The sequence below is a fragment of the Pleurodeles waltl genome, chromosome 1_2 (genome assembly GCF_031143425.1).
Source record: "Pleurodeles waltl isolate 20211129_DDA chromosome 1_2, aPleWal1.hap1.20221129, whole genome shotgun sequence".
In the NCBI taxonomy this organism is placed as follows: Eukaryota; Metazoa; Chordata; class Amphibia; order Caudata; family Salamandridae; genus Pleurodeles; species Pleurodeles waltl.
This window is the reverse complement of record NC_090437.1, coordinates 1,227,409,679-1,227,698,036: the sequence shown is the minus strand read 5'-3', so window position 1 is coordinate 1,227,698,036 and position 288,358 is coordinate 1,227,409,679. Positions and strand designations below refer to the sequence as shown.

The 288,358-nt window shown below is 44.8% G+C and overlaps 1 long non-coding RNA gene across 1 annotated transcript; it reads right to left on the bottom strand.

Annotated features, from left to right (window-relative positions):
- Nucleotides 1–78,210: 78,210 nt before the first annotated feature.
- LOC138296132 (uncharacterized) lies at nucleotides 78,211–287,987 on the bottom strand. Its single transcript, XR_011203770.1, has 2 exons — nucleotides 287,578–287,987; nucleotides 78,211–78,923 (listed from the first exon to the last, which is right to left on the bottom strand). It is a non-coding gene; the product is annotated as an uncharacterized lncRNA (long non-coding RNA).
- Between the last annotated feature and the right edge of the window lie 371 nt (nucleotides 287,988–288,358).

Genomic DNA, 288,358 nt, shown 5'->3' with positions numbered 1-288,358 from the left:
GGCTTCTAAGTAGAACTACGTGTAAAATGTACGCATGCATTATTTCCTTATGATCAAACATTTTCCATGTGAGAATTTAGCATGAAAGTGCATTTCCTCGTTTCATTTTTTCCTCGTTAGGGTAACAGTTTCTTTGTAGAGAAGCCCCTCCCACTACACCCTAAAAAATATCGGTGTGCTCCCTCGCGAGCTGAACCCTGAAAATCGATTTTTGCTTTTGGCAGGTGTACTTTTTTTGCATTTTAGGTTGGAAAACTACCCCCAATTACAAAAGTATTTCCCACACATTTCAGCTCACTAAAGTATCTTCAGAAAGAGCCAGCTGGAAGGGCTCCTGAAAGCACAGAGAACGACTCTAATTTTCCGAGATTTAATTGAGCAACTTCATGAAAAAGAAGAAAAATGTCCAGGAAAATTATTTGGAGAAACCATTTCAGAAGTTAAAATAAACTTTTCAGACTTTGTAACTCTAAACATGAGCACTTTACAACAGTGCACAAAATATGTTAACATAGGATTAAGAAGAGAAGTTTAAGGCCCATATTTATACTTTTTGACGCTAAACTGCGCTAACGCAGTTTAGCGTCAAAAAAGTTTGCGCCGTCTAACGCCATTCTGAAGCGCCATGCGGGCGCCGTATTTATGGAATGGCGTTAGACGGCGCAATCAGACCGGCGCTGCCTGGTGTGCGTGGAAAAAAACCACGTAGACCAGGCAGCGCCGGCGTTGGGAAAAAATGACGTTAGGGCGTCTTAAAATGGCGCAAGTCAGGTTGACGCTAAAAAATCGTCTTAACCCGATTTGCGCCATTTTTTTCGACGCCCAGACGCCATTTAAATGACTCCTGTCTTAGTAAAGACAGGAGTCATGCCCCCTTGCCCAATGGCCATGCCCAGGGGACTTATGTCCCCTGGGCATGGCCATTGGGCATAGTGGCATGTAGGGGGGCACAAATAAGGCCCCCCTATGCCACCAAAAAAAAATTAAAAATATAGAAAATTATACTTACCTGAACTTACCTGAATGTCCCTGGGGTGGGTCCCTCCATCCTTGGGTGTCCTCCTGGGGTGGGCAGGGGTGGCAGGGGGGGTCCCTGGGGGCAGGGGAGGGCACCTGTGGACTCATTTTGAACCCACAGGCCCCTTAACGCCTACCCTGACCCAGGCGTTAAATAGTGGCGCAAATGCGGGGTTTTTTGACCCGCCAACTCCCGGGCGTGATTTTTGCCCGGGAGTATAAATACGACGCATTTGCGTCGCCGTAATTTTTTTAGACGGGAACGCCTTCCTTGCATCTCATTAACGCAAGGAAGGTGTTCACGCAAAAAAATGACGCTATTTGCCCATACTTTGGCGCTAGACGCGTCTAACGCCAAAGTATAAATATGGCGTTAGTTTTGCGCCGAATTTGCGTCGAAAAAAACGACGCAAATTCGGCGCAAACGGAGTATAAATACGGGCCTAAATATCCACATATAATGGCATCAAACAGGATGCGATGGTCGGGAGAGTGCATGCAGTCTGGATGGCATTAGTCAGTATATTGCACTGCTGAGCTGAATATCACATCACACGTTTAAACCAAAGAACATACAGGGTAATAAAAACTTCAATATTATCATTTACACAATTTAAAAACGAAACTCACTTAAGAAATACTAAAAATTAAAACAACTGGTTTATAAATTAATAGAATTTTTTGAATTGTTATAATTTCATACATATTGAAGTAAACATTATCAGCTGCTAAGTATCTTAACCGCCACTTTCTACCAACTGATCTTTGTGTTCATTATATTTTAAAATGTAAAGATTTCCCAGTAATCCCTCAAATAACAAAAATGAAAAAAAAAATAGTCCAATTCACAAAACGTTTTTCTAGAGGTTTCATTTAAAATGTGAAATACATCTGCCTACCAAAGGCTCATCTAGAATGAATGTTCAGTGAATGAAGTCTTATTCCAGGCTTAGCTTCGAGTTACTCCTGAATTTCTAGGAGTAACATATGCAAACGTATGGAAAAACGTTTGGTCTTCCAGGTAATGTTTTCTCATAAGTAAGCGATAAACTTACTGGCCCATTCTCTCTCTGCACATCTGCTACAATCGTATAGCTAGGGGTGTCCAACTTGGGTTCAGATGGCTAGATCAATGCCTTTTTTTCTCCTGATAAATCCTGGCCCGTTTTTGCTGATGAAATACATCAGGGAAAATTGTGGCGGGATGCAATAACCCTCAGAATTTCAGTCCCTGTGCAAACTCAGATCAGACCCTAAAATTCATCAGTGAGAGCCAACTAGTGTTCGTGGATCTCAGAATCCTCTTTGGGGGGTACCACGATCTTCTTTGGGCGCGCTCAAACTCACTTTCAATCATTCAGACTTGTCGCCTGCCATGTGCTCGTATGTGAGACAAGTGACCAGGAAGCGGATGGGATGCAAATGGCAACCATAATGGAAAAACAAATTAAAAGGGCTCATGAAAATCAAATAATTGGGTTTAGGTTAAAAATAAGGTGGGCTTTTAGTGCCTAGGTCACCAAGTGGGAGTTTAGTTGGCGCTGTTAAAAAATAGTAGGTGCTCAAGAACAGCAGTTTGGCTTTGTTTTCATTTTATATTTTATAAGTTTCTGCCTCACTCCAAATATTATTATTATTATATATATATTATATATATATATATATATATATATATATATATATATATATATATATATATATATATATATATATATATATATAAATTCAAATCCAGCAATCGTAGAAGGGCCACTGACGTCGCTGTCCGTGCCGGGAGCTGGCAGCCCAACAAACTATGCAAAGACAAAAAGGAACAACGCACAAACTCCCAAGTCCAGAAAATATATCAGATTTATTATTATTTATTGGATGGCTTGGGAGTTTGTGCTTTGTTCCTTTTTCCGATAAAGAATTGTCTTTGCGTAATATATATATATATATATATATATATATATACCTGGTGGCCGTTGCCACTAGGTAGTTATAGTTAGAACCTAGTTTCTATACAAAAGCGTTTTTTGACTTGCCCATATCTTTAGCGTCCGTTGATGAATCTTCACGAAATATACCCCCCAAAAATAAATATATATAAATATCTCTCTCTCTCGCTCTCTCTCTCTCTAGAGAGAGTAAGCTTTGGAGTATTATTATTATAAGCATTATTATTATTAAATTAGTATTAGATAGAGTTTCATACTATGCTGTGCAGTTCCTAAGTGCTATAAATAAGAGTCATTACAAAAAAACAACTTAAAAGTAGTATTCAAAAATATGTATTCGGTGAGCCGGTGACACAGATAATGAAGCTATAGACTCCCGCACAACCTCGGCTGATTACTAACAGCAAACATTGTGCAAGAGTGCTCATTGCGGGAAGCTAGATGAATAACAGGCGTCTACATATACCAACATTTCAGTCATGAAAACCGCATTTGCGATAAAAAAAGAAAATGTTATTTTTACTTCCACTTCTGTGTACCTAAGAAGTTAAATGTTGCACTACAGAAAAAATGAACCATTTAACCTCGCTTGTGTATAATTTTGACATACTGCGATTTAAAAAACAAACATGGGACCTGCACTTTAACAAGCGCCTTTACCAGTTAATGAAAAGTGTCAATATACTATTAACCAGCAGAGGGCAGAGCGCAACCATGAAAGAGAAACAGCCGCCAGGGTCTATAGGGCACAATGTCATGTAAAAGAAAGCTCAAGTTGATGAATAGCCAAACAAGCAAGCGCAGATTTACTGACAAAGCTCACGCTTTTCAGGTTAGTACTCATATACAAACAGTTGCGTTTTGTTAAGTGTCCTCCTTAACAGTGAGGGCACCGAACCCCGATCCATAACTTTTTACACACCTTAGTTTTATTGTGATGGGGTAAAAGACCCATCCGCGCATATGTACCTTTCACCACTTCGAGTCTTCAGTCACAGGGGATGGGGCTTGAGTTACTTCAACGGATGAGGCCAATAGAAAGCAAAAAACAGGAGCCCCTATGTAGCCTGAGCAATGCTTTCAGGGCAGTGGTTCCGCCCAAGCTTATTGGAGGCTTAATGGAAATGTGGAGGGTGAAGTTGGGCCCAAGGAGGGTGACAGTCTCCAAAACAAGTATAATTTAAGAGGTATGGGCATGTAATTTCCTGATTCTGGTCCATAGAACCATGATATGCACACTAATGCAAATGGTTTGTGGCTTTTCCGTGGTGTCTAGCTCAGGAATAGGGTGCTCCAAGTTGATAGCAGGGATGTCAGTTCCAAAAAAATATCATAATTGTTAAGGTAGACCTCTGCAATTTATTCCCCAGCAATTGCGTACATGGCTCAACTTAAAAGTGTGTATAATGTGTGCAAATCGGGTGGATAAGTTCAATAAACACCCCTATACTTCAGAAGTGTTTAAGGTAAGGGACTTTTTTAATAGAGCCAGAATGAAAAGAGTTAAATATGGCAACATGGCCGCCTTTTGTACTGGCCGCACCTGGTACGACAGTCTTTTTGGGCGTCTTCCCATGACTTCCTTCTCCACGAATTCCCTCACTAATGCACTCTAACAGTGCCCATCTTCTCGCCATAGTCCCTCTCTGACACATATTTCAAATTTTTAAATCATCAGAGTTAACTTGACATTTTTATTGTTGCCTGAAACAGTAGGAAGTTCACATGCTTTTAAAACCATGTTACTTTTAAACATAGCGCCCTCCCACCAAAGTCAGCCCCAGCTGCACAAGTCACATCGCCCTAAAGTCAACCCAACAAGGCAAAGTACATTCACTGCTTACTTACTTTGTGTTTTGTCTAATTTATTCCACAGGTGCAAGGTCAGTGGAGCAGGAGTACTAATGGGAATTTAACAGTTACCCAGATTTCCATTTCTACTCCTGGGCAAATTTTGGAATCCTTAAATACTTGAAAATCTACTCTAGTCCTATGCGTAAGTCTACAAGGAGAACATTTTTGCCTTTTTTTAAATGATTTTGGGAATTGGTCTCAATGATTGTAGACCTTAGAGAATGTTTTGTCCCAAAGCACAAAACTATTTCTGTGTGTAAATTCAGCTTACATACTCAGATAGCTTCATTGTTTGTGCAGGGAATTTACAAAATGTGAATTTGTACTTGTAAACCGATTTACACATTCTCCATACTACCCTGTAATGTTGTGCGAGTAGAAGTACTATCACAAGGTTAGGGGAGTCAACGTTCCCTGGAGGGAATGCAGTGAAAGTTTAGGAACACACAAACAGTCTAGATCCTTGGCATTTACAAACTATATTACAGCTTGTACCCACTCTGAAAACTGTCTGAGATGTGATCCTGTCAACAGCAGGCAGGAGTAAGTTGTTTTCCAGGGTGGGAATGAGAAGTAAATACCCCCAAATTGATGCAGGTTGAAGGAGAAGCAGTTTTCAGGGGATTATATTTTCTCTGTTGACAAAAAAGAAAATTAAAACAGTGCAATAGTGGAAATGCTATGGCATGTTTTGAGCTAGCTGTGTTGCAGAGGGCGTGATTTCACCATGTAAATCTGCATATTCACTTTTGCAAGTCTAATGAGTTTTGCTTGTTTACTATGCCCTAAATAAATATACGAGTGCCGGGTAATGACAGTAATGGTTGTTATCAAGGCCCTGAGTACAACTCCATGATAAGGTTGGCGGAAAGGAAGTGCTCAGGCCTCCCTGCTCTGCACAGTCGGAATGCGCATTGTCTGCTTTGCAGACAGCGTGCATTCCGAGGGCGTTGGAGTGTTAGGATATTGACCTCGGCTCCCTTAGGGGAGCCAGTGCCAATATCCTAAAACTGTTCCTTTCTGTCAGCCCGGCAGGAACACGTATCACAATGTTCCCGCCGATCAGCCCAGTGGCAACATTATAATATGCTCGGGGGAACGTCACCGCTATGGCGGTGACATCCTCCCTGTGAGCTTGGCGGTCCTGTTTTGGCCGTTCACCATTTTAAGGGTAAAGTTACTCAAAAGTGTAGACTTGCATGTCTCCACCCGCTGAAACAGGAAATGGAAATAAACGTAAAAATGTAGGTTACTACTAGCAAAAAGGAGTAGTAGTATTCCAGTGCCACACATAACCAAACACTGATACTGCAACACACTGACTTAAAAAATGAGGGAGGATAGGACTTACACCAGAATCCCATAGGAAACTGTGTTAAAGTAAAGTCATTTATTTAGACTTTTTAAATACGCATATAAAATTAATTTAGTGTTAAAAAATGAAAACACCTTTAAAAAAGTTAATATATTCAACTAGCTGAAGAATCTTAATTTCATTTAGCATTATTTCCTATTGGGTTTTATTTTCAGTCCCAACCTCCATTATTTTCCATGATACGGCATTGCAGTACTAGTGGGTGACCACGTGTCATGCTGGACTCCAGCTCTGAGCTGGAGTACATGTACTAATGGTTTGTGACCTCTCTGGCTGCAGTAACCTTTGAAGTGCAGAGAGTGGATAGCAATGGTTGCACTCTTTTGTGAGTGGGTGCATGTCCCCTCTGTAAACCACTCTCTGACTCTCCCTAAACTCCTCCTTTGGAATTGCATATATCCAGTTCTACTGATTAGATTTTTGCCATTCAAGTATCATTTTATTTAATAAAATGTACTCTATTTTTCAAAATTGGTATGGGATTTTTCTTGTGTTGTCTTTTCACTTTATTACTGTTTGTGTGCTGAATAAATACACATTGCCTGGAAGTTAAGCCTGGCTGCTTGTCTGCCAAGCTACCTGACGGCTATGCACCGGTTAATTTAGTGACTTTTGTGGTTCACTCCGACTAGGATTGTGGTTGGTGCTTGAGATGCAGAGTAGTCACCCCCTCCCCACCAGCAAAACAACAATTTCCTACTATAGGTTTGTGAGTTTCATTTTGTAGTAAGTAGTGTTACTGCAGCCCTACTTTACACACCACAAACTCGCAGTTTGTGAATCGGGGCTTGGTGTACTTTCACCTGTACACAGACTTGGCCGAAAGGACTGTGTCTCACAACCAGGAGAGTCATGGTGGAAATAATTACATTTCAACTCCTTTGCACAAAGGTTTGGCATGATCTACACCAAAACATCTATTTTTTTGTAGTTGTGTATTTTTTTCTATAGTGTGGACCTAGCCCAAGGGAGTTAGAGTGCTTTACAACTGAACCCTATTCTCATACACATTTATTTCTCTTTCAGCACAAGGAAGTTAAATCATATACATAAAATCACAGGATGATGAGATAAAGCTGTGATTCCAACCTGGTTCATGATTCAAAAACAACAGGAGACACAGAGCCTAGGCCACGTTTCCTCGATATGTTAATATGTTATCATTTGTTGCATGAATCTAAACCATATGTCAAGACCAGGACTCTCCAACTCTTCGAATAAAAAAACGATTTAGCGGCGGGAGACTGTAAACTTGGCACAACAGGTGCATGTAAGTTAAATGAAGCAATGTTTTTGGAACTTCGACAAAAGCTGGAATTTAAAAAAAAATCGAAACCAAATTAAAAAAAATTATATTTTTAGTTTCGCCAGGACGCACCAAGGAGGAAGTTCCCTAAATAGTAATAGTTTCCTATGTGAAATATTCTGTGTTCTAGCACAGGCAACTTTAGTAGGTGTTGTGGCGTGGATGGGCCCTGAGCCCATTTCAAAGGTGACCATAGGGCGAGCCCCCACTGATGCGTTATCTCTCAGGACGCCTGGCCCCCTTCTCAGAGGCACCTCTGATCTGAAACAAACATGGCTGCTCCGTTGGTGTCCCAGGGTCGCTGGGACGAGATGTTCTATTCTTGACTTTCGGTGTTTGCTTTTCCCACTGACACAACAGGGCGCAGAGCCCCTGATGTGCGGTGGAATAACAGAAGCGTGTCAGCCTGTCACCGTGTCCGAGCCTGGACGGTCACTGTCCACTGGTCCCTTACACTGGCATTCCTCTGCACTCGGCCGTTTGCTCTGTGCAAACAGTTGCTTTGGCATTCTTTGGGGTCGCCCATTTGGAGGGGGCTCCGGCCAGCCTCCAAAGGTCACCGTGAGAGGTCGACAGGCAACTTCTGCAAGCCCTACTCGGTGAAGCCCCCGGACGGACTCGCTCAGCGGATACAAGTGTTGTTTAATCTCCAGTGAGTACTGAGTGAGAAAAGATTGACTAGCTCTTCTGTGTTGGCACTGGGCAAACACATCTGCGCCCCCCGGACTGGACTGGGCTGGGCTACCACTGTCCGGGAAGGCCCCCACCAGAGCCTGGGCCAAAAGGACTGAAAAACCTGAATTATAAGGACTCCGGACATTGATGCCAAATAATATAATTAGACAGTGCCCTACCCTAGCCCAAGTGACCTGAAGCTAACGTGGTTTCCAAAACCTCATACAAATTAAATAAAGGAAATTCAGGTCTTTAGACTTAAAAGATGATTACAAGGGTTATGTTTATGTTTTCAAAATGTAATCCGGAAATACATTTGAAAAATTGAGAAAAATAAATGTAACAAACTAAAGGGCAGTCGGAGCCAAAATTTATACTAAGCTTAATGCCAGCCTGAAGTCTACCTTTAACCAGAGGGCAGCAATTATTCCACATTTTGACAATATCAGTAAAAGAAAATGACAAAGTGTTGTCAGATTTAAGTCCCCAATTATGAGTCGTGATAACACTCAGACCGATTACAGCAGACTCAATTTTCCTGCACTTGGGGCAATATTTATGAAAAGTGGCGCTGCACCTAGTGCAGTGCCACTTTTCTTGCATCCCTTAGCGCCCCCCTAACGCTACCATACTAGCGCCATATTTATAATAATCTCATAGATTCTTTTGTGCCATCTTTACGCCCCCCCTAACACCGGAACACCCCCCCTTGCATGCATTATGCCTGGCGCAGGCATAATGTGGCTTAAGGGGTTACTAAGTGGCGAACATGCGAGCATTGCGCCACTTTGTAAATATGACACATGGGAAATGCCACCTTAACGCCACATTTGCGTCAAAATAAATACCGCAAATGTGGCGCAAAGTGGTGTTAGGGGCTCATAAATATGACCCTTGTACTTTCAAGGTTCGGGGGCACTGGCTGGTAAATTCACATGCAGGAGGGGTGGGGCTGTGGGCACAAATGCATCCTGGGTCCTTCTTCGCCCTCCTATGGCAGGCAGAAACCTTGATAGAACCTCCTGTCAGTCCTGGACCTGCCTTGTTCCCTGGCCCCTCACCCTCCAGTGGCATAACACAAATTGATGGGGCCACTCCTGCGGTATGTGATGAGAGGACCCTGCCTCCTGCAAAGTACAGGGGGTCCCTGCGGAACTCACTCAGGAGCCCTCAGGCCTGTGCACTGTGCTGAGGGGGCCGTCTGGAGCTCGGGATGCCCTAGCACCGCGAGGGCTGCGGGGGCCTTTGTTACACCACTCGGCCCTACGTTAAGCCCCTGTCCCCCTCTTTGTCCACCTCCATCTCACACCAGCGTACTACTCCCATGTCCCACCAGCTCAGAGCAGGTGGTAAATGGGAGCTCAGTATCCCCTGGAATGGAACTTCGCATGCAGAACAACACTCGATAATTCCAGGTCCTCATGCTAATCCCATATATAATTTGCAATAGGTAAATCTAGAAACTAGGGCAAGGAATGGAAACTTTAATCCGGTCGGGCGGTATCCTTGCACCTAGACCAGCCTAACTCCTAACCGAACTCTTAATACTCGAAATTTCAACAACTGGTGGCCAGTATTTGTGTTTTAGGTGCTTTCATATCCCTCGTTATGGCTGAATGTTATATGAACTAGCAGGTTGGAGCAAACAGAGGAGCTTGTTTATTTAATAATTAAAAAAAAAAAAATAACACTAGCACTAACAATTTTCCAAAATACATATCATGCTAAGAGCCTTTTGTTTGCACTCCATTTTTATATTGATTTCTGGGAAGAATGTTAAGATTTTGTCTTAGTATATTTTTCAGTCTTGTACTTCTTGCTGTATCTTTAGCATGTAAACTGTTGTTGAACTTGATTTGTACAGTCAGAGGTAGACTGGAAACTTACCCCAGTGAAATACTTTACTGTTTGTTCCATATTGTACTGAGTCAGCAAGGCAAGCAAGTTCAATATTCTTTAGGTGGACCTAAGATGTTCTCATCTCAAGGACAGTTTTATAATAATATGGTCAAATGTTCCATCTTAGAGCACAGTTTTGCTAATATGTTTTCCTAAACTCCATATGTTTTTATGTATGTTCCAATACTTCATGCTCTAGTACATTACCAAGAAGCTATATTTCTTATAGAGAATGAATCATGTAAGCGCCCGTGGGCATCCACTGAATTTTTTGCAGGGGGGGTGGTCTGCGATGTCCCGAACTGTTTTTGGTGGGGTCCGCAGCCGTACTAGTGCAGGCAGCGTAACAATATGGCTGCAGTAGTGTTACCCTGCATTGTGAGCCTGCACATCAGGCTGTACCTAAATACTTGAGGGAGCAAGCACCCCCTTTCTCCCCACTTGCCGAAGCCCATGTACGCGCCTATAATACAACTGGCTGCTGCTGTCTTGGTCCATCACTACAACATGAATAAAATTAAGTCCCTTCAGCCCTTGGAGGTCCAAAAGTAGGCCACTGACACCCAACTTACAAGGGAATTCCATGAGTTCCACTTGGAAAGTCCAGCCTCATCTAGAGAGGCTTAGCTATCAATGTTGCAGCAGGTGGAGGGCACCAGGGCTAGAAGGAGCTCTCTGTATCCTAATATGAATATGCTTTGCTACCAAGCAGGGGGACTATTTTTTATGCATGAATTAGGGTATGTGACACCCTTGCTCACCACTACCTGTGTACATGGTTTAAGCTGTTCCAGGTAAGTACACAGGGAGTCAATGTATTGCAGCCACTACACCAGGACTCACTATATCAGGATTAGCTTGACCTTGCAACTTCACAGGTAAGTTTATTATTTTCATATGCATATTATATATATGAAGTTAAGCAAACTTTGGGATACATATTTCTTTATTTAAGTTATTGCTACAACACCGTATTGTCTTTTTATTTTACTTTATATTTTGTTTTTAGAAGTGTGTAGCCAAGATGGCAGCGGAGTAGGAGGCCTTTTCATCCACTCTGCAACATTCCTCCCTGTTTTATGCCTCCTCTGCCCTGCACAATGCCCAGAGACAAACCTGGAGGAGGGCATGGGAAGCAGATATTTGTCGCCCTGCACAGGAACCACAACTAACTATGGGAAAGTAATCTCCCTGGGACCAGTCATGACCATGAAGCAAGCCCTGTAGGCCATGCCGCATGGATGGCTGCAGGACTGCGATGAGGGAGAAGCTTGACTGCACTGGAGACACACAGCTTCCCTCGCCGTTAGGGAGACACCTTGGCTGCCCGGTGGCACAACGCATTGACCAGACCTGAGGCAGGGAAACTTGCAGACTGTATCAGATTGGGGGCAGCATCTGCTGTAGTGCTGAGCCTACACATTCATAGCTGATGAATGAACTGCGGTGGGGGCCAGACGGTGAATGCTTGGGTGGCCCAGCCTTTGGCGACACCAGTGGAATCGAGGTTGGTGCCCCACTACATTGAGTGACTACAGCCATGGGACAGCGTGTGCCAACACTCACTGCTAGCCTGGGCCCGTGGAACAAGGCATTGGCCATCTGGAGCGGGGCATACTCTGCAAACCATCCCTTCCCCTGCAGAAGGCTGGGTGGTGCCTATTGGCTTGAGCAGCAAGCCATTACTGGCAGCGACCATCTGGGGGACTGGAAGAGAAGAGGGCACAATGACTTCAGACAGTATCTGCATGTGGAGGAATGCTGTGAGACCTCAGGGCTGCACTGCGGGCCCACAACACTTCCTGCAATGGCTGTGCACAAATCTAGAAAGGGCTCTAGCCTGAAGAAAATGCTCCAGAAGGCAGCTGCCAAGAAATCTAAGAACACTGTGAATGGAGCATGAAGAGAAAAGGATAGCAGAGACCTTCTCTGCAGGAGTCACCGCCCTGACTAGGGCCTTCATGGAGGATTTATTTGGTAAGCTCCAACAGGACATTTCCTCTCTTAGATAGGAGGCCTGAAGGACATTCAATATGATTTGGGAGAACTAGGGCAGTGCGTACCGTCTAGAGGAGTCTAGTGACGCCAAAGAGGAGTAACTGGACACATTAGACAGGAGCTGGTGAGCCTACAGGAACAAAACCTGACACTGCAAGGCCACCTTAGGGATCTGGAAAACAGATCCCTTAGATCTAACATTCGCATCCAGGGATTCTTCTGTGGGGCAGAGAAGGGGGGCTTAGAGTTACATGAAATGGCTTCTAAATCATATACTCCTGGATCTGGCTACAGCAGATATCCTACTAAACAGGACTCACAGGGTCAGCTGCACTGTAGGTGCTGGAAATGCCTCCCCAGACATCCTGACCATGCCTTTATTACTTTCACCAGAAGGAAGTGATTGTAGAGGCAGCCCACCAGACGGGCTCCATTCAATTAGAGGGAACCTTGATTTGGCTCTATCAAGACCTATCCCCAGTCATTCTACAGCGATGATGACAACTTAAGCCTGTTACCTCATTCTTGTAGACTAAAGATGTGAAATATCGTGGACCCTCTGCCTTCTCTTCATCTGGAATGGAGAGGCCTATGCAGTTCGCTCCCTGACAGAAGCAGCATCAATCCTAGAACTCCTGCAGATGGTGGGGACAGGATCCCAGATGGACCTCCCCTGGTGTGGGAACAATCGCCAAGACAACCAGGAAGATGGACCATGGTTCCACTGAAGCTGTCATTATCTAAACACTCCACTGAAGAAATCCATCATGAGAGGTAGGTGGTCCTAGACTATCTGCAAACAGGTGGCCTTGAGTCATGAGACTGTGCTCAGTGTAGGCTACTTATTGTGCTACAGGAGATTTTATGGGGCAGAGCACCTAAAGCCATGTAGATGACAGGGGGTGCTGGGATGGAGGGACGGCTCATGGCTAATATTGATTGGTAAGATGGATCACTGACCCGATGGGGAGGTGTTTGCCCCAGATTCTATTGTGTACATTCCGGTTGTGGGGGGAGTAGTTACAAATTCAGTTATTATGTCACAATAATGCTGTTCCTGATCTCCACAACTTAACACTCACTGTGCATGAGGGAAGCCCCAGTATTGCAACATGCATGCTTCAGGGCTTGACAGCAACTCTAGAAACACTGACCAGTCAGGGTCTTTAGGGTGAACGCTCGAGGCCGAGTGTGAAACATGGCTCTTACATGGCTCTTACATCACTTGAAGACGTTCCCGCTGGTTTACCCGGCAGCTCTTGTTGTCCAGCTAACAAGTTTAAGGGATGGATCCTGTCCACCATTGCTGAAATCCTAGGCAAGATGCTGTCAGTGCAAATGGAGCAGCAAATGCACACATTCACATTCAGTAATGCCTACGCCCCGAAGGACAATCAGCAAAATTTTATACGGGATGCGATCTTGCAAATCATGATGACCCTGGCTTGTAGATCCTCATGGTATGGACTGCAGCCTTGATTGTTCAGCACAAAAGGTGAGGCATTCTGGCAACTTCTCACAAAAAGGGTGCTCCTGGCTCAAAGTCTTGGGGCTCGCATACTTCTGGTGCACCCATCACCCCGCCAGTGGAGACTTTACATTCTTTTCAGCCTCCCACCAGACATATACTAGACTGGACTACTATCTGGTGATACCACAACTCTTGGCGGAAGCCCTTCAGGTAGCTTTAGATGTTACTGCACTTTCAGACCACATGCCATTAATACTAGAATATGTGACCTGGAGACCACCCCCGCCAGAGGCACTGGCGGCTAAACAATAACCTTTTGAAATAGACAGACAATACTGAGTCCATCCATGGACGAATCACCTTCTTCATAAAAGAGAACGAAGGGCCGGTTCCATAGATACCTACATGATGCGACACCCTTAAATCAGCGTTGAGGGCATCATTTATCTCCATTGTGGCTAAGTAGAACACAGATGGGAGAACTAAGAGAGATGGGAACTAGAGGACAGGGTGGGAGAACTGGAGCAACAGCATAAGTCTTCGGGATCTTGAAAAGTCTGGTGCCAACTAATGCTAGCACAACAACAACTCAAAGCATTGGACTGGGACAGCGCTGAGTACGCACTGCTGCATACCAAACAACAATATTATGCGGAAGGAGATAAAGTGATCAAGTGGCTTGCTTGCAAGCAAACTCCAAATGAAACAACAGAGGGAAAGCATTGCGCAAATAGATATCGACCAGACAGAGATGGTAGATGCTCTGGAGGAGATAGCAGGGATTTTCTGTCACTTCCGCGCCCTATTATACGCTCCAAACTCACTCCCCACTTCAGATATACAGGCCTATCTTGACGAGGTCCCATTACCAATCCTCATCGCACAACAGTCAGACACCCTGGATAAAATGATTGCTGTGGAGGAAGTGATATCTAGCATCTCTAAATTCCGTATCCGTAAAGCCCTTAGTCCAGACAGATTCACAGCATCCTTCTATAAACTATTCTGCACTCAGCTGTCTCCACTGCTGGCTAAACTATATAACCCCTTCACTGATGCTGGATTTCTCACCCCTGCGAAGCAATCAACCATTATCACAGTCATCCACAAGCCTGGGAAAGACCCTACCAAGTGCACCTCTTACCATCCAATTTCTCTTTTTAATGTCAACAAAAAGATTGTTGCCCGCATCTTTGCTCGACAATTAGCTCCCTGCATGCATAACATGGGAGACCCAACCAAACAGGTTTTATCCCCAAAACAGGGTGCTCTGACACCACAAAACATATGCTGCACATTATTCTTAAGGTAGTGCGTAGAAGGGCCTGACATTTTTGCTGTCCGTAGACGTCGGAAAGGCGTTCAAAAGAGTTCACTGGACCTTCCTCCAGGAGATCCTCTGTTGGTCCAGAATGGGGTCTAGATTTCATAAATGGGTGATGAGTGACTACGCACACCTGGAAGCTAGAGTGAGAGCAAATGGGACTACATTAAGCCTCATTGAGATACAGAGGGGGACGTGACAACTAGCCCCTGTCCTATTTGCTCTGTACATGGAACCCCTTGCCAAAGTAATTTGCCAGAATACTCAAATCCCTGGGATGACCTTTGCTAACACAGAACACAAAATAGTCTTGCACGCAGATGACGTTCCCCTAATGCTCACTAACTTTCCTGCACAAATTGAAGGCCTTTAGCAACATGTCAGGACTTGAAATAAATTTGCAAAAGTCTCAGATACTGGGGATCATTGTTTCTAGAGAGCAACAGGGTACCCTCCCAGAACGCTGCCCCTTCTCATGGGAGTTACATTATATCACTTCCCTAGGCATGAAAATCTACTCCACAGTAGACTAATCAGCCGTGCAGAACTATTCTGTTCTCTTGAATATAATCGCACAGACCTAGAGCGTTGATAGATGGGGGGCCTCTTGTACTTGTGACGCATAGCAGCAATTAAAATGACACTCCTACCAGAGATACTGGCAACTATGCAGGTTCTCCTCCTACAGTCACCTCAAGGCACAGTACTCACCATACAGAAACTGATTGGTAGATTTTTATGGAGGGGAAACACAGCTTCGACACTCATATGCCATCATTATGCCCCACTGGAGGAAGAAGGTTTGGAGATCCCTTGGCTCAAGCACTATTACACTGCTACTCAACTATGGTACCTGATAGAATGGCACCACAAGGTCTCAGAGAAACATTGGTGCATTATTGACCAGTCCATCGCTGGAGTGGACATTTGGAAACTCCATTGGCTGCCCAAGAAACACAGACCTTGAGGGCTGTATAGCTCCCCTGTACTGTGGATCACTATGACCACCTGCGATAGCGTGGTCCTCTCAGTTGGCCTTCATGTCTTCCCCAGTGCCCCGAATCATAGGTAACCCTGAGTTCATGGTGGCACACAATAGCAATGACTTTAAGACATGGTAGTTGGTGATCTGTAAGCATAGAGAGTTTTTGAACTAAGAAGGCATGCAGCCCTTTGAACAACTTTGACTGTGTTATGGCTTACCAGAGATGGGATGCTTGCACTATTTGCAAACCCAACACCCTACAGTTCAAAAATATGCATTCCACCCCCTGACAGTTTTCAGAAAACGGCTGATCACCAAACCCAGTGACACATAACCTAGTCTCAGACCCTTATAAGATTCTCCAGAAGGCCGTTTCTATACCATGATCTGTGAAAGATGGGAGACAGAGTTGGAGCACATGCTCTCAGGTGGTGAATGAGCAGAGATATTCTATCCTACCTGCAGAGCTGCAACAAGATATCTAAATATATATGTCAGAGTGGAAGCAGCCACTTTGTAGTTATAGTGGGGGTGACCAGAGATAGGGAGTTTTCTGATTTTTTCCCCTCATAACTTTGTACCCGTTTGACAAATGCGCATGGAACTTTGCAGACCTGCTGTCTCCATTTAATTTTGGGAGGACTGAAAGTTTCATGACGTTTGGTCAAGAGGGTGAAAGAAAAAAGGGCGGTTCCCAAATAGACTACAAATCCAATGCTTTTTCCATGCACTTTTGTATTTCACATAGTGCACAGAACAGTCAGATGGATTTTTATGAAATTTGGCAGCATTACATATTAGGGGGGCAGATTATTCTGTGGGGTACTACAGATAAGTAGAGCAAGCAAATGTTAACTTATAAGGTTTTTCAGCATAGTGATATCTTGTAGCACAATACTTATAAAAGTAGCAAAGTAGACCAAAAAATTAACTAGACCACATATGTAAAGTTTCAGATTTACTACATTAACAACTCAAATACCCATATATGGTCATATGCTAATTGAAACCTATAAACAAATACATAACACATAGAATAAATCTTAATCTACATCCGTTTTCTTTGCACGCTCTCTGGTTCACAAAATAAAAGTGGCCCAACGAGCTAAAAGAAAAACAAAATTAACAAGCATTTGCAATGCAATGGGTCTGGCGCTTGCTCGAGTTAGAGCTATTAGCGTTGTAAATTCCTAACTGGACTTTTCTTGCCACATAAATTGAAAATGAAAAGTAAAGCAGTTGACATTAGCGAGCCGATTCAAAGCACCACGGCCACCATGAGCATGAGTGGGAAGGAGAGACACAAAAGTAAACAGAAGTTTGCTCGCAGTCAAACATATCGGCAAATGTGCAATTATCCATGTAGCAGGGTCAATGGCCAAGGCGGTAACAAAACTGCCCCAAGGAGGGACAAACGTAAAGCATTTACCAGTGATGATAAAGGATTTTTGAAAGGCAAGCCCATGAATGAGTGATGGCGATGGGTGCACGGTGGATGTGGATAAAAGCCTACAAATAGATTACAAAAGGCCAAAACGCTTGCTCGCTCGACCTAAAAAGGATAGATCAAAACAGGAGTAGAGGTAAGGAATAAGAGGGATCTTGGAAAAGAAGACATGAACAAAGGAGAAGGTTATGGATGAGGAAAAGAGTCAAAGGCAATCAGTGAAAAGTGACAGTTAAAAGAGGAAAGGGCAAGTTTTTAAGTGGGCTGCGTCCTGCCAGTGCTCGGCAGGGACAGAGTTCTGACAAAAAAGAGATGTATTGAAACGGTCCCTGCTCGTTAACTTTACATGTATTGATTACACTGCAGTGCACTTGATGCAATGGGGTTTTGTGTATGGTGCAAAAGCAGTTTTACAAAAAACAAAAAAGAAAAGCTTAAGCTGTATTGTTTTGAATTATTTATCTGCAATAATGACATTGTTATATTGAGAATATTTTGAAAAGCTAAAATCTCTGTTTCTATGCCAATGGCAAAAGAAAACACTTCCCAATTTTATTTACACATAAGTAAAAGTTCCAACCAACAGATACACTCTTACTTTATCACCAGTAAAACCGAAACAAAATGGGGCTTGAAGTTTTCAAAACGGGTAAGTGGCACAAATTATAAACAACGGAAAGTGGAGTTTACAGGACACATGTCACAGTCAACAGTTTCCCCACATGAGCTGAGAACCCAGGGACGCAGGCCCTAATTACATTTCATACGTTTTTATGGGTGAGCGCAAAGCACTCCGTCCCATGCTGTAATCTCTCTTTGGGCTTATAACTACTCCCTTGTCCCGTCAGTCACTTTCATTGGTTTGTGGGCTTGCCTTTTAAAATCCACTTGCTTTAATTTGTGAAAGGCATGCATAAGTAATGCATTTTCCGGTGTTTAGCCCACCTACACAGCACCGGTAAACTACTGAAACCAGTACCAGTACCAGGCTTGATGTTTTCAGCATGGTTTCTGGAATACTTTATCTTTTATTTTCCACGCAGCGCGATCGCGCTGGGGTTTACATAGCACAATCGCGCTCGGTTTTTCCATTTTCAATTTCAGCGCGATTGCGCTTCATTTTACATAGCGTGATCACGCTGTTTTTTTTCTTGTAATATGTGTGGCAAGAAAAGTCCAGTTAGGAGTTTACAACGCTAATAGCTCTATCTCGAGCAAATACGAGACCCGTTGCATTGAATATGCTTGTTCTTCATGTTGGTTGGGCATACTTCCCTATTACTTCCAAGTATTTCATTTTCTCAGATGTAATGTTTCTATAACTTTGTTTTTTATACACCATGGGCCAGATGTATCAAACGTTTTTGCATTTGAAAACGGTGCGAATCGCAGAAATCGCCCGTTTGTGAATGCAAAAACTTATTTTGCGATGTATGAAAGGCATTGGCAGGCCAAAAACAAGGAATCGCAAAAATTTAGTTTTTGTGCGAAGCAACATGGTTTTGCGTGTCGCAATCTGCGTATCGCAATTTGCGACATGAAAAAACAAATCGCTATTTGCATATCGCAAATTTCGAGCCCGAATAGTGACTCGCAAATACAGAATCGGTATTTCTTGTCGCAACTTGCGATATGCAGAATGCGACACGCAAAACCATGTCGCAATTCGATGCATCAAAAACCCGCAAATTGCGAATATTCGCAGAATGTCCTTTTGCACATGCAATTTACCACAGATTGAAACCAGGTGGTAACAGGGTGCAACCTATATAAAGAGGCCCAGAATACCTCAGCCTCTTTTCCACAATGGCTGCACTCTACGTCATGGCGAGGAGAATGAGGATCTTGGCAGTTTTGTGGAGAGGGGGGAGGAGACAGGAGTGTATTTTCAGAGTGCGCATTACCCTTTTTGACCAGACTGAGGAGGACATTTTTGATAAGTACAGGTTGAGCTCAGCCATGATACTTGACCTGATAGCTGAGCTGCAACTCGTACTGCTGCGCACAACACACAGGACCAATAGCATACCCACCCACGTGCAGGTATTATGCTCCCTGCACCTACTTGCCTCAGGGAGCTATCAAGGGGTCATAGCAGCAGCTGGAGGGGTATCACAGATTGCCCTCTCTAAATTTTTCAATGCATTTCTAAATGCCATGCTGAGCAGTTTACATCAGTACATCAGATTCCCCCACACCCCACAGGAAATACAGCAGACAAAAATAGATTTCTACCAGATAGCACAGTTCCCCCATGTCCTAGGTGCCATAGATGGGAAACATGTTGCAATCTGTCCACCATCGGCCACAGAGTATGTGTACCGCAACCTTAAACACCAAAATTCAATGAACATACAGGTGATATGCAATGCCTCCTACATCATAACTGATCTCGTGGCCAGGTACCCAGGGAGCACACATGATTCATACATCTTTCGCCACAGCGGGATTCACACAAGACTGCTAGCTGGGGAACTTGGTGAAGGGTATCTACTAGGTAATTTCCAACTTTACAATGGTGCATTGATGCAGTGTGACGTCAGATGGCACAGCTACTCATTATACCCTCTGTTCCTTCCAGGAGACAGTGCCTACGCAGTGCGCACCTACATGATGACGCCCTATCTAAATCCTGCAACACCAGCAGAGCGGAGATACAATTCAGCACACAGGGCAGCCCGCAATGTTGTGGAGCGCACCTTTGGCCTGCTGAAGAGTCGGTTCCGGTGCATCCACAAAAGTGGAGGGGCACTACACTACAGCCCGGACACAACCTGTAGAATAGTGGCCACATGTGCGATCTTGCACAATATAGCTACCACCAGGGGCATACCTGTGGAAATATCGGAGCCAGACACAGATGAGGATGATGATCCCATACCACCTCTACAGCCAGCAGACAGGACCAGTGCAGCAGAGGGCAGGCAAAGGCGTGCTGACATCACGCACAACCATTTCAGATGTAAGTAACGACAACACCACCTCACTGACATGTATTCCGGTAGTTAGCACCTTTATTACCTTGACTTCAGGTAACATACGTGTCACTAGGACAAAGCAATACACATGAGTCAGACATGAGCCATTAACAGTGTCACACTATTTTCATCATAGTTTACTGTGTTGCTACATGTGAAGGTAGTCCCCTGTAGCCCTCAATGTCACTTCTTACGACCACGCATTCCACTTGAGTGCGCAGTGGCCTCACCGGCACCTCTTGTATCAGGCTCACAGGCAGTACTGTGCCTGGCACTGCGACGCCTAGGATCCATCATGGGAACTGCAAGACTGCTGAGGCTAGATCACTCCTCAGTATCCCCAACACCCAGTTCGCTGGGTGTAGCACTGCGTGCTGTCAGCATAGCATCCAGAACGTTGGTTATTTGCACCAATCCCTGGGCAACGTCCCGACTGCTATGTGCTGCCTCCACCTGTGCGGCCACAGCACGCCGTGATATCAGGGCAGTTGATGTAGCAAGACGATTTACAGATCTGCAAAAGCCATTGAACATTCCCATGAATTGCCGTTCGCGCCTGCGGTGGCTAACACGCTCATGCCTGATCTCACTCCAATTCCTTAATGGCATTTGTCAGTTCCTTGTTGTTATCTGCTGCTGTTTGCTGTCCCTCATGCAGCTTGCAAATGTTTGCATTCAGAGACTCCAACTGCTTGTGCAGTCCCCCCATATTGGCATTGTGTGACTGCAACTGCCTGTGCTTGCCCTCATGTTTTTGCACTGCAGGCGGTGCACTTGAGCATGGACGCTTCAAGGCCACCAAAGAATGATGGGCCCTCACCTTCATCTGTGTGCCTGCATCATGAGGCCTCCTGCGGGGAGTTGAGTGACGCTGGGGCAGGGACTGCTGCCTTCCTGTGGATCTAGCTTCTGGGGGTGGTGCGTGGCCTTCATCCGGCATTTCGTCAGAGTCCAGGTTCAACTCGTGGAGAGGTAAAACCCATGCCCTGCGTCTGATTGGTGCTATACAAAATAACTCGCTGGTGTTTGAGTCGGACAGAGGCTGTGTTTCTGCATCCCCCACATTGGCACATTCTGCTGCTGCTGGGCCTGAGCCATCTGCAATGACAATGTCCAGCATGTCATTTATGTATGTATCACCAAATGTGGCACAATGGTAATAAATGTACACTTACATCGTGTCACTATGAACTGTGTGTTTTGTTCTTCTGTGTGTCGCTATACTTAATTGCTATCTATGTGCTATTTTCAGCTCAGGGTTGTGGACTACCACTCCCATAAGGCATTGTTGTGCCGCATGTAAGAAGTGGAATGGACTACTTATCACAATGCTTTGCACTAATTTCTATTTCCTAAGGGGCATTTGAACATGTACATATTGGGGATACACATCATTATTGGACTTACCTTTACTGGTGCTGGGTGTGCCGGAAGTGTCAATGTCAGTGACCTCACTGACAGCTTCTGGAAGCAGTGTGGACTCCACCAGGTCTTCTATAGGGGGGGAGGGTGTCTGGGTGGATGGTCCGCCTCCTGTGCTCCTTGCCTCTTTTAGCTTGCTGGCCACCCTCTCCTTGGCACAGGCACGCAGGTCGTACCACCTCTTGCGTATCTCTTCCACCGAGCGCTGCGCATCCCCCACTGCGCAGATTTTGGTCTGGATGTCAGCCCAAAGTTTCCACTTCTCACTCTCTGGTACCTGGAGTGAGCTCTTCCCAAAGAGCAGGTCATGGCTCCTGACCACCTCCTCAGTGAGCACCTCCAATTCTTGCTCACTGAATTTCAGCTTCCTCTTCCTCTCTCCCTTCTCCTTCCCATTGCCGGCATTGGCCATGTTGCTGATAGGTCTTGGCTTGCTCACACACTTGCTCCCTGGGGCTGGTCTGTGACTCTCTGACTGCTCCTGTGGGTGTGGTACCTGGAAACAGCATGGGCTGACCCACTTCCTGCTTGTGATGTCATCAGGCTATGCCAGGTAACCGTTTTCGCAATTTGCGATTTTCAAATACCGAATCACTGTTTTGTTCGCGATTCGGTATTTGGACTTTGCAAATTGCATTAGCGATTTTTAAGAAATCGCTATTTCCGACTTGCAATTTTGTGACATCACATTTTGCGTGCCGGAAATAGCGATTTCTTAAAATTCACTATTAGGGACTCGCAAAGCATATTCTTCATACATCTGGCCCCATAATAGTTGTGCACAATGAGAGCCGAGTCACCTTTGAGTGTTTGCGCGAGTTTATGGTGTAAATTAGTGATGGAGCCGTGGAGTTGAGGCTATCAGGAGCGCGCATTTCTCACAGGGCCTGTCGCTTGTTCACAACGTAATCCAGACTAAATGCCCATGCAACTGCTGGCCTCCCTGCAGATTGCACAGAGCGATCTTGTGTGGAGGTACACGTTTGTCGAAATACTGACAGTGGAGAGAGGTGGAGAGAGATAGAGAGAATGGTGAAGTGGGGTGAAAGAAAGTGCATGGAAAAGTAGAGAGTGAAAAGTTAGCGGTGAATATGAGGGATATGAAGTGTGAGATGAAGAGGGAGAGACTTTAGAAGGAGATGTGAGAGAAAAAGAGCGCAAGTGACTAAGGCACAGCGTGAATTGGAGACCATTAGACCAATGAATTCCTATGCCCTCATGTTGTAATAAAGATACAGAGAGCAGGAGTTACGAATAGATTCTTGCATCGTTTCTGGAGGCACATAAAGTTGATTTTTTTTAGGGGCGAGCGCAAAGCGCTCTGTCCCCTTTAGTAATCTCTCTTTGAGCTTCCAACATGTCCATGTCACGTCAGTCACTTTCATTGGTTAGTGGGCTTGCCTTTTAAAATCCGCTTGCTTTCATTTGTGAAAGGCATGCATACGTCATGCCTTTTCCGGTGTTTAGCCCACCTACACAGCACCTGTAAAGTTTCCAGACTACTTTATCTGTTTATTTTCCATGCAGCGCGATTGCTCTGGGGTTTACATAGCGCAATTGCGCTTGTTTTTTATGCTTTCAATTTCAGTGCGATCGCGCTGCATTTTACATAGTGCAATCGTGCTGAGTTTTTATTTTATTTTAATTTGTGTGGCAAGAAAAGTCCGGTTAGGAGTTTACAATGCTAATAGCTCTAACTCAAATGCGAGACCCGTTGCATTGAAAATGCTTGTTGAATTTTACAGTCACAAATGCTTGTCACTTCTATATGTTGCAGAAAACAATTGGCACATCGTGCTCATCCTGATACTGAAAGGTTAAGCATCTTGCAAACGGTAAGGGACAAATGCTTCTCTCTTTTTCTAAGCATCGATCTGCATAAAACAGATGCAACGGTCCGTGCTTAGACCACTCTGCACCATAGATGAATCGTCCACAACTTGTCTACTGTTGAAGAACATGTGAAGCAATGTCACTCCCTGCCAAGCAATCAACTCCTATAATACCAATGCAATAATCCCCCCCCACTAGAGTTAAACGGCCACCTCACCAAACAACAACTCCTCAACTCAAGACATACTATACAAGGACTTCCTGCCCCTATGACTTACCCAGAATTCCCCAATGCCAATGCATCACCAACGTCAGGTGCTCCATCACACCATAAATTAGCATTACGCTAGCACATGCCTCTGAAATTTTGCGATTCTGCAGCCGCAGCTTTTTTGGCATAGTTATGAATTTGCCACATAATTCATCATCTGCTACCTAATCTGTAGATTTTAATTTAAAAAAATGTTTCAAGTGCAAACAGATCAAGTTATTAAAACACGGCCTGGTTTTGTGAGCAGGGGATGGCCCATCGCAATGGTTCACCAGTAATATTTCAGTATATTATTTCTGTATTTAGTTGTTAAATTAGCAGTATTGAGGTGAAATGTTTGCCCAAACGTATTACCACGTTTAAAATAATGAAGTAATACTATTGAAAAATGTGCGGCATAATGTCACAGATTTTGGCTTTTCTTGCTGAGTCCCTTAGTCAACCCTGCTGCAAAATGTGGTGCTCCCCTCCACTCCATTGACTAGCACTCACCCTACTGTTAAAGTGCTCTGCAGTGGCTTCAACTGTTCTGGGCCAAAGGCGATGCCATCAGAGGTACAACGCCATATTCTGACTTTGGAGGCTATCACCAGGACTCTCATCTACAATGAGCTCAGTGAACCTGACAATATAGGTCAGTATGCCCTGGACAGCAGAAATCGCACAACATTTCTGAATATTTCGCAAGAGTGCCTACTGCTAATGCTAGTCTGTGTAATTACTGTTCAGACCTGTAAAGGCAGGGAGCCCACAACCACCTGATTCTTATTTAGTTAGAGCTATTAGCGTTTTAAACTCCTAACCAAACTTTTCTTGCCACATAAACTGAAAAGTAGGACAGTTTCACATAAGCGAGCCAACGGCCTCCATGACGGCAAAGCAGACACATAAAAGGAAACAGAAGTTCGCTCGCAGTGAAACGTATCGGCAAAAGTGCAATTATCCAGATAACCGGCAAAAGTGCAATTATCCATGTAACAGGGTTGATCTCATGCATAGCGCTAGACTACTGCCCAGCAAGATCTCGCCGCCTACGAAATAAAGAGAAAAAGTAGTCCAGAAACCATACAGAGACATGGAGCCTCGTATGTTTTCAGTAGTTGGCCGGTGCGCTCAAGGTGGGCTAAACACCAGAAAAGGCATGACATGTGCTTCCCTTTCACTAATTAAATCAAGCGGATTTTAAAGGGCAAGCCCACAAGCCAACGAAAGAGATGGGCGTGACATGGGCGTGGTTAAAATCCCACAGACATTTTACACCAGGGACAGAGCGCTTTGCACTTTCGACCCTAATAAGTGGCCCAGCAGTGAGCCACACAAACTACTATTTGGAGGGCATGATAATAGGCCACTCGGAAAAAAATAATACTCTCAATTTTTATAAAAATAACAATGATTGCCTTTCATTCATTTTGGCCTTTATATGTAATACAATCCTCCTAAAAGTAGCACGGAAGCCCCAAGAATAAACTAGACTGCATATGTATAGATTCAGATTTACTACATTGAAAGTCCCATTTATGGTTGTATGCTAATGGAAACCTATAAGCAAATACATAACGAACAGAATACTTCTTAATCTACATAAGTTTTCTTTGCATGCTCTCTGGATTGCAAAATAAAACTGTACCCAACAAGCCAAATAAAAAACATCTTCCTTATGTACTCCTGTGCAACCAAATGGCAAAGTGACATAGCAGTGAGCTACACAAACTACTATATTGAGGACATAATAATTAGTCATTAGGAAGACAAAAATAATAACCTTAATTTTATAACAATAATTGACTTTCATTCTCTTTGGGCTTCATATGTAGCACAATCCTACTAAAAGTAGCTAGGAAGCCCAAAGAATAAACTAGACTGCATATGTAAAGTTTCCAAATTACTATATGAACAACTAAGAGACACTTTTATGGACACACAATTAAGTAAGCCAATAAACAAATACATAAAAAATACAATAAATAAAAATAAAAAAAACACATTAAGGGCCTAATTATGACTTTGGCGGATGGTTTTCACCGTCCGCCGAAGTCCTGAGGTCAGGTTGGCAACCTTCACACGGGCCTCATTAATAGTTCCCCGCTGTGTCAGCAGGCGGAAACAGCATTTCCGCCCCCTCGCCCAGCAGGGAATGGCCTACAACATTGACGGCGGTAATGCAGTAGTGTGTAGGGTGGACTACCACCTGTTGCGATGTTCACTGTCTGCAGACAGTGAACATCGTGGCAGTGCTAGCCAGGGGTGCCCCTGCACTGCCTATGCCAAGTGTGTGGGCAGTGCAGGGGCCCGTCTGGGGCACCCTGCACCCTTTCTCCGCCAGCCTTTACATGGCAGTGCTACCTCCATCTAAAAGCTGGTAGAGATGGGGGTTGTAATCCCGAGAACGGCACTGCTTACAGCGCTGACCTGGTGGATTAGGACTGCCAGTCCCTCTGGTGGAGGAGAACTGGCTGTGCCGGCTGTCCTACCATGGCACGACCACCACTGTCATAATGTGGCAGTCAGACCACCACCGTAATAAGGCCCTAAGTCTGTTTGTCATTCTAGTTATAGTTAGTATTCCCCAGGATGGGATTTCTATGGATATTACCTCCCTAAAATCTTTCCATCCTTTTGGCAAAAAACCACAAAAGTTTCCAGACCTACAGCATTTTCTACATTTTGAAATGATGTAAATTTTTAAGGGGTTGTAAACCTAAAATGGGGCCCTAAAATGTGTTTTTCCACCAAAAGTACTTGATATAGCGTGAAAACAGCTGAATGGATTTACATGACATTTGGCAGGATTATACATTATGGCGCAGAGGTTATGATTTTTGGGTATTGCAGTTAAGTAGGGTAAGTAGTATTTTATGTTATAAGGCATTTAAACTTAGTGACATCTGTACCCACTGTACTTTTGCTGAATTTCACTACATTTTAGTTCAAAGCCGGTGTTAAAATGATGCTCCCATATAAACCTATGAGCCTTCTTGCACTTTGTTAGACTAGCGTCAAACAACTGCTATGGTGCACTGTATTATAAATATTGCGCAACCATAGTGTTGTTAGATGCCAGTATGGGGATGAAGAAAAAGTGGCACCTCACCTCTGGTGCACCACTTTTTCTTAAATATAGGCCATAGTGTTGCATAGTCAGATTTACAAAGGAACGTAAGGCTACCATGCATGTCCCTGCATTGATTGGTAAATTTGGATAAATGCAAGGCAGCACAATTCACTATTGATGCTAAATTCCACACCACACCACTGTAGCCACACCACTGTAGCCACTCCAGTATATACGCTATTCCACTCTACGACACTCTGCTCTACACCTCTGGACTGTACGACACTCAACTTCATGCCACTCCACTCTATGCTATTACACTGTATGCAATGCCACTTCACACCACTCCAGTCTACATCACACCACAGTACACAACTCCACTGGACTCTACTCCACTATACGCTATTCAACTCTACCCCATTCCCCTGTATGCCCCTCCACTCTACACCACTCCACTGTATGCTATTCCACTGTATGTTGCTCCACTGTATGCTATTCAACTCTATGCCACTCCACTCTACACCACTTCAATCTGTGCTATTTGATTGGACCCCACTCCAATGTGTGCCATTCCACTGTGTGCTATTACACTCTACACCATGCCACTGTACACAACTCTAGTCTAAACCACTCCATTATGCGCCACTCCACTGTACACTTCTCCACTATACATTATTATACTCTATTCCACTCCATTGTACAAAACTCCACTCTAAGCACCTCCACTCTATGCTATTTCAGTGTACACAACTTCATTCTACACCAGTCCACTCTACGCTATTACAGTGTATTCAACTCCATTCTACGCCTCTTCAGTGTATGCCACGCCACTGTATGCCACTCCTCTATACACTACTCCAGTATATGTTATTCCACTCTGTGCCATTCTATTGTATGCCACTCCACTCTGTGCTATTTCACTGTGCTCCACTCCAGGGTGGGGCACTCCATTCTACAACATTTCACTCTACGCTATTTGATTGGACTCCACTCCAATGTACATCACTCTACTGTATGCTATTACACTCTAACCCACACCACTGTATGTCACTCCAGTGTACACCACTCTATTATACATCACTGCACTGTAAACTATTACACTATGCAGTATTACACTCTATGCCATTCCACTGTATAGTACTCCACTCTAGGCCACTCCACTCTACACTATTACACTGTATACAACTTCACTCTTTGACAGTGTACTTTACACTATTACACTGTATGCAATTCTACTCTACACTTCTTCAGTGTATGCCACTTCAATGCATGCCACTCTGCTATATGCTACTCCAGTATATGCTATTCCACTCTACGCCATTCCACTGTATGCCAGCTCCACTATATGCACTACTCTAGTATATGCTATTTCACCCTACGCCATTTCACTGTATGCCAATCCATTCTATGCTATTCCACTGTATGCCACTCCATTGTATGCTACTCCACTCTATACCACCCCACTGTATGCTACTCCATTCTACGCTATTACACTGGGTGCCACTCCACAGTACGCCACTCCACTGTATGATATTACACTTTACCTCACCCCACAATACACAAGTTCAGTCTAAACTATTTCACTGTATGCCACACCACTGTATGCTACTACACTCTATGCTATGACATTTTACGCTACTCCATTGTACCCTACTATACTATCTGCTTATTACACTCTTTGCCACCCAACTGTACACCACTCGAGTCTACGCTACTCCACTCTACGCTATTCCACTTTATGCCACTCCACTGTATGCTGTTCCACTTTACGCCACTCCAGTGTACTCTCCTCCACTTTATATAACTCCAATCTACAAAACTCTTCTGCACTTTATCCCACTTTACTAGACTCTTCTTCACTCTGTCCCTGTATACCCCACTGTCCAAATTTGCACTCAAATCTATGCCTGCAAACTATAGGGCAGGTTCCAATAAGGTACAACACAGCACTCCACTCTACTATAACTGATGCTGGCCCCGGAGGATAAGATCCCGGAGGAAAAATAGGCTAAGCCCCTCTCAGCTTTAAAAAAAGATATGGCCCTGGGAATGTGGTCCCCAGGGCCTGTGAAGGCTCAGAAGGGGGTTGCGTGCCCCCGTACCTTTTTGGCCATGGGGGATTGCTTCCCTGGGGCCTAACTAGAGGCAGGGAGGGGAACCATGCACCCCCTCCCTTTATTAGTTACTTGGCCCTAGGGGATGTGGTCCCCAGAGCTGAGTAAGGCTCAGGGAGGGAGCTGCAAGCCCCCTCTCCCCTTTAAAATAAAGGATGGAATTGGGGAGTGGGGCCTCCGGAGCCTATAATGACATGGGGAGGGAAGCAGCACAGAACTCTCCCCTTATATGCACATTTCAGCCCCAGAGGATGGGGTCCCCAGGACGTAACTAGGTTCAAGGAGACAGGGCTGTACACCCCTCCCTTTATTAATTGTATGGCCTTGGGATTGGGGTCCCTGGGGCCTAAAGAGGCTCAGGGAGGGGGGCCACATGGCCCCCTCCCGTTTTTTATTGGTGTTGGCCGTGGAGGCTAGAGTCCTTGGGACCGGATAAGGCTCAGGGAAGAGGCCTACATCCTCCCCTTAGAATTCGGCCCTTGGGAATGGACCCCTGGACCTATTAGGATTTGGGAGGGGGTTGCGCTGCTGCCTCTGCTTTTCTGTTGAATTTGACCCTGGAGGTTGGGGTCCTTGGGGCCTACTAAGGATTGGGGAGGTGGGCTGCATGCCCCTCCTCCTCTTAATATAGAAGTTTTGGCCCTGGGGGATTGGGTTCTCAGGGCACAAAGGCCAACCCGATGCTGCATCACCAAAGGCTGTTGGCAGGGTGGGGTTGACTGCCTGTGAGGGTGTTGGCTGCCGAGCCTGGCCAGAGGCTACTCGCAGCATGGGGTTGGCTGCATGAGGGTGGTTGAATGCAGGCAGGGCCCTGTCACCAACCTCCCACTGCACACAGCCAAAGGCCCAGTGCAGTGTTGGGTTGGCTGCCTTTCAGGCAGTATGGGGTTGGTTGCCTTCGTCCTGTGGCCAAACCCACACTGCACATGGCTAAGGGTTTTGTGCAGTGTAGTGTTAGCTGTAACGTTAAAGTTAGGTGAAATGTTCAGTAACAATGTAATATTTTAAACTTCAAAAGCCACAGAAATTCACTAGTGTGGTGTGGTAAACCATAGTGTTGCGTATGACATTTGAGAGGAGGTGGCGAGGGGTATTGGTGGTGTTGGGGGTGGATGGCGTGGATTTATAAGACTAAGGAGGAAGGTCAATGTTCTTTATGTGTTGTGAGAATTGTGCCAGTAAGTTTGCCCAGTGGGGGGAAACAGGTTGCTTGCATAAATGTCACACCTCCTCATAACAGAGGGCGTCTTCCTCTGCTGTAGCCCATTTATGCACTGCGCCATCCAAGGCTTCCAGTGGCGGGGTGTGGGAGAGCACCACTGCAGGGTGAGTGAGTGTTTTGCAAGTAGAAGCGCTAGAGAAACGAAACAGGGACTAACCTTGTATTGTGTCTGGCTCTTAGAAATACCCAGCGAGCACACTTCCCATGTGCGTATATCAGACAGTTCAGTGACCTTGCGCAGAGTGTTATGCACAGCCTTTCAATAGTGTTGTTGGGTCAGATGACTATAACATATATCAGAGGCCAGTGTCAAGCATCTGGCAATGGGGGCAGCTCAAATGGTTGCCAGGGAAATAGCGGTTTATTTGAGCCGGGGTGAGGTATGCCCTGTGTAATATGAAGAATTGTATGTTCTTAAATCGGGAATTACGAGAAACCTTTTGAGAGAATCCTAGGGCTTGTGTCCACTCCTTGTAATTTATTACCTCCCGTAGTCATCTTCTCATTTTGTCGAAGGGAATCTAGGGGGACCAGTGACAGGTCTTTGATGGATTTATAGAGCCCGGTGATTAGATGCTGGCCGCCCCCAATTACTAGGACGGTCTGCATGACAGGATGGGTGGCGGGTTCCACGTCCATGGTATTCCATAGGGTGTGACAGGTGTGGGTTAACTGTGAAACAGGAACTGGCCCGATGGAAGGTTACAGTCCAAAAGTAATTGGTCAAACGAGAGGAGATGGCTGTCCGCAAACAAGTCACTTATGGTGTGAATTGACTGAGATGTCCAAGATGTTGATTCTCTGTGCATGTAGGTGCCAGGGAAGCATGGGAGACCTACTAAGGAGAATGCTGGAGCATACTCCAGGGATCCCTTTGCTAAACAATATGGACAGGATAGGCATATTCGGGCCACTGACACCTGTAGTGTGTGTGTGGTGGGAGGTGCAGATTTTGGGAGTTGGAAGCTACGTACTTGAGGTAGAAGGAGGGCCCCCTTTTCACCACTTGTCTCACCCATGTACCACCCGGCGGTCCACTGTGAGAGCCATTGCAACTGAACTGCAAGATAGTAGGCCTCGAACGAGGGACCGCTCAGCCCTCCACTATCTAATGGTAGTTGCAGTTTCTGGAGGGCAACTCGATGTCCCCCCATGCCCCAAATAAGATTTCCCAATAAGGAATCCAATTCTTTAAAAAATAGACGCAGTGGGACTACAAGAAGATTGGTAAAATAAGTAAGCGTGGCAGGAGAACCATTTTAGCTAGGGCTATTCGACCAATAGGGGCTAGAGGGAGCGATTGCCAGAATTGGATTTGTGCCCTGATTCCGGTCATCACTGCACTGAGATTGCCTTTGCAGAGGTCCAGTGGATATAAACAGATCCCCAGATACATGGGTACCTCAGGTTGGGCTGAGTTGAGGGGGTATATGGCCGGTTTCCACAGTTCACTTAAAGTCCTACAGCTGCAGTAAACTCTGTCAGGGTGGTTCGTGTCAAGAAGTGGTCCAGGATGACGTCCTGAAGATATATCAATAGGTCTTCGGCATATAGAGACACGGAGTGGGTCCTATCTGCTAGGGGTATGCCCCAGTCGCATCCTTCTCCCAAGCAAATGGCCAGAGATCCATCGCAAGAGCGAAAAGCAAAGGTGACAGATGCATTCCTGGCTGGCCCTCCAGCAAACTGATAAGTGGCAGAAACCAAGCTGCCCAGCCACACTCTAGAGGTCGGGTTGGTATAAAGTAGTTTGACATAGGGTAACAATCTAAGGTTCACCCATATGTGGGCTAGCCCAAGGAAGAGATAAGGCCACAACAGCATATTGAATGCCTTCTCCAGGTCCAATATTGGGCATACAGCTTGGGGGAATTGTCCATGCAAGTAGTCTTGGACGTGGAAGAAGCGATGGATATTTTGTGACATGCTTCATCCAGGGACAAGCCCGTTTTGGTTCATATTAACTCATTCCAGTAGAACACGGGCATAACATATCAGCAAGGACAGTATATTGTAATCTGTGCCCAACATTGCTATGTCATCGTTGATAAAATCACTGCAATATTTGCAATCAAATTATTAATGAGAAAACTGTGCATGGCGAGGGCACGAGTTATAGCTACTTGAGATAACTATAACTGCTGAATTTCTGTGGTTTTTAGAGTTTAAAACTATACGTTGTTACAGAACATTTCACCTAACTATAATACTATTTAAACCTTTGGTTTAAAAATGAATGCTTGAAAGCCATAAATCAACAGAAATTTACTAGTTGTAACTTAGCAAGCTAACTATAACTTGTGCCCCCTCTATGCACTGCCTATGACCTCACATAATACATCACTCATGATGTGTTAACTTTATATCATTGAGTAAATCACTGATTACATCATCCAATGAATGAGAAAGTTTGCTATATACTTTTTATACTGGATGCTATCAGTGAGCTAACCCTAGACCCAATTTTCTACCACCTCTGTAGTGGTAATGGGCATAAACGTTTGCACCATGCAAGACATAAAGCATTTCTGTAAAATAATCCACATATAGTAGAGATTACACTCTTGTTTTTTACTGGTATTCAAGTGTGTAAAGACCATATTGTCTCTGTAGACATGAATGTAATCAGCCATTATCAAACTTTAAATACTCTTCAAAAGAGTGTTTGGAATTTTTTTTCCTTAATGAGATGTGCCTGTTAAATATGTCATCTGGCACTGAACTTTAGAGCAGCAGTTACAGATTTATGTTTTAGCCTCTGATAAGGCAAGGTTTTATAAATATATCACAGATATTCTTGAAATGAGCAGAATGTTGTACAGCGTTACAACAACCCTTACAACCATTCTGTGACTTCAACCATTTGTGAGTCACCCTTAGATTATACATTCTTCAGCTATATATAATGTCTCAGAATTTTTACAGGACTCCAACTAACTATAACCTGGGCCTCTGTAATTATGCAGCAAGAGAGGAACAAATTATGCAGCAGGGTTTCTAAATTATGTGGCAAGAAAATGCAAATTATGCAGCACAAATGGTACATTTTGTGATATTATCAGTTTACTATTTTGTCTTTTTCACACATGTTAACACTTTCTATGCAAGGGTCTTACTTTATTAGTACTAGTTTAAAACCCAAATACACCAATATGTAACTAAATTGTGAACAGTCATCCTTTGCAAAATTCCTTCTGCTGCACAGCAACTCGATTCACTGCATTTTTAGTCCGTTTGAGCTGGAAACTATTTTTTTTTTGTTAAGATTTGCAGATTATGAATTATGTGAAAAATGCTGCAGCCTCAGAATCACATATTCCAGTGGCCCAGATTATAACATCACCATTGTTTTTGGTGAATTTCTGTTTTTTTAAATGTTAGGGAAAATTATATTACCATACCTGATTATAGCATCTATTTAACCTTTGTGTTTTTTCAGTAATCATAATTTCAATGTCAAAACAAAACAGCTAATGTTTGTTAATTTTTAATGGATATGTTTTAAGTTTTGCAGCTTTGATAAATATAGGTTTGGGTGTGCGACACTTTTGTCATAAATAAGAATGTTAGCAATGTAGTTGCTCATTAGAACATTGTGAAGGCTGCAGTAAAAACACTAGGGAATCAATTGCGTGATTTTACAGAAAATATACTCTTGTTTTAGCTTATGGAGGACATTCCATAACCTCTCTGAGAAATTTATGAGAGAAAACTGTTTTCTCTCAAACACAGTTCATCAAATCCCAGCCCAGGATTAGCATTTTAAATGGGTAAAATCACCTTAGAGTACATCACAATTCCTACAAATCAGTAAGGTACTACTAACAAATGATTTATATTGTGACTAAAAGCTGTTCTTACCATTTATATGTGCTCCTTTCTGTGACCCTCAAACACACGCTTGAACTACAACTCCTCGCATGCCAACAATGCCTTGCACGGCGTTTGGCTGTGCACAGCAGGAGGCTGGCTGCAGGACCTGGCCTGTGGCCAGGCTCTACGGCGAACCCCACAAAGGCAGTCAACTTCCCTGCAGCCCCCCCCTCCCAGGGCCAGCTTTGGCCCCGGGAACTCTATACCCTGTGACCTGCCACCTTTTTAAAGGGGAGGGTGGTGCATTCTCTTCCCTCCCCGTACCAATATTTGCACCAGGGACCCCCTTCCCCGGGACCTGCCCAGCATTTAAAAGTGGTGGGAGGCACGCAGCACCCCTCCCCGAACCAATATGGCCCTGGAGACCCCATACCCTAGGGCCTCACCTTAAATTGTTGGGTGCTCTGGCCCCATCCAGGGCACCCATTTGCTCCTTGTTGGAGGCCTCAGAGGGAGCCTGGGAGGAGGAAGGGGTGCTGGGAGAAGGTGGGCGGGGCTAGGCAGGAGGCAGGAAATAACGGCTGGCATGCAGGAGTGACAATGAGGGAAAAAGCAAGGAGAAAGCAGTGAAAACGGGGATACAGCAAGGGGAAGGCACAAAAAATGAGGGAAAAAGCAAAGAGAAAGCAGTGAGAACAAGGGAAATGCAAGGAGAAAGTACACAAAGAGAGGGGAAAAAGCAAGGAGAAAGCAGTGAGAATGAGGGGAAAGTAAGGAGAAGGCACTCAAAAAGCAAGGGAAAAAGCAAGGAGAAAGCAGTGAGTATGAGGGAACAGCACAGAGAAGGCACACAAAAAACATGGGAAAAAGCAGGGAGAAAGAAGTGAGAATGAGGGAAAAGCAAGGAGAAGCCACACAAAAAAACAGGAAAAAAGCAAGGATATAGCAGTGAGAAGAGGGAAAATCAAGGAGAAGGTACACAAATAATGTGGGAAAAAGTAAGGAGAAAGCAGTGAGAACGAGGCAATAGCAAGGAGACGGCACAAAACAGGGGAAAAAGCAAGGAGAAAGCAGTGAGAACAAGAGATGAGCAAGGAGAAGGCACTCAAAAAATGAGGGAAAAAGGAAGGAGAAAGCAGTGAGAATGAGGAAAAAGCAAGGAGAAGGCACACAAAATGGCAGAAAAAGCAAGGAAAAAGCAGTTAAGATGATAGAAAAGCAAGGAGAAGGTACACAAAACAAGGGAAAAACAAGGAGAATGTATACAAAAAATGTAGGAAAGCAAGCAAAAAGCTGTGAGAACAAGGGAAAGACAAGGAGAAAGCACACATAAAACGGAGACCACTCTTGTCTTTTTAAAAAAATAATTTAATGGTGTTGTGGACCCTCCACAAATATGTGGCAAAACCTTTTTAAAACAAAACATTTGTTGGCCAGGACGGTGTCCCTGTGGGACACCATCACCAGGCCTATGGGGGCGAGAGTATCCCTACCCTGCCCCTTTCTGTTTTAAAAAGAAAAAAATCATGGGGCTCAGCCGAATCCCAACATGGCTGCCAACACTTCCTGGTTGAAGTGTTGGCAATCAATCAGATCTCAGCATGAGATCTGTCAGATCCACTGAGGATTGGCTTCCCTAGATATCTATATTCCTTTTTTCTTTAATATTTCCAAAACTAGGGAACAGATTTACAATAAATTACAAAACGCGTGCTTTTTGTTCATCAACGTAAGGTCTTGCTGTTGTTCTTGACTCTCCATTGTTTAGTTATCTTTTGGCCCTGTGTTTCTACTCCCAGAGGGACTCCATTTTCTTCTACTGTTCTTGTCTCCTCCCCATGTCTGCCTCCACCTCAACCTCTTCATCCTCTACCTCTTGTTCGGTTTAGTTGCTTTTGATTCATGGCTATGTTCATCAGACTGAACTTGTCTAAAAAATGGAAAATAGTATTTCTTTCCGATGACTAGTCATACTCATCTCTTATGAAATGTCACTGTCATCACAAGTGTTCAATCCATGATCAGTCATTACTTTCTCTTGTCATACATGGTTTAGGTTTCGTTCTTCATCCCATCCAATTTCAGCTTATTTTTAACTAAATGTCAGGATTCTGCCAGCCTTGCATTCATACAAATCCCTCAAAAATGTCCTTTGCTTCCTGGCTTTAATTTCCTCCTCAAGGTTCCCTTGTTGAGTGCTCATGCTTGTCACAAAAGTGTCAAAGGTCTCTTGTTCTCTTGTTTTTCAGGTTATTGTACCTCTCCTATAATCACCTCAATTATATATGTTTAATTTGCTTGAATCTGGTTTTGATCAAGTTTTTTTAAATGAATAATTGTCTCTGTTTGTCTGTGCTTAGCTAAATTATCTCTGGTTCTGATAATAACCCCTTTACTCTTGTAGGATCAAAGTGACAATCACAACCCCACAGCATACATGATTTGGACCTGCAGAACACTATGTACATTGCCTATGAACTTTATCAATTGTGACTGCTCGTTATATTGAATTTAAACAGTCTTTTGCTGTTCTTATTTTAGTTTTTATGAGCGATCACTTTTACGGGACAATTTTCCACTGTTAGCAGTGTGTGTGGGTTATACTTAGCAGTATGTGTGGGTTATACACTTATTGCATGTTTTTGACTATTTACTATCAACTAAATAAACATACAAGGGAATTTGAATATGGTGTCATTTATGAAAGTCAGATTCACGAACAAGACCAGGTATGGCCTAAAAGAGTTGACATCAAGTTCTGCCTGATCAATACTGAATACATTTGTTGCTCCCACCAGTAGTGCCATTCTTGCTTCCTTGAATGTGTATGGGGAGCAGGACTGTGAATATTTGAAACAACAAGGCGCGGATGACTTGGTGTGCACCCTCGGCGTTCAGGAGCTTGCCAAGAACGCCTGAACGAGTTGTTGGACACATATATATGTACAGGTGTATCAAGGCCCAGAAGTAACGGTCAAAGGGGTGGTTGTCCAACTGAATGAAATAAAAGACCAAAAAGGAAAGCTAACCAGTGAACAGGCATATTCTTCTTTGGGGGAGGAGGGTGAAGCGAGTGTGACCACTGTGGTGTTAGAAGTGGGATACTCTGTCTGAGAAAATAACACAATCCATTACCATGGAAGCAGTGGTCACACAGTAAGCTGAGGGTCAGCGCCACCTGCAACTGGTGTTGGAAAAGCGGACCTAAGTGCGAGAGGCTTTACAGACAGCCTTGAAGGAACAGGCCGCCCTGTTAACCTCTCACCAGCAGGTACAAGACACAGCCATATTACGGCTTAAGGATGCTCTATCAGGTGCACATATACATCCAAATGTACCAGGAACTGTCCTCCAGAAATATCAGGAAGTGGATGACCCTGATTACTTAGTTAATTTCGAAAGGGTTGCCACTATGACACCTTGGGCCAAGGAGAGATGAGAGTCATTCTGTAGCACACTTATTGGCTGGCGAACTGCAGGCAACCTCTCAAGCAGCCTATTCTGCCGGTTTTAAAACTTTATGCAGATATTAACAAGGCAATTCTAGAAAGGTTGGGAGGTGATCAGGAATACTACAGAAACTGGTTTTGAAAAGAGAGATGGACTGCTGGAGATAACCATTGGGCTTCAAGATAAGAGATCTGGGAAATCGATGGCTTCAACTTTCTACTGCTTCTGTGGAAGAAGTAACTGAGAGAGTATATCTTGAACAATGTTTTGAGGTTCTACCTGCTAATACCAGGTCATGGGTAAAGCAACAGCCCAATCTTACGATCTTGTCAGCCGTTGACCTTGCCTGTGCATATCTTCACTCCCATGAGTTTTGGGTACATCCACCCGAGTCCCTATGGGTCCACCTATTATCAAGGTACTAGGAGGAGTTCAGGCAGTGGAAAACAGCACCCTTGCAGAAGTGTTGCTTGAGATAAATGGTGATCCCCAAATACGTAAAGTGGGGATCGTTCTCTCCCTTCTGGAGAGAGTATTGCTAGGTACAGACCTGCATAGATTCCATGTGTACTTATCTAACCTGACACTCCAGAACTCCATTATAGGGTTGTTTAGGGAGGTACCCTTCCATGAGGAAGAGATGGAGGATCCAATTGGCAATGGGGGACGTCCTGATGTGAAAAAAGAAGAGAACTACCTGTTATCGTTTGTCTTTCTCTCCAACAACTACTTGTGTCTTTTAATCCTCAAAAGGGAGTCAGACTTCACCCAGTGTTTTCAGACAGCCCAGAAAGACAATAGTAACTTGGTACACGCATGGGAACCAGTACAGGAGGAGGAACCAGCCCAGGTAGGCCCATTATTTTGTATTAAAAGGAGTTTGTTGTATAGAATTACTCAGGGTGGTGAACAACAAACAGAATAGTTATTATTACCCATGGGGTTCCGTGAACCAGTGTTCCATCTGGCACATAGCCAGCCAAGGGGAGAGCATTATGGACAGGAACAGACTTTAAATACCTACTTGAGAAGTTCTATTGGCCTGGGGTATATGAGAGGTAGCTAAGTATTGTGCTTCCTGTCCCAGATGTCTGTTAGTCAACCCTCCTGTGGTGTTACATGCTCTCCTACTGCCCCTTCCCATCATTGAGGTGCCTTTTCGGTGAGTGGGGATGGACCTAGTTGGCCCTTTAACTCCCTCTGCACGTGGACACCAATATAACCTAGACTTGCTGGATTACGCAACCCGGTATCCAGAAGTAATCCCATTGAATAACATGACCACCATGTCAGTCGCCCAGGCTATAGTATCTTTTTTTTTCCAGGTGGGTTTTCCCCCAGAACGTGCTGACAGATCAAGGTACCCCATTTATGTCACACACAATGAGTCAAATCTGCAAGTTGTTGGGCATTAAGCAGATCTGTACTGCAGTGTATTATATATAGATGCAGGGGCTAGTGGAAAGATACAACAAGACCATCAAGACCATGCTGAGGAAATTATACTTGAGACCGGGAGGGACTGGGATAGAAATCACCCCTAGTTTTATTTGCCATAAGGACACACAAACAAAAATCAATGGGGTTTTCCTCCATCGAGTTTCCATTCGGGAGAACGTCTCGTACACCTCTGGACATGGCTGCTGAGCTCTGGACAGAGGATGACAATGAGGGTAAACTGCTTCAGGGATATAGTACCACACTGAAGGAAACTCTGTCTGCCCTGTGGGAGAAGGTACATGCTAATATAGAAAAGGCCCAAATCTGCCAGAAACAGACATATGACCAGGGGATTAGAATAAGGTAGTTTGCTCTGGGGGCTGAAGTATTGATTTTGTTACCCACTACCGAGAAGAAACATGGCAGGGCCCCACCTCCCAGCCCCTCGTTCTGCCCCGCGCTACTCACCCTCTCTCCTGCTCCTGCTTCTTTTCCTCTTTCCTTCTTCTCTGTTCTTCCTCCTCGCTCCTCGTCTGTATTCTTCTTCTGTACTCCTCTTCTCCCCGTCTTCTCTCCTCCTCTCTTCTTCCTCATCTTCTGCTGTGGTATTCTGCACCCTGTTTCTTCGTTTTTTGTATCTCCCTCCGTGTTCTTCTGTGTTCTTCTGTGTTCCTCTGTCTTCTTCTGTCTTCCTCTGTCTTCTTCTGTCTTCCTCTGTGTTTTTCTGTCTTCCTCAGTGTTCTTCTGTCTCCCTCTGTGTTCTTCTGTATTCTTCTCTGTTCTTCTGTCTTCCTCTGTCTTCTTCTGTCTTCCTCTGTGTTCTTCTGTATTCTTCTCTGTTCTTCTGTACTCCTCTCTGTTCTTCTGTGTTCTTCTGTGTTCTTCTGTGTGTCTTCTGCTCTTCCGGTCTTCTGCTCTTCCGGTCTTCAGTCCTTCCGGTCTTCTGCTCTTCTGTTCTTCTTTTCTTCTGTTCTTCTTTTCTTCTTGTCTTCTTGTCTTCTGCCTTCGGCTCTTCTGCCTCCTCCGTCCTCTTCTCCCCGCGCCTGCCCTCCTGCTCCTGCCTCATCCCCCTCCCCCACTCACCCCCCCCCCTCTATCTCCCCTATCTAACCCGTTCACTTTCTACCTCCCTCACTCCTCCTATCTACCTATCTCTCCATCTCTCTATCCCACTATCCAACTCCCTCACTCTCCACCTCCTCCTATCTTCCTATCTTCCTATCTCTCTATCTTTTTCCCTATCTATCGATTTCTCTATCTACCTTTTCTCTCTACCTATTTCTCTATCTCTCCCCCCCTCCCGCCACCCCCTCTATTACCTATCTTCCTATCCCCTCACTCTACCTCTCACCCTCACCCACCTCTACAACCCCCCCTCCCCTATCTTCACAACCCTACACCTATCTTTCTCCCTAATCTCCTAAACCTCCTAACACTCTCCCCCCTCCACCCTTAAACCCCCCTCCCCCAGCTCTTCTCACTCTACCTGTCCCCCCCCTCTCTCGCGCTTTCCCGCCGCAACCTCCTGCACGCCCCCGCCCCCCAGCTCCCATTCGCCCCCAGCTGACCCCTCCCCCCCTCCTAACCTCCACTGAAGACTCCCCTCTTGCCGCTGAACACCTGCATTTTCAGATTCGCACCGACCCGAGGACCACCCTCAGAGGATCCCTCGTCTACCGTCCTCCCGGACCTCGCGCCCCTTTCAGCGACACCATCGCCGACTTCATCTCCCCGCACGCCCTCGCCTCACCGGACTACATCCTCCTAGGCGACCTCAACTTCCATCTGGAACAAAACAACGACCCCAACACCACCACCCTGCTCGACAACCTCGCCAACCTCGGCCTCAAACAACTGGTGAACACTGCCACCCACATCGCCGGACACACGCTCGACCCTATCTTCTCCGCCAGCAAACACGTCTTCTTCAGCCACGCCTCCGCCCTTCATTGGACCGACCACAGCTGCGTCCACTTCACATTCCGACGCGAGACCCGCCACCTCCGCACTCAACCCATCCCTCGCCGACAGTGGAACAAGATCCCTGAAGAGCAACTCTTCGCCGCACTCGCCGCCAACCAACCCACCCTCACCACCGACCCCAACGTCGCAGCCCTCAACCTCACAAACTGGATCTCCAACTGCGCAGACAACCTTGCTCCCCTCAAACGCTCGCAGCGACAGAACAACACCAAGAAACCCCTCTGGTTCTCTGACACCCTCAAAGAATCAAAGAAAACTTGTCGCGCACTTGAGAAAGCCTGGCGCAAGGACCGCACCGCTGACAACATGGCCGCCCTCAAGAACGCTACCCGCAAACACCACCACCTGATCCGCACTGCCAAAAGGAATTTTTTCACCGACAGACTGGACAAAAACAGCCACAACAGCAGAGAACTCTTCAGCATCGTCAAGGAGTTCTCCAACCCCAGCGCCAACGCCAACGCCAACGCCGTCACGCCCTCACAGGATCTATGCGAATCCCTCGCCACTTTATTCCATCGCAAGATCAGCGACCTCCACGACAGCTTCGGACACCAGACCCAACCTAACACCACCGAACCCACATCCCCGACCATCACCCTCAACAACTGGACCCACATCAGCACGGAAGAAACCAAATCCATCATGAACTCTATCCACTCCGGCGCCCCTTCGGACCCCTGCCCGCACTTCATCTTTAACAAAGCCGACAACATCATCGCCCCGCACCTCCAGACCGTCATCAACTCTTCTTTTTCTTCTGCTACCTTCCCCGAATGCTGGAAACACGCCGAAGTCAACGCCCTACTAAAGAAATCTACGGCTGACCTGAGCGACCTGAAAAACTTCCGCCCCATCTCCCTTCTGCCTTTCCCAGCCAAAGTAATAGAGAAGACCGTCAACAAACAGCTGACCACCTTCCTGGAAGACAACAACCTGCTCGACCCCTCACAGACCGGATTCCGAACCAACCACAGCACTGAAACTGCCCTCATCTCAGTCACAGACGACATCAGAACCCTGATGGACAATGGTGAAACAGTCACCTTCATTCTTCTCGACCTCTCGGCTGCCTTTGACACCGTCTATCACCGCACCCTAATCACCCGCCTCCGCTCCACCGGGATCCAAGACCAGGCCCTGGACTGGATCGCCTCCTTCCTCGTAAACCGCTCCCAAAGAGTCTACCTCCCTCCGTTTCGCTCAGAACCCACTGAGATCATCTGCGGCGTACCTCAAGGCTCATCACTCAGCCCGACACTCTTCAATGTCTACATGAGCCCCCTCGCTAACATCGTACGCAAGCACGACATCATCATCACCTCCTACGCCGACGACACCCAGCTTACAGGGAGTGCAGAATTATTAGGCAAATGAGTATTTTGACCACATCATCCTCTTTATGCATGTTGTCTTACTCCAAGCTGTATAGGCTCGAAAGCCTACTACCAATTAAGCATATTAGGTGATGTGCATCTCTGTAATGAGAAGGGGTGTGGTCTAATGACATCAACACCCTATATCAGGTGTGCATAATTATTAGGCAACTTCCTTTCCTTTGGCAAAATGGGTCAAAAGAAGGACTTGACAGGCTCAGAAAAGTCAAAAATAGTGAGATATCTTGCAGAGGGATGCAGCACTCTTAAAATTGCAAAGCTTCTGAAGCGTGATCATCGAACAATCAAGCGTTTCATTCAAAATAGTCAACAGGGTCGCAAGAAGCGTGTGGAAAAACCAAGGCGCAAAATAACTGCCCATGAACTGAGAAAAGTCAAGCGTGCAGCTGCCACGATGCCACTTGCCACCAGTTTGGCCATATTTCAGAGCTGCAACATCACTGGAGTGCCCAAAAGCACAAGGTGTGCAATACTCAGAGACATGGCCAAGGTAAGAAAGGCTGAAAGACGACCACCACTGAACAAGACACACAAGCTGAAACGTCAAGACTGGGCCAAGAAATATCTCAAGACTGATTTTTCTAAGGTTTTATGGACTGATGAAATGAGAGTGAGTCTTGATGGGCCAGATGGATGGGCCCGTGGCTGGATTGGTAAAGGGCAGAGAGCTCCAGTCCGACTCAGACGCCAGCAAGGTGGAGGTGGAGTACTGGTTTGGGCTGGTATCATCAAAGATGAGCTTGTGGGGCCTTTTCGGGTTGAGGATGGAGTCAAGCTCAACCCCCAGTCCTACTGCCAGTTCCTGGAAGACACCTTCTTCAAGCAGTGGTACAGGAAGAAGTCTGCATCCTTCAAGAAAAACATGATTTTCATGCAGGACAATGCTCCATCACACGCGTCCAAGTACTCCACAGCGTGGCTGGCAAGAAAGGGTATAAAAGAAGGAAATCTAATGACATGGCCTCCTTGTTCACCTGATCTGAACCCCATTGAGAACCTGTGGTCCATCATCAAATGTGAGATTTACAAGGAGGGAAAACAGTACACCTCTCTGAACAGTGTCTGGGAGGCTGTGGTTGCTGCTGCACGCAATGTTGATGGTGAACAGATCAAAACACTGACAGAATCCATGGATGGCAGGCTTTTGAGTGTCCTTGCAAAGAAAGGTGGCTATATTGGTCACTGATTTGTTTTTGTTTTGTTTTTGAATGTCAGAAATGTATATTTGTGAATGTTGAGATGTTATATTGGTTTCACTGGTAATGATAAATAATTGAAATGGGTATATATATTTTTTTGTTAAGTTGCCTAATAATTATGCACAGTGATAGTCACCTGCACACACAGATATCCCCCTAACATAGCTAAAACTAAAAACAAACTAAAAACTACTTCCAAAAATATTCAGTTTTGATATTAATGAGTTTTTTGGGTTCATTGAGAACATGGTTGTTGTTCAATAATAAAATTAATCCTCAAAAATACAACTTGCCTAATAATTCTGCACTCCCTGTATACTCTCCCTCACCAAGGACCCCGCCAGCGCCAAGACCAACCTACAAGAGGGTATGAAGGACGTCGCAGATTGGATGAGGCTCAGCCGCCTAAAGCTGAACTCTGAAAAAACTGAAGTCCTCATCCTCGGCAACACCCCGTCCGCCTGGGACGACTCCTGGTGGCCCACGGCCCTCGGCACCGCACCGACCCCCGCAGACCACGCCCGCAACCTCGGCTTCATCCTGGACCCCCTTCTCACTATGACCAAGCAAGTCAACGCCGTGTCCTCCGCCTGCTTCCTCACCCTCCGCATGCTCCGCAAGATCTTCCGCTGGATCCCCGCCGACACCAGAAAAACCGTGACCCACGCCCTCGTCACAAGCCGCCTGGACTACGGCAACACCCTCTACGCTGGGACCACCGCCAAACTCCAAAATCGCCTGCAACGCATTCAAAACGCCTCAGCCCGCCTCATCCTCGACGTACCCCGCAACAGCCACATCTCCGCACACCTGAGACACCTGCATTGGCTCCCAGTCAGCAAAAGGATCACCTTCCGACTTCTCACCCACGCACACAAAGCCCTCCACAACAAGGGACCGGAATACCTCAACAGACGGCTCAACTTCTACGTCCCCACCCGCCCCCTCCGCTCCTCTGGCCTCGCACTCGCTGCCGTCCCTCGCATCCGATGCTCCACGGCGGGTGGGAGATCTTTCTCCTTCCTGGCGGCCAAGACCTGGAACTCCCTCCCCACCAGCCTCAGGACCACCCAGGACCACTCTGCTTTCCGGAGACTCCTAAAGACCTGGCTGTTCGAGCAGCGATAACCACCCCCTTTGTCCCTAGCGCCTTGAGACCCGCACGGGTGAGTAGCGCGCTTTATAAATGCTAATGATTTGATTTGATTTGATTTACCAGATACTAGACAAGGTAAATCCTGTAACATATATGGTTTCCATCCCACAGAGGACTGGTGGGACAAACCTATCACTTGAACTTATTAAAGTCATAGGAAGAAACCCCTCCTGATCGAGTAGACACTTAAGTCAGTGTAAACCATGTAAACATCTTTAGACCTCTAGACAAGCTCCTTCAACCGGAATGGCGAAACAACAGATAGCCACACTGTTGAAAAAACATCCAAACTTTGTTTCGGGTGCTCCCGGACACACATCCCTAGTGTCCATAATATCATCACGAATGGATCACAGGTAGTTAAGTTGAAGCCCTACTGCATCCCCACCACCAGGAGAAAAGGGAGTAGAAGAGGAAGTAGATCCCATGCTGAAGGCTGATATTATAGAACCCTCCCAGACAGCCTGGTGCAATCGTGTTGTGCTAGTGCCAAAACCGAATGGAAGCCTTCGGCCTTGCATTGATTTCTATCAATTGAATGTGATCTCACGATTTGACACTTATCCCATGCCCCAAGTGGATGAACTGGTTGAAAGAATAGGTGGAGCAATGGTTTTGTCCACCATTGATCTCACAAAAGGATACTGGCAGATTTCCCTTTCTCCTGAAGCACCGGAGAAAATAGCCTTCTCAACTCCACCAGGACTGTATCCCTTTATTGTTCTTGCCCTTGGTCTTCATTGGGCCCTTGCCATCTTTCCAAGACTTAGGAACTGTCCTATTTCGGGTTCACCAGACTTACACAGGGGTGTCTTGATGACATGGTCATATATAGTCCCCATTGGGAGTCATACCTACATCACCTAGATAAGGTCTTACATACATTAAACCATGCACGCCTTACCCTGAACCCAAAAATATACTGTTGCCACCAAACAGATTGAATATCTGGGTTTTCCAATACACGCAGGGATCATTCAACTCCAACTAAATAAACGTGAGGCTTTTCGTAAAATACCATGACCTACAGCAAAGAAGGAAATACGTTCCTTTTTGGGACTTGTGGTATACTATTGGAGATTCGTCCCCCAGTCCTCTGAAATTGCACACCCCCTACCGATCTCCTTGCACATAAATGTACAGGAAATTAGTACCATGGACCGATGTTCATAAACGGAACTTTGTACATTTGAGGAAACTACTGTGTCAGGACCCTGCCCTCATGTGTTATCGTTTTGATAAAACCCTTGTGCTGCAGAGCGGTGCCTCTGGTCGAGGCTTAGGGGCTGTTTTAATGCAGCCAGCTCAATTGGGCGAGTTATGGCAGTATACAGCATCTGGACCCCATTCAGTCTGCAGCTAAGCATTTCTCTTTGGATGTGCTCCAGCTATCAAAGCTCTTTTTTTCAATTTTTGCCTTATATTACTGCTGTCTGCACACAATGTTGAATATTTCACAATTTGATGTATGCAGCAGATAAACAAATAATCTCAAAACATTTTATCGGGAATCACACTTGTCTTGTTTCTGGATTTCAATACGTATACTTTGGACTGCTGGATTATGAAGCACATGTAGAATGCGACTGCTCAGTACCTAATCAAATCAAGAAAATTGGACAATTTCCCCACTTCCAAGACAACTATATTGACTTCCTGTTTATAATAGGTTTACATTCAAAGGTCTTTTTAAAATCCATAAAGCATTCTATGACACTGGTCCCTTCTTCCTCAGATATAAATTAAAGAAATATTCTTGCAACTGTCCAGAAAATTGATATCTTCATACAGTCTTCCCTTGAACAATTCACCTTTTCATTACACTCAAATGAATGGTTGCTCCATTGGACTGAACTGTTTAATAATATATCCTTTCATCTCTATGACAATTTTAATCATATTTTGTCAGCCCTCAAAGACATAGCTTTCCATTAGTAAACTCCAGACTTTTGTCCACATTGGTGACATCTATTTCTAGAGCACCATGATGTTTCTTCAGGCAAAAGGCTGCACTTTCCAAAAGCAGATAATATAAGATAAGATAAGATTTTGTTAGATTTGGGGGTTGACCCGAATGTTGTTTATTTTCTTAGGGATAAACAATCTGCATTCCTGCTGAGTTTCTGTTTACCTTATATTTGAACATGCTGGAGAAGGCTCTAGTGGATACGAAGGCTAATTGCCCCTTAATAGGTTCTCACTCCTTGCCAGTGCTATTATACGCGGACAGCGGTTTTGATGACAATAACTGCTAATGGTTTTCAAAAGTTATTAAATGTTTTTGACCATTTTATGAGTTAACTTGTCTAAATCATACATCATGGTGCAGGCTGCCAAACCATTAAACCCCAAGACCTTTATTCTAAACCATCACCCCCTGTCCGAAGTAGGGAGTTTTCCATATTTTGGGATACAGTTTGATTCAGGCTTAAGCTGGATGCCATTGCTGGAGGCTAGGAAAATGGTCTTTAGAAAGTCCAAAGGAGCTGTTTTTAGCTTTGAGGTAAGGTTGGGAAGTAGGCCACTAAAAACCTTAATGAAAATCTAAGAAGCTAAATGCATCTCAAAGGCCATGTATGAGAGTTACATTTGGGGGTATCTCCCTCCAAGGGAATTACAGATCAAGGAGAATAGATTTTTAAGGTGGGTGCATTGTGTCACTCAGAATGCATCAACCTACGTTGGTCATGAAGAGCTGAGGTCAAATACTTGAGTGATCTTATAAATGCTGTGCCCGTTAATGTCCTGGATTAGGATATGGTTAAGAGAGGAGTTGGCTTTAAACCATCTGATCATCAGAGATTGGTTAGAGATGGATCATGCCTTAAATATCCCTTGGCTAAGATATGTGAAAGATATCCTCATGAGTTTAGGTAGGTTGGAAATTTTTCTCAAGCCAGAGGGTATTGTCTAGGGGGATCTGAAGTGGATCAAAGTTTGCTTCAGAGAACAGCTGATCATAAAACGGGAGTAGATGGAGTTGGTTAAGCCCTCAGTCCATCAGCCTGCTATGATAACTACAACCTGGGAGATTGAACCCTATTTAATGACTGAAACATAATAGGGATACAGGGTTGCTGACTCATTTTAGGCATTTAGCCCTATCCTCCCCTCGGAAATGTTATGATCCTAACCTGTTGGGTCCTTGTGGTGACAACAAGTCACCCCAGGACACCTTGCACTTTATGACGTTTTGTGAATTTTGTTAAGCCCATAGGACTCTTTTTATAGTCCCTTTGTTCAAACGCCTTGGCTTTGATAACGCGTCCAGCCCTTATAAATTACCTGTACCTGGACACGTCGGAGGTCGGTGAACCTTTTAGCCGAGTTGGACTCTCCTCATCCTAGAATAGTCGGATCACTTAAATCAATAATCAATAACTATTGTAATCGATAGCCAATACTCAGTTAATGGATCAAAATAACTCATTAGGAATCAATAACAGTTGGTATTTCGACGCACCATGACCTTTCAGTCATGAATAACCACACCAGTTTATTAAAAGTTAGTGAATTTATTTCCCTATATTAACAAAGCTAGCAAAATGTATATACGTTTCAAAACCAAATGATATATGCATACGAACATTACTAGCTGTCCACAACGGCGGAAGAAATGCAATCTACGCAAAATCTGAATTATGATACATTCGGTTATGGCAATACAAATCACTAATATGAGTAATTGATTTTGACTAATTGCATACATCGGTCAGCATGACAAGGTTTCAATTTAGCATGGTGCATCAGATAAAACCCTCAACTAACCTCTAATTAGCATTGGCATGTGGGGCTTCATGCAAAACTAATTTAGTCAACACAAATTTGGAAAACTTCTAGCTTGGGCCCTAAAAAATAGCAGTTGGTACCTAAAAGGAAAAACACAATGCATAATACAATTATCCTTTCATACTTACCAATTACAATCAGCATTCAAGAAAGTCTTCGTCCTTCAGGTACCGGTTCGATCAGCATGGGGCAGAATTTCAAAGGGGGCAGAGTTAAGGGGCAAGTTTCCTTGCAGCAGCAAGGAGAATGGGGCAAAGTTACTGCATGGGCAAGACGGGGCAAATTAAAGTTAAAGTCTCTAGAGTGAGAATTCATAAAGTCTCTTTCTCTGGAATAAAGAAAAGGGCATCAAGATGTCGTCTAAGATGGCGTCTTGGATCAAACTTCAAAATGGCATCGTAGAAAATGGCTGACTTCCCTTTGTCCGGTGGGTTTAAGTAAGAAACATTCCAAATTCAGCAGGGTCTTCCATTGGAGGGTTCATAGGGTGGCTTCAATTTGACCAATGAATAGTGTCTTTCTCCTAGTACTCATTTATGCATACATTGTCCTTGGAGCCTTGGAACACAAGTTGTAACAAGGTTTGCCAATTATTTCGATATCTGTACTCTTATTGTCCACACCTGCAGACTGACCTTGGATCAGAGGGGATGAAACCGGCCTAGTACGAAACGTTGGAGATAAGTGTATTAGTCATTTCTACTGGAAAAATACAGAATAATGTTCTTTTAAAAGTGAAAAACCATACAGTTGAATTTGAGGTCAAGCAACTAGGCCAAAGCCTCTACTAAATTTAAGCTAAGCATAAACAGTTTCAACAAGAAATCATAACACACATTTGCAATTATGACGGATTACTACATTTGTCAATTCTTCATGATTAATTAAGCCCGTTTATAATAATGGCGAACTACCCCGTGGGCACAATTTCCCACGTACATTATTTTTCTTTGCTAAAATCACACTACCTTATACGATTTTGGTTACATGATATATGAATATTTGTTGGACCCTCTTTTTCTGCGTCATCAATACCTCCTCTGATGACTAATTATGTCATCACATCAAATCTTTCCACAAATTTTATTCCATTAAAATTCTGTTCTAGTAATTTGGCACTTCAGTCAATTCCCTCTTTCTTTTGGTTCCCTTTGATTTTTCTCTGTATATTTCTACTATTTTGTTTTCTATTTTCTCTTCTCTTTTCCTTTTGTTCCTTGTTTTCAATATTTTAATAGCTTTCCATATTCCCCAAATGCCTAATAAACAAATTAATATTATTAATATTCCTTTCACTATTTTCAGTAACAATCCGTTCGAAATGTTGCTGAGCCAATTTGCCACAGAAGCAAATCCTTTTCCAACCTTCTCCCATACCCCAGGTTCTTTCAATTCTTTCAAATCTGTACTTTCATTAGTTAAATTTGTAAGCATTTTTCTAATTTGTCCACTGTTGTCCGGTATATAAGTACAACAGTGACGTGTACCAAGCATTTTGCAAACACCGCCATCCTTTGCTAAAAGAATGTCTAAGGCAAGCCGATTTTGAAGAGTCATAGCTCTTTCTGCAGCAAGTTCAGCATCCATCAGAATTATAGCTCCTGAGAATTTTGTCAGCATGTTATCCACAATAGTAGACAACTTTCGTATTTTAATCAAATTCAATATGCCTCCCACTGAAGGAATCATTGCTCCAAATATATCTCCTACCATACCAGAAGCTGTCTCCCTTTTCACGACATGATGTAATTCAGACAGCTTTGGAAATTTCTTTAAGTCGTCTAGTTGATAAATCTTTGGGAACACTATTCCCAAATAACATCTCCCATACCATCCTTTAGGAAGATGATAATAGGCGTTAAGTCCACAAATATAATATACCCCTGGAATAACTGGGTCTTGTCCATTCAGCATGAACGTCCATTTAGGTTGAAACAAAAACGTAAGTTTACATTCACTCGTTCCCACAAAAACGGTGTCATAATATGATTTATGTCTATGTATACAGAATCTCCCTACGTGTAATGTATCTAAAGCTATTTTCCCTTGTGTCTTTATTGCAGCAAAAGCATAGTTATCTACAGATGTCGTCTTGTGTAATTCCCTTTCTAATTTCTCCTACACTTCTTTCCTCCTGTCGTCAGTGCGGTCTAAGAAGCTTATCTCCAGCGGTGAAAGCAAGCATGTAAGGTTTTCTCTTTGTGCGTGAGCTGTGTGGAAAGGTGACAATGGTTCAAAGAAACCTCTCATCAATTTTATATAATAATCTCTTGCTATCTTACTCAAATACTCTATTATGGGGATATATGCAAATGTAACGTCCTGATTGGAATAAAAGTAGTGAATATACTCCTGGCCATAAAATCTGGTCATTATTAAACTACATGTAATTCCATACGTAAGAGGCATGCTATGATACGTCACCCCTTCCACTACTGAGGTAGGTATTTGTGTGCATACATAACAATCTTTCGCATCCATTGTCTCAACATACTCACTCAGCAAGCGATTGAAAACATTGGACAAAAGTTCCTTTTTATCATGAAAATGTCTTTCGTCTTGTTCGAGTTTCTTTAAAGGTGTTAGTTCAGTAATAGGTTTAGAAGTAGAAGCATCATTCGTCTCTTTCTCATTCTTCCCATGCATTCCAAGAACTATTGCTACAATTGTTAGTACACATGCAGTTATTAGACCTATACACACTTATTTACAACACTTCATCTTATGCCCTGTGTAGTGTAGCCTGTCATGATCTATATAGAATCAGAAAGTTGAAGACACTTTATCAAATCAGATTTGCAGATATGTATAAAGCTGAACGAGTTCAATGTTCACACTGTTTTCTTTAGCAGCTTAGGGGGTCATTCTGACCCTGGCAGTCATTGACCGCCAGGGTCAACGACCGCGGGAGCACCGCCAACAGGCTGGCGGTGCTCCCAAGGGCATTCTGACGCGGCGGTATGGCCGCGGTCAGAAACGGGAAACCGGCGGTCTCCCGCCGGTTTTCCACTGCCCTGAGGAAGCCATGGGGATTCCGACCCCCTCACCGCCATCCTGTTCCTGGCGGTTTTGACCGCCAGGAACAGGATGGCGGTGAGGGGTGTCGTGGGGCCCCTGGGGGCCCCTGCAGTGCCCATGCCAATGGCATGGGCCCCCGTAAGAGGGCCCCTAAAAGATTTTCAGTGTCTGCCATGCAGACACTAAAAATCGCGACGGGTGCTACTGCACCCGTCGCACCCTTCCCACTCCGCCGGCTCCATTCGGAGCCGGCTTCCTCGTGGGAAGGGGTTTCCCGCTGGGCTGGCGGGCGGCCTTCTGGCGGTCGCCCGCCAGCCCAGCGGGAAACACAGAATAACCGCGGCGGTTTTCTGACCGCGCAGCGGTATTCTGGCGGCTCCCGCCGGCACCGCGGTTACCGCGGCTGGCGGGAGTCAGAATGACCCCCTTAGTCTCTTATCGGTTAGCAGCTTTGTCTCAAAATCGGTTTCAAAGTCAATCAAGTTTAGCAATGTCTTAGCCGGTTAAAAAGTCAATCAGGTTTTCAATGTCTTATTCGGTAAAGTTCATGGAGCTTCACTTTTCAAGTGCCAAAGTGAAATTCTGCCTCTTCGTTCTCAAGACTGAGAGATAGGAATTCGTCTGACCAATCGTTAGCGGCTATGTATGCCCACTCCGGACCAGAATACCTTCTGCTCGGTATTCTTTTCCTTTTCAATTTTGCATCTCCCTTTGATTCTCTCTCACGGGTACTTTCTTCCTTGGCCAGGTCTTTCTCTTCACTTGGTGTTGCTATTGCGACAGACACTTCTTTTCTTTTCTCTTTCAACTTTGGCCCTTCATTTTCATTTGATATTTCTTTAGTCCTTAGTTTCACTGGCGATATGCTTTGCCTCAGTTTCGCACTGTTTTCACCTGAGGGACCTGCAACCGGTTCCGGAGGAGGTTGAGCGATTTCACTTTGTCCCTCCTCTTTTCCTTCCTCTAGGAGGTCAATCAGGTTTTCCTTTTCCTTTCCTGTATCGTCCGCTTCTGGGAAAGCCCTCCTCTGATCAGGCTCTCCTGCTTCTTCACCTGTCGCAGGCTCTTTGTCACCCTCAGGGTCTCCGTCACTTTCTGATGTCTCTCCCCCGTTCTCCTCAAATGGATCAGCTGTTTCTTCCTCAGAGAGTATCTCTCCCTCCTCTATTTCTGCTTGTTCGCCTCCAGGTTCTCGTTGCTCTGTCTCGGTGCCTGGTACTTTCTTGTCAGGCACTGGTGATTTCAGTGCTTCAACTTCCTCTTCTGTGGGGCACGTCACCCTTTTCGTGTGACTGGCGTGAATCCAGTTGGGAACTCCCGCACACTTCACAGCGGTAGTAGTCGTCAGAATCACTTGGAAAGGTCCTTTCCAACGGGGTTCCAGGCACGACTTCCTCACGTGCTTCTTTATCACGACCCAGTCACCTGCTTTAAGGGCGTGTCCTGGACCTTGGATCGGTGGCAAGGTGGTTGCCTCCACCTTGTGAGAAAAAGAGCGTACCACATCAGCTAGACCTTTGCAGTAGTCCAATACCATATCATCCGTAATATTCAAAAGAGCATTTGCAGGAACTGCTGGAAGTCTCATGGCTCTGCCCATGAGGATCTCGTGCGGGGACAGTCCAGTTTTCCTATCAGGGGTGTTTCTCATTGACATTAACACCAAAGGCAATGCGTCGGGCCATTTCAAGTTTGTTGATGCACATATTTTCGCCATCCTTGATTTCAATGTGCCATTCATTTGCTCCACTAGACCTGATGCTTCAGGGCGGTAGCTACAATGCAACATTTGCTCAATGTTCAGCGCTGCACACAGTAATTTTATTACTTCGTTATTGAAGTGACTTCCTCTATCTGATTCTAAAGAGATCGGGAATCCGAAACGTGGTATTAGTTCTCTTAAGGGTAGTTTGGCGACTGTGAGACTGTCATTTCTACGTGTGGGGTATGCTTCAATCCAGTGACTAAAAATACACACAATCACCAACACATACTTCAAACCTCCATGCACAGGCATCTCAATGAAATCCATTTGCATCCTGCTGAACGGACCTCCGGCTCTCCCAATATGGCTCAAATTTACTACTGTCCCCTTCCCTGCGTTCATTTGTTGGCAAATGATGCAACGATGGCAAACTGCTTCAGCAACTTGATGGAATTTGGGATTAAACCAATCGATTTTGAATAGTCTAACCATGGCATCCCTTCCAAGATGGGCTTGTCCATGGTACAGTCTGGCTAACTGTGTCAAAAGACTGTTTGGTAAAACCAATCTCCCTTCACTTGAAACCCACAAATCATCTGGTTTCTTTACACATTGTAATTTGCTCCATGAGAGTTTCTCATCCTCACTTACATCGTTTTGTAAAGATTTCAATTCATCGATTGTATCTACAACCTTTAGAGCAAAAGCTTCACTTGGCTCAAGTTCTTGCTCGTTTATCAAGTTCCATTCGTCCCTGACCAATATACAGTTCAATGCGCAAAACCTTGCGACTTGATCTGCATATCCGTTTCCCAAGGAAACATAGGGGGTCATTCTGACCCTGGCGGTAAAAGGCTCTTACCGCCGGTCAGAAGACCGCCATTCTACCGCCGCGGCCGCGGTAAACCGCCACGGTCATTCTGACCCACAACTGCCAAGCCGCCAAAAACCCGACATCCACGGAAGGCCGCCTCATCAGAGGTCAGCGATAAACTGGAGATGACCAAACCTCCACCGTCACGCCAACACAAACACGCCCATGCCATTACGACCCACGAATCCACGCGGCAGTCTTTCAACCGCGGTATTCCATTGGCGGTACACACCGCCACGGTCAAAATACACACCCAGCTCCAAAACACAGCCACATTGGACAATTTGAAATACACACACCTGATACACATACAAACGCCACTCCCACACATCCAATCAACTATTAAACACACACCCACATCACCCACAAACCCCCACTACTAGAAATTCAGAGAGAAGGCGAGAGAGAGAGAGAGAGAGAGCACAGCTATCGAAAACCCCAACACACACAGGAACACAACATCATCACCCACACTACATCCACGCACAAAACACCCCACACCACCACACACACCACACTCATCACCACAAACACCACCCCACACCACCCCATTGCACCCCAAAGACACCCCAGGTTCTCGGACCAAGAACTCAGGGTCATGGTGGAGGAAATAATCAGGGTAGAGCCCCAGCTATTCGGCACACAGGTGCAGCACACCACAATAGCCAGGAAGGCGGAGCTATGGCAAAGGATCGTCAACAGGGTCAACGCTGTGGGACAGCATCCCAGAAACCGGGAAGACATCCGAAAGCGCTGGAACGACCTACGGGGGAAGGTGCGGTCGATGGTGTCAAGAAACAACATCGCTGTGCAGAAGACTGGCGGCGGACCCCCACCCACTCCACCCAAATTCACAGCATGGGAGCAAGAGGTCTTGAACATCCTGCATCCTGAGGGCCTCGCTGGAGTAGGCGGAGGAATGGACTCTGGTAAGTCTAATCTCAACTACCTTACCCCCCCCAACCACCAGCATGCCAACCCACACCCCCACCCTCACCCCCAACCCCCCAGCACACATCCTCCCTGCCAATGTCTCTCCAGCACAACCCACCCAACACAATACCAATCCCTGAATGCCAACACAAACCATGGACACCCATCACCTAAGCATGACCACTGCACATACCCATCCCCCCCCCACAAACCACCCTCACAACTCCTTCCACAAGGGAATGCCAGCACTGGGGGACAAGGGCACCCCCAAATCGCACGCCATGGCACACACAGACGCAATAACCATACTCTTTTACCCCTGCAGGGCCCGAACGCCAACACACTGGCCAGGAGGGTCCAGATTTGTCCATCCCGCCCCCAGAACAGGCCCCCAGTGATGACAGCAGCTCTGTCGACCTAGAACCTGATGACCAGCCCGGACCATCGGGGGCCTCTGGACAGTCGGTTCCCCACACACAGACACAGGCCACAGCAGACCCAACCCCCTCTGGGAATACCAGCACAGCTCCCACCCAGCGAGCCCATGTCTCTGTCTCCAGGACGCGTCAATCAGCGGTGTGTCCGCCACTACAGGGCACCCAGGCTGACCCACCACCCCAACAACAACAGGGACCTGGGGGCAGTGGTAGTGGGCACACCGTCCAGGGGACAGAGGCCCGGGGAAACAGGGCAACTGGGAGGGCTGCAGTGCGAGAGGGGGTGGACCGGCCCAGGGAACCCACTCTCCAAGAGGCCCTCACCACCATCATGGGAGCATACCACCACTCCCAGGAGACGATGGCGACGGTACTGGCCAGGTTCCAGGAGATCCAGGCACAGCAGGAGGAACGGTACATGGGGTTCAGAGACGAACTCAGGAACATAGGTACCGCAATGGGGACCATCGTCCTGGCCCTCAACCAGATAGTCACCACATTGCAGGACCATGTGGCACCCCAAAGGGCCCCTGTCACTAGCCCGGACCACGAACAGCCTACCACCTCCGCCGGCGCTAGTGGACAGGAGGCCCCCACACAACGACAGGCCACCAGAACCTCACCTCCTGCTGAAGATCAACCACCCCGCAAGCGGAACCTGAGATCACACAAGAAGACAGAGTAGGATGCCAAGACCCCCCGCCAGCATAAGATACCCCCTGATGTCATCCCACTGTCCCACATTGTCACCCTGTCCAACCTTGAACTGCCCCTGCTCCATCCTTCCACAGGCATATGGACAATGCACCTGTGCGACTGAGAACTGGACTCTGCCATGGACATTACTCCACCCCCACCCATCACCGTTTTACTATCATGGACCCATATGCAGCACTTAAAATAAATCACCAATTGCACTTCAAAAATCAGGAGTCTGCTTGTATTCTTTACAAATGTATTACACATAACAGTGCAATAATGTTCAGTCACATTGTGATGACAACATACCAATGTCTATAAGCATTAGTCCATGGGCAAACAAAGCAGCAGTCACGCTGTGGGTCATACAGCTCTGAAAAGGGAAGGGAAAGTCAAAAATCAGTTAAAAGGAACTGGGGGAAACACAGAAAGTAGAGATGAAGGAGGGCAGAAGTAAATGTAAAAAGGCGTGGGTGATTCTTACCTGTGTGCTACTGAAAATACTGTTGTATAACTGTGTCCCTGTTGTCCGTGTCGTCCCCGTCGTCTTCCTCCTCTTCACTCTCCACAGGCTCCACAGCTGCTACAACACCACCATCTGGACCATCCTCCTGCAGGAAAGGCACCTGGCGTCGCAATGCAAGATTGTGAAGCATACAGCAGGCCACGATGATATGACACACCTTCTTTGGTGAGTACATTAGGGATCCCCCTGTCATATGCAGGCACCTAAACCTGGCCTTCAGGAGGCCGAAGGTCCTTTCTATGATCCTCCTAGATCGCCCATGGGCCTCATTGTACCGTTCCTCTGCCCTGGTACGGGGATTCCTCAATGGGGTCAGTAGCCAAGGCAGGTTGGGGTAACCAGAGTCACCTATTAGCCACACACGGTGTCTCTGTAGCTGTTCCATCACTTAAGGGATGCTGCTATTTCGCATGACATACGCGTCATGCACTGATCCAGGGAACTTGGCATTTAGATGGGAGATGTACTGGTCAGCCAAACAGACCACCTGGACATTCATCGAATGGTAATTTTTTCGATTTCTGTACACCTGCTCATCGTCTTTTGGGGGTACTAAAGCCACATGGGTCCCATCAATGGCACCATTGATGTTGGGGATATGTCCAAGGGCATAGAAATCACCCTTCACAGTGGCCAAATCACCCTCCTTAGGGAAAACAATGTATCTCCGCATGTATTTCATCAGGGCAGACAACACTCTGGACAAAACCTTAGAAAACATAGGCTGAGACATCCCTGATGACATGGCCACTGTTGTCTGAAAAGACCCACTTGCCAAAAAATGGAGTACTGACAGAACCTGCACCAGAGGGGGAATCCCTGTGGGTTGGCGGATGGGGGACATCAGGTCAGGCTCCAGCTGGGCACACAGTTCATGTATAGTGGCTCGGTCAAGTCGGTATCGAAGTATAATATGTCGTTCTTCCATTGTCGACAGGTCCACCAGCGGTCGGTACACAGGAGGATTCATCCTTCTCCTCGCAAGTCCCAGCGGACGGTGCCTAGGAAGGACAACATGGAGCACAGAGTCAATCAACCCACAGGTACGTTCACCCAGCTTGCACAGTACACGAATCGCTATGCATTGAAAGGCTTGTATGAGTGGCAATGCAAGGCCTGGGCCTGTGTGACGCAGTAGCAATTAAGCCATGTGGGCCCTTGTAATGGCGGCTGCCTGACCTGAGAAGTGTGACAGTGGGATATGAGGTCAACGCGCTGGCGTGGCACACCGTGGCGGTAGGCGGTCGAAGACCGCAGTGCGAAGGCGCATTGGTTAACATTGAACCCTATGGGTCTCAGGAGCCAATGACGATGTGCGCCGGCGGTCGCGGTACACACCGCGGCGGTACGCACCGCCGCGGGCGTGACCGCCATTTTCTATCTGCTTAACCACTCGAGACCTGACCATCCACAGGAGAGGACCTATACTGCAAGTGCTGCTGTGACCTCGGTCTGGAAGAGACAATGGCTGCTGCGACTGGGGAAAGGGCCCCTGCCTTCACTTCAGAAGAGTTGGAGAAACTTGTGGATGGGGTCCTGCCCCAGTATGCGCTACTCTACGGTCCTCCAGACCAACAGGTAAGTACACTGGGTGCACATTGGATGGGCTATGCCTGGGTTGTGTATGGTGGATGAAAGATGGTGGGGTGGGGAGCAAATGAGGAGTGCTTGGCACGACAGATGAGAGCATGTGCCACATGGCAGGGTTGGGGATGGGGGGCAATCACATCTAACATGCAGAAAAATGATGAAAATTCCTTTCCCACCCTATACATGTCAAATAGGTCAGCGCCCATCAGAAAGCCGACATTTGGCGTGCCATCGCCAAGGAAGTCCGGGCCCTGGGGGTCCACAACAGACGGGGCACCCACTGCCGAAAGAGGTGGGAGGACATCCGCCGCGGGACCAGGAAGACCGCCGAGTCACTGCTGGGGATGGCCTCCCAACGTAGGAGGGGTGCCAGTCGTACCTTGACCCCCCTGATGTCCCGGATCCTGGCGGTGGCCTACCCCGATTTGGATGGGTGCGTGAGGACATCACAGCAGACACAAGGGGGTGAGTACCAGCACATTCTGCTATCTTTACACGCAGTGGGGGCGTCTGGGTGGGGGAGGAGGGCTGGGGGTGACATTAGGCCAGGGCGCTTTCTGTAGTGTAGTCCCCTCCTTTAGGCATGGCCCTGTGCCCTCGCCCCCCACCTCTGTAGGGTGCCAAGTACAGCAATCGATGGTCCAGCATCACCCATGTGCGCATTTGTTGTCCATAGACCTGTTGGCCTAGTCACAAGTACTGAGTAGTGTACCCCGATTGCGCGGCGTAGTGTATGAGGCTCCTGTGTCTGTCCTCTCCGCCAACGGTGTTGACAATGCATGCACTCAACCTGTTTTTATTTCTCCCCCCACCCTTTTTTCTTTATCTTCTTGTGCATGTGTGCATTAGCATCATCAGGCGGAGGCGAATTGGCATCGGAGTACGAGGGAGCTACAACTCACAAGGCCCCGGTGGGCCATGGTACAGACACCGAGGTCACCAGTGATACGGAGGGCGAGGGGAGCACCACAACGGGGACCCGTGGTGACACCAGCGACACCAACACGTCCTCGGAAGGGAGCTCCCTAGCGGTGGCGGCAACATCCGGGCCCCCCGCCTCTACAGGTACAGCCGCCACCCAGCGCACCAGCTCCGCCCTCCCAGCAGCCCCTCAGCCTTCGCTCCGTGCCCGCTCGCCCAAGAAGGCGGGCATCTCCTTCGCCCCAGGCACCTCAGGCCCTGCCCCTGTTACCCCTGCTGCCCTCAGTGAGGAGGTCATTGACCTCATACAGACCATCATTGTTGGGCAGTCTACCCTTTTGATTGCCATCCAGGGGGTAGAGAGGGAGGTGCATCGGAGCAATGCATACCCGGAGGGCATTCATTCGGGTCAGGCTGCCCATCAACGATTGTTCAATGCTCTGGCCTCAGCACTGACGGCAGCCATTGTCCCTGTTTCCAGCCTCCCTCTTCTAACTGCCTCCACCCTGTCTCTGTCTCCTGTTCCTCAGCCTATCCCATCCACACCATCAGACCAGCCTGCACACACCTCAACACCCAAGGGCAGCTCATCCAGACATAAGCACCACAGATCACACAAGCATTCACCCAAGCAACACCCAGATGCAGACATGCCAACAGTCACTACCACCTCTGTGTCCCCCTCCTCCTCGTCTCCCTCCTCCCTCCCTGTGACGTCTCCACTCACACCTGCATGCACACCACCATCAGCCAGTACTTCCATCACCACCACACCCTCCAGTACAGTCCGCACACGTGCAGTCACCACCCCCACTGCCATTTACACGTCCCCTGTGTCCTCTCCCACTGTGTCTGTCACCCCCTCTTCCAAGACACACAAACGCAGGCAGCCACCCACCCAACAGCCAACCACCTCACGACAGCCTACGTCACAAGCACCTGCACCCAAAGACAGCACACCTGACTCTCCTACAACCACATCCTCTTCCTCCACTCCCATACCCACTACACCTACCGTTTACATTGGTCCTAAAAAAGTTTACCTCTCCAAACTTAACCTCTTTGCCCCACCTGACCCACCCCCTCCATCTGCTAAGAGTCCCAACAGCACCTCAGCCACCACCAGCCCTGCTTCAAGTGTCACCATTGTGCACGGGTTTTGGAGTCCACCCTTTCCCAGCACTGATACATCGGCCAGCAGCAAGGGGACAGCCAGCCCCCCCCCTGGAAAGAGGACCCGTAAAATCAAGGGCCGCCGCCAGAAGACTGACACGGCTGCCCCCAAGGAGCAAAGTCCTGGGCCGTCACCTGCCACAACATCCAGGGGAGGCAAGGGCCGGAGAGCCTCATCGAAGGAGGTCAAGGGCAGCAGGGCGGAGAAGTCAGCCAGCAGGGGCGCGGACCAGGAGGGCCCCACAAGCTCCATCCCGGGTGTGAGGGAGGACACCCACGGGCCCAGGACTCTGTCACAGAAGGGTCCAGCAACTGCACGGTCGGAGGGTGATTAAGCAGGGAGTCCTGGCCAGGTCTGCGCTCCCTTGAATGACTGGACAAGCACCGCTGAAGAGGGCCCCGCCGTGCAGAAAGACACCGCTGAAGAGGGCCCCGCCGTGCAGAAAGGCACCGCTGAAGAGGGCCCCGCCGTGCAGAAAGACACCGCTGAAGAGGGCCCCGCCGTGCAGAAAGGCACCACTGAAGAGGGCCCCGCCGTGCAGAAAGACACCGCTGAAGAGGGCCCCGCCGTGCAGACAGGCACCGCTGAAGAGGGCCCCGCCGTGCAGAAAGACACCGCTGAAGAGGGCCCCGCCGTGCAGAAAGACACCGCTGAAGAGGGCCCCGCCGTGCAGACAGGCACCGCTGAAGAGGGCCCCGCCGTACAGAAAGGCACCGCTCCGCTGGGCCCGCCGTCTCAAGCACCGCTCCGCTGGGCCCCGCCGTCTCAAGCACCGCTCCGCTGGGCCCCGCCGTCTCAAGCACCGCTCCGCTGGGCCCTTCCTGTCAAGCACCGCTCCGCTGGGCCCCGCCGTCTCAAGCACCGCTCCGCTGGGCCCTTCCTGTCAAGCACTACTCCGCTGGGCCCTTCCTGTCAAGCACCGCTCCGCTGGGCCCCGCCGTCTCAAGCACCGCTCCGCTGGGCCCCGCCGTCTCAAGCACCGCTCCGCTGGGCCCTTCCTGTCAAGCACCGCTCCGCTGGGCCCCGCTGTCTCAAGCACCGCTCCGCTGGGCCCTTCCTGTCAAGCACCGCTCCGCTGGGCCCCTCCTGTCAAGCACCGCTAGGCTGGGCACTTCCTGTCAAGCACCGCTCCGCTGGGCCCCTCCTGTCAAGAACCGCTCCGCTGGGCCCTTCCTGTCAAGCACCGCTCCGCTGGGCCCCTCCTGTCAAGCACCGCTCCCCTGGGCCCTTCATGTCAAGCACCGCTCCGCTGGGCCCCGCCGTCTCAAGCACCGCTCCGCTGGGCCCTTCCTGTCAAGCACCGCTCCGCTGGGCCCCTCCTGTCAAGCACCGCTCCGCTGGGCCCTTCCTGTCAAGCACCGCTCCGCTGGCCCCCTCCTGTCAAGCACCGCTCCGCTGGGCCCTTCCTGTCAAGCACCGCTCCGCTGGGCCCCTCCTGTCAAGCACCGCTCCGCTGGGCCCTTCCTGTCAAGCACCGCTCCGCTGGGCCCCTCCTGTCAAGCACCGCTCCGCTGGGCCCTTCCTGTCAAGCACCGCTCCGCTGGGCCCCGCCGTCTCAAGCACCGCTCCGCTGGGCCCTTCCTGTCAAGCACCGCTCCGCTGGGCCCTGCCGTCTCAAGCACCGCTCCGCTGGGCCCTTCCTGTCAAGCACCGCTCCGCTGCGCCCTTCCTGTCAAGCACCGCTCCGCTGGGCCCCGCCGTCTCAAGCACCGCTCCGCTGGGCCCTTCCTGTCAAGCACCGCTCCGCTGGGCCCCGCCGTCTCAAGCACCGCTCCGCTGGGCCCTTCCTGTCAAGCACCCCTCTGCTGGCCCCTCCTGTCAAGCACCGCTCCGCTGGGCCCTTCCTGTCAAGCACCGCTCCGCTGGGCCCCTCCTGTCAAGCACCACTCCGCTGGGCCCTTCCTGTCAAGCACCGCTCCGCTGGGCCCCTCCTATCAAGCACCGCTCCGCTGGGCCCTTCATGTCAAGCACCGCTCCGCTGGGCCCCGCCGTCTCAAGCACCGCTCCGCTGGGCCCCTCCTGTCAAGCACCGCTCCGCTGGGCCCTTCCTGTCAAGCACCGCTCCGCTGGGCCCCTCCTGTCAAGCACCGCTCCGCTGGGCCCTTCCTGTCAAGCACCGCTCCGCTGGGCCCCTCCTGTCAAGCACTGCTCCGCTGGGCCCTTCCTGTCAAGCACCGCTCCGCTGGGCCCCGCCGTCTCAAGCACCGCTCCGCTGTGCCCTTCCTGTCAAGCACCGCTCCGCTGGGCCCCGCCGTCTCAAGCACCGCTCCGCTGGGCCCTTCCTGTCAAGCACCGCTCCGCTGGGCCCCGCCGTCTCAAGCACCGCTCCGCTGGGCCCTTCATGTCAAGCACCGCTCCGCTGGGCCCCGCCGTCTCAAGCACCGCTCCGCTGGGCCCTTCCTGTCAAGCACCGCTCCGCTGGGCCCCTCCTGTCAAGCACCGCTCCGCTGGGCCCTTCCTGTCAAGCACCGCTCCGCTGGGCCCCTCCTGTCAAGCACCGCTCCGCTGGGCTCTTCCTGTCAAGCACCGCTCCACTGGGCCCCGCCGTCTCAAGCACCGCTCCGCTGGGCCCTTCCTGTCAAGCACCCCTCCGCTGGGCCCCGCCGTCTCAAGCACCGCTCCGCTGGGCCCTTCCTGTCAAGCACCGCTCCGCTGGGCCCCGCCGTCTCAAGCACCGCTCCGCTGGGCCCTTCCTGTCAAGCACCGCTCCGCTGGGCCCCACCGTCTCAAGCACTGCTCCACTGGGCCCTTCCTGTCAAGCACCGCTCCGCTGGGCCCTTCCTGTCAAGCACCGCTGGCCCATTGACAGTGCCGGTTCTGTGTCGAGCTAGTGTTCACGCTGCACTCGGGGCACCCTGCCTCCTCCATTACCTGTGGAGTCTGTAATCCACCTGATGGCCTGTGTCTCTGCACTCCCCAGGATGGCACAGTGGGCAGACCACCCACTGTAGAGACTTTTGAGACTGTGGCTTTGCACTCCCCAGGATGGCACAGTGGGCAGACCACCCACTGTAGAGACTTGTGAGACTGTGGCTTTGCACTCCCCAGGATGGCACAGTGGGCATGGTGGACCCTTCGTGGATCTGGCGTCGTGGACTCATGTGGCTGAGGTGCCCCCCCTTCCCTTCCCCCTGAGGTGCCTGTAGTTTTGTCATCTGATGCCCCAGCAGTGTTCTCTCCAACGGACTCAGGTCTCCTGTGTGGGCTTTGCCCATGTGTTGATACACTTTGGCCCACGGACAGTGGAAATTTAAGTGACCGTGCAGGACTTATTGCCTATGTTTATCGGTTTTGCAATGTTCTTACTTGATTTTTTACAATTCATATTGCTATTTTACCATGACTTCAAAGAACCTCTTTTATACATAAATTTTGTTTCTCACTTTAATTATGTCTTTGCATTATTCCGGGGGGTTTGGGTGGTGTCACTGTGACTTGGTGCTCTGCATTGGTGTGTAGATAGTTGGGGGGGGGGAGGTCGCATATGTGTGTGCGCGTAAGCTTTCCTCCTCCCCCCTCCCCTGTGTCGTAGGTGCAGTACTCACCGTTGTCGTCTGCGCCGGCGTTCGTACTCGTGGTAGATGAGCAGGTAGACAATAGCTGGTAGGATGTTTAATTCGGGTTCCATGCTGTTCTCCGTCCTCGTGGAGTGTGTATAGGTAAGCGTTTTCCCGTTCGTAGTCTGTTTCCGCCGTGTTTTTATCGGCGGGGCTCCCGCCCCGGAAAAGGTGGCGAATTGGTGAGTTGTGATAGGGTGGGCGGTACATTGTCTGCCGCCTGCCTGTTGGCGGTGACCGCCGCGCTGTTTGACGGTCCCGCCGTGGCGGTCGGAGTGTTAAGGTGGCGGGCTGTGTTGGCGGTTCCCGCCAGGGTCAGAATTCCATTTTTTGGACCGCCAGCCTGTTGGCGGGTTGGCCGCCGCTTTTAACACTGACCGCCAGGGTCAGAATGACCCCCATAGTCTTGTGATTTCGAGTGTGCACTGCATTTTACCACCGCAACTTCTCCTGGTAACTGAATGGCATGCAACAATTCTCTTATTCTTTCACCATGTTTCACTGGTGATCCTGAAGAGGTCATGAAGCCTCTCTGTGACCACAATTGTCCAAAATCATGCACTATTCCAAATCCGTACTGACTGTCAGTGTAAATGGTGACCTTCATTAATGCGGAAAGTTGGCAAGCTCTAGTAAGTGCTACCAGCTCTGCTACTTGTGCAGAGTAAACTCCTTGAAGCCAAGATGCTTCCAGAACACCTGTTATTGTACATACAGCATATCCTGCTTTCAATATTCCCAGTGCATCCCTTAAACATGAACCATCAACAAAAATAACTTGATTGTTGTCTTCCAAGCGGGTGTCTTTGATGTCAGGTCTTGGCTTTGTACAAAATTCAGTCACCTGAAGACAGTCGTGCTCGATGTCTTCAGCGTTCTCAATTTAGACATTTTCACTGGGAAACAAGGTTGCTGGATTCAACGTAGTGCACCTTTTCAGCTGCACATTAGGTGAACCCAAAATTATTGTCTCTTACCTTGTAAGCCTAGCACCGGTCATGTGCTGTGTTCGGGAACGTGTCAAAAGTATCTCGACTGAGTGAGGGACCATGACTGTTAAAGGGTGTCCCATCACTATTCCTTCACTCTGATTTAAGCTTATACCAACTGCTGCTACGGCACGCAAGCACCCTGGCAGTGCTGCTGTGACCGGATCCAAAGTAGCTGAAAAATATGCTACTGGTCTGTTAACGCCACCATGGGCTTGAGTCAAGACAGACAAAGAACATGCATCACGTTCATGGCACAACAATGTAAAAGGCTTTGTGTAATCAGGCATACCTAAAGCTGGAGCCCTGCACATGCATTCCTTTAATTCAACAAAAGCATCCATCTCATCTCCTTTCAGCTCTATTTCATCCTGCGCATCCTTCTGGGTCAGTTTCAGTAATGGTTTTGCTAGAGTTGAGAAATTGGGAATCCATTGGCGACAGTAGCTCATCATTCCCAGAAACGTTCTCACCTCTCTCCTTGTCTTCGGTGGACTCATTTGAAGTATGCTTGTTATTCTCTCTTTCATGATCCTTCTCGACCCCTTCTCTATTTGGTGACCCAAATATTTCACTTTCTTCTTACAGAACTGTAATTTCGAAGGGGACACTTTGTGTCCGTTCCTTCCCAAATGGTTCAATAGGGCAATGGTGTCAGCTGTACAGTCATTTTCTGTCTTAGATGCGATCAGAAAATCGTCAATGTACTGCACCAAGGTTGATTCAAATGGTAATTCTAATGATTCCAAATCCTTCTTTAGAATCTGATTGAAAATTGATGGTGACTCCGAAAACCCTTAAGGAATTCGACACCAACTGTAGACTCTGTCTAGGAATTTGAAACAAAATAGAAATTGGCTGTCCTCATGAAGAGGCACGGAAAAGAATGCTTGTGACAAGTCGATGACTGAGAACCACTCAGCATCACAGGGAACTTGAAACATTATCACAGCTGGATTCGGTACTACGGGACAACATTTGACTATTATGTCATTTATTTTCCTCAGATCCTGAACAATCCGGACCTTTCCACTCGGTTTTATCAGTCCCATGATTGGTGAATTACATGGACTACTTAACACTTCTTTTAGTACTCCTTGTTTTACAAACTCATCAATGAGTTGGGCGACTTTCATGAGGGTGTCTTGTGCCATGTGGTATTGTGGGGTCTGGGGAAAGGTTACATTGGGTTTTACAGTCACTTTCACTGGTTCCACTCCTTTGACCAATCCTACTTCTTTCCCTGTCATATCCCACACCTCTTTTCCAACTGTTTCCTGTAACTCAGCAGGAATATCTGCTTCAGTGAGCATTGGATAAAGAGTAATCAGGGGATACTCTTCATCGACAGTTTCCACTTCGTCCCCTTCTACGCCGTCCTCTTCTTCCCTATCACTGTTTGTCTGAATTTTTATTCCATTATTTGAACACATAATCGAGCATCCCAATTTACACAATAAATCTCTCCCTAATAGTGATATTGGGCTCGAGTCACACACCACAAATTTATGTGACCCTTGATAGTTACCAATTCTGACTTGCACTGGATCAGTGATTGGGTTTGTCAGATACCTATTTGCTACTCCCACTACTTGAACTGTTCTCCCTGAAAGTGGCAAATTTGGTACTTCGATGCTTCTAACAGTAGAGCGTGTAGCTCCCGTGTCAACCAAGAATGAAACGCGGTGACCCATGACTCTTCCTTCCACATACGGACCCTTTTGATCAACTTCCAAAGATGCTGCAAGCATACAATTTCCCTCCTCATCTGAACTTTCACTCTCCCATACATCGTTTATTCCATTCTCACTGTGTAACGGGAATTGGTGTACTGTGTCATTTTGGTTCATTCCTTGACCCGTGACCTGTTGAGGAAGCATTACTTGTTGCTGATTCATTGGTGCTAAGGGTATTTGCATTTGCTGATTAGGTACCATAGGAAACTGCTGTTGCATTGGCTGCAACTGCGCCATTTGTGCACGGGGCATTTGCACCTGCTGCGGTTGTATGGGTTGTAAACCCTGCATCTGATTTACATTATTCTGAAAATTTGGATTTGGACCTCTCAATTTCGGTCCTCTCATATTCTGAAATGCATTGACATCATTGTTTTGCTGACCTACACCTTCCTGCACCATCATTGGGCACTCCCGTTTCCAATGCCCGACGATTCCGCACGTGTGACATGGCATCACCCTCTTCATTGCCTGTATAGCATTTGGAATCATAACAGTATTCAAATTAGGACCATTATTCACAAAACCTCCTCGGCCTCTGCCTCTCATTTGTGGCTGAAACATAGCATTTCCCTGCTGTTGCTGCATCGGCATCTGTTGTTGAAAACCTTGCAAACCTTGCAAACCTGTCTGAGCTGCTCTAAGCTGCATCACCATCACCTTTTCTTTCAACCTTTTCTGTTTTGTCTCAATCTCATCACTGCAGTATTTTGCATAGTTCAACACTTCATCGATCGATTTCGACTGCCAACAAATCAAATGCATTTTAATCATCTGGCTGATTTCGGGTCTCAACCCTTCCACAAATCTGAACACGAAATGGAGCATGTCCTTTGCCTCGATCGTTTCTGTACCACTGTAATTCTTAAACGCTTTCAACAATCTCTCATAGTACGCATGTATCGACTCTTTAACCTCTTGTGCTGTCCTGTCAATCCTCTGCCAATCCACATTTTTCGACGCAACTTTTGTTTTCAAGTGCTCAATCACCTTATGGTATAGACTCATTACCGTAGGTGATGGTGCACCTGTGTCCCTGTCTCTTTCTGGTTAACTTGTCAGCCAACCTACAGCCCTTTTACAATCTTCCCATAACCCTGCCGGAACCACAATTTCAAATTAGGTATTCAGGTCTTCCCAGAGACATTTTGCGAGTTTCACAAATCTATCTGTTTGTTGATACCATTCGATCGGTTTCTCTCTCAATTTGGGGAAATCATCCTTAAAGGATTGAATATCACACCTGTGCCACGGTACATGTACAAGTTTTCCCCCTGCTGTTTCTCTCATTGGCAACATGGTTATCAGGTCGTCATTCTGTTGTGCCTATTCATTCCGATCTGGGGTACTTTCTTTCTTTTTGTCCTTTTTCTTAACCCATCTACTTTCCCATTTATCTAGACATCTCCAGACCTGCGCGCTCTGCAGTATCTCCTTAACGTGCGTTTTCATCCCTGCCAATCTCATGTGTTCAAAATCTTTCGTCTCAAAGTCTAACCTGTAACTTCTGCTCAAGTGTTTAGTCTTACCTATATCGATTTTGTTTCTGTCTGCAATTTCTTGTAACTTCTTATGTATGTTGCTCACTTTTCTTGTAATCCTGGGGCACATGTATCTCAGCTCTTCTGTGTATGACTCTAACCTGTTCAGACCCATTGTTCCCTCTACTAGTTCATCTGCTTCCATGCCCAATCTTATTTTATTCAGGTATTCTTCTCCCTTCCCGCTGGATGTACTCTGTGGTGAGTTCAGACTGTTGAACCATTGTGTTAGCTGTTGTGCGTTCAGTCCCATCAACGTAGCACTTACATCTACTGCTACTGATGGTTGCTGTAGCGTTTCAGTTTTTGAAGTTAATGGCACCAATAGTGGTGGATTTGACCTTACCACAGTCGACGGAGCACAAATTGGAATTGGACTAAATTCCGACAGAGACCAAGATCCATTTGGCAGTGTTGCTATCGGAGTCGTTTCTGAAGTGTTTTCTATGCATCTTCTCCCTGTCTCACTTTGTGTCATTACCCCTTGGTCGCACACATTCGGTTTTGCCTGTATATACAATGGTACTGGCGGACCTACAGTAATAGGCAGAGATATTGCGTCTGGATTCTGTCTGTTCCCCGAATTTTGTGGCATGTTGATCCCCACATTGTGGTTCATCATTGCTGGCATACCTAACTGGCTCTCTGTTACTCGAGTGTACCTTGGTACTTCTTGTACCTGCTTTTGGGGCATCAAACATTGTGTTGATTCGGCTTGAATCAATGTTGGTCTTTGATGACTCTGTCCTCCCTGGGTCATTAAATCGGAAGTCATTCCCAAATTATGCTCATCACAGCAGTGCCTTTGAACCTGCGGCTGATAATTATCGACAGGTTTCAATTTAGGCACGTCAGGATATATTCTCTGAATTTGTGGTATTTACAGTGAAAAAGGCATATCGGAACCGCTCTTTCTCTGGGATATTCTCAAGTTCGGTGTTACATTACCCTGTGTTGGTTCTAGAGGGGCAGTACTAATGCTTGAGCCTTTTTCGCTTTCCACATATGGTGGCGGGCGATCATTCAGCAATTGTATAATGAATTCCTCATTGTCTGACTCATCTGACCTCTTTGAGTTCCTGTTATTTTCTCTATCTCTGGACTGACTCCTATTTGTTTTATAGGTAGCTTTCCTTCCTTCAGTTTCTGCTTCATCGGTAATTGCTGGAAACAAGTTAATTCCCTGCAGTACGTCTGATCTCCAAACTTTTTGTGTGCTATCCCATCTAGCATCCGCTAGTTACTTTTCTACTTTTCTTATTCTTGTCTCAAATTTCTTTTGTTGTTGATTTCTAGCTATTAGCTCCCAAATTGCTAGTGCCTCAAACTGTGCTGGTCTTGGAGGTACTTTCATGTCGTATAGTGCGAATCTTAGATTCTCCAAAACTATTAGATTGAACGACCCATGGATGGGGAACGCTACACTTCCATGCTTCTCTGTTAATTAGCACCATTGCTTTAACCAAAAACATGGTGCAACACCCTTTTCTTCAATCACGATGTAAGCTGGTGTACCCTCAGGCGGTGTTTCTTCTCCTACATTTGCTTTAATATAAACATCTCCCCTCATGGCACTCTTAAATGCTTTGAAAAATTTAATCTTTTCGTCTTTTATTTTTCTAAAATGTGTAATCAATAAGTGACTTTAATTCCCGGAATACTCTTCGCTTGCCTTTCCCCACCAATTGCGCTTCACGGACTGCGTCCAATCCGTGCGCGACCCTTCTCACCAACCAACCTATCCCAGCGCGGCTCCTAGTGACGTCACACCCACACACTGCGGCTGACAAAGTCCCGCAGCTTGTCTTATTTCATTCAGCTTCACTCAAAACTAATTTCTGCAATATATCGCGAGCACTAACCAAAAAGAAGAAAACAAATCTGTCGGTTTACTACAGGAAAGGTAACACAATCGCTTCAGAAACCTTAGGGATTTTTCACTAGCCTCGGCAGTTATTCCATCTTTCTCGGTCTCCCACTTTCGCAAGTAAAATTTGACCCGCAAACTTTACTCTCAACTGATCAATGAACTATTCTAGCGCGCCTTAGAATTCGTCAAATCTCAAAGTCGAAAATGTTCTTTCATGCCTCAATATTCATATCGACTTGTTGACCGCACCCGATCAACCTACTAAACCGAACAGATTACAACATCAATTAAGTGTCTCACACACTTGTCAAAATACTCCGGAGCCTTTTGACCTCGCAGGGCCCGTCTCAACATCAACAACCACGTGGGCAATTTTTCCTGCACAAAGCGCTACACACATGTGAAGTTCGACGACTTCCCTACTTTCACACTTTGGAGTCACACTCCTTTAAAACTTCAACTGGAGTCCGTAACCCCCCTAAAATCCTCACAAACTTCTCAATTCATCTGCGGCAATAAGCTGTGCAAGCGCAAAACCCTAACTTCACTCATACCGTCACTAGAAACGCCGAAAACATTCTCACACCTCCATGTCCTCCATTCGCAAGCTCCGAGATCCAGGGAAAGTCATTGGGGACTTAGGGCATCATCATCTCTCCAACTTGTTTTATCAAAGAAAATTCTAACCTAACTCCGTCTATTGCTCGGATGGGGTCCCAAAGGGCGAAACCATCAATCTCTGCTACCATCTAATGATAACGCGTCCAGCCCTTATAAATTACCTGTACCTGGACACGTCGGAGGTCGGTGAACCTTTTAGCCGAGTTGGACAACCTTCATCCTAGAATAGTCGGATCACTTAAATCAATAATCATTAACTACTGTAATCGATAGCCAATACTCAGTTAATGGATCAAAATAACTCATTAGGAATCAATAACAGTTGGTATTTTGACGCACCATGACCTTTCAGTCATGAATAACCACACCAGTTTACTAAAAGTTAGTGAATTTATTTCCCTATATTAACAAAGTTAGCACAATGTATATAAGTCTCAAAACCAAATGATATATGTATACGAACATTACTAGCTGTCCATAATGGCGGAAGAAACGCAATCTACGCAAAATCTGAATTATGATACATTCAGTTATGGCAATACAAATCACTAATATGAGTAATTGAATTTGACTAATTGCATACATCGGTCAGCATGACAAGGTTTCAATTTAGCATGGTGCATCAGATAAAACCCTCAACTAACCTCTAATTAGCATTGGCATGTGGGGCTTCATGCAAAACGAATTTACTCAACACAAATTTGGAAAACTTCTAGCTTGGGACCTAAAAAATAGCAGTTGGTACCTAAAAGGAAAAACACAATGCATAATACAATTATCCTTTCATACTTACCAATTACAATCAGCATTCAAGAAAGTCTTCGTCCTTCAGGTACCGGTTCGATCCGCATGGGCAGAATTTCAAAGGGGGCAGAGTTAAGGGGCAAGTTTCCTTGCAGCAGCAAGGAGAATGGGGCAAAGTTACTGCATGGGCAAGACGGGGCAAATTAAAGTTAAAGTCTCTAGGGTGAGAATTCATAAAGTCTCTTTGTCTGGAATAAAGAAAAGGGCATCAAGATGTCGTCTAAGATGGCGTCTTGGATCAAACTTCAAAATGGCATCGTAGAAAATGGCTGACTTCCCTTTGTCCGGTGGGTTTAAGTAAGAAACATTCCAAATTCAGCAGGGTCTTCCATTGGAGGGTTAATAGGGTGGCTTCAATTTGACCAATGAATAGTGTCTTTCTCCTAGTACTCATTTATGCATACATTGTCCTTGGAGCCTTGGAACACAAGTTGTAACAAGGTTTGCCAATTATTTCGATATCTGTACTCTTATTGTCCGCACCTGCAGACTGACCTTGGATCAGAGGGGATGAAACCGGCCTAGTACGAAACCTTGGAGATAAGTGTATTAGTCATCTCTACTGGAAAAATACAGAATAATGTTCTTTTAAAAGTGAAAAACCATACAGTTGAATTTGAGGTCAAGCAACTAGGCCAAAGCCTCTACTAAATTTAAGCTAAGCAAAAACAGTTTCAACAAGAAATCATAACACACATTTGCAATTATGACGGATTACTACATTTGTCAATTCTTCATGATTAATTAAGCCCGTTTATAATAATGGCGAACTACCCCGTGGGCACAATTTCCCACGTACATTATTTTTCTTTGCTAAAATCACACTACCTTATATGATTTTGGTTACATGATATATGAATATTTGTTGGACCCTCTTTTTCTGTGTCATCAGCTTCAAACACGTTAGACCAGCACGTTTACATTTGCAAATGTTGTCAGGGCATTGGGTAATTATTAATGTGCGTGTATTTCTCGATTCTGCTACCATTATTCTAAGCACATTGGAATAAGCACTTTATATTTATTGTTCTTAGCTGTTATTATATCTTTTTATCATTGTATTCATATGTATTTATTGCATGTGTTGCTGCTGGCTTTTAAGGTTTCAAAATGCAACAGAATAAAGAATTTTGAATTCGATAAGATAACATATGGGAAAGGTCACAGATTTGTTTATTTTGTCTATTTTATGAGTGACTGCCCTATGCCTGTCTCCAGTTGAAGTCTTTCTAGTGAGCAACACCTCCAGCATCAAGTACTTCCTTTGGGACTTGAAGACGAATCTTCAATGCTTTGCGGAGTGAGAAGAAAACTGCTTGCTGTAGTGGCATTGCTATGAGGGAAGCTGGTATTTTCCTAGGTTATTTGTGACTTTTAGCAAATCATCACCAAAGCCGGTGACCTTCTTGACTCCCCCTATGGTATTTCTTGAAGAAGAGATTTATTTTGAGGGCATAAAGAACATTATGTTCTCAGTTTTATTTCTATTCTTAAAGATTAAATGACTTTATTTTAGGAGAAGGAGGTGTGTCGTTTTACAAACCTTGGGCCAGAGGTAGCAAAGGTTTGCGACTCGCAAACGGGCAGAATCGCAATTTGCGACAGTGCAAAATCGGAAATGGGATGCAAAAAGCCCATTTCCGACTCGCAATAAGCGATGTGCCCCGTTTGCGAGTCGCACCCGTTGCGACCCCCTTTTGCGACCCGCAATGTGCGTGTCGCAATTTGCGACTCGCAAAGCTTATGCAATTGCAACTCGCAAATTGCGACTAGTCGCAAAAAACCCAGTTTGCAAGTCGCATTTACCACTAACTCAGAGCAGGTGGTAACCATTACCAAAGTATAAAAGGAGACCCAGAAGGCATCTGGGTCACTCAAGATGGCGGACATATACCTGATAGCAGTGAGGAGGAGAGTCTACGCAGCCCAGCAGAGGAGGAGGAGGGGCCACAGACAGGAGAAGATATATAGAACAAGGCAGACCCTTTTCCAGCAAACTGAAGAGGAGATCTATGCTAAATACCGCCTTAGCAGCGCTGCCATTCTAGAATTAATAGATTTACTAAAACCACAGCTAGAACACAAGACCCTGCGTGGCTGCGCCATCCCTACGCATGTGCAAGTACTATGCGCACTGCACCTCTTGGCATCAGGGAGCTATCAGGGGGTCATTGCCGTGGCAGGTGGGGTATCCCAAAGTGCAGTGTCAAGGTTCCTCAGGGCATTCCTAGATGCCTTAGTAGCGCACAGGTCTCAGTTCATATACTTACCAAGGAATGAGGCAGAAATTAACAGCACGAAGCTGGACTTTTACCGCATTGCCCACTTCCCCCAGGTCATTGGATGTGTAGATGGGACACACATTCCAATATGCCCCCCGCTAATCTGGAACATATTTTTCGCAACAGAAAGTGTACCCACTCACTCAACATACAGGTTGTTTGTGATGCCCATTACGTCATCACGGACATTGTAGCTAAGTTTCCAGGCAGTACCCATGACTCCTACATTTTTAGACATAGTGGGATCCATCAACGCCTGGAACGTGGGGAGTTTGGAGACGGATACCTCCTAGGTAGAGCTGCATACACCTTGCAGACACACACACAGGTCACTGTGCACGACTATCTGGACTTACTAACAGTGTACTTTTGTGCCCAACAGGTGACAGTGCATATGCTCTAAGGCCATGGATCATGACTCCATTTTTAACACCCAGCAATGAATCAGAGAGGCAATACAACAGTGCGCATAAGAGGACCAGGAACCTGATCGAGCGCACCTTCGGACTCCTGAAGGCAAGATTCCGATGCCTCCACCGCAGCGGAGGCGCCCTCCAATACACCCCCATTACCGCCTTCAAAATTGTGGTCGCATGCGCCATCCTCCACAACATAGCCACCAGACATGGGCTACCTCTCACCCCTGCAGACCCAGATCCTGATGAGGAAGAGCAAGAACAACCACACCGCCATAATGGGGATAGGAGTCTAGCTAATCAAGGCAGACTGAGACGGGAACACATCGCAACGCAATATTTTGGACGGTACGTGTAAACTCCCACCATACTCACCCATTAACCAGACACTCCTTTTGTTAAGTGGAAGAGAAATAACAGTTTTAATAATGTAATGGATGAACTATATACATGATTCAATTGTCCATGGGCAGGGAAATGCCAACCACTCATGTGGCACATTAAAGCCATGTGCCACATTTGTTTGTCCGGGCTGTTGGCTAACTTCTCCTGCCCCTCCTGCCAGCCTGGCTGGTCCCAGCTGCATCTATGGTGCTCTGCCTCCCACTCCTTAGCACCCTACTGTCAGTGGCAGATACACTGCTCACTGTGGAGCCCTCTTCACTATCTTGGGGTGTTTCCCCGGTGGCCCTCGACATCTCACGTGTCTCCATTAGTTCAATGATATGTGTGAGACGTCCCAGGCCCCTGGCAACATCCCCAGCAAAATGGCCCATCTCAATTTGCAGGCCAACTGTCCTCCTCGACAGGCCTGTTGTGTTGATGGCTAGCCTGCCGATTGATGTGGCCATCCTGTCCAGTCTTAACATAATCTGCCTATCCCTGCGCCGCCCAGCCTCTGCCTGACCCAGCAGTCCGGCCGCCAGTTCCCTGATGGCAGAGGCAATGTCCCCAGTGTTCTGTCACATCAGGTCCATCCGCCTGTTGAGGTGCCGCATGCTTGCCTGGTTTTGTCTTTCAATGCGGTGCAGCACCCCACTGATCCTGCCCAATGTTGTGTTTTGCAGGCGCTGACCCCGCAGCAGATGTGCCTCACTGCTAGTTGGAGGATGATTCCAGATATCAGACGCTCTTGCCCTGCGACGCCTGCGCAGTGGTGGCTGCCCTGTCCTCGCACCTGTATCCTCCCTGGCTGTTGCTGGGGCAGCTCCTGGCGTTGCTGTTGCAGCAGGCGTTACAACTGCAGGAATGCTGCTGACTGTGCATGTGGGGGTGCTGGAGGGTCCTGGGGTGTCCTCCTGGGCCTGGGTGCTTGGGGTGTAGGGGGTGTCTTGCTGGAGACCTGTGGGACATGGGGAACACACTGTCAGTGTCTAGTATCTGTTGCACAATTCCTAATAAACATTTGCCTATGCACTGCCTATTGGACTACATTTCCCATAATGCATCATTCTGGCTTTTTCTACCCTGAAATGGAGCTAATTTGGTTGTGCATGCACATGTGTACATGGTGGGTGGGGTATGACATTGATAGGGGTACAGGCTTATCACATGGTACTCACCGGTTGATGTGCTGGGCTCTGAAGTGTCCAGGTCCCCAAATCCACACACTGCCTCCGGCTCAAAGGTTTGCTCAATCCTGTCTTCAAGGGGTGTGGGTGGTGGCACAGATGATGGTCCCCCTCCAGTGCCTCTCATCTCCCGGAGCCTTTCTGCCACCCTCTCCTTGGTCCGGGAGCGGAGGTCATACCACCTCTTCCTTATGTCCTCAATTGTCCTGTGGCTCACCCCCAGGGCATTGATTTTCTCCTGCATTTCCTGCCAGATTTTTCTTTTGGTGGCCTCTGGAAAAGTGAGGGCAGCTCTCCCAAAGAGCTCATCATGGTGCTGACAACATTCTTCGGTCAGCACCTCAAGCTCCCTCTCTGAGAATTTAATTTTCCTTTTTCGGGGGGTTCCCTCCATGGCTGCTGCAGCTAGCTCAGTGTGCAGACTGGCAGTTGTAAAAGGGTGTGGTCCAGCCTCCTCCCAGGTGTATTTGTTAACTTCCTGGCTGTGATGTCATCATCAGGTGCCAGGAAGTGTTTCCAGAGTGTTTTGGTGTGCTTTCTGGAGTGTTCTGCTGCACCTGCAAGCAATTTTGAGGGAACTCGCAATTTGCGACACCAACTCGCTAATTGCGAGTTCGTTTTTTGCACACTCGCAAACAGCGACCTCGCAATCTGCGGACTCGCACACAGCGTTGCGAGTCCGGATGCGAGTCGCTAAATCGGACCGGTTTCTTTCCTGGCATACCAATTTGCGAGTCTCATTTTGCGAGTCGCATTGACTCGCAAAATGCGACTCGCAATTTTTTTGTTTCGTACATCTGGCCCCTTATCTTCAGATCCTGACAGTGCACTAGGACTTTGGAGGCAAGAGACATCACCACTATTGCAAGATCCTATAGAAATGTTGAACTGACTTTCCTTGCATGCTGGGTGAAGTACATCTTGAATTGATGCTCAGTGTGTGAGAGGTGCATCAATGCTTAATTTGTGCCGGGAGGTATAAAACATTCCAAGAAAAAAAACACATATTTATCTGCCACACAAATAACATTCTTAAGAACTAAGGGGCATATTTAAGAAAAGTGGTGCTGCACACAGTTTTCTTGCGCCCCTTAGTGCCACCATGTGTATTTAAAATACAGCGCACCATGGCGGTAGTTAGGGGACCTGCATCAAAATTGTTGACCCTAGTCCGGCGCTTTGCACTAATGCTGCAAAGAACCCAGAGGCCCATTGTAACCAATGCCTGCTCTGAGCAGGTGTTAAAAGTGCTGAAAAAATGGCACAGGGAAATTGTTTAGATTTCCTTCCACCATTTTTTCGCCCCCCACATGGGGGAATGCCCCCTTTGCATACATTATGCCTGGCGCAGGCATAATGTAGCGCAGAGGGTTACAAAGTGGCGCAATGCATGCATTGCACCACTTTCTAAATATGGTCCAGGATTTTTGGCCTTTGACGCTAATGTGGAATTGGAATGGCGCTAAGGGCTCTTAAATATGCCCCCAAGTGTTAAAAGTTCTCTTCTGGTTTCAAACTGAAAATACAATTGTACACTAGTCTTTTTGCCAGCTACAACTAATTTTTGTGAACCATCCTAAGTGCTAATATGTTTGCAAAATAAGGATTTGGAGCAAGTCAGAAACCGACCTAGCTAATTAATATTCTTTAGGTAGGTCACAAATCGTGACTCACTCCCACTGGCCATTATTACATGGATGGTAGTCGGCAAGGGTCAACAGACCACTATTCTGTAAATAAAATAAACATTTTAAAAAAGCAGTCCTATGTCATTATTAAAAGAAATAGGGCTGCTTTAAAAAGAAATTGGCAGTGGTCCGTTGGACTGAACAATTTACCCCAATTCACAAAGTACCCCACAGAACCCTATTATCCTGTGCAGAAATCTACAAAGTGTAGAGAAAAGCATAGCGTAATGGAGCCCACTATGCAAATGCACATTTCTTTTCTGGTTTCTTTTCATAGGGTGAACATTTTTTATCTAATGCAATAGCACTTTCCAAGCACAACCACCAAATCTAGGTGTGATCCATTCCCCCTTTTATCCTGGAACGGGTGTTACCCTAGATCTTGGCTGGAGTACATTTATAACCATTTCAAGGATAGGAAGGAGTCAGAAAAGAATTTATGAATGCCACACCTGTATACAGAGCTGACTTTTGGAATGGGCAGGCTGGGTCCAGGGCACCAGTCTTCAGAGGGGGTCGGGAAGCTGTCAGCAGCGTCCCTCCCAACCTGGTTACAATGATTGGCTAAACCACTTTCAATTGTTTGTTCTTCACCTGCCACAGGTGACAACCTCAGCACCTCACCACCCACAAACGAACAACCACAAATGCCCCACCAACAACTTGGCTCAGCTGTGAGTGAATCAGGCGAGTCGGGAAAGGCACTGATCCAGCACTGGGCCCTGTCTATAAATCTAAGGCTCAATGAACCTTTTCTTCTCAGTTCCGAGGGCTGAGGAGAGCCTGCATCAAATTGATCAGAGCAATTACATTGTAACTCACACATTAAGTCTCAGAGACCATACTAAAGTTTCTAAGGGCTTTATTGCAGACTCAACATCAAACTTACATAAATAAGTCTCAATACCATAGTGTAGATGTATACAATCACCAAAGGAGATTTAAAGTGTTGCACAATGTTAAACTTCACAAGCATATGAAAGACAAGCATCTCAATAGCGATAATGCAGAAAATCAGAAACGATCACTGATGTTAAAATTTTTAAATCAAATTCCCCTGCCTGACCATGGAATCTAAGTTCTAACTATTTTAATACTAAAGATTTTCAGAGAAAAGGCCCAACGTACAAGACTTCTGTTGAAGCTCCCGTTAAGAGAGGTGCAGCAGAATGAAACCAAATGAGAACCTAAGTCTAAGGATTATATCTCAGCAAAGTCCGCTCTAAGCAAAGGACAAGGGGAAACTGGTTCTTTCGCTAGCTAAATCACACTTTAAGCCTCAGTCCTTCAAAAGGCTTACATCATTGTACAAATATCCTAACTGAAAAACAAGTCTCTAAATCTAAATTAATTGACTTGTAACTTTTTTAAGCCTTTTGAAGCCTTCTGCATGGACATTGTACACCCTTGCATTCTCATTCTCATGAATTTCAGAAAGTTACAATCGTCATCCAAGGTTACTCCTTCCGTGCTTGTGGCGCCTCTTGCAAATCTTCTTATCTCTCGGGCACAATGGGCTCCTCATTAATTCAGCCTGGTATCCTGACCCCTGCAGCTCCTAGAAAAACATGCAAAAGCAACTTCACATTGAAGGTTATGCAAAGAAAAATAATTGTGGCCTTCACTCCAGCCAAGATAATGAAAACATGAATATACTTTCAGTTTAAATTAATTCTGTTGCTTATTATGACATGCAAAATGATTATAGAAAATAATACTTCTAAAACATTATAATATATTATGCTTTCAAAATAATTATTATATGTAGCCTACTTAAAACGTTACATCCACTGTTCACTTTATTCATATGTATTGCAGTGCATCATTTAAATGAAAAAATCTCTTCATGTTATGCAGAAAAGTGCCCACCCTTCACATTCACGTTTGAGATGCATAGTGGCACAGCCAAAGTAGCTCTCTCAGCACCAAGAGGCCAGAGGCCAGTCACTGCCTAATGCAGCCAATCACCGAATGACTCATTAACACATAATCGGCCCCTTGCTGCCTCACACTATTCACCACCAGCAGCGAGTGCACCTAATTTCTTTCTACCGAGTGCCACATGAGCAAGGGCCTTGCATGTACATGTTTACAGGTGTCCACAAGCTTACAGGCTAACCACAATATGTAACACCAAAGTCCCACCCTCTCCATGGGTTTGTGAACTTCTCCAGACTTGCAACAGGGAAATCTGCAGCAGTAAATCTGTTTATGGCTGCCAGTAGTTGTTTGGTGAATTTCTGGCAGGTGTACATGGCCATAAATGTACGTTTATGGCTGAAAATATTTTTGCAAATCGAGCTCAAGATTTTTATGTTTCAAAGTGCACGAAAAAAACTTTACATAATCAATAGGGGCGTAACACAGGCCCCTGCAGTCCCTGTGACACAGGAGGGTGCCAGCTCTGTCGGCGGGGTCGCCTAACCTTTCAAGTGGCGCCCCCTTCAGCCCAAAGCCAATGAATATTAGTGGGATATGGGGGACTAAGGGACCCCTCATCACATTCTGCAGGGCGGCCCCATCATTTTGCCTTACGCCACCTGTAATCTAGACTTCAACTCCCTCGAACGCATGCAGCAAAAATGCTGGTAAACATTTTTTACTCCAAGTTCAAGCATTAGCCAGACTTGCTACCTGTGTGAGTGAGCGTGTGCCGGCAACAGAGACATAAGAGCTCGAGAGCACTCTTTGAACTTGCCCATGTGCTACAGGTGCACGGCCCACCAAAAGGAAGACGAATGTGCTGCAGAAGTGCCCGATGACAACTTGGATGGACTAATGCTTTCAGCTCCCCGCCGCTGGTGCATCTGCTCGCCATTCCAAAGCGCTTGTGCAAGACCTTTCAAAGGTGGCGCTTTGCCCTGAAGAAGGTAGTTAACAAAACGTAACTACACACAAACAGATGTGTGCGCACAAACGATGATGGAGTACATGCATCAAGGTGACTGATGGAGTGACATGATGAAGCCAGCTGAGGTATCCTGGAAAAAAATTAAAAACACAAGTTTCAAGAATTTGCTCTTGCATTTTTTTTTTACTTCCAATGGACATGGCTTTTCAAGTTATTCATCTTTCATGATCCAGATCCTTTTCACAAAGCCTGCGATGAAGCGTTTGGTGGAAAATGAAAGCGATGGGACATGCGCAAAAGAGGCCTTACTCACTCCTTGTAACTGAGTAACGGAGGGTTCCGTTTAATCCAGTGAAAATATGGGCAGAAATCACCATTTTTTGTTTACAAAATAAAAATATTGTGAGGACATATCGAGAGATAAGCTTTCTTTTAGCTATAGACCATTGAAGGGAAAAAGGGCTGAAACATCCGTAGTTATAAACTAGAAATAACACTTTCAGGCGCGCAGAAAAACACAGCAATAATGCAAAAAATAACTGCAATTTTGTTTCGTGCAGACCGTCAATGCATCGGTTTCTAAAATAACTATTTTAGCAAAATTAGCCCATTTTTCTTTTAATCGATTTTTATTGAACAGTTCCCTATTTTTAAGAATAGCGAAATGGTTATGAGGAAGGCTCTCTGTTTTCCGTTTTTACTAATTTTTACATCTAAATACAGACAGAAAACAACTTGTTTCTTGCCTGTCTCTATGTTCGAAGATGGGGAAAACAACACATAATTCGTATTTTTAATTTTATCAGTGCTGTCAATTACGACTGCACGGCTAATGGATGTGCGGACTGACAGACAAGGAGTTAAAAAAATTGGTTTTCTAAGTAAGTTGTGTTTATACTACAACGTAATGTTTTCATGTAAGCGTATTGCATAAGAGTGATGCGTCCTAAATTTTTCTTACCGCACTAAAACCCACGATGCACTAAAGTGCCCTTTATCAATTAATTAAAGGTGAAAATAAATTATTATTATCTCCATTTTGTCACAAAACACAAAATAGATGCAGATAAATACAGATAAAATGAGCAAAAACTAAGTAGTATGGATAAATACCGATGGCAAAGTAAAAATAAAAAAAGATAAACCTAGTTATGACCAATAAGGAAAAGTAGTCCAGGTTTACAAACAAAGTTATACAGAAAGTATTTCCCATGTGGTAAGAAATAAGGGGAGAATTAATCTAGGCATGCATCATTTACTAGTGTTGGGTGAACTTTCCAAAATGTTACCATTTGGATCAAAATATGAAAAGTTTCTAATCTGGATGTAAGGTAACACCACAAAGAGATAAAACTGAAACACAATAGAGCAAGACACACAATCAAGATGATGCAATGCAAACACAAACCAAACATCGAAAGATAAGAAGGACAGTCAAACCACCTGGAAATTAGAAAGGAACCAAAAAGCACAACATGGACAACTTCCTTATAGAAACAATTGTGCCCATGCACACATACCACTTAATTATGCTTCTTGTAATTATCTCGATGAAGGTGCATGATGAAGAAATAGAGAACAAAGGACATAGTCATGCAGTACTAGAAACAAGTCACATTAGTTTACTTTATGAAAACATTTTCCATTGTTTTAAAGGAGTCTGTCTCATATGGATTCAATCATAGCAGCTCTTGATGCTTGCAGATAAATCTGGTTTAAGCTGCCATCTCTTTGCCAAATGTATCAATTGAGATTCTGATTTACTCAAGCAATTAAAGAGTACATATTTCTTAGCAAGGATCCTAAGATTCAATTGTGTGGTCATGCAAAATAATCTATCTAAGCTACTGTAAGTAGTAAATTGCTTCATAGGCTCCAAGAAGGAGAACCCAGCAGCTGAAGTCAATGAATTGGATTCACTGCGATTCACCTGTCCTTCAAGTCTTGGAACCCCACATCCACTTCACTCCACAGTATTTACCTGTAGGATTCGTTTTGATTCTGACCTTTCTTTCTCCACCCTAGGTCAGTGCCATTCTTGAGTTTGTAAATATGGATTGCTGTCCTTTGGTAAATCCTTCTGCACCCCCATCACCACAGAGGCGAGTTGCAAGAGCCCCTCTTCCTGGCGTGTCTTGACTATGCCAACAAGATGTTCTCCAATATACCAAACTCATTCTCAGGTTTTTGACACTTTATAAATACACAAGCCACACTTTGCTGTAACATTTGTGAGCAAGACCTGGTTAAACCCAACTTCAAAGCGCTCCACTGGTATTTGTTGAGACCAGAATTACATACCAGGTCCTATTCACTATCTATACAGCATATTGCGACAAAGGCCCATAATAACCATAGAAACCGGCACTTCATTATGCTCCAACCCGACCAATTTGCTCAGAGGAAGATCACTGGGCATATGTTGAGCTGGCTCTGGGAAGCTCTCTGCTCAAATATGAGATCTGCTCCCAACTACAGGCCTTTCAGAAAGCTTTGAGAATCAAACTTTTCAGACTTGCCTATAACTGAGATCAATACGAAACATACTTTTGAACACAGTACATCTGGCAGCACCAGCGACACAAACAACTCCCAAATAAAGCCACAGGGGCTGGTGCTATTAGCCTACGAGCCTGAGGCAGATCTAGACCTTTGGAGGGTTCTGGTTTGGATCAATGCTCTACTCATATTTGTTTTGCCAGATGCAAATACATTTCCTATGCAGTCAATGTACGATGATTTGCTAGTTTTATTGCAGTCTTAGGGGCATATTCAAGAAAAGCGACACTGCACACAATGCAGCGCCACTTTTCTTGCGCCCTTTAGTGCCCCCCTACCGCCACCATGTGTGCGTCATATTTAAATTAAGGTGCACCATGGCGCAGGGTAGGGGGCAATAGCGTCATTTGTTTTTACGCTATTGATGTACTCTGCAGGAGTAGCTACTCCTGCTCAGTACATAGGGGCCCATTGTATTTAATGACATGCCCCCTTTTAACACCTGCTCTGAGCAGATGTTAAAAGTGCCCAAAAAAATCTGTTAGATTTCCTTGCACCATTTTTTCAGCCCCCTAAGAGGGGAACGCCCCCTTTGCATATATTATGCCTGATGCAGGCATTAAGTAGCGAAAAGGGTTACAAAGTGACGCAATGCATGCATTGCGCCACTTTGTAAATCTGGTGCAGCATTTTTGGCCTTCTAATGTCACAATAGCGGAAATATGCCCCTCAGATTCTTTTGTTAGGATAATGTTTTAGGATGTATAATGTGGCTGTAAAAATGAACCAATGTTTTTGTAAATAAATACGACTCATACTTTCCAAAATGTTTGTTTGGGTGATATATATATTTTGTGGGAGTGAGAAAGTCCGTGGCTTGCGGGTCCACAGCCTATAGAGTCTACCTCCTTGCCATACATTCCTGTTAAAAGGGAAATACATTGGAAATAGTCATGGAATATTCTTATCCAGTTAATACAAATAGACAGGACAGTGCCCTCCCAGCACTTTTACCAATGGGGAGTTGGACATTTAAGGGCTGAGTCACAAAGACATGGAAAAGTAAGTAATATACAACCAAAGTGGTACTGCTTCCCATAGTCCTAAAGGCTTTTGTGAATCAGCTCCTTCGTGTTAAATCCTAAAAATGTATAAGTTACCTTTGATTTTTAAAACCTTCAGATATAATACATTTTTTATGGCTTCTTTTTTTCGGGGTGAAGAATTGGTATTTAGTTGACTCTCTCAGTCCCCTTCTTTCTCCCTTAAAATTGCACTGCTCCCTCACTTCAGTCTTTTTTATAGAATGTGATTATACCATTTCCCATCTTGCATTTTGTTCTCGTGTTGCACTTCTGATACCCTGTGGAGTCCACTTCACCAGCAGTCGCTCATAGCGTAGGAAGATACTCACTGAATAACATTTTTTCTGCCAAATGTTGCTTGTTTGGTAGGTAACCATGAACGCTGATCAAAACACACATTCACAAACTTAATTTTTTAGTACGTGAGGTAGTACTATAGTATTTATTTGAAAAACATTTTTTTTTACTTATGGGACATTATTTCCTAAGAGGTGTTCTATTAAGTACCGGCCTCTATTATTTTCCATGGGAGTGAGTTTGCATTACCTGTGAGTGCCACGTGTGGTGCGTGACATCCTCAAAGTCTGAGCTGTAGTACATTTACACCTGCTTTGACACATTTATGGTTGTAGTATCTTTAGAAGTGTAGTTTGGGACAACAGGGTGTTATTTTTTTGTGGGTGCATGAGTGTATTAGCATGTTACTCCATACACCCCTCCTTAAATATCCTTGAGCTCCTCCCATTTAGCTGTAAATATTTACCCAGTTTCCAGCCACTCCCCCTTATTCCTCCCACATTACTGAAAAGCATACCAACGTGTGCAGAGATCTCCCCCACTCTTTGGGAGAACTTGGCACAGTAAGGATACGAATAGTGGACCCGTAGGTTTGTGAGTAGCATTTTGTAGTACGTGAGTAATACCCTTGTAGTACTAGTTTACGCACCAACAAATTGCAGTTTGTGAGTAGGCCCCTTGGCATCCTCTTATATATATTTTCTCTGCGCTATTTGAAAGAATATCTTGAAATGTGCTATGAAGACCTTGATCCTGCTAAGAATTTATCAAGGTCTACACCTGACCTACCCCATCATATGGTCCTCATTTCTCAGAACCTGAAACTTGAATGGGCCAGTGGGAGTGAGTAAGTTAAAGTGAATAATATTTCACTTGTGCTTTAATGAAATGTGTATTTTAAGCAAAACATAAAACGTGCCAATATAGAAACATAGATGAATGTGATTCAATGAGAATATCATAAACCTGTGTTTTATTTTACAACCGGCAGCTGTTTACACCCCTTTAAGTTTGGTGAATAGTTAAAGTAGGTGTAACATGCACGTGCAGGGGTGTAACTTACTCTTGTTATGGGTTAAGTCAGTTTTTCTAAATCTAGTCCACCGGTGTGAGCCACGTTTAGTACTGCATTCATAAAGTAATACTATTAGAACAATGTTTACCTCTCAGCCATCCGGCTACCCTGTAAAAGCTTCATGTGAGTGGCTGGTATTTTGTGGACCAGCTCCTTGGATAGACACAAACATCATCTATGGTGGCGTCACCCGCCTGGTAAACATGGATTTCTGCAGCTCCTGAGACTCAGCTGTTCACAAACAGAGGCAGACCACAGGTTTCTAAGTCAACAGTGACTCTCCCTTTCTTAGCTAGAGTGGTATCTAAGTGCTCGGAGGATGCTTGAAGCAGCCCACACAATATTCTATATATCAAGGGATACAATTTACAAAATTAATTACAAAATTAATAATACATTTTTTAATAGAAAATGTTCTTATCCCAATTCCTGCCATAATACGCTAACATCAATATAAATATATCCAATACGTGCTAGACATAATGGTCTAGAACTCTTGTTTGTTATACTGACTCATATTTTGAATCACCCATTTAGCCTCCTTGCCCAGACTCCCCCAGCCGAGCTTATTAATGCCCTCCACCCTGCCAACCCCTCTTGTCTCTCTGATCTGCTTACTAATCATTAAGCCACTGTGCTCTACTACCTTTCCGTGGACATCAGTCATTCTCTCCTCCGTGGCTTCTGTCCAAAGGCATTAAATCTGCAGTGGTCATCACACCTCTCATATGAAAATAAATCATGCTTTCCTTGACAATAGTGTTCTGCCTCTCAACACCATTTCCTCTCTAAAATGCTTCAATAGTTGCTTTTTAATTGACTTCAATAATCAGCCACCTACACTCATGGGCGTCGATTCACCAAAATGCCAGAGTTAGTGGAAGTGACATCATACACCCTTTGACCTTATTGATTTCAAAGGAAGTGATGTAACAGGTTCTTAATCCTCATGGCATCACAATACATTCACTCACTCTAACCCGACTCACTTATTTGCACTCTCTTGCTCATTCTTACTCTCACTCACCAATACTTTCTCACTCACTCGCTTTCACACACACTATCCCACATACTAACGTACATGCTCACACATACTTACACTCTATCACCCAAATTCTCTCTCACGCTCATGAGCTCACATAACATAAATTGAAAAGTATTTTAATTTACTTACCTGACATGGCAGTGAATGTTCCGTTCCAGATCCTGCTGCTCCACTTTTTCATTACATTAATAGTGAAAGACAGATTATTAATTATGAATCGCTCATTTTTTATTGTTATAAAAATGAGCAGAAAAGGAGTCTGGAGTCTAACGCTTGTGATACGAGGCACGGCTGTGTTTTTGGCACAACTTGTTCCACTCCATAGCCAGGGGTCGCAAAGGCAGTGCCAGGGGTCGCAGCCTGATCCCTGGCGACCCCTAAATGACGCCCATATCTACACTCTAGAATCATTCAGCTCTTCTCCACTGAGTCCGCTCTCATGGAAGTGTCCATCTTCCTCAGACACCCCTCACTCATCTCTACTCTAGCCTTATTCACCCTTGAAGGCTCAGCATCATTGGATATAGTCGACCACCCACAAAGCCACCAGTGATTGTCTCCCAAATCTCATTTAAGGATCCTTCTTCTTTTATCCTCTATGATACTTATGCTACCAAGAAGCTGCTATTCATGAGTGAAGCCATTACGGGCCGGATGTATCAAAGATCCGTTTTGCATTTCTTAAATAGCGAATTTTAAGAAATTGCTATTTAAGAAATGCAAAATGAGATGCATGAAATTTGCGATTCGGTAATAGCGACTTATTCAAATTCGCAATCGCTATTACCGAATCGCAATTAGAGAATGGGACTCCATTCATCCTGTTGGCCCATAGGTGCGAATGGTTTTGCATTTTCCAATTTGCGAATTCCAGTTAGGAATTCGCAAATTAGGTAAGGCAAACCCCAGGGTGCTGGGGGCCTAAGGCCCCCTCTGATGCATCCCCAAAAAATATTTGTGGACATGTGAAGCATACATGTGTGCTACATGTCATTTTTAAAAATGCATTTCAATGCATTTTTAAAAATTGCACATGGTTACTATCAAATTAGATTTGGTGGTAATTGTATTTTCTAAATGCCCAATTCGCATTTAGGAAATGCTTGATACATGTGCTTTGGAAATCGCAAATAGGAATTCCTTGTTTGCGATTTCTTATTTAGAGAATCACAATTTGCGATTCTCTAAATGGGGTCGCAATTTTAAGGAATTGCTATTTTAGCGATTCCTTAAAATTGCACTGCGAATGCCTTTCATACATCTTGAAAGGCATTTTTGCATTCGCAGCGGCTGAATTTTTCGTTTCGCACCGTTTGCGAATGCAAAAACATTTGATACATTTGAACCTACATAACAGATCAACATATCACGTAACATAAGATGGTGCTTCCCTCAGTAATATTCTCTCCTTGCTTAGCCTCTCCTATCACCTCTTTGCGAGTAACACATATTTTTTTTTTAATCCTCACATTCCTCTCTTCCAACCTTCACTCCAGAATCTGACACTCGTCAGACTTTGAATGGCGACCCACACTCCCAGGCTTACTATGCTCAACATCTTCTTAATTGCATTTTTCTGCCCTGGGTACTCTGGCATTCTGCATTTCCTTCCCTTGGACACACTTACAACGTCTTCCAACGCTAGGGATCCTGTGTACAGTTTGATACCAACAAAATGATGAGTTCCTTCATCACCTCAAATGCTACTGTGAACAAGGTTCAGATATTGAACATTCCAACAATTTGACCTACACTGCCCCGTCACACCGCCTATCTTTGATCGTTGCCATGCTTGTGCATAACCATCGTTACTTCAATACTATCCACCTCAACTTCTAGCAGGACAAAGCTATTCAGTCTGTGACACTTTCTCTCCCATCTTCAATCTGGATGGCTAACACCTAGGAATAGTACACTCTTTAAACTCTTCATTCTTGTGTGTAAAGCAATACCTATCTCCTCATTTGTCTCATCCATAAAGTTAACTGCTTTGAACCCAAAAGAACACTCACTGCTCTGAGTTGTCCATAAACAACCCTGAATTTAATCCAAGTTCAGCTCTTTGGACCACTAGCAGTCCAACTCTGTATTGTACCATTATTCAACAATCATCTTCCCTACCTATCCGTGTTACTGCAGTTCAGCTCAACTGGTTTTTACAAAACTATTATGACTTTGGCGGTTTGGCCAAAGCCAAACCGCCAAGTCAACACACCGACCGCCACAGCGGTAACGCCCATGGCATGTCACTAGGCCGCCCATGGCATTTTGACCCCACCCACCGCCATGGTTTCCGTGGCAGTAAACCATGGTGGTAGGCACTATCAGTGCTAGGGAATTCCTTCCCTGGCACTGATAGGGGTCTCCCCTGCCCCCCTTCCCCCTCCCCAGAGTCCTCCCTCACCTTCCCCTCCCACTCCTGACCCCCTCCACATACACACACACACACACACACACACATACATACACACCCATACAGACACGCATACACACATTCATCCACGCATGCATACATTCATACACATTCAGAGCAACACTCACGAACATACTTCCAGGCACACACACATTAACATGACAGAACATGCACGTACACACACACACACACACTCGTGCACACATGCATTACACACACATGCACGCATGTACGCATTCAAACACAGTCACACACACCCCACACACGCACACACGCACACAACACCCCCCCATCTATCGTGTCGGAGAACCCGACCTACCTGCTTGCAGGGGGTCCTCCAGCAGGAGACAGGATGCAGCGCTGCTGCCAGCAGCAGTGTCGGCCAGCAAAACACCTCCAGGCCGTATCATGGAACAACAGCGCCACCTTGCCGCCGTCTGCCGCCATGACCGTAGCTGGAATTCCAACAGCCTTCTGGTGGAATTCCGGCTACGGTCATAATGCCATGGACGGTCAATAACCACCACGACGGTATGTTGGTGGCCATCGCCATGGCGGTATGCGGCATTTGCCACCAATCTTATAATGAGGGCCTATATTTGGTTGTGTTTAATGGCACCAAGATATTTCACACTCTGCTTTGGTGATTATTTTATGAACAGTCCTCAAGAATGAAATTTTGGACATCAAAAATCCCATGTCTTCTCTGACTTACTTTTGGTTGGATGGCATTATAATTCATGGGAATTCATTGAAATATGTGTTTGTCAGTATTTCTCTGTTTGCGCTGAGCAGGGCTATGACCCATACAGTTGTGTAATAGAAAATATATATGTATTTGTGTAACTGCAACCACTGGAGTTATGGTTTTTTTTTTCATGCTAATCGTGCTTAAAGGTGCCCATCTATAATGCCTCTAGCCTCTCTTCCACATCTTGGCTGCAGAGAGGAGAAGGTTTTGATTAGCTTGGTCAGCCAAAAATGTTGACATCCTTGGAAAAACTGAAGGCCATGGTCTTTCTTACTTATGATTTCAGACCCCAACATTTGTGTACGTCCTTTGTTTTTCATAATTTCATGTGATTCCCATTGAACGATTCCATAACAAAGTCTCTATATATTAGTGTCTTGGCTTTGTTTATTGAGCGCACTTATTTTATGGTTGCAGGGAGACCTCTTGGTTGGCCAATTACGTGAATTCACAGATATTTTTTTTCTGATATTAAACTATGTCAGACTTTGAAGTCTTGGGATTTACTAATGATTATAGGCTAAAACCTAAAGCAGGAAAGCCTTTTTAACTGTACTAACGACTACTTATGCCAGTATTCACTTTACTCAAATGTATGATTTTAAACGTTCTTGGGCGTAGAGTATACCCATTTGGTGTAGGCAATTGATGGACTAATGAATAATATGAACACAGAAAACAAATAATTGGATGTGAGTCCAAAATACTTTCAGAATGTGGTTTTATGGAAACAAAATGTTTGAACCTACAGAGAACCTGACATGGTCTTTCTGTAATCCTGAATTTCACAGCAAAGACAACGTACTCAGACATTCAATACAACGTGCAGCAGATATTGCATGGTATAAACTTCTTGGCCAGGTAATTAATACCCATGAATCAAAAGTTGTAAGATACTGCAACACTTAGTTGACCTATAGCTCTTCCTTCCATGCATGAACAATCTGTTGTATCAGCAAAATGGATACCCAGTTGTCAAATGTGTTTCTCACCTTTCTATCTCTCCTCATTCAATACTACTTATTTTGAAGCCCACTACTTCTTCAACTGAAACTTGAAAATAACCGCATTCTCTCTAAGTTGGCATTTGGATAATCATAGCATCTCCATGACATTTCTCATGTTGCAGATTACATCCTGCCTGGCCAGATGCCTAAAACCACTTTCACCTCTTCACCCAGGGTTATGGAACTCAAGCACTCTAAAAATGTTTGTCATCTAGTATTTGAGAACATATTTAGCAGTGGGCTTTTTCCAGGCAAGGAGAATCACTGCTGGACTATTGACTGGTTCCCCATCATGTCTTGTTTAATGGATCTAGCTACTTGGACTTAATATTTGTCTGGTATAGCTCAGAACAGGACTCGGTGGCAGCAGGGTGTTCCTCTGGCCTGGAGGTATGGAAGGAGGAGGAAGACAACTTTGCTTTCTCGTGACCAGCATATGGTAGAAGGCTTCCACTGGGATCATGTGTTTTTTTTTGCTCTGTCTTATTGGCTGGCATCTCCATGGTCATAGCCACTTAGCAGGGTGTTCTGCAGGTGTTGCAGTGTGTTGCCTGCAGGAGGCAGGTGTCCGGGTGTGATGGTACGAGGGATGTCAAACATGGAGTTTTTTTCCCTGCAATTTTGAGGAAACATAATTATCCTAGAAAAGTATGCATGACTAGCCTTATATCTATATCTATCTAATCTTATATCTAAGATAGTGGCTTCTCTAGTGTTTCCTTCCTGAAGTTCCCAATCCAACACGTTGTCAGCCCTATTTCCTGAAAAATCTTTTCCTGCCTACATCATATTAAGTAGGCTTTGACTTGAAAGATGCACTGCCGCACATTTATTCCTCTGACTTTTTGTCACATTAACTGTCAACTTAATTACTTTTTTGCCCCTGGTTTTTGTGTAGGTTTTCTTTAAGAATTATTTCTATTGGAAGACATTTTGCTGAGTTCTTCCCCGACCAATATTTCAGGAATCGCCAATATCAACAAGAGGGTATGTTTTGCCCTTTGTGGCTTTTCACTCCTAACTTGGATCACTTTATGGAGACATTTGACAACTTTCACAAGTATGTTACTCTGCAGGGTGGCATTGTGGCTACTGAAAGAACTTGCCCTTAGCTTGGGCAATCAAGAAGTAACCGACAGAGGCCTTTCCTGCATTCAGTCCTTGACAGTCTCCATACCCTCAAGGCAATATGAGATCACTACAACTCGGTTACTCTTAGTAGTAGTTAGTAGCACTGTACAAAAATCCTAAATAAATAAATGAAATATAAAGTAGTTCTATTAATCTTTTACATTGTCCTCGTATTTGCTCACTCTTTAGCTGAAGAATTGATAAATGCATACTTTAAAGGCGGCATCCTTCCATGTTAAAGATATGATACATCCTGCAAAGTGAGTTAAAATATCTTGCTGTTTTAAGAGTCTAAAATGTGAAGTACTTTTATACCAAGAAACGCAATTATCTAACAATATTTTGTCCTCACTGAGTAAATATTGTTTTTCTAAAGGTGTTACTGCCTTCAGTTTTTGGAAAAGAAATGTGTATTTATTGTGTTTAATAAATCACTGAATTTAGTTATGATGGACAACAAATCATGTATAAAAGCTTTGAAAAAAGGTAAACGTTGATTTGTTTTAAAAACCTTTACACAACAACACTGGATGATATTGTATATATGTCACCTGAAATGGACAATCTTCTAATTGTTGAAGATGGAAATTGTTATTTGTTTATTAATCCACTTGTAGATTGATTGTCTAGATTTACTTTTAGACAGTGTTTTATGGCATTGTTGGGATGGAAAGGTCCTCTACATGGTAAGAGATGGCTACATGGTACCCCTGCCAGCTGGACTGTTGTCTGGATCCCTAAACCTATTTTTTTGGCACAGGTGAGCAGGGATTATGCATGTGCTTCATGACATAGACGTCTCACGAATTGCAGTCTTCTTGGACCGTGAGGGGCACCGTGAGGGGCTCCCAAAGTGTTACCCCTATAGTGATGGAAGGCTACCAGGTTAACCAGGAGTTAATCAGCAAGAGTGGGGTGATGGCAGCATACCATGTAATGATCAGTAGTAGTAGTAAACAGGACCTTTTTACCCTGTGTAACTCGAGTGATTTCTACAGGCTCACTCACCTTTTCAAAAGTTTTGCTGCTGTGTGTTTAACTCACCCTTGGGCTACATTAGGTAGATGTGGAGTGCTGCATAGGCGCAGGAGTAGTAACTCGGGCCCTCATTTCGACTTCGACAGACGGAAAAGACCGTCCGGCGAAGTCCTTTGGTCAGTTTACCGCCATTGGGGTGACCTTCCTGTGATCCCTATTATGAGTTTCCTGCTGGGTCAGCGGGCAGAAACAGAGGGCCCCAGCGGGAAACAGCTCACAGCATTATACATCGTAATCAAGCTGGCGGCAATGTTGCAGTGCGTAGGGTGCAACAGCACCCGTCGCGCTTTCACTGTCTGCTAAGCAGACATTGAAAAGTGCGACAGGGCTTTCCCTGGGGGGCCCTGCATGCCTTCTCTGACAGCAAAAGCCACTTGGAGATAGCCGCTCGGAGAGAGGTGGGTCATAATCCCCAGGGCGGCGCTCCATGGAGCGCTGCCCTGGTGAATTAGGACCACCAGCACCACCAGTCCCTCCAGTGGACGGAAACTGGCGGTGCTGGGGGCCCGACCGTGGCCGAACCTCCACAGTCATAATGTGGCGGTCTGACCACCACCAAAACTGTTGGGCCACTGCTTTGGCGGAAGTCAGACCGCCACCGCCAGTCTGGCAGACCTAGGGCCACCAGACTTGTAATGAGGGCCTCAGTGTTAGTTGTATGTGTGCCTGGGAAGGGTACAGTACAAGGATGGAGCAGTACTGTGTAGTGCATGTGTGATTAGTACATGTACTTGGTGTATGTATTCAGAGAGGGATACATTACATGAGAGATGTACTGCTGTGCAGTGCATGTATGGCTACAGCATGTTCTGAGTGTATGAATAATTGTGTGAAGTCAATACATGAAGGGCAAAGAGGTTTTCAGCGTGCACATAGTGAGTCTGTGTGTGCTGGCAGTGTGTGTGTTTTGAAATAATGCGCCCTGATTAAAAACAGAAAAGCATCAGTGCTGAACACAGCATGCAGACTGAGGTGGTCATTCCGACCCTGGCTGTCCAAAGAGCGCCAGGCCTGCGGTGGCAGTCTCACAACCGACCAGCCGACGGTGAAGACCGCCACATTATGAGTGTGGGGGTTTGGCCTGTGCCAATCCGCTACTTTCCCGTGCTTAGTGCCAGGGCGGTCGGACCGGTGGGCTGGAGATGAGCATCTCCGACCCGGCGGTTCACCCAATACCACCGGCGGTATCACGAGTCCCCTTTCCGCCAGGAATTTTGTGGCAGTTGCACCACCACAAAATCCCTGGAGGAAAAGCATTCCTGTAACCAGTAGACGAATACCCGACCCCCCATTTACCCAAGATTCCCCCACCCCACTTCTCTTACAACATTCCCACCCCCATCTCCCCAAACCTCCAGTAATCCCCCACCCCGCTCCCAGTAGTGAACCCCGCATACAAGTACTTATCCGCCCCATACACGCACACACCCACAGACATGCACACCCTTACACTTACTCACACTCACAACACCCTTACACTTACGCACACACACACGAGCAACACCCCCAGATCCATACACTCACACACGCAGTCACTACATTCTCCCCCATTGTCACACATACACAGTCCATCCCCCACCCCCTCCTTTCCTCAACATACATACACACACAACCCCCACCACTGTCTACATGCATGCACACACACACCCCAACCCAGCATTCACATTCACCCACATATGCATCGCCATCACCACATTTACACACAGACACACATGCACGCATGCACAAACACTCCCCCTTTTGATGAGACAGGGCTGGCGGTGGAACTGCCTCTGACCGCCAGCACGAGTACTGGAGGATTTCTAACCAAATTGTGGCAGATATCTTTCAGTACTCGTAATATGGCGGTCGGAAGATGACCAGCACTGGCCGTCTTCTGGCACCCGCGGCCCGCCAAAGTCAGAATGACCACCTGAGTGTGTGTGCTGAAAACATGAGTACTTGTAAGGATAAAATGCATAGATATATTAGTGCTGAACAGAAAGTGTGCTATAAATGTACGCTTAGTGAGTGTACCTGCAATGGTACTTTGTATGGAGGACCCTAGGTTCCACTTGGGGAAGCCCTGACCTGCCTGGTAAAAACGTGACGAGGAGAGGAATCCCCCTAAACAGACTTTTGTATTGCAGCATTCCTGGTGGCTGGGTGGGGTCACACTCAAGGTAAATTGAAGAGACTCCCCATACATTTCAAAAGACTGCTTTTTGATTTAGTGATAAATCACAAGGAAGTGGCCTGGACACATCTCAGGAAGGGAGATTGGGGTGGTTAGTGAATCAGAAAGTGTAAGGCTAGGGGTCTGGGATTAACCTTTTGGTGCACATATCAGTGTAACTGACATCCAGGTATAAACTCTGATAATTCTAATGGAATGTGTTGTGGACAATCAGTTGTGCCTGCTGTGACAGACATCTTTCAAGAAGGAAAATGAAAAGAAGTGCCCACCTCAAAAGAAGCAGATCCCCAACACAAAACTTCAAAGACCCAGACCCTAAATCACATTTGGTGTATGGAAAAGGACTATAAGAAGGGGACATTGAGTCAGCAAAAATGTGTCATCTCCCAAGCAGCCAGTTGGGCTTTATGAGAGGGAGAAGCTCTGCAAGACTTCTGTCTGTGACCAGGACTGGGGGCCAAGGTCTTCTAGTCTTCCTGCTGGGTGAGGGAACATCACCCGGGTAAACCAAGACCACCTGCGCTGAAGCCTAGAGCATCAGTGCCTGCTTGCTTGCCTAGGCCAGTGGATCCTATGAAAAAAAGAAGAGCTTTGGAGGGAGCAAGGTCAATTGGGAAGCTTTTTCTGGAGGACTCCCTGTGCGAGGTGTGAGGATTCAGCTGTGCAACGATCCTGCCATAGCCCATGTGCAAGACTGTTTTTGGTACCATCTGTATGCGAGGAAAGAACAATCTGGCCATAGCCCATGTGCAAGAACTGCAGTAGACTGTGTTAAGTATTGAATGCTGTGTAGAGGGTGTCAAGTCCACATTGCCTCGTTGCAGCAACTGTGTATGCCAGATGGGGCAACCAGTGAAGAAGTTGTGTAACCAGCATGCCAGTACTTGTGAACGCTTAAATGGTGACCCCATATGCCAGGAGGGGCCACTGTGGTGCAGGCAATTGCACCTGAGGAGTCTACATTGCATCTGGAAGACGCCCTGGCAAACCAGTATGCAAAGAATTCGGGCCATTGCCCGGGACTGAAGTGAGGCTGTGACCGGCAGAACTAGCCGCACCGAAGGATATGCCCTGACTGACCCAAGTAGACCCGGAGAATGCCAAAGAGGATGACTTCCCCTTGTGGGACTCGAGGAGGGAGCTGAAGGACTGAATTCACCTGCTGGGGTGACCTTGACTTACTGCATTCCTGTGGGCTGGAAACTGCTCCACTCACTAGGGAAAGCTGCTATTCCACTCTGGAAAGTGAGCCTGCGTCCACCCAATGCTGCTGCATGTCCCGCGAGCAGCCTGACATTTCTGAGCAGAATCAGACCTCACTAGTGCCCAGGTTGGATGCTTCCATTCTGCAGGAAAAGGTAAGACTAAAACTATGGTCTTGTGGGCCCGAGGGATTCACTGCTAAAGACACTTTTGACTGAAGTTAAAAGGGAACTCTGGAATCCAGCCTAATAGTTTGCATTCCCTGATGCAGTCACCAGTGAATGGGGAATAACTCTGAACACGTTATATGAAGGAGAGTGGGGCAGGGATTCGCCTGACAACTATTAGAGCCCCGGCCTCAACGGGGATTGTGTTGTTTCTTCTGAATCTCGTACTTCGCTGCATGTGTAGTTGGAAATAAAATACTACTTTTCTTTAAAAGAAAGTATTTGGCTGGGCATTGATTTATTGTTCATACTGTTTGCACTTCTGATCATGCAATGGTTGCATTTAGCAATTAATGTAACATTAGAAGCTTCTTTGCTGCATTTGTGGGCTGCCCTTGAACTTACAGTGCACAGCCCTGTGGTATAATACAGAATTAGCGGGCACTTCTGCGAAATTCAATGGTGAAGCCCTACAATTTTACTTATACTAGTTGCCTCATAGATACACAACTGCTAGGGAAGAGCAACAACAACTGTAGGGTGCTCATCTTCACAGCAGAGCTGAAGGGGGCAATATTACCCAATTGGTATAGCTTTCTATTAGTTAGAATCCATTTTTTGGACACTCTCTCAAGTGTCCAAACCAAGCTCTATGGAGAGTATGAATGAGCAAGTACACATTCACCTGTTGGTTTACCAGACCTCGTTTCTGTCCACAGCATTCATTCACAAAGCCATAGTACTATTTCACCCTTTAAGATGCCTTGACGCTGGGGCACATTGCCTCTTTAAAGTGAGGTTCAACACCAACTCTGATCCAGTAAACTGTGGGAATACCAATTGAGGTAAATTTTAGGGTGTCCAAATTTTGGGGTATGGTTTAGCTCCCCAGTAGGTATCAGTAATTTTCCATTGATGGCAGCTAATGGGAGGAACAATGGATATGGCATCCCACATCTCTCTATCTTCAGACTATTGAAGGCTGGCAATCAAGGATCGATAATTAATAGGAGCCAAACATGTTTAATGCTTTTTATTCCCCTCCCCTGTAATGAATACCCTCTAAATATGGCAGAAATGGTAATGTTACTATCAATGCTGTCAATACCAGAATATTCATAATGGGAGCTTAGTCTGGTGTTCAAGCTGATGACGGGATAATGCAAACTTGAATGTAAATCACTGGGAACAAACACCAAAAAGCCACACTTTTTACTACGCAAAGCAAACCTGACCCAGCTTTGTATAATCAGCCAGTGATAAACTTTACTGTTCAACCTTTCCTTTTCTTTAAAAACTTATGAAACCATAAGACCTGTGTAGGAGGCTGGCCTGGTTTGTAGTGGTACCAAGGGGTACTTACACTCTGCACCAAGTCCAGTTATCCCTTATTAGTGTAGAAGAGGTGTCTAGCAGCTTAGACTGATAGAAAAGGTAGCTTAGCAGAGCAGCTTAGGCTGAACTAGGAGACGTGTGAAGCTCCTACTATACCACTGTTGTCAAATGCACAATATCATAAGAAAACACAATACACAGATATACTAAAAATAAAGGTACTTTATTTTTATGACAATATGCCAAAGTATCTCAGTGAGTACCCTCAGTATGAGGATAGCAAATATACACAAGATATATGTACACAATACCAAAAATATGCAGTAATAGCAATAGAAAACAGTGCAAGCAATGTATAGTCACAATAGATTGCAATGGGAGCACATGGGTATAGGGGCAACACAAACCATATACTCTAGAAGTGGAATGCGAACCACGAATGGACCCCAAACCTATGTGAGCTTGTAGAGGGTCGCTGGGACTGTAAGAAAAAAGTGAGGGTTAGAAAAATAGCCCACCCCAAGACCCTGAAAAGTGGGTGCCAAGTGCACCTAAGTTCCCCAGAGAGCACAGAAGTCGTGATAGGGGAATTCTGCAAGGAAGACCAACACCAGCAATGCAACAACAATGGATTTCCAGACGAGAGGATCTGTGGAACAAGGGGACCAAGTCCAAGAGTCACGATCAAGTCGGGAGTGGGCAGATGCCCAGGAAATGCCAGCTGTGGGTGCAAAGAAGCTGCCACCGGATGGTAGAAGCTGTGGATTCTGCAAGTACAAAGAGGGCTAGAAACTTCCCCTTTGGAGGATGGATGTCCCACTTCGTGAAGAAGCTTGCAGAGGTGTTTCCGTGCAGAAAGACTTCAAACAAGCCTTGCTAGCTGCAAGGGTCGTGGTTAGGGTTTTTGGATGCTGCTGTGGCCCAGGAGGGACCAGGATGTCGCCAATTGCGTGAGGAGACAGAGGGGGCGTCCAGCAAGACAAGGAGCCCACTCAGAAGCAAGCAGCACCCGCAGAAGTGCCGGAACAGGCACTACGAAGAAGAGTGAAGTGGAGCTCACCCGAAGTCACAAAAGAAGGTCCCACGACACCGGAGGACAACTCAGGAGGTCGTGCACTGCAGGTTAGAGTGTCGGGGACCCAGGCTTGGCTGTGCACAAAGGAAATCCTGGAAGAGTGCACAGGAGCCGGAGCAGCTGCAAATCACGCGGTACCCAGCAATGCAGTCTAGCGTGGTGAGGCAAGGACTTACCTCCACCAAACTTGGACTGTGGGAGTCACTTGGACAGAGTTGCTGAGTTCCAGGGACCACGCTCGTCGTGCTGAGAGGGGACCCAGAGGACCCGTGATGCAGTTCTTTGGTGCCTGCGGTTGCAGGGGGAAGATTCCGTCGACCCACGGAAGATTTCTTCGGAGCTTCTAGTGCAGAGAGGAGGCAGACTACCCCCACAGCATGCACCACCAGGAAAACAGTTGAGAAGGTGGCAGGATCAGCGATACAAGGTTGCAGTAGTCGTCTTTGCTACTTTGTTGCGGTTTTGCAGGCTTCCAGCACGGTCAGCAGTCGATTCCTTGGCAGAAGGTGAAGAGAGAGATGCAGAGGAACTCTGATGAGCTCTTGCATTCATTATCTAAAGAATTCCCCAAAGCAGAGACCCTAAATAGCCAAAAAAGGAGGTTTGGCTACTTAGGAAGGAGGATAGGCTAGCAACACAGGTAAGAGCCTATCAGAAGGAGTCTCTGACGTCACCTGCTGGCCCTGGCCACTCAGAGCAGTCCAGTGTGCCAGCAGCACCTCTGTTTCCAAGATGGCAGAGGTCTGGAGCACACTGGAGGAGCTCTGGGCACCTCCCAGGGGAGGTGCAGGTCAGGGGAGTGGTCACTCCCCTTTCCTTTGTCCAGTTTCGCGCCAGAGTAGGGCTGGGGGATCCCTGAACCGGTGTAGACTGGCTTATGCAGAGATGGGCACCATCTGTGCCCATCAAAGCATTTCCAGAGGCTGGGGGAGGCTACTCCTCCCCAGCCCTGACACCTTTTTCCAAAGGGAGAGGGTGTAACACCCTCTCTCTGAGGAAGTCCTTTGTTCTGCCTTCCTGGGCCAAGCCTGGCTGGACCCCAGGAGGGCAGAAACCTGTCTGAGGGGTTGGCAGCAGCTGCAGTGAAACCCCGGGAAAGGCAGTTTGGCAGTACCCGGGTCTGTGCTAGAGACCCGGGGGATCATGGGATTGTCTCCCCAATACCAGGATGGCATTGGTGGGGCAATTCCATGATCTTAGACATGTTACATGGCCATGTTCGGAGTTACCATTGTGAAGCTATACAGAGGTAGTGACCTATGTATAGTGCACGCGTGTAATGGTGTCCCCGCACTCACAAAGTCCGGGGGATTTGCCCTGAACAATGTGGGGGCACCTTGGCTAGTGCCAGGGTGCCCACACACTAAGTAACTTAGCAGCCAACCTTTACCAGGTAAAGGTTAGACATATAGGTGACTTATAAGTTACTTAAGTGCAGTGGTAAATGGCTGTGAAATAACATGGACGTTATTTCACTCAGGCTGCAGTGGCAGGCCTGTGTAAGAATTGTCAGAGCTCCCTATGGGTGGCAAACGAAATGCTGCAGCCCATAGGGATCTCCTGGAACCCCAATACCCTGGGTACCTCAGTACCATATACTAGGGAATTATAAGGGTGTTCCAGTATGCCAATGTAAATTGGTGAAATTGGTCACTAGCCTGTTAGTGACAATTTGGAAAGAAATGAGAGAGCATAACCACTGAGGTTCTGGATAGCAGAGCCTCAGTGAGACAGTTAGTCATAACACAGGTAACACATACAGGGCACACTTATGAGCACTGGGGCCCTGGCTGGCAGGGTCCCAGTGACACATACAACTAAAACATCATATATACAGTGGAATATGGGGGTAACATGCCAGGCAAGATGGTACTTTCCTACAACCTGCCAACTCACATGGTCCCATCATGTGTCACACGATATCAACTTTCTTCGCACAGTCATCGGATGGGGATCCAATATCACATGATGAGAGGCAAAGTGAGCTGGAACCCCTTACTGAGAGAGGATTTCCAGCTTATGTGAGGAGGCTGCACACATCCAATGTCCACTGATGAGTTTGCATCCTCCCCAGGATATCGGCAGCTGCTTCAGAAGCATATCTTTTCTTTAATGTTTGAGGGGAGCAAGATGTGACTCGACCAGTTCTGACATAGAGCCGAGCCACCCTCTCCAGGGGTGCTCCAAACGTGGTCATACAGTAGTGGGCCCAAGGCCCCTCACCAGGCCCCACACTCTACTCTCACACAATATCATTTTTAGCAAGTTGGCAGGTCTGAAACATGTAAATAATATTAAGACCATAATAAGCACGTTTTTAATTGCAAAAGCCTTTTTGCTTCTGCAAATAGCTAGATTATAGGAGTCCAAAAGGGAATCATTCCAGTGCTTAATTTGAGCCGGTGGTGTCTGGCACCTAATTGTCAACACCAGCACCTATCACAGTCTGCCACATGTTGGTGGTATTTGTCTCATTTACAGACAAGCATAACAACAGTTGTTTATTAATTCAGTATAAATTAGAAATGACAAATACCTGTAGAAAAGTGGAGTATTATGTGTTGTGGGGGTTTGCCCTCACCATGTAATAATCTCACAATACCCCAAAGATGGTCCTTGGATTCACTATAATATATCCTTAGCTCATTCCTGGTAGAGTGGCAAATAGCAGTCAGGCTTTACTAGAGGATCATGTGTTAAGCATTTCAGAGCACCAATATGGACAATAAGTAACTGACACAACTCGAAAGAAATCCAACACCAAGTTATAAAAATAGAGCTTATTTGTATCTTGATTTAGACACCAAAATGAACGCAATTGCATCAGTACAACCGGAGTTATAGATTTTAGAAGCAAAATTAAATCACAGCAAACATGCACTTTGAAAACTTAACATTGTTCTCAATGGGAAAACCACTAGTGACAATCGGTCACTTCGAGGTCAAGTTACTTGGAATCCTTATAGGGTAAGGTGGTGTGGGCTATATGACCACGCCACGATAGTCAGTTAAATTTTACCTGTCCCATGGAGTCCGGAAGCAGAGTTGTCCTGGCTGTCCTGGGTGCTGACCGGGACCCGCATTGGTGCTGAATTTAGCGCTTACATGATGATGCAAGAAACCAGACACAAAAACACCACCTGGTGCTGGGTTGTCAATGTCAGATGTGGGCTGCACAGCGCGCCCTATAGATGCAGCAACTAGTGTGGGGGTCGGTTACCAGTCTGGCAACTAACAAGTCTTGGCAGCGGTGAACACAACAAAAAGCTTTTGGAACTTCACAGGGTTCAGGGGAGTGATGCAGGTGCCTGAAACTTTGGATCAGGTGAGACTACAACTCCTAGAAGACACTCGACCAGCTGAATTTGGGCAATTCCACAGACAGCCCGATGGCGAGTGACTCTTCGGATCCTGCAAGCGTTTTTACCTGCAGTTTGTAGGGGACTAGTGCCACTAGTCCAAGGAAGACTGAGGGTGCTTCTGGTGTCCATAGGGATCCCTCTGGTCAGGAGTGCAGAGTTTGAGCCAAGGACAAGGGTCGATCATGCAGTTCCCAGTCTGTTGCATCAGGAACTCTGTTGCAGGGGCCAAAGTCTGGTTGTCGGCGACACAGGGCTTCTCATGGTCAGTTGTTCAGATCTGAGGTTCTTGTGTCAGAGGAGTCCCTTAAATCCTGGATTTAGGGGAGTTAGGGGTGTGGAGGCTAGTAACCAGTGGTCAGCTGCTCCTGCAGCTAATCCACCCCTGAGTTGAATACATCCCGTGAGGTAGGTCACATTTCACTACCCAGAACCCTCTATTCTACCAGTTTCTAGATGGCATAAATCTAAATTTAGTGCACAGACTGCGATGCTCACCCTAGAAGTGTGGTCGGCCTTCTGGTGGTGTGCACTACGTGTGTATATCTAATTTCCTCCCTGTCCACAAGCACATGTGTCTGTGGGCAGGGGGAGGGCTGTGTCCTCCTCTAGGGGACAGCACAGATGCCTTTCAGGGGCGGTGAACATTTTGAAGGTCCCTGCCCTGAAGTGCTAATTCACTAGCCTGGCCTGGAGGGCGGGAGGTGTGATCTCCTTCCTGCCTTTGTTTCTGACACCTGGGAGTGTTCACACTACCTGGCAAGAGGGCAGGATCTTGTCTTCGTGGCAGCAGGCTCAGGAAAGCATGGGCTGACCAGCACGAGCACAAAGAAGTTGGGGCAAACAGGTGTGTAACCTCTAAGGTGCTACCTGGGTACATGCCAGTAGTCCCTCAACACCAGATTCATGTCAGGGGAGAGAAGGCACATTGTTTCAAACTCAACAAATCTAGGTAGTACCATAATGGAGATAGCAACCTGGGCCTGCCCTGTGCAAGTCCCTTGTTATCCTATAGACCGGCTATCACTTATAATGTATTTGAATGGAAAAGGCACTATAGAGATATATGCTTGTGCTTACATGCCTACACCTTAAATATAATGGACCCTCCCTCCTGGCCTGCAGAGGCCTTCCATAGGGGTGTCTGACATATATGAAAGGCAGTGCATGGGACTGTGCCACTCATGGTGAGGGCATATTCGAAATCAAGCAGTTTGCACAGCTCTTGCAGTCAGCAATGGCAGGCTTACTATCAGTAGTTTGTGTTACCTAGGGTGGCACAAACTTGTGCTGCAGCCCTGGGGACCCCTTTACCACCTATGCCCTGGGGACCCCAGGTACCATTTACCAAGGAATTATAAGTAGGTAAAGACTTTGCCAATTAGAGAATTACCAAGTCAACAAATCAGTTTTGGGAGAGAGACCAAGCACTGGGGCCTGGTCACCAGGCTCCAGTGCACGAACAGAGTCATAACTATCAGCATTGTGGCAAAAGGAGAGGGTGTGACCATACGCAAAGGGGCACTTTCCTACAATACCCGTCACCAAAGTCACTGTTATAGCTTTTGAGGCCGGAAATAGTCAGAATTGTCACACCTGTAGGAGTGTGATGGTTGGTAGTTGTGTTGTTACTGCAATTGGCAGTTCTGGCAAGGGCAATGGGCGGTGCAAGGGGAAGTGGCCTCCTGAAGAGGGCCCTGACACGTATATGTTTACAAATTAAGTACTGTGTCATTCAGTAACATGATTTGAAAAGTAGAACCAATGTTTCACAGACAAGGGTGCTAGATTACATACCCTTTGCTCTGGTACAAAATACAGGCAAAAAAGCTTCTTTAGACCTTATGTACAGTTTACGTAATAGAGTAGATAGATTTTACCTCTGATCTATATTACATTGATATTTTGTACTAGAGGAAATAAATGGTAAAAGACAGATTGTAAATGGCAACACTTTTGCTCAGAATTATTTTTGTGTGTGCAGTGCAATTTCTAACAAAGAGAAAGACTGAACCACGAATTACCATGATTTGCACCACAACACCTCGTCTGTCCAAAAGATTACTGGTAGGTAGTTGGGATAGTAATGCTGCTGTTATGCTCAGAAATTGAGCAAATTAGTGCTTAATGTGAGCTGGTGGCTGCAGGTGTGGGCTACCCGCACTTTTTGGGGGGGGCTTTTATCAAGAACAATAGAGTGAATGGCAACAAAGGATGGAAGAAAGAGGAAGAGAAAGAGGGAAAACAGTGACAAAGGGAGGAAGGAGGGATAAAAAAGAAACTACAAGAGTGAGATAAAGGCCAGGGGCAGGGAGATTAGGGTGATGGGTGAAAGAGACATGACATGGAATCAGATCAGTTCATCACTTGTCAACCCCAACATGCGGGTGCAGTTCCCATGGACTCCTGAACAAATCTTTGGGCTCCAGCACTTATTCTTTCACAAATTAAGCACTGGGGCGCAGCAAACCGAATTTCCTGCCATTCATCATCCACATTTTAAAAGTGGTCAGTATTTTATCTCTTTACACTATCATATGATCATTAAACAACAGGGAAAATTCAATTAGTAATGTTTTTGCAATGATGAAAAAATCCTGAAGTAAGTAAGTTATAATAGTTCAAGTCCTATTTGCTCCATTCACAATCACACAAGAAGCAAAACGGTGCAAAAATGTGTCCAGGGTTTCAAGACTGTAAGGTGTATGTAATCTGACCCATGAAGGAAGACCATTGGGTAGAAATTTGCTTTGTACATTGTACTGTATTGTTAGTGCTCCTTAACGTGGCACCCCTGCGAGTGCCAGTCACTCAAATCTGCAAGGGATGTTTAAAATGAGTTCTCAAGTGCCCATCCAGGCCATTCCTATGATAAACAAATACACAACTCAGTCAGATAAGTGGCTTTTCAGGAGCTCTGGCAATTAACCTATTAACCACAATGAAAACAAACAAGGCCTTTGGGTTGTTTTAGCCACGTGCGTTCTTACTAAGCGTCTTTTGCTAGGATCCAAATTTATTTTAACTCCTAGGGATGCGCTTTACGGTCTTACTGCCCAAATTAAAGCCAACAAAAGCAGGACTACATTTGAGCTTCTTTAATAAGCAGCAGGTGACTGGGCTGATCACGGGACCCGCCTCCCACCATTCTCGCGGAATGAGGAGGGGAATCTTCTATTCACCCCCTTATCACTCAGCAGCTTGTGGTGTTCATGCTGTACGTATACTATTGACGTCACCAGTCGCAGCCCGCTTCGCTCAAAAGGAGCGGGGGGGGGGCGGCGCGCGGGGGTGCCGGGGATCTAAAATTTAAGAAAATTAAATCTAAAAAAAAAAAAAAAAGAAAAGACACTTACCTTTTTGGTGTGGTCCCGCGCTGCGCTCCTTTTCCCTGCTGGCTGCACGCAGACACAGGCTCCCAGCCTGCCCTGCGGCCAATCCTGACACTGCTCCAAGCAGTGTTGGGATTGGCTGGGAGCGCCCTGGCTAGGCGCTTCCAGGCAGACTGGGAGCCTATGCAGGCTCTCTCCAGCCTGGCAACTGTGTTGCTGGGCTGGAGAGACCCTTCTGCACATGTGTGTTTGGCCGCCCGAGCCTGCCGGCCAAACATACATGCGCAGTGAGGGGGAGTGTGGAGCACTCCCCCTCATGGCTCCTCACCCCAAGATACCCCACCCCTTTCACAACGAGGGGATAATAAACATAGTTTATTATTACCTCGTTGTGGAAGTTTTGCAGCTTCTGCTGCTAACAGAGGAGCCACCCCTGGATGTCACATGATATGCTAGAGCATAAATAAAGTCAATAGATTTATTGATTGGTTCATAATACTTTGGGCTTGTTTTAGAGTTTAGCGAACAGGTTACTCTGCTACAAATGTATTGGGTATCCCTCCCGCAGTATTATAGCTTATAGGCACTTGTATTATGGCAGATGGGACATCTGACACGCTTGTGAGTAACCTCTCCAATAAACTCTATATCAGGCCCTTTATTTGCAACTTACACTTATTTATTTAGGGTCCTAGCGCAAAAAGAGCTTCTCCACCAGAGTAGAACTGGTGGGTCAGACTCCCACTCCTGAATCACAGGAGCTGTGAGGGGGAGTGCTTAACACAGTTGCTGGGCTGGAGAGAGCCTGCACAGGCTCCCAGGCTGCCTGGAAGCACCTTGCCAGGGTGCTCCCTGCCAATCCCGACACTGCTTTGAGCAGCGCCAGGATTGGCCGCAGGGCAAGCTGGGAGCCTGTGTCTGCATGCAGCAAGCAGGGAAGAGGAACTCGGCGCGGGACCGCACCTAAAAGGTGAGTGTTTTTTCTTTATTTTAAATTTAATTTATTACATTTTAGGTGTCCCACCCTCGCACGCCACACCCGCCCCGCTCCTTTCGAGCAAAGCAGGCCACGACTGGTGGAATCACAAATTCAAGATCAGTGTGCTTTTTTACATTTGTGGATGAAATTTGCTCACCCAGAGGATCTGCAGTTTGTGAAAATTCGGCGTAAGCTAATTAATAGAAAGGTGTTTGGTAGGTATTCCTGAGGGATCCGCCTGAACAGGCTGGTAAGCATCCACAGCCTCACAAGTTGCTAAGCATTCACCAACAATTTGCAAGTAATTTCCTATTATGAAATGTACCCTTGCCAAGGGCAAGAAAAAGTGTGTTTTTTGGTTGGATTTAATAGAAAGCAATCCTCTAATTCACAGGAGCATTAAGGTAGAAAGTTTGTAATGAGGGACACTAGGGTAAAACACGTTTTAGAGCAAATGCTGTTTTTGTGTATCTGATATGCACCCTGCTTACATTTCTGTACACATCAATAATGACTCATTTCTTGCAGATACCTCCAACGTTTAGAAAAAGAATTCGCTTAACATTCTGTGTTAAAAATGGTAAATAATTATCCGAGTACATTTCTGTGACTGTCCTTCATGTTATAGTTTTGTTTGGTGTGAACAATGCCCATTTAGGGATATTATTATTGCCCGCATTACAACATTGGCTGTAAAATCCACCTACCGCCGTGCAGAAGACCGCCAACACACCGCCGCGGCCGCGGAATTCCGCCACAGCTATTATGACCCACAGCTCGGAATCCGCCAAAATTCAGACACCCACACAAGTCCGCCACAACAAAGGTCAGTGAAAAACTAGCGAAAACAAAACCTCCACCGTCACGCCAACAGAAATACGCCCACACTATCACGACACACGAATCCATGCGCCGGTCTTTCAACCGCGGTATTCCATTGGCTGTACACACCGCTGCACTCAAAATACACACACATTTACAAAACACAGCCACAGTGGACAATTCGAAACACACACACCTGATACACATACACACACCACACCCACACAGCCAATACAATATAAAACACACACCCACATCACACACAAACCCCTACGACCAAAATCCCGAACGAAGGCCAGAGAGAGACTCCACAAACTACTACCAAGCATCCACAGGCACACAATACCATCACCCACAGAACTTCTACTTATCACTGCACACACCACCTCACACATCACCCACACCACCCCATGGCACGGCAAAGACACCCCAGGTTCTCTGAGGAGGAGCTCAGGGTCATGGTGGAGGAAATCGCCCGGGTAGATTCACAGCTATTCGGATCACAATTCCAGCACACCTCCATAGCTAGGAAGATGGGGCTATGGCACAGAATAGTGGACAGGGTCAACGCAGTGGGACAGCACCCAAGAAATAGTGATGACATCAGGAAGAGGTGGAACGACCTACGGGGGAAGGTGCGTTCCGTGGTCTCAAGACACCACCTTGCGGTTCAGCGGACTGGCGGCGGACCCCCACATCCTCCCCCACAACTAACAACATGGGAGGAGCAGGTCTTGGCGATTCTGCATCCTGAGGGCCTCGCAGGAGTAGATGGAGGAATGGACTCTGGTAAGTCAAATCTTAACTATTACATCCCCCACCCTACCTGCATGCCATCACATACCCCCACCCCCACCCTCACCCCCATCACTCCTACTCCTCACAAATGTCCCAACATCACAACCGACCCATCCCAACACCATGCCCTGCATGCAACACCACAGCATGGACACCCATCACCAAACCATGCCCACTGCACATACCCATACACCCCCCTAAACCATCATCACACAAGGTCCTACACAGGAATGCAAGCACTGGGGTACACGGACACCCACCCATTGCACACACCAGGCACACACAGATGTAATAAACATCCTTTTATACCCCTGCAGGACTCCTACCCAACGTCACCGGACAGGAGGGTCCACACATGTCCACACCACCAACAAAAGAGGCCCACAGTGATGACAGCAACTCTGTCCAACTGGATCTAGATGACCAGCCCGGCCCATCGGGGACCTCGGGACAGTTGGTTCCCCTCACACAGTCACAGGCCACTACAGACCTTCCCCCCTCTGCAAACACCAGCACAGCACCCACCCAGTGGGCCCATACCTCTGTCCCCAGGACATGTCAATCAGCAGTGTGTCCACCACTACAGGGAACCCAGGCTAACCCACCACCCCAACAACAACAGGGACCTGGGGCAGTGGTAGTGGGGCACGGTACAGGGGACGGAGGCCCAGAAACACAGGGGAACTGGGAGGGCTGCTGTGTGACAGGGGGAGGACAGGCCAAGGGAACCCACTCTCCACGAGGCCCTCTCCTCCATCATGGAGCATACCACCACTCCCAGGAGATTACGGCAACGGTACTGGCCAAGTTTCAGGAGATACAGCGCCTGCAGGAGGAACAGTATTTGGGCTTCAAGGAGGAACTCAGAGCCATCAATTCCACCCTGGGCACTATCGTAGGGGTGCTGAAGGAAGTACTCAACACCAGGAGGGACACTGTGGCACAACAAGGGGCCCCTGACACTAGCATGGACGATGAACTTCCCACCACCTCCGCCGGCGCTAGTGGACAGGAGGCACCGCCACAGGACCACCACACCAGTACCCCACCCCCTGCAGAGGGAGAACCACCCCGCAAACGGTCCCTGAGATCCAGGGCAAAGACAGAGAACGATGGCAAGACCCCCGCCAAGAAATGAGACCACCCTAAATGTTATCCTTCTGTCCCACTTTGTCACCCTGTCCATCCCCAAACTGCCCCAGCTTCACTTCCTATGCCCATTTGGGCTATGCACCTGTGAGACTAATAGACTGGACTCTGCCATGGACATTCCTCCACCATCACGCCTCACCATTTTACAACCCCCTCCAATATTGAGCACTTAAATAAACACCCTTGAAGCACAAAACAATCTGGAGTCAGTCTGTGATTTCAGAATAATGTATTAGCAATTACTGTGGCAAAATGCTCTTTCAATTGTAATGTCAACATACCTATGTCACACAGCTCTAGTCCATGAGGAAACAAAGCAGATGTCACACTGTGGGACACACATCTGTGAAATCGTAAGGGAAAGTGACAACTCAGTGACCATACACTGGGTGAAAATGACAGACAGTAGAGAGGTAGTAGTGTGAAAGTACATGTAATAGGCAGGTTTGTATTCTTACCTGCTTCTCACTGGAAATATTGCAGGATCACCGAGTTCCTGTTGTCCATGTCCTCTTCTTCTGCTTCCTCGTCTTCACTGACCACAGGCTCCACAGCTGCAACAACACCGCCATCTGGACCATCCTCCTGCAGAAAAGGCACCTGTCGTCGCAAAGCTAAGTTGTGAAGCATACAGCAGGCCACGATGATCTGGCACACCTTCTTTGGTGAGTAGAATAGGGATCCACCTTAACCTGGCCTTCAGGAGGCCGAAGGTCCGCTCTATTATCCCCCGAGTTCGCCCATGGGCCTCATTGTAGCGTTCCTCTGCCCTTGTCCTGGGATTCCTCACTGGGGTCAGTAGCATTGACAGGTTGGGGTAACCAGAGTCACCTGCAAATGGCGAGGGACAACTGTTAGACACACACTAACCTGGAGGGATATCCCCAGACCCAGACAACCAGTCCCACTGACTTGCTTCCAGGTGCTCACCTATTAGCCACACACGGTGCCTCTGGAGTTGATCCATCACATAAGGGATGCTGCTATTCCACAGGATGTAGACGTCATGCACTGAGCCAGGGAACTTGGCATTCACATGGGAGATGTACTGGTCTGCCAAACACACCATCTGCACATTCATGGAATGATAACTCTTCCGGTTTCTGTAGACCTGTTCACTCCTGCAGGGGGTACCAAAGCCACATGGGTCCCATTGATGGCACCTATGATGTTGGGCATATGTCCCTGGGCATAGAAGTCTCCTTTCACTGTAGGCAAATCCTCCACCTGAGGGAAAATGATGTAGCTCCGCATGTGTTTCATCAGGGAAGACAACACTCTGGACAGCATGTTGGAAAACATAGGCTGGGACATCCCTGATGCTATGGCCACTGTTGTTTGAAATGACCCACTTGCAAGGAAATGGAGTACTGACAGCACCTGCACCTGAGGGGGGATTCCTGTGGGATGGCGGATAGCTGACATCAAGTCTGGCTCCAGCTGGGCACACAGTTCCTGGATTGTGGCACGGTCAAGCCTGTAGGTGATGATCACATGTCTTTCCTCCATTGTCGACAGGTCCACCAGCGGTCTGTACACCGGAGGATGCCGCCATCTCGTCACATGTCCCAGCGGACAACAGCGAGCACAGAGTCAAACAACTCAGAGGTACGTACCCACAGTTTACACAGAACAAGAATCATAATCTGAAAATTCGCCTGTCTGTGTGTTGAGGCTAGGCCAAGGTATGTGTGGTGCAGTTAAAAATTAAGCCATGTGGGCCCCTGAAATGGCGGCTGCCTGACCTGTAAAGTGGTAAAATGGGATGTGAGGTAACTGCACTGGCGTTGTACACTGTCGCGGTAGGCGGTCGAAGACCGCGGCGCAATGCTGCATTGGTTAACATTGGACCCTATGGGTCCCAGGAGCCAATGATGATGTACGCCGGTGGTGACGGTACGCACCGCCGCGGACGTGACCGCCATTTTCTATCTGTTCAATCACTCAATACCTGATCTTCAACAGGAGAGGACCTACACTGCAAGTGCTGCTGTGACCTCGGTCTGGAAGAGACAATGGCTCGTGCGACTGGGGAAAGGGCCCCTGCCTTCACATCGGAGGAGTTGGAGAAACTCGTGGATGGGGTCCTCCCCCAGTACACACCACTCTACGGTCCTCCAGACAAACAGGTAAATACACTGGGAGCATGCTTTATGGGCTATGCCTGTGTGGAGTGGGGTGGATGAAAGATGGGGGGGAGATTGAGGCGTGCATGAAACAACGGTGAGTGCATGTGCATCATGGCAAGGGTAGGGATGGGGGCCAATGACTGTGATGGTGCATTTGGTAATAACTTTTCTTTTCCTCCTGTACAATTCATGTAGGTCAGCGCCCACCAGAAAAAAGATATTTGGCGAACCATCGCCAAGGACGTCCGGACCCTGGGGGTCTACCACAGACGGAGCACCCACTGCCGGAAAAGATGGGAGGACATTCGCCGCTGGAGCAAGAAGACGGCGGAGGCCCAGCTGGGGATGGCCTCCCAACGTGGGAGGGGTGCCCGTCGCACCATGACCCCCCTGATGCTCAGGATCCTGGCGGTGGCGTACCCGGAGTTGGATGGGCGCTGGGGGCATCAAAGTAGCCACAAGGGGGTGAGTACACTTTCATTCTGCTGATTTTGCACGCAGTGGAGGTGTCTGGGTGGGGGAGGTGGGCTGTGGGTTTCCCTATGCAAGGGCGAGTTTAGGAGGCAAGGTCCCCTTGTTCTGGCAGAGCCTGTGGCACCCCTCCCAACCTGTGTACAGTGCCAAGTACACCTAGTCAGGCTCCTGTGTCATTCATGTGCGCAGATGTCATCCATAGCCTTGTAGGCCATGTCCCAGGGATTGAACAGTAGAGGCCAGTGCAGGGGGCTTCTCTGTCTGTTGTGTCCGCCAACGGTAGCGGTAATGCATGCACTCAACATGTCTTTCTTCTGTCGGCCCCCACCTTTTTGTGGTCTCCCTGTTCTTGTGCGCATTAGCATCATCAGGCGGAGGAGCAGTGGCACCGGAGCAGGAGGGAGCTGCATCCCACATGGCCCTGGAGGGCGAGACAACGAACTCGGAGTTCACCAGTGGGACGGAGGGCGAGGGGAGCTCCACAGTGGGGACAGGAGCTGACACCAGTGACACGGACTCGTCCTCTGATGGGAGCTCCCTTGTGGTGGCGGCAACATCTGTGCCCCCCGCATCTACAGGTACAGCCGCCACCCCCCCTACCAGCACCGCCCTCCCAGCAGCCCCTCAGCCTTTGCCCCCTGCCCGCTCACCCAGGAGGGTGGGCATCACCTTCGCCCCAGGCACCTCAGCCCCATTCACCCCTGCTGCCCTCAGTGAGGAGGCCATTGACCTCCTCAGGTCCCTCACTGTCGGGCAGTCTACCATTTTGAATGCCATCAAGGGTGTAGAAAGGCAGTTGCAACAAACAAATGCATTCCTGGAGGGCATTCATTCTGGTCAGGCAGCCCTTCAGCGAGCATTTCAGACTCTGGCCTCAGCACTGATGGCAGCCATTGTCCCTGTGTCTAGCCTCCCCTCTCCAACTTCCTCCACCCAGACCAAATCCCCTCTACCTCAGCCTATCCCAAGCACACCTTCAGACCAGCATGCACACACGTCAACAACCAAGGGAAGCTCAGGCAAACATAAGCACCACACATCCCACAGGCACTCACGCAAGCATCACACACATGCAGACACACCAACATCCACTGCCTCCACTGTGTCCCCCTCCTCCTCGTCTCCCTCCTCCCTCCCTATCTCGTCTACACTCACACCTGCATGCACTACATCTACAGGTGCTACTGCCATCACCAGCACACACACCTCCACACCCCGCTCACGTGCAGTCCCCACCCCCACTGCCATTTACACGTCCTGTGTGTCCTCTCCCAGTGTGTCTGTGACGCCACCTCCCAAGATACACAAACGCAGGCACACACCCACCCAACCGCCATCCACCTCACGACAGCCTCCAGCGCATGCACCTTCACCCAAAGTCACCAAACGAACACCTCCTACAACCACAACCTCTTCCTCCACTCCCAAACCCCCTCCAGATACCCGTCCCAGTGTTTCCCAAAAACTTTTCCTGTCCAACCTTGACCTCTTTCCCACACCTCCCCCACCCCATCCGTCTCCTAGGGCCCGACTCTCCAGGTCCCAACCTAGCACCTCAGCCATAACATCTCCGGGACCAGTGGTGCCTGTAGTCACCGGAATCTGGAGTGCACCGGCCACCAGGGCAGCCAGTGTGGCACAGAGCCACAGCACGGACAGTCCCCCACCTGTGAAGCATCAAAAGTTGGCCAGTGCCCGGCGGGAGAGGGGGAAGACTCCAGCCATCAAAGCCGCTCCAGGGGTACAGGTGGGAGTGTGGAGTCAGCTGCTACACCTTCCAAGGTGGGGAAGGGCCACAAGAAAGTCAGCAGGTCTGGGAAGAGCAGCACGGCGGAGAAAACCGCCATCATCCCCGCTGCCCAGGAGCCCACCGCCATCATCCCCGCTGCCCAGGAGGCTATCGCCAGCACCTGCTGCCCAGGAGGCCACCGCCAGCACCTGCCCTGCTGCCCAAGAGGCCACCGCTAGCACCTGCCCTGCTGCCCAAGAGGCCACTGCCAGCACCAGCCCTGCTGGGCCAGACAGGACCGTCAGCACCAGCCCCGCTGGGCCAGAGAGGACCACCAGCACTAGCCCCGCTGGGCCAGAGAGGACTGCCAGCACCACCCCCACTGGGCCAGAGAGAACCACCAGCACCAGCCCCGCTGGGCCAGACAGGACCGCCAGCACCAGTCCCGCTGGGCCAGAGAGGACTGCCAGCACCACCCCCGCTGGGCCAGAGAGGACCACCAGCACCAGCCCCGCTGGGCCAGAGGACGGCTAGCACCAGCCCCGCTGAGCCAGAGAGGACTGCCAGCACCAGCCCCGCTGGGCCAGAGAGGACCGCCAGCACCAGCCCCGCTGAGCCAGACAGGACCGCCAGCACCAGCCCCGCTAGGCCATGAAGGACCACCAGCAGCTGAGTCACTGCAAAGGACATAGCCGCCACAAGCACCGCTGAACAGGGCACCGCCGCCACAAGCACCGCTGAACAGGGCACCGCCGCCACAAGCACCGCTGAACAGGGCACCGCCGCCACTTGCAGCACTGAACAGGGCACCGCCGCCACAAGCACCGCTGAACAGGGCACCGCCGCCACATGCACCGCTGGCCCATGAGCGCCAAGGGCACTGATGCTACTGAGTCCGTCACAAGCATGATGAGGCACTCTGGGCACCAAGCCCCCTCCAGAACCAGTGGAGAGATCCACCCACTACCTCAGTCCTTGGCAGGATGAAGCACTCTGGGCACCATGCCCCCTCCAGAATCAGTGGAGACATCCATCCACTACCTCAGTCCTTTGCAGGATGAAGCACTCTGGGCACCATGCCCCCTCCAGAACCAGTGGAGAGATCCAGCCACTACCTCAGTCCTTGGCAGGATGAAGCTCTCTGCACCAAGCCCCCTCCAGAACCAGTGGAGAGATCCATCCACTACCTCAGTCCTTGGCAGGATGAATCACTCTAGGCACCATGCCCCCTCCAGAACCAGTGTAGAGATCCATCCACTACCTCAGTCCTTGGCAGGATGAAGCACTCTGGGCACAAGGCCCCCTCCAGAACCAGTGGAGACTGTCATCCACTTGAGAGACTGTGGCTTTGCACTCCCCAGGATTGAAGAGTGGGCAAACCACCCACTGTAGAGACTTGTGAGACTGTGGCTTTGCACTCCCCAGGATGCAGCAGTGGGCAACCCACCCACTGTAGAGACTTGAGAGACTGTGGCTTTGCACTCCCCAGGATTTAACAGTGGGCAACCCACCCACTGTAGGGACTTGAGAGACTGTGGCTTTGCACTCCCCAGGATTGAAGAGTGGGCAAACCACCCACTGTAGAGACTTGTGAGACTGTGGCTTTGCACTCCCCAGGATTGAAGAGTGGGCAAACCACAGACTGCAGAGACTTGAGAGACTGTGGCTTTGCACTCCCCAGGATTGAACAGTGGGCAACCCATCCACTGTAGAGACTTGAGAGACTGTGGCTTTGCACTCCCGAGGATTGAACAGTGGGCATGTGGCCCCCTCGTGGATTTGGCGTTGTGCACTCAACCGGCTGAGGTGCCCCCCCTTTCCCTACCCCTGGGGTGCCTGTTTTCTTGCTATCTGATGCCCCTGCAGTGTTCTCTCCGTCATGGTCGGGGATCTTGTGTGGGCCTCGCCCATACCGTGTGGGCCCAGTGTTCCACGGACTTCAATGGAGCACTACCTGGACTACTATTCTTGGTGTATATTTTGTTTATAGTGTATATGTATTTTTTTGCGTACTGGATTTTAATATATTACAATGGTTACACTCATTTTCTTTGGTCTTTGCATTCTTCTTGGGGGGTTAGGGGATGTAACTATAATGTATCATGATGTATTAGTGTGTGTGTTGTCGTGGGTGAGGGTGGGGGTGGGGTGTTGCGTATTGCGTGTGTGTGTCCCTGTTTTTTCCCTCCCCTCCCCTGTGTCGTAGGTGCAGTACTCACTGTTGTCTTCGCCGCCGGCGTTCGTGCTCCTGGTAGAGGAGCAAGAAGATGAGGGCTGGCAGGATCTGGAGCTCGGGTTCCATGGTGTCCGGATTCCTCGTGGGGTGTGTAGAGGTGAGCGTTTTCCCTTCGAGGTCCTGTTTCCGCCGTGTTTTTGACTGCGGTGAATCCGCCCCAGAAAAGGTGGCGGATTGGTAGGTTGTGATACTGTGGGCGGTACTTTGTTTGTCCTCCGCCTGTCTGTTGGCGGTGACCGCCATGCTGTTTGTTTGTACCGCGATGGCAGTCGGAGTGTTAAAGTGGCTGTCTTTATTGGCGGTTTCCGCCACGGTCGTAGTTCCAATTTTTTTACCACCGGCCTGTTGGCGGTCTTACCGCCGCTTTAACACCTTCCGCCAGAGTTGTAATGACCACCTATGTTTTTTCAAAAATATAAAAAGTTACTCTGCCACGAGGGATATAATTACACTTCAGCAACAACCTGTGGCATTGTTGTCTCAAATTTAACAAGAGAAAAGGAGTACCCCAGCATGCAGCCTTTCACACTAAGAAAGGACAAGATGAAAGGGGGAGTGTGGAGAAATGTGGTGGAAAAATAGTGAAGTAAGAGGGAAATGGAATCTAAGAGCGAATAAAACATGGCAAAGTGAAAAAAGAGGGAGTTAATCTGTATAGAGGGGTTTGGAGGAAGTTAAGCATTTCAGGTTAAAAAATAAAGTTAGATTTTCGATTTTGTTTTACAGGATCAATGATCTCTTGGTATCTCAAGTCAGGTCAAAATGAGGAAGTTCCAGATAAAGATGTTGCTAAGTTGGATTTGGCTTTTTTGGTTTGTTCATTAGAAAGGCAACCTTGCATTTGATTCTCACTTTCATAGATAACCAATGAAGGACTCTTAGGAGCAAAATTTACAATCCGCTTGCACCACCTTAGCGCCGCCATAGTGTCATTTTTTTCACTCCAAGGTGGCGCTAAGTTGACTTTGCTGCCACGCCTTATTTATAAAGTGGCACAATGCTTGCATTGCGCCACTTTGCGACCCCTTGTGCCACATTATGCCTGTGTCAGACATCCTGTGTGCAAGGGGGGGGGTTTGCCGCAGGGAGGCCCAAAAAAATGGGGCAGCGAAATTTACAACATTTCACTTCACCATTTTTTCCATCATTTTTAACACCTGCTCAGAGCAGGCGTTAAAATGATGTACCTATTATATTCAATGGGCCTCCCTCTGCTTTACTGGACTAGCGTCAACATTTTTGACGCTAGTGTAGCAAAACACCAGAATAGCGTAAAATATATTGACGCTATTGTGCTAATGACCGCCATGGTGCTCGGTATTGTAAACACAGTGCAACAATGGTGTCATTAGATGCCAGTGGGGAGGGCGCAAAAAAAGTGGTACATCATCTATGATGCACCACTATCTTGTAAATATGCCCCTTAGTACTGAATGTGGTCGCAACTTTGAAGCCCATGACAGTGTTTCATCTGAGTGTTGCAGAGCGTTTCTGAGGCCACATACGTTTTTGAGATCTCTGATGAGAAGGATATTTTCTTGTCTGTCCTGGATTTGGAATGGATTGTGTTACAGCACATAACTCAGGTTGTTTTAATAGGTTTTGAGCCTTGTAGAATGGATCGAGCTGATCTGGATGATTTCTTCATGCATTTTCAAATGGTGGTTGACTCCCTCAAAAGAGATTGCCTTCTTGAGCATGGTTGGGTACAGTCAACATGTTCAGTTCCCCAATTCAGTCTGTTGACATTTAAAAGTTGTTCTCTGATAAAAAGTTCTATACAAAGGAAAGATGCGCAAACAAGGTTAAACTATAGATTGAACATATTGTCAAGACAATTTGAAGCAAGAGCTAAATCTAGCAGTATAAAGGCAAACAAGTTAATACCGTAGTTTGGCCTGAGAATGGGTCAGATGCCTTACCAGAAAAAGTAGGTCTGAATATATTCTAACTGTAAACTCATCTTCTCTCAAATTAAACACAAAAAGATTTCTCCAATCTTAAAGTGCCATTTTCTAGTAAGTGTAGTCATGACTATTTCCCTTAAGAGCTACATAGCTTTAATAAGGGGAAAAACGCACCAGACTATCCAAACAACGGCTCTTCAAGAAAAGTCCCATGTAACTTTCTAAGTCCAAATAATGTAGCCTTGATTTGTAAAACGAATGTAGACATAACGAAATTAGTAAATTACAATAAAAATAGCAATGGAAATAGAAACTGTTACAGTACCAGCAATACCAACACGAACAGCGATAACAATACTGGTAATTTTACTTCCATGTCTCACTTTAAGCTTTAATAGGCATATAGTTTTGTATAACTATAAGTAACCCAACCATAACAATGTTAATCATTAATTGCAATCTTAAAGGAATTTGTTCAATCCATATAGTTGCATATATAAATGTCTAGAGGCCTGAGAATCCTAACATGATATTATTTACACTGAATTATCTTTTATTCCTCTTTAGGGTGTTATTTAGGTTATCAAATAGTCAAAAGAAAGATGGGTACTTTCACAAATTCTGAATTTTGTGCTCAATTCAATGTGTATCTCTCGCTTCTCAGCATTTTATTCCAGTTACTGATTCACACAGAATAGTGGCAATGAAAACAATTAACATGCAAAATATTATTGAAAATTGCAACCTCCTCACATTGTTTCAGTACTTCAATGCATGGAATGATGGAATCAGACTTTTTTAATCAACCCCTCCATCATAGCACCTAACTAAGATGTCAGCACCAAAGTGCCCATCTGAGTTTCTCGAGGCGCTCTCTAGCACACATACCTTAGGTTAAAAATAATCCTGTTGTTCTGTTCTTTGAGAAAGTTGTCTCTGTGTCTTGGAGCCTGATATAGAGTTTGGTGGAGAGGGTACTCTTTACCCTCTTCATGCCCTCTTGCCCAAACTGATGATCCGCCCACCACATTTAGAGTCAGCGGACTTTCAATATGTTGACAACAAAGTCTACTCCACCTCCGCTGCCAACATACACCTCGATGGAGTAAGGGCCATCAGATGTTTTTCCATCTGCCCGCCTGCCTATTTAGAGTGGGCTAACAACTGGCAAGTTTACATTGTCCGTCACCGTCAGGTGAAACCTGGCAGTAAGGGGTAGTGAAACTTGCAATTGCCAAATGACTCCCACCCCACAAGAGAAAACTCTCATAGCAAGGAGGTTATTGCTTTTTATTTTCAAAAACAATATAACTCATTAAAAAAAATATTGAAAGTTTGACAAATGTCAATGCATTGACAGGAACCACCATGTCTGCGTTTCTTACCAATGCAAGAGATGTCCATTGGGCCAGCAGACATCCCTAAATTTGGTGGGCGGGTACTCCTTCAGTGCGATGAAGTATCCTTCTATGTTACCCCGGCAGAGTAAATATCATCCATGAAAACCAAAATCAGGCCTTTAGTTTGGCATTCCCCATGCTGATAATGCTGAGCTGACTCATGAGAGACGATGGCCTTAACTTGGAATGTTTGCAGATCAGTTCTGCAGGAACCAAACTCCCAAGAAATTGAAGATTCCTCTCTGTCTAATGCATGTCTCTGTGAGGTTTAAATGCACCTTTCTGATTATTTTGAAAAGGGCAGGGCTGATGATGAATGATGTAAAATGTAAGAAGCATTAGCACATTAATTTTGTTGCACCTTCACTAAATACTATCACATTTTATGAACAATTGATGCTCTATCAAACAATAAAAAAGCAAACATATGTTGCATATATGAAATAAATTCTAAATACATTACACGTATATAAGTGAAAATTGTGCACTCAGCTACATGAATATATGAATACCTTAAAAGAAATGGGGCTACATAATCAAAAACTTAGAGATTACGTCAAGGGTGATATTCTTCTCCTCAGTGATAGGCTAGCTCCACTAATGAGAGTAAGGAGAAACTTGATGATTGGCATCTGGATCATACCTTGACTAAGAAGAGGTTGTATAATGTTTTCTAGTGGCTGTCTGTGAATAGGGAGGTGGATGAGTTTGTTTATGGATGTGTTATTTACATCAGTTGCAAAAAGAGTTTAGAGCGAATACCTCTAACCTCCAACTGATTAAGTTGCCTGACAAATTGGGTAAAGGTGGGAGCTGATCTGGTGGTCCCATTCAGCATGTTACCGTCTAATAACTGAATTTCATTAGTTAGGTTGACAACAGCAAGTGACATGAATCTAGTTTGTTTCCAAGCCTTCACCTAACACAATTGTGGGATTTTTGAAAACATTATTTTTCTAAGGAAGGTTTTTCTGAGCATCTGGTGTCAGGTCAGATAATGGTGTCCAATGTATGTGTTCTGAGGTTGACTTGTTTTTATTCTCTGCTGATGTGAAGCACTTGAAAATCTTGCTGCATCGTCCACAAGCTAACAGGCAGGTGGTACTTATGAACCATAATTTGTCTTAGTGCCTTTAGTGGGTGATGACAAATAGGTGTAACATTGTTGATGCTGTCAGGTCCATGTCATGGCTTTATCAGACCACTCCCTCTCAGTTACCGAAGTCTCAGCATTTGAACTGTTGTGGGGTAGGCATACCACTTCTAAGTTGGTTCCTGTCTGAAAGTTAAAATGATTGAATTTGAAGGTTTATATATGGGAGCTGGACAGCATTGTCATGGGGAGGGCTTGAGAATTCAAAACATTGCCAAGGTAACATTTGATATGAGGATGGTGAAATTATATCAGCTGAAAGTAGGTGTCGAGGTATGTATCAACAAATCTGGTCATGTTAGGAAGGGTGATAACAAGTTTGGAGATCCTGGGCAGCAATTGGTGGCATTGGTGGAATGTGGCTAGAGTGGTCAAAGTGTTGTGCCTGGATTTTGATCATTTACACCCAGATTCTGATCATTCAGGTAGCAGTCCTGATAGGGAGGGTCAACAGTACCCAGAGCCACATATCCCAGGAAGGTTTCAGCTAGATTTAGTTGACTGCTTTTTCACATTTGTACCATGAACATACTTACTTATGCCTACTACTCCTCCATCAACCAGGACTCTCCAGCCATCTCTATCCTGGGCCATTCTTTCAATCTTACTCCAGTTTCAAGGCCTCAGCACCAGGTATTTCTTGGTCTTCCTCCTTTCCTTTTCCCTTTATGTGAGAGCTTGCCTGGTGGTGTTTGATGCTGGCTTGCGGAGGGTGTGACCTATCCAGCCTTTTAGGGGGTCATTCTGACCTCGGCGGTAAAATGCCCTTACTGCCGGTCAAAAGACCGCCATAACACCGCCGCGGTCAACCGCCACGGTCATTCTGACCCACAACGGCCAAACCTCCAAAAATCCGTCCTCCACTGCAGCCCGCCACATCGGCGGGCAGCGATAAACTGGAGATGACCAAACCTCCACCGTCACGCCAACAGAAATACGCCCATGCCATTACGACCCACGAATCCACACGGCGGTCATTCAAACGCGGTATTTCATTGGCGGTACACACCGCCGCGGTCAGAATACACACACATCACCAAAACACAGCCACATTGGACAATTTGAAATACACACACCTGATACACATACACACACCACTCCCACACAATCAACCAACTATAAAACACACACCCACATCACCCACAAACCCCTGCGACCCTAATTACTGAGAGAAGGAGAGAGAGACACAGCAGACAATCCACAGCAAGACACACTGAGGCACACTACACCATCACACACACCACATAGTAGCACAAAGCACCACTCACCAACACACTCCTCATCACATACACCACCCCACACCTCACCCACACCACCCCATGGCACCCCAAAGGCACCCACGCTTTTCGGACCAAGAACTCCGGGTCATGGTGGAGGAAATCCTAAGAGTGGAACCCCAGCTCTTCGGCTCGTAGGTGCAGCACACCAGTATAGCCAGGAAGGCGGAGCTATGGCAGCGGATCGTGGACAGGGTCAACGCGGTGGGACAGCATCCCAGGAATAGGGAGGACATCTGCAAAAGATGGAACGACCTACGGGGGAAGGTCCGATCGATGGTCTCCAGGCACAACATCGCGGTCCAGAAGACTGGCGGCGGACCCCCACCCACCCCTCCCGAATTTACATCGTGGGAGCAAGAGGTCTTGACCATCCTGCATCCTCAGGGCCTCGCAGGAGTAGCCGGAGGAATGGACTCTGGTAAGTCCAATCTCAACTACTATATCCCCCCCACCCCACCAGCATGCCAACCCACACCCCCACCCTCACCCCCAACCCCCTAGCACACATCCTCCCTGACAATGTCTCACCAGCACAACCCACCCATCCCAACACCAACTCCTGCATGCCAACACAAATCATGGGCACCCATCACCTAAGCATGACCACTGCACTAACCCCTCCCCCCCCACTAAATACCCTCACAACACCTCCCTCCAGGGAATGCCTGCACTGGGGGACAAGGGCACCCACAACACGCATGCTATTGCACACACAGAAATAATAACCAAACTCTCTTACCCCATGCAGGACCCGAACGACAACACACCAGCCAGGAGGGTCCAGAAGTGTCCATCCCACCACCGGAACAGGCCCACACTGAGGATAGCAGCTCTGTCGACAGTGAACCTGATGACCAGCCCAGACCATCGGGGACCTCTGGGCAGTCGGTTCCCCTCAGGCAGCCACAGGCCACACCAGACCCGACCCCCTCTGCCGACACCAGCACAGCTCCCACCCAGCGGGCCCATGCCTCTGTCTCTAGGACAGCTCAATCAGCGGTGTGTCTGCCACTACAGGGCACCCAGGCTAACCCAACACCCCAACAACAACAGGGACCTGGGGGCAGTGGTGGCGGGCACACCGTCCAGGGGACAGAGGCCGGGGGAAACCGGGCAGCTCGGAGGGCTGCTGTGCGACAGGGGGGGGAGGAGAGGCCCAGGGAACCAACTCTCCAAGAGGCCCTCACCACCATCATGGGGGCATACCACCACTCCCAAGAAACGATGGCGACGGTACTGGCCAGGTTCACTGAGATCCAGGCACAGCAGGAGGAACGCTACATGGGTTTCAGGGAGGAGCTGAGAATCATCGGGACCGCAATGGGGACCATCGTCCTGGCCCTCCACAGGATAGAGGACGCGTTGCGGGACCATGGTGCACCACACAGGGCCCCTGTCACTAGCCCGGACAAGGAACAGCCTACCACCTCCGCCGGCGCTAGTGGACAGGAGGTCCCAACACCTCGACAGCCCCCCAGAACCCCACCTCCTGCTGAAGAACAACCACCCCGTAAGAGGAGCCTGAGACCAAAGAAAAAGACAGAGTAGGATGTCAAGACCCCCGCCTGCAGGACATACCCCCTCAAGTCTTCCCACTGTCCCACATTGCCACCCTGTCCAACCATGAACTGCCTATGCTCCATCCTTCCACAGGCAAAAGGACAATGCACCTGTGAGACTGAGAACTGGAGTCTGCCATGGATATTCCTCCACCCCCACCCCTAAGAATCACATGTACCGATATCTAGCACTGTAAATAAATCACATTTTGCACACAAATCTGTTTTGAGTCATGCTGTATTATTGACAAATGTATTACATATTACTGTTCGATTTCTGTTCTGTCAATTAGTCATGACAACATACCAATGTCAATACGCTGTATTTCATGGGCGAACCAAGCAGAAGTCAGGTACTGAGTCAGACAGCACTGAGAAGGGAAGGGAAAGGCAAAAATCAATGAAAAACATCTGTGGGGAACTACAGAAAGTACAGATGCAGGAGGCTATAAGCAATTGTGAAATGGCGTGGGTGATTCTTACCTGGGTGTTACTGGAAATACTGTTGTATCACTCTGTCCCTATTGTCTGTGTCGTCCTCTGAGTCTTCCTCCTCTTCACTCTCCACAGGCTCCACGGCTTCTACAACACCACCATCTGGACCATCCTCCTGCAGGAAAGGCACCTGGCGTCGCAAAGCCAGGTTGTGAAGCATACAGCACGCCACGATGATATGGCACACCTTCTTTGGTGAGTACATTAGGGATCCACCTGTCATATGCAGGCACCTAAACCTGGCCTTCAGGAGGCCAAAGGTTCGCTCAATCACCCTCCTAGTACGCCCATGGGCCTCATTGTAGCGTTCCTCTGCCCTTGTCCGGGGATTCCTTACTGGGGTCAGTAGCCACGGCAGGTTGGGGTAACCAGAGTCACCTATTAGCCACACATGTTGTCTCTGTAGCTGCTCCATCACATAGGGGATGCTGCTATTTCGCATCACATACGCGTCATGCACTGACCCTGGGGACTTGGCATTTACATGGGAGATGTACTGGTCAGCCAAACAGACCACCTGGACATTCATCGAATGATAACTTTTTCTGTTTCGGTACACCTGCTCATCGTCTTTTGGGGGTACCAAAGCCACATGGGTCCCATCAATGGCACCAATGATGTTGGGGATATGTCCAAGGGCATAGAAATCACCCTTCACTGTAGGCAAGTCACCCTCCTCGGGGAAAATGATGTAGCTCCGCATGAGTTTCATCAGGGCAGACAACACTCTGCTCAAAATCTTAGAAAACATAGGCTGAGACATTCCAGATGACATGGCCACTGTGGTCTGGAATGACCCACTGGCCAAAAAATGGAGGACTGACAAAACCTGCACCAGAGGGGGAATCCCTGTGGGTTGGCGGATGGGGGACATCAGGGCTGGCTCCAGCTGGGCACACAGTTCATGGATAGTGGCACGGTCAAGTCTGTATCGAAGTATTATATGGCGTTCTTCCATTGTCGACAGGTCCACCAGCGGTCGGTACACGCGAGGATTCCTCCTTCTCCTCGCAAGTCCCAGCGGACGGTGCCTAGGAAGGACAACATGGAGCACAGAGTCAGGCAAACCACAGGTACGTACAGACAGCTTGCACAGTTAAAGAATGGCAATGGGTTGAAAGGCATGTATGTGTGGCAATGCAAGGCCTAGGCCTGTGTGTCGCAGTCAAAATTAAGCCATGTGGGCCCTTGAAATGGCGGCTGCCTGACCTGTGAAGTGGGACAATGGGATGTGAGGTCAATGCGCTGGCGGGGCACACCGTGGCGGTAGGCGGTCGAAGACCGCGGCGCAAAGCCGCATTGGTTAACATTGAAGCCTATGGGTTTCAGGAGCCAATGACGAAGTGCGCCGGCGGTCGCGGTACGCACCGCCGCGGGCGTGACCGCCATTTTCTATCAGCTTAATCACTCGAGACCTGATCATCCACAGGAGAGGACCTATACTGCAAGTGCTGCTGTGACCTCGGTCTGGAAGATACAATGGCTGCTGCGACTGGGGAAAGGGCCCCTGCCTTCACGTCTGAAGAGTTGGAGAAGCTCGTGGATGGGGTCCTCCCCCAGTATGCGCTACTCTACGGTCCTCCAGACCAACAAGTGAGTACACCGGGTGCTAATGGAATGGGCTATGCCTGTGTGGATTGGGGTGGATGTAAGTTGGTGGGGTGGGTGGCGAATGAGGAGTGCAACGCCCGACAGATGAGAGCATGTGCCATATGGCAAAGTGGGTGGGTGGGGGCCAATTACATCTAACATGCAGGTCATTGATGATTTCCTCCTTTCCACCCTGTACATGTCTAATAGGTCAGCGCCCATCAGAAGATCGAGATTTGGCGTGCCATCGCCAAGGAAGTCCGGACCTTGGGGGTCCACAACAGACGGGGCACCCACTGACGCAAGAGGTGGGAGGACATCCGCCGCGGAACAAGGAAGACCGCAGAAACACTGCTGGGGATGGCCTCCCAACCTAGGAGGGGTGCCAGTCGCATCATGACACCCCGGATGTCCCGGATCCTGGCGGTGGCCTACCCTGAATTGGATGGGCGCTTTAAGACATCACAGCAGACACAAGGGGGTGAGTATCAGCACATTCTCCTATCTTTCTGCGCAGTGGAGGCGTCTGGGTGGGGGAGGAGGGCTGTGGGTGACATTAGGCCAGGGCGCTTTCTGTAGTGTAGTCCTCTCCCTTAGGCATGGCCCTGTGCCCCCGGCCCCCACCTCTGTAGGGTGACAAGTACAGCCATTGAAGGTCCAGCATCTCCCATGTGCGCGTTTGACATCTCTTGGCCTGTTGTCTTAGTCAGTAGTACTGAGTAGTGTACCCCGAATGCGCGGCTTAGTGCATTAGGCACCTGTGTCTGTCCTCTCCGCCAACGGTGTTGACATTGCATGCACTCAACCTGGTCTTATTTTTTCTCCCCCCACCCTTTCTCTTCATCTTCTTGTGCATGTGTGCATTAGCATCATCAGGCGGAGGAGATATGGCATCGGAGCACGAGGGAGCTGCAGGACACAAGGCCCCGGTGGGCCCAGGAACAGACACCGAGGGCACCAGTGATCCGGAGGGCGAGGAGAGCACCACGACGGGGACCGCTGGTGAGAGCAGCGAAAGCGACACGTCCTCGGATGGGAGCCACCCAGCGCACCAGCCCCGCCCTCCCAGCAGCCCCTCAGTCTTCGCTCCGTGCCGGTTCGCCCAGGAAGGCGCGCGTCTCCTTTGCCCCAGGCACCTCAGCCCCTGCCCCTGTTGCCCCTGCTGCTCTCAGTGCGGAGCTCATTGACCTGGTAAGGACGCTCATTGTTGGGCAGACAACCCTTTTGAATGCCATCCAGGGTGTGCAAAGGGAGGTGCAACAGAGCAATGCGTACCTGGAGGGCATTTATTCGGGTCAGGCTGCCCATCAACGAGCGTTCACTGCTCTGGCCTCAGCACTGACGGCAGCCATTGTCCCTGTTTCCAGCCTCCCTCTTCTGACTGCCTCCAGCCTGTCTCTGTCTCCTGTTCCTCAGCCTATCCCATCCACACCATCAGACCAGCCTGCACACACCTCAACACCCAAGAGCAGCTCATCCAAACACAAGCACCACAGATCCCGCAAACACTCACCCGAGCAACACCCAGATGCAGACATGCCAACAGCCACTGCCACCCCTGTGTCCCCCTCCTCCTCGTCTCCCTCCTCCCTCCCTGTGACGTCTACACTCACACCTGCATGCACCACAACATCAGCCAGTGCTTCCATCACCACCTCACCCTCCAGTACAGTCCACACTCGTGCAGTCACCACCCCCACTGCCATGTACACGTCCCCTGTGTCCTCTCCCACTGTGTCTGTCACCCCCTCTTCCAAGACACACAAACGCAGGCAGCCACCCACCCAACAGCCATCCACCTCACGACAGCCTACAGCACCAGCACCTTCACCCAATGACAGCACACCTGACTCTCCTACAACCACCTCCTCTACCTCCACTTCCATCTCCACTTCTCCTACCCTTTACCTTGGCCCTAAAAAACTTTTCCTGGCTAACCTTAACCTCTTTCCCCCCGATGACCTCCCCCATCCATCTTCAAAGAGTCCCAAGAGCACCGCAGCCACTACCAGCCCAGCTTCGGGTGTCACTGTTGTGCCTGGGTTCTGGAGCCCACCCTTTGCCAGCAGTGACACATCGATCAGCAGCAAGGACACGTCCAGCCCCCCCCCCGGCAAGAGGACCCGCAAAAACAAGGACCGCCGTGCGAGGACCGACAGGGCTGCCCCCAAGGAGCAATGTGCGGCCACTTCACCACCCACACCATCTAGGGGAGGCAAGGGCCCGAGAGCCCCATCAAAGGAGCGGAAGGGCAGCAGGAGCGCGGAGAAGGTGGACCCCACATGCCACATCCCAGCTGGGAAGGAGGACACTAAGGAGGCCAGGAGTCCGTCCCCGAAGGGTCCAGAAACGTCACGGTCCGAGGGCGACTGAGCAGGGAGTCGAGGCCAGGTCTGTCTCCCTTGACCTGCTGGATGAGCACCGCTGAACAGGGCCCGCGGTGCAGAAGAGCACCGCTGAACAGGGCCCCGCCGTGGAGAAGAGCACCGCTGAACAGGGCCCGCGGTGCAGAAGAGCACCGCTGAACAGGGCCCGCGGTGCAGAAGAGCACCGCTGAACAGGGCCCGTGGTGCAGAAGAGCACCGCTGAACAGGGCCAGCGGTGCAGAAGAGCACCGCTGAACAGGGCCCGCGGTGCAGAAGAGCACCGCTGAACAGGGCCCGCGGTGCAGAAGAGCACCGCTGAACAGGGCCAGCGGTGCAGAAGAGCACCGCTGAACAGGGCCCCGCCGTGGAGATAGGCACCGCTGAACAGGGCCCGCGGTGCAGAAGAGCACCGCTGAACAGGGCCCCGCCGTGGAGAAGAGCACCGCTGAACAGGGCCCGCGGTGCAGAAGAGCACCGCTGAACAGGGCCCGCGGTGCAGAAGAGCACCGCTGAACAGGGCCCCGCCGTGGAGATAGGCACCGCTGAACAGGGCCCGCGGTGCAGAAGAGCACCGCTGAACAGGGCCCCGCCGTGGAGATAGGCACCGCTGAACAGGGCCCGCCGTGGGGAAGAGCACCGCTGAACAGGGCCCCGCCGTCTCAAGCACCGCTCCGCTGGGCCCTTCCTCTGAGGCACCGCTCCGCTGGGCCCTTCCTCTCAAGCACCGCTCCGCTGGGCCCCGCCGTCTCAAGCACCGCTCCGCTGGGCCCTTCCTCTCAAGCACCGCTCCGCTGGGCCCTTCCTGTCAAGCACCGCTCCGCTGGGCCCCGCCGTCTCAAGCACCGCTCCGCTGGGCCCTTCCTCTGAGGCACCGCTTCGCTGGGCCCTTCCTCTGAGGCACCGCTCCGCTGGGCCCTTCCTCTCAAGCACCGCTCCGCTGGGCCCTTCCTCTCAAGCACCGCTCCGCTGGGCCCTTCCTCTGAGGCACCGCTCCGCTGGGCCCCGCCGTCTCAAGCACCGCTCCGCTGGGCCCTTCCTCTCAAGCACCGCTCCGCTGGGCCCTTCCTCTCAAGCACCGCTCCGCTGGGCCCTTCCTCTCAAGCACCGCTCCGCTGGGCCCCGCCGTCTCAAGCACCGCTCCGCTGGGCCCTTCCTCTCAAGCACCGCTCCGCTGGGCCCTTCCTCTGAGGCACCGCTCCGCTGGGCCCTTCCTCTGAGGCACCGCTCCGCTGGGCCCTTCCTCTCAAGCACCGCTCCGCTGGGCCCTTCCTCTCAAGCACCGCTCCGCTGGGCCCTTCCTCTGAGGCACCGCTCCGCTGGGCCCTTCCTCTGAGGCACCGCCCCGCTGGGCCCTTCCTCTCAAGCACCGCTCCGCTGGGCCCCGCCGTCTCAAGCACCGCTCCGCTGGGCACCGCCGTCTCAAGCACCGTTTATGGTTCACTGTGCCCACCATGCCTCCTCCTTGACCAGTGGAGACTGTCATCCACCTGATGGACTGTGGCTTTGCACTCCCCAGGATGGTCCAGTGGGCAGCCCACCCACTGTAGAGACATTGAGAGACTGTGGCTTTGCACTCCCCAGGATGGTCCAGTGGGCAGCCCACCCACTGTAGAGACTTGAGAGACTGTGGCTTTGCACTCCCCAGGATGGTCCAGTGGGCAGCCCACCCACTGTAGAGACTTGAGAGACTGTGGCTTTGCACTCCCCAGGATGGTCCAGTGGGCAGCCCACCCACTGTAGAGACTTGAGAGACTGTGGCTTTGCACTCCCCAGGATGGTCCAGTGGGCAGCCCACCCACTGTAGAGACATTGAGAGACTGTGGCTTTGCACTCCCCAGGATGGTCCAGTGGGCATGGTGGCTCCTTGTGGATCTGGCGTCGCGGACTCATGTGGCTGTGGTGCCCCCCCCTTCCCTTCCCCCTGAGGTGCCTGTAGTTTTTACATCTGATGCCCCTGCAGTGTTCTCTCCAAAGGACTCAGGTCTCCTGTGTGGGCTTTGCCCTTGTTTCTCAAGACTTTGGCCCACGGACATGCTGAATTCGTAGGATGTGCAGGACTTGTATGTCATTAGTTTTGTTGTGGATATCTTTCATGGTTGTACGCTAATTTTCTGGAGCTTTTTGGTACATAAATATTTATTCCAAATATGATTACGTCCTGGCATTTTTCAGGGGTGTTTGGGTGGTGTCACTGTGACTTGGTGCTCTGCATTGGTGAGTACATAGTTGGGGGGGGGTCGCATATGTGTGTGCCCGTGACCTTTCGTCCTCCCCCTCCCGTGTGTCGTAGGTGCAGTACTCACCGTTGTCGTCTGCGCCGGACTTCGTACTTGTGGTAGATGAGAAGGTAGACGAGAGCAGGTAGGATGTTTAATTCGGGTTCCATGCTGTCCTCCTTCCTCCTGGAGTGCGTAGTGGTGAGCGTTTTCCCGTCCGTAGTCTGTTTCCGCCGTGTTTTTATCGGCGGTGCTCCCGCCCCGGAAAAGGTGGCGTATTGGTGAGTTGGAATAGTGTGGGCGGTACATTGTCTCCCGCCTGTCTGTTGGCGGGGACCGCCGCGCTGTTTGTTTGTACCGCCGTGGCGGGCGGAGTGTTAAGGTGGCTGTCTGTGTTGGCGGTTCCCGCCAGGCTCAGAATCCCATTTTTTTTACCGCCAGCCTGTTGGCGGGTTGGCCGCCACTTTAACACCGACCGCCAGGGTTAGAATCACCCCCTTAGTGTCTTTTCATGATTTGTTCTTGAGCAGGGAGTTGGAACGTCTGCTGCCATATGTTGTTTTTGCAGATGGTGTTTGGCCAGCAGATTTGAAGGATTTTCCTCAGACAGGTGTTGGTGAAGGTCTGGACTTTGTTGGTGGTGGTCACTGATTTTACTCCACGGATGTTCAAATGGTCATCTACAGCAATTAGTCTGGCTAAAGTTAATCTATTACGTTTTTGGAAATCTAATGTTATGACCTCATAGTTAAAAACAAAAGTGCACTAATAAAGAATTTCTATAATCATTCCATATTAAATAATAGGAAAGAAAGAAAATAATTATTATGAAATAGAGAAAGTCCGGTTCGAATATAGATTTTCCAAAAGGTAGGAAAAAAAAGAAAAATATATCCAATTAAATTGTAAGAAATTATATATCAATTTGTTCATCATAGTCTAAGAATGGAAGTTTCCAAGAAATCATCATAAAGCATAACAATATTAAGAGAATCACATAAAGAAAGTACAGCTATTCTAAGAAAGAGCCCCGAATAGCATCAAATTGTGTTACGTTATCATTTAGTTTATATATCACTCTTTCATACTGTGCAAATTTAAATATATCTTTCAACTAAGATTGGATCATTGGTAAAACATTAGATTTCCAAAAACGTAATAGATTAACTTTAGCCAGACTAATTGCTGTAGATGACCATTTGAACATCCGTGGAGTAATTCTTCCTAAATTAGAGGTATCTGTGGTGTCTTGTGCTTGTTATGGAATCGTAGTAGATTCCTTTATGGAATGCTTGGAGGGAAAACAAGCGGCTTTGGAGAGAGAGTGAGAGAGAGAGTGAAAAGTGTCGGTTGGGAGCACCGGTGGCTGGGGTCTTTTCTTGTACTAAACCTAATAAACCTGCCTCTACAGACAAATTGGACAGATGGATTTGTGATGCTTTCATGCCTCTATTCCACACTTGGCGACAAGTGTTTTTTTTAACCCAACAACCAAGACCTTAACACCGAGAAATTCATTGAGGAATCCCTGGACACCTTTATTAAAGCCGTGACTTACACATTTATTCGACATTTCTTTACTGCGCTGACAGTTTTACCTTGAGACAATTTGGAGTCGGTACATCGTATCATCACTTCATAGGCTTCATACCAACGGCTGCTTTTGACCTCGCGCTCCCTCTCAAGTGCAAGAAACTGCATGACAGAGGCCTCGCGATGCACATCTACTCGGGGCAAGCGCTTGCGTGACTCATTCTCGTGCCTTTCGTCATGTCTTCTACTGTGAACACAGAAATACCTTGTCAGCTGATTCCAGGTCATGCGCGAGTAACAACAGGGACTGGAAACCAACAAGGGACTGTACTTCCTTTGTTAGAGTGTAATACGCTGACCTGCAATACTAGTGGAACACTTTGGCTGACATTTTCTCCAGAAGAAGAAACTAACAAAAGACTGTATTTCTGCCTTTAATGTGCTGACCTACAGTACATGTGGAACATTTCGGCTGACATATTCAGTGTGGTCTACCCTGACTTTTGTTTTTTTACTACCCATTTAAAAATGCTGAATGTACCTGCACCACCATTTTTCTTATCCTCCCCAGGTGAGCCACCAATTCCATGGCTGAAATAGAAGAAGGTATTCTCACATTATGCCAGAGTGTGTGGAATGTGATTAAGTGCCAAAAGAAAAACCTCCCTTCTAATGCATTGCTTAGGGTCGGAAGGACAGGACATTTTTGAATATTTTCCAGACCTTCAAGACCAAGAGGCCACTAACCTGAATGAATTTGAAATTTGTATTAAGAAATTGGACTTACACTATCTACCCAGAGTTAGTACGGTGCTTGAAAGATTTTGCTTTGAGCGACGCATTCAACGTTTAGGGGAAACAATTGAACAATATATCACAGAATTACACAAGTTGGCTTCCACGTGTAATTTTGGGGCATCTTTAGAAGAAAGACTAAGGGATCAGTTGATGCTTGGTAGTACTTATGAAAAAGCCTGGGAAAGCATGTGGCATAAAGACAATCCTTCTTTACAAGATGTGTTGATGGCTGCAAAGAACGTTGAACACTCAAAAGCCTGTACTGAGGTTTTAAGGAAGGAATTGCCTTTGGTCTCTAATAGTTTTGAAAGTGGAAAGGGAGATTTTGTACATGCCATACAAAAACCCACATTTTCCAATAAAAATACCAAGACCAGCAAGGTCAACAGTGGATTTCAGCAAGGAAAATGTTTCAGATGTGGCAATGAAGGCCATTTTGCAAACAACAAAGGATGTTCTGGGTGGAAAGCTACGTGTAAATCCTGTGGTCAGAAAGGACACTTCACCAGATGTTGCAGATCTACAAAGGGCTCGAAGAAAGTTCAAGAAATTGATTTAGGTGAAGAAGATCTGGAGGAAAACTACAATATCTTTCAAGTTAAAGGATTTTCTCCAAATGGTCCAATAGAAGAAGTCAAAGTCAACGGAAGTATGGTTAAAATGCTATTTAATTTGGGAGCCAAGATAACTTTGATTCTGAAAACATTTTATGAACAAGAATTGGCTGGGAGCGTTCAAATATTCAAACCGGACATCAAACCTAGAGTTTATGGTGGTGTTCCAATACATCTGTTGGGATATTTTTGGGGAACCATCGAGTTTAGTGACATGATTATTCCTGGAAAGATATATATTTCCATGAAGGGTGATTCATTAATAAGCTAAATGCACCAGCGAGATCTTAATGTAATCTTAGATCCGAATGCTGAATTCCCTGTATGCAGTGGGAAAAGTATCGATAGTTCAGTGTGTGTTGATTCTGGTAATGTGCAGGAGGAACATACACCAATTGTGAGGCAAGAAAGTAGTGTGAAATGGATGAAAGAGTTTCCAGAAGTATCTACCAAAAAGATTGGATGTCTTAAGAATTATTTACGCCTGATAAAACTGAAATCTAATGCTAGCCCAAAAGTAGCTAAGGTTAGAGGGGTACCGTTATCAGTATGAAACAGTATGAAGATGGAATTGGATAGGTTGGTCAGTGAAGAAATTATACAGGAGGTAGAGGCTACAGAGTGGTTGTCTCCTGTAGTTATGGCCCGCAAGGTTAATTGGGAAGTGAGATTATGCATAGATTTGAGAGAGTTGAACAAAATGGTGGTAGTGGATCACTACCCTCTGCCCAATAGATGTGAGTTGTTGTGCTTCTTAGATGTGGCAAGCATTTTTTGTCTCTAGATTTAGCCTCTGCTTATCATCAGATAAGGTTGCATCCAGACTGCCAAGAATTAACTGCTTTTGTTACACCGTTTGGTACGTTTAAGTATTCAAGAATGCTGTTTGGGTTGATTTCTGCTGCTGCAGTGTTTCAGAGAAGTATGGAACATATCCTGAGTGGTCCGGAAGGTGTGAGAGTATACCAGGATGATGTGTTGATTGTGGGTTTGTCTGGAAAGGAACATGATGTGCGGGTGAGAGCAGTATTGTCGAGACTGAGAGATGCGGGTTTGACCCTGAAGATAGCGAAATGTAAGTTTGATGTAGGAGAAATTGAATACTTGGGTCACGTCATAAGTAGCACTGGTATTAGACACAAAGATGACTTAGTCAACACTATCAACAGTCTGAGATCACCTCAAACTAAGGAGGAGGTGTTGAAGTTCCTGGGTATGACTGAGTGTTATAGTAAGTTTAATTCTAATATGGCTCAAAGAACTACAGCCATAAGAGAACTTTTGCGAAAAGGGAAGGAATTCTCTTGGACAGAAAATTGTGAGGAAGAATTTTGCTGTTTGAAACAATGTCTGAAATCGGCTCCAAATCTGGGTAGCTTTGACAGTAGAGATGAGACCTGGGTTATGACCGATGCGAGTTCTAAAGGTTTGTGAGAAGTCCTAATGCAAAAGAAGAATGGGCTGGAACGGACAATTTTATTTATTTCGCGTGCATTGAGAGGTGCTGAGTATAACTATTCTGTGGTAGAAAAGGAGGCGCTTGCCATGTATTGGTCAGTACGCAAGTTGAGAAAGTTTTTATGGGGAAGGAAGTTTTTGGTTAAGACAGATCACAAACCACTGAAGAAAGTGTTTGGTAAGAAAGGGATTGATTTAGTGTCTCATAGGATACGTAAATGGGTTGTGGCTTTGCAGGAATTTAGTTTTGAGGTGGCGTATATCCCTGGTGTAGATAATGTGTTGGCGGATTGCCTTTCAAGGATGGTGGAGGTTGAAAGCAAGTTAGGTGAGGATTGTGAGGACTCTGAAGAGGAAATTAGAGTGTGTGAGATTTCGGAAGGAATTGTTTCTGAGGAACAATGGAAGGATGAGTTGAAGAAGGATGAAGTTTTAATGAAAGTTATTTCCAGTGTACGTAATAATTGGTGTGAGAAAAATAAGTGTGAGGAATGTATGAGAGGTTTTTGGCAAGTCAGAAATGAATTATCTGTGATGGATGGACTACTCATGAACTCATGAGGGGCACAAAGTTGATTCCACCTGTTGGTGTGAGGGACGTGCTGATGAGGCATGCTCATATTAGTCACATGGGCATAGCTAAAACTAAGGAAAGAGTGAGGTAAGGATATTGGTGGCCTGCCATGGACATGAAAGACTGTTTAGGAATTGTGTGGAGTGCTCTCGGTGTGATAAGGGCTTGAAGTGTAGGACACAGCCAATGGTTTTGAGAGAACAAGCTAGTGGACCGTGGTCGGATATATCAATTGACATCTTGGGACCCATAAAGATTAAGGCCCTTATTTATACTTTTTTAGCACTGCATTTGCGTCGTTTTTTGACGCAAAAGCAGCGCAAACTTACAACATTCAATTATATTTTGACAGTTTGCGCTGCTTTTGCGCCAGAAAATTACGCAAATGCGGCGCTAAAAATTTATAAACATGGGCCTAACTCTTTTGACAGGTATGTATTAGTGTGCGTTGACATGTATTCACTTTGGCCAGAAGTGAAAATTGTGAATTCAGTGGAGTCTAAGGTGGTCATTGGATTTTTAGATAGTTTATTTGAGAAAGAAGGGTTTCCTTCTTCAGTTTTATCGGACAATGGTGTACAATTTACCTCGAATGAGATGAAGAAATTTCTTCAAGACAGGGGGTAAGACATAAAAGGGCTGCCTTATACCATCCTGAAAGTAATAGTGTTGTGGAAAGGTTTATTAAAGTCTTGAAGGAAAGTATACAGTTAGCAGTGTCTTCAGGTAGTAATTGGAAGATGCTATAAGTAAAAAGGTGAAGGAGTATCGCTTTACCTCACATTCGTTCACTGGAGTTTCTCCGTTTCAATTGTTCAGAGGAAGGAGACCTAATACTCACATTATGCCCTTGTGGGTTTCTGAGAAAAGAATCTTGGCGGACAATAAGGTTGATGAAACTGGAGAAGGGAGAGAGAGAGAGGAGGAGAAAATGTTGCGCAGAAAGGTGTTGTTTGATGAGAGAAAGGCGGTTAAGGAGACAGTTGTGAGAAGCTAGGTTCATCTAGTTTTAGTCAACCTTTCAGGGTGATCAAGGTATTTAGGAATGCGGTGAAGCTTGACAACCATAGGGTGTGGAACCTTAACAGAGTAGCAAAGTTTATTCCTATCAAGTAGAAAGATTTGGAAGTGAGGATGTCAAAAAGTAAATCCTCAGGTAATAAATCTGTACAAGGATGCAGACCTCAACATGTTTGGAAAAGTCCTTCTTACATGAAGGATTATAACGTATGTCTTGCAAAGTTGTTAGGATAAAATGCATATGTTGTACATCTCTATTTTAGTGAAGTGAGGGAGGTGGTGTGGTGTCTTGTGCTTGTTATGGAATCGTAGTAGATTCCTTTATGGAATGCTTGGAGGGAAGAAAAGGGGCTCTGGAGAGAGAGAGAGTGAAAAGTGTTGGTTGGGAGCGCCGGTGGCTGGGGTCTTTTCCTGTACTAAACCCAATAAACCTGCCTCTACAGACGAATTGGACAGATGGATTTGTGATGCTTTCATGCCTCTATTCCACAGTATCATGTAATAAGAACAATCTGGGTGATAGAGAAGTAATATTAGGTAATAGTATTCTCAAATAGTTTGCTATTTGTGTCCAAAAATGTTGAATCTACGGATATTCCCATAGGACATGTACAATATTGCAATTGGATTGCTGACATCACCAACAATCGGAGTTTGGACTAAATTTGGCGGAATAAAGTTTGGAGGGTGGCCAGTGCCAACAATGTAGTATTTTGACATAATTAAATTTTAATCTCGCATCACGAAGACCCTGATTATAATTTTCTAAAATTCTAGTCCAGTCTTTGTCTGAAAAAATGGTATTAAGCCATGTGGACCACCATATTTTTAAGTTATCGGATGTATCAATTGAGAAGGATCTATCAATTAGTATGGAATATAAACCAGATGCAGTACCTTTGAAATTTTTCCATGTTGCAAATATAATTAGCAATAGATGATTGTGTTATAGGATCCATACATGAGTCTATTTTGGAATTTAAAATGGACAATATCAGAATAAAATTATTGAGCTGCGATTTCAGAAGATTATGGGGGTCATTCTGACCTTGGCGGTCCATGACCGCCATGGCGGAGTGCGGCGGAAGCACCGCCAACAGGCTGGCGGTGCTTCCTGGGTCGGAAAAGGGGAGCCGGCGGTTTCCCGCCGGTTTCCCGCTGGCCCAGGGAACCCGCCATGGCGGCGCTGCAAGCAGCACTGCCATGGGGATTCTGACCCCCTTCCCGCCAGCCTGTTTCTGGCGGTGTCCACCGCCAGAACCAGGATGGCGGGAACAGGTGCCGTGGGGCCCCTGGGGGCCCCTGCACTGCCCATGCCACTGGCATGGGCAGTGCAGGGGCCCCCTAACAGGGCCCCACAAAGATTTTCCCGGGTGCCACTGCACCCGTCGCACCCCTTCAACTCCGCCGGCTCCATTCCGAGCCGGCTTCATTGTTGAAGGGGCTGTCCCGATGGGCCGGCCGGCGGTCTACTGGTGGTCGCCCGCCGGCCCAGCGGGAAAGCCGGAATGGCCGCCGCGGTCTTTTGACCGCGGTGCGGTCTTTCGGCGGGAACCGCTTGGCGGGTGGCGACCGCCGTCCGCCGCGGTCAGAATGACCGCCTATATGTCTCTTGAAATTGTGAGAATGATCTCAAGGAGTTATTCTGTGTATATAAATCTGATAGGGTATTTATTTTTTGATTTCTCCAAACTAACCAATTAAGCTCTTTACCCTTATGGGTAATAGCAGAATTATTCCCCATTGGAGCTCTTACACGAATATAAGCATTGCATTGTATTATTTTATGATCCTTTTGCCGTGCTAATTGGGAGGAATAAATGATTGGATTTGAAAATTGTGTGTATTTTGGATTTTTTGTATAATAAATAGCCATGGGAGTAGTAGTTTTCAATAAAAGCTGTTCAAATTTCACCCATAAAGATGTGTTACAATTTGTGGATAGCATGTATGTTGAATGTGACAACTGTTGGGCCACCCAAGATTTTTCCAAATGTGGGAGTCTTAGACCTCCTTTTAATGAGGATGAATGCAATTTTGAACTATAAGGGCAGTAAGGGTGAGAGGCGCCGCACTTCTAGGCAGTAAACAGATAGTTTAGATAAATTGAATATGAGTAAAGTCCGGTGCAAATCGGCCAGGTGCCTTACTGCCCGGTAGGCACCAAGTGGGTACTAGGAGTACCCTAGAACAAAATGGGACAAAACGGCCACAGCACACAGAGAGTAATGTCCAACAATGAAAGCTTCTTACCTACGCACCTGTAGCTGCTTGGCGCAGCCATTCTAATTACAGTTCTGTACCATCCAACTCAGCCCAATTTATTAAGTACAGAGATACTTCGCCACTATACGCCACCACTTACCTACTCAAAAACCAACGGCCCCAGCCTTGATAAAGTCACCTGTGTGACGAAACACGTGTTGGCTGTATCTCCACGATGATCTAATGCTTTCTAAGCATCTACAAATAAAGACACCATCTACAAACCGGATTTGAGACTCATTTCAACACAATTCTTCTCTGAACCTACAGAACCACACCTGCAATATCTTTGCTTGTTTCATTGTTGGACATTACTCTCTGTGAGCTGTGGCCGTTTTGTCGCAATTTTGAACTACTTATACAAGACTTTTATTCTCCCCAAATAAAACGAGTTATCAAAGACGTAGTGCTTTTGAAAAAATTGGAAGTGATTGGAAATGATAACATGCTGAACACATAATTGAATTTTGCGATTGTATTCATTTTAATAATTTGCATACCCTACCCCATAATGAAAGATTTAATTTAGACCAACTTATAGAATCCCGTTTAAGTTTGTCTACAATAGGATTCAAATTATCCATCATTACATTCTTCAACCCAGTATTAAGTAAAATACTAAGATATTTAAGTTGGGAAGATCTCCATTTAAAAGGAAAGTTATCTAGGGAGGCTGGTGTGGTACTAGTATTTATTGGTAAAGCTTCACATTTGGACCCGGAAATCTTTAAAAATTGATTTAAAAGGGAGAGCAAAGTATTAGCCGAGGAATCTGGATTTGGTATTGTCAATAGTATATCATCTGCATAATAAAAAGCTTTTACATTTCCTGAAGAGGTAGCAATACATTTTATATTGATATTTTGTCTAATTGCAATAGCCAAAGGTTCTAAAACAATAAGAAACAACAATGGAGAGAGTGGACATCCTTGCCTGGTACCACAAAAAATCTTAAAATAAGAAGATGTGAAGCCATTGCAAGTAATCGCAGCAGTTGGGGAGTGATACAGTCCTTTGGTTAAAGTAATAAAATATGTACCAATACCCATTCTATCCATAGTTCAAAATAAATATCCCCATTCCACTCTGTCAAAAGCTTTTTCTGCATCCATGGACAATAGAACATTTTCTTCTATTTTGCCAAAGTAAGTGTAGAATTGTTTGAAGATGATTTGAAGAAGAACAGGATGGAACAAAACCGACTTGAGATAGATGAATAAGGGCCAGATGTAGCAAACGATTGCGACTCGCAAACGGGCCGAATCGCAATTTGTGACAGTGCAAAATCGGAAATGGGAAGCAAAAAGCCCATTTCCGACTCGCAAAAAGCGATGGGACCCGTTTGCGAGTCGCATCCGGTGCGACCCCATTTTGCGACCCGCAAATTGCGAGTCGCAACCCATATGCAATTGCAACTCGCAAATTGCGACTAGTCGCAAAAAGCCCAGTTTGCATGTCCCATTTACCACTAACTCAGAGCAGGTGGTAACCATTACCAAAGTATAAAAGGGGACCCAGAAGGCATCTGGGTTACTCAAGATGGCGAAGATATACCTGATAGCAGTGAGGAGGAGAGTCTACGCAGCCCAGCAGAGGAGGAGGAGGGGCCACAGACAGGAGAAGATATATAGAACCAGGCAGACTCTTTTTCAGCAGACTGAAGAGGAGATCTATGACAAATACCGCCTTAGCAGCGCAGCCATTCTAGAATTAATAGATTTACTGAAACCACAGCTAGAACACAAGACTCTGCGTGGCTGCGCCATCCCTACGCATGTGCAAGTACTATGCGCACTGCACCTCTTGGCCTCAGGGAGCTATCAGGGGGTCATTGCCGTGGCAGGTGGGGTATCCCAAAGTGCAGTGTCAAGGTTCCTCAGGGCATTCCTAGATGCCTTAGTCACGCACATGTCTCACTTCATATACTTACCAAGGAATGAGGCAGAAATTAACAGCACCAAGCTGGACTTTTACCGCATTGCCCACTTTCCTCATGTCATAGGGTGTGTAGATGGGACACACATTCAAATATGCCCCCCTGCTAATCTGGAACACAGTTTCCGCAACAGGAAGTGTACCCACTCACTCAACATACAGGTTGTTTGTGATGCCCATTATGTCATCACGGACATCGTAGCTAAGTTTCCTGGCAGTACCCATGACTCATACATTTTTAGGCATAGTGGGATACATCAACGCCTGGAACGTGGGGAATTTGGAGACGGTTACCTCCTAGGTAGAGCCACAGACACTTGCAGACATACACACAGGTCACTGTGCACGACAATCTGGACTTCCTAACCGTGTACTTTTGTGCCCAACAGGTGACAGTGCATATGCTCTCAGGCCTTGGATCATGACTCCGTTTTTAACACCCAAAACTGAATCAGAGAGGCAATACAACAGTGCGCATAAGAGGACCAGGAACCTGATCGAGCGCACCTTCGGACTGCTGAAGGCAAGATTCAGATGCCTCCACCGCAGTGGAGGCGCCCTCCAATACACCCCCATTACCGCTTTCAAAATTGTGGTCGCATGCGCCATCCTCCACAACATAGCCACCCGACGTGGGCTACCTCTCACCCCTGCAGACCCAGATCCTGATGATGAAGAGCAAGAACAACCACATTGCCATCATGGGGATAGGAGTCTAGCTAATCAAGGCAGACTGAGACGGGACCACATTGCAACGCAATATTTTGGACGGTATGTGTCAACTCCCACCATACTCACCTATTAACCATTTGTTAAGTGGAACAAAAATAACTGTTTTATTAATGTCATGAAGAAACTATATACAAGTTGAAATTGTCCATGGGCATGAAAATGCCAACCAGTCATGTGGCACATTAACGCCATGTGCCACATTAATCTGTCCTGGCTATCTATGATCTCCTGCCCCTCCTGCCAGCCTGGCTGGTCCCTGCTGCGTCCATGGTGCTGTGCCTACCACTCCTCAGCACCCTACTGTCAGTGGCAGAGACACTGCTCACTGTTGAGCCCTCCTCCCAGGTGTATTTGTTAATTTCCTGGCTGTGATGTCATCATTATGTGCCAGGAAGTGTTTCCAGAGTGTTCTGGTATGCTTTCTGGAGTGTTCTGCTGCACCTGCAAGCAATTTTGAAGGTAATCGCAATTTGCGACACCCACTCGCTAATTGCGAGTTCATTTTTTGCACACTCGCAAACAGCGACCTCGCAAACTGCGGACTCGCACACAGCGTTGCGAGTCCGGCTGCGAGTCGCAAAATCGGATCGCTTTTTTTTCTGACATTCCAATTTGCGACTCGCATTTTGCGAGTCGCATCAACTCGCAAAATGCGAGTCGCAATTTTTATTTTTGCTACATCTGGCCCTAAGTGATGTAATAACTAGATTTAAATGAGTCGCACATATTTTTGCCAAATTTTTTATATCAGAATTTATCAATGAGATGGGTCTGTGGCTAGAACATTCTAGTGGATCTTTGCCAGGTTTAAGAATTATAGTGATACGGGGTCGTAAAAATTCTGGAGAGATGTGCCCATTTTTAATGCTTCATAACAGTGGGGTTATTTGAGTTTTTGTAATCTAATAAAATTCAATAGGGAAGCCATTTTCTCCAGGAGATTTAGTTGTAGCTAGACAATCAATAGCTTTTGTGATTTCTAGTGTTGTTATTTGCCCTTCAAGACTATTTTTCTGTTCTTGATATAATTTTGGAGTATTTAAATTAGTGAACAAATCAACTTCCTCTTTAGTATCTTTACAATTCAATGATGTATAAATGGTTTCATAATAAATCAGAAATTGTGTCAATATATCAGTTGGTAGTGTAAATAGATAATTTGAAGACTTTTTAATAGCAGATATCGTTCTGGAGGATTCTTGTTGGCGTAATTGATATGCTAGAAGTCTTCCAGCTTTCTCCCCCTTTCATAATTGCGTTGACGGGTTAAAAATAAACATTTTTCAGCATGAGATGCATGCAAATTATTAAGTTTAAATTTAACTGAAAGTACATTTTTTAATATCTCAGGAGATTCGGTGTTGCTATAATTGGTCATGAGTGATATGACCTCTTTTTTCCAATGACATCTTTTCAGTATTTAATTGCTTTTTGAAAATAGATGAGTCTCTCATAATCATTCCTCTAATTACCGCTTTGCCAGCACCCCAAAGTATACCAGCATCTGTAACTGAACTCTCATATTCTTTAATAAATTGTTCAACATGTTGACATAAGCTTAATTTAGCCTGAGGTGTTTTATATGAAAAGGGAATTACATTTCCAATTGGATTTGGGGATCTGTGCTAATCCAATACTAATATGTATATCTATTAGCTCATGATCTGAAAGGCTACATGGAATAATTCCTGCATGTGTTATCGATTGTAATGTTGAAGATGAAGTCAGAAAATAATCTATTCTAGAACTAATTAAATGAGAACAAGATGTGAAAGTATATTCTCTGTCATCTGGATGTAACAGACGCCATGGTTCCTGTAATGCAAAGTCTTCCATAAGATGTTTTAAGATATATCTGTCATTTGTGTGATGAATGTCAGGTCTGCCCGATCTATCAATGGATGGATCTTTGGTAACATTCCAATCTCCCCCAATTATTAGTCGTGTCGATCCGAAAGATGACAATAATCTATTTAATCTTAGAGATAAAGATTGTTTTGGAGTCATTGGGTGCATAGATCGTACCTATAATCATGAAGGAATTTCAAACACGAATCTTAACAAATGCATATCTACCGTTGTCATCTGACCATGTTTGAATAATTTTATATGGTAAGTTTTTATGAAAAAGAATAGCTACCCCTCATTTACGAATAGGAGTGTTATCACTATTAGAGTTACTATGGGTTATGCTAGCATGTATAACTTGACCGATCCAATCTCTTTTCAATTTTTCGCTTTCTGATTCAGTGAGATGAGTTTCTTGTAACAAGGCAATATCTGTTTTTTGTTGTCCAAGAAAATTTATTATTTTCTTTCTCTTCATAAAATGTGTTAAACCACTAACATTTAAGGAAACAACATTCAAAGGTTTCAACTTATAAACTGACATATGCAGAGTATTCAGCTGTAAAGACCTAAAAGAATATAAGAGAAAGATAAGCGGAAGTCAAGAAAAATATACAAAATTTAAAATATGCCAGTATATGTAAATGCTAAGAATTTGGATATTGAATCAAATTACATATTTGGAATATGTTATAATAAGAAATGATTATTTGTATGAACTATCAATACAAACTAAATTGTCCAACACAAGTGATAAGACAATTATGTACAGTTAACAACTAAAACCTTAGACTGAGGGTGTAAACAATTGTGTCACGGAGTAGTGAGCAGAGATGAGGGTACTAGTGCTAGTTCACATGTGAGATAAAATATCCGATAACATGTAAAAATATAATGACATAGAGATGGACAGCAAAGAAGAAGTATATTTTAAGGAAAAGTACAGAATATTGTTCCATATGTTTATGTTTCAAACATAATCAAGGTTTCAAAGGTCATCTAGATTTATCTCTGGGTTGATATTTTTCCATGCTTTAAGTTTATTGCCATGAGACCAATGACATTGAACAGTCTCCCATTCTCCTTGATCTGCATCATCTGGAGTGTTCTATGTGGAAGATTCTTTTGTGGGTGATGGAGATGAAGTCTTATGTTCCATCTCTGAGTCCTCATCTTCTGAGTCATTGTAGAGACTGTATTATCCAGAGACGCAATGGAGGATTTTCTATCTAATAGTTCTTTCAAAACTGTATCCATAGCTGTGGAGGGTAATTCAGTAGAATCTGCCATTTTACATTTTAAGTCAGTGGGGTCAGAATTAGATAACAGAGCTGAACTATATGATAATTGTCTTACCACTTTAGGTTCTGACATAGGGATTAATTTTAATCTTCTTCTAAAATTCTTGAAGGGTCAGCTGTTTTTTTGTCTTTATCCTTATTTTTTTCACAGTTATTATATTCGACGATTATTCCCACCCTCCACTTCGCACAATCTTGAGTTCCTCTGCAAGCGGAGCTCTCAAAAAAACCCTAACCAATGGGGATTAGTGAATCTGCATTCACGGCTCAAAGATTCCCCTATGCCAGTATTTTTGCCATTAAATGAAAGGATTTCCTGGGGTAGCACTTGCGGGGCCCGGTGTTGTACGGGTTTGGGAGCTCTATATATCTTCAATAGAGGTTAATATTCCCAGTTTTACAGACGTTATTGAGATTTTGCGCTTAAACCTCTATTCATATACTATTACTTGATGGCACCCTCCCCTTTATTGTTTTAATAAGTCACCTCCAATGTCTCTCATTTGTTTTTGTGGGTGCTTAATCATATAATGCTTCGTTCATCTCAATGGGCTTAGTTTCACTCACCTTTTCAATTCTTGCATTTTAGCTCATATTCTATTTCCTTTTTTTTTAACTTAATTTCCTTCATGATGACAGGATATATTTATGGAGGGTGATGGTAAAAGAAAAAAGCTGTAGATTATTTCAATTCCTGTCTCCCAGATAGAGCGTGAGAGCCATCGCGCAGTCTGCGCTTATTATTTGCCGATGTTTAAATATTTCAGCTAGGCCGTGAGCCCGTTATCCTGCCATCTTGTACATCTCGCTTCACTACGGCAGCATCGATCAGATTAGACAGCATACTGAAGCAACGTAACCTGTTTCCGATGTTGCGCGGTGTGGTGAGGTATGGAGCGCTCGCATTTTTAATTTCTTGAACGCAGAAGATTATGGGCCTGATTCTTACCTTGGCGGTCGGCGGAGAGGCGGCGGTCGGACAGCGAACAGACCGGCGGTCCAAAAAATGTCATTCTGACCGCGGCGGTCACCGCCGCGATCGACCGCCACTTCCCCACTCCGACCGCCACGGCGGTCATGACCGACGGGCTGGAGTTCGCACACTCCGGCCCGGCGGTCGACCCAAGACCGCCAACCGTATCATGACCCTGCTTACCGCCGCGGTTTTTGGCGGTCGGGAACCGCCATGCGAACCATGGCGGTAGGCACTATCGGGGCCAGGGAATTCCTTCCCTGGCACTGATAGGGGTCTCCCCCACTGCCCCCCACGAGTCCTCCCCCCACACCCTCCACCCCCCTGCCACCCCCCAGAGGTGGTACGAACCCCCTGCCCCCCCACCCCGACATGCACATACACGCACCCCGACATGCACGCACCCCCAACATGCACATATGCACACCCCCTACACACAGACATACACAACGGGGGCACATACCCGCACACATACATGCCGACATGCGCACCCGCCGAACTACACACATTGCCCAAAGGCACAGCAGCACCCCCCGCCCGCATGCACGCACTCACACACCCCCTCTACACACCCCCATGCACGCACACATCACACAACACCCCCCCACCCCCTCCCCTCACGGACGATCAACTTACCTTGTGCGTTGGTCCTCCGGGAGGCGACGGGAGCCATAGGGACGTGACCGCCAACAGGAGACCGCCAACAGAAGACCGCCACACAGAAATGTGGGTCGTAATTCTGGGGGCGGTGTTCTGCTGGCGTGGCGGTGGAGGTTGACCAGTCTCCACTTTCCCGCCGACCGCCAGTGTGGCTGCTGGCGGTATTCCGGCGGAACGCTCCCAGCGGTCGGAATACGCGCAGCGGCATACCGCCGCGGTCGGCGGTCTTTACCGCGGCGGTAACTCGGCGGTCTTGCGAAAAGACCGCCAAGGTCAGAATCAGGCCCTATGTACTTTACCAACAGGAGTTTGGAACAAAGCTTGCGCCGCCATTTTGAATTTTGCAGGTCGTCAGGTCTTTAAGCAATAAGTTTGGTTGTAAAGCGATTTGTCTTCAAACGATGAATCCTATGATGTCCTCTCTTCTTTCGATGATATATTCTCCTTTTATTTGTTACATGGAGATCGGGAAAATGTATTTTAGCATGTTTCCCTGTCTCTGTTCGTTCTGGCTCTAGAAAGGAGCTGCCATCTTCCACTGCACTTGGCTCTGCCCCCTTACGGGCTGGTTCAGCAGTTCTTCAACATGCTCCAGTCAACTTCGTTTTTGGCCTTCGTTACCCATGATTGCCTTCCCAGCTTTGTCTTTAACAGGTTTTCTCAGCTTACTGCATGTGCCAGAGAGTTTCCTTGTTATGTAGTAGAGTTCTTTCAAATTTTCATCGCTTGCTGCTTCCTTGGCTTCTGTGGCAAGACCATTGATGAACCTTCGCTTCTCTGCTCATAGGATTCTCTTTGCTTCCTTGTTGGTTTTGGTGTAATCGCTTTTTCTGCTCTTGTTCGGCTGGTGTTGACTGCATCTTTCTTTTCCTTTCTCTCTTGGATTTTTCAGAGAGTCTTGGTGGAGATCCCTTCTTTATGCTGGGGTTTCTTGGGTCCCAGCACCTCCTGGCAGGTTGCTGTCGCCGTTTCTTTGATCTTCTCCCACTGAATTTCTACTTGGTCTCTGTCATCCTCTAGTTCTTGCAGGACTTGAAACTTGTTTCCAAGGGGGACTGAGTATTCACTCCATTTCTGTGCATCCTTAAGGAGCGTGATGTTATAATACTGGTGTTGATTTGTTGGTTCCATCCACATTTTCTTCAGCTTTAACTTTAGCCTGGCCATGGGAAGGTGATGGTCTGATGCCACGTCTGTTCCTCTCATCACTCTCACATCCTGCAGGGAGCTCTGGAACTTCTTGACAATGCAGACATATTTGATCTGATTTTCTGTTTAACGGTGTGGTAGCACCCACTTTTCCTCGGGTATTCTTTTGCGTGGGAATACACTATTGCCCATCGCCAGACTGTTCAGAGCACAGATATTTGCAAGTCTTTCACCATTCTCGCTCATGTTGCCAAGGCAATGGTTGCCCATGACTTCTTCATACCCAATGTTGTCACTTTCAATCTTAGCATTGAGGTCCCCCATCAGAATGGTGATGTCTCTCTCTCTTTAAAAAAAATCTTTTTAATGATTTATCGACCAACAAACATAAACATTTGCAGACTTGAGGAACAATATCCTGGGAGAGGGAGTAGGGTAAGTTCTATCGAGGAGCACTTCTCTAAACACAACAGATTGCGTAAGTATCATACAGTTCATATTACAATCTCATGGAACCAGTTCGCCCAGTTGCCTTGACTTTGATGAGTCGAACGGTGTTGAAGAGGTAGGTCAGTGCACATTTATTGTGTACGGGATAAGGAAAATTGTCCTAGGGAATTCAACATGCAGAGTGTTACTGTATAGTTTGTAATGTATTTGAGCCCTACTTTTATGATGTGCAGGCCTCTGTTCCATCATTAGGTGGGAATATGTAGTCAAGGATATGTTTTAGTACAATGTGACCCTTATCACGGTCGGCAGGTGTCGTCTTTAGCTTCCCATTTTGCCACCTGTGTGTCCCAGCTTTCACAGCCCGTGCGTAGTGAGGGCTCTTGTCCCTCAACTAGTGCAAGACTCTCCGTCTTCACCCATCTCGAGACTGTGTGGAACTACTTATTGGTATCCGGTGCTGTGGGTGCTTTCCATTGCCTGGCTATTTGCCTTTTGAACAAAACAAGTGCCAAATCAATGAATCTGTGAAGGTATTTGCCCGTCTTAGTTCTGGGTCGTATTCCTAAGAGGCATGATTCAGGAGTAGGAGTTAGTGAGTGCTCTATGAACTCTTCTATCTGGGCGGTAATTGAATTCCAAGCATTTAGCACAGGGGGTATTCCCATATCATGTGATAAAATCCTGCTGCTGTTAACCCGCATTGTGGGCATTGAGGTGTTGAGTTGGGGAACATGCGGCTAGTGCGGTGTGGGGAGAAGTAGGCTTGGTGTGTGTAGTTAAACTGCGTGAATCTGAATCTGGGATTACAAGAGACCTCCCACACATGACGCAATGCACCCACCTATTTTGGTATCTTAAGTTGTTGTGGGAGGACAGCATTCTACCTAGCAAGTTTTCCCTCCGTGAGTATGGCAGTGTTGGTGTGTAGTGCTGTCTATAGTAGTGATATGATTCTTTTCTGGTTGACGCCTAAGAACAATATATGCAAGACAGGCGATTGTGGTGGTTCCGCATCACCTGTACCCCATGTTTCATGTAGTAATCAGCGGATGGCGTGATAGGTCAGGAAGTGACCATCGTTACTTAGAGGACCTAACCTTACTGGTAATATTGTATGGGGTAGGGCGCTTCAAGCCAATTATTATGTTCTTGATAAGATAATAGTATTTCTAAGTATGCATATGCCCTGTATTGTCCAGGTGCATTTGCGTGTGTATAATAATCAAATGTATTTGTGTTCCCATCAACTGCTGGAAATGTGACCCAAGAATAAAAGAGTTCTGTTCTATAAGCTGGATGGGTGTCCACCACAAATGTGACTGGACCCCCTGGGCCGTTAGGCCGTTTGCTAATTAGTTTGCAGTCAGAGGTTGTCTCATATTGACTGCTATTACTATCTGCTGTGGATTCGCCATACTAGATCGAAGAAATGTTCAGGGAAGACACACCAAATAGGGTTTTCCTTTTAACGTTCAAGCTTGAACAACCTCCAGCCCAAATCCTACGTAGCTGGAGTGGGAATCCTCAGTACCACGGACATCTCCGTATTTAGTAATGAGGCATCATTATATATAATGAGACATAGATACTCCAGAGGACCTGAAAATTAGAGCCTGACCAAACATTGGTGGCGCCATGTCTCATAGGCTCTCACTATTCTAATGAGACTACTGAATTTTGAGTGGCAGAATCGCCTGCAGTGTGGGAGACTAAGTCTAATTCACTGCGGGGGACACTTGTTGCTCCAATCCAGGTTTTGCTCCGGCTACCTAGGAGTGCCTCATCTCTACCCAAGGATAGGGATGAATGGCCAGCCCAGCGCATGACATAATTGGTTTCTCAGGGAAGCCGTGGTCACTCAGGTCTCATCTGTTTCTCTCAATTACATTTAGTCTCATATATAAATGACAAACAGAGGCAGTATATTTTTCAATAATGAGTTTAATAAAACAACTGCATCTTAGATAGCAAAGCGTGAGCTGCAATCGCCAGGACGACACAAAAAGACAGTATTAAAATTGTGACGAGAAAGGTGAAGCATAAAAATAACGCTATCATATTGTCACTATTGCCAATAGACTAACTCCTACCTAGGCTATGATAGAGCACAGCATGTTAAGCTCTAATTCTGCCCTTCAGGTTCCCCTGGGAAGACATCATCCCCCATACCTGAGCAAAGGCCTGCGGTCTGCATTAGCATCTGTAGCGAAGCATTCGGCAATCAGCATACAGTTGTGGTTCTCTGGCTGGAATCTCCCTCTAACGTGTAAGGGACAACGAAGTGTTTTTATAACAACACAGCTGATGTTCTGGGAAAATGTCCCTACGTAAGGATGTGTGTTTTCTACGAATGTTGGAGACTAAACTTCTACCACGTTCACTGGCAACGTACCGTGCTGTAGCCTTGGAAGAAGCACAGAGTCTGGGAACAGAGTGCTGGCCTAGGCAAAAACAGTGAGATAAACAGAAAATAAAACAAGACTGTAAAAGTGGCTATTATAACAATAATGAAATGAAGCCGAATAAAATATATCTAGGTTAAGGTACACAGCGGCTTGGCCTAGTGTGTTAAAATAACGTGCATTTAGCTACGGCTAATATGGCTACACAACAGTCTCCAGGCTGCGACCTCCATGGTGCCAATGTAGGACATTATTGTACTGTCCTTAAAGAGACCCCTATTGTTATGATTCATCCTGCAGTCCAAGGTGACAGGTCATGTAGCGCAGCTAGTTGGGGCCCCCCGGCATCTGGGATATGAGAATCAGGGGTGAGTATGGAGGGACGCGGGGTGTGCTCAGCACAAATCGAGCCCAGCATCCTTGGGCATTCCCCATTAGGCTAGAAGCTCTCTGTGGTTGGCGTATACTGTCTGTTAACCACACATAAATGGGATTGTCACCTATTCTGTCCTTCACCATCTTTTGCTCTGCCCTCGGGCATACACTGAGCCAGCTTAGAGGCCATTGCAGTTGCGTTGCAGCATAGTAATGTTCAAAATCTGGAGCACCCAGTCCTCCCTCAGCAAGAGGGCACTGGATAGCAGTTAAGGCTACCCAAAGTCTAGCTTGTTCCCATATCAGTTCCAGTAATAGGCTGTTCAGTTCCCGAAAATCACTCCTCGGGAGCCAAATAGGAGGGCCCCAAAAAAGTATAGCAGTATTAGCATCTTGCAGATTGCCAACCTTCCCAACAGTGAGCGTGGTAAGGAGCTCCAGAAGGTCAAAGAGCCCCTGATCGAACTGAGCGCGCAGCCCAGATTGCCATCCCTAATTGCCTCCGTGGTGTGATGCCACGCTCTACCGCGGTTTCCCTTGTTCAGGCCCACGTTTTTGTGTTTCTCTTCTTGCGGCGCGGCCCAGAAAGCACATTTCGTACTCCAGGTCGCGCCGCTGTCCAAGCCTGCCTCCCTGATCTTTTTCACTTACTTTCCTCTGGGGGAAATCCCCTTCTTCTTCCTTTTTTCTTCTTCTTTTCTTCCAACTTCGCTTCTTTCCTTGTTCTAGTATCCATGTTGTTTTTCTTCTTGGTGTTCTTTTTCCCACCATGCCTTTTTTCTTTTTCCTATTCTTTTCTATTCGGTCTTTTCCAATCCAAGATGGTGCAGCTCTTTCTTCCTGTTTGTCACTTCCTGTTTTTTCGTATATAAGCCCTTCAGTTTTTGTCTTCCTTTCGTTGCAAACAGTTCCGCTTGATGGTGGTTCTCACTCCTTTTTCTCTGTGTTTTCTCCAGTTCCTGTTGCTCTTTGCTAGAGATTATTCCATTTTTTTCACTTTTTTCATTATTTCTTTTCCTCTTTTTCAAGCGTTCCTGTATAGAGGTTTTTCACACATTTTTTTTTTTTTCCCTCTGGGACTCCTTCTGGGGGGTACGGTCTGCTTTTGTGTTCCCAGTCAAGCAGCATCATGGCTATTAAAAAGGGTCGCCCCTGTCTTGGTCAGTCCAGAACCAGTAGAAGACTGGATGCTCCTTCAAGTTCTTCAATCAGCGGTGGTAAGCGACGTGCAGACCGTGACATGTGGTATACTTGTATGCTCAGGTATTTGATGGACTCGTAGCACCAGGGCAGGCCATGCTCCAAACCTGTGTCCTTGATGTGTGAGGGAATTGGAACTAGTGGGAACAGGCATGACTTTGACCAGTTCACCTTTAGACCTGAAAGTTCCCCAAAGGTGTCTAATAGGTTCATCACATCTGTTAAAGAAGTATGTTTGTCTCTGAGATATAGTAGTGCATCGTCCGCATATAATGAGATGACGTGATGAACGTCCTTATCCAGATATACCCATGCCCCAGTTCGCACACTCAGGTGGCAGTGTAGGGGCTTCATAGCCAGGGCAAATAAAACAGGGTAAAGTGGGCAGCCCTATCTGGTGCCCCTGGAGATTAGAAAACTGTTGGATATGAGTGTCCCATTTTCACTCTTGCCATTGACCTGGTGTACAACGTGCGGACCCATTTCCGAAATTTGTGTCCAAAGCCCACATGTTGGAGGGCCATGAATAGGAACTCCCAGCTAAGGGTATCAAATGCTTTCTCAATATCCAGTGACACCGGCCCTCGGCCATGCGCCTCGGGGGGTCTCTTGCATGATGTGTAAGAGGCATTTAATGTTGAGAAAGGTACTGCGGCCAGGTATGAACCCAGATTGGTCCTCGTGGACCAGTGTTTTGATAAGAGAAAGGAGTCTGTTTGCTAATATACCACCCAATATTTTACAGTCAAGATTAAGCAGGGATAAAGGTCTATATGACCTTACATCAGTGGGATCCCATATCTGTTTGGGTAAGGCCAATATCAGCGTCTCACATTGGGAGGGCTGTAGCTCTCCTCGTGTCCACTCCTCTTCAAAAACTTCTAGCAATGGTTAGGTGAGATGAGGTGAATAGGACGCCTAGTATTCTATCTGTAGGTCGTCTGTACCTGGTGTTTTATTTCAGGCCATTTGGGCTATAGCTTTGCGTATTTCTTCAATCTGGATAGGTTCTTCCAGTTCAGCTGTCTGTGCTAGGGAAAGAGGGGACAAGGGGACATCGTTCCTGTGTAGAGGTTTTTCCCCACATTTTTTGTTGTTTTTCCTCTGGGACTCCTTCTGGAGGGTACTGTCTGCTTTGGCGTTCCCAGTCAAGCAGCATCGTGGCTACTAAAAAGGGTCGCCCCTATCTTGGTCAGTCCAGAACCAGTAGAAGACTGGATGCTCCTTCAAGTTCTTCAGTCAACGGTGGTAAGCGACGTGCAGACCGTGACATAGGGGATGGCCCCTATCTTGGTCAGTCCAGAACCAATAGAAGACCGGGCGCTCCTTCAAGTTCTTCAGTTAACGGTGGTAAGCGATGTGCAGACCGTGACATGTGGTATACTTGTATGCTCAGGTATTTGATGGACTCGTAGCACCAGGGCAGGCGATGCTCCAAACCTGTGTCCCTGCTGTGTGAGGGAATTGGAACTAGTGGGAACAGGCATGACTTTGACCAGTTCACATTTAGACCTGAAAGTTCCCCAAAGGTGTCTAATAGGATCATCACATCTGCTAAAGAATTATGTTTGTCTCTGAGATATAGTAGTGCATCGTCCGCATATAATGAGATGACGTGATGAACGTCCTTATCCAGATAGCCCCATTCCCCAGCTCGCACACTCAGGTGGCAGTCTAGGGGCTTCATAGCCAGGGGAAACAAAACAGGGGAAAGTGGGCAGCCCTATCTGGTGCCCCTGGAGATCGGAAAACTGTTGGATATGAGTGTCCCATTTTCACTCTTGCCATTGACCTGGTGTACAACGTGCGGACCCATTTCCGAAGTTTGTGTCCAAAGCCCACATGTCGGAGGGCCATGAATAGGAACTCCCAGCTAAGGGTATCAAATGCTTTTTCAATATCCAGTGACACCGGCACTCGGCCATGCGCCTCAGGGGGGGTCTCTTGCATGATGTGTAAGAGGCATTTAATGTTGAGAAAGGTACTGCGGCCAGGTATGAACCCAGATTGGTCCTCGTGGACCAGTGTTTTGATAAGAGGAAGGAGTCTGTTTGCTAATATACTACCCAATATTTTACAGTCTAGATTAAGCAGGGATAAAGGTCTATATGACCTTACATCAGTGGGATCCCGTATCTGTTTGGGTAAGACCAATATCAGCGACTCACATTGGGAGGGCGAAAACTTCTAGCAATGGTTGGGTGAGATGAGATGAATAGGACGCCTAGTATTCTATCTGTAGATCGTCTGTACCTGCTGTTTTATTTCGGGCCATTTGGGCTATAGCTTTGCGTATTTTTTCAATCTGGATAGGTTCTTCCAGTTCAGCTGTCTGTGCTAGGGAAAGAGGGGACACAGGGCATCATTCCTGTGTAGAGGTTTTTTCCCAAATTTTTTGTTTTTTTTTCCTCTGGGACTGCTTCTGGAGTGTACGGTCTGCTTTGGCATTCCCAGTCAAGCAGCATCATGGCTACTAGAAAGGGTGGCCCCTATCTTGGTCAATCCAGAACCAGTAGAAGACCGGTGCTCCTTCAAGTTCTTCATCAACTGTGGTAAGCGACGTGCAGACCGTGACATGTGGTATACTTGTATGCTCAGGTATTTGATGGACTCGTAGCACCAGGGCAGGCGATGCTCCAAAACCGTGACCCTGATGTGTGAGGGAATTGGAACTAGTGGGAACAGGCATGACTTTGACCAGTTCACCTTTAGACCTGAAAGTTCCCCAAAGGTGTCTAATAGGTTCATCACATGTGCTAAAGAAGTATGTTTGTCTCTGAGATATAGTAGTGCATCGTCCTCATATAATGAGATGACGTGATGAACGCCCTTATCCAGATACCCTCATTCCCCCGCTCACACACTCAGGTGGCAGTCTAGGGGCTTCATAGCCAGGGCAAACAAAACAGGGGAAAGTGGGCAGCCCTATCAGGTGCCCCTGGAGATTGGAAAACTGTTGGATATGAGTGTCCTGTTTTCACTCTTGCCATCGACCTGGTGCACAACGTGCGGACCCATTTCCGAAGTTTGTGTCCAAAGCCCACATGTTGGAGGGCCATGAATAGGAACTCCCAGCTAAGGGTATCAAATGCTTTCTCAATATCTAGTAACACTGGCACTCGGCCATGCGCCTCAGGGGGGGTCTCTTGCATGATGTGTCAGAGGCATTTAATGTTGAGAAAGGTACTGCAGCTAGGTATGAATCCAGATTGGTCCTCGTGGACCAGTGTTTTGATAAGAGGAAGGAGTCTGTTTGCTAATATCTTCCCCAATATTTTAAAGTCAAGATTAAGCAGGGATAAAGGTTTATATGGCCTTACATCGGTAGGATCCCATATCTGTTTGGGTAAGACCAATATCAGTGTCTCAAATTGGGAGGGCGGTAGCTCTCCTCGTGTCCACTCCTCTTCAAAAACCTCTAGCAATGGTTGGGTGAGATGAGATGAATAGGACGCCTCATATTCTATCTGTAGGTCATCTGTACCTTGTGTTTTATTTCGGGCCATTTGGGCTATAGCTTTGCGTATTTCTTCAATCTGGATAGGTTCTTCCAGTTCAGCTGTCTGTGCTAGTGAAAGAGGGGACATTGGGGTATCATTCATGAACGCCTCCAGTTGCATAGGGGTGGGGTGTGGGGGGCACTTGATATAGTGTGTGATAGTAATCTTGAAAGGCATCATTGATGGCGGATTGTGTAACCGCCATTGTGCCATCTCGTAATTTGACGTCTCATATGGATGTGTTGTGATGTTCAATGCAGACAAGCCAAAAGTCTACCCGCGTGATCGCCTTCCGCATGTAATCTTGTTAGATGGAATTTATAGTTATGCTTGTAAAGCCGCGTTTCGGCCTCAATATGAAGTTTGCAGAGTACACAAAGACGGGCTGGGTCGGCCACCCGACATGCAGTCGTTTGCTCTGATGGGTGCATTTGGTGCTCCAATGCCATCACTTCTCTATGTAGTGTATTTCTGACCCCCCAGCTCATAGAAAGGCAGCAACCCTACGTCACCACCTTGTGTGCATCCCACTCAGTGGCACGGAGGGGTGTTGAGTGCTTGTTCTGTTCCAGATACCACACAATGCAGGTGGAAAGTTCTGCCCTGAAGGGGGGGTCTGAGAGGGCAGCCGTTTGAGAGTGCCATGTGGGTATGCTAGGGTATGGTGCTCCCCATTGAAGGACTAGTAGTAATGGGCAGTGATCAGATAAGGTGCAGGCAAGGTATTCTTCCCTTGCTACTTTTTGTCCCATGGTCATGGCTCCCAACAGCAAATCTATCTGGGTGTGTAGGTCATGTACTGGGGAATAAAAAGAGTAGTCCTTATCTAATGGGTGTTTGAGGTGGCATAAATCGTGTAGCCCCCTGGTTGTAATCCATGTACCCAGTTGTTGGGACACCCCTCTACTCACCGCTCTTTGTAGCGGAGGAAGCGATCGGTCTAGTTCTACGTCTGGAACACAATTAAAATCCCCTCGCCACAGCCACGGAGTCAGAGGGTCACCAAAGAGCGCTGGTGGAAGTGTGTTGAAGAAGTCCCCTTGTGCACAGTTTGGAGCGTAAAGCCAAACGATCACTAAGGGTGCCCCGTCGTAGAACCCCTCCACAATGACATATTGGCCTCCTGCATCTGCTCTATGTGTGTGAGATGTAAATGGTACCCCTGGAGCTACCCAGATTAATACACCTCTGGCGAACGCCGAGTAAGATGTGCCATATATTTGTCCTCCCCATTTAGATTTAAGTTTGCAGAGTTCACCTTCAGTGAGATGAGTTTCCTGCAGGTTGGCAATTTGTACCCAGCGTAATTTTAGATAGGAGTGTACTCAGTATGTTTTAGCAGGTGTGCCATGCCACATACTTTCCAAGTAAGCAGGGTGTAATTCGGCCTGTACTCATTGGTATGATCTCCCATTATAATATTGTTTAGAGCAAAACATCCCCCCTGTGTCGTCCCCTCCTGCTGTGCAATCCCCTGTTGTGTTCTCGATCTGCATGTGTGAGGAGTAGACCTTCTCGCCCTGCGTCTCCATTGCCCTTATCTGTCTTCTTCCCTTCATCCTCTGAGAAACTGAAATAGTCTGAACTAACCAATAAACAATTAACAGTAACCTCCCAGGAGGTAGGTCTATGCTCATGCCACCACGATGCCTAATGCTACAGCACATGTGAGTCCAATAATATATAGAGGCTAAACTTGTCCATTTGGATAACCTGGGTCAGACATAAAGTTCCAACTAGAGTTGAGCCCTTCGGCAACGGCCCTAGTCAGTGTGAGTCCACCCAGCTTCTCAGTAGTAGTTGAGGGCAGCTGTGGGACCTGCTCAAGTGTCAATCGAGAGCTCCTTGCAGCCCGCAGTTGTCCGTTCCCTGGCTCTTCATGTCCGCTCTCTTATTCATTGCAAAAATGCTCTTTCCTGCAATGGCTCTTTATTATTTTTTACATCGTTGTTCTAACTTTTTTATCTGCAGCAGTGACATTTTCACTAATAGTGCAAGCTCTCCGAGCACATTCCAGAGTCATACATTTTCATTAAGATCTGTCATTTTTGCAATTTTCTTCAATATGCATGTATCCCTTGTGACAAAGAAGTAATCCTCTGCTTCTGCACATTCCAAAGTCAAACATTTCCATTGTGATCTGTCTTTTTTGCAATTTTCTTCAATATGCATGTATCCCTTGTGACAAAGAAGTAATCCTCTGCTTCTGGATGGTATATAGGAGGTCATTTTCTAATACTATCAAAGCGTATATATTTATGTCACTTTAATTGTTTTACATAATGTTACAGTATACATTTGTTTTATTCGTCATTCACAAATTTTTCACACTTCATTATCTTATCTTTTCAGGGTTTTCTTCTCAAAAGGATTTTCAAAATAACATAGTGATAATCTTCTTTGTCTTGGGTAAGGCTTCTTAGCAGTATGCTACTTTTCTTCTCAAAAGGATTTTCAAAATAACATAGGAATAATCCTCTTTGTCTTGGGTAAGGCTTCTTAGCAGGATGCTACATTTCCTCTACAGATTTTAGTACATATAACCTTTACTTGCATCTTTTAGTCCACAGGTGAGTTTAATCCGCAGATTCTTTCCCCCCATACTTTTACACCACATGCTTGTGGCATGTTTTTTTTAAGTTTATTGTTGTAGAATTTAAAGCTGAAAAGGGGAGTTTGTAGGTTTACCCAACCCATAACCATATATAGATATAGAAAAAAATATTGAAAAAATGATGGGTTGGGGATTAGAATTCAGATGAGAATTTAAGGATTATAGGTTCAATTAGAATTAGGAATATTAATAGGGTATTTGATTCATAGCTATAAAAGCGGGTTGTTTGGCTTTACCCCCCATATTTAGTATCTCATTCATTCAAACATTGTTTTTTAACTGGGTTATGTATTAATATTTAGGCACTATTTTAATAGTCTATTATTAAATACATAATGTAAGAGGGGGGAGGGACCGGGAGATTGATTGGTCCAGTGTACACTCTCCCTACAATAATGCAATACAACAAAAGTACACTGTTCCATAAAGAAGAAAAATTGTTGACCCTGTTTAAGGAGGATTCCTAGAAGGTTTTTTCTCCGAGTTTATTGCTCATCGAAAGTAATGGAGCATTGACACTCATTATATTACTTTCTCTTGTTTTTAATCTTAGTTTCATCCCTGACTATTGATTAAAATGATGATATATGTAGGGCTGTTTTACCAATTTTACCCTTAAGCCTATTGTTCTCTCCACTGGGTTCAGGTGCTCGAATGATAGCACTTACCTTCCTAGATAGTTAGTATTCATCTGTAACTATCAGAACACTACGGTTCAGTGCTCCTCCCTGTGGGGACCCCGTCAGGCATTGCACTGCCGGCCTGGCGAGGAGCATTACCCAATGATGATGCCAGACATCTATTATGATGCTTGAGGGTCCTTGCTCCTGATATTTCAGGCCACTCTAATTTCTCTTTTTCTCTTCTTTATGGAAAGGTGTACTTTTGTTGTATTGTATTATTAAATACATATATATTATCTAATACAATATTAAATATTTCTTTAAGACTGAGATGTTTGGCTTTCTGAGGTAATGAGTGAAGAAAATATTGATGCACGGGCGTTCTCATTAATAACTGAATACCAAATGTTATTGTGAAAAAAGTAAAGACATTTTAACTTAAAATTGAACCCAGAGTAAATTTTGATGTCCTGGATCTAAGGGTTGTAAGGGTTTTGGGTAGCGACTTTATTAATGTATTAGCATATTAGCTAATACTGGAAAATTATTTTTATATTATAAACCTATGAAAGAATTTGTATACTTATTATACCTTCAAAAATATTGTTAAGCAGTGGGGGTACAGTTTACAGGGGATTTGGGCAGGGAGTCTATTAATAATCATGTATTAAAATAAATGTTTTAGAATCAAATATAATAGTTATAGTGTACTGTAGATGAAAACATTTTTAACATTAAAAAATGCTAAGTTTAAAAATAATAACAATAGCAATACTAATAATAAAAAATACTGTACTACTACTAATAATAATAGGTATTATATTATTATTGTTATTATTTTAAATATTGTTATTATTAAGTCTGTGGGAAATACTGTCCTTCTTTTATTTCTTTTACTGCAGCCACTTCATTTCATTCAATGCAATTTCTGCATTGTTTTCACAATTCAGTTGGGAGTTCGTTGAGTAGAGGCGTGCAGCTGACCTATGGTGTTAAGTCATTTTAAAATTACAAATAATAGTAAAGTATGGTCTGCATTTTATTATTAAGCCAGGCGAAGGTAGGCATAAGTGCACTTAGGATGCTGTAAAGTGTATGTTTTATTTGTCCTTTAAATATTCTTCCACAGATTGCTGGAGACTACTAACACCAGAAGACACATTTTTACAGTGAATTTCCTTTTGAATTATTTTCTTCTTTTTATATTTTGGGATTAAAACATGATTTTAGATGATATGTGTAAGAAATTGGAGTATCAGTGGAAGAAGTGAGAACCCAATTCAAATAATAATCACAATCATTGTTGGGTGAACCTGTGCTTAACCCTCTGACAGCTTGGCATAAAGCAGTCAGGCCTAACATAGAAGCAATGTGTAAAGTATGTATGCAGCACTCAAACACTGATAATGTGAAAACACAACACAAGAAAAAAACTAAAACCAATTTAGAAAACTAGTGACTATTTTAATTCATAAAATAACAAAATGCAAAAAGTAGAACCAGAGATATGAATTGTTAAAGTTTGAATTAAAAATAGCTCCAAAAAGCATAAAGTGCCAACCACGGGTACCTGATCACTCTAGATTAGGTCAAAGTCAAAGGGCCGACCGCGATGAATCACTGGTAATATGCGGGGACTAGGTTCACCCCAGTGGAAAGTTTACCTTCTAACAAAGGTGGGAAAGTTCTAAGCAGAGGAAGTCAAAAGTCCATGCCGAAAAGTCCATGACCTTGTTCGCCTACATGTCTCCTTCCATGGGGCAAATCCGCTAATTGAAGCCAGTCAGTTTTTCAACAGCCACGGCTGATGCTTCGATGGTGACCCCAGTTTCATTGTTTATCAAGGCAGAAAGTTGGAAAAAGTTTCTAAGGGCCTCATTATGAGTGTGGTGGCCTGAGGACAGCCACACTTGCATTGAAAGTCGGACCGCTGCACTCCAGGCAATCCGACCAATTACAACCCCGGCGGGCGGAACCACCAGGGGACCCCCGTCCCCTGGGAACATGGTTCCAGATGGCATGACAATGGTCAGAGTTCTACTCAGCCAGGTCATCACTAAACTCAGCGCCGCCTCCCCTCAATGCCAGCCTTTCCTTGGCGGTTTCACCAACATGGAAAGGATGGCGGTGAGGGTGTGCTGAGGGCCATGGGGGGGACCTGCACTGCCCATGCCTATGACAGGGGCCCCCCTGCCCAACACTGTAGGGATGCACACTGTCTGCTTTGCAGAAAGTACTCATTCTGAGGATGCTGACCAGCCCACTCTGTGCAACGAGATAGCGCTTGGCTCCTTAAAGGGAGCCGATTGCTATCCTATAGCACTGTTCCTGACAATCTGACCAGCGGGAACACTCTATTGCAATGTCCCCTACCGGTCAGACCAGCGGGAAAATTGTAATAGGGGAGGGGGTAATACCACCATGATGGCGGTGTCCTCCCCACGAGTTTGGCGGCCTGCGGTGGGACCGCCAAACTCATAAGCAGGCTGTAAATCCCATTTGTAGCAGTTTGGGGGCAAGAGGAGTACACTCTAACACTGGCCGAGTGTCAAGGACCTTGGGGGTGCCCCTTGTGGGTTAGGACAGAGGCCAGCAGTAGGGCCCAGGGCAAATCGAGTTGGAACTGGTCAGCTGGGCAGATACACTAACCCATACTGACACACATTAGGTCCATATGGAAAAACAGATCCAGCGGTCAACTCTTCTCCTACTTTGCCCTTTAGCGTATAACGACTTGCCACAACACATAAGAGTCTCCGCCCTCACTTCTTGGATTTTGCAAGACCTGACTTTTCAAGTAGTCCCAGTAGGTTTGGCTAGACTCACACCTGCTCAGCACCAGGATACCTTCCTGGGTGACAGTGCACTCTACAAATCTGCATAGCATATCATAACAGGAAGAGAGGCCTCTGTAGCTTAAACAGGAGGTCAGTCAACTGACAGGTGAAGTCACTTCTAGGGTCCAGGGTTCTAGGCAGACAAGCTCATTCTTCTTTCAGGTTCTTCTTACTGCAGGACAGTCCTTCTGATCCTTTACAGGTCCAGAAGTGTTCTGAGGTCTGTGGTGCCCACATTTATGCCCAGTGCCAGCTTGTGGATGGAAGGTACTTCTTTGTACACCCCCTAAACCAGTTCTAATGAGCTCCTTCTTTCCCACTGGTTTAGGAGCCAGCATGACTAGAGAGACAAAAGGAAGGCAGGCCTCTGCGTGAGCTTTATCTGCCAGTGGCAGGGCAGGCATCCTTTGAAGCACAGGAAGCAGCTGGGCACAGCCCATGGACCTTTCTCTCACAAGAGAAGATCCTCTTCCCACTACCAGAGCCCTTTGTCCACTATCAGGGAGCAAAATTCATCGCACCACAGCTGGACACTGGTAAAGGCTTCTTGGTTTTAGGCAGGAAAATGACAACATTCTAAAAGGGTAATTTTCAAAGCAGTAATAAAATCCGACATGACCATTAAGTTGGATTTTAAATTACTATTAAAATAAGTCACTGAAGTATGTTTCTAGCCATTCTCAAATTGGTTTACATGCCCTTTCAGTGAAAACCTCCCAAATATACATGTCCTACTTTTAATTACTGTGCACGCTGCACTATGGAATTTTAAGGCCTAACTTAGGGATCGCGTATAGGAATTAAAAAGGAAGGTTTAGACCTGGAAAAAGGTTTATATTTCCAGGTGAGATGGAATTTTAAAACTGCATACCAATGCTTCAGAGGCCACCCTGGATACATGTTTTAAAGTGCTGCTTTAGTGGATGGCCAATGAGTACTACAGCTCACTAGTAGCATTTAATATACCAGCCCTGGGTGGAGGTAGTACCACATTGAAGGGTTTTAAAAATAAATTAAATGTGGCAATTAGGTGTTTGCCAATTTTTCCATGTTTAAAAATAGCACAAACTCTTTACCAAAGGATGGCAAGAAAAAAGCGAGATCTATGGCCAACAAAAATGGGTTCTGTAGCAGAAGGCAAAAATCTGGGGGGAACCATGCAAAAGATGGCAATTTCAAACAATGTGTATGTTAAAAAAACTGAAGTTTAACCACATTTTTAAAGTCACACTTACGTTTTTTAATTTTTTTCAGTTTTAGTCAGCTTTCATAAACTTTAACAAATGGAATGGGTTTACTAAGATGAAGCTATCTTCAGCAAAATGGGCCCGTAAAGGTTTGAATCTCTGCATAGACACACTGCCTTTTTACTTCTTTACTTGTGGCGAACACTTTTGCTTTTTCACTAAAGGCCCTATTACAAGTTTGGAGGTCTGAGGACCATCAAACCTGCGGTGGCAGTTGGTCCGCTGCACTCCTGGCAGTCCGACCACCGCTGCCACCGCCAGGATCATAGATCCTGATGGGGTAGCAGCAGTTGGAGTCATGGTCAGCCACAGCGGCGCTGAGATCAGTGTTGCCATGCTGATCATGAGTCCTCTTTCCGCCAGCCTTTTCATTGGGTGGTCCCCACCATGAAAAGGCTGGTGGAAATCTAGTGCTAGGGCCACAGGGGGGCTCCTTAAGGTAGCCGGGTCCAATGCCGTGCCACTGTTTCTCCTGGTCTGACCGGCAGAAATGTCATAATACAGGGAGTGCAGAATTATTAGGCAAATGAGTATTTTGACCACATCATCCTCTTTATGCATGTTGTCTTACTCCAAGCTGTATAGGCTCGAAAGCCTACTACCAATTAAGCATATTAGGTGATGTGCATCTCTGTAATGAGAAGGGGTGTGGTCTAATGACATCAACACCCTATATCAGGTGTGCATAATTATTAGGCAACTTCCTTTCCTTTGGCAAAATGGGTCAAAAGAAGGACTTGACAGGCTCAGAAAAGTCAAAAATAGTGAGATATCTTGCAGGGGGATGCAGCACTCTTAAAATTGCAAAGCTTCTGAAGCGTGATCATCGAACAATCAAGCGTTTCATTCAAAATAGTCAACAGGGTCGCAAGAAGCGTGTGGAAAAACCAAGGCGCAAAATAACTGCCCATGAACTGAGAAAAGTCAAGCGTGCAGCTGCCACGATGCCACTTGCCACCAGTTTGGCCATATTTCAGAGCTGCAACATCACTGGAGTGCCCAAAAGCACAAGGTGTGCAATACTCAGAGACATGGCCAAGGTAAGAAAGGCTGAAAGACGACCACCACTGAACAAGACACACAAGCTGAAACGTCAAGACTGGGCCAAGAAATATCTCAAGACTGATTTTTCGAAGGTTTTATGGACTGATGAAATGAGAGTGAGTCTTGATGGGCCAGATGGATGGGCCCGTGGCTGGATTGGTAAAGGGCAGAGAGCTCCAGTCCGACTCAGACGCCAGCAAGGTGGAGGTGGAGTACTGGTTTGGGCTGGTATCATCAAAGATGAGCTTGTGGGGCCTTTTCGGGTTGAGGATGGAGTCAAGCTCAACTCCTAGTCCTACTGCCAGTTCCTGGAAGACACCTTCTTCAAGCAGTGGTACAGGAAGAAGTCTGCATCCTTCAAGAAAAACATGATTTTCATGCAGGACAATGCTCCATCACACGCGTCCAAGTACTCCACAGCGTGGCTGGCAAGAAAGGGTATAAAAGAAGGAAATCTAATGACATGGCCTCCTTGTTCACCTGATCTGAACCCCATTGAGAACCTGTGGTCCATCATCAAATGTGAGATTTACAAGGAGGGAAAACAGTACACCTCTCTGAACAGTGTCTGGGAGGCTGTGGTTGCTGCTGCACGCAATGTTGATGGTGAACAGATCAAAACACTGACAGAATCCATGGATGGCAGGCTTTTGAGTGTCCTTGCAAAGAAAGGTGGCTATATTGGTCACTGATTTGTTTTTGTTTTGTTTTTGAATGTCAGAAATGTATATTTGTGAATGTTGAGATGTTATATTGGTTTCACTGGTAGTAATAAATAATTGAAATGGGTATATATTTGTTTTTTGTTAAGTTGCCTAATAATTATGCACAGTAATAGTCACCTGCACACACAGACATCCCCCTAACATAGCTAAAACTAAAAACAAACTAAAAACTACTTCCAAAAATATTCAGCTTTGATATTAATGAGTTTTTTGGGTTCATTGAGAACATGGTTGTTGTTCAATAATAAAATTAATCCTCAAAAATACAACTTGCCTAATAATTCTGCACTCCCTGTATGATGTTTCCACCGGTCAGTCAGGTGGAAACGTTGTAATACAACTGGGGGGAGGCCGCTGGAATGATGGCAGCTTCCTCCCTGCGGCTGTGGCAGTCGGCTCATTCTAACCGCCAGAGCCGTAACAAGGCCCATAATGTCTAAATATGTTTCAGGTTTTAGGAGGGATATGAAAAAGATTGACAAAAATGTGGATTACTTGTAAGGCTTGGTAAATGGCCCTTAACAACAACTTGACAAAAGAAGAAGACCCCAGGTAGGTCAGTTTAATGCACAGCCAATTGTAACTTTTTAAATGTAGACAGGGAAGCCTATGAAAAATGGATTGTTGTGTTTAGTATTACTAACAAGTGGTTAGTAATGTAGAATATATGCAATATTTTTTAAATAGTCAACCCCTCCAAACATGAGAAATTGTTGACTTGTTAATTGGAGCTTGAATACTCTGGTTTGTAGACTGTTTTAAAAAAGACTGAGCTTGTCTATTTTCCTGGAAAATTTGCTCTTTTCACAAAATTTCTAGAAAATGATAGTAAGTAGGATGGGCTTTACCAATAGTACAGGGGAAAGACTTATGCCATCTCTTGATGGTATTAATAGTTTTTGCACCTCCCCTCGAAACAGGTCGAGTAGCAGTTCCACCACTCAAGAGTATACCTTGGATCCCTTGACCTGATTTTTTTGAATTGCCATCCAGTTTTGTTCAAAATAATTTAGCAGTGGGGCCAATTTTTCTTCATTTTGGGTAAAATATTCTGGTTGAACAATTGCTATGTAGTCTTCGTCAACATGTTCACAGGGTACAAAAGCAAAGGTAGTTAATTTTTTTAACTCACACTGTAATTTGGTATCAAACAGGGAATCTTCAGCTAAGAATGTTTTCTGTATTTTACGCCAAATAAACTGGGAACATTGTAAACCCATCCTTATATTTATGTAGTTGAGTACAGTTTGATGATTATTGAAATCATAAGTAATTTAACATCAATAATAATTTTTGTAGGATTTTTATTCATAGTTTTAGTTTTTACAAAATAAATACATGCATAGTTTGTAGAGGGTCCGTTGTCAGAGACAAAACATAAAGCAGAGGTACGTTGTTTTAGCTAATGGATGCATGAATATCACAGATTTGTGTGAATGGATGGGGTGTTTTTTATGGTGCACACATCACCCAAGTATCAATATTCTCAAGGGTTATAAATTATGAGCTGTAGCCAATATGAGTATTTGTTAGGAGGGTTTTCATTGTCATAGACTAAGGCTCTCATTACAAGTTTGGCGGTCAGACCATGTTGGTGGTCCCTAAAAGACAGCCATGTTGATGGTCTCTCAGATCGCCCTATTACGAGTTACAAAGGTAGAACCGCCAACCAAAAAAGGCAGATCAGCAGCAGCAAGGGGGCCCGGAAATAGGCGGTCCAACCTCCAGCCCCGACAGCACAGCGACCAACCACTGACCGAATGGCGGTTAGCCAATGGCGGTCTGCTGTCACCAAAGTAATACGCAATGGCACATTGGAGGAATTTGGATACAACACAGTTGACACACATTGCCACACTCGACACACCTGCGAAGGACACTATAAAACACGCTCCTTCACAAATCACAATTCATTGCATTTACACTGCAAGACAACGAAGTCCAAGCACCTTTTTTTGTACAGTACATAGATTAGGCACCCCTTTTTTCACCATCACATTCAACACCCTGCACACACCTTTGTCCATTTACACCCTATTGCATTTCCCCTGTTTAGTAAGTCACTATCATCCATTTTTTGGGATTCCACCATGTCACGTTCCAAAAATCCACATTTTTCAAAAGATGAGTTAAGAGTCATGGTGGATTAAACCATAATAGTAGACCCACAATTGCTTGGAGCACAAGTATAGCACACTCCTCTCAGTAGGAAAATGGAAATGTGGGATAGGATCGTCGACAGAGAGAATGCTGTAGGCACCAACCTGCCCACAAGCAAGGACACCAGGAAGAGGTGGAACAACTTCAGGAGCAAGGTCCATTCTCTGGCCTCCAGGCACCAGCTGCAGTCTAAGAAGACTGGGGTTGCCCTCCCAATGCCCCATAACACCTCTTTCCCTGGGAGGAGAAGGTTTTGGCCATCCTGCATCCTGAGAGCTTGACAGGAGTAACTGGAAGAGTGGAGTCTGGTAAGTCACAATAATAAAAATGTCACCACAATGCTATGTCATGCATGCCCACAGATCACCTTTTCCCTAATTTACTGTTAACCCACTCACCAGCCCCGTTTACTCCCCTCCAAATACTCCTGTATGTGAACTCCCAATTTAAGTGTACCCATCTGGAGTTAATTTGTCTGTATAGGCTGCATGGTACAGGAGGTGACAGGAATTCAAATTCCAGGCAGCAGTGTTACTGTAACTCCAACCATAAGGCCAGTGTTCACTGCAACATATACCCGTGTTTGGCAAGTCTCAAAGAAGTGTACTCACCTTGGGGGTTCACATTTGTATAGTGTGTGTACTACAGGGACTGACAAGACTGCAACTCCCTGCAGGTACTGTTGTTGTAACTCCAAACACCAGCACAGTGTCCTCTTCTCCAAATACCCTTTTTGTAATCTCTCAAATGAAGTGTACTCACCTGGGGGAACAACATTTGTATAGTATGTACACTACAGGGACTGACAGCACTGCGAAGGCTAGGAAGGCCCTGTATCTCTGAATCCAACTATCAGCTCAATGTTCACTGCTACAAATACCATTGTTTGGCAAGTCTCAAATGATGTGTACTTACCTGGTAGGGTTCACATTTGTATAGTGTGTGCACTTCAGAGAGTGCCATGACTGCAACTCCCAGCAGGTACTGTTTCTGTAACTCCAAACACCAGCACAGTGTTCTCTTCTCCATAGATCCTTTTTGTAATCACTCAAATGAAGTGTACTCACCTGGGGGAACAACCTTTTGTATAGTGTGTGTGCTACAGGGACTGACAGAACTGCAAATGTCAGGAAGACCCCGTTCACTGCTACATATACCATTGTTTGGCAAGTCTCAAATGAAGTGTACTCACCTGGAGGGGTTCACATTTGTATAATGTGTGTACTACAGGGACTGAAACGACTGCAACTCCCAGCAGGCAATGTTTCTGCAACTCCAAACACCAGCACAGTGTTCTATTTCCCAAAGACCCCTGTGTCTCAACTCACAAATTAAGTGAACTCACTTTAGGGGATGTCATTGACCAGACGTGTCAAGTACCTAGACGTCCCTGACTACAACACACAGGAGGTACTGTTATTCTCACTACAAACACCTGAACAGTGTATATACGATCAAAGAGCACAGTTTCCCAACTCTCAATGTCAAGTTACTCAGATTAGTGCAGATACCATTTGCATAGTGTGTTTAGTAGAGGGACTGACAGGACTGCTAAGGCCAGGAACCTATGTAGCTCACACTCCAGACAACAGCTCAGGGTCCATATGCATAAAAAGCCTTGTCTGGGAAATCCCAATTGATGTGTACTCACCTAGGAGGATACCATTTGTGAAATGCTGGAAAGTAGAGGGACTGACCAGAAAGCTAAGCGCAATAGGCCCTGTCCCACATACTCCAAAACCAAAATCAGTGATCACTTGCCCAAACCCATCTACTAGAGAAGACCCAAATGAACTCCACACACCTTGGATGATGTAAAGTGTCAAGTGTTCGCAGTGGAGACAGTAACATGACTCTGGCTCCCAGGAGGCACTGTTTCTCCAAATATCAAAAAAACACACCAGTGGTCACTTAATAAAATATCCTTGTCTGATAAGCCACATTTGAGGTTCACTCACCTGGGAGTGAGCAGCATACAGATCATGTCCAACTCTGAGATGTGTCTGGCTACCTAGCTGCACCCTGACATACTAACCCAGGATGAAAGCATTGAGGACAGGCAGGACAGCTTACCAGGTGTGTTAAACAATGATTCCCAAAGGCCGCAAGAGGCATACCCGGATTAGTATTGGCAACACAAATTCACATTGCACTAACCCCAGGATGACTTCTGTCACATGTACTACAAACTCCTTGGTCTGCCTGTATCACATTCAGTAAGGCTTCAAAATGGCCAAAATTCTAACTTGCCTAGCCACTGTTTGGCTTGCCCTGGTGGCAAGTTGACATTCCCAGTTCATCCTCCCTGAAGGATGTTTTGGCCATCCACAGCAGCTGTGACAGGCAAGCAGTGCTGGCATGCCCCACATATGTCATGTCAAAACAACCATTACCATGTCAGCCTGTTACAATAGGTTTACATGCTAGACAACTATGTACAAGGTCTCTGTGAAATGTCACTGTAAATGATTGGAGGTAGATGTCACAATACAAGCAGTAACATTGTATCTTTCACATTAACAGGTCATGCTGCCACTGGTCATACAGAGGCCACTAAAGAGACTGCCACAATCTCCCAGGTTGAAGTCCTCAGTGATGACAACACTCTTAGACATCTGGACGTGGAGAACGGTTCTAGCCCATCTGGGCAACCTGGTCAGATGCCACCAATGAGTATCACAGTGCCCACATCAACACCTCCAAGCCTGGTTGCCTCAACATCAGGGGCAACGATGCACCCCCCAACCTGTGCTCCAAGAACACTGACAATCATCTTGTGCCCCCCAGTCCAGGATCCTGAGTCACAACACAACATTTCTGACAATGATGGTCCAGGAACCAGTGAGAGAGGGCACACTGGTGCAAGGGCATAGGCCCGTGGGATACTGTGCATGGGAGGGATGCTGTGGGGCAGCGTGATGAGGCCACTAGGGATGCTCCAGCCAGGATACTATCAACCACATCTTGGGGGTCTATCAGGAGTCCCAAGGCGTGACGGGCCAGATACTAACTGAACTCGATGAAATGAAGCAGCTGCAGAGGGAATTCATACAGGACGTACATGCACAGTGGGAGGCCCACAATACCAACATGGCCTCCCTAACAGGGGTGCTGAAGGACATCAACACCACCCTGAGCAGGGATCAACAGTAAGACTCCACCCCTTCCTTTGGAATGTCTACTCCTAGGACCTCAACATTGGTGCCAGCCACTGGAAGGGAGGCCCTGCCAGGGGAAGACCCCACCCTAGATAACCCTGCCTCTTTAGCAGCAGATCACCCCCAATGCAAGCGGGGATGTCCAATAAAGTGTCTGGGAGTTTCAAATGGCAAGACACCTACCTTTGCCGGCAAGTGACCTCTTCCCAAATGACCTCCCTTGTGTGCCACATGTTCACTCTGTTGACTGCTCCTCAAACACCTTCCTTTTCCAATGGGAGGAGTACACTGGACTTCAAATACTGTGGCATCTACTACAATGACTTCACCCACCATGACTGAACCCTTCGCTAATCTCTTACGTCATGTCCCGTACTTTTGTTCTATTCACAAATTTACAATAAATACCACCTGTCACAAAGTTTGTGTCTGCTTGCTTCTGTCACAAATCTTGCTATGTAGAGATGTAAGGCCATGTGAAGCAAATGTTGAAGACACAAGATACTAGTGCAAGGAGAGAGATGTTACAGGGACAGTGTCCTGCTAAGGATTTCGTCACACCAAACATTTTATTCCACACTGTACAGCACATAGGCTGTTGAAATGTCTGGACTGTCATAGCCAAGAGTGGGTGACTCAAATTGCATCAAGGTACACAGACCAAGGTACAGCCCCCCAGACCACCGAAGGAAAGGCCTTGTCAGGCATTGTCCTGTAGAATAGACAAACAGAAAAGGAGATGGTGTCACCAGCTTGAGCCTTATCACATACCACACCAAAGCAATACAACATCACATACCCCAAGGTACAGAAGGAGGGCAGTGTCGCAGTCCCTGATCACAGGCACACCATGATCCATTGACCATGCATCTGGTGGTGTGACACAAGCATATTTCAATGTTCTGCCACAGGCACTGTCGCCTGCAATGATGAAACACATCTACAGCTACGTCATGCAAGAGTGATTAGCCTATGTGAAGGGTGAATGCCATGTTTGCTCTTGGTAGCAACAGATTTCACACATGATGCAATCGGCTCACCACAGCAGACTAAACTAGTACAATGTGCACTTCTGACCTTCCATCCAAACTGTCGAAGCTACCTGGCACAGTTCTCATACACCCCAGATCTGTGACCTACATAACCCGGAACAATCCATGTCCACGTACTATTTTGAAACAGCATCAGAAACCTTCCAATGTTACAACTCTGAAATGCTCACATGAAGATATCATGCTGAAGGTACCTGTACAAAGACAGAACAAGGAGTATAAGCTTGAAAACATACCTACTACCCAATTATTTTGGCAAGCATCTGGAAAATCACATTGCAATGAGACTGACACAAATGATGTAGCTACATCAAGGTGGGTATCTGTCATAGGGTAAACCTTCATGCGCCCTTTGGCTGAACATTGCACAGTATTAGCTTCCCAGTTCCTGTAAAAACACTCTACTACACATACTCTAACAACTACAGTTCTTCGTACAGTCACAGTTATGGCATTACATGACATACTTACACTCAAGAAAGGTAGCTATTGATGAGATCTTCCTGCAAGTCAGCTCCTTCCTCTTCACCACTGTCATCCTCACTTGGCATTTCATGAGTCTCACTCGGTGGCACTGCAGGCTTCCCCTCCTCTGGGATGTACGGGATATTCCTCCTCAGGGTTATGTTATGGAGCATACAGCATGCAAGAGTGATCTTACACACTTTTCTGGGTGAGTAGAGGCTAGCTCTACCGGTCCGGTCCGGTCCGGTCCAGACAGCCAAATCTGGCCTTCGGGAGCCCAAAAGCTCACTCCACTACCCACCTTGTTCTACCATGGGCCTCACGGAAGTGAACTTCCCCTGGCATAGTTGGATTCCTTATTGGTGTCAACAATCAAGGACGGTTTGGATTTTGAGAGTCTCCTGTTTAGGAATGGGTCATTGTGCAACGAGTCCCTCTTATCAGAATTGTGGCACCAAACATTGCATCAAAACAAACAGGACAGATGTGATTTACCAACTAGCCAGGTCCTCTATGGGTACAGTTGTGACATCCGCTCGAGGATAGTGCTGTTCCTCATAATGAATGGACTGAACCCGGATAATGGGCACAGATCTGTGAAATGTAGAGATCCATCAAACTAGCTGCTTGCACTTTGATGGAATGGAAGTTGTTTCGGTTGCGGTAGACTTGTTCATTGGCATGCGGTGCGACCAATCCAACATGTGTGTCATCAGTAGCCCCCACCACATGTGAGAGGTGTAGAAAACCATAAAAGTCAGCCTTCACATGGGCTAAATCCTGATGTCGGGGAAACTGGATGTAGCTGTCCAGGTGTTTCAACATTGCTGAGAGAACATCCTTCAAAACCAGACTGAACATAGGTTGAGACATGCCAGCTGACAGGGTCGCTGTATGGTGGAAGGACCCTGCGGCTAGGAAGTGCAATACTGACGTGACAATGGGTGGTTTGCTGTTTGGCTAACCAATAGCTGGCATTAGATCTGGCTCCAAATGACAACATAAGTTCACTATTGTTTGCCAGTTCAGGTGGTAGTACATAATAACATGGCGGAATGGAAGTTGTTTCGGTTGCGGTAGACTTGTTCATTGGCATGCGGTGCGACCAATCCAACATGTGTGTCATCAGTAGCCCCCACCACATGTGAGAGGTGTAGAAAACCATAAAAGTCAGCCTTCACATGGGCTAAATCCTGATGTCGGGGAAACTGGATGTAGCTGTCCAGGTGTTTCAACATTGCTGAGAGAACATCCTTCAAAACCAGACTGAACATAGGTTGAGACATGCCAGCTGACAGGGTCGCTGTATGGTGGAAGGACCCTGCGGCTAGGAAGTGCAATACTGACGTGACAATGGGTGGTTTGCTGTTTGGCTAACCAATAGCTGGCATTAGATCTGGCTCCAAATGACAACATAAGTTCACTATTGTTTGCCAGTTCAGGTGGTAGTACATAATAACATGGCGTCCCTACATGGTCTGAAGGTCTGGCAGTGGGTGGTAGACAGGTGGTTGAGGCATCCTTCCTCTCTCTGGGTGCCTATGTATGACAAGAAATGAGTTCTAACATTAGTCATTGTGTGCCCAGCTACCATAAATGACATGATGCATGTCAATGATAACATGTGACAAGGCATTTTAGATGGGTAAGACATGGCAACCAGTGTACATCACAGCTGCTAATAACACTAGGGTCACATGTGACCCCCATGGTTTGCCACACATGTGTCCACAGCATGTCTCTGGACCAAACTCAAATAAGTGCATCACAAACGCCCCTCGAAATGTGACTGGATATCCTCAACGCAGAAATGACCTTTGACAGGGGTGGATTGTGCCCCCTTGTAACATGCCATCTGTGCCCTGCAACATACTACAATGGTGGCTGAGTGGTAGGACCTATATGACAAGTCAGGATAAGCATGTTTGTGTGCTCAAAACAACATTTTCGGAGGTGTGACGCAGTTTTGGAAGCTCAATCCCGCATATTAGGCCTCTAAAATGGCAGCTGCCTGGCATACTTTACTGGACATTAGGAACAGCCGGTAACTGCTGGCGGAATGCGTCATGTCGGTAGACAGTTGCAACCGCTGTGGATACAGCCATAGGCTAACGCTGCCAGTGCTGGTCACAGGCCAATGGCTGTGTCTTCCTGCAGTGACGGCCGTGTTTATGGCAGACGTGACTACCATGTTCTGTGTGATCACTCACTTGAGTCTTGACACTGCTGCCAGCAAAACCCCCACTACTGAGCTGCTGTGTACCACTTCTTGGAGTAATCATGTCACGTCCAGCAAGTGGAAGGGACCCAGCCTTCTCTCCAGAGGAGCTGGAGAGGCTGGTTGACAAGGTCCTACCCCTGTATGAACAACTCTGTGGTGCACCAGAGGAGAAGGTAGGTACCTTTGTGCACATTGTTCTCTGTACTTCACCATCCTTTCCTTCCTCACAAGCTAGAATGTGGCCATGTCATGTGATTGTAGGTGCAGTCTGTGTGGCATCAAAGGGAGGCTCAATGTGCAGGTATTAGTGGACAGTGCCATATGTTGAGTACATTTACATTGTGTTGTGTTTGATGTTGGGGTTCCTAGATTATCCTTGTATTGGATGCACATAACTGGGTGAGGAGACATTACTGCCATCCACTGACCTTTCTTTCTTCATGAATGTTGTGTATGTTTGACAACATGTATGTGCATGACAGCATGAGCTGAGTGTACACATTGTATGAGTCAGTTGTGAGTAATGTGGGCAATGTGTGTGTTGCCGCAGAGATTTCTTCACACATCTGCCATTGCTGGACTGTTGTTTGGAAGGCATATCATGACTCCTTCTGCCCTTCAGCTTATCACATACACCACATGCCAATTTGCTGTTGGCTACATGATGTACTGTCATGCATGAAAGTGATGGGAATGGAGTGTCATGTAGGTTCCGTATGCTCAGCCTGCAGGGACCATGGCATGTCACATGTATCTCCCAGAATAGGTCCTAGTCTAGGCTGGGGTGGAGTGACTGTGGCCATACAGCTGTGGCACTGAGCCCACTCCCTGTCCTCCAGCAGACCCTATCATGTTGTCAGTATGAGGATCTGGGGTAATATCCTGCCCAGAATACCTCATTCCTTTGATTAGATTAGAAATGGGTCCAGAAGTGAGTCACTGATCTAGTCTGCATGTGCACTTAGCATTATTGTCAATGTGTGTCTTTGACTCATGACAGGTCCCTTACTCCCACAGCCCTGCTGTCACCTTCACACAGGTCAATGTCCTGTGCAGGTGTACTGCATAAATGAGATTCCCATGATACAGACAGTGTGTTGATTCTGGGGTGGCCATGATATGTGACTCTGTAGCTTGGTCCCGTGGCAGAATATGTACAATGCATGTCTTTGTTTGGTGAGTGTGAATGTGTTGTCCATTCATGCCTAAGGATTTTACCCTTCAGAAGCCACAGAGGTGTGATGTGTCACATAGCGTCTAACATCTCAGTCAGGTTGCCAAAGCATGTAAAATAGGATGTCAGTAAGCTTGCTTAGTTATTGTGGGCCTAAGCAGGGTGATGGTTTGGTCTGCAGATTGGACATTTATGTCTGTAGTCAAGTTCCTGTACTTATTGGCTTGTTTGTGTCACACTTGGGGAGTATTGACAAATAAGAAAGCTGTAGCTTGATGTTACTGACATGTATGTGCCCAACCATTTGTGATGAGACTTTTGAGCATGTCTCTTGATTTGTCTTCTGTATCCATGCAGGTCAACGCCCATCAAAAGAAGGGGATATGGCGAGCCATCACCAAGAAGATGCAGACCCTGCCCGCGGAGCGCCCACTGTTGCAAGAGGTGAGAGCCTACCCAGAGCTTGATGAGCATTTGAGGGCAGCACAGCAGCCACGAGGGGGTGAGTGCTGAACATAATTCTGCCCATCCCATTGCCAAGTAATTGAGTTAGGTTCTAACAGCTCCCCCTGACGATTAGGGATGAGCCATGTGTCACACAGTAGATGGGTGATTGTTTGTGTAGCCATGTCATGTGTTGTATGCTGATTCGCCGTGCCTATTGTCCCAAGGACCTCGAACACAACTGGGTGGAATCCGGGAACCACTTGCTCTGCATGGACGACACAAGGCTGTGTACATTAATCAATCAAATACAGTTTGTTGTTGTAGTGGGTGTAATTTATATGCAACAGACCACTACTCCTAAATGTGACAGGCCAAAGGTAAGTAGGTGATGGATCAATGTCCTCTTCCATGTGTCTGGGTAAATCTGTATGTAGACATCTGCCACCCAGAAGCTAGTTGTCTTCATCGTATGATGGGTGCTGGTGCCTCACTTTAGTCTGTAATGTGAATGTGTCCAAAGGACATGCAACAGGACTTACATTGTTCTTTGGATGCAGCTATGGATCACTACTTTCCCTTGGTAAATGGGGAATGTCCATTGACATGATTCATGTGCCATCTCTGTTGCCAACATTCCTTGTGCCTACATGTCAGCATGTGTCCCTTGTTCATTAGGATACATTTGTAAGCTGCAGTTCAATGCATGGTCTATCTATGTTGATGGGATGATGTCTGTATTCCCTCACATATATGTGCATGGCAATCTGTTTGTGGAATAGTATATTTACAATGGGGAAACATTTTGTGGTGTGCCACATACAGGAGTGTGTCACCATTGTTTCTTGGCTGACACATACCTCACCCATCATAGCATGTAATTTGGCAAGTACAACTGCAGTAGCAATGAGGTACATGACAGCTAGGCCTAGAGTTTAGAGCCACTATGTGAATACTTATGGCCTTGATGTGGCATCATGTGGAAAAGAGCACTGTACATGTGTAATGGGTAAGGTTTGTGCCATGACTGCTGGCCAGCATCATGGAGTGACATGCAGTTTTGTTAAAATCACATGTGTTTGGGAACAACTATTCATCCACAGACATCTGGGTTTGCATGTCCACAATAGGGACAGTGGTGTAGCTTCCCATTGGGCAACATGTTGAGGGTCTTCTACAAGTCCTTGCAAATCACAGGGCCTCTCCAACATTCAAGGGACTAATGGCTGATGCACTCAGAATATGTCACAGTAAGGGGTGCCAGACATAAGTGGTGAACTTCCCCTGGCATAGTTGGATTCCTTGTGTTGTTTTTTTTGGAGACATCTCTCCCTGACATACTGCACATGATGTCTACTGTGTCCAGTTCCATGACACATGTGTGGCCTATCTGACCAAGATTAATACTACGTCCATGACTAAACTGGGACTAATTTCACTTTGTGAAGTGTACATTCTGGATATGTTTCTTGTGTGATATGGGTATTTCCATGTCACCTTCTTCAGGATATTGTACTGTTGTCATCAACAAGGGTATGATTTTTTTATCATCATTTCTCATTGTTGGGGCATCATGTATGTGACAACGAGATGTGTGCATGACCTTGTGTGGGATCTGTAGAAATGCATATTGTATTGACCTACTTTTGTATGCCAACAGGTGACTGTAGTCTGCTCTATGGGATGAAGATTTGAGGGTGATGGTGTGTCCTAATGGTTGAATGGTCATTGTGATTGCACAACTTCATCCTTGCAATTGTAGGTGTGTGATTTTCCTGTGGGCAACTGTAGACAGTTCATATGACATGTATGCATATGGTATGGCACAATTTATCGGCCATTTAGGTGGAGTTTGTTTTGGGGGCCTACTTAACATCATGGTACTGTATACTAACCAGAGCTTCTGTTCAAGTGTGATCATGACATGTGATGACCCTTTTTCTCTCTGTATTTGCAGCATCAGTATTGTCAAGCAAAGGAGATGGGGCATAGCCAAGTGGGGAAGCATTTGGCCATGGGACCTCGGGTCAAGACACCACTGACACAGAGGGACCCAGTGGCCTGGAGGGCGAGGGGAGTGCCACAAGGGAGATTGTAACATCATCTTCATCGTCATCGACTTCTTCCTCCAGTGGCTATTCTCTAGTGGTGGCGGACCCATCGGGGCATCCTCCTGTGCCATCCTTGTCTGCCACTCCCCGTTCTATCACCGCCCTCCCTGTTGCTCCCCACCTAGTTGGCCGTGCCTGCTCACCCAATAGGGTAGGCATCTCCTTTGTCAAAGGTACCTTTGCCCCAGCCCCTGTTACCGTTGCTGTCCTCAGTGAGGAGGCTGTTGACCTCCTGAGGAGTATCTCTGTGTGTCAGACAGCTATTGTGAATGCCAACCAGGGATTGGCAAGCCAGCTACAACAGACTAATGCATTCCTGGATGGCATTCATGGTGCAATGCCTGGCCTACATAGATCTTTTCAGGCTCAAGCCCCCACACTGATGGCAGCCAGACACCCCCACCTTCTATCCCCCCTCCACCTCCCTCTTCCCAATCCAAATCCCCCATTTCCCTACCTACCCAAAGCACACATCAACACACAAGAGGAGCACACATCAACACAAGCACCACAAAACACACAGGCATGCAAGCAAACAACAGCCGTCCACAGACACAACGAAAGTCACAACTTCCCCGAGATCCCCATTACTTCCAGCATCACACACACCACATCCAGCATACCCACAGGCACCACACCAACAGTCAGTGACACACCCATCACACTCATCACACCCATCATACCCTCAGACACCACCCCAGCAGATCCCAGACATCCTCCACAAGCACCACACCCGCAGACACCACAAAAACAGACACACATATCCAACACATCAAGCATAACCGCAGTCACCACTCCACCAGTCACACACACATCCACAACTCCATCCCCAGCACCTCCACCTCCCAGTCCCCCAAGACAAACACACTCACTTACCACCCAAGACACCCACCACACACAAACATACTGCCCAGAAGCAAACACCCACAACATCCACACCTACACTGCAGACAGCCACTCATTTAACCTCCAAATCCAGACCCCTTTCTGATGACTGTCCCCATGTCCCTAAGCAATTTTTTTTGTTTGACCTTAACCTTTCCCTTGTTCCCTCCACCCCGTCCCAAACCTAAGAGGCCCCTAGCCACCTCCCAGCCCCTCCCTTTCACCTCCCAGGCCTCCCTTGCCCCCATTACAAGCACCCATACCTCTCCCCTCCAAGACGAATCCCACCCCTCCCAAGCCTAAAAAAACCCCTCCCAAATCCAACGTCACCACCCCTCATCCCCAGATAATCCCTGAGGTGCCTGCCTGCCCCCTTGATGCCCCTACCTGTAGAGGTTTCCCGGCAGTTGAGAGTCAAGTTTAGGCACAACACGGTGCCATTGTTAAAACGTATTCATGGACTGGCCAATAGCCTTAGACTATATGATTTAAAAGTTTTAAATGAACCCAAATGGCTGTCTTGTTTTGGGTACATATTTGTCCTACAGTTGAGTGTGTTTCAGTCTGCTTGCTTGTCCATTCCCTGTTGTTTGCAGTGTGACTTTATGGGCAGTGCTGTTGTCCTCCAAGACAAGGGTATATGTTGAGTATATGGGCATGTGGGTGTGCATGCAATATTGGTATCATGGCATTGTGTACTGTTTGTTATGGTAAGTATTTCTTCTTGTGTTGTCCAATGTAAGCAGGGATGGTGACAGACTTGTGCCCCTGATAAGGATTATGTTTTCATCTGATGTGTGGGAGCTTGAGTTTTGTTTGGGCAGACGTGGCGTGTGTCGAATTGTGCTAGCTTTGTTTGTATTTGGCTGTGCATGTGTCCATTTAGCTGTGTGTACCTTGCAGCTGGTTCATTTAGAGGTATGTGCAGATATGCATGTCGTTTGGGTCTAGTACGTTTTATCCCTGTGACACATGTAGGGCCATTTCCTGTGCAAATGTTGTTTGAGGGGTGTGTGCAAAGTGATATGTGTCCCAGTGCAGCCTCCTTCCCTGAGTGCTCATGTTGGCCCCATCCCTATTGTGCAGGTATTGTCAGCATACTGCTCTTTGTATGTTTGCCTCTCTGTGTACTGTGCATGCCATTGTCCTTCCATTGTGCTGCGATTTGTGTATCCATTGCAGGGCTGTTTATCGGAAGTGGTGTTTGTATTCCATGCCACATTGATACATATGTGTGTTGTATGTGATGACAGTCCATAGCCTGTGAGGAATGTGTGTGTGAGTCATATTTGTATAAGTGATATTTGTGTGTTGTTGGTGATGTGTGAGACAATGTTGTATAGCCTTCAATATCCCGTTGCCAGAGATTTGTGGACGTTTGTATTTGCATAGTGTTTCTTTTGCAGTGTGAGTGACCTGCCCAAAGGGGGCGCATTAAGACTGTGAATGTGTCTATCCTTATGCATCATTTGGACTCTGTACATGATGAGACGTGTACTTGGTGCCCATAGTTTGACCCCCATATGATGTGGACGACTGCGCAACCATCTGTTGTTGAGATTAATTACACAGGTAGGTGTGTGTGTACTTACGGTCGGTTGCGTCCAAGGTGATGTCGATTTTGTGCTTCATCGATGATCAACAACAGCGGCAGGACGTGCGTGATGCGTTCCATGGCGCATCGGACGTGCAACACTATCTGCAGGTGAGTGTCTCCCTTTATATAGGGCTGGGCGAAAAACTGAGTTTTTTTCTGATTCTCCCCTGTTTGCGCGCATTATGTGTTATTTCACACAAGCAAGACGTGATAGTAAAGACTTCTGCTATCTCGCGATCACAAACTAGATTTTTTACCTGCTTGCGAGAGTTAGCACCACGCTAGAGACTTTCAGTTCGTCTTTTTTTATGTAGGCGAGCGTGAGTGAGCATGATTGAGTGCTGCTGCCACCTGGCGAAGCTGAAGCAGATAAAAATCTACAACTTTGAGTGAGAAATCTTCTCTAATTGACCGTTTGTGTTGATATTGTTGTGCGAGAACTATTTTTTTTCTTTTCCAAACAACAGGAATTGCCCCATAGACTCCAACTTCCTGTTCCCGTTCAGCAGGCTCCTCCCACTGCTTTGTCTATCTCCTGGCCACTTTTCACTTGGGTTTTGAGCTGGAAGGATCACTTTTTTTGTCTCCTGGATATATCATTGAATTTAAGGACAGTTGTATTGGAGGTTTCACAAGTAAGTTAAAAACACTTGCATAAGGGTGTTGTACAACTTGTTTGTTTGATAGGGGACATGCCCTAGGATTTATCTGTACTTATATTAGTTTTTTTTTTAATTTATGTTGGTGGGTGGCCTGCATTTGTGGGCTAGATGTTAATTTACTTGTAATTTTAGTTCTACAAAGGAAAAGATTTGCTCCATGTTCTGTTTTGTAAATTTGCAATATTCATTAAATTGAATGTTACTGTAAAGTGGCTTAGCTTGCTAATATAATAGGCCTACTAGCTGTAGTCCCAGTACTAGTCATGTGTGCCTGATGAAAAACAACTTTTTGTGGTGTCTGTGGAACAGAAACACCATGGATGGCATAGGATTAAGATAACAAAATGTTGTTTGGCAGTATTTCACTTTTTTCCTGCAAAAAGGTTATGGGGGGCTATATTGTACTTCATGCCTTTGTATGATGTGTGTTGTTGTATAATTCTGTAGCCCCTTTAATTTAAGTTTTTGGAATTACTAACACTGACTTAATGCTATTTTTTTCTCTTTTACCAATGCCTTTTTTGTCTGGTCAGTGTGTGAGAGTTTGTCATAGGCCACATCTTTTCTATTCATCCTGCTTGTTGTTTGATGTGGCTGGTGGCCGTTTTCTTTAGGCAGCCAGTAATCATGCATGTGTTCTTCTTTGTAGTGGTGGCCATGCCTCCTTGCTGGTTGTTGTTTGACTATGTGGCTGGTGGCCATTTTGTGTAGGCGGCCAGTGTACTTTAGGCCTGCATGTGTTTCTTCTTTGTTGTGGTGGCCATGCCTCCTTGCTGGTTGTTGTTTCACCATGTGGCTGGCAGCCATTTTGTGTAGGCGGCCAGTGTACTTTAGGCCTGCATGTGTTCTTCTTTGTTGTGGTGGCCATTCCGCCTTGCTGGTTGTTGTTTAACCATGTGGCTGGTGGCCATTTTGTATAGGCAGCCAGTGTTCTTTAGGCCTGCATGCGTTCTTCTTTGTTGTGGTGGCCATGACTCCTCACTGTTTTTTTTACCATGTGGCTAGCTGCCATTTTGTGTAGGCAGCCAGTGTGCTTTAGGCTTGCATGTGTTGGTGACCATGCCTCCTTGCTGGTTGTTTTTGACCATGTGGCTGGTGGCCATTTTGTGTGTTGTTTATTCAGACTTAGTAGGTCAAAGATGCTTATTACTAAATGTAGTGTATGAGCAGTTTTTTATATTTATATACCTTTTTTGCATGTTTCACCTCCACCAATCCTTGCCTCCCAAGTCCCTGTGGTTTTTCATGCTAGTTCCCTGCCCCTGGTGCATCAGCAATTGCAATCTATTTTAAAAAATGTTTATCCTTTTCTTCTATTTTTTCACATTTATTTCATTTAATTTTATAATATCAGCTTAATAATAATAATAATAATGTATTTTTTCTATATTTGTTTCTTGCTTTTCAATTTGTTTTAACATAAATTAAATAATGTATATTTTTCTCCAAATTTTCCTATTAGCCCCATGTCTGCCATAGGCGTACAGTTGCACTCACCAGCACCTCCCTGAGTGCCACATGCCAACTTGATGCAGACAGTTAACGCTAACAGTTACATTCTGTATGTTGTAGTTCTTGCTCTTTCTTATCCTTCATGACTTACATGCTAATGAAAGTTAATGTTGGTGTGTTGTTTTTACAAATGGATACACTGTATTTCATAATTATTTATATGTTTATTTAAGTAACCATTCTATGATATTCTTTGTTTCTACTACTAATGCAACTGCAACAACAATGCCACGTTTCACTGATCCTTCTTGCATGTTTGTTTTTAGGTGCAAGAAGAGAAAGAGACATCACCCACAAGGCTGCCAGACAGAAGGCCTGTACTCGACGTGACATGTGACCACACTCACAACCACACGGACATCTCTTCAGCCACTGAAGTTAAGTGCTACTGCCAACTCAAGATGGCCCTAAAGAAAGCTGTTGCCAGGAAAGCAGCCAGTAATAAGAAGGAGCTTTCCACCACTGGTATGTTGCCCAAGAACTTTTTTGGGCAAAGACGTGTGCCTGCCGCATCAGCCTCTTGGGGATCAAGCTGGGAGTACCACTCCCGCATCAGCGGCCCCATTCCAAAGTAGGCCCAAGCCTATATCTGGCAGAGAGGTAGCCTCTCTTATCACAGGAACACCGACGAACAGTGCCGATGAATTGGACTTACCTCTTTCGCAAAGTAGCACCTAATCGTTGGCGGAAACTCAGGCCAGTGAACAACAACAGCTGCAGCCAGCAATAGCAGTCCCTCTTGAAGTAGGAGCACATCAGGATGTTGAGCTTCATGCAGAGGAAACCGAAGAAGCCCCTCTTTCACAAGATCCACTGTCTTCCAGATCGCCACCATCTTCTTCCTCAAGCCCCCCTTCTGATGATCAAGACTCCACTTGGATGCCACTCTAGTCTGAGACACACCATGAGAGGCAAGGAGTGAAAAGAAAGGTTTCTGAAAGCCTTAGAGTTATGAATGAAGAAGAGGAGGTTGATGAGTCTGACGATAAGCCATTCATCATAGATGTTAGCCCAGACCCAGTGGAGTCAAACATTACCCCATCTTCTCAACCTGCTCTGAGACATGTGGCAGCGATACCACCACCTCCACCAACTTCCATATTTACAAGGCCCCAGGTGCGACCTACATCCACAGCCTTCTCAGTAGAAGAAGGCACTGCAGAGAGGCAAACATCATCAAAACAACATCCACCTGCTGCCACTTCTTCAGACATTGGCAGTGGCAGCAGTGTTAGAAATTTGACCTCCCCAATTTGGGACTTTTTTAGGGTTAGTGAAAAGGAGCCAAACACTGCCATATGCTCCATTTGCCGAGCAACTGTTAGTCAGGGTAAGCCTGGTACAAACGATGGAACCGGAGGCCAAACAACCCATTTGAGAAAACACCGCGCAATCCACTGGTAGGCGCACCTTAGCGGCCAAAAGGCAAAGCCTGCAAGTGGTGTTAGTGAAGGTGTTGAAAGCAGGGAATCTGATCCGATCATGGTGGAAGGTGAAGAAGACGATGGCCTTTTTGTTACAGAAATCAACCCTGTCTCCAGCAGTGCAGTAGTATCGGCACCCACATCAGCAACATGGCACAGGAAGACTCAGTCAGGTTGAAACACCAAGACAAGAACTTACAGTGGCTGCCCCCCTGAGATGCACATTGAGCCTTCCACCACCTTCTAAGTCACCTGCATCAGTGGCACCAGCAAAAAAAACCATCATGGCTACTATTACTGCCATGTTTAGGCAGGAAGAGCAGTACGAACGCTACCACCCAATGGCACGTTTATACAATGGGAAGCTGGTTAAAATGTTAGCATTGGACCTCCTCCCTTTTACTTTTGTGGAAGGAGTGGATTTTCTAGAATTTGTGGCAGCTATCTGTCCGAAATAGAAGGTTCCCAGCTAGACCTATTTCGACAGAGTTGCTGTTCAGGTGCCACATCAAGATGTGCTGGAATTGGTTGGACAAGCTTTGCAGCAGAGTGCTGCCCAGACAATCCACCTGACGACAGACGTGTGGACCAGTTGCGAAGCCACTGATTATATGTGCATCACTGCACACTGATCTCTTTTGTGGGGGCTAGAGACATGATATCTTCAGGTGTTGACACAGCTGAAATTTTTAATAGTGCTCTGAAGCATGCAACAGTAACTATTTTTGCTATGGAGAAATCCCATTCAGCTGCAAACATCTTGGATGACTTTATCAACAAGGTCTTTGAATGGCTGCGCCCCAGAGGGCTTAACGTTAGATTTGTTGCCACGGACAATGGTAGTAATGTAGTTAAGGCCATGTCAGATGGTGGCTCTTTTCGGGTCCTGTGCTTGGCGCTCTGCATAAACATAATTGTACAGGACTTCCCCAAAAAAGAACCTTGAGTCAGTAACTTACTGTCCACATGCAGAAGAATCTACACTCGTTTTAGTCATTCTTTTAAAGCCCGCACGCTGTTGAAGATTATCAGCGTGATAATAGAATGCCAGTTAAAGCCAACTCGTTGCCAACACGTTGGAATTCTATTTATTACATGTTACAAGGTCTGTTGGAGCAGTACAGACCGATCAATGAATATGTCAAGCAAAGAGGGGATGCAACTGTGAAAGGCATGATCATTTAGATGGACCAATGGGGCCTTTTCAAATACCTGACAGAGATGCTGCTTCCCTTTGAAATTTTTACAACGTAAGTCAGGAAGGAGGACTGTACCCTGGGTCAAGCTATCCCATTGGTGCATATGCTGCAGAAGCAGCTAAAGGAGGGGTCTGAAACGTACGCAGGTGTGGATGAAAAAAACAGATGCACAGGAATTGGTGGAGAGCTTAATCCTTCGCTGATCCCTTAATACAAGGCTTCAAAGGGACATTGTGTCATCCAAACATTACATCTGTGTCAAATTCTTGACCTATGGTACAAAATATTACTGGCCACTTTCATTCCTTTTTCTGTTGGGGATGTTTCAGCCTACAAAACATGCATTGCTAAGCAAGCCAGAGACCTAGAAAAAGAACGGCTGGAAATTAGAGACCCACTCACGGGAAGAAGTTCTGTGGTGCAGCCTACAACTTCCATAGAGCCTGCAGAGAGTGCTGTTGGCTCACAGCAGCCAAAATCAGCACAAGCAAAAACAACAACAGGAGCAGGAGCAGCAGCCCCAAAATCTGCATTTCACTGGTTTCTAAAGGCAGGGCTTAATTACTTGAGTTGGGAAATGCAATGCTGTTGTGTGTGTCTGCTGGTTGTCACAAACTTGAAACTGTGTAGAAGGGTGGGGGCCTGTTGTAGGAAACTGGAGGTGACAGACATGTGATGGATGATAATAATGTCACATTATGCAGTGCTCTAGGCTAAATATTATGATGAACATTACAGTTGTGAGTAAGCTCATCACGATACATGCTGCTAATACCTGTCTGTGATTGTTGCAGGATGATTGCTCTGCCACCTTTAAGTCTTTTTGGTACACTATTCTTCGTGTGGCATACCTTCCATTCCATACTTCTTTATTCTATAATATCTCAATGATAATAATTTCTGTTTTACAATCCACAGACCTTCTCTTCTCCTGCACCATAACACTTATGCTTACCTTATCTGACCACTTCAGGCAGGCACCCAAGAAGAGTGACGGGTCAATCCCAGAAGATTGCACATGCACCATCCAATTTGGCAATACAGACTAGTATCATTTTTCTTTCAATATTCTTTTTTTGGAACTCTGTGTGTTTTACCTTCACCCCAAGATTAATTATTATATTATGTACTATTTTGCAAACATAGCTGATCGAACATTTTTAGATACAAACAATTTGGGTCTCACTGGGGCTGGCATAATGCTATCTGTGTCATACAAATTCACATTTTTCTTTTTCTATTCCCCACACAACAGGCTGATAATCATTTCCCAGGTGAATATTGTGTTTGTCTTTACATCACACCTTTCCCAAAATCCCTACCCTATCCATTCATCAAATCCTTAACCCTCTTCCCCGGCTGTGTGATTGATTGAAGTGTTACTTCATAATTTACACCATTAATCTCATACTTGGTGGGATGGATGCGGTAGAAGCAACCTCAAGGCGGTGTGCAAGATCTTCATTTCAGTTCCCCTAGGTGGAGTGGGACCTCGCTTCCGATGCCTTCACTGTTAGTGAGCTAGCATGCTACTGCTTCACCACCATGGTACATTGAGAAACCATGCAGTCCTCGCTTCATCCATTCAGGTAAGATAATTATAGAGCATTGTTGTACCTTTAGTTTAGACAATATAATTGGCAATATAAAATATCTCCAGCCCACTCCTATGGGCCAAATTATGAAGAATGCACTGCAGAGACTAGAAAAGTATTGGGACAAATTTACCAAAAGGCATAAATAATTCTTATACACTATCAGCAGATTTGTAAAACATGCTGCGCTAAAAGGAATATACTATCAGTAGATTTAGAAAACACTTTGCGTAAAGGCAGCAGTGCGAAGTAAAACACCCCAAATAAAGATTTTAGGCATGAAGAATTTTTCAGAACTATTTATTTAAAACCCGTCCCTAACAAAAATAATAATAAATAAATACCCACCCCTTCCACCCACAACTTGCCCACCCCTGTCCTCAGACAATTCTCCTTTTCCCCAAAGAATGTCCAAAACAGAAATAATATGTCCTATTGTCCATGGAAAATAAAAGTCCTGCAAAAACCCATTCCTACCATCACCATCCACAAGTCCCACCCACCAAAATAAAAGGTTAAAAAAAGGGGCAGAGGAGGGCATTACAGATGGGCCAGGATTCTCCTGAGGAGCCCCTCCATCCATGCCTGATGGGCCTCTAGCTGTGCCAGCCTCTGCAGGATGCGGCGTTGGAAGATGGTCTCGGGGGGGCAGCAGGGATGATATGGCAGGCAGCTGCCCTGGCACTTCGGCGTAGGTGTTAGTGGGCTGGAGGCACTGGGGGCTGGCCGGGGCCCGAGTACCGGCAGCAACGACTGCTGCTGCCTCTTCCTCCTCTTCCTCGAGGACCACCAGCTTCTGGTACTCGGCCTGTATCTCCTCCAGCTCGTCCGCCGCAGCCGGGCTGCTATTTCCTGCTCTGATGGTGGACCAGCAGGAATAGCTAAATCAAGAAAGAAACAAGAGAAATTGTAAACAATGCTCTGAGTAAAGCACTTGTGTAAAATCATGTAGTGTAGTGGCACAGTAGCAGTACATTTGGTGGTCACCTCAGTTCATTCAATTTTAAGGTGATAACTGTCACAGCCAATATATGCACTATAGAATACAAGTATTCTTCCCTCTACTCTACTGTTGTGCTAAATTAATGGTGGCATTGCTAGCTCAGCTGATGCCATAGTCATATTTGTTACTGTCTGCTACTAGGGAAGCTGTACTAGAAAGTTATTTTATTACAATGGCCCTGTTCTTCTTTGTACCTGGACTACAAGATCGATGAATACTAAGAACGAAACACGCCATATATATAATCAATCATGCAGATAGCATGTCTGCCGTAAGGATACAGTGGAAGAAGTGTTGCACTGCAGTAGATGGAAAGGATTAAGGAATGGGACTTAGATTGTATGTGGCGCATTCGCATTGTCTATCCCATTCAGGAAAATCAAGGCACTTACTTATGGACCACTTTACTCACTGTCCTCAGGCACCGCCTCCACCACACATTGTAATAACTGCTTTTTTGCAAAAATATATTCATTTGCTTTGCAGTAAGGAAAGAAATCTTAACGTACTCAACTGCAGGGTAAGGTAGAGTTGATTAAGATGGGTAGGTAGAGTACACACTTTACAGATCAATCAATTCCTCATCATCATCATGTGCCTAAGGTTTGGCTAGTAGTGTGACTCACTGTGGCTGGCAAATGTTGAAAGGGAAAAATTAGAACAGAAGTACATTCATTATGGAAACCATAATGATTTATATTTCTCACTCTGCTTGAAAAATGTGGCACAACCAAAGATTGATTTTCCCAAATCATTCTGAAGTCTGGGACAGAAGAACTTAAGACAGATTAATGGAGTGAAGTACTAGGAAGTGACTGGCACAGTGTGCACTGGGAGGAAACTGGGAAACATGCTTTTATTTCAGCATTGCCATGTGTTGAAAAGTGTTCGACACATTAACTTAAGCTGACAGACGCACATTGCACAGCCAACATTGCAGTGCCAATTCTGCCAAATTGAACCATGCAGCTGTTAGGTCATCATGGGTGGCACTCGTGAAAGGCCATAGCGAGGGAGGGAGGCAGTGGTTAATGAATGCTGGAATACATATTATTACCTGCCTCACTTGAAAAATACTGTGAGTCAAAGGAATATTCTGAAATACCATCCAACCCTTTGCATTAAACCTTTGATTAAAACCATTCCAAGCAAGTAAAGTGGGTGAGCAGACTGCTCCTATATAGAAGAGCTCCCTTGTTTCTTCATTCCAAGCCTTTATCTATTCATCATCATTGCAAATGTCTTCTTCTAGTACTCTTATTCTTCTTCGCCCTTGGCTTTGACATGCACCATTTCAGCTAAGCTTTACATTCTCTCATCCAGTCCTTCGCCATTTTCCAAATTCCAAACATAGCTCTATACTAACCTTTCACCAACATAGTTAGCCAACAACCACCCATTCATCCTTTCACCCATTCACCCATTCACCTGTTCACCCATCCAAGAGATGTAACCCACACGAGGAGTCCGTTCACCCATCCAGGCATGGAATCCTTTCACCTATAACCTTTCACCAAATTGGCTTGGCATTCTTCACCCTTATACCCTTTCATCCATCCTTCACCTACACATGCAGCCTATCATACTCCTCATCACCCACCTATATAATTATTATTATGCACCCTTTCATCCACATCCAAACACATATCCTTTCACCTATAATATATTTTACCCATCCATTCTACTTCTATCTTTTTTCAATTTTCCAAAGCACAGAGTTCAAGTTCATTTCATAAACCTTAGTCCGCTGAGCTGCAGATAGAAGAGCCCAATACTTACTCCCGCTGCATCTACAATATTTGACTAATTGTCAATAATGAATCAATAGGACTTACCACTGCCTGCCACTGCCACTGCAGAGACTCCCCCTATATCCGCTCCCGCAGCCACATCAGCACTGGTGCTGCTGGCCCCGCACCCAGCACTGGTTGTACAATTTAGATGCCACATACGCCTCCCCCTATTGTTTTTTTTGCTAATAGCAAAATACAACTGAAAATACATTACTATATTTCGGGTACGGATCCTCTTCAATCAAAATATCAGGTGGGCATTTTGTTGTTTGGAAATGTGTTAAAAGTAGGGGAGTGCGGGGGAGCGCTGCTCCTTTGGCAGAGCTAACGGAGTTTTTGAAACTCCACGCTCTGCTTGGAACACGGAGTTGTCCAAAAAACTCTGCTAACCGGGCCAGTGTAGTGTAGCGGAGCTCACCAGAGGTGCGCTGTAGCTCAGTATGGGCTGGACAGCACAAGCGCAGACAGCCTGCGCTTGTGCTGTGCAGCCCATAACTGGGCCGCAGCACGCACCGGAGCAGAGGAGGGAGGCAGCTGCGCTTAGAGGAGGACTTGTCTCGTCAGAGAGGAGGACCCCCGGGGAAGCCCCAGCTAGGTCCTCTTTTCTTTTTTGTCATTCTTTGTGCACACTGGTGCACAAACAAGGACTGAAACTGCGGCTTTTGCTGCCTACGACCCGGCCTGAATTCAGGGGCAGGCCGGTGCACAACAGGCCTGGCAGCTTTTGCTGCCTATGGCCCTGGCCTGAATTGAGGCCAGGGCCGTAGACAGCGAAAGAAAGGTGCCATTTCAGGCCTCTTGTGCACTAGCCTGCCCTGTGTACACTGTACGTAGGACAGGCCGGTGCAAAAGAAGCCTGAAACAGCAGCTTTCACTGCCTATGGCCATCCTAAATGCACCCTTCTCAGAAGCGCTTCTGAGATGAGCGCATACAGGAGAACTCCGTGGGGCACAGAACTCCGGCTTTGCCGAATCACACAGATTTGTTTCTAACTCTGCGGAATTCCACTAAGCCAGATTCTGTTCACTACGCCCAGGCCTACGTTCTCACGAAACATGTGTAGAATACCTTACATGGGATGCAATCTTCAGTACATGTGTTCTATGAGCCTTACCACCATTCCACAAGATAAGATACATAAGAGGAGAGGGAAGCAGAAGAAGGATGCTACAGACAGACTACCATAGCCAGGCAGTTTGAAGTAAAGAAACTCAAAGTATATTAAATAAGTAAATAGGATAATGAAGGGATAAGAAGATTTTACAAAACAGATAAATCAAAGTGGAGCTGGAAAAAAGTAGGAGACAGGCACAGTAAAAAGGTAGAAAACAATTTGAAGTGTGGAGCAGAAAAAGGTAGGCAAATAAATATTAATATTAACAACAACAGGAGGACTTACTGGGGCCAGCAGACCTGTCTTCCCCGCAACTTGTGGAGGGGCCATCAGCTGCCTCGCCCGCCTCAACAGCCCTCCTCCTGCAGGACACAAGACTCAGGAGGAGTCTCTGCATTACTTCTTAATCAGCCCAAGCAAGTGCCAAAAAGAAGTACATGTAGGTAGCGCTGGGCATCTGTCTAAATGACGATCCCACAATATTATATTTGTAACATAAAGTTAACTTACATGCTTGTGACTCTGAGCAACATGCTTGCTATTTGGGAAGAAAAACAATTAGAATAGAGCATATCTCACAATAATTGATTTCTACTCACCGAGCCCCTCAACCTCAATGCCTATCAGGCCAAGCAGGCCCATCTCGCGATCCAGGATGTCGGCCCACTGGTGCGTCAGCTGTTGCTGGGTGCGCTGGACCCCAGAGCTGCTGCACACAGCCCGGCGCACCCTCTCCCAGCTCCATTGCACTGCTGGTGCTAATGGAGGTCCTACCCAGAACTAGGCCTGCGTCCAAGATGGAGGGGATGTGGCACTGGACATAAAAGATCAAGGCAGCCATCTCCACCTCCAAAAATATGGCGTGGGCTGCACTCCTTGCCGTCACCGCCTTTTGCAAGGAAGGCGGCTGGCAGGTAGGAGCCTGGCACTCCCCTGCTGTGCCATGTTGCTGGGACCTTGGGGGGGGGAAGATAAAGAAGGAGGGATTAGGAAAAAAGGAAGGAAAAAAGTAAAGAAAAAAAAGAAAGTTAAAAAGTTGCAAAAAAAAAACACAAAAAATATGAGAAAAGTTAAAATATAAAAGAGAAAGAGAAAAGGTAATATAATATAGAGAAAAAAGTCAAAAAAAGGTTTTAAAAGTGGAGGATGGGAGAGATATCGAGAGGATTATAAAAGTAGGCCCAAGCACCATAAACAAACAAAAAAACAGAATGTCACACGAGCGGGCGCGGCAAGAAACTCTGCCTGCTAGCGGAACTCCGCATAGCGTGACTGAGTTTTTTTTTTACTCTGCGTAGCTCCTCGTACACCTGCTACGTGAACTCCACCCAGGCCTACCTCTATACTGTCAGTTTACCCCTTCTGAGACATGGTGATTGGACCGCCACGGTCACACTGGCGGTGTGGAAACTCGTACTGTGTCCGGAAGAAACACTGGTTCCGCCAGCCTGTTTGCGCTGCCTCTTGACTGTGGTGGTCTGTGCTGTCTGGCGGTGTTGGCAGGATCACGGCAGTCTTTGCTCCATAAGCCCACATGACTTGTAATACGGCGGTCTGACGGCAGTCCAACCGCTAATGCCGCCATGGTGGTCCATGGACCACCAAAGCCCTAAGAAGGGTGAATTCATGCATGTAAGTGATGTTTAGATGTTCATGTATTAGTATGTCTCCTGTGTTTTCCTATTCACTATTCTTTTTTTAACTTGGAATGGAGGGAAGTTCTCCAGCAACATGTGCAATGCTATTCATAAACATCTCTACTAGTAGTACTATAGAAGGACTTACTGGAGGTGCTGGCTAGTTTTCTTTTCCCTGTTGTACATTACCATTAAATCTGTGGCACAGGCAAAGTGATTGTGTTTAGTATATATTTCAATTTGATAACCAACAGTAATTGCTCTGCCTCATCAAGAGCTTGAGTGGTAATTTACGCACCTCCACTGTGTCCTTGGTTCTGTATTCCTGTCTCTACAACAAATGTACCCGCTGTGCTTTAAAAGCATGTTGCCTCTTTTGGATAACACATATGTAGCCGATGGCATGCTCTCTCTCTAGATGTATGTAATTCTGAAAACAAAAGAAAATAAATAATTATTGCACTGCATTTTCTACATTATCTTTGAATTATGGTCTTTGGAACCTGTGGACATTAAAAAGCTTTGTTGATTTTTGTACTTATTTTTTAAATATAGAAAAATGTTGTAATGGAAAAAGAATAGTCATTTGCAGATTGTTTTCTTTGATTAAGATTTTATTCATTCTTGAGACTGTAACTGACCTTTTTTATGATGCTAGTCCAGAGAAGAATTTGGCATGATCCCAACTGTGAGCAGGGCTAGTCATGCCTTATTCCCCCCCTTATGTGTGATGTCAGAGATGTTATTTTCTTTTTGTCACAGTACCAGTTTGAATCATGTTATGCCTCTGGAGCCTTGTGTAACTTGGCAACTCAGTTATTAACATTATGGTAATGTTTAAAGCATATCTAGACCAATGCTAGTTGTCAAGATAACTACTGAACACCTCGGCCTCACCCAAGTGATCTAGGAAGCACATGTCAACTGTCTACAACAACCTGGGCCTCACCCAGGTAATTCAGGAAGCATATGTCAACTGTTGATGACTGCTGGCTCTTTAATTAATCCTCCTAATTGAAAAAAAGACAGTTGAGCAACATGTGCAATTATATTAATGACTAACAAGTTCATCTGTTTTCCCCATGTGTTTCCTTGCACCTGGTTTAGGCCGGCTATAAAAGCCAGCATTTCAGCCTAAGGGAGTCATTACGACTTTGGCGGCCCAAAGCTGCGGGGAGGGCGATGCCGTCATGCCGGCATACCCCCGGTGTATCATATTGTTCCCACAGCAGATAGTGAGCATCCCGAGGGTTCTGGGCAGGGGGGGGCCTGTGGCCCCCAGCACTTTGCCATGGCCATGAACAGGGCAGGGCCCCCACATGGCCCACAGCACTTTCTGTCAGCCTTTCCATGGTGGGGTCGAGAGTCGTGATCAGCATTATAATTCCATTTCATGATAATTCCTAGTTTAGTGTTGAATCATACTGGGGAATGTTTCTAGTGTGAATTATCGGTATGTTGATTTGATGTCAGTTAATGCCAAAGATCTGTTTAGTTTTCCTCTTTTAAAGTGTGGTATCATTACAGGGACATCAAAGTCCAGACCCTTGTATCTGAATAATCCTGATTGCCAGTATCCTGGATACAGAACCAGAATCTAGATAGCCTTGAGCCCAGCAGTGCCTGGAATAGAGAAATCCAAATATGCAGAAGTCCTGGTATTTCTCTCTTTCTGTCTCATCCCAACCCCCCTTCACCTTGGAAACTCCTAGAGTTGCAGTGTGTCCTTCATTGCTGCCTTGTCAGTTCTCATTGGGATTCCGGGGTTTATCATCGCCCCTTCAGAACTACCTGGAGCTCAGGGGAGTGGCTCGCAATAGGATTTTCCTATTTTCAATAGTATGTTTTTTTTTTGTGTCGTTTTTTTCTATTTATATCTGTAATGGAAAATAAAAGATAAGGATATATTAATTGTAGTTTATCACATATATGTTGACTGCATTAAATGTATTTATGTTTTATTTTTAAATTGTTGAGCCTAGATTTTGCTAATAAAAACAATGACATTTGCTGAAAGGACAAATAATGGTTAGTGATTTCGCTACAAGAAAATGTTTTTTGAAATGGTTAACTGGTCTTATCTTAAATTAGCTGAGTTCTGTAACCCGGAAATTTTAATGATTTTGGCCTTGGTGGTGTTATATAGTTTAGTTTGGGGTGATCAGTGACAGTTGTAAAAATTACTGTGAAGTACTAATTGTGAATTTGAATTCCTGAAAAGAAGTTTAAAAGTTTATTTTCATTTACAGCATTCCTTTTTTTTAAAAAAGTTAATTATATACAGATTTCTATGATAACCCTAAAGACACTTCCTATGGAACAGGAAAATGTTTCTGAGATTAGTGCTGCATGTATTAATGCTTTTTATATACTTATAAATAAATAAAAGTTTACCTTTTCAAAGTAGTATTAATACAAATATGTTGTATCTTTAAGTTGATGAGACATTCTCCTAAAAATGGTCTAACATTTTATTACTGTTAACATTGTTTTAAAACTAAGGGGCGTATTTAAGAGCCCCTTGCTTCACTGGAGCATCACTTTTCGTGACGGTACGATGGCGCTATGCCCTGCACCATACTGGCACAGGGGGGCGTTAGAGTGGCACAATGAGGCGAAATGCTTTCATTTCTCCTCGTTTTTTGCTCTATCTATATGTGCTGCATTTTGCAGCACACATAGAAAGAGAAAATTTCAATTTTAAGATTTTGTTTTTTGCAGGAAGGTTTTCCTTCTTGCACAAAAACAATCTCCCCCTCAAAGCAGCCATCCTTGACTGCGGTGCAAGGGTGGCTGCATTTATGCACTGCAGCAAATTTAGCACCAGGACAGGGGAAAACACATGTGTGCGCTGTGTTGTAATAAATATGGCGCATCCTTGCGTTTTGGAAATGATGGTGCACGACGCTGCCAAATTTGGCACCGTGCACCGTCATTTTCCATCAAATCTGGCCCTAAAGGTACATAACAATTGGCTATTCTGTTGAATGATTATCTACCAATATATAATTATTTTTTCAGGTTTCATAAAATGCAGACACGATTATTATTCTTTCAAGAAGATTGTTATTTTTAAAAAGAGCTATAATTGCTCTAATAAAAGCATGACAAAGGAAAGGCGCAGTGTAAATATTTCGTATTATTTATTTTCTAATGTTAGTGATATACCTTATTATACAGGCAGATGACACTGTTTGAAACTGTACAGTGAAGATCATTTAGTCATTTCAGTGACAGTCACAAAAATGCACACAAAATGGTGGACTGCCTTTTTTATATGTTTTGGCGTTAAACTTGAATTAAAGTAAATATGCCGAGAATTTAATTATTTTAAAATATTTTAATGACTGATTCTATATTTATATTTCAAAAAATCTTTTTACAATTAAAATAATTATTGACAGAATTATCATGTATGTCTGCATTTTGATATGGCCGTCTATTTGAAGTAACATATAATCATGCACATTCCTTAAGTAAGATTTCATTCATTAGAAAAAAAGGTTGCTAACACATATATTAAATTCAAATTACAGAAACACTGACTAAATTAAAAATCATGGACTGAATACCTGCAACATAAATCTTATAATCTTTATATGTAATATAAAAGAGGAATAAAGTCATGTAGAGAGAAAACCACAGTGAAGGCATACTGAATAAAGATATGCAGGTTAACTGATTTTCCCTCTTAGAAGTTATCCGAATTGTTTTATGGTATTTTCTCACAGGATTTTTTCTTATAATTCCCAGCATTTTTTTAAATGGTCTGAGGAATATTTTTTAATATGTTTATTTTATAACTGTTCCTTCGAATTGTATTGTGTCTTACCTTGTTTGTGGGGATGGGTGGCACTCTTTTCCCTTCACTGTGCAGAGATTTCACATGAATGCCCTGTCAGATCCCTCCTCTCTGCAGAGTGAAGGTGTTTTGTAAAACAATTATTTAAATCGTTTAATACAGACGCCTTTTGTTGTAAGGAAAAAGTTTGTTGCTCAAGTTGTTGGTTTTTAACTTTCATATTTGTGACATGAAACTGTGATAAAGATGGTAGTATTTAATAAAAAAGGTAACATTTTGTCAAAACAGGATATGATTTACCATCTTGAGAATGGTATGTACTCATCAAAACAGAGAAACTACCAAGGTAACCCTTAAATTAATGACTTCAATGAAGGCTGCAGTAGGAAGCTAAAATTTTAATAATCTGTAAACTAAAACAAAATCAGATGACAAAAATATATGTGAAATTATTGTTTTATTATTTTGTAAACAGAGATCTGAAATAATTGTATCTGAACTAATTTATCCAAAAAAGAGTTTTCCAAAACTAGGGTTTCCGATTTAGTGTCTGTTTCTTATTGTAAGATCAATACTGACCACTGGCACATTACCTTTATACCCGTAGTCCTACCTGAGTGACTTGTCTTCAAAATGTATATTCTTGATGGCTTCAGGAAAAGAGTTTTAAAGATAGAAGGGAAAAGTGGGGTAATGGTAAAGAATTTGTCCTACCATAAAGAGCACCAATTTATGTGGGCAGGGTTTGTCAGCATGCAATGAAAAGATAATCCCCACATTATGCATGCTTTGGTGGAATCAACATGCTTTTGGGTATTTCTGGTGAGCCAATCATCCTGCAAAGGAAGTTTGAACTATGGATATCTGTTCTGGACCTGCTGTGTATTGGGAAGCTTGCTAATGCATATCTGTACTGTGCGTTTCTGTAAGCAAAAGAAGCTTACATTACATATGTCTTGATTGTAACTGTTCTCTGTGTATGTGAAACATGTTCATGAATTTCCAAAGCTGTACTCAGTGTCTCTGTAATTAAAACTTTTACTGTTGTCCTAGCTGTGCATTATTTTCAGGAGACCTGTATTGGGTGCCTGTACAATCCCTCCAATGTGTATGAGAGAAGTGTGTGCTGCAGATAACTTTCACAGGTGGTGGGTAACTTTGCACTGGGACTTGCATTGTGCATGTTTGTGAGGGAAGCTTGTACTCCTGATGCCTGCTGCTGTACCTGCAGTGTCTGAGGAAAGCTAGTTCCTCAGGATAAACATAATCTTGTACTTGTTCTGCATATCTGAAACTTGTACTGCCAATGTTTGCACTATATTTTTGTGAATGAGAAAATTGCGTTGTTTGTAAGGGAAGCTTGCACAGTGAATGCCAGTGCTCTGCACAGCCTGAGAACTGGGAGTTTACCCTACTGTACATGTTGTGTCTGAGAGACACATGCACTGAGGATGGATGTTAATAGGGTGAGCATCAATGTTCTGTGTGTGTTAGGGATGCTTGATTTATGAATGATTGTACAGCACTGTTTGTGAGGTAAGCCTCAACTATAAATGCATATGTCTGCTGAGGGTGTGGCAAGCTTGCACTGTACTTGGTTTTCCTTAGGACAAGCATCTGTGTCCTACATCTGTCCTACATATGTAAAACCTGCAGTTGTGTATGAGAAGAGTGCTGCTCTACCTGTTGTGTGATAAGTATGCATACACTGGGAAGGCCTGCACTGAACCTGCCCCATGTGAGGGAAGCTTGCGCAACTACCCTCAGTATCAGTGCTGTACAAAGTTTTACAACTGTAAGCTTGCATTCTGGATGCTTCACCTTAACAATAACTTCTGTGTCTGTATTGCTTGAGGTTGAGAGAAGAGATTGCTACTCTTCCTGCCATGTGTGTAAGGGAAGCTTGTGATGTGAATGACTGTACTATGCCTGCTATGCGTGTGAAGAAAGTTTGCCCTACAGATGCCTCTATTATGCCTTCTCTCTCTATTATGGTAGCTTGCATTGTGGCTTGATTTCTTTTTGTATTGTACTTACCATGTGAGAGGTAAGCTTGCATCGAGCATTACTGACTGCACCTGCTTTGTGTGTGAGGTAAGCATGTACCACAAATGCTGTGCTGTATCTCCTCTTTGACAGTGCTATACTCGGAGTTTCTGTTGTGTAAGTAAGCCAAGAGTATCTTATACTCTATGAGCAGTACGTAAGAGAATCTGGCACACCAGATGTCTGTGATGTACTTGCTCTTTGAGTTGTGTGTGTCCTAATATTGACCGTGCTATACTCAGTTGTTAGACCTGTCAGCCTTAGGGTGGTTTCTCCCCAAACTTTTTGCCTACGTGCCTCTTGGTTTTGCTGATTCTTTGTGTTGGCTTTAGGACTCGGAAGACTTTACCACTGCTGACCAGTGCTAAAGTGCATGTGCTTCTCCTCTAAACATGGTAACATTGGTGTAAACACAACTGGCATATTTAATTGACTTGTAATTCCCTTGTAAAGTGGTATACCATATACCCAGGGCCTCTAAATTAAATACTGCTAGTGGACCTGCAGCACTGCTTGTGCCACCCACACAAGTAGCTCTTTAAATGTCTCTCCTCCATGCCCCTGCAGAGCCTGTGTGTGCAGTTTTACTGCCACTTGGACATGACATTTAAAACCCTTTGCCAAGCCTTAAACTCCCCTTTACTTACACATAAGCCACCCCTAAGGTAGACCCTTGGTAGCCCATAGAGCATTGTGCTATGTAAGTAAAAGTTAGGCCATGTACTTTTAAGTTTTGCATGTCCTAGTAGTGAAAAACACCTAAATTTGCTTTTTACTACTGTGAGGCCTACTACTCTCTTAGGTTAACTTTGGGAAATACTTATTATACTTTTAAGCTGTAATCCTGATTGAGAAGGAATAGCTAAATCATGTTTTTTACCATTGGGATGGTAATGATAAATCCTCCATACTGGTAAAGTTAGATTTACCATTACTATTTTAGATATGCCACTTTTAGAAAGTGGACGTTTCTCTGCTCTTACAGCTCTGTGTTCTTGCAGGTTGCCTCCAATACACATCTGGGTTAGGTGACAGCTATATTTGGTGCATTTCAACTAGATAGCCACAAGCACTGGAAGGTTAGGTGTTTCCAAGCATTCATGAGCATTCTAATGGCTCTTCCTGGGCAGGAAGGGAGGGAGGGACTGACATTTACACCTGAATAGGCAGTACCTGTCCCCTTCGGAACTAACGCATCGCTACCACCACATGAAGAAATTCGACGCACCTCCACTGTGGGCCCAACACCTACGCATTGCTCGATGCATCACTCATCTGCACCCTGCATCTTGCTGTTGCAACGAGGATCAAGGTTCTCTGTTCACCGGGCATGTGTGGCTCTTATCCCTGGCCTGCACTCCATCGTGGTCAGCTTGAACTGTTGACTTTGCCCTGGTTCAGCATCTCCAGATAACCCCCATTGGCGCTTATTGCTTCTAAGCACTAGAAATCTTTTTATACTTCACAAATTCATAAATTTACTCTTACTTATTGGATGCTTGTTTGTTTGGTCTTGATTTATTTATAAAATTATTGTCTATTTTTCTAACCTGGTGTGGAGTCTTTTTGTGGTGTTCTCATTGTGCTACTGTGTGTTGTGCTTCACAAATACTTTGCACATTGCCTGACTGCTCTGTCCCAAGCTGCCAGAGGGTGACAACCAGAAACTCAATTTCCAACATCAGTGTTTCGCTGTGTAAGTAATCTAAGAGTATCTTATATTGTATCAGCAGTATGTAAGAGAATCTGGCACAGGAGATGCCTGCACTGTACCTGCTCTGCCTATGAAGACACCTTGTACTGCAGCTTAACATTGCTATGTCTGTTCTTTGCGGGAGTTACTTTTGCAGTGCACATGTCTATACCATGCCTATTAATTGTGTAAGACGCTAGCACTACGGCTCACTGTACTGCATCCGTTGACCACAGCAGCTGATTTCTTCCCAGTTGGCAGGGTCAATTAGGAGGGGATAGAGTGTGTAAGGTCATTTAAACACTTCAGTAGATGTCCCCTAATCACAACTTCACTGTTTCTTCCCTATCATGTACTCTCGTCAACAGTACAAAAGAGGTGGACTGTTTGCCACTCCATGCTCCTCTCTGCCCTATACTGACTTAGCTATAAAGAAGGAAAATGCCCACCTTCATGATGGTGTACACTCCAGTCACCCATCAACTGTCATGTGGGTTTGATCCAACATGTTGATGGAGACTCTAAGCAAGTAGTGGATGAAGAAAGATAACCCAAAGCCTCTCTCTATGTATGCAGCATATTCTTTATAAAAGCTCTGGAGAGTCAGCATAAAGTTTCTATCCCATACCGAAAACCAACTTATAACTATCCCAATGGCTAGAAAGGGCCCTGAATTGAGCAACCACAGGACAACAGAAGGAGGAGGATGGCATTTTCGCCCACACCGCCCACTTCAAGTGTGTGGCACTGGGTATTAGAGGCATTGGGAAGGAGTGAAGATAAAAGTGTGATAGAAATGGTGGAAATAACGGGTTTGTGCATTCATTCGTCCACGCGTGTGCTTCTGCACCCACCAATGTACGCGAGTCAAAGCATGCCATTCTTGGAGACATTCCACAAACTGATTTGCTATTAATGTTTTCTTTGGAATTTCATCCTGGGCCCTTTTAGCATCAATGAGTAAATGGTAAGTGTGTGAAAGAATGGGCAAATGCATGATATTTTAAATGAAGTGCGTAAACGTAGGTAGCTTGCACAAAATGTAGTTATGTGGCGCAAATGGGGCATTTGTTTTTACATCTGAGACACTGGCTAAGAACAACATGGGGCAGAACCACGTAACACAACACATGGTTCCCTGATGCAGTCTCCAAATAGTCCTGGAAGGGGGCAGCGTCTGGCACAACCAAGTGACTGCAGCATGATGCAACAGATATGTAACTTGAACCATGCACCATAACATAGCAAAGCATTACATGATGATCTATTTGTGCTTTGGAATGAGTATGTGCGAGAAAAACAACAGGAATACGTTTTAAGGAATAAAAAAGTATGTCATAAAAAAATTAAAATATTAATGAAGTACCTAATGCAGCCATACAGTGCAAGTGACACACATCTGTCGACTTAAAAGGAAAGAGTGACACTAGCATTTACATATCTCTCATGTTTAGCAATCCTCAGTGTTTTGGGCCTTGCTTCATGTAAAAGGGTTGTTGATGAAGTGTGGGTTCCCTTTGTGGCAGATGCTCTGCAGTCTTGGATTTCAGTCCTTACCTTTCCACTTACCTCACCTCTGGAAGTCTGATCATGTGACTTGAGTCTGCTGCCAGCTCCTGCACAGCCGGGTTCCTTTTCTACATTATTATTTGTCGAGAATGTATGTGTTTCCCACCGTTGCAAGTTCAACCTGTTTGGCCCAGCAATTGCGCTTTTGTGCGAGTCTAATTTAGTGGAAATAACACTGTGGATTAAAACATTCACAGCAGAAGGCGCCAATGCAAGGAACCTGCTCTAAAAAACAAACAGACATGCTTGAGTGAAAGTGATAGGTCATTCATAACCGGGGCTTAGTATGTGCAGGTGGTGGGCAGTGCCGGATTACCAAACAGGCAAAGTAGGCATTGGCCTATGGGCCCCACTCCTTTTAGGGGCCCCGTGACAACTGATCAAAATAATATCGATTTGATCTTGAAAGAAAATTACAATCAATCTTTCTTGAAGTGCTTCCAAAAGATAGAAAAAATGACTCAAAGAAATGAAAACTTTACATTACTCTATAGAGAATATACTGTATTAATGTAATGTACCCATTAACAATTTAAAGTACATAAACCATAGACATCAGATTCACATAACAGCTTGTCTCTTAAAAACTCGTCTTCTGTCAGCTTGTAAAAACAAATGGGTGCAAACTACGTACATTTAATGTTTAGTTTTGTGTAGTAAAAAATGGTTTAATCAAATCGTTGGTTGGTAAAATTTAAAATGTATTAGGAGATAATTTGCAAGGAGGGGGGGCGAAATTTCGACTGCCTAAGGGCCTCCACAGGGTTTAATCCAGCTCTGGTGGTGGGCACCGGTACTCATTGTTGCCAGGTGGGACTTGATTTGCATCATCTGGATTTCAAAAATCGAAAGAGAGAGACACTTAAAAAAGAGAGTCAGAAGAGAAGAGTGAGGAAGAAGAGGTGGAGCGCCCCTGCAAGAGTGGGCTGAATACACAGGAAGTGCATGTTGATGGAAGAAAGGGACTGAAGTGGCACCAGGATTAGGCGGAAACTCTGGCATATGGTTGTGCCAGATGGGGACTTAAAAGAACGGTCCTGCTCTGTATTTTGACAAATTAAGCACTGTTCAGTACCGTAATCAGATCAAGGCAGCTCTGGCCAAACTCAAAATGAAGATCAAATTATGCTTGTTCATCTTCTCGTGATCACTGATAATGGAAATAGGATAATATTCAGTCACATTATTTAAAAATCCATATGTGATCGAGAAAATAAAAAAGCAATAGGGATGCACGTCAAATGAACGACTTCGTATTTTTAGAATGTTCACCAAGGCAAGATCCAACAGGAATTCGAGAACACCTTACCAAAACTTAGATATTCGACTTTGGTCAATATCGATTTATCGATTAGCAGGATTAGAGTTAAAGCTGGTGCTCATTCAAGCTCAAAAGAAATCCCCAGAAATGTACAGATTTGTATTTTACTTTATATAATCTGAACTGTCAGATCGGATCAAATTGTTAAATAAGTTTGTCCTGAAACTGTGGTATGTAATGTCTCTAATGTATTTTTATTTTACTGTCTACCCATCACGAACATCATGGTTTTATAAAACGTCAGTCACATCCTTTGGTCTGTGTTATTCACTCTTTCCACCTACCCATAATTCCATGTACTGCTATTGTCCTTAACTACGTCATAGAAAAGTCGTGCAAATCACTAATGTGTTACTTAGGGATATTTTATTATTTTGTGCCTTCCTTATCTTTATGATAAAAGTAGAGCTGGTTGAAATATAGGGGATAAAATACAAATGGAAAAATAAATTCATGGCAGCATTTGTATTACTTTCATTAAGTGCGTATTAGAACTTTATGTAGATTTAAATTGAATAAAAGGCAAATTCTTGACCAACAATTCTCATTTCAACCAAACATTAAAATATGCTAATCACTTGACGTAAGGAAATTAGTAGATAGACAATCTGTGATTTTAATATATAGAGTTTATGCAAATATCGCAACTAAACGATAAACTAGCCTCCCACCCCTTCAATCTCAGCAGTTTTTAATACAGTTCAGCAACAGCGTAGCAACTGAAAATGACACAACTATGTCTACTATTTATACTGTAAAACCCTATATGTTTACAGGAGGCCATGGGAGGCAATGGCCTCTTTTTTTCCTCAAGGGATGCCGATTTTATGCTGGACGAAGAGGCTGACCCCCATCAGGCGTGTGACAGTGAGAAGGAGCGCGGGGCCGGGGGTTTTCGCTTGCCTCTTGATTACACGCTGTCAACACGTTTTGCATTTGACCTTGGGCTCAGCATTAAACAGCTTAAAATACATTAGATGTATATGCCAGCAATGGGCAGGAAGAGCAAGGAGGGGGGGGGGAGATTTAACCCACCGCTTCAAAACAACCAGTCCTGACAAAAAAATAAAAACAGACAGTGCTTGAAACCAACTGAAAACGTTTCTATCCAGTCAGCCATTTTAAATACGCTTGCCTCATCCCGGTTCTGGGATCCATTTTGTGACACAGAATGTAATGCAGGTACTTAAGGTACTTGGTAGTATGAGCACTACATTAAAACAGACTAGCACATAAATAAATATGGCAGAGCTCTCGATAAGACACTTTTGTTACTGGTAAGCAACCGAAATGTATTCTTTTGTTGATGGTCCAAGGTGTAGTCTCAGCTGTTTGCACTGCTGTTGGACATGGGGTGTGCGACGGCCCCTGCAGGCCCTGTGGAGCAAGTTCGGGGAGCCCCCCCAGAACTTCAGGGGACCCGGAAAGCCCAAAAACAATGAATATTTCTGAGATATGGAAGACATAGGGGCCCCTCATCCCGTTTTGTGGGGGAGGCCCATTGTTTTGCTTTACGCCACTGATGTTGGAGGAGGAACTACGTGAATACACCATCTATACAGGTTTAGTAATAATAGTCTGAGTATATCGTTGGCCCCAGGGTCAGCCTGCATTACTAGTTAATCTAAAATAGAAAAGATTTCGAGTTTGTTGGCGGACCGCCAGACTGCCAATGCGGCGTTTGGGAAGACGCCGCCAAGCCGGCAGCCTCACGACTGCTGAAATATGACATTGCCGCCAGGCAGGCGGTAGTGTCCGTGGTGGTGGCACGGCGGCAGCATGCTTCGGCTCATAAAGTGAACCTGAAGCAGATGCCACAGTGCAGCACCAGATGTACCTCGGGCATCCTGTTGCCATGCACAATGCTGTGCAAGGAAAAGAGTGTGCACCGACAGTGCAGGCATGGGGGGACATAGCGTACACTGCACACAGGCGCAGCACGTACCTTTCAGGCAAGAAGCAAAAAACATAGCTAGAATTGTGATTTGATAATGATTATATAGACTGCGGCCCCTAAGTGCAAGCGGCCTGTGTCACTGATGTGTCACTTTTTGTGACGTACCGGCGGCGCAGGCTGCTGACCCATATATACAAGGCCACGCAAAGCCACTTAGCGCTGTTTTTCATGGCCTTGTACATATGACGTAAGGCAACGCAGCGCAAGCCTCTGCGTTGCCTTACTTTACGTCTGGGAGGCGTTTCCATGGGTTATTGCATGGGTGTTCCTTCGCAACATCCATGGATTTTGATGCATTCCCAGATTTACAAGATTTTGTTAACCAGAGAATGCATCATAACCCTACGGCACCCAGCGTCAGAGTGACACAATAAGGAGAAATATCTTTATTTCTCGCTGTGTTTTCCCCTTCTGCAGCACACACAGAAGGAGGAAATTGTCTCCACTGATTGTTTTTGTGCAGAAAGGTGTCCCTTCCGCACAAAAACAATCATCCCCACAACGCAGGCACTCTTGCACCATGGCGCAAGGGTGCCTGCATTGATGTATGGCAGGAATTTGTGTGCCAGCCCAGGGGGAGAGGACAGAAATGCACTGTATCTTGTAGTTATAGCGCACTTCTGCCCCTTCCTGGTGGTGCAGGGAATTGGAGCAAGGCATTTGCTGTGCCACCCTGCGCCACTGGCCTTGTAGCTATGGCCCTGTGTCTGTCACGAAGGTTCCATGTTGTAGATACATTTGTATTATGATTGTAGGAAAATCGTAGCACATATAATTCAGTGCTGTAATTGATTAATGATTGCTATTTGCATCAGTGGCTTCCGACGATGAGGCAACACGTATAGTACTTGACAATAATGAATAATAAGGGTAAATAATAAATATTAACTAAATAACAAAATGTCATCCTCCATATCTTGTCTAAAAATGAGATACACTGCTACATCACAAAAAAACACAATGCAGCCTTTGCAGCACAGGGTCCAGTCATGAAACACTATACCAGTACCATCCAATGACATATGCAATAGTTCCAAAATAATAACGTGGTGTTGGTGGTTATTTTACTGATTGATTTTATAATTTCAGAATAACAACATTTTATTTATGAGGAAAATAAGATGGCATACATTAGATAAAATCATATATGCAGGAGGACTGAACACTGTGGGGGTCATTCCGACCCCGGCGGGCGGCGAGCGCCGCCCGCCAGAAGACCGCACCGCGGTCAAATGACCGCGGCGGTCATTCTGACTTTCCCGCTGGGCGGGCGGGCGGGCGACCGCCAAAAGGCAGCCCGCCCACCCGCCCGCCCAGTGGGAAAGCCCCAGCAACGATGAAGCCGGCTCCGAATGGAGCCGGCGGAGTTGCTGGTGTGCAACGGGTGCAGTGGCACCCGTCGCGATTTTCAGTGTCTGCTAGGCAGACACTGAAAATCATTATGGGGCCCTGTTTGGGTGCCCCTGCACTGCCCATGCCTGTGGCATGGGCAGTGCAGGGGCCCCCAGGGGCCCCACGACACCCGTTCCCGCCATCCTGTTCCTGACGGTTTTTACCACCAGGACCAGGATGGCGGGAAGGGGGTCGGAATCCCCATGGCGGTGCTGCGAGCAGCGCCACCATGGAGGATTCTTTGGGGCAGGGGTAAACCGGCGGGAAACCGCTGGTTGCCCTTTTCTACCCGCAGCTTTACCGCCGCGGTCAGAATTGCCCATGAAGCACCGCCAGCCTGTTGGCGGTGCTTCCGCGGCACTCTGCCCTGGCGGTTTTAAACCGCCCCTGTCAGAATGACCACCTGTGTATTTCATTTTAATGCCAGAAGTCAGCACAGTAGCCAAATCACATAGCCTGTGTTAGCTGGGTTTGAATTTGCAAACCCTATTGGACCTATTGTATAAAAACAGAATTGTTTTGGCGGTACATTAATTTCTCTACGGTCTTTCTTAGGCAAAATGTTATTTATTTAAATATGACTGGTCACAATGAGAAAAACACATTATAGGTTACAATGTGGCGTTAATATCCAGTACTTCCCAGTTTACCGCTGACCAAATTAAAGAACAGCAGAAAGAATTTACCACATGTTAAAACATCTCTCACTCATATTTATTTATGTGATATGGCCAAAACTGCTGACAAACTGAAATACAACAAACACTGTTTTACATTGTAGAACGGTATCAGTGTATTTGAAAGTGGAATCAGTGGAGCACTTGAGTTTTTTCCTCTGCTATAGCTGGGCAGGATAGGGATAAATGTATTATCTCTATCTGGGGACACACAAGGGGAGTTCACCGACAGAAGCTAGAACTGTTATAAGACAGTCTAAACCCAGAAAAAATCACATCAATGTTTCTTTTGATTTTGCAACTCACATTCAAAGTTGGGTAGCAATATTGTTTATATAGCGAAATAACTAGGTTTGTTCAAATCCAAAATGACTTAGGGTCTCATTATGAGTTTGGAGGCTCTAAAAGCAGACCGCCAAAGTCGTGTGGAGGACGCCACTATCATTCCAGTGGCTCCCCCCCTCCAAGCGTATTACAATGTTCCCGCCGGGCTGACGAGTGGGAACATTGTATTTCGCGTTCCCACCGGGCTGACTGGCGGGAATAGTGCTACAATATTGGCCTCGGCTCCTTTAAGGGAGCGGAGGCCAATATCGTAGCACACCAACACCATCGGAATGCGCACAGTCTTCAAAGCGTACAGTGCGCATTCCAATGGTGCTGGCGGTCACCACGAGGTTGGCGGTCCTTAGAACGCCAGCCTCATTATCAGGCCCTTAATATTGAATGCTATGTTTAATGTTTTGCCTTTTACGTCCCAGTTTGGTATTGCTTGTCTTTGGATATTACATTTCCTTTAATTGCAGAACCTCCAAATGAGTCCGTGTTCAAGAGTATCAACTGTTTTACTACTGCAGACACGTGAGCCTGAAGCTTGTATCCAATTTCAACCTAACCATTAATTAGCTATTAATGCTGTCTCGGACCCTTGACGAACATGTGCTTCTGAACTGATTCCAAATATAAGTGTTTCTCAACCCTTATTAATACATAAGTTGAGTTTGCCTAGAAATTCTCCACTTGCTTAATCAAAGTGGCGTTTAATTATAAAGCAGAAGTTGTAAGCACTGTTTTGTGTATTTAAAAAATTATAAGTGAGGGCAAATATGATCAATAATATCATAGAACGTTTGAGACCATGATATATTTTCACAGAGTATCATACTAGAAAATCATACAATAAATGTTAAACCTTAACATTATGTCTGATTCACAAAGGCCAAATAACAAATTTAGAAATTTGCTAATAGAAGACTGTTCTTACATTTGAAACAAAACTTGGACTTTCACAGGTTTAACAAAAAAATACTACTAGGAAATCTACACATCACAAATTCCCTTGAATGCACTAATGGATAAATATGGATCAAATTCACAACCTTGAGTTTACATTCGTGCCTAGCATAGGTTTATACATTTTGGAGTATTAAAAAAAAAAATCCGAAAGCACTCCAGAGAAGCGGTGACAATTATAGATTTCAGAAACCTGCATAGTTAAATATTTACACATGTGCACATGTACTTGGCGAACATTTACTCGTTTGTAATGCTCATGTGTAAATGCTTAGCAAAAGTACACCTGCACATGCCACACTTTTCTTTATTTCTGCATGGGGATAATATGTTTCTACTTGGAGAAGCCTTTTCCCCTACTCCCCAGTTAGTTCTGGATATGCGCCCTGGTTAATTTCCACCCTGCCTATTTATTTTCTCTTGCCTTTGGCAGGAGTAAGTCTTTGATGGCATTCAAGAAAGTAATGTGGCTTGCAAAGGTTTGAGAATACCCGCATACTCACAGGTTTGTGGGTGTACACACTCTGTGCAAAGCATGTCTAACTAGGAAGAGCTATTTCTCGAATGCAAGAGTAGTTTTACAACGATGTACCATTACAGAATGCTGGTGTGATATTACATGTCAGGAAATCAATTTGTAAATGCAAATTCACTTTTCGGGAACTGAAAAAGTAAAGTTGCACATGTACCTCATGTCATTTGCATGTTGACATTATGTGAGCAAATGGCTTTGTGGATCAAGCCCAAAGGGTTTGTGTGGTCATAAATCTGACAAATGTACTCTTTGGAACATTTATAATTTATTTTGTTTATTCACAGGGAAAATACCTATTTCTTCGCGTGAAGAACCTCCATCCTACTCTGTTCACACCCTAAATGCACACTTAAAACCTACCTTCGAAGGGAGGACATTTGCATGTGTTTCCTGTGTAGCAAGCTACCAACAAGAGTGTCCAAACTTTACCTTGCCACGTTACCTCGTGTCTAGTTTGGTTCCTCCAATTCATTTCCTTTTCTTACCTTTACTAACTTACATCATTACTTCGCGCAAAGCATCAAAAAATGGCTTTCAGGAGAGGATAATTTAGTATTAGGGCTACAAAAATCACTAGTGTACTTTTGTTTAATTTAGGGCTGACAGTACAGTATTAATTGAAATGTGATTAAATTAAAACTAAAATCAAATTAAGGTTAGAGTTAGAATATCAATATTTATTACTTTGGCTACATTTAATGTTAAATAAACCAATTACACTTATTATATAATATTTTATTAAATATAGGGTTAGCCTTAGCCTAAGAGTTATGATATTTTTAATTAATGGAACTTACGTTCGGCATTATGGTAAGAATTATTTTAATCACTAATTTGAGCCAAATTATTAAAAGTGAATTAATTGTAGTGTTTGAGTTAACATTAGAATTACAATATGGTTATTAGATATTTTAAGTTTATAATTTAGGTTAAAATGTGATTAGGGCCAGATTTAATATAAATGTATTATAATTTATTAAATAGAACTTCATCATTAGTGTTAGAATTAGGTACCATACTATCTTAATAAATAAAATGTAATTTAATTCGATTTTAGGTTGGGCTGATGATCAATATTCACGACATATAATGCAAATAAAATTAAAAAAGGATTAAGGAAAAGATTAGCATTATTGTAAAGACCAGGGTTAGAGACCGGGATGAAGTGAAGACATAGTGAAGACAACAAAGAAAGCATACGTCATTTCATTGTTACAGCTAGGTGAGGCAAGTGAAGTTGGGTCAAATAAAGATGGAGAAGTAAAGACATTGGAAGGAGTAAAGACGTACAACAATGCAGTCAGTGTGTGATTACCCATAAACTTAAGAGTTTGTGGATTGTCACCTACTTTTTCAAGCAAATTCATTTGAAAACAACCAGAAAACCACCTGCAACACTACGGGCCTGATGACAACCTTGGAGGGGATTAATCTGTCACAAACGTATATAATGGAATTTGTAATACGGCGGGTGGGATATCCGTCACGTTTGTGACAGAGTAATCCCCTCCGCCAAGGTGGTAATCAGGCTTTATGTTTGTAATTCATAAAATCCACAAATACCGGAGCACTGCTTAATTTGTAAAAGAATGAGTACTGGCGCCCAAAGCTCAGCTTCGGCGGTGGCATAAAAAAATGGCGTGCTGAATACTAAGGCTGCATAGTATTGAATTCACCCCAGGCCTATTAAAAGCACTACCAGAATCCGCATTTATACAGGCACGCACATTTGCATTAAAATGTAAGTAACACTGACACCTGCGTCTGAGTACATCAGAATAGAGTTTGATAAATACCGCAACTGGTAAACACGAATACCGCAGGAGTGGTATTTACTGGTTGGTCTTAACATCTTCTACTCAGTGTAGTTTCCATTTTACCAGGCATTTTCTCCACCAGCTTTCATCAGGTTCAACCAGAGATGTTTGCCAGGGGAAAACTGGGGTGTGTTATAATTATTGCATAATATCAAATTCTGATAACTGTGCAAGCTCCTTTTCACATAGGATTTTGGGCCTCAGAATTTTGGTATATTTATGCTATTTTACTGGTACATCCTAAATAAATATGCAGAAATTGTAAAAAAATAAATAAATAAGCAGGTATTTCTATACGTTTCTTGAAAAAACAGCTTTTCAACCACAATAAAACCTTCCTATATGAGGTCTTTTCTCCCCATGCGCCCAAAAGGCGTACTTGATATCAGTATACACAATTGGACTGGAAACAAAAGCAACCAGTTACCATGCGCAATACCCAAAACTTCCGCCTGTACAAAATTTGTGGTGGGACTCCTTAGCGAATGGCTATATATGTAGTATAATACTATAATAGTGTAATGTATTTATAACACGCAAACTGCTACCCAACAGGGTACCCAGGCACTAATCTCATGTTTGTGCTAGAGGTGGATAAGAAGGAACTCTTTTGCCTAAAAAGCCATGTCTCGAGTAGTTTTCTGAAGAGTAGGTGGTTGGTGGTATATTCTTAATTCCTGCAGCAATGAGATCCAGAGTTTGGGTGCCAGATAAGAGAAGAACATGCCTCTTGTTCGATGTTTCCTGATTTTGGGGAAAGCCAGCAGCGTTTGCAATTTTATACAAATTTTTAATGAATACTTCTGACAAAGCTCAACTAAAACGGTACTTATGTGTTTATTACATATAGGATTCTAGCCTAAATGAGCCTCACACGCACAGATTCTGCGATAGTTTTATCACATTTGACAAGTGTCTTACTCTCCTGGAAGGTGATGTGTTAATCTTTTAAAAGTAATCTGCATGAATCCTCACATATGGCCTAATGCAGTGGTTCCCAACCTTTGGACTTCTGTGGACCCCCAATTTATCATCACTGAAAGCTGGGGACCTAATCTGTTACTATTATTTTATTTTCTAAGCAGTCGCGGACCCCCTGAGGAGGCTTTGCAGACCCCCATGGGTCCCTGGACCACAGGTTGTTAACCACTGGCCTCATGCACAATGACTTTGTGGCTATTTAACTACTCTAGTACAATATCTTAAAGTTTATTGATACGCATCTCTTCTTGTGTTTCAGGAGGCTGAAGAAACTCAGGGCCTCACTTACAAGGCTTTTGCGCCACTGTTACATCATTTTTCTTTTACACAACGGTGGCGCAAGCAGTGCTTTACACTGCTCCACATTTACAAAATGACGTAGTGGGCCCAGTGTGTCAGTTTGTAAAGCCTTGCACCACATTATACATGTGCCAGGTACAATGTATGCAAGTTAGGTGTTCCCTCGAGAAAAGCCACGCAGAACTGACGCAGAGAAATTTGCGACTTTACTGTGTCAGAATTTTTAAGCCTGCTCAGAGCAGGCGTTAAACTGACGCAGGACTTTTCTCTAAGGAAGCCTTCCTCGCATTGCTGGAGTAGAGTGATTTTTCTGACGCTAGTCCAGCAATGCGCATGTTTAGCGCCGCAGATGCTTCAGAATTTCTGCAACATGTGTGAAAAAGAGCACCATGGAGCTCTGTATAGTAAATACAGCCCATCTATGGAATCATTAGGGAATCTTTAGGCTGCAAAAGAAATCTGACGCATCGGGCTGATGCGTCAGATTCTCGTAAATGAGGTCCTCAGGCTTTTTGGCGCAGACCCATAGGTTGGATTAACACTTCTAGCTAAGCCTAGTTGTTATCAGCCAGCTAATTTGAGCTAGTCAAAGGAGCATACTTAAATATATTTGATATTGTAAACTGCTGGATTATTTTTGCATGTGGGTTTAAATTTAACATGTATTTAGTGTATCTAGCACTTTTGTAGTGTATGTAATGGTGTGATGTTGATCGCTGATAAAGCAGTGAGGGAGAGGAAGGAGATTATTTCTTTGAGGCAATAGGGGCAAAAGCAGATTTGCAAGTCTGTCTTCCCACTGGATGCCAATGGCTGCACTGTGGGTTTGGGAAGGCTGGGGTTGGAGAGCAGGAAGTGAAAAGAATCAGCCACTTCCCTTCACTGCTTGGGTGGAAGTGAGGAAGAAGAGCGTTGATAGGACGGTTTACGAGTGGACACAATGTCAGTGCCTTAGAAGAGAAAAAAGTCGAAGGGTGTAAACTTTAATTAAACAAAAGATCACGGTCAGCCTAGCCAATCATAAAATGTGTGGCACATTATTTTGATATTTTAAGACATATTTATGTAAATATAACCATGTTATAAGGAACATTATATCACATAGTTGCAAGAAGCAAAGGACAAATTGGACACCGTATTATTTGCTTGGAAGAGTAAGCTATGCATGCCTCCTTGAAAATGTACAAACTCTTTGATCAAGGACGGAATGTAGGGAGCTTTTGTGGCAAATTTTGAATAAGAAGACACAGGAAGAGATCTGCTGCATAGGAAATCCTGAGACCCATGGATTAGATAACAGAAATGAAAATGTGACTTCTGCGTTCCATAAATTCTACACAGAACTGTGTGTGGAAAAGCTAGATTTGATCCTGGATCTGGTATTTTTTTTAAACAATGTCTGTATGTTTCAATAATATGGAACAGTCTGACTTTTTCTAATATTCTATTGACAGAGAGAAAATAGACAAGGCGATTAAGGAGCTTTTTTATAAATCAACCACCTGTATAAGATGTATTTAGAAAATTAAATATATCAAGTTTTATGAGAACTTCTTGTCCCTCCCTTATTAGTATGTTTTAATGATCTCTTGGATGAGAATGTGTGCCATGAAAAAGTTGAAGGAGGCCACCTCTGTACTTTAATAAAATTCTATGACGATGCCTTGACGTGTGGCTTATATTGACCTATAATGCTTCTAAATACCGATTTTCTATGGTTCACACTAGAGAAAACAGAGGTGTCTCCACAATTCACCCAGCCGATTGTTAGGCTACATTATATGGCCTGGGCAGGGACTATTATTAATGGACCAATCAGAGGTAAGATCTTGGTTAGCTGAGGCACTAGACCGGGGCGCTTCTTTTCGCCCCGGCTCCTCCCTCTTTTCATAGAGTACTTACTTGTTAAAGTCCAAGTGGGACGCTTGCTTTTGCAACTGTCAGCAAGAAGAAGAAGCATCAAGCTCCCCGCAGATGGCACAGCTTTATATTTGATGCAGCGTCAATTTAATATTCAAGGCATCTTATAGCTAATTAACTAGCTTTCTGCAATATATGTCATAGATCTAACGATACAGAAACCAAAGCCATTCTGATTGGTGCCCCAGAATATTGCTTCTAGTGCTACCTACTTCCATCAGCCACAAATCCATAACGCATTTGGGTGTAAGAATAAATTTTGCCAAACTGCATGATTTGAACTATGCCACATAAAAGGAAGCAAAAAAACATTTTTGAGTCCTCACACTCATTTTGGAGGGGTAATCTCATAATATATCTCATGATATTGCCTCAATGTTTTTTACAATTGATCCTGTGTCATATGGCTAAAGATTTTCTTAAATATTCAATATCTCAATTCATATGTGTTAGCGAGAAAATTGGAGTGGGCTGGAATAAGATGTGCCACAGTATGTTTTGTGGTGGATTGGCGTAACCAAATTAAACAAAAAATACTAAATAAATGCGGCTTAAGGATATGTAAGATGATGAGTCAGACCTGAGTGGCTGAATCATCTGGATAATTGGTTTATCAATAAACTGACAAGAAGGGTTTATTTTTAAGTATGGCAATTTACATTTTTCTAAGAAAATGTGGTCCTCTGTACTGATTAACCTATTGAAGACATTTTTGGGAATATCTTCAAATCCCTAAATGTCATGATCCGATGCCACTTTGGAGTAACCTTGACATTGCTGTGAAGGTTACAGTTCGTGAGAGAATGTGGGTAGAAAAGAGATAACCACTGCAGAAGTTGTTTTTAGGGGAAGTATAATAAAATCTTTCACTGACCTTCAAACTGAATTTAGCTTGAATTTCTGCTAGGCCTTTTCCAAAGACCTTCAAAACTGAAGAACTGGCTTATAGACAATCTGCCAATGGGTGGTTCTGTAATTTGCTATAATATAGAGGTCTAGTGGATACTTACAAAATGTAAAATGTATATCCTATCTATATCACTCTTTTTGCACTTGGGTGTAGATGTACCATTAGCCGAGATAAAGAACAAGTGGCATTACATCAGGTTCGATGTAAACAACCCTGAGCTAACAGATATATTGGAAAACACGTTTACTTTGTAGTGAAGCTGTTCCTTGTGTTATACTAATATTAGATTGCATTAAACTCCAGTTAAGAGTAATTCTTGATTTCCTGTGACAAGCCCATATTACTATTGGTGTAAAAAAACAAATTGGAACTTGCTAACAAATGTCCATGTGTACGCTTTGCAGGAAGCCTTCTGCGCACAAATTAAGATTTGGCTGAGTGACACAGGGGAGAAAAGTTTCATGATACCAGGAACAACCACCCTCACAGGTTTGCCCTCTTTATAGTAACCTTTTACATGGTCTCCAGAGTCACTTCCAAAAATGGGAAGAGAGCAATCCTCAGTCAATAGCTGAATGGAAGACGAAAATGAAGACTGTGGCCAGCTGGGGAAGGGAGAAACACCATTCGAAAAGAATAGGTTTGACTAGGAAGATGTTTAAAACTTGGGAAATTGTTGCACTTTATTAGATCTGAAAGGTTTGTAGGATGCTGTACAGTATTAGGCCACCCTTCAAATTGTTCTAGAGTTCTATAACCACTTAAGCATTGTCATTAATAAGTAGTTGATAGGTCTGAGCAGATTTATTATGAAGCGTTATCTATTTATTTCTATGCTTACTGTACGCATTTTATTGAGTGACTGATAAAATTGAACTGAGGACCAACTGAAAAATGCAAGGTGAAGATCACCAAAGGGAGACCTAGTTGGCATGAGTGCTGCTGTCACTTCATCAAATACATTATAATTGATCGCATACTGACCAGGTTTCCTAAAAAAGTCAAGGATTTATTATGTGTAACAAAGATGGAATCTAAAATGGAAAGATGTGATATAATTCATATCTGAGACTTTGGATCCTATTGCAATATGGACACTGGCAAACATTTCCAGACGAGATCAGTGCTGGAAATACCTTCAAATTCTCATTTTGTGGTACTTCGTTTATCTATATCTCACTATAGATAACTTTAGATATCTGAAGAAATACTGTTTCAGTATACCAATCAAGTATGTATGAAATGCACTGCTTCTCACTTGTATTTAAATCAGAAAATGAATTCATAAATTGTTAATTGTCCTGGTTATATGTCTATTCATGAACCTAAACTGACGTGCGAACATTTCAAAACACTTGGAAGCGAAGCTATACAGACCAGTGTGGAAAAATAAGACGGACCCTGATCAAGGCAGGAGAGGTGCTCAGTGGAGTGAAGCCTGCATGAGGTTGATCTCTAGGTAGTGAGCCACCCAGGGCTAGTGCTTAATTTGCAAAAAAAGATAAGTGCAAGCGCCCTTGGCTGGAGACCACTGCAGCTTGCACGACCCAATATCCAGTGTCTCCAATGACAGTACAAACACAACTACTAACCATCACACTTCTATAAAGTGTGGCAATTCAGACTTTTCCAGGCCACCCAAATCAATAACAATGGGTTGGGCAGGAGGTATTAATCATTTTAGTGTATATTGAATTAATAAACAATTGGTGTTGTACTCATCTCTAAATCAGACAAACAGCGCCACCAGGTGGCAGAGTGTCATAAGTGCTGGTGTTGACAAACAAGAGCTGGTGCTGAGCACAGGAAACAGGCTCAAATTAAGCACTGGCAACAGTGCTTGGCTACTTAGCTACCCTCCTCTACACCAATTGCATCTCCTTGGCAATTGGGATGAAGGCTTGGAAGACACATTCAACCCTTGCAATTGTGGTGGGATTACTTCTCCCCGAATTACTCCATACAAGCTCCTATTGTTTGTGGAACCTTACCCCCTCCCCCAATATACCGACAGGGGCACGTACCTTGGGCATTAGGAAAATTCCAAGCTGTATTGTACTATATTGTAGCAGTTGTATGGAGCTCACTACCCCTCTGTCAGGCACTAAAGCCTTTATCTACATTGATAGCACGCTACACGTTGTGGTGTGTGGTTGGAACTGTGCCATATCTTCTTTGAACCTCTGTGGGAACTGTTTCCATGTGATGCGTGATAGCCAATGAGGTACTGTTATCGTGTTATGGGTCACACCGATCGGTTGTGTGAAAGATGAGGAAGTGAGACAAATAGGCATGGACATCTGGCTTAGGGACCATTTGATGCTTAGCTGGGAACATCAGTGGCTACCGCAAATATCAAGGGGAGGGGCGGGTGGGCAGGTGGGGTGGGACAATAAATAATAATAAAAAAAATATTAATAGTAATTTTAAAAAAAAGTATTTTATCGACGATGACGGCCGCCTCGCGCTCCTCTGCTGATGGTGTTCCAGCATTCCTTTGGACCTAGCATGAGAGGAGAGCCAGGTATGGTCTGAGCAGCTTGGTCTGTCACTCAGACACTGCGTTGGAGTCTGTGCAGTTTCTCCAACCCGGCTGTGTAACACAAGAGGTTTGTAGACACCTAAGTGCACATGTGAGATTGGCTGGATTAAGACGGCCGGCCAAACTGACATGCGCACTTAGTTCACTGACTTCACTCCCCCGCCCTCCTGCTGAGTCAGCATCTGAAAAATAAAACAATATTAAAATCTTGTTTTTTTTTCAGCTGCTGGCTCAGCCAGTGGGTCAACTCTCCTTCGCCATTGCGAAGAAGCCGCCCCTGGAATTGGATTGAAAGCCACTAGCAACAGCCTCAGAGACCCTGTTAACAGGCTATTGCATTTTGAGTTTGGAAACCAGCGATTAGACACTGTGAAACCGGGAGGCAGCGAAAATGTAAAACCTGTTTGCCAATATTTCATCCGGATGCAGGCTAGAGGCTAGGCATTTCCCTGGGTTGTGTTGTAGGGTGTCTGTTGCTCAGTTTTTCTCAGCTTCCGGAGAGTTAAACGGCAAAAATAAAACTACTGGTCCCTTAATGCAAAGAACTGTTGCTTAGAAGGTCACGGCTGACTGAATGTGCCCAACATAACATTATGGCATCCAGCGACCACTCTGCAGTTACCACATTTTCCCTATCACAGGCCGGTTTATTATAATGAGGCTGTGGAAAGGCTGTAAACATGCGGCATAGCACTTCCGTCGCCCTGGGCTCTTTGAGGGCGGGCTTAGGTCAGTGTCAGTGTGACTGACCATGGATTGATGCATTCTGATAATCATCCTCTGTTAACAAGGAACTCCTTTCACATACCGGCCCAGGTCATCAGCTGAAACATAACACTGATAAAGCGCTGTTAACGGAAGCTCGCTAGTTACAGCGCCACGTGTGGATTGGATGTTTGGTGCGCAAGATCCTGGGTCCCTCTGTCAAATTGATGGTTTCCGATTAATTTTCCAAGTTGAGATAATAACCTGGGAAACAACTATTTACGTTAAAGCAGCAATTTGTAAACAACCACAGCCCCACCCGTCTGCAGGCAGCACTTCTGCATTCAACAGGCCTTTTCATTACGCAGCCCAGAGCCACTGAAATTATGCGGCATGGTGGCACCGAATTATGCGGCAAGGTTGCAGAAATTATGTAGAAAGAAGAGCCAAATATTGCGGCACTTTGCACCACATTTTTTGATAGTTTTGCTTCATTGTTTTGTAGCTTTTACAGATGGTAATACTGCCTGGGCAAAGATTTCTCCACATTAGTAATGGTTTAACAACCAAATAGAGAAATAAGCAATTTAAAGATGACCAGTTAACCTTTGCGAAGGCCTTCCCCTGCGCGCGAGCATGTCAGCACACTTTTAGTAACTTTTGATTCGTTTGAGCTAGAAACATTTTTTTGTTGTTAAAATCTACTGATTATGCAGCAGATTATGAATTATGTGGCAAATGTGGCAAATCTTTAGTTGTGCAAAAAAAAGCACAGTCGCAGAATTGCAGAATTCCAGTAACTCTCTACATGGCTGACAAAAAGTGGCATAATGGCTCTCTCTAGGTGCGCTGTTACCTCAGTATTTGGCACACCCAGGGTAGGACTAGAGGAGGGGTGCAGTGAATTGCTCATCAGTTGCATAGCAAGAGTGCCTTGGGACCTAATGCAACCAAGAAAATGCCCCCATCCCACCCCCAATCCGGCAGTCAAATACAGATGTAATTGGGGTGTACAGGCTCCCAGAGGTTCCTGGCAACTGTGTGAAGAACCTACAGGGAAAAATACAAGATTGGGGGCCACTGGCATCCCAGCTTTACGTTGGAAGGGTTTTATGCATCCTGTCGAGCTTTTTCAGATAACCATTATCAACTGTCTTAGTTGAACTGGCGAAAATAAAACTACAATGCCCAGAATGCACAGATGAGGTGCATTATAGCACAAGTTTGAAAACACTATAAAATGACACCCAGTCACTCTTTAGTAATCTGGAAACTCTAGTTCACACCAAATTTGTTCAGGTATTGTAATGTTGCACAAAATAAGTTCGCAACAAGCCATAGACATTTCACCAACCCAATTGCGATCAGGCAAACCAGTTTCACATAACCAAGTGATCTCAGCGATATCGGCTCTTTGTGAGTTGGGTGGGCGGAATATTCCGTTTTGCCCGTTGGGCTGGTGGAATATTGGCAACTCCACGTTTCTGTTGTAACACAAAGTTTTGGCCAAATTCGTCCAATCACCGCATGCCAGAGCGGCTCCAGAACGGTAAGTTGGCGAGTGCGAGCAAGATTTGGCATCCTCTAATGTGATTTGAGGTCGCTAGGAGGCCATCCAGCCAGATTTTTCAAACTCTCACGACCATCCACTGTCAGAACCCTGCGAAAATATACTCGAGCAACAGCAAAAACAACTCGAGTAGCTGCGTCCTTTGGCGTACCATGTGGTGCCATTTGCACGGATTTTTCAGCGTGGAACGGGCTACCAGCTTTAAAGTACTGTGCGAAAAGGGCAACATGCTTACTGTTGGCGGAACCCCACAAAATCTTGTGGAGTTTTTATGTAACTCTGTGGAATTTCACTGAGTCAAATTAGTGGCCCACACTAGAGTGCACACGCGATGAGAATTCATGTGTAGCCGTTCACCCTGAACTACATTGTTTATCTTTTTAACATAGGGCTAAATCAGATAACTAACTCCAGAGTTTAGCATATTGCTTCACGAAGAATTGTATTTCTTTTTTTTTATGTTTACACTTTTTTATTCTTTCAATTAATGTTAATTGTAACAACAGAGCACTGGCATTTCCCAAGCCCTTGTGCAGGTAGTCCACTCAGTCTGGGTGTTCTCTTTGCATTGTGGTACTTGTAGTCGTGATATTATTGAGGCCTAACAAGACCTACAAACCACAGAATGCGAGTTAAGAATTCTGGATTGTCAAAACTAATCATTCATGGACCTGATAAAAGTGAGAACTCTGTGACATAAGCAGTTTGAACATTAAGCTCTCCACATAGAACAGTATGAGCTCTAATGTTATAGGTATATTACATTCCTAGAGAGCCAGCAATCTATGTCTGACAACTTGATGACCTACCTGCTCAAGATCAATGTTGGATCACTGCTTCTTCACCTTCACCAAAGTTGCTACTTTGCTCCTGTAACCAGGACACCATGTTCACAGTTCTGGATTTTCTTTTGGCAACCTAGTGCATTCTGGGAGTTGTATTCTTTGTTTGCTTCCATAGAATCAATTTGACACAGATTTGTAAAATAAAACCCCAGAACAAAGTGTCCTAATGACATAGAGCAAGGTGCCAAAACTACTTCCAGGTCAGATGGGCGACTGCAAAATTAGGACATTTCCCATCCTGTGTTCTCCACTGAAGGAGGGATGTGCTCCTGAGGGATCATTAGTGGAGGATGTTATGGTTCTTTTGGGGGAAGTACAGTCAGAAGGTGTCATGTTCTTGGTGTATGGGTAGTGTATCTTGTGCATGCTGGCAGGCTGGCCACACAAATGTGTCTAGTGTTACTGACCTTTTCAGGTGTAAATGTTTCTTTTCGTTGAGTTAATGCTGATTCCGCACGTGCCAATTTGTCTTCTCTGGCTATTGTGCTCCTTGTGCCTCTCTGCTTATTGCCCCTTTCTCTTTTGTGCTTACTTGCCTTCTGTGCCTGTTTGTGTATCTTCTTGACTCTTGTGCTCTTTTGTGAATTTCTGCCTTAATGACTGTTTTTGTGTCCGTTTTTCTTTTGTACCCACTTGTCTTTTGCGCCTGTTTCGTTGCTCAGTCTTCTGTGCCCATTTTTGTGCTAATTTCCCAGTCTTCTGTGCCCGTATCTATGCCCGTTTCTGTTGCCTTTCTGCTCCTTCTTCCTTTGCTCCTCTTGTCTCCCCTGCTTCTCCCCTACCTGCAGGGACCCCGCCCCTGCCTCCCCTCTCCAGCGCTTTTCCTGCCTCCCTCTTCCCCTTCTCCTTACCTGCTCTCCCGCATGCCTTCTCCTGCTCCGGGTTCATGCAGCTCCCCAGCCCTGCCCTCTTCCCCGTCATAGTACTTACTGAATGACGGCTGCTGCGCAACTGAGCAGCGGGAGCACACAGCAGGCATGCCAAAGGCAAGGTTGTCTGTGCAGTTCCACACCTGGACCGCACCTAGCGCCAAGGACTCTGGCCAATCCAACCGCTGCAGCTATACTTCTGCCCACTTACTAGCACTCAACACCAGATGCTGTCACGACTGCTGCCCCATTCCTCACTGCATCGCATGGCATGCACTCACTGCCGCTTCTCTTGCAGCATCCTCCACATCCCACCCTCTACACTCATCTGGCATCACCTGCATGCTGCTCAAAACTACGGACCACATGTTCAAAGCAAGTTAGCAGTGAAATTTGCCATTTGCAAGCACTAAGTGGCCTTGTACCATGTACCAACCCTATTACCGACTCACAAAATAGAGTTTGCGACTTGCTATTTGGAAGGGACGTTCCAAGGACATACCTTCTTAAATGTGAGTAGCAGGGGGATGTATGAATGTTTTACAACCAGACATACGGTCACAAAACAATCACAGTTATCACTAATTTCAAACTGGGGGTAACCCATTCGCAAATGGGAAGGGGTTCCCAAGGAATCCTTTCCCCTTTGTGAAAATGGGGGTGCCAACATTTTTCAGAGCAGGCAGCGGCCCACGGACCACTACCTGTTCTGAAAAAATGAAAAGGAAACTTTTCATTATTTTTTTGTAATCCTTCCAGTTTCCCTTTAACAAAAAACAGGCTGTTTTTTTTTTTTTTAAACTGCTTTATTTAAAAAGCAGTAACAGACATGGTGGTCTGCCGACCCCAGCAGGCCACCATCCATGTGAGTGCTGGCCATTCCCAAATGGATCGCAAATTGCGACCTGCCTCATGAATATTAATGAGTCAGGTCCCTTGTGACCCAATTGCGAATCGCAAACAGTGTCTGAGACACTGTATACATGAACTTTTGCGACTCGCAAATTGCGAGTTGCTAAAAATTGCAATTTACGAGTTGCAAAAGTTGACTGTCATACATCTAGCCCAAGATTTCTCTGCAAACATACAACTGTCTGGAACCTCACTGACACACACTCCCTGGACATCCTCTTTCTCACTGAAACCTGGTTCGCTCGTCATCCACTCCTGGTATTGTAGTGGCTATCCACCCTGGCTACAAAATCATCCACTGCAATAGGCCCCACAAACCTGGAGGAGCCTCTCAATCATCCACAAAGATACCATCACCTGAACTACCTCTACGGACGAACCAAACATGCTTGTGGAACGTTTGCACTTCCAGCTTCATCTCAGCCACTCCATGGCTATTGCAGACACCCTCGATTATTGATCACCAGGCCCCTGTACCTCCTCACCGACTTCACCACTCCCGTTGACATTAGATGCTGTGACTTCTCACCGCTTGGCTACCTCAACATTCATCTTGATGACCCTAAGGATCTGTAATGCCACTGACCTCCTAGGGAGCATCAACAACATCAGACTCATGCAGCTCGTAGAAAGCCCAACTCACATCGCCAGACACAAACTCGACCCAATTTTCACAGCCAGCAACAACATTGACAGACCACTCCCTCATACACTTCTACATCAACGCACTGCATCACAGCATACCAAAACCAATCATCAACTTTAGCCGCAACTTGAACAACATAACAGAAGCAGACTGTAACCACACACTCAAATCAAACCAGCCTATCCTCACATAGGACCTAAAGAATGACCTCTCCACCTTAAACAATTGAATCTCAGACTGCGCCAACACGCAGTCCCACATGAATAGCAGCCACACAAGAACCCGTGCTCAAGGATGCTGGTACACAGAAGACCTAAGAGACTCTAAGCGCTACTGCAAACAACTATAAAGAAGATGGAGAACCACCTCGAAACACACTTACAAACCTGCAATCAGAAGGTACCATGCAAAGGTCAAAGAAGTTAGGTAAATAGCCCTCGTGCTCAGACATGAATCCTGCTCCAAATCTAGCAAAGTATTCTTTAACATCATCAAAAATGAATCAATCCAACAGCATCCTCCAACACCATCATCCCCTCACAGATCTTCTGCAACAACCTTTCTGACTTCTTCCATAACAAAATACTTAAAATCTACACCAACTTCCCTCCCCAACGAACCAAGGAAGACATCACCACGCAACTCCCCACCACCACAAGGAGCAAACACGACCTAACAAACTGGAGCCCTCTCACCACAAATGACACTGACAGAATCATGCAGACCATCCACTGAGGGTCCCTCTCATACCCCTGCCATCACCACACGTACAACCTGGGAAGCATACTGATCAGTGTCAAGCTCACCACAACCATCAACTCTTCTATCCTCAATGGAAACGTCCTGGACAGCTGGAAGCAGCCAGAGATCACAGCTCTTCTGAAGAAACCCTCTGCCAACCCAAAAGATCTCAGTAACTACAGGTCCATCTCGCTCCTACCCTTCCCAGCAAAAGTCCTGAAGAAAGAGATGAACAAGCAGCTCTCCGCCCATCATGAACAGCACCACGTCCTGGACTCCACCCAGTCACAGTTCCACATCAACCACAGCATTGAAATTGCCCTCCTGGCAGCAACAGGTGACATCCGGTCCATCATGGACAGAGAAGAAACTGCTGCTCTTATCCTGTTTGACCTTTCAGAGGTGTTTGACACTCCCTCCCATGACCCATCGTCAGCAGACTCCAGGACTCAGGTATCCAAGGGCCCATCCTGAGTTGGATCGCCTCCTTCATCTCCAACAGCACACAAAAACTCAGACTCTACACTTTCACCTCTGAACAGAAGTAGCTTATCTATGGAGTTCCTCCTTCAGCCCAACCCTGTTTAACATTTTGGCCCAATGTGGATGCCCAGCTGGATGTGAGAGAACTGCCTCAAACTCAACACAGACAAAAGCAAGATCCTGATCTTTGGAAGCAAGAGCTTCCCCTGGGACTCCTCCCGGTGGCCACCCGACCTGGGTCATGCCCCACAGACCACACCAGAAACCTTGGCATCATCCTGGTTGACAAACTGTATATTGTGATCGCATCCTCAGAATGTTTTGCAAGATTTTCAAATGGCTCTTCATGCACACAAAATGCACGGTCACCCAGACCCTCATCACCAGCAGACTCAACTACGGCAACACACTCTAGGTTGGCATCTCCAACCAACTCATGCAAAGACTCCAAACAATTTAAAACACTGTCACCAGGCTTGTTCTAGATGTCCCAAGAAGGGCTCACATCCCTTGCAACTTCACTGAGCTACCCATCAAGAAAGGTTGCAAATTCAAGCTGCTTATCCAGGCCTACAAAGCCCTTCACAATACAGGACTAGCGTACCTCAACGACCAACTCCAACTCTACCAACCCTCCAGATAGCTTCGCTCCACCTCTCTCTCCCTCACACAAATCCCAACATCTGCAGAAATAAGACAGGAGGGCACGCTTTATACTTCATTGCCACCAAAAACTGGAACAAACTTCCTCTACACATCAGGACTGCCACTACACTTCTCAACTTCCGCAAGAAACTGAAGACCTTGCTGTTCAACTAGGAGTACCGCTGGGCCTATGCCCTTGCTCCAGCACCTTAATAGTCTCACAGGTGATAAGTTGTGCCATACAAATACACATAGAGTTAAAAAAAACAAGGGGAACGCAGAGTTATAGAAAGGGACCCGGGGTATAAGTATATTATCAAGAACAAGGATCCCTTAACTAGTCAGATACTCTATACAATATAGATACAATGAAATCTATGTGAAGTGTAAAATTATAAAATTATTTATTGTGAATTAAGCAAAATAAAGAGAAAATACAAAAGCAAAGTTTATATCCTGAAGAAAATTTAAGGTAAAGGAGGCAACTCTCAGCAGTTCTCGAGAGTTGAGAAAAACGTGGGATCAAATCATTCCACTAATACATGATTTTGCCTATACACAGGTGGAAACCAAAGCATCTTACAGAGTAGCAATTTTTTTGCAATGCAATTGCTAGTGTCAAACAATAAGAACCAGCACAAAAAAATGTAATACTTATATGTCAAAAATAGTAAAGCACCACTTCTCATACAAGAAACCAATCATTAACAAGCAAGTGAGTTGACGGGCAATTATAAGTCGACTGTTTGTCTCAGGCAATAGGAATCAACAAAGAGAAATGTAGTATTTTTGTGCCAAACCAGTAATGTACCACTACTCAGGCAAAGAACCACTCATCGATAAACAAATGAGTTAAGGTACAATAATTTGTCTACGCTTCGGTCCCTTAGGGGCTATGTGCATGGGACCATCATCCGGGATAGAAGACAGTGCCTGAGAATATGCTGACAAAAACAGAGAAGAGAAAGGGGGGTTGGTAAGGAAAAATTGACTCAATAGAAGGAAATATGAAAACAAAGTAGGTAACATAAATAGTCTGGTGGCCAAAGAGGCGTAAGGGACAGCATACTGGATGAGAAGGTACCAAGAAGGAACTTCATAGTGGGAGTGGAATGAGAAGGAAACCCTCACATTATCAGTACCACACCATTTAAAGCGCTTGCATACGGAAAAATGTAGGGTCAACTGATAAATACCCGAAATTCACTGGGGTGTATGTAGGAAAAATCAGTGCAACGGCTGTAACTAGAATCATGGGAAGTGAGAGTGACCTTATCTGTCAAAAACCTGTGCATTGTGAGATAAACCAATGCAGCCAAGGTAAACAGCACCTTATAACAGATATAATTCACATTCACACATTCATAAATGCCACTTGGTTGTGACATCCAGGATGGAAAGTTCAAGATACATCTATCTGTATACACAATAAAGAACCCCAATGAAGGAATACCACAATGTTGGAAACGGAGAAGTTTGAATTAATATGCTTCATTGATACCAGGATTCCTGATTAAAGGTGTTGAGTAACAGAGCATGTACAAAATGCTCAGTAACAACAAAGGCACAAAGGATCCCAGCGTAGCAGGAGTACATTATAGTTGTCCCGTAATGGTCCGCAGGGTGTTGGCGCAGGCCTCAGAGCCAAACAATGCACATTATCCTTAACAGACATGTGAAATACCAACAAATATTGGAAAAGTGGCAAATTAACCAGGAAGCACCAGCTCAGAACCCAATACTCACCTGCCTAAAAAGGATTACTTAGGTTCAGGGATGAATGTGCAGGAACGTGGAAGTGTGTGGCCGCAAGGGACCTAGGGCCTGCCCATTACTTACCTGCACTTACCACCACTTACCTGTACTTACCATCAGTTGACTCCCAGGTCACTATCATTTCCTGTCTTGCTATTTGTCTGCAGTCCACTCCTTCACCCCTGCTTGCTTCCGTGATCTCACCCAAATTCCCCCTCCTGCGCACCCAGGATCACTCAATGTTGAGCCGACACCGAGACTCGAACTCGGTTCCCCAGGTGGCTCCTTCCACTAGCCACATCTTTATACTCACAGCGCTTCCACTGTGCTTGCTTTATAGTCACGATGTGCCAGTGCATGTGCCTGTAGTCCTCACCAAGTACCTGCACTCCTTCACCCCTGTCCGTTCCCGTGGTTTCTCCCAAACACCCCGTGGCTCTACTCGACCTGAAGGTACTCCCCCGCTTTACATGAGCACCACTTACATTACACAAAGACACATTCATTTGTTTTTTATATTTTTGTTTTTTTAAGGCATTGGGCAGATTTTGTGATTTGCCGAGGATCACAGGATGTTAAGCCGAGACTCAAACCCAGTTCCCGAAGTCGGCAGCTCTTTCCGTTATGACACATGTTTATGGTCACAGGACTTGTGCTGCGCCTGCTTTATAATCACAACGCACCAGGCATGCGGCTGCAGTACTTTCTTCACTCCCGCTTGCGCCTGTGGTTTCATCCAAACCCACAGGTATTAGAGTGCTTTATATGAGAACCAGTTACATTACGCAAAAACATGTTTGTTTGTTTTTTCTGTTTTTCAAGGCACTGGGGAGAATACACAATTTGCCAAGAATCACTGGATGCTGAGCCAATAACTTTGCGCACTGATGTACTAATCTGCCCATGGGCAGCACAGAAGCAGACTTACAACTCAGACTCGGAGCACCCTAACGCCAGTACTACAGGTGAGTAACCCTGCAATTTAATGCTCAACAAGCATTGTCAGAGCCAAAAGGTTTTGCCTATAAGAGATCTATTGCATTTGTCAATGTGTTTTTTACACGTTGGCATGCACAGCAGCCGCTGTACAATGTGGCTTACAGTAAAAAAAAACAAGTGCTTTTACGCGGCCAGCATAATTTAGTTTTACTTTAAGCCTTGTTGCACAGCAGCTTAGGCTGCTGTGCAACATGTAAAAAACCACTGACAAAGCAAATAGATCTCACATAGGAGTACCATGTTGGTTTTGCCAAGTCTTGTTATGTTGAGCTTTAGGTGTCACCCAGTGGATGAAGATCCACAGAGGGGCCACAACAGCTGTTAGGCCCAAAAAAAACACACCCAGATGTGAGTGGTTGTAGTAAGAAATCCGTCCACGAAGTGCCACTACTGAACGTTAAAGAGCATTCATATGGTGCTTAAACATTTCTTTGTTGGTACTTCTAACCCTCTGAATGAACACAAGCTGGGCTTGCTGACCCATAAATGGTACCTGAAGGGTGGCCACGGTGGACCAGCAGCTCACCCAGGAGCAGTGGCATAGCGTGGGGGGTGCAGGGGGGGCCGGCCGCACCGGGCGCAACATCTTGGAAGAGACTCGAGTGCTAAAATCCACGGGTTAGGGGGCGCAAATTACTTGCCTTGCCCCGGGTTAGGGGGCGCAAATTACTTGCCTTGCCCCGGGTGCTGACAACCCACGCTACGCCACTGCCCAGGAGCACAGCCTCCCCTTCCACAGCACAGTGATTGAATTGGAAATACAGAAGTGCAAGTACTCCTTATAGCAGAGTACCTATTTGCTGCTGGTAAGTTCTGGTACTCTCACACTTAAACCAATGAAGCAGTGCTGAGAAGTGCCGGTATTAGCCCTTCTACCTTAAAGAAGTGCAGATATTGAGTACCTGATAGTACCTGCCCATTTAAAGCACAGCCCTTCCATCAATAAGCCCATATCCTTCAAGAGATACAGCACCCTCTGCCATAGCCACCTGTTGACACAGAGGGATGAATGGATGTGGCCATCAGTACCCAACCCAGCAGGTATCTGTTGCTAGGATACCAAGCAAGGAGATCTAGGCGCAGATTCATCCTTTGCTGTTGGGTTCCTTGTTTTTCTGTCATAAGGCCAGTACAGTCAGTGGCCCCACATCCTTGGTTGCAGACATGGGCCCTGTTGCCTAGAGCTATTAAGCAGCAATTGCCTGCACCTATTGTAAACGGTAGTCAGCATCAAATGACCGAAAGGACTCCACTGGCAAGTTTGTCTTCAAACCTCTATGTCCTACTTTTCTGTCTAAAGAACTGCACGGTAACATGCCCTTGGTGCCCTCAAGGATTGTTTCCCATAAACCTTCCCTGACATAACATCTGCACCCCACATTGTCAGGGAGAAAGACGGCTTGGATCCAGTGCTTAATTTGTAAATAAAGAGGTGCCGGTGCCCTAAACCCTCCCCTTTAACACGTGGCTACTGCAATTAAATGTGTGAACACGGAATACTGAGGCGCCCTAATCCTGAAGCCATCTCGGGCCTCTTCAATCCATACAAAGCCACCCCCTGTCCCTTCAGCTCACTCCAGCAGCTTTCTACTTTCTCCCTCAGTGACGCTTTTTAGTTTTTCTCTTCCTCCGTCTTTCCCATGTGTGCTTTTTGCTTGCAGCAAATGCTTGAGGCAGAAGAATAAGCCCCGGCCCTCAAAAATAAGTGCCGGTGCTCAGCGCCGGAAACAACAAGCACAATTAAGCACTACTTGGATCCCTCTTAGAGACTACAGCCAGTAAGGCTGGCCAGAGTAGAATGCCGTGGTCTACTTTAAACCAGATACATCGTTGTGGGCCTTTTTAAACAAAATAGAACATTTGGGTGCAATTTTTGAGTGTTGTGGAGTTCCTGTTTGGTGCTGCGATTTCACACGAGTCGGGATTCCGAATTCCACAGGAAACACTGAACGCCCAATGGCTTCCCCTGATAGTTTCGCAAAGTAAAACCTGGAGAAATCTGTCTTTGGAGAACGGCTCCCAAAATATTTGGAAAATGGATCACAAAACACAGATTTCTCAATTCCTTATGTCTTCATTCAACTACTAATTGAAGTCACAATTGACTCTGTGGTTTCGGTCATTACCGGGTGTGTGATTCCCCACCTGATAAGAGAATTACTCATATTGAACATTTTAGAAGGCTACTTTTTTCAATTTTTGTTCTCATTGATTTACAAGGAGTTGGCTAAGGAAACGCTTAAAAAAGGAAAATGTTCAGAAGCTAGGATTGGGAAACTCATGTAAACACTGGCTTGTGCTATTGCAAAAGGTATGACGTTAGTTTTTATGTTGCAAGAATAAATAAATTATGTTGCAAGAATAAATAAATTATGTTGCAAGAATAAATAAAGCAGCTGGTTACTCTTTTAACACAGAGTTGAGTTAAAGATAATAACCCAGAGATGCAGTGAAATTAAATTAATACTTACTCGTAGGGCAGATACCCTAGGCTAGTTATTCCTTTCACATCTCACATTGGAACTGAGAAAACAGAAACATGCTGGACATGTAACAAGAAGTAAGGTACCTGAGGGATACAGGCCTGCACAATGTAACAAAGTCAGCTCCTTTTTAGGTCGAGCGCGCAAGCGCTCTGACGTGTTGTGATCTATCTGTGGGCTTTTAACCACCACCACCAATCACTATCACTCATTCATGGGCTTGCCTTTCAAAAACTCTTTGTTATCATTGGTAAATTCTTTACGTTTGTCCCTCCTAGGGGCGGTTTTGTTACCGCCTTGGCCATCGACCCTGTTACATGGATAATTGCACGTTTGCTGATACGTTTAAATGCGAGCAAACTTCTTTTTCTTTTTGCGTCTTTCGTTCGCGCTCATGCTCATGGCGGCCCTGGCACTTTGAATCCTTTTGCTTGTGTCAACTGTTTTACTTTTCATTTTCAATGTATGTGGCAAGAAAAGTCCAGTTAGGAATTTACAATGCTAATAGCTCTAACTCGAGCAAATATGAGACCCATTGCATTGCCCCCACTCTGAGTAAAAAGGTAAAAACAGAAACAGAGTCCCAAAAATGAGATGAGAACGATATAGGTAATATCGAGGAGGTAATATTAAAACAAAGTAGGTAATAGTAGGTAATATTAAAACAAAGTATTCATTTTGATTAGTTTGCTTCATTGGTGGGCTACATCCACTATGTATAGGTTTGTTTCACAAGGTCAGTGATGGTTTCATAATTTCTGTCCCTGGAGGACCTGGATTATTGTGCGACAAAAGTTGCACTCACCATTCCCATATAAACCGTATACCCATTGGCCCCAGGGGATACCAAGCATCTGGGCATGACTTAGATAAAGGAAGGTGGTCTGGAAAAGATCCTGGAACAAATCATGGGACAAACGAGGCAAACGAGGTAAACGACCCCCTAGTCAATGGACAACCCAAATGGAGCCCAGAAACATCAAAATCAAGTACCGGCATTGATAAGCACCTCCCAGCTATAAAAACTGAACATTCAGTCCAGGTACATCACTCAAATACAGTAGGAGACCACTATGGAAAATGCCAGCAGCCTCCGAATTCCATTACTGAGGGGGCAGAACAAGATAACAGCAAAGGTGAAAGCAGAAGGGCAGAGACCCCAGAGTATATACGAAGCAAACAAAGTATAAGAACAAACATGTGCGTGGACAACATAATAGCCCCGGTTCCCGCACCCCGGACAAAGGTAAAATATTGCTCTCAGGTTAGCCCTGGAAATCATAATCTCAGTAACCAGCCTGGGTGGATCACTGATTCGCCTGCTCTATCGCGCCCAGCACTGGACCTGGAAACTAAAGAAACCAAAGGAAAAAGGGACAACTGGCCTCCAAAAAGGCAACCCTATGAAGAACATAGGAACAAAGAATTGCAATTTGTGAGGGAAAAAGGCCAGGTAGATCGAACATTGACTAGTTGGGCAGTTACCACTCAAGACAGACAAAATGAAAATAACCAACTTCAAGGAAGACGGTCGCAGGGAGGTGGCGGGCACACTGAGATCCGTTCTGAAACAACTAAAGAGCTTGAAGCCATAATCATGTTTATCCCTGAGTACTCCTCAAGAGGAAGTCACGACATCCTGAACAGGTCTAACATCTTACATTTGGTCAACTCCCTGCCAGCCGTACAGAATGTAACAACCAAAGACCTCCTCTCAGTAAGATTCATACCAAAAAAAGAATTAGAGAACGGGGAATTAACAGAAACAGTCTGGGCCTCACCTTGGATAGTAGAACAGATCCTAAAATGTTCTAACACGATGAAGACCTGGGGAATATCCATTGCTACTCCGCAAAAAGAACCATATCCAACAATATTTCTTGAAAAAGCCTCAAACCAAAACATGATGGGTAGGCAAGAGGTAAAAGGCAATTCTGGTTCGATACTCCAGGGAGCAATCAGCTCCAAACAACAACTCCCTGAACGAATAAATTTGAGTAATATGAGGTTCTGCCTGTTGGCCAATTCCCCTAGAAACAGCAGGGGCAATCCCCCACAGTTACAGAATTGCGAAGAGCAACCATTTAGAAGCTCGTAGCAAAAAATGGACGGCTTGAACATAAAAGATAAAATCAGTCCCATATTAAAAATTCTAAGCTGGAACATTGCAGGCTTAAAAAACAAAATGGAAGATAAGGACTGGGTCGAATTCATTAAAAAACAAGACATCAGCTGTTTCCAAGAAACTTGGTCTATTCACGCTATTGACCTAGATGGGTTCTCCACTTTCCACTTACCCGCTATCAAGCAAAAAAAAGGAAGACCATCGGGAGGTCTGATTATTTGGATCAGAACTTCACTACTGGGAAACTCCGTAGTAACTCATGCTGTATTAAGCAAGGGAATCCAGACGCTCGCAGTAAAATACGAGGAGTGGTCACTCGAAATAGTAAATGTGTATTTCCCCCCTATCAGCCGGGCTCAAGTCACGCCAGGGGTGCGGCTCCTTAAAGAACATATCCTAAATAAAAGAACTAAGGGTTGGAGGAACCCAGCACCAGGTCACACGAACAAGTGCTCTCCCCAGCCTTGTAAAACCGTTTTACTGATATGTGGTGACTTCAACACTAAACCTCATTCTATCCTCTGGGATGAACAAGTAGTAGAGGAAGACCATGCTTGGAATATCCCAACGCCTCACATCCAACGTTGTAAAGACTCCAAGAAAGGAGAATTAATCTTTGAAGCATTAATAGAAGGAGGAATCCGCACATTAAACGGGAGAACAAATTCAGACAGAACTTTTAAATCTACCTTTCGAACTGGAAAAAGGCAAAGTATAATCGACTATATGGCAATAAACATCGAAGCCTGGCATTATGTCATCGATATGGAAATAAGGGACAGGATTGAGAGTGATCACGACCCACTGCTAATGGAGATAGTCCATCCGGACACGAGCCCAGGGAAGGCTGAGTCTCCATTCAATGGAAATAGCTTAACAATAACTATGAGACCAAATAGGAAAAACATATTAAGGTCAAATGAGGATGAACTTTATATGAGCGCACCTAGTCAAACCTGGCTGTTATCACTTAGCACGTTTTTAAACCTACCAGTTAACGACGCTTTACCCCTCCTGCATAACTTTAATAATCTGCTATTGCAAACAAAAAAGGAAAAGATCAAGCATCTTCAAATCAATCCTAAAATGATGGAGGGCTGGTTCGATGAAGAGTGTTTGAAGCTAAAAAAGACCTTATCACAAGCACTAAAGAACCGGAACTTGAATGACTCCAATGAGCAACATTTTTATGAATGTAGGCAACAGTACAAAAAATTACTGAGATACAAAAGGAAGATATTCCCACATAAACTCTGGAAAACTCTACTGCAGGCAATATCGGCAGGGAACTCCAAAAAGTTTTGGGAGATAGTCAGGTGGGGATGCGAAGGTCCTTCGAAAAACCTAGAACTGAATATCAACCCTCAATTTTGGGTAAAGCATTTTACCGCCTTGTACCAGGAAGTGGCCAAGACGGCATCTGGGATGACCAATAACTCAAACATCCTCACTCAAGGGCTGGTAGGCAGAAATCAAAGATTAAGTAAAGTATTTCCATTTCAAAAGACTCACGCAGTACCTTCAAATCGGCTTGCTAGATTAGTAAACGAAACCCAGAATGTACTAGTCCCTAACGAATTCCCCAGCACAAATTCCATGCAAGTAGCCCATGTCATTTCACGTGCAATGGAGTTAATACCGGAATTCAGTGAAAAAGAGATTAAACAAGTTATTCTCCTCCAAAAGCCGCATAAGGCTGCAGGCCCAGACGGTATCCCTTCAGACGCTTACCGTAACCAGCTAACGTTATGGTTACCTGCTCTAGCCCGTCTATTCAACAGTGTTTGGCACCACGAGGTAATCCCTTCCTCTTGGAAGGAATCAATAATCGTTCCAATTCACAAAAAAGGGCCTCGGGACATGGTGAGCAATTATAGACCTATTTCACTGCTTGATAGTGTTGGAAAGATTTTTGCCAAAATGATTCAGTCGCGTCTAGACCAATGGCTAGAGGACGGAGATTTAATATCAACACACCAAGCTGGTTTTAGGAGAGGCCAAAGTACAACAGATCAACTTTTTCAGCTAAACATGATCTGCGCTAAATACGCCATCCTTAAAGATTGTCCATTATATCTGGTCTTTGTGGATCTCCAAACAGCCTTTGACAGCGTAAACCGCCAAACACTATGGCAGTTATTGTCGGAAATGGGCATACAGGGAAAAATTTTAAGGCTGTTAATTCTATTGCATACAGGAAATACTGCCAGGGTCAGATATACTACGAGAAATGATTATACGGCAGAAATTCCAATCGAGCGAGGCGTAAAACAAGGCTGCGTTTTGGCCCCAACCTTATTTAATTGTTATATAAATGAAGTAAGTCAAGTCCTGAAGGAATTAAATCTGGATGCGCCAAAACTAGCCAATGAAAGTATACCTATCCTGCTCTTTGCTGATGACGCTGTACTACTGGCAAGAACGGAGATAGCAATGCATCGACTACTTAGGGGTTTCGAATCATTTTGTACCTCAAGGAGCATGGTAATCAATGAGGGGAAAACAAAGTTTATGATTCTTAACCAAAAACAGACGATGCAATCGACCTTTAGGGCAAACAATAAGCCTTTGGCCCGAGTGGCTACTTACGATTACCTGGGCTGCAGACTAGACGAAAAACAGACATGGAAACCACAAATCTATAAAAGTAGCATTTCCTTGGCCCAACAAGCTGGAGCAGTACTCAGATTCGCAAAAGCTACAGGCAACCATTCCGTGAGTTCTGCACTGCTCGCATACAAAACAAAAGCAAGAGCCGCAGCACTTTATAGCGCAGAGATCTGGGGATTCAGAAAGACTCCATCAATACAAGTAACCGAGAACAATTACGCCGATTACTTTGTCTAGGCAACGCCACACCAATGAATGCAATAAGAATTGATCTACAGATGAGAAAGGTCGAGGACTACATTGCTCTGGCTCCAGTAAGATACTGGATCCGTATTTGGTCAAAAGAGGCTCTCAAACCATATAGAGACGTACTTAAGGACATCATGAAGCTACAAAGCCATCGGAAATTGCCCTGGTTCAAACATATCTCAACTATCCTGGCTGCTATCGGCCAGGAAGACCTCTGGCTCCATCCAGAAAAAATCGGAAGGCCTAGTCTAGCTGTCATAAAAAAGGCATATTGGGAGCAAAAGACTGAGACTATGTGCGAGTCATTTAGCCCTTTATTTAAGCGGTATATTTTGTTTAACCAAGAGCTTAAACCAGCAATATTCATAGACAGTATTTATCCGGAGGAAAAAAGGGCTCTCTACTTTAAATTCCGTATGAGCACACTACCTGTGACGGCGGTGGCCAACAGATGGCAACCCGCTCCTCTGGGTAGATTAGAATGTTGTCCATGTCTTCATGGTGGCCCGGAAACACTTTCCCACTTCCTTCTATTATGTCACTTTACGCTTAAACTCCGCAAATTGTACCTGCGTCCACTTTTCAGATCCCTCGGAGTTAGGAAGTGCAAGGAGGCGGAAGCGCTATGTATGCGATCAGACGAGAAATACATTGTGACAAAGGTCTCAACTTATATCTTGGAAGCATGGAAGTTACGTTCATCAATGCACCCATAGTTGGCATAAGCATAACAGCCTATGTTATCCCGTAGCTATCTAGCTTGGGAAATTGGTGCAGGGTGGTGTAAAACTGGGTTAGGCCTCGGGCTTCTATTAAATGGTTGGCAGGCACTGTAAGGTCCCAAATGATTTGTCCCAGAACAAGATATTTAAATGTTAGATTTACAATGTTTTTCTAGAATAAGTTAAGTTTTTATGTAAATTATGGCTATATATTAGGTTTCACGATAATGTATGGCAAATCGGATACATTTCGGCACATGTTAAATCAAAAACTCAAGCACAGTTTCCCTTTTTTACTGAGATGTTTTATTTAACGTGATTTTTATCGAGTGTGATGGATTGATATTTATTGTGTGATTATTGTTAAGGCCGGATAGGCTAACAACAATTAAATAAATGGTAAATGGTAAGATCTGGAATTTCATCAATTGATTTTGTGAGATCTTGGCCTGGTGCTCTTTCTTCTGGGGTGTGGACTGAACTGAAGAACCTTTTAGTGGGACCAGAATTTGATGAGGGTACTACGTGATAGACTGTCCTCTGTTGCCATTGGCTGCATGCTCTTGAAAGCCCACCATCATCCCCCCCCTTGCTCTCCACTCAGCCCAGCATATGAGAGAAATAGTAATTTGTATGTCAGGGTTGACAGTGCAGATGCCAAACAGATCTTTTGCTTAATATATGCTTAGATTGGGCTTTGGATCAACTCCCATCAGCCATTCAGGGGCGGCTCCTCCATTAAGGTGGAGGAGCGTTGCCCTCCCTCTAGCAGGGGCAGCTACAAATTCTTTTCAAGAACACGATAATAAACTGTTTTTATTATTGTTTTCTTGAAAAGGGGATGGGCATTGGGGTGCCGAACACTTGAGGGGAGTGCACAAAGCACTCCCCTCAGAGCGCATGTGTGTTTGGCTGGCTGTCTCAGGTCGGCCAAACACACATGCGCAGTAGGCTCTCTCCAGCCCAGCAACATAGTTGCCGGGCTGGAGAGAGCCTGTGGCTCTCAGTCTGCCTGGGAGCGCCCTGGCTTGGTGCTCCCAGCCAATCCTACGCTGCTTTGAGCATAGTAATGCATCTCCAAATACTTAATGCGGAACAGTCCTGGACCTGTGGAAGATCAAAAGAGGACTGAACCTGTTGTGTAGGCCTAGAAGACTGGACCTGCTGTCCCTCTTGCATCCTGGACACAGAAGGAGACTCCATGCATCAAAATACTGATCTCCTACTTAAGCTACAGGGATATAACAAGCTATGAGAGAACTTTTCTGCAACTATGTTTTTGAATAGAGAAGTGAAATGGTTTTTCAATAACAACTAATTGAAAGAGTGTCTACCTTTAAGCATTTGGGTTGTCACCTGTGGCAGCCAGGAATGTCGGAAATGTAATGTATCTTAGTGACTATGAAGGCTCTGAGTATGTTTGATAATGGATATTTCGGAAAGCATACCTGAGTAAAATTGTTTCTCAGATTATCCTTTGGGGTGTAATTATGGGCTGGTTCCTTATGAAGATCATTGAACGCTCTGAAGTGATGATGTGGTGTGATTTCTCTCTTGGCAGGAATCCCAACAAAGAGCTTCATATTGTTTGGCAAATTATTTCATAAAAGAGATTGATGGCCTTTGCAGAGGATGTATTTGTCTAAGAACAAAAAGTTAATGAAAAGGGGGTTTACTTTGAATTAAGAAAATGCCTGTTTGTGTTTTTATGAGTCTATCCCATTCCAATACAGCTCTGTTTTCAGAACTATCTCTAGACATGTTTAAAAACATTACCTCTGTTGCCCATTGCACAATTTCAGTAAACAGACAATGTTACATCTTGACATTTTAAAATATATGAAGTATTACTTAAATGCTCATGAGGGAATGCAATCTTATCTACTTCCCTTGTGTGGCACAAAAGAAGGACACTGTTTAAAAGTAAGACGGGGTATGTTTTTTCATTTATTATGAAGCCATAAACAACTACCCCCCAGTGAAAATGTCTGTTTGGGTAGCGCCAGGGACAAGAGGCTTTGACACTTGTATCATTTTATTGTCCGTTGTTCAAGATACCAGGGAAAAATCTTCTCAAATTCTCTCAAATTTGGTATATTAGATTTCAGATTTTACTGTTTACGAGAAAATGTTTTAATTAATATCTAGTCGCGCATTAGAAACGATTTTAAATTGTGTCTACTGTAAAGGTAAGGTACCCACACACTAAGATTGTCAATGAATGGGAATGAATGGCATTGTGCCTCTGACCCAGTTGCCAATGTTGACCTATCCTAGATAAGGCAGCAGTGAATTGATGAAGAGCTTGTCCTGCCAAGTGGTCAGTCTGCTTTAACACCAACTGGTTTATGGTCTCTAAAAAGATGAGGGCCAGTACAGTCTGATTCCCACTTTGTCATCGCCAAAAGACTCCTCTTATAAAGATGCCACTGAAGAAATAAAAATTTTGTGCGATTAGAGATTAAGCATTACAAAAACTAAAGACGCTTGGGTAAAGACCTTTGTTGGCAAAGACTGATATTGCACTTGTTTTTTTCATAGAATGCCTCAACAAGATTATCAGTTGTTATTTCCTAGTTGCATTCCTTTTTTTGATCTTTTGAGTTGCAATGTGTCATGCACCCAGTGACAACTGTTTGTCACATTTTTGGAGTGGGTGTCCTCTATGATATTAGAATGCCTTAGTGATCTTCGAGTAATGGGTTCCTGCTGATAAGTGACATGGGTGCTCCACTGGCAGAGGCCAGGACTAGGCCATCAATGGCTACACTGATTATTGCAGGTAATGAGTTAGATTCCATTGCTGAACACTATCATTCACCTGATGAGAAGGTGATGCCTTTCCGTATCTCTAATTCGTATTTCATACTGAAAATTGTAGACTTGACTTGGATTTGCTACAATTGCTGAGAGTTCAGTTCAGTTCTGTACTTGGGATAAATCCTGAAGATGTCCATTTTCTAGACCACTAGTCCAAGTGAAGTTTTCTGTCAGCTAAAATAAGGGTGATTTCCAAGTTTGGGATTGTGTCTTATGGAATTTTTAAAGAAATAGGACCTTTTATTAGATTTTGGCAGAAATGGTACTCAGCCAAAATATGGTAAATATCCCATCCACCATTTTACAAGTGTCTTAGGCCTTAATGCACTTGTAATACAGCTGACGGGACATCTGCCACATTTGTTACAGAGTACCCTGTGCACCGTACTCTAAGTAAGATCCATTATCATTTGTCCTGCACCACCCACTGACAATCCAGAGTGTGAACTCTTTACTGATGCTGCTGGCAGTGTAGATTTTGTGCCTGTTTGTGGCGATAAGTGAAGCATTCACTTCTAGCGCATGGATGTTTTTGTTTCAGGTCTGGTCAAGAGTATCATGTTTCTAGATTTATTCCTATTTGTGGCGACCTTGCAATTCTTGTCATCTCAGTTTGAGGCTCAGCGCAATGCAACATGTGCATGGAGGACACTATTAATAACTAGAAGGTGTTATGCAAGCAGATCTTTAGAATGTTGAAGTGGATGGTCTTACTTTGCTTGTAAAGCAATATTATCTTTAGTGCAAACACATGCCTGTCCATTGAGTAATGCAGCTGACGTTGTTTCATTCTAAGATGCAGGAATTCAAAGCCTTCCACCCGGTGACATCAGGAAAGATGAACAGCATCCCACTGGAGGAATAGAATCATAGTGCCCAGTCATGCCTTTCCTCGCTACAGCGTCATTAGTTTAAAAAACAAAAAGCCTTGGCAAAGACAGTAGGTTTGACCTTTGTACAGTACATGCTTGCAAACTTAATATCCACTCAAATATTGACATAGATCATTCTTCCATGCATTTATATAGAAACAGCAACATACACACATATATCCAAACACAGAACAATAGACACACATGCAATAACAAACCTCATTGGCAACAAGCATTAACATGTTCCAAAGGCCCCAGGCATCACCAATGCATAATCAGCTCCAAGTAAAAATAAGCATTTAGTGCCCAGGCAGTATTGGGCATCAACACTTAGGGCCAGATGTATGAAAAAATGTTGCACTTGCAAACGGTGCGAATCGCAAAATTCGTCAGTTTGTGAGTGCAAAAAAGTGGTCTGCGATGCATGAAAGGCATTGGCAGAACACAAATAAGAAAGCGCAACAATTTTGATTTCTTGCGTTGCGACCTGGTTTTGCGAATCACAATTTGCGAATCACAAAATCCACATCGCAAGGAGATGCTGCAAAAAATCGCAAATTGCGATTTTTCGCTGAATGGCATTTTGCACATGCAAAATACCATGAAAAGAAACCAGGTGGTAACCTGGTGCTAAATTTAAAAATGCATTTAAAATGCATTTTTAAATTGAACATGTAAAGCACACATGCCCTTTTGGCATGTGTGCACCTTACATGTCCCCAAAACATTTTTGGGGTGCAGCAGAGGGGGCCATAGGCCCCCAGCACCCTGGGGTTTTGCATTTCCAAAATTGCGATTTCAGGTCGAATGGGGCCGGTATCGCAATTTGCGATTCGGTAATAGCATTTGCGATTTTTAAGAAATCGCTATTACCGAATCGCAAATGTGATACATGGCACTTTGCGAGACGGAAATAGCGATTTCTTAAAAATCGCTATTATCGACTCGCAAAGGGCCGTGATGACACATCTGGCCCTTAGTGACTCCATGGTTCTAAAGGCATTAGTGATTAAAGGCAGTAACATGCCTCATAGTCTCATGCATCAATGGCCACAGACAGTAATAAACCTAAGTGGCCCCTGCTAGTAAAGACCTCAAGGGAGCCCAGCGTAATGAACCCCAGGCAGTAGTGAACCTCAATGGTCTCAGATATTAATGGTCATGACGGTCCCCAATGTCAGGCAAGCCCTTTTGGATCTTGGCTTGGCCAGAAGATTATAACTGTTAGACACTTGTCTGAAGACAAAAAGACAAATAGCCTAATTAGCATCGTAAACGCTATAGTGGAGATGTGAGAATAGATTGATAAGCCAACAGGCAGCTCATAAACTTCATTGCTGCACCATTGATATGAAAACCCCCTCAGAGCCCTCTGAAATCTGTGTCTCACAATGTGAAGTTCTTCTTTAGAGGAATCAGAAATATACCTTTCATTCGTAATGAGTAGTTGTTGATATCTGGCTCGGCAACATAAGATATTATGACACCTCCCTGAAGAGTAGGCATTGTTGATGAAGTGTATGGACTCCCATCTTTAGGACCTGTAGATGAAGGGTTTTGTTGCCTTTATGGTGGTGATAGATCACTGTTGGCTACAGTTCTTGAGACATTGACTTGTGAACAGTTCCAGCCATACTGCTGTTTTTTCTCTTTGCCTATAATTACTTAGCTAAACTCATCCGGTAGGTAATCAGTGGCTGTAACTGAACCAGATCAGGTGGATAGGCTCTTTAATTCAAGGATTTAGACAAATTCTGCAATAGTGATCAGCAGTATGCACTATATAAGATTGATTTTATACATTTAAGTGCATTAGAATGACTTCCCTGCTGTTCTTTCTTCTCTATCCATTTTGCTTCTGGACGTATTTGACCCAATGTTCCATGTAGAGTTGATTGGGATTGGCACCTGGCAGTGAAGGATCACTGCACATGCTCAGTTTGCTCTCTTCCTTTGCACTCTGTTGTAAAAGAGGCGGTGAGGCAAGACGAGCCACCAATCAGGAATATTGGCCTGACCGTGCTAGTCAACAGCTAACTAAGAGTCATGACCTTGAGCCTTGTCTGCCCCCAGAAGATGAAGCCAGGAGCCAGGTGATATGACAGAGAGAGTGTCATGCACAAACAGTGACAGACCGGGAGTTGTAGAGGGATGGGCAAGTAATATTCAACCCCAGGGATGTATTGTAGTGGGCTGGAGTTAATATGTGATAAGAGTGCTGAGAGTGGGACAACAGGAGCAGTGATAGCCATAATGACTTTAGTGAATAGCAGCCTGTTCTGACTTTCTCTTAGAATATCACTGACCTAGTGTTCCATCAGTGATGCTTCATTACCATAGTAACTGGTGGAATAAAGATCTTGAGCCCAGTGTATTAACTTAGTTTGGTGACAACTAAGCGTGTGAGGGGCAGGGAACTTTCCACCAACACTCTTTATCAATTTACCACATGAAGATTGAACCCAGCATCATCAATGAGCTCATCTAAACAATCTGTATGAGTATAGGCCACTAGATCCAAGTAAGTGACCTGCACAACAATTATGTTGTGACTTTTGCACATTTTCACTGGGTATTGGTTTTATACTGTTATTGTTATTGGGCCGAAGGCTGAGGTGGCACAAGCACTACCGTTATGCAGGCATGCAGCATCTTTCTAAGGGGATCACGTGTCATGTGCAAGGGAGCGCATGGTCACTGCGGATACTATGAGCAAGAACAAAGATACATTGTATTGGTGGTGAATTCAAAACACAGAGAGACAGCTCCATACAGACAGTTAAAGCGTGAATTTAATTATTTTAGTTTATTGTATTAACTTGCTGATTTGGCTAGTTATTTTGACTTATTGTTTTAGCTAATTGCTTTAGTTTGTTGTGCTAGGTTATTTTTGTAGGTGCCATGAGATGGCTGTGGCAAATAATATGTCCCAATCCTCACAGTTCCTGTCTGAATCCGGTGAGCCCATTTTAACCTGTAAAATGTAGAAAAACCCTTTTGACTCACATTTGATAGCATTTGGGGGGGAGCTCTGCAGCAAGGAAACAGGCTGTGGTACTACATAATTTGGGCATGGAGGGACTCAATATCTACAAGAGCCTGGATGAGATTGAGACTGGCAATGGGGAAGGTGAACCAAGAATGTTTTTGAGATATCTGTCAGCCTATTGGAAAAACATTTTGGGCCTCGTCTAAATGTGGTGATTGAAAGGCATACGTTTTTTATAAGGGCTCAGACAAAAGAAGAATGGGTATCCAATTACATGGCTCAGCTGAAAAACCTTGCAGGGACATGTGAATTTGGTGAGTTGACTGATTCCCTCGTCAGGGATCAATTGGTGGGGTGCACAAATGACCTGATAGTGCAAAAGAAACTGTTAGCAAAGAATCCCTCACATAAACAAGTGCTCCAAATAGTGGAGAGCATGTTCTGGTTGGGTTAAGGAAATTTGGGGGAACAATCCTCGTTCGCAGGATACAGTGTTTATGGTTCCTGACAAAGTGGCAGCTGACAAGACGTCAGCTGAGGAGGCATTTGGTGGCAACCAAAGGAACATTTCTCGTAAAACCATAGGTAGTGAATGGGCCAGATCTGGCAAAAAGAGTCCTAATGCAGGGAAAGACTCTAAATTCAAATGCTTTAAATGTTGCAAACAGTCCTAATTGTATTGCGCAGAATGCTGTATATCACAATGGCGGGAAAAGGGGGAACTTTCCCTGAGTTTGCAAGAGTACAGAAGTGCATGAGGTGCTGGATGTGCCTGAAGAGAGATAGAATATGACTTTGCGTGTAGTGTCTTCCTCCACAGCTGTCAAGCAAGTGGATGACACAGTTGACAGTGACTCTATAACAATGCCTGAGTGTGAAGGTGAAATTGGTGGGAAAACCCTCACAGTTTTGGCGGATTCTGAATCTCTGTTCACGATGGTGGGAGACAAGATTTGGGAGGCTGTTTATGGGAAAAGTGAGATTACATTACTTCCCCCTGACATTAGTCCGGAAGGATACAGAGGGATGAAGATAGACCTCGTAGGTTACAGTGTGATGTGATAAATTTCAATTGAAGAGAGACAGTAGGGAAAATATACGTGGCCAGGAGAGGAGACAACTTGTTAGAGTGGAGGCATCTGAGAGAATTGCGAATTTTTTTGAACCCCAAATTCTCCCATTCAGGTGAAGATGGTAGCCACCACTAGGGAAAACATTGGCTTGGTGAATGAATTTCCTGAAGTCTTCGAGGATCAATTAGGCCTTATCAAAGGATTTGAGTGCAAAAATCACCTTTACAAAAATGCCAAGCCAATGCTGCACAAATCAAGGAAGGTGCCAAATCTTATAATTAAACCCTTGCTGGAGGCTTTAAGGAGGGAGTTTCAAATGGAAGTCACTGAGGAAATAGAATCCTCATAGTGGTTGGCTCTAAAGTTCTTGCCCCGAAAGACAGAGGGGCAAATATCTGGATGTGCCTTGAATTCAGAAATCTCAATCTATGCATCTGGGTGGATCGCCAACCACTACCGAACATCACGGAGGCTCTTACCACTCTGAAAGGGGCTACAGTGTTTAGCATGATGGATTTGTCTGCTGCTTACCGCTTGGTTATGCTGCATGAGGAATCCAGAGCCCTCTCCTCTTTCCTGACACCTTTGGGAGCATATAGATTTAGGAGACTACCATTTGGATTAGTCTCAACGGCAGCAAGTTTCCAAAGGCAAATGAAATTGGTGCTGGAGGGCATTGGGTCTGTTATATATTTTCAAGATGTTATCCTGGTGTACGGGAAGGATAGGCAGCAGCATTATGAGGTTCTGAGGCAGGTTTTGACCAGACTGAAAGGCAGAGGCTATACCTTGAAGGATGAGAAGTGTAAATTTAGGATGGGGTCAGTTGCTTACCTCAGACACACTATACCTGGAAAAATAATTAGTCCTAAAATTAAATCAGGTCATTTTGGGCATGGCAGAGTAACACTCTAAGTTTGACAAGAATTTTGCCAATGTTGCTTAGCCCATCAAAGTACAACTTGAGAAGGTAGTACTGTTTGAGTGGACTGAGGAAGCTCAGAGTGCTTTCAAAATCATAAAGAATGAAATAGCCAAAATGCCTATTCTTGGTCATTTCAATGCTACTAAGAAAACTTTCCTAACAATGGACGCAAGTTTGAAGGCAATGGGTGAAGTATTGTCCCAGGTGAAGGATGGTGAAGGAAAGGTTGTGGCTTTTGCTTCTTGTGCTCTCAAGGGTGCTGAGGAAAGATACTCTGTAATTGTGCATTAGGTACTAGCCTGCACCTCGGCAATACATCACTTCAAGTTTTTTTTTGCGGGGTCTACCATTTGTATTTAGAATGGATCACAGGCCCCTAGTGCAGTTGTTGGGGTGCAGGAGTGTGGGCAACACCTCCATGCAAATGGAAAAGGTGGGTAGAAGGTTTGATGGAATTTAATTTTCAAGTATCTTCCAGGGGTTAAGAACGTTCTGACAAATTGTTTATCACAGCCTTCTAGTAAGTTCTCCAGGGAGGATGCGGTGGCGGACCCTGTGATTTGGATTAAGAAATCAGCAACTAGGGAGGTTGAGTGGAACTATGAAGGTGCTAAAGATGAGATAAGGGGACTCATCAAAAATCTAGCGGTGTCAGGATGGCCAAATTTCAAAGATCTTGCAGCAAAAGCTTTGTCACTGACAATGGAATTCAGTTCGTCTCTAGTGAGATCAAGGAGTTTTGGAGGCGTTAGGCATTACACACTTACACATTGCATTGTACTCACCACAGGCTAAAGGTCTGGTTAAGTGAATGAACAGTATCTGCTCAGATAGATGTGGAGAGAAGGGTTCCACTTATAACTGTGCTCAGGGAAAAACTGTAGGCACACGTCAATTCCCCCCTTCCATATAGTGACCAAACTTTCACCTTTCTAATGTCTGAGGGGAAGGCTTGCTGGTACCAAACTCAATCCTGCCTCATTGAAGTCTTTGGAATGGATGAAGGTGGTGAACAGACAAAATACAGGCAGTGCTTTGTTGACAAACAAAATGTTTGCAAGAAAGATTGGCGTGTGGGTGATTATGTGTTTATGAAGTGTGGAGTATGTCTAGGTTGGCAAAATGTGATGGAAGAGGAAGGATTCACGACAATTTAAACACTCCTGGTTTTATTTTTCTGCATTTTCAAACCAATGCTGTATCTATTACAGTGTGGTATTTTATAGTAATATGGGAGAATTTCATAGCAATTTCCATTTTTAGTTTCTTCTGTTGAATGAGTTCTAAGTATGTACATAATTATTTGAATTCTCATTTTTCTTGTTGTTGCTTTAATTTCTTTATATTTGGACTTGTTTTCATTTGTCCAATTTTGTACATTATTGAGATGGCTCGATCTTTTTTTTCCATGGGGGGAGATGTGTTGTAGCTTGCTCTTAGAATATCACCGACCGAGTGTTCCATCAGTGATGCTCCATTACCATAATGGTGGACTACAGATCTTGACCTTTTACTGCCCAGTATATTAACCTAGCACAGCCCTTTGCCTCCATGTCAGCTGTGATTCTTTCTGCCATATCTCTAAAGGCTGGGAGGCCTTTTATCCACTGATAATTTCCCTAGCAGGCTGGAACCCTTAGAAGCCAGTTTTGAAGCCCAGGTCCACTCCAGGTGCCTCTTTCAATTTCCTCAGCTCCCCGAGGTTAATTTCATAAGTCAGGGAGAGGTGTAATCTCTGTAAAAAAACACACAGAGTTGGCATGAAGAGAGGGGAGCAGGCTCGGTTAAGCATTTTGCCAGTTACTTTTGACTCTCCAGTCCAGCCCGGTATTCCTGTACAGACTGGTACATGTAGACCTATTCCCAGACTTGGAAATAGGAAAAGTCAAGTTCTCGAACACCAAGTGCTGAGTGCTAGTGGCTTAAAAAGTAGGAGTTACTGAAGGTGGCCTATTGACAAATTACAGCACTTTGGGTGAGCCAAATAATTATTGCCACCAAGATGTATACCACATTAATGCATCATTAGTGCATTGTGAAAGTTGTAGTCCTGATTCACTTCTATTGAACTATTGGAAGTATCATCTTGTGGCAATGTCATATAAAACAAAGGTTAAGAGAAAGCACTGTCCACATGATATGGAGCCATCTAGTACTCCTAAATAATAGTCGACTGGCCCTGAAGTTCTGACCCAGCTTGACCTTTGTGCTGCAGTGTAGTGGACTGCTTTATGATTAGAAGGCTCAAAGCTGGGACATGGTAGCTTGACAAAACATGGCTTTGATGCCATTGCAGTCTACAGTGTGTGTTACAGCCAATTAACTGGCAAGGCTCAGACAAAAAGAGGAATACATGGATTCCTGCAGGTAGCGTGACTCACATGAAGGAGGGTAATGTCTCAGCATTGGGTCAGTGGTAAAGAGCAAGGAAGATCTGAAAGTATGTTCTTAGTGGGAGGTAGCAATAGGTCTTTCTTTAGAAGATTAGTATATTCAGAAATCGTAATATTTGGAAAAGTATTAAAGCTAGTTAATTTGAAAAAAACACACAATTGGGCTGATAAATTGCTTCCAGAGATGACAAAAAAGCCCAAGCTTCCCTTTCCAATATGCCATGAACCTATGATTTCTAATTCCATTTAGAAGGTAAATTTTTAAGGTTCTAGGAACCAGTTATAAGGAAAATTAAAAAATTAAGGAATTTTAACTGGTGCGCTGCTTCACAGGAAACACTGAATAGTGGGTGTTAATGATCTATATTATGTATTTTAACTTATATGATACCAATGTATTCTTACTGTGTATATTATTCGTAAACATAGCTTAACTACTTGGTTGTCAGTTCAGTCAAGACAGGATAATCTTGACTTGGATTTCGACCATTGATATTAGGTTCTCGACTGGAGGGCATCAAGGCTGCTCACGGACTGCCTCTATGACTGAAAAAAAGAGAAGCATGATGGACTTTAAACCTTGGTGATTATTCTTTGCAACTTGGGGATTCATGCTATTATGTCCATTGCTAAATTCGGGTAAAATTCAAGCCTTCCTATAATGGTTCTATTTCTTTGAAACCTGTGGGCATCCATGAGCTGATGCCCACCTCTAATAAAACGGGGGCACTGTACAATGGGGGTAATTCCTGGCATATTGTAGGCCTCCATGTTATGATGGTGTTAATCCAGGGCATAGCACTGGCTCTGACATAATGGTGGTAATTCATTACATATTGTGGGCATCCATGGCATAACAGTGCCTATCACTGGCATAATGCTGGTTCTGAGAAAATGATGCTCAGTCCTGCTATATTGTGTGCATCCAAGGCACTTTTATCCCTATCCATTCCATAATGTAGGTTGTAGGGCAGTAATTCTTGCCATACTGAGAGCATATATTGCACAATGTTGTCCAGACACGGCATAGAGTTTACCCTGGAAAAAATATGATAATTCCTGGCACATTGTAGGCATTCATGACCCAATAGTGGTATGGCAATATATTGTTAATTCATGGCATGCACAGTGGTTGAAACTCCTCACAGGTTGTGAGCACTCATGAATCCCACATCTGATATAATGCTGCTCCTTGTATTAAAATTATGGCATGCAGGTTGACCACCCTGGCATAATGCCAGCCCTGACTTAATGTTGGTAATTCTTAGCATATTATGGGGCGTAAGTTATGATAGTGCCAAAGCATGAAGTTCAATAATTTTCAATACAAGACCAAAGACTTACAGAAGAAGCATTTCAAGAAAACATTTATAACATGCATGATATTGTGAATGTTGTGCTAAGGCCTGGGTTTTACTATGTGGATTTTGCAAGGCAAGATCTCTTGCATTTGTAAATGCTTGTTATGTTTAATACATATACTGAGAAACATCTATATGAACAATTCACATGTCAGGAATTCCAACATTGCTGAGAAATTTCAACTTGCTTGTAATTGCTTAGGATCTATCTGTATTCCAACAACCTTTTAGGATTTATCTGTTATGGTAAAGGGTTATCCAATTTTTAGCCTCTGCTGGGAACAGTATGCCCTTTCCAGTGGCTTCATATGGATAGTTTAGGGGACTGCCAAAAGTCTCTCAAGAGGGCTGAAAAAGATGCAGGTTTTTTTTTCAGACTCTATCCATCATTTTCAAAGATATGGTTTTACCCACACCTCTCTCTGCATGACTAAAAAAGCAAAAGATATTGGAAAAGTGATGACAGAGCGAGGAGGCGTTTCACAGGTTTATTGTGTTTGTTAATAGATTTGCACACATGCTGATACTAACCATTTGGAAACAGTTATTTTTATACATAGCTTTATGTTGCTCATGAAGTACACAGTAAGTGATGAAGCCGTAGAGGCCTATTCACAAAGGTATAGTTGGGTGTGTATGCCCGTTTACAACCAAACTTACGTTTTTTATGCCTGCCAGGAATTCACTAAGGGATTGCTAGCAGCCGTAAATGGTGCATGAGGGCAGAAATCTCCTCCATGATTGAAGAGATGGTTGAACTCAGGAATCCCTCTCAAGGTTCTGGGAAGAAGGTAATCCAAGGCGTGGTTTACCTTGAAGGTTTGGGAATTCCCATATATATGGACATTTGTAGGCATTACCAAACTCTGATCCAACCCCTTTCCACCCTCAAGCTGGCGGGAAATTTACTCCAGCACAAGGTCACCAGATACCCACCCGGGAAAAAAAGATTTTCCTGTGGTGAATAAAAATGTGCATTTAAACAAGGAGCTCTATTTCAGCGGTGTCAATTTTTCCATTATAAAGAATTCTACACCATGGAAGTCCTGAGGAGTGGGCAAGAAAAGTCACAGCTTGGTGCAGCTTTCAAGGATACACATGGGAATGTTTTTGAATGAGGAATAAACAAAAAATACATTCAGGTAGAGGTTGAAATTTCCACCCACATCTCTCTTTAGAAGATGAGTATATTGAGAAATCGTAATTGTTTGGATAAGTATTAAAGCTAATTAATTTGAAACAAAATGTCCATTTAAAGAGACAATTAGAATTGATGGTTCTAAAGCCCTCTAATGGACTTCACACTATCTTGCTGTGGGTGCCCGCCTGGCATATTAGAACACCAACAATGGGGGAAGTAGAGACCACCCTACTCTCTACAAACTACTAAACACACTTGAATGTCAAGAGTCCATATGAAACGTAGCTGTCATCATCATCCTATCCAACCTATTAAAGTTAACGGATTGCAATCACTCTGTACTTGTCCTGTCCTGGTACTAGTTGCACCCTAGAAAGTTGAGTGTGTCTTTTCAAAGCTACCTGAGAGGATGGAAGCTGTATTACCTGATTTTAAACTCAGGTAAATTATCTACATTAAAACAGCTTGAATTGATTTATACATCATGTACTGCTCAGACAACAAAGCCTGTTCCGTGTTATGATTCTGATTTATAGTTGGGCGATGATGTAAAATCCACTGATTTATGAAGGAACTACTAGTACCACAAGAGAGTCCTCTTGCGGAATATACTACACCATACTTTCTACTAGGTGCTGTATTACTGAGAGGGCACACTTTCCCTGTTTGAGCAAGGGCAAACCTTTCGAAAGGTGCACCGGGCGCAAACAGGGAAAGAGCACCCTATGTCGTGGATGCCCTGCCCCCAGGGCAGCTGCAAACTCAGTTTGCCCCGAGGCCAGCACATTCAAGTGAAATACAGAGCAGCTGTTTACAAGCTGCTCCGTGTTTCACTGTGCAGGTGGGAAACTGCCTGCACTTTCAAGAGGGGAGAGAGATCCCCTTAGAGTCTGGTGCAGTGAGTTGTGGCTCCCGTCTGCAGGGAGGTGTTTGTGGGGGGTCAATGGGACCTTCCCCCCTCTTGAGGGCTGCAGTGCACCACCTTTTTGCGATTCACTGCCAGTGTTCCTCCTGACAGCTTCTTTGCCTTTGCACCCGCATCGATAATACAGCACAGACGGAGAGGCAAACAGATTCCCTCGTTTGCCTGGGGACGCATCCCCATGAAAATGAGGGAATGCCCTCTCATGATGTGTGCCAGTGCTATCAGTATTACAGAAGGGTCTGCACAGGCATCTGCGGTCTTTTCTGTAATTCCAAAGTGTCCTGTGGGCGCACAAAGCAGACCTCAGGGCACTTTATGTAATTTAGCCCCCGATGGAAATGAGCATTTCTCTGGTCTATAGTAAGGGAAGGGACATGAAAGCAAGGCGGAAGTGTGGCTGACGCCATTTTATGGATACATCTCTATACAAAACAGCGCCCGGTGCATATTTTGGCATTGTTAAAGAAATTGGAATTTATTTCAGTTCGTAATCCCCAGCACCAGCTTGTGCAATGGTTCAGCAATAAAATCCAGTGGCCAAAGGCTGCAGTGGGCTGTGTGTCATGTATTGTATCTGGGGGGACGTGGCTTCTCAACTATGTTATATTTTGTTGGAAAAATATAATAAAATATGGTTTTCATTGCCCATGCTACTAGATGAAGCTCACAGTGGTTGCCTCATGAAAAGTCAGGACCAACTCCAGGCCAGCCCATCGCCAGCACACCCTTCAGAGGAACGTCTATGAAGCCTTGCCATCCTGTTGTCACACAGAGCAGCCTGCCACTCTCTTAGGCCCAGATAAATGGCAACTGCAGATTTGCAGGCTCAGTTGCTTTCACGACAGCTTTATAAACACACGTATATGGAACGAAGATGGAATGAGTGTGAGGAAAGCACCATGAAATTGTAGCTTAGCAGATAGAATATATTTAGATTTGGACAACTATTTTTTTCTCAGCGTTCAGAGGACAAGGCAGAGCTTGGTAAAAGGAAGGTTTTCTTTGGCTTTGGACTGTGCAGGGGTGACTCCCCCATTAGGGCGGAGGAGTGTCACCCCCTTGCCGGCAGCTGCAAACCTTTTACCAAAAAAATAAATAAACTATATACTATGTTTATTATTGTTTTTTTGGTAAAAGAGGCAGGGCCACAGGCTGTGACGTGCACTGAGGGGAAGTGCACAGCACTCCCCCTCACTGCGCATGTATGTTTGGCTGGCTGTCTCAGGCCGGCCAAACACACATGCGCATTAGGCTCTCTCCAGCCCAACACTGTATTCCGGGCTGGAGAGAGCATACACATGCTCCCAGTCTGCCTTGGAGCGCTCTGGCTGGGTGCTCCCAGCCAGTCCTGATGCTGCTCTGAGCAGCGTCAGGATTGGCCTCAGGGCAGGCTGGGAGCTTGTGCCTGCTGAGGAGAAGTGGATGGAGCGATGCGGCAGCAGCGAGCAAGCTAAGTGTATATTTTTTCATTTAATTTTTATTCGCTCCTCCCCTGCGCACCGCCCGCCCCTTCTGCGCACAGCGGGCCGCGACTGGGACTGTGCTGCATTTTTCAGCATAGAAATGCCATTGTGATGTGTGGCACAGAACCCAAACCTAAACTACGGAATTAGCAATGCTCTCTGTCTCAGACATTAACGCAGATGCAAGGATCTCTGTCGGAACACAAACCTTTTAATGGTTCTTTTTCATAAACATATCTATGGCCTCTCAAAAAGCAGTGGACCCTGATATTTAATTTTATAAAAGTATACTCAAGTACTTCAATACCAAAACGCTAATAATCTGCCTGTTTGTGAGACAAGATGTAAACATACTAGAATGGCATATGTATGTATCTATGTATGCTATACACCAAATTATTTTTTTGAGTTAGTCACTGGAGTGGACATCTCAAATTCTATATAAATAAACATGTTCCAAATATATGATGCGCTAACTGTGAACTAATTTCCTTAACTCACAAGAATACACAATTCTTGTAAATTGCAGTTTTCCCCAAATGTGAATTATAGGTTTCCACAAATGTGAATCCAAGAAAATGAGTTCTTCTTACTAACTACTAGAATTTCTTTGACTAATCAAAAAACAGCTAATCTCCTCAGTTCAATTAGCAGCATAGAAATGAAATGTGGATAAAACACAATCTTTCTTTGCGACCAGCCACCTCTGTTAAAAGTAAAAAAATGAAATAAACATCTTCATTAACCATACCTCTTACATAAACTATTGCATCCCATTCTTACTTCTGCAAACCTAGTATTATACTAAGAGCACAAGTATGCATTCAACTGCTGCAACATTTTCCCCTTGGTTATGTTTTTTTTATTTGATATGCTACATACTATTCAGGTTTCAACAATAAATAGTTTTTTCTTCAATAAATCAATGTTTACTAAGGACACTGCATAAGGAATGAAACAAATCTCCAAATAGTTTCCACAAGATAAGTGGTTGTCTTGCACCTTTTATACATGCACTAGAGATGCCAATTATGCCCAGATCGAGTGAATATCTGTAACTGATAGATTGGCGGAAGTAAGTTTGTCTATGTATAACAAAATATTGAATGGATCTCCCAGGGGGGTGGATTGAATAGGTTGTTTTTAGGTGGAACATGCAAGCGCTCGTGCCTGTTGTAATCTATCTGTGGGCTTTTAATCTCGCCCACAGCACGCCCATCACTATCACTCATTCATGGGCTTGCCTTTTAAAAATCCTTTGTTACCATTGGTAAATGCTTTACGTTTGTCCCCCCTTTGGGAGGATTTGTTACCGCCTTGGCCATCGACCCTGTTAGATGGATAATTGCATGTTTGCCAATACGTTTGACTGTGATCGAATTTCTTTTTCCTTTTGTGTCTTTCCTTTGCGCTCAAGGCGGCCGTGGCGCTTTGATTTGTCTTGCTTATGTCAACTCTTACTTTTCATTTTCAATTTATATGGCAAGAAAAGTCTAGTTAGGAATTTACAACGCTAATAGCTCTAACTTGAGCAAACGTGAGACCCATTGCATTGCAAATGCTTGTTTATTATGAGTTTTATCACAATGTACGCACATCTATAGTTTTTTCAAGAGTACACAGAAGTAACAGCCCAATCATTACACATCCCTTTTGAACACCTAATAACTTAAGGTGCCTTATAGCAAGATACAACAATAATGTATATGTTCTGGAAGGTACTGTTTCTTGATAGAAGGGGGTGCTCCCAGAAGCCCACAACATGAGCAGTGGATAACATAGGCACTGAGATCCATAAGACAGGGTTTTAAAACAAAACTTCCGTTTTCAGAATGGAAGAGATGCATCTTGGACCACAAGACGTTTACACATGTATGCTTGTGTTCTACCAGTTCCAACACTGATTATGATTTTCTGATTTTCAATTGTATTATTGAGGGTTGAGACAATAGTAATGAAATTGTGTTCTGTGCCTCTGTGCATGAGAATTTCATTACTGGTTGGATATCAGCAGAATGAGTGTATCTGTCTCTCTTAACTAACCTCTGTGTAAATTATTTTATTATTCTTTTTGCATCAGCTTACAGGTTTGTTAAATTTTCCTTATTGCTAGATAACAAACCACCGAAGCTGTTGCATAATTTGCCTTTTCTGGTGTCATCAATTATCGATTCCTGCATTATTTGGACCTGCGTTTCTGCCCCAAATCTATTATTCGCATTCAAACGTTTCATGGACAGATCCTGTATGAAACAACAATTTTATCTTTTCCAGTCAGACTAGTTTAAGTCATTCTGGATAACAAAACCGCGCCTCCTGTAAATTATAAGCCAATGAAAACTTGACCTCTAGTCCTACATCAGTGTGACCTTCAATCTTACATTAGGGTGAAGTGTGCATTACCTTTTCCTGCTTTATCTTGTTAGCTACCGTCTTCTTGTCTCTCATCTCGCCTCATCAATCACTTGTCTCTACCCATTTCATTCTACTTCTGTCACATCTCTCTAGCACACTCTCCCTCGCTTTCTCCACTAACTCTTTCTCTGATGTCTCTCGCCTTAGTTCTCCTCCCCTCTTCTGTCGCGCCCCCCCTATCTTTTTCTCTGTCTCCCTTTCACTCTACCTCACCTCTGTCTACAGCACCTCTCTTTCAATAGACTTCTCTCGACCACACCTCTTACCCTACTCTCATTATATCCTATGGAACTTGTAAAACGGCGGGCAGGATATCCGTCGCGTTTGTGATGGAGTATCCCATCTGCCCAGGTCATAATCAGGCCACTAATGTCTTCTCTGTACCCCAGCCCTCTCCACAGTTCCATTTCCCTACATCTCACTTTTCTGTCCCTGTCTTCCCTTCCTTGTATCTATCCTCGTCTACTTCACCTCCATGTTACACTCGTCTTTTTCTTATCTTACCCAACTCTCTCTATATCTCTAAACCTCACCTCTATCTCCATCATCTCTCTCTACTTTGAATCTCTGAGAACCTCATTTCTCTACCTCATACCTCTCTCGTTAGTCAAACTTTCTCTCTTGCTACTTAACCACTCACTTTACCTCACCACTCAATCATGACCTTCTCTCCCCACCTCGCTCTTTTCTACCTCTCTTCCCTCTACCTCACCTGCCTCCTTTCTCGCTGTCTCACCACTCCCTCTCTAACATGCCTCTCTCTATGCATCTCTCACTACTTCACCTGTCCTCCTGAGTACCAATACCTCTCCCTCCTTCCACCTTTTTCTAACCTATACCTCTTTTTACGTTACCTCTCTTTTTACTTCACCCCTCGGTGTACCACACCCGTCTCCCTCTTTATGCATGTGCTTGTCTATATCATTAGCTATCTCTACCTCACTCTAGAGCCTTATCCATACCTTACTTCTAGTTCTCTTTATACCGCTTCTCCTTTCTACCTCTCTGTAACTTTCTTTATGCCTACCTCACCTTTCTCTCTTTACTTTGTCTCCTTACCTCACCTATCTCTCTACCTTATCTCTATCCCTCTTTCACCTCTACTTCACCCCTCTCACTATACTGTTCTCTTTACCTTCTGCCCTTTTCCTGCCTTTTGCCCCTTCCCATTTCTCTAACTCAGCAGGGCTTGAGGTCACTGGTTAGCTGTAGAAGGGAGCTCCCAGAGAGTGGAGGGGGAGGCAGAAGGGAGGAAAATCAAGGAGAACATTTGCAGATTTCTCCCACTGGAATGCTAAAAACACTATAGATCTTATTTGTTATTATCTGCAAGATTGGCACTTGGGAAGGGAGCGTTTATGATTATAGTTCTTTGGCAATTAAAGGCACACTTTTAAGTGCTGTTATTCTTATGTTAATATTATCCACTAGTCAGTGCACTAAACATCCACCCAATCGGCTTTATTGTTTCTTTCTTACAATAGGAGGAATAGGCTGGTCAGACGCTGAATTCCATGTCAAATATTGTAGCAACAAAAATCAAACCAAGGCCCAAGCGCAAAAATAAATTGTTTATCAATGTTTGTTCAAGCATTCTTTTGACACTATTTGGCTGGCAGGACTGAGGTTTTTTCTGTTTTGGAATGCCTCCATTTCCCAAAGTTGAACATAGAACTTAATCTTTTTCATCGTTTTGCTTTAGTTGAAAATGGGTGATAAATTTAAAGTTGTTCCAAACAGGAGGCCATAAAATATGCCTTTGCCGGGGCCTGAACATCCTTAAGATGGTATTGGTTAAATCTACATTTTTGACATGTAAAGTAAAAACACATATTTGGTAATGTGTATTATGGTAGAATAATGATAATTCCATAGTGGTTATTTCGTATTGGATAATACGCTATAATGGTATTTGATGGCTATGATATGATTTAGAATAACTATGCGACTTACGCATTGTATTTTATATTTTGCAATGATTAAAAAATACTCAGGATTGATGTTACACTTTTGAATTATGCACACAAGTTAAAAAGCATGACCACGAAAAGCAAGAAAGAATGACCATGAGAAGCAAAAACATGTTTAAGCTATTCTTGCTAGAAATTAATATTCTTAAGCATTGGTGATTGATCCCTTATTTTCCAACCCTAAGTGTGTGAAGTCTAAGCACTAGGCCATTCACCTAAGTCTAAGTATAGACTTAGAAAATTCTTTAAATATAAAATTCGCTTTCATTTCATGTCTAATCTTCATGTAGAATAGTTTCCCTTTAAATGTCGTTCCTTCCACACAGACATCGATTAAATGGGTACAGTGGATCTAACTGTGCACTTTCCAAAGTCATTCCACTATAAAATAGATGTGAGGAATGGAAAATGCAAAATGCTTGTGAATGTTCGTGTCAGCGTTGTATTTCTCTGACCACTTCTCTGACAGCCTCCTAGTAATTTCCACTCCACATCCTCAGAGGGTTTACACCTGTGCGATCGATTCATATGTTGTATTATTTATGCAAAAAATGACACCTGTGCATGTCCATTTTAAGGGATATAACTTAAACCTTCTAGATTTTATGACTCACAAGAAAAAACATTATGACTTTCCACATATCAGAAAAATATCCACTAGCGAATTAGGCTGTTTGATACCAGAGAAAAGTTTCTAGAATTGATTAGTACCATCGCAACATTGTTCAATAACTCCAAATAAGAGTTCTATAAAGTAAATACAAATAAAAATCGTAGTAACATTTCACCTATGATGAATCTTTAGATTTGGAAAGCCATTAAGTTAAAAATTTATTTGCATATTTCATCACGTATTCAAATTGCTTCATCAATTACATATTGCAATTTAAAACGAATTAACAAAATGTTAAAAGACCATTTCTTTTTGCCAAAATACTGTAAAACATGTTAACGGGAACTAAAATATAATTTACAAGAGCGTTTATAATACAGAGAACCACGAAACACTTCTATCCATTCATTCATTCATTCATTCATTCATGTCCAAGTGGACTGCTTAATGACATGGTTCCATCAATTTAGACAACCCCATTTTAAATATACAAAATATTGTGTGAATATGACTACAGTCAAAATATAATGTAATATCAGCTTAACGGAATATGAAAAATAATTCCTTAATTATTAGACTGCACACGTAACTATATATCTGCTCTGCGGCCTGTAAAAAACAGAAAGTTACTGTTCAAACAGAATACAGTAATTTCTCTTAATATCCTTAAAAAAATGTTGATGGGGGGCACATTATTCTATATAACACAAGAATGATGTATTCTGCGTCTGAAACAGTCAGTGGGTGGCTTCAGTTTAACTAAAAAATATAGTGTTTACAAAAACTGAGTATGGTGGCTCAGTGTCCTGATTCATCCACTGCTAGAATTCAAGTTTGACCTCATGTTTACATTTTCAAATCCCTGCTGTTCCTCTCAGACTTTCTTCCTTACATGTTTCATGAAATAAGTGACCTTGAATTAGTTAACAATAATCCTCTGTTATTTAGTGCCAAGATGCTCCTTGGAGTGAATATGTGCTTTACAGATATTTATATTAGATGCCAAACTCACTGAAGGACCTGATTTGGAAAGAAGTTAGGGCCAGATGTAGCAAAGGGTTTTTCCCATTCTGTGTCAATGGGAAAATGTGTTCGTACATATGGTCCTCAGTCTTTACCCGTCCCAGAACCCAAACACCTGGTCGGAGAGAAGTGGAATGACAGTCAGGCATCTGCAGTTGAGCACCTTTGGCAAAAAAACTTACCACACAAATCCGTTAAGCAATTACTGAATAAACAAATCAAGCAGCTCTCTTGGATTAACGACAAAGATATTTTCAGCCCATGTTCTCATGCATGAATGACTATCAACACTCACAAGGGACCGGCTGCTCAGCCATGCATGGCTGCCTTATGAAAAAGGCACCTAAAAATTAAAGTTCTCAATTCCAGACTTGGCCTGTTCCCTCCGCTCAACACAGCTCCAAATTTGGCTTTGCCCTCAAACTGCGAGAGATGTAGGCTATGTGCATACACTCGGGAGGACTTTGTACATGCCCTGCTCTACTACCTTGGTGTAAAATTTACCTCAGAAGCATCTTCAACGCCGATGGCTTGAGAACCTGCTGCCACGCAATTCTGTTTTTCTGAAAGGGGCTGGCTCCTCAATATATGGCATGCATTCCAAAATTTATATTCAAATCTAACCGCCTGCTCAAGCAAGTGTCAAACAACCAAGAAGGAAGCTGGAATGTGGCGGCATAACAACGTCTGCACTATGTCTGACTCCTTCCTTCTAGGTAATTGCCATGCCGTATGACAAACTTGTATTGAACTTTAACTCACCATCAACTTTCCATTCTTTTTGCTGTTAGGCTCCTGAGCTAACATAATAAAACAGTGAGCCTGCTTCATAATGCAGGACTTTCAGTCTTGTCAGGGTTCCGCGGCGACTCATTTTCCCTCCCGCCCTTGCAATGACAAACATTGCAGCATTTGCGCTTAGCTGGTGCTACAGCTTTACTGCTTTTAATCCACCTTTGGGTCTTTTAAAACGTGCATTTGTATTTTGGTACTTTTGCCTTTTAAGGGACATAGTTATACATTTTGGTGCCACACTGCACTAACGCAGTTTTGCATCAAAACGTTTTGCACCGGCTTGCACCATTCCTGAGCACCAGCTGGCATCATATTTATGGAATGGTGCAAGCCAGAGCAAAGGGTGAGCTAGCGTAAAAAAAGAATGATGTGGGTCGGGTTTGGCAGTACGGGAGGGGGCTTTGCACCAAAACAACAACGTTAGGCAGGTTAGCGTAAAATTAAAAAAGACTTTAACCAGCCTAGCGTCATTTTCTGATGCAAAACCATCCATACCACATGACTCCTGTCTTGGGAAAGACAGGAGTCATGCCCACCACCCAAGTGGCCAGCACAGGGGACCAGTGTCCTCTGGGCATGGCCATTGCATCCAGTGCCCTGTAAGGGGACCCATTTCAAGGCCCCCAATGGCACTTTAAAAGAAATACTTACCTGTACGTACCTATACTTACCTGGGATGGGGTCCCCCATCTTCTGCTGTCCATCTGGTGTGGATGGAGGGAATCCCTGGGGCCCAGGGAGGGCACCTGTGGGCTTATTCCATGGTGTTCCACCAGGAAAATAGGCCCACAGGTCCCCTAACGCCTGCCCTGACCCAGGCATTAAATAATGGTGCAAAGCAAGATTTGCACCATTATTTGACCCCTTCTCCCCGTGCGTGATTTTAGCACGGGGGATAAAAGTGGTGCTAAGGCCATAGAGTCATTTGCACAGGAACGCCTACCTTGCATCTCATTGACGCAAGGTAGGTTTCCACGTCCAAAAAATGATTTTAACTCCATAACCTTGGCGCTAGACGGGTCTAGCGCCAAAGTATAAATATGGAGTTAGTTTTGCAACTAATTTACAAAAAAAATGACGCAAATTCGGTGCAAAACAAGTATAAATTTGCCCTCAAGTCTTACGATGCTCAGGGCCTCTAATGAATCGTCTGTGCTCTATTTTTAACTCCTTTCTGTTGCTGATTGCAATGGTTTTTATTAATTTTGCAAATATGTTATATATATTATACAACTATTTTATTTTCGAAAAACAGTTGGGTATAAGTTAAAGCGAATGCTGGTCAGAATAAAGAATGGTTTGCACTTCATTGTGTTTTTTTGTCTACAGCTAGTTAGGAGGGCAGACTGTCAATGGATATTCTGTTGGTGAAGCAAAAGGTTTGAAATGCAGACTGATGGGAATTACTGGTGAGTAATTCTGAAATGCACCAGGGCAGAGAGATATTGAGAAAGAGCAGTGCTGCCAGGGGTCTTTTTAGCCCATTCGACACGAGCTGTGGGTGGCACGCATACCATCGTAAGTGGCCAATTAATCAGAAAAGTGTGATATCATAGGGAAACTATCAGATGGGGGGTCATAGTAAGTGATATGTTTGAGACAGAAATGTGTTAATCCCACGTTTGAACAAATAGTACTTTATTTGAATTTTCATGTGAATTCAGAAAATCTGAAACAGCCACTTATTTCTAGAATTGTTCAAATTAGCAAGCATTTAAAATACAAAAATGCCACAAGTCAATATTTCTATATGTGCATCAACAGCATGTCTTTTCTTTGTTTACCCATGGGGAAATAGAGATAGAGAAACCCCTTCCGCTTCCCTTTTCCCACAAAATGGCATAATTTTAAATATGGCTAACTCCATTTATAAGGGCAAAATCCCACCCACGACTCCTGATTCCCATTCCTCATTCAGTGTATGGTGAACAGGCTTGCTGCTACCTGCATGGCTAAGTTACACTTAGATGCACATGTATCTTATTGAGTGTAATGTGTATAATTTAACAATTCGTTTTGTATTCCTATAAAGTCATCAATGGATTTGATGGTCAACCAGTGTTGGACTGGAATTTTGAGTGGCCTATCACTGCCATATGGGCCTTTTTTAGTCCTGTGGGCAGTCCCTTCTTGTATTATTGGCCATAATTCTGTATGTTTCAGATGTAGACTTGTGCATTCTCAGTCTGAGAAAACCCAGGAACTTCTCAGCAACATCTAGCAGGCCACTCATTTCTTGAAAAATATCAGTGAAAGCTGCCATTTCATTTGGGAGATAGACAGACTGATCACAGAAATATCTATCAGTAGAAGTACAAGAGCACTTTTTATGTACTTTTAAATGCCTTTGTGACTTGGTCGTAAAACATCCCAAGGGGAGCACAGTCCTTTCTATTTGTACTAATTATATACATATATTCCCTGATTGTTGTCAATGTATTCCAATTTTAGATGTTTGGTGGTGAATTAAAGTAAAAGTACTACTTTATGCACTCTAAAATATCTTTGTGAGTAGGAGGCATACATTGCAATATGAGTGACTCTTGGAGAAAGCTAGGGCATCAGTTACATATGTGTGTTTTATTGTGCATTTTGGGTGCCATTTTAATCAATTGTTCCTTCACACCCTGGTCAGTCATAGCATAGTATTTCAAATTTTGTTTCTCATAATTTGGAGATCACGTTATAATTTGTAGAAATTGTGATTTTAATCAAATAAAAAGTATACGTTATTGCTACGCCAAACAATAGTTTCAGCAGAAAAATATATTTTAAAAGACAGAAAAAATATATTTTTTCCACTGCAAAATATGGAAGAACAATAAGACTACTTTTGGAGAATTGTAATCATCTCTGATAAAATACTTTGGTTCAGGTGATGTTATAGCACATAATGGGAAATACGTAATACAAACAGTACAGGTCAGCATAAGACTGATCGTACTTGAGGAATACCAGCAATGCATACGTGTAGCCACCAGATCTCCCACCCTGTCACTCACTAACATTTCTATCCAACCCACAATGCTAAATGTCCCAGTGACACTATGACTGGTAACAACATGTAAAGACCAATTTGAGCTCCTGTACAAATCATATCCTTTAAATTATTGGACTACAACTTTACTCATACAGTATGCCAAATGTTACAAGGATTTAAGGGACACTATTAGGTCCCATGCGGGAATCTTCTACATTTTCGAAAGGCTTGCTTTCAGCATTGGCAAGAAATATGTACAAAATCAGGCTAGTCTCATGGGGACAGATAAGCTCCTAGCACGAAACACCTACATCTTTCTTCTGTTATTAGAAGGGTGTACCAAGTTATTACTTCATATAGTATGCAGGATGTAGTGTGCAGTTGAACTTAAGCTGGAATTCTGTTTTTTTTGTATCTGCTAGACACTTTTACAGCTACCTTTCATAAAGTATATATTTAACCTAGTGATTCCCATAAGATATTCTAATTCAGAAATAAACATATTCTGAAAGATGTGCTGGTGAGTGATGTTAAAAGGAATTAAAGGAAAAGCAAAATAAAAAATAAAAAACTTGAGAGAGTTTTATTGTTATTATTAAATAACTTTATCGACGTTGATCCATAACTTATAAAATAAACATGTTTGACACGCTAGTCAGTGTAAAGAATGTCTGACCACATATTTTCTGTTCTTTTTATTACCATAAAATACTTGACTAGTTGGAAGCATGAATCAATAGGAAGGTAAAATGTGAGAATGCAGACTCACATAATTCAAACCACAGGCTTATGATGATAGATAAAGATGAATAATAAGGCACAAGTATCCGAGGAGGGTTCTGAAAGGACATGGAGATGTGTTCACGTGGATTACAGCCACAAAACAGGCAAAATCGAGCAGTACATTTTTATTTATTTATCAAAATGTGGTGCAAATATGTCCCAAAATTCAAAAAAATGAATCTTAAATTTCAAATACACTAATCACAAGTACTCAAACATTGAATATGATAAAAGTCTGAAAAAAGCCTCCAAGTTGACACAGATTCTCACTAAGACATGAAGAAGATTTTAGGTGAATGATCTTACAAACAAAGCAACAATCAAGAAACGTAATGCAAGGAGAAAGAGGCAGGCAGTTTATCTACCTAATAATAAGCGACATACGGTCATATTACCTGGCTTCTTTCATCAGTTCAACAGATAAATAAACAGTCTGTTATATCTTGAGCACAAAAGAATGCATGGCCATGGAAAACTCTGCAGGGGAAACACTAAGGTGGATCATTACATGAAGATTGAGTTTAAGTGTGGCACATTGAATCTTCTTAGAATTATGCTGGTTAAGGGTGGGTGAGGACTAGAGAACAAATACAGGAGCTTTATCTCCAGACTCCAGGTGGGAAATCTACATTATGGCCAGGGCGGGCACACAGGACTAAATCAAGACCATCTGCCACAAGGGAGCAATTTTGCTTGATAGATTAACAGCAGGAGGTTTTAATTTAACTTTATATATCTTTAATCACAATTGATGCAGGAAATGTTCTGCAGAAGAACATTTCTGAAACCTTAAATGTTTGGTGTTTTATATGTATACCAAAATGAACTGTACTAATTATATTCTGCTCCTAAATATGTATGTGAGTTTTGAGCTCCTGAGCATAAGGGTTTAATACATCTAATTTTGACGGGTAATAGATATTCAGTCTGGGTGGGTTAGGCTTTAGATAGGACAATGTCATTCAGTGTTTTTTTGTGACAGAGATAGTGGCTTTAGACACACGTTAAATATGGTGGTGAAACCTGTCAAAGCAAGAGGCACTCCAAAAGGAACAAAGACTGGGGATAGTAGTAGGTGAGAGGATTCAAGCAGTTGTTTATGAAATACTCTATATCAAGATTGGAGAGTGGGCAGTAAAGTCTTATATTCACTTGTAAGCCCAATCCTCCAGCTTTGCAATCTAGTGCCAATATTGTATTTTATTAACTGACTTAAGAAGGATCCAAGACACAACATTGGTCTTTCAAATGAGACAAAAGCATGGTCAGATTCCAATGTGAAAACACATTTCTGGTCACTGTTTCTTGCATAGCATGTGAAGTGTCATTATTAATGTTGCTTTTCAAGTAAACTTACTTTTTGGAATGGCATTAAACAAATATATTTGATAAAGGTTGCATGTCACTATACTGAGGTCCCCAATATCCAGGTGCAAACATATAGTATCACTTACCATTACATCTTTAGGGAATGTCTATATTATCTCCTGTTAACCTTGCATCAAACGTCCTTCAAATAACCATACAATGTAGTGGTTAAGGTAATGTAATGGATGTGATATTTGTGTCCTGCAATATATCACATGTGATATAGTGAGGCTGTGCCATTAAAAACTTCAATTTGAATAATAATATATTTTACTATAGACGGTGATGCCATACATGATGAACATTATTTTCATTTTAAGGGCTGTTACAAAACAGCAATCTATCATTTCAGTATAACATGTGTTTTTACAAAAAGTAATTATTGATTTAAAATTCAGATGAAAAAAGCATAAACTAGGCAAAACACCAGAAGGGGAGAATAATTAGAAATTTAGGAAATGGGTGTAGTTAAAGATTATGATTTTTAAAGATGAATCTTGAACAAAGGGAAGAATTACTGGTCTTTTTAATGCTAAACAAAATAGAGTCCACCATATGCAGAACAAGAGCTTTACAAAGTTGCCATTCTGTGTAAAGAACTATAATTTCAGTGTTGTGGATTTCCTCTGTCACTTTTGTGGCTTTCTTATGTTCAGCAGTGATGTATTACAAATTACAGTTGCAGTGCCAGAAAATCATAACTAATCCTTACATCTTGAATGCCTTAACAGACTCCGTGGATTCCTTCACTTGAGTGGGGTCAACTCTGCCACTAATAATGCATTTTTTATTATTTTATGGAGGGACTCAGCCTAAGCTCAACTTTTCAAGGGAACGTGATGCTTGTGGCTATTATGGAGTAGATCCCATGACAAAGGCAAGAAAATGCTAAACAAACCACCTTGCTGTGTTATGGGATGCGCCTGTTTTCTTCCAGTCAAGAGGAATGACGTGAACTTCATAAATAACCAGGGTACCGTTCAGGAATAGCTTCTGCTGCTTCAAGTGTATTAACCTTTTAGTTTTGGCAACAACAAGGGCATGTCCATAACCATCGAGCCTACGTGATCCACTCAAGCCCAGGAATAGACTCATCCGGACTTGGCAAACTGAACAGTAGTCAGCAGCCAATGCAGAGGACAGTAACTGCCATGCACCCCCAGTTGGAGCCCTGTGCGTATGCTGCTTTATTTAATTAGCGGGAATGTCAAACAAGAGTCAGTGTGTTTCTCAACGGGGCGGGTGTTGAGCGAATTGGACTTTTTCACAGTTCTGATTTAGTTTGGCTGATCCAAATTTGTCACCTATCCCGTGTACGTGCACGGTGACCTTGTATGGACATAAACATCTTCAAATTTGAATTTGTCATCTAAATTGACATTAAGTGACCAACAGTTTTTGTGTTGTAAGTTATGCAGATATTTGACTACTAGAATATAAATGAGATCACAAGATAAGCACACAAGCATATAATAAAGACATGGGAATAGAAGGCATAAAGAAAGAGAACTAAATAGAGAAATGGACATCCAAATCTTGAACAGACTTAGAATCTCAAATTCCCCCTTCTGGCTTTTTATCAGTGAGTGATCAAGTGACTGTAGTACAAAGTCTGAGATCGTGCTTATTGCCTTGGCCATTGTATTTATTTACTTGGTATTGCACTATTACACTGATACTTGTCTCAGAAATGCCATGTTTGATTATTTTCCAAAATCATGATATTGGTAATATTTTAAACAAAATATGTTTCAATCAATTGGCATTTTCACAAAAGACTAAGTCTTTTTTCTCCTTAGAATTTCAGGTTCAACAATCTCTTCGTGATTTTGTTGAGACTCAGTAACTGCTGGCCGCCCTTTAAGTTTATTGTCCCCACAACAAATTATTCTTCAACTGTCTGTTTGATCACTGGTTATCACAAAACTGATCATATCACTCTTTTTCTTTTTATGTGCAAATGCCTACCCTTGTAATACTGCATTCATTTTAAACTACAATGGAAGGCATTAGGAATGAAACAGCCTGGATATCTGCATACTTTTCTGAAAGGTTTTGAATGGCCAAGGGTCCCTAACATTATTTTGAAGAGTAGCTTAGTATTAATGACTTCATTTTTACAACTATGGTTTCCTCTTTACTTTGAAGGCTTTTCTCTTCTGTATGTAAATAGTTTTTTGTTAAATATTGTGTGCCCTTTATTTCTTCTCCTCTTTTTTAGCTTTGATTTCCTTCTCTGTTTTGTTGAGGCACTATTTTTGTTTGTGCCCTTCTATGTTGAACATTCTGTGTTGACTGGTATTAATTGTAACTGTTTTTCAATGGATTCCCGGTGGTCTTAATTCATTTGCTCTGAATGGGATCACCTACTGCACTCCCATTTCTGTTGTGTGGGCAGAGTTTCCTTATCCACATAGAATGTGACATTATTTTTTGCTTTATGTATGCTTATTTGTTTGAAGGAAGAAGTCTTTCAAACTTTTTTGAAGTGGTACTCTTGAAGTAATATATTTGTGCAAATTAGATTTACCCAGCTTTGTTGTGGCTTAGAACCTCTTGCTTTAAAGTTCTCACTGGACTCTATTTTCCTTTGTTTATTTTTAATGTGATTCCTTATTTATTTATTCTTCTTATTCTGCTGCAATTCTTTCACTGTTTTCATGGTTATGTTTCACCAATTATACATCTCCTTGCCATCCTTCAGGGTGAACTTTAGTAAATATTATAAGTAAATTCTTTACAGTCATCTGGAAAAAGCAATAGTGTATTAATCACGAACAAACACTCACTATGATACTACAGAAATGGACGATTTCTACCTAACTGTTCCTCCAGATCTAAAATAGACAGCCTCTATCACTGAAATATATAGATAGATAGATAGATAGATAGATAGATAGATAGATAGATAGATAGATAGATAGATAGATAGATAGATAGATAGATAGAGATACAAACATATTCATGTCTGTCAAGTAACATATGTTTCAGATAGCCCGACACAGGGCAAAGGATGGTTAATGGTTCTCTGGAGAAGGTATCCGAATGAATGGCTGGCAGCTGCCTAACATTAAATGGAGAGAAGGGAAAACAGAGATGGTGATAGGTAACAACCCATTCCTCTGGCAACAGATAAGCAGGCCTACTGTGTTAGGTGAGTGCCCTAAACCCCAAAAAGAGGTAGAGAACATAGGTTTTACCCTAGACAATCAACTGTCAATGGCATCACAAGTAAAGAAGATAGCTGTCACCTGAGGGCACTTAGGAAACCCTTGAAATGGCTTGTGGCTGACTCTAGAAGAATTGTGATCCAGGGACTGATCCTATCACGCCTTGACAGTGGTAACTTACTGTATTTAGGCAGTTTCAAGGTAGTGATGGGGAAACTTTAAATAATACAGAATGCTGCAGCTCAGACACTTTTAGGCATTCCATAACTCAGTCAGCCAGGGAAGCACTTAAACCTCTTCATTGGCTGCCACTAAGCAGCATAGTTCATTCAAGGTTTTTTACTGGAGCCAAATACAAGGTGGCCCCAAATGTTCTCCACCAATTGATCAAACCGTATCAACCCAACAAGGTCCTTAGATCCTGCAATCTTGATCTTCTGGCTATACCTAAGATAAATAAATAGAGCTAGGTTGTTGGGGGTTGATCATTGTCATATCTTGCCCCTAAGGTTTGGAGCTCTCTGCCTCTCAAGTTGAGATGTGAAAACAATTTCCTGTATTTTAGAAAGCAGCTAAAAACCTTTTTATTCGCATATGTTGTGCTTGTGCTTTCACTGTTCTTCGCTAGAAGTGGGAAGCCTGGCTCCGGGCAGCCATGCGCTTTATAAATTTGATGAATAGAATCGAATAGAAGGAGACAGGTACTATGGGACCAAATAAAAGATGCCAACATTTTTTTTTCAGTGTAACGATTGTATGTGTTTGGGGAGGATGTAATTCTTTAGATATTCATGAATTGTGTTTTGAAACAAAATTATGAACACTGTGGGGCTGCTATGAATTTGAATAGGAATTATTGATTTACATTTAATTTCACTCATATATTGTCGATCTACTATAAAATGGCCGCCGCATTGCCTAAATACTGCATCATAGTATTATATATGTCCTTCTCTAAATGCTACCTCTTTCTGGGAGGCGGGTATAAGGAGTCTGATGTAGTGCAGGTCAGTAAAACTGACGAAGGTTTAGTGATGAAATGCATCTGTTTTTCTGTTTGCTTGTGATAGTTAAAATGTTTTGGAATCTATTACTTCATCCTTCAGTGGCCATCTATTTTGCCTTGTCTCTGGCTATCTGAAACATATATATGGTGTACAAGTAAATGTGACTAAATCCCAGAGATGGTAATATAATATAGAAGCATATCATACAAAATCTGTTATGTATTTTCGACATTTTATGTTTATTATAGGTCAGGTATCTTGAAAAATATATTTTCCGTCAAACTGGGAAATGTTTATTGGAAATAGTAATTGACTTGCTGAACAATACTGTTTGGTTGTCTTTAGTAAAATAAACAGAAAAATACTTAGGGCCTCATCACGAGTGTGACGGTCACAAGACCTCCAAACTCGTGATGGCGGTCAGACTGCTGCGACTTTGGCGGTCCAAATTACAATTTTGGCAGTCGGATGGCCAAAGGACCGCTTTCCCCACTGAGAACATGGTTCACTACAGCATGACGGCGGTCTGGCTTGCAAGCAGCCATGGCGGCACTGGAGTCAGTGCCATTGGCTGATTACAACCGCTCTTTCTGCCAGCCTTTTCATGGCGGGGAGCCAACCATGAAAAGGCTGGCGGAAAGGAAGTGCTGGGGGCCACGAGGAGGCCCTGCACAGCCCACGACTAAGTTGTGAGCAGTGCAGGGGCGCCTCTGCCCAGCACCGTCAGAACGCGCAATGTCTGCCTTGCAAACAGTGCGCATTCCGAGTGTGCTGGAGTGTTAGGATATTGGCCTCTACCCTAACACTGTACCCGCCGGTCAGCCCGGCAGGAAGGCTTATTACAATGTTCCCACCGTTCATCCCAGCGGGAACTTTGCATACGCAGAGGGGGACCGTCACTGCTATGGCAGTGGCATTCTCCCGGTGAGTTTGGCGGTCCCGGGGTGGGACCGCCAAACTCATAATGAGGAGCTTAATTGCGTATTTAACTCTTCTTCCGTTGCAAAAACACATTCTCTCTGTAGAAGGGGGAGATTGTTGAAGATGTTCTCTTTAAGCTGCAGCTATAAACGGACACAGCTATGAGTTCTAACATTCAGGCTTTGTTACTGTGTTATGAATAGATTTTAATATAACAATGGACAATGGATAGAACCAATGCAATTACACAATTGTGAGTCTGCAGCGTTTCATGCATGATTATAGATTTATCCCTCTTATCACATAGCTAGCTGCCTAATTTTCAGATTTCAACAAAAGTCTTTTTTCTAACTCACATGCCCAAAATAGCACTGCTAGAGAATGTGCTGCATAAAGCAGCATAATTTGTCTTTTATTGCTGCAAATAGTTTAGATAACCCTGACACACAATTCCGTCCTGCACTGCCCCATATTGTTAGTGGCTCTGACAATACAAAAACTCTGTGGAGTGATTTGGGAGTTGTCATTATGATATTGAAATCAATATTTTGTTGGGACCCATGAAATATTTTCAATAATTCATAGGTCCCTGTGATGTCTTTTTAAACCACTCCATTCTGTGCCTTACAAGCCTGCCAAAATGTAATCTATAATGCAGGGTTGGCGATAGCAACTGGAGTTACTGCTTGGTCAAACTTTCCATTATAAAGGTATTTTTGTGTCGCAAATAACTTTGGTGCCATTTGACAAATCAGTATCAAACGTTTCAAAAATCAACTTTATCTTGTTCAGGATCAGTATGCTAAGTTTCATGAAGGTAAGTTTCATGGGAGTGAATAAAGGCCGGATCAACAAGGAGGCGCTTCCCATTTTACCTCTCCTGGGATTTTGTGTGTCTCAGATGGTATTTGTAGAGCAGGAACCTAGCTCAAGAGTAACAGAGTACTGAATAGGGGCCATGGCCCCAGAAATATATAATCACTGGGGACAATGTTCTTTCTGCACCACAGAACAAAATGCTGAACAGACCAGCATCATATTTGACATGAAACTAAAATGCTGCTCAGTGAAGTGCCTTTGATTGGTTTGGTGTAAATCCATCCTGTTTTTTTAGATATTAGCATTCCGAGAACATGTGAGATGGACTTGAAAAAAGTTAAGAATTAGACATATCTGAACCGTTAGCCCATGAGCAGCCCTCACATTTGACTACATTCATTATCTGCTGACTCATATTTATAAATATATTGTCAGCTTCGGACCTAAGGTCGCAAAGGCTCTGATTGGCTGGCCGCAACAGAAAATTGTCTTTTACAGCAACTTTACAGGATTTGGGCTCAATTCCCGTGCCATAAAAATAAAAATGAGCAGAGCTACAGGGTGACAGTGTACATCCTTTGACCACTGGCTCACATTGGGAAGGTTTACACAAAAAGATTCCTATTGTTCAAAAAATTAAAAACAGTATCATTTGTCACAATGTTTAAAACCCCGCAGGCAAAGTCCAGGGACCTGGAATGAGATTCTTAGATTCCCTATCCCTTCTCCTGGGCACGCAGGCCCCTGGCAAATACTGTTAGACACTTCAGGATACCGCAGAGTGTGGACCAGGTTAGCAAACCCTGCAGGGATGTTGGAGGCCCAGCAAAGACCCACAAGTCTAAAAAAATAATTACAATAATAAAAAAAATATTACAAAGAAAATAAATAATTTGGGCCAACCTCCACTTGGCTGGCCGGGTTGAATAGGTGCAGAGGCCCTGTGCAGGAGAAGGTGGAAACCAGCAATCCCTAATTGACACAACACTTATGCAACTCATAACTTGCACACCAAATGCAATGCTCATGCCTTCACAATATTTAAACCGATAAGGGACAACACCTAAAAGCACAGAGTCAATAAATAACAGCACATAGTCAGACCAATAAATGATAGTATATTCATAGACGTCTCATTTATAGTGCTAAAGGTAATGTGATACAAAATGTCACTTAAAGATCAATTATGTATTATGTAACTGCATCTGTTCCATCAAGGGTGTGGTCTTGAACATTGCTTTTGGTGTGAGACTTATTGTTTGTGTGGCTGCTGTATGAGTTAGGGGATTTACAAAGCTGGCAAATGTCAGTGGGTTTTAGTTTTTAGTTTTTAACAATATATGTACTATAACTGTATTTATTAAGTGAATTTCAGGTTTGTTTTGATTTATGTTAAGATCTTATAACCAATCCTAACCATAGCGTCCCTTTAATTGTGCTTCTAATATGACATATGTATATATCCATGGACTGTGTTGTCATCAATCATGTCATTTCAGGATTCATATTAATGTTACAAATAATGTCATAGAATATGTCATGCGTGATGTAATATGTGAGATGATTAGCAGTGCAGGGCCCTGGCAGGAGCTCGAGTTACAGTTACTTTAGTTACCATAACTGGTGCATTTCAATTTTTTTAAAAGTTTAAAATATTAATTCAAAATGTACATTATTTGCACCTAACTATACCAGCACTTTGCCCTTTGGTTTTCAGTGAATTTCTAAGGATTTTTCTGTGCAAAGCAGGATATTATTACCATAACTAACTATAAAGTCACTTTTTTCAGATAATTTCTGTTTTCTTAAATGTAAAGTAATATATTATTCCCATATGTACCTATACAAACCCCTTGCTGGGGATGGACTGTGGCTATGCATGGCATGAGGTTGGCTACAGCACCTGTCTTGTGGCCAGACCCCGCACCCAATCCCCTACGTGTGCTCCCTCCCACCACTGTTGTGCACAACCAAAGACTGTGCATAGCGTCGGGTTCACCTCAAGGCCGGAACTATGGCTAAGCCCTCCACCCAATGCCTCAAGTGCAGCTAACCCTCAACTGCAGCTGCCCCCCTCGCAGCTGCCCACACACATAGCCTTTGACTGTGCATGCATGGGTTGGCTGCAGAGCTAACTGTCCGTACATGGCTAACCCACCACAGACACATACACCCACTTTTATTTTTTTGATTTTCTAATATCACAGGAGCTTACTCAGGCCCCTGTGCTTCTGCTGAACTCTCGTGGGAGTAAGGGGGTCAGGCTAGTACAGGGAAAAAACAAGGAGGGTCCCTCAGGAACCCCACCACAAGTTCCAGGAGTAAAGGTGCTCCTTCCATGCCACTTTCCACTTAAATTGTTTGAGTTATGTGTTCTGTAATGTAGCCACGTTTCTCTTCATGCTGCAGCCAGTCAATCAGAAAGCGAACCCCACAGGACTCATAGGAGCCTCTCATTCCAGCTGGAACATGGCACCCAATAGGAAGAAAGATCCTCTGGACTACCACTCCTTTGTTAGAAGTTGAGTGCCCCCAGGACACATGTGGGAGTCCGTGAACCCAATCAATCAGATATACATACATTTTAAACCTTAATCTTTCAAAGACTACTGAGCAGAATTATACCAAATCACCAAAATGCACACTTTGTGGGTACAGATGTAGCTTCATGCCAAATTTGATGTAATTACATTCAGACATTCGGGCTTTAGCGCTGTTCAGAAACCCCAATGAAAATTTCATGAGGGAATTGCATTTTGGGATCCCCTTTTTCTTGGCCCCAGCCTAACGACTCATCTCAAAATTTTGAAGGAAGGAATGAGGTGAATAAATATTTTTGGGAAAGGTTGATGAGGATTCATCAAATGGCACAGAAGTTATTAGCAAACCAAAAAAATGCGGTTCCTATGGTAAGCAGTTCCTAACCAGAAGTACACAGTGGTTCTGGTCACTGTGTAATATAGATAGATAGATAGATAGATAGATAGATAGATAGATAGATAGATAGATAGATAGATAGATAGATAGATAGATAGATAGATAGATAGATAGATAGATAGATAGACCAATAGATAGAAAAACAGATCATGAACAAGGCCCTGTGCAGTCGAAACGCTGAAAAAAACAAAGGTTACAAGGACATTATAGTTAGAAAATAGAATTTTAAAAAACCTTAGAAATTCACTGGAAAAAACAAAGGCGACTTGGTTGTTATAGTTAGGCTCACATTTCACTCGTACAAAACAAGTGAAATTTAGCAGTTATAGTTACCTGAGCTAACTATAACTTGCGTCCCCAGCAATGCACTGCTTTTGACCTCACATATTACATCACTCATGGCATGGTCAGTGACATCACTGATGACATCTCCAATGACATTACTGAGGAAATCTTCCACAGAAGCACTCACACACCCACTCACACCCCTATACAACCTCTCATGCACCCACTCATGTCTACTCCAAACAACTGTTAAAGTTTATGAATTTTTCTTGCATCTTGACCACAGAACACGTCTTCAGATTGTAATCATGAAGAGTCAAGGGAAATTCACACTGCTATCCTTAATCAAAACATAGCACATCAAAGAATACCAAAACAGCCAACACGTGTTTTGTGATGCAGTGCTTCCTCAGGGCATCTTATTCTCAGGCACCACTATTTCTCCCTCATCAGAAGGCCTTGTTTCATTATGTCCATGATTCCATGTTTAAACCAGTTAATGATTTAAAAAAATGATAATCTTAATTCTATGATCTTCACACTGAGCTATTCATTTTTTTCTTTCTCTCTTTTTTTAGCCCTTTATAGGCTATCTACATATTTTGGTTTATATATTTTGTCATGTGCTCTTACAGGCTATCTGGAGCCATGGATGAAGACTCAAGCCCTCTCTCGCAGTCCCATTGCTTCAGCAACCAAGGAGCTGCTTTAAGTAGCAGCTCCGTGGTTCCTGAAGCAAACCTTTCATCTCAGTTCCCTGCACGTATATTTGCATGCAGGGAACAGAGATGAAAGCTCTGTTGTCAGGAACCAGCATGTTTGCTGTGACTTGGCTGCAGCTTTAAAGCTGACGAGCACCACTAGGTAATATATATATATATATATATATATATATACACAAGATTCCTCACTTGATCGCATAAATCAGCGCCCTCACGGCAGACAGAGGCACGGTCGTGAACCCCATAAATATTTCTCCTTCTGTTTTCCTCTTCTCAGAAAAAAACGCCTCTGTCACTCAATGTCCTCAAATCCAATGTATTTTGGCAAAACAAACACCCAACGTGTTTCAGGAGTCAAAGCTCGAGGGAGCTTTGACTCCTGAAACGCGTTGGGTGTTTGTTTTGCCAAAATAAATTGGATTTGAGGACATCAAGTGACAGAGGGAGGAATATATATACAGTATATATATATATATATATATATATATATATATATATATATATATATATATATATATATACACACATATATACACACACACATACGTCTTCCCTCATCATGCACTGGCATTAAGCTAGGCCTTGCACACATCCCTGCACAAACAACCAACCACATTCTTGTCTCCCATTCTTTTCACAAACAATCTGTGTATTGCAAAGTGGTGAGTTATAGTTACCTTATGGCACGTTTTATAGTTACTTGAGCTAACCATAACTATAACTGCAAATTTCTATGGTTGTTTGGTTTGAATATTATATTTATGTTTTGAAGCACAGCAGAACAGAGCCAATTGTGGCCTTCTGGTAAAGCTCTTGGACTGTCACTCAATAGATTAAAGGTTCAAATCCACCTATCTCATGGTAGTGCATCTGTATATTTACTAGCGTTTTGAATGTTAAACATTCCTCATGATGTAACATTTACATCTTTTTCCAGTCAGAATCTTAGGGTTGAATGTCATATGTTGCCTGGACACCAAAGCATAAAGAGTCGCCTATGAATAAGAGGATAAGATCTCAGACCCTCACAGTGAAGGTTGAGGTTTCCAGTATAGGTGTGCACTAGTCGTTTCCCTGCTTTAATTTAATTTAAACTTCAAATATTTAAGGTACATACCGAAAGTTGATCTCACACTTTTTACTTGACAGATATGTTTTTCTTTTCAATTTCTCTGGAAAAATCTTATTCTACATATATCATTCATCAAAGCCTATAACATCCTCTCTCACAGTTTCTCTCTGCCAATCTAATTCCCTAAATCTTTTTCGTACTCTCAATCTCTCACTTTGTCTCTTTCTCTCTTCTATTCCATAGAGAGAGAGTGAGACTGTTATTGCAATGGTCTCGCCTCGCTTTGACAGCTGCCACCAAGTCAAAGCAAACAGTCTGCTCGCAGAGAGGGAAAGCTGTCAAACAGCTCTTCCTCGCTGCGAGCAGCAGTTACCTTTGTCTACCTGCCTGCAAAAATGCAGGCAGGGAGATAGAGGAAACTATTTCTTTTACAAAGAGGGAGTTGCTTTAGTAGTTTTGTCTCTGTGATAGCAATGCTGGCTCCCGCAGCAGGTGCGGAGGCAGCTGGGACTGTGGGGGCCTTCAGTCTCCCCCCACGGTCTCCAACGTTGTGACTGGGGGGCACCCTTGTCACATGACTGGGCCCCGGGGATGGGGTCCCTGGGGCTGAGATCAGCCTGGGGAGGGGGAATGCACGGCCCCTCTCCCCTCAAAAATAATTAGGCCACGCCCTGGGGATGGGGTCCTTGTGGCCAAGATCATGCCCAAAGGTAACTATAACTCGTGCCCTAACCATGCACTGCTAATTACCCTTTAGCTAGTTTGACAGAGTTCAGCATGTACCCTTGCCCAGGATGCAGGAAGATGCAGAGATCAGCAAGCACAATGCAATAGATTCAAGAGTAAAACTTAGGGCCTGATTCACAAAGGTAAACTTACACTTGTGTATGTTTACAGTTGCTGTAGTAAATTTACTACTGTTTGGTATTCACAAACTGCAAGTGTAATATTACTACTAGTAAAATTACTAGCAATAAAATTGCACTCATAGTTTGTGAACATCAAAACAGTAGTGGAGTTACTACAGCAAGTGTAAACATACATAAAAGTGTAAGTTTACCTTTGTAAATCAGACCCTCATTGACCTGCTCAAGGCTAGGATATAAATATTTAAAATGCTTTAATTTGATACCACATACATTTTAAAGTGTAATTGAGACATATTGAAGTAATATTGCTCTCAAGGTGAAGGGTCTGGTCTACAATGTGTTAGAATTGAGTTCCATAGCACCACATCAGTGTGGTTAGAGATTCAGACCTCAATAAACATTCCAACAGCAATAAATAAATCACCCTCCATCCAGTACCATAGCCTCACATGAGCTCAACATGTTACAGAAGGCACCTAAAAAAAGCTAAAGTCTGTTTAACATCTGCTGAGTTGCAAAAACTCGCAACCACTTGTTGAAGGACTCCACAACAGACATAGAGCTGTTCACAATGGAGACCAGTGACTTTCAAGAACAAGCTGTGCAGGCAGGAGCTGCTGCAGCCCAGTATAAGCAGGAGGCTCAGATACAATGGACACACATTTCCTATTTTTTTTATAAATAACTAGAGGAGACCTTATTGTAAATTAGTTCATGTTAATCACTTGGTCATTTGGACAGAGCAGCACTAATACATTAGGAAACCTTTACAGGTGTCTCAGACCAGAAAGGGCATATTGGGTTCAGGATGTGATGATCACAGCCTTTTACCAATGGGGACCTGGTGTAAAAAATACTCTCCTTTAGCAGTTGACCCTCAGTGCAGTGGAGTCAAGCAGTCAAAGACTTACTAATGGAGGTAGTGATAGGTTAGAGACTCAGCACTCAATGGACCTTCTAACAGAAATACATAAATTAAGGTCCAGCAGTTCTATAGTCTCACCTCGACTCAACAGGTGATACAAGGCACCTACAAAACTAAAGATGGTTAAATGCCTTCTGAAATGCAAACAGTCTCATTTTCCCATTCCATTATGGCGAAATATTACTTCCTGTTCTTTTTATGTTCCCTGTCCTAGACAAAGTCTATCTGGGTGTATAAAAGGGAACTAGCCAGTCTGCTCACTGCTTTGCAACTGCACTCTCGACTTATTATTTGCTCTAGAAGTCATCGAATTTTCTTCCTGCTTCTGCTTCAAGTTTTCCAACTGCCTCCCGTTGGACCGGGCCCTTTTTGCAGGGTCATCTCCTTCTGTTTGCCTCGCTCCTCCGATTTTTTCTGACCAGTTTTTGTTTGCTTTAGGACTCTGGGCACTTTACCACTGCTAACAATGCATATGCTCTCCTTATAAATTGTATTGGTGATTGGTTTATCCATTAGTGGCATATTGGAATTACTTGCACGTCCCTAGTAAAGTGCACTAGAGGCGCCCTGGACCTGTAAATCAAATGCTACTATTGGGCCTGCAGCACTGATTGCGCCACCCACATGATAAATCCAAGAAAACCAACTTCGGATGACTCTGGACCGACGCCGCTGCCGAATCCCGTGACGCCACCTGCAACCGACTCTGTGGTCCTTGCTGGAGTGCTACGACTCTCGCAGGCCCGACACCACTGTAGCCCAGTTGAAGTCCATGACTCCGTGAAAGTCGCCGTACCACGTCGTGACCGAAACCGCCCGAAGTGCGCGGATTCATGCACCGACACCGCCTCACCGCCTCACCTCCAACGCTCCACAGCAAGAATCAGATGCCTCTTCGAGTCTCCGCTCCGTTGGCCTGCAGCACCGGAACCACGCCCCCTAGGATCCAGTGACGCTGCGATCCCCGACTTTGCACACTGACTTGTCCTCACAGTTTACTAAGGTACTGTAAGTGGGGGTCTGCGTCCGATTGTTGGGAAAGACTCCATCACAACGCAATGTTATCACATCATCGAAGCATTATGTGTTTCTAAGCATTATTTTTTAGTTTAATCTTTAAAAATTCATAACTTGACTTGTGTATGTTGGATTTTTGTCGTTTTGGTCTTGTTTTGTTTAGAAAATATTGGCTATGTTTCTAAACCTGTGTTGAGTCATTTGGCGATGTTTTTAATGTATTACTGTGTGTGTGCTGGTACAAATACTTTACACCTGGTCTCTGAAGTTAAGCCTACCTCCTCGTTCCAAGCTACCATGGGGTGAACGGGGATTAACTGAGTGTGATTCTCCTTTACCCTGACTGGAGTGAGGGTCCTTGCTTGTACAGGGGGTAATCTGAGTGCCAATCAAAGACCCCTTTTCTAACACAGAGATCGATCAAAGGCTCTTCTTGCGGTGGTGCAAGTAAAAAGGTCAGTACCACAGAATACAGATCACAGCCTAAACCATTAGTCTCTATTGCCTGGCAGAAAAGTAGCATGAACTTTCCCCCCTTCCTCTGGTGACTCGTGTAGTCTTGACTGAACTGAATTTGGGACTTATGAAGAATCTGCCTGTAGTGTACGATTCCTGAGTTATCACTGATCAAATATTTGGTGTCACACTGAACCTAAACGTGAGTATTGTTAATCACCATTTAGTGTAGCCTGTGTCATTGTGTTGGTGCCACCATCACGTGCAAAGAGTGACTAGAACAATTCAAGATACAGATTTAAATGTGTACTGGCAGCCTTGTGTGCCAACTGCTAAGTAGTAGTGTGTTTTCAACCCCTTTTGGACGCCCAACTGGAAATCTTGAGCAGTATAGCTGGTTTGATCTCTGGAAGTGTATGGCATCCTTATATCTGGTACCAAAAGTTGGGACACTGTGATACCATGGGCACTGATTTCCTATTTTTGAAAGAGAACTTCCTAATAGAAGCAACCATTTTGTATTTTTATTTCTCTGTCATCCATTTGATAATTAAGTTAGACATGCACTGATACGTTGATACATCCGCTATTAGCACCAGGACCAGGGTGCCATTTTGAGGTAGTTAGCACGCTCTTTAAATTCCTCATGCAATCATGAAACTCATGGTCTCTCTTTTTCATTTAATTGCCAAATAAAGGTGTGTTCCTATTTATGGACACTGATTGCATATTGGACGTTGGTGTGTGTGTGATTACTGTTTCACAAGGTATAAGGACCAAATGCTATACCACCTCTGAGAAGCTAGCTTTAGAGTGTCTAATTTATAAAGGGTGTATTAGATATCTGCTTCAGTGCAATAGTACCCAACACCCTGACCATTTGGGGTAAATGGGAATCCCCACCACCAAGGATATTTCCCAGTACTCCCTCTATCTCTCTGTCTCTCTCTCTATATATATTTTTCAGAATCTGAATAAAGGGTCTGAAAAATATTACATTAGAAACATGGTCTGCTGGGTTGCCTGCCTCTAATACGAATGTTTGGTAATGTTGTTACCCAAAACATTTACTAATTGTGTGATCCATTGTGCCAGATTGTCTGAACATGTTATCACCTTTATATGGGAATAGAACCCAATAAATACAAATGCCACAATTGTTTGTATAATTTCTCATTATGTTAGGGTGACAAATGTAGTGGGTGATTGCTTGTGTTTCAGCTGCCTCTTCTGTGTGGTTCTCGAGCATAAGACCTTTACTAAAACTGAAAGATCAAAAAGCTTCATTGTTTGAGCAGCAAGACAAAATCCCTCTTACTAAAAATAAGTTTAGACCAACCAACTATGCATACAACAAAAGAAAATGAAATGGAACGACATTTTATTTGCATTGCTATGTTTTGTGTCTAAAAGAGAGGTCTTGTTGTTATGCTAATATCATACATTTGCTGCATTTTTTAATGTTGATTATCACCAATAATTGGTATCTTGGATCAATTTCCTCCTATTTAAAACAATTGCCCCAAAAGTGATTGCATGTACATCTAAATGCTGTCCTGGAGGCATGCTGGAGTAATGATTTTCATAATTTAGACTTCCCATCATTCATCATCCCATTGTATATATTCTTTCTTCTAAGTTAATCATTACCCTATTTCTTGTATGCCTGTTTAAGAGTCATGTAAAGTCAAATATAAATAGCCTTTTAACTGAATATTATACTGCACAAATAATATCTGCATGCCCCATATTTCTGGCATCCAGTCACATAAATTGCTTGTGCATAATTCCAATGGCCATGCCCATACCCAAGTAAAGTATGTAAGAATCCAAGCACATGTGCCATAAGATGATGCACGTGTCCACCTTCTGCGAAACTAAGGGAAACTGATCTGGACCCATCTTCCCCAGTGACATGGCCATCACCAGGTAAGTCAGAAGAGAGAGGTAACTTATCTATTTATAGTGTCCATAAAGAAACACTATTTAAATATGGAAATGTGTTGTGTGTGTTCTGTGGTGGAACTGCCTGGCTTCAATTTGTCTGTTCGATGAAACGCCATTGAAAAACCAATCACATTTACTGGGTCTTTAAAGGGTGCTTTATCGTGTGTGGTACCTGTGTATATTGAAAACCATGTCTGGCATCCTTACACTAAGAAAAGCTTGGATAAATGTTTCCACTCCTCTGTTCTCAATAGCAAAACGCTTGGCGGGAACATAAGGATTCAAGAGAACCTTGATATAGAGGTGTGAGAAATTCACATAAGATGCTTCCACGTAATTATGTGAAATTTCAGCAAAATTACTCAAAAGTATGCTTAATTATGCAAAATGCAAATCCTTCATTTTGAACATGTAAATTTTGGCACAAGAGTACATTTAAATAAAAGCACCACAATCAACAGCCGCTTACATTCTGTTATTCTCCACATGTTTGATAACTTTTTGCTGTGAATTACACAGAAATATGTGAAACTGCATAATGGCATAGTTTTGGGAATTTCGCATAACAAGTCTAACAGACAATTCCCAAAATGATGCGATTAAGCTGGCATAATCTAAATTTCACCCAGGTCTACCTTGGCCTGCCCTGACTACAGATAGGGGCCACTATTCGTATTGAAATTAAGTCGTACTACCACTTGGACCAATCTCAAGATGCATTTGACCACTGATTGCATTAATTTATATATTTTTATTTCCCTTCCCATGTATTGGAACCATTAGCAGAGATGGGATATAGGGCCCTGAAGAATGCCTTTACACCTCATTTGAAGGTGTCTGTTGAGCAGAAATATGTTGACCTTTCAGTACAGATCGAATTAACCCACTTTTTCCCTTTTTAATCCACCATTGATATGAATAAAGGCCTTGATAGTACCAATAGGTACCAGTAGTGAAGTACCAATAGGTGGATACAATAGCAACCTGTGGATTCCTCACCTTATGAATTCACCCTTGCACCAGCATCCAACAGAAAATCTTCTTCTCAGCTCTCCACATCGACGAGGACGTCACAATTGCACGGCTCCACGTGACTCTGTCTGACATCACCGTGCCAATAAGAGGTCCTCACCGGCATGCTGACGTCAGTTTCACCCATTTTTTATGTGCCTTAGAGGCGAACAGGTGAGAACCGACTCCACAATGACTCCAATATATACATATATACATAAAGCCTTCATGATGCAACATAATCAAAACATATTTATATATATATATATATATATATATATATATATATATATATATATATATATATATATGTACACAGGAAAAGTATCACTATATATATACATTTATACAACCACAAAATGAAGTGCAATCAGACAGGCAACGGGGAGGTGGGTGTGACTGTGAGGAATCCACAGGTAGCTATTGTATCCACCAGAAAAAGCGTTACCGAAGGTAAGTAACTTGTTCTTCCGATGGATACAAACTACCTGTGGATTCCTCACCTTATGAATAGAGTCCCAAAGCAGTACCGCACTCGGAGGTGGGTGTCTGTCTGATTACACCAAGAAATCCTGCAAAACAGATCGTGCAAAATGGCCGTCCCTCCGAACCTCAGAGTCCAAGCAGTTATGCTTTGCAAAGGTATGGAGGGACACCCAAGTCGCCGCCTTGCAAATATCGACCACCGGAACCCCCCTTGCCAGGGCCGAAGTAGCAGACTTAGCCCTGGTGGAGTGGGCTCTGATACCTTCAGGGGGAACCTTTTTTGATAACGTGTAACAGATCTTGATACTATGGATAACCCACCTGGAGATAGTTCATTTATGGACTGCTCTGACCTTCCTCTGTCCAACGTATCCCACGAACAGCTGATCTTACAGGCAAAAGTCCTTCATCCTTTCAATATAAAAACTAAGCGACCTTTTAGGGTCCAACCGGTGAAGCCTTTCTTCCTCCTTTGAGTGGTGAGGAAGAGGGTAGAAAGATGGAAGGGTAATAGTCTGCCCTATATGAAAAGGAGTGACAGCTTTTGGCAGGAAAGATGCCCTGGTTTTCAACACCACTTTATCTGGGAAAAACAAGGTAAAGGGGGGTTTTACAGAAAGAGCTTGGAGCTCACTAATCCGCCTAGCCGAGGTTATGGCAACAAGAAAAACTGTCGTAAGCACTAAAAACCAAACGGGCAAGAGTGCATGGGCTCAAAGGGTGACCCCATTAAAAAGGTCAAAACAAGATTTAGGTCCCACTTAGGCACATGGAAAGGAGTGGGAGGAAACCTATTAAGTAAACCCTTAAGAAACCTAACTACAATAGGTGTTTTAAACAATGAGGGCTGATCCGGGAGGCAAAGAAAGGCTGACAGAGCAACTAAATAACCCTTAACCGTAGCCACTGCGTAACCCTTCTTTCCTAAGTCCAAAGCAAATAATAAAATATCAGAAAGGTGGGCCTTCAAAGGGTCAATTTGCTTTTCTCCACACCAAGCCACGAATTTTGCCCAACTACCGGCATAAATGGTCTTAATGGAGTGTCGCCTGGCCGATAAAATAACATCCACTACATCTGGTGGGAGAGAAAAGGAACTCAGGTTGCCCCATTCAATCTCCATGCATGAAGGTGCAGGCTATGGAGGTGGGGGTGTAGAACCTGCCCCTGCGACTGCGGGAGGAGGTCTGCCCTGAGAGGGAGACGGAGCGGAGGGCACAGCGAGAGTTGGAGAAGGTCCGTGTACCACACCCTTCTTGGCCAATCCGGGGTTATTAAAATAACCTGAGCCCAATCTTGGCGAATCTTCCTCAGAACCCGAGGAATCAAGGGTATGGGAGGAAACACGTAAAGCAACTGGTTGCACCAAGAGATCTGAAATGCGTCCCCCAAAGCTCCTTGCACCAGATGCTGGAGGCTGCAGAATGACGGGCAGTGCACGTTCTCCCGAATGGCAAACAGATCTATCACCTAAGTACCCCACATCCGAAAAATGTGCAGGACCAGATCTGGATGGAGACGTCACTTGTGATCGGCCAAAAGGAGCCGACTGAGAGAGTCCGCACGCATGTTGAGCACCCCGGCCAGATGCAGAGCTTCTCTGCAGAGAAGATACGACCCTACTCCTCCTTGCTTGTTTATATACCACATCGCTGCAGTGTTGTCCGCCAGGACCTGAAATGACTGACCGCGAAGGGACGGAAGGAAGGCCTTGAGAGCCAAGCGTATCGCCCGCATTTCCAACAGATTGATATGAAAAGTCTGTTCCACTGGAGACCAACGACCTTTGATCTCCAGGTCCCCCAGATGAGCTCCCCACCCTAGAGTGGAAGCATCTGTCATTAACGTGGCCACCGCCGGCAGCAGTGAAAACAGCCTTCCTTGCGAAAGGTTGCTGTTCACAGCCCACCATTGCAAATCCGCTGCAGAGTCTCTGGAGCTCGTTAGCGACTACCCGAGATCCCCTTTGTGTTGAAACCACTGCCTGCGGAGGCACCACTGGAGGGCCCTCATGTGCCAACGTGCATGAGTGACCAACAGAATGCAAGAAGCGAACAGACCGAGCAGGTGTAAGACCTTGAGGACTGGAACAACCGCTCCATTTTGAAACATTGGAATCAAGGCCTGAATATCCTGGAGCCGCTGAGGCGGAGGATAGGCCTGATTCAATGTTGTGTCCAGCACTGCCCCTATGAACAGGAGGTGTTGAGAGGGCTCCAGGTGAGATTTGGGTACATTGATCGAAAAACACAGCCTGAAGAACAACTGAGTTGTCATCCGCAAGTGACGCAACACAAACTCTGGAGATTTGGCTTTGATCAACCAATCGTCCAGATAAGGGAATACAGATAGTCCTTCCCGTCCAGATAAGGGAATACAGATAGTCCTTCCCTTCTGAGACTTGCTGCCACCACTGCCATCACCTTTGTGAAGACTCGAGGTGCTAAAGTAAGACCAAAGGGGAGGACCACAAACTGGTAATGTTGCGACCTCACCACAAACCGGAGATACTTCCTGTGCGACTTGAGTATATGGATATGAAAGTACGCATCCTGCAAGTTGACAGACACCATCCGATCCTCTTTGTTCAACGCCAGAAGTACCTGCGCTAGAGTCAGCATCTTGAATTTCTCCTGTTTGAGGAACCAATTCAAAACCCTCAGGTCTAGGATTGGTCTCAAACGACCGTCCTTCTTGGGGATTAGAAAGTATCTTGAATAACAACCCTGACCCCTTTCCTGCTCTGCAACCAACTCCACCGCACCTTTTAACAATAGGGTCCGAACTTCCTGTTGCGACAACAGGAGATGGTCTTCTGAACAAAACGAGGGACGGGGAGAGATGGGAGGAGGAAACTCCTGAAAAGGGAGAGCATATCCTTTTCGCACAATATTTAGCACCCATGAGTCTGATGTAACTAACTCCCACTTATGGAGAAAAAGACATAATCTTCCCCCTACAGGAGAAGTACAGTCGATAAAGGGGAGAAAACTAGGGCTGCTGCCCTTGCTGTTGTCCTCCAGAGGAAGAGGATGACGTAGGGTGCTGCTGGGTGGCCCCTCTCGTTCTAACACTCCCTCGCCCTGTAAAGAACCGATATGGGAGGCTGGTAGGCTGCTGGACTGAGGACTGGGGTCTCCCTCGATAAACTGCCCAACGTCCAAACCTCCTGAACCTAAAAAAGGACCTAAAAGGGGTAGCAGAGGGGGCTTGCAATCCTAAAGACTGCACCGTGGCCCAGCTTTCTTGAAAGCGCTCTAGGGCAGAGTACGCTTTATCTCCAAACAGTTTTTCCCCATCAAATGGCAAATCCAACAAGGTGGTCTGTACAGCCGATGAAAACCCAGAGGACCTTAGCCAAGCGTGCCCCCTGGTAGCAATAGATGTACCCATTGCTCTGGCCACCGAGACCGTAGAGTCCAGGCCAGACTGAATTATTTGTTTCGCCGCAGCCTGCGCATCAGACAGGAGTTCCCCAAATGGCCTCTGTATATCTTGCGGCAGATCAGGAACCATGGCTTTCACAGAGTCCATGAGGGCGTGGACATAGCTACCCGGCACACAGGTAGCATTTGCGGCCTTGAGAGCCATGCTACAAGAAGAAAAAATCTTCTTTGCGGATTGCTCCATCTGCTCGGATTCCCTGTCAGATGGAATCACAGGGAAAGTGCCAGGAGCAGACCTTGAGGAGCAAGAGGCCTGGACCACCAAACTCTCCGGTGTAGGATGTCACGATAAGAACCCTGGATCACAAGGCGCCACTCTATATCTTCTTGCCACAGCTCTATTCACCACAGGCAACGAAACCAGCTTCCTCCAAAGTTCTAAAATAGGTTCCGTAGAGCCTCATTGAAAGGAAGCAAAGGTTCTGCAGAAGCCAAAGAAGGATGCAGCACTTCGGTTAATATGTTCGTTTTAACTTCCGCAGCAGGCAATGGAAGTTCTAAAAAGTCCATTGCCTTCCTGATTACCGTGTGAAACGAAGCAGCCTCCTTTGTAAATTCCCCTGGTGAAGACAAGTCCCATTCCGGGGAAGTATCCAGCCCCACTGGCCGACTCCAAGCCCTGATACTCTCCCAAGGGCTCGACAATCTCTCCTTCCTCCAACTGCCTTTGATATTCTTCCTCTTCCAAGAGACGCAAGGCCTTCCTGCGCGACCTCAATCGAGCCTCCAACCTCGCCGTCGACACGGAATTTGCCGACGTCGAAGACAACGGCTTCAACACCTGACGAGGCACTGGAGAGGAGGGTTGACTCCGCTGGAATCCATCACACGGGTCCAGCACCGGCACGGATCCTAATGGCGCCGAAGATGCATGTGACTCCACCATTGGCGCCGGGTGACGGGGTGATGATATCAGCACCATAGATCTAGAGGGCGACCTCATGGGATTCACAGGACCTCGAGAAGATGTCATCAGCGCCTGGTCCGGTACCCTCAGACGGATAGAATGGCATAAACGGCGCCGTCTTGTACGGAGCTGGGGTGCCCAATGAAAATGCCAATGGACCCGTGGGACCAGCCGGTGCACCAGCAGGGGCCATGGCGTTGAACATAGTAAACATGGCATTCAAAAATGCCGCCGGACCCACTCCCAGAGCCAGGAAGGCAGGAAACCGCTGGTCTCCCTGTTGCACCTGTGCTTGCTGACCCTCTGACTCCTGAGGTGAAAATTGAGGACTGTCCTGAGGTACCACAACCTTAAAGACGGACAGCGCTGGAGAAGCCTCAGGACTCTGGGGTTGCGGAGTCACCGTCGGACTCACCTCCCACGTCGCACAATGCCGACAAGATGGAGACCTCGATCTTGATCAGCTCCAAGCTGAACGGCGCCGAGAGTCATGACGACACCGTTTCTTATGCTTCTTCGAAGAAGTGTGGGAAGAGGATCTTCTGTGGCTCCTATGACCCTTTTTCGCCTTGGCCAAAAAGAGTTTGGCCTCCCTTTTCTTTAAAGCCTTAGGAATCATGCTCTGGCAAGACGCACACTCCTCGACGTCATGCTCAGAGCTAAGACACCAAAGACAATCATCATGAGGGTCAGTGACTGACATGTGACCGCCACACTCTCTGCAAGACTTGAAACTGGACTTCCTCGGGGGAGACATTGTAACTACAAAGAGCAACAAGATGAAACCTCCAACAGAAGCGAGAGCTAGGAGAAAATTGTTAGCGTCGAAGGCATGGAAAAAAGGGAACTGACGTCAGCACGCCGACGAGGACCTCTTATTGGCATGGTGACGTCAGACGGAGTCACGTGGAGCCGTGCAATTGTGACATCCTCGTCGACTTGGAGAGCTGGGAAGAAGAATTTCCGTCGGATTCTGGCGCAAGGGTGAATTCATAAGGTGAGGAATCCACAGGTAGTTTGTATCCATCAGAAACAGTTATTATCGTATGCATGAAAACAGATCTAGTTTATATATTATGCATGTGAATAGATATAGTTTAGATGCTGTGCAAGCAGATAGATACAGTTTATATTTTGTGCATACAGATAGGTAGAGTTTATATTTGGTGCATGCAGACAGACATAACTTGTGCATGTGGATGGATGCAGTTTTTTAACTTGTGCATGAGAACATAAACAGTTTATATCTTGTGGATGTGAATACAATTTATATCTTGTCCATGCGTATAGATAAAGTTTATATCTTGTGCATGCAGACATATACAGTTGACATGTTGGGAATGGAGATAGATACAAGTTATATCTTGTCCATATAGATAGATACAATTTATATCTGGTACATGCAGGTAGATAAAATGTATATCTTTTGCATGCAGAAACATACAGTTTATATCTTGTGCATGCAGACAGATACAGCTTGTAACTTGTGCATGCAGATATAGTTTTTATCTTGTGCATGCAGACAGATACAGTTTATAGCTTGTGCATGAGGATAGATGCAGTTAATATCTTGTGAATGCAGACACAGTTTATATGTTGTGTATGAGAATACATACAGTTTATATATTGTGCATGCAGACAGGTATAGTGTATATGTTGTGCATGCAGATAGATACAGTTTTTATCTTGTGTATGCAGATAGTTTATATTTTATCCATGCAGACAGATATAATTTATATTTTGTGCATGTGCATACATACAGTTTATATCTTGTGAATGCAGATACAGTTTATATCTTGTGCATGCAGATAGATAGTTTATATCTTGTGCATAACAACAAATACAGTTTATATTTTGTGCATGTGCATACATACAGTTTATATCTTACATATGTGGATGGTTAGTTTCTATATTGTGCATGCAGACACAGTTTTTATCTTGTGCATGCAGATATGTGTATAGTTATATCTTGTGCATGAAGATATATACAGTCTATATCTTGTACATGCAGATGGAAACAGTTTATGTGTTAATCATGCAGACAGATACTGCAACTTATATCTTTTGAATGCTGATACGGTTTTTAGCTTGTGCATGTGGATAGATACAGTTTATCTGTTGTGCATGTGGATACAGTTTGTATCTTGTGCATACAGATAGATACAGTTTATATATTGTGTATGAGGATACAGTTTGTATCTTGTGCATGCACATAGATGCAGTTTATATACTGTGTATGTGGATACAGTGTGTATCTTGTGCATGCAGATAGATACAGTTTATATCTTGTGCATGTGGATACAGTTTGTATCTTGTGCATGCAGATAGATGCAGTTTATAAATTGTGAATGAGGATACAGTTTGTATCTTGTGCATGCACATAGATGCAATTTATATACTGTGTATGTGGATACAGTGTGTATCTTGTGCATGCAGATAGATACAGTTTATATCTTTTGCATGTGGATACAGTTTGTACCTTGCGCATGCAGATAAATACAATTTATATTCTGTGCATGTGGATACAGTTTGCCCCTTGTGCATGCAGATAAATACAATTTATATTCTGTGCATGTGGATACAGTTTGTACCTTGTGCATGCAGATATAGATATATCTTGTGCATGCAGATATATGCTGTCTATGTCTGGTGCATGCAGATGGAAACAGTTTATGTCTTAATCATGCAGGTAGATACAGCAGCTTATATCTTTTGAATGCTGATACAGTTTTTAGCGTGTGTCTGTGCATAGATACACTTTATATATTTTGGATGTGGATAGATACAGTTTAGATTTTGTGCAAGCAGACAGATACAGTTTATATCTTGTGAATGTGGATCTTGCACATATGGATGAGGTTTGTATCTTGTGCATGCAGATACATACAGTTTATATCTTGTGAAAGCAGATAGATCACTACTGTACTAAATAACAGCCCTGCACACACTTGAAGAGAGCATATATTTTGTCTGGGGAAAATACACATACACAGACAAGACAAAGGCAATAAACCCATTTGAACCCTGTTGCTGCAAAATGCTTGAAACACAAAGACACCCTGGCACTGACAGAGGTGATGTTTAGGAACAGCCCATGACGAAAAACACTTGAAAATAAAGAATGTATGTACATACACGTACGCGCTAGCATCAGAGAGGCGAGGAAGTGTCTCCTGGTGGAAACTCCAGTTGACCTATTGTTACTTATGGTTCCAGATGATCCGGCTATTGCTGTATGGATTTTTGGGCACCTTATTAACTACATAGAACAATGTGTCTGACTCCAGTAGAGACTGGAACATGTGTTGGTGCCTCTTGGTATCTCGTGTTGGCTACTGGTTTCATTTTGTCATTAGTATGTAACCCGTAGACTTTGCCATGTTTGTTTTGCAGGACACACCTAGTCTAGTGTCTATACATCCCTACAAACCGCCACTGAGCCACTTGACAACACTGTGATTGGTGAATCTGAATGTTCACCAGTATCACTCTGATAATCCCAAAATGAATTTTGATACCTACAGAATTATGTACTCAGACCTTGTATTCGCAGTGCCACAAATCTGCGAACTGTGACGCCGGGCACTATCCCTAAAACAAGTTATCTGTTGTTCTTGCCCTTCCTGTTATTACAAAACGGAACATCCATCATCGAAGTGGCAACTACATTGGGTACCATGAAACCGAAAAAAAACGTAACACCTGTTAATTACTGTGCTTAGAAACTATATAAGCGAAGCACGGAGCGCTGTCCCTATGTCCTCTCAGTAGGATCGCATCCCCACCTTCAGTCATGGACTCACGCGGAGGGCGGGCGCCTTGAATCCCACAGAAGTCATTCCTGCTTTGAAGCACCCTTAGCTTGATGGCTCGGTACAAACCTCCCGCACGAGGGAGTTAGGTTGCATCAAGACATGTTTTATCTCCAAAGGACTATCTGCAGACACAGAGTAAAGTAGTGCACAAAAAGCTGCCACTTACCGTCCAGGCGTCGCTGACTTTGGGTCTGATGGAGCTCTCTGCACGAACTGTACGGTGCGCCCTCGGCAGCGCGCGCACAGCAGCCCGCGCGCCATGTGTCACTCTGCACATCCTGAGCACGTGGAGAATGTCTGGGGACTCGGAGATTACACTACACACAGGGTACGCCGCCCAGACGGACCCCTTTATGGTGTAAATGGCCAGCAGGCCAGTGATGTGACACATATTGTATGTAAACCGGATTCCTTCCTTCCCTGCCTGGTCCCAAGTTCAGCCAAAAGCATCTGAGTCACACGGGCCGCTCTTTGATCTTCGGAAATATTCGAGGGATGGAGAAGGAGGGGCCATTCTCATCCGAGGTAGAGCCTTGCCCTGGTACCACGTCCTACATCACATCAGAGCAAGTATGCGAAGTATTCTCCAAGTGTGATGTGCACTGCTATGTGTCCACGGTGCAGGGGACAGCTGCCGCCTCTAAAACAGGCATGTTTGATGTTGTAGTAAACTTGGCCCGTGTTGTTTGCACGACAAATATAGCCAGCATCTCTAAACGGGAATTACTCGATAGCCTTTAGAACGATAATTGAATATTGCACCACAAATGGCTTCTGCTGAAAGTACAAATGAAGCACGAGTGTGGTTAAAAGAGGTGGGGTTGGTAGCGCCCCCTAAACCACCTCCACACACATCAGTAAAACGCAGGAAATGCTTCTAGCAACAGGTGGCCATTGTCCGAGGCGTCGTGTAAGTGAACCCATAGAAATTCCCCAAATCGGATTAA